The 240779-nt window shown below is 37.5% G+C and overlaps 9 protein-coding genes across 15 annotated transcripts in view; 2 read left to right on the forward strand and 7 right to left on the reverse strand.

Moving 5' to 3' along the window:
* Positions 1 to 2787, forward strand: part of myl1 (myosin, light chain 1, alkali; skeletal, fast) — a 5391-nt gene extending 2604 nt beyond the window's left edge. The window contains exons 3-6 of the mRNA XM_081367517.1: positions 479 to 622; positions 834 to 1007; positions 2057 to 2134; positions 2290 to 2787. Of these exons, the coding sequence (XP_081223643.1) occupies positions 479 to 622; positions 834 to 1007; positions 2057 to 2134; positions 2290 to 2318 (425 nt within the window). The 3' untranslated portion in view covers positions 2319 to 2787. The remainder of the gene's footprint in view (positions 1 to 478; positions 623 to 833; positions 1008 to 2056; positions 2135 to 2289) is intronic.
* Positions 2788 to 4438: 1651 nt separating this feature from the next.
* map2 (microtubule-associated protein 2) lies at positions 4439 to 121111 on the reverse strand. Of its 6 annotated transcripts, XM_081369392.1 has the most exons (20): positions 121037 to 121111; positions 83319 to 83391; positions 72391 to 72480; positions 55738 to 55984; positions 46067 to 46171; positions 42956 to 43030; positions 40736 to 40951; positions 37271 to 37570; positions 33406 to 36123; positions 32884 to 33084; positions 32297 to 32434; positions 31044 to 31102; positions 30160 to 30345; positions 29851 to 29995; positions 29098 to 29154; positions 27676 to 27995; positions 22466 to 22558; positions 7372 to 7453; positions 6370 to 6482; positions 4439 to 6287 (listed from the first exon to the last, which is right to left on the reverse strand). In XM_081369392.1, the coding sequence occupies exons 4-20, from the start codon at positions 55949 to 55951 to the stop codon at positions 6072 to 6074; spliced, it is 5238 nt and encodes a 1745-aa protein (XP_081225518.1). In that variant the 5' UTR covers positions 55952 to 55984; positions 72391 to 72480; positions 83319 to 83391; positions 121037 to 121111; the 3' UTR covers positions 4439 to 6071. The 6 variants fall into 6 exon arrangements, with proteins under 6 accessions (XP_081225518.1, XP_081225520.1, XP_081225519.1 ...); XM_081369394.1 differs by lacking the exon at positions 40736 to 40951 and having other exon boundaries at positions 37271 to 37567; XM_081369393.1 differs by lacking the exon at positions 40736 to 40951.
* A 3748-nt stretch (positions 121112 to 124859) lies between these two features.
* On the reverse strand, positions 124860 to 141514 carry kansl1l (KAT8 regulatory NSL complex subunit 1-like). Of its 2 annotated transcripts, none has more exons than XM_081369663.1 (16): positions 140863 to 141035; positions 139598 to 140621; positions 136324 to 136465; positions 135322 to 135495; positions 134353 to 134477; positions 132982 to 133183; positions 131202 to 131331; positions 130387 to 130524; positions 127728 to 127874; positions 127525 to 127652; positions 127258 to 127379; positions 126393 to 126453; positions 126190 to 126296; positions 125927 to 126059; positions 125769 to 125854; positions 124860 to 125378 (listed from the first exon to the last, which is right to left on the reverse strand). In XM_081369663.1, exons 2-15 carry the CDS (start codon positions 140479 to 140481, stop codon positions 125771 to 125773), a joined length of 2577 nt encoding a protein of 858 aa, XP_081225789.1. In that variant the 5' UTR covers positions 140482 to 140621; positions 140863 to 141035; the 3' UTR covers positions 124860 to 125378; positions 125769 to 125770. The 2 variants fall into 2 exon arrangements, with proteins under 2 accessions (XP_081225789.1, XP_081225788.1); XM_081369662.1 differs by lacking the exon at positions 124860 to 125378 and adding an exon at positions 141318 to 141514 and having other exon boundaries at positions 125512 to 125854; positions 140863 to 141025.
* A 4478-nt stretch (positions 141515 to 145992) lies between these two features.
* heg1 (heart development protein with EGF-like domains 1) lies at positions 145993 to 158682 on the reverse strand. Its single transcript, XM_081368504.1, has 13 exons — positions 158259 to 158682; positions 154677 to 156185; positions 151652 to 151762; positions 151118 to 151240; positions 150924 to 151015; positions 150676 to 150731; positions 149973 to 150133; positions 149628 to 149759; positions 149451 to 149493; positions 148962 to 148999; positions 148028 to 148115; positions 147733 to 147910; positions 145993 to 147497 (listed from the first exon to the last, which is right to left on the reverse strand). The coding sequence occupies exons 1-13, from the start codon at positions 158530 to 158532 to the stop codon at positions 147354 to 147356; spliced, it is 2949 nt and encodes a 982-aa protein (XP_081224630.1). The 5' UTR covers positions 158533 to 158682; the 3' UTR covers positions 145993 to 147353.
* Positions 158683 to 159006: 324 nt separating this feature from the next.
* Positions 159007 to 177503, reverse strand: slc12a8 (solute carrier family 12 member 8). Its single transcript, XM_081368061.1, has 14 exons — positions 177398 to 177503; positions 176932 to 177006; positions 176620 to 176766; positions 176272 to 176463; positions 175943 to 176174; positions 167749 to 167862; positions 166454 to 166541; positions 165815 to 165902; positions 164940 to 165086; positions 161339 to 161984; positions 161163 to 161254; positions 160947 to 161064; positions 160467 to 160527; positions 159007 to 159598 (listed from the first exon to the last, which is right to left on the reverse strand). The coding sequence occupies exons 2-14, from the start codon at positions 176971 to 176973 to the stop codon at positions 159427 to 159429; spliced, it is 2139 nt and encodes a 712-aa protein (XP_081224187.1). The 5' UTR covers positions 176974 to 177006; positions 177398 to 177503; the 3' UTR covers positions 159007 to 159426.
* Positions 177504 to 180433: 2930 nt separating this feature from the next.
* znf148 (zinc finger protein 148) lies at positions 180434 to 187465 on the reverse strand. The gene is made up of 7 exons (XM_081368356.1): positions 187306 to 187465; positions 185726 to 186193; positions 185385 to 185510; positions 185023 to 185146; positions 184855 to 184938; positions 184474 to 184592; positions 180434 to 184372 (listed from the first exon to the last, which is right to left on the reverse strand). The coding sequence occupies exons 2-7, from the start codon at positions 186077 to 186079 to the stop codon at positions 182762 to 182764; spliced, it is 2418 nt and encodes an 805-aa protein (XP_081224482.1). The 5' UTR covers positions 186080 to 186193; positions 187306 to 187465; the 3' UTR covers positions 180434 to 182761.
* A 1179-nt stretch (positions 187466 to 188644) lies between these two features.
* Positions 188645 to 204434, reverse strand: snx4 (sorting nexin 4). Its single transcript, XM_081368492.1, has 14 exons — positions 203730 to 204434; positions 202646 to 202770; positions 197991 to 198129; positions 197761 to 197910; positions 195642 to 195689; positions 195153 to 195208; positions 194971 to 195043; positions 194481 to 194542; positions 193895 to 193960; positions 192614 to 192703; positions 191568 to 191667; positions 190800 to 190945; positions 190170 to 190284; positions 188645 to 190027 (listed from the first exon to the last, which is right to left on the reverse strand). The coding sequence occupies exons 1-14, from the start codon at positions 203814 to 203816 to the stop codon at positions 189980 to 189982; spliced, it is 1305 nt and encodes a 434-aa protein (XP_081224618.1). The 5' UTR covers positions 203817 to 204434; the 3' UTR covers positions 188645 to 189979.
* Positions 204435 to 204520: 86 nt separating this feature from the next.
* On the forward strand, positions 204521 to 218406 carry tgfbr2l (transforming growth factor beta receptor-like). Its single transcript, XM_081367643.1, has 7 exons — positions 204521 to 204702; positions 208434 to 208584; positions 211026 to 211228; positions 211915 to 212747; positions 214084 to 214225; positions 214309 to 214436; positions 216886 to 218406. The coding sequence occupies exons 1-7, from the start codon at positions 204645 to 204647 to the stop codon at positions 217162 to 217164; spliced, it is 1794 nt and encodes a 597-aa protein (XP_081223769.1). The 5' UTR covers positions 204521 to 204644; the 3' UTR covers positions 217165 to 218406.
* A 1175-nt stretch (positions 218407 to 219581) lies between these two features.
* On the reverse strand, positions 219582 to 237249 carry osbpl11 (oxysterol binding protein-like 11). Its single transcript, XM_081367511.1, has 13 exons — positions 236840 to 237249; positions 236288 to 236356; positions 235614 to 235789; positions 234427 to 234506; positions 232805 to 232993; positions 232510 to 232708; positions 229640 to 229782; positions 227149 to 227289; positions 226553 to 227006; positions 226275 to 226461; positions 223627 to 223809; positions 223142 to 223295; positions 219582 to 222244 (listed from the first exon to the last, which is right to left on the reverse strand). The coding sequence occupies exons 1-13, from the start codon at positions 236917 to 236919 to the stop codon at positions 222161 to 222163; spliced, it is 2139 nt and encodes a 712-aa protein (XP_081223637.1). The 5' UTR covers positions 236920 to 237249; the 3' UTR covers positions 219582 to 222160.
* Between the last annotated feature and the right edge of the window lie 3530 nt (positions 237250 to 240779).

Here is a 240779-nt window from a genome sequence, read left to right on the forward strand (position 1 = left end):
TCAATTAAAAAGTGAATTATAAAATCATTTTTCTTTTTGTTGGGGCAAAATAGTAAAAGTCTAAAAATATCCAAAAGTTACATATAGTTTAATCTTCAAATTAGACATTTAAAGTGCCTCATTTAAAGTGTGTAAAAAAGTTTCTCATGTCCCAGCTTTCCTGTGAATGTACAAGACTTCTGGTTCATTACCACTATAGATTGATAACTAGAAGAATAACGAAGCACGGCGAATGGACAAAGTGCAACTATTTGCGCTAAAAAATATGATAACTAATACTAGATTGCAATATTAAACAGCATATAACAGACTGTTTTTATACAGCTAAATAACTGGAAGTGAGTTGTGGGCAGGACCATCTGTTTGATTAACCAATGGCAGACAGGGATGTGTTCAGGAAACCTGTTTGAAACTAATGTGTGCAGAAATGACACACTTCAACTTTCAATAAAAAAAAAAAATCTCTACACAATTCCAGATTACAGAGAGGCCTTCGGACTTTTCGACAGAGTTGGTGACAGCAAAGTAGCCTTCAACCAGATTGCAGATATCATGCGTGCACTGGGACAGAACCCAACCAACAAAGAGGTTGCATTGATCCTGGGCAACCCCACCGCTGATGGTACGTGGATTTTTTTTCCATTCTTTTTTTTTTCCTTTTAATTAGCTACACTGAAAGTACTCAGGAGCTTTCACAGTGAAATATTTCAGATGCCTGTTTGTTTAACTGTAATTGGCAGAAGGTTGGTGTCATGACAGATGCTTGCAGTGCATTATGTTTCACTGCATCTGCCCTCTACGACTCCTTTATTCACTTATGTCCCTGTTCACAGACATGGCAAACAAGAGAGTCGACTTTGATGGTTTCCTGCCCATGCTGCAGTTTGTGATCAACAGCCCAAACAAGGCAACATTTGATGACTACGTTGAGGGTCTGCGTGTATTCGATAAGGAGGGCAACGGAACAGTAATGGGTGCTGAGCTGCGTATCGTCTTGTCAACACTGGGTAAGTGGCCAAAATGAACAAGTAGATGAGATCACTACTGCAATTCCAAATTCACATCAATAATGAGAGTGGACTCTTTTGGAAAACACATATGATGACCTACTCAATCATTTTGAGTTGTTGTTTTTTTACCTAGAAACTTTGAATGAACTGAACGTAAAAGCAAAGTCTGCTTTGTAATTATGTATATCAGTGTGCCTCAACAATTTTGACCCCCTTATATTAGCTAAGATATGAACTATATTTCTGCTTCAATTTTAAAAGCAATTACAATTAATTGGGGGGGGGGGGTGTATGTTCAGTTTACATCTTACGTTTTGTATATAATCCCATTCTGTTGCCAGTTTGCTGAGGTCCCCTAATTGAGAACCACTGATATATCATAGTATTATAATGTTTCTACTAATCAAGCCTGTTGTCAAGATATAATAATTGCAATGGTGGCTGTCATAAAAACATTAAGAGAAAATTGCCTTTTAAAAAATTCAACAATTTTCAGACATTTTTAGACAGAATTAGATGATTTACTAAAACATTGCCTACATTAAATTATTAAAACAAGATAAGATAAAAAAATAAAGCATCTACTGTATAATAAAGTGCATATATTAATAATTAATGAATAAACTTTAACGACTTTTCTGAGACAAACGTTGTGACGTGTTGTTCACAAACTTTTTTTATGGATATCTTTCCGCGTTTGAAACACTGATTGGCAGATTACAGGAGATATGATACGTTTCAGCAAGTTGTACTGTATCTTTCAGCATACCTTAGTTTTTTGAATGCTATACTTAAAAATAAAGGTTCCAAAAAAAAATTTGGAGAATCATTTTTGGGTTCCTCAAAGAACCTTTTAGTGAATCGTTCTTAAAATATTTACAGTTCTTTTCTTTTTTTATTGTGAAGAATATTTTAAGAATATAAAGAACCTTTTTCCACTATGAAGAACATTTTGCGCAGTGGTAAAAATGCACTTTAATGGCGAGCTTCTGTCTTTCAGCCTGTTTAATGTCATGATCAAACTATACTTCTCACTTTCCCTGCAGGTGAGAAAATGACTGAAGCTGAGATCGATGCTCTCATGCAAGGCCAGGAGGATGAAAATGGCTGTGTGAACTATGAGGGTCAGTTCAGTTCCTTTCATTGTCTCACTGCACATTAATCACAGTACAAAATTCAATAATGACTGACCGTTTTATAGAGCTAATCGTTGTTTGTTGTCCTGTAATTCTAAGCCAGCATCTCATGGACATTTTTTCAATCTCTTCATTCTAAACAGCTTTCGTCAAACACATCATGTCTGTGTAAGAAGTGAAGAAACTGAAGCATTTCTCCAGATTCCATGTTGTCAGGACATCCAAACAATGTTTCCAAAACCAACTCAGAAACGGATAAAAGGGACACGGGATGTTAGTCATAAACAATTATTTTGTAATTTGTGTTTCCTGTTTTTTTTTTCCACTTGAATCCTATTTCTTTTGTCCATTCTTGGAATCCATTTATATTTTTTTCCAGCTAGTATTCTTGGTGATGTTCTTGCCGGGACAAGCCTCTCCGTAGCGGAACAGTTGTGAGTGGTGGGGGGGGTGTGGGGGGCATCATGATTACACAAAAATATAAACCACCCCCTTGACCTCTCACTGTCTGGATCGCAAAGTCAAAGGTGCTAAATATACTGCCATTAATGGACTGCCTGCAAAACCTCCTTCCCCTTTCCCCAGAGTCTTAATTTATTTTTCGCCTCTGTCAATTCTCATAATAAACTTTTCACAAAGTATTAGCTTTTGTTGTGATTAATGTTTTCATATTCAGCGCACAAGGCAGAAAGGCAAGTGAGAGGTAAGTGAACATGACTGATTATAGCAGGTATTTAGAGCCAACGTGAAACAGTATCTACAACCCAATTCAGAGTGAAAACGATAGAAGTGAAAAATGATCTTCAACAAGAAGACTTTTTTAGATTGGACATCTGGAATTGATTTGATCAGGAAAAATGCGAAGGTTGTTCACAATGAGTATATCAAGAAAGTAAATGCGGTCAATTTTAACATCATGTTGAGTTTATGTTAACATTAAGATAACCTTCGAATATAACTGGTAAATAAATACCCAATTAAAGACTAGACAGAGTCTTGGCTTTTTTCATTCATAGGTTATTTTACAATATCTGGTAAAATTCACAGACAGCTGGGATGCAAACTTGTCACATTTTGACCTTGTGACCTGCTTTTGAAAATTAAGCTTCAACCGTTTATAAATCTGTTGTCAACAAATGAGAAGCTTTTTGTTTTCTTGTGGGATTCCGCTAAAATAAAAGCTCTGGTTTAACACTGATGAAAGCAAAGAAATTAAGACAGCTATAAATCTTGGTACAGTAATTTTACTGTTGTGTAAAATTATTGGATTTTTCTTTTGTTTTATAGTCCAATGGTATTATTACTATAGTAATATACTTATTGATTTAATAAGTATAACTGAAAATAAAATAAAAACTATAAAAATGTTTTAATATGTCTAGATAAAAATAATAATATTATTACATAGCCATAAAAAACATATATTTTGGGTTTTTAAAATAGACTGTAATTATGCCAGACATACTAAGAAAAAGTATCTGTAAACACTGAGTTCAAATTATGAGGCCTGCAAAACAAAGTATTCATAATGAAAAGTTCTGACTCTAAATTCAGATTGAATGAGGCACATTTGAAGCTGCTGTAAAATGACTGAGACTGATCAACGATACAGTTCCGTCATATCGTCAAATACGATCGACATTAGCATACAGTTTGAACTGGCGGTATGATTCTGTTCTGGGCAAGAACCATCCTAGCATGGATAAGAGCAGCAATAACCCCCCTCAGGGGAAACAGAACAGAACAAACATGAATGTATTGCAGATATCATTAATCCAAGATTTTAAAGTACATCATAATTCGAGAATTTATTCTGATTCAGGGGGAATCAGAAAGCCAAATCCTGACTGACGAGAGGAGGAGCTGGGGATGGAGGAGGGTAATTAGCTCCTGAGAAACGCGATAGCTGCTGATAATACTGAAGGAGCTTATATATGTATACAGTGATAGCCGTCACATTCCTATAGGTAGACGTGGATCAGCTGATGCAAGCTTGACTAATGTGACCTGCCAGAAGTGACGCTATGCTTAATTTATAGCGCTATAGTATACCCTACTTTATAAATCCCACATGTAGATTTTTTCCCTGGACCCTTGAATTCAACCAATAGATTTCCACTTACCGTTTGTAAAATCACTATAATGTACAGCCTCTCGTCGCTTGTTGCTTTTTTAAACCTTTAAGGAAGCTATAATACCACAGTCATAAGTCATAACACATTTCTCATACACAAAGTCAGAAAAAAAAAAACAGATCACGTCAATGTTTTGTTCATTTTCTGTATTTTTATTGTCATAACTGTTAAGGGCATTTATAATCCGTATCATACCAACAGGAGAAAAAATGCGTACATCTATGTGACCTTTTAAATACATTTACAGCAGCTGAGGGAATCAAGGAAAAAGGCAGGTAAGGCTCAGGGGGGCCGAGAAAACACAGAAGCCTACGAATGACAGCTGTTCTAGAGGAAAAAGGGCAGGGGAGAACCACAAATGACGAGGAAAAAATATACTGGTGTACTGTGTTCAAACAAATGCAAGCACAGTGAGTATCCTTTTTAAAGTTTTGTTTTGTGTTTCTTTTTCCACGTCCTAAGAAAGAAAACTAAGCATCCAAGCAGGAATCAGCAGACGAACACAGGGCCTAAATCACCAACAACTTCCCGAGGAGCTGCTCCCTACGTTCAAGAATAAAATGAGGGCCGCAGGACCACCCATATCTTACTCATGCGAGTCCGTTCCCATCTCGACTCTGAAAGATGGTGGTATGTGGTTGACACTTCAAGACAGCAGATTGAGCAGATCTTACATGATTCATGTATAACTGGAGCCCTCGATTGTATTTGCGTAACGTAATACTGTAATATAAGCGTTTTGTGTAAAGGTGCAGTCACATTTAACGTTGCTCGGCAAAATTTCACAGGCGAAATCTAGTCATTTCAACAGGATTCTGCGTGTTTGGGAGTTTCCCCATAAAGATTTTGCTCAAGCTGTAGTTGTTCACGGTGAATTCACCGTGCTGACAGTGACTTCTGAAAGAAATCTGAAAGTGACTTCTTCAATATCGCCCATGTGACAAATCTGCTTGAACTGTGTACCGACAAAGATCCACGGAAGCAACGGTTTCGTAACGGTCATCTGAAACAATGTACAAACTAAACATTGTTGCTAGTATCTACAAAACATGATGTGTTGATTTTATTCGATGTTTCAGCAAATAGCTTACTAAAATCCCTTGAAATAGAAAATAGCCTCTTTTGTGTACTAGAATACATGCTCGTCATACTATCTAGTTTTTTTTTGTTTGTTTGTTTTTTTTAAATGCAATTGTACAGGAATAACTTATCGAAGGAGTAATCGTTTCTTTTTTTCAACTGAGCATGAGATGTCGAGACAAAGAGCTGGTATACTTATAAATATATTCCCTTATAGTGTATATTGTGTTTGATCGTATGTGACTCGCAGTTGAGATGTTTTAGAGTCCATGCACTGAATGGGCAAAAGAACGCGTGCAGAATGGTACCGTCGCGCCACATTCCCGTGTATAAAAAATTCTGTTCGACGACTATTACGCAACACACCTGACACTGACCCTAAACCAGCAGTTGAGGCCACTGTTTACGCAACACACCTGACACTGACCCATAACCAGCAGTTGAGGCCACTGTCTGTACACAATCATAAAAAGTCACATGTAACATGGGTAATAAAAAGCACTGGTCTCTAGCTCTAACAAGTCGTTATTCATTAAAATTGACCAAAATAAAACAAAAAACAGATAAAATGCTTATTTTTTTTCAGATGGGAAGTGAAATCTGTAGTCTTCATTAAATACCGTAGGGAGGAAGGGTCAACCGTGACACCAATGAAGGGGACTATTGTAGATTGAGTGGAGGGAATTTGATTGAACGGAGACATTTCGGATTCACAAGCCTTGTTTGGCCAGGGCAGCGGTCACATCATCGGCCAGCGTGGCCAGCTGTGGAGACTCCAGCATGTTGATGCTCCCGGACGAGGACATGTGGCTGTGCCGGTGAGGAGAGGTGCCGCCTGACAGCCCGAGCGCCTCGATCACAATCTCTGCCCCGTGATCCACACGTGCTTTGGCTGCGTCTCGGAACAACAGCTTATGGCTTTCGATCTTAGAAAGCAGGAAATAGGAAGTCGGTCCTCGTGTATGATGTGGGACGGATAAGTAGAAACGGTTGTGTTTGTGCACTCACCTGTACGTGGCCTCCTCCAGGCGTATGGTGGGCATTGTCCAGTGAGCCTACCTTTGCGTGGGCTTTTTCTCTGAAGTCCAGCTTCACACTCTCAATGCGCACATGACCACCTCCTGAGAGTCACAAAAAAGAAATGCAATAATTTCTCATTTATCTGCTGGTTTTTTTTCACAGAACTAAAAAAACAAAAAAAAAACCAGGAATAAAATCTAAAGATTTACTCTACTGATAAAGTTTTATTTTTAAATCTCTTATGCTAACCAAAGCTGAATTTATTTGATCAAAATACAGTAAAACTATAATATTGTGAAATATTATTACAATCAAAAGATTTCTATTTGAATATATTTTAAATGTAATTTATTGCTATGATGGCAAAGCTGGATTTTCAGGATTTTCAGTCTTCAGTGTCACATGATCCTTCAGAAATCATTCTAATTTGCTGCTCAAGAAACATTTCTTATTATTGTCAATGTTGAATACAGATGTGCTGCTTAATATTTTTGGTGGTTTCTTTAATGAATGGGAAAAGAACATAATTTATTTCTAATATAAATCGTTTGTAACATTATAAACGTCTTTAATGTCAATTTTATGCATTGAATAAAAGTATTAATAAAATAAAACAAAAACATTGACCCCCAAATTTTCAACAGTACTGAATGCATAGGCCTATTAAATCTAACAAAATATGAACATTTATAAAATCTCTGCTTTATAAAATACAGATGTGATCACTGTTAACTGTTAATTATTGGAAAGAGTTAGCAAGATTCTTACAGCATAAAATTTTGCCTTTTGTATATAAGGATCATTTGAAATGGCAGAATCCTTTAAAATGAGTTTGGCAAAAGAGGAGATTAAAATATAACCACAAGATGGCGCTGTTATATCATCAAATAGCCTAGCTCAGGCGTTGCATGCTTTAAACACAATCTGTATCATGACATTGCAAATTTCCAATCTGTGGCTAAAATTTCTAGAATTCATTAGCATGCTCACCTGGCCTGTGGCGGATGTTGTCCAATGATCCACACTTGGAGGTCACATGACTAAGATCAATCTTCTTAGATTGAATGTGAACCTGTAAGAAACACCAGATGTTGAGTACAAAAAAATAAACCACAAATGGGATAATAAAGGCAAGGAGTCACTCCAGTTCTTCTTCACATATGGATCTGCAAAAAAAAAAAAAAAAAAAAAAACTTTGCCTAAAAAAAAGTAGTAATAATCGATAAGTTCAACTAACTCCACAACTAAACGCATGTTAGCTGAGCTGCAAATCTGCAAAAACTGATCAATATGCTGAAGATGTCACAACATTAAGAAATCCAACAACTGCAAATGAATATCACAAATACACCATCAGATCACTGAATCAGATGATAGACTTACAGATGTTTAGAAATTCATGGCAAAGTAAATATTGGGTTGGGTAGATTCTGGTGTTGCTACTGGTGTACTGAATCATGAAATACTTAAAAGGAGATTTTGATATTTTGTCCTATACAAATAAGATAAATGTAGCTAATTGTTATATTATAGTGCTCAATTACAGCATTAAAGTAATGTTCCAGAATGTTAAGGGATATTCCAACCTTAACTAAACAGACAGCATACGTAATATTTTGTGGGAATCAAACCCATGACCTTAGCGTTGCTAGCGCCATGCTCTACACAGTGTGGTCATTATAGCTATGTTGTAATAGTCACTCACAATGACTGACCGCTGCTGCTGCTGCAAGGGGCAGAAAAAGCAAATCTGACTGAAGTACAGACTCAGCACATACCAGCTCTGACATTTAGAAAACACTGGTCAAGACATTTTAGCAGGCAATATACACAATCAGAAAGAACAGAGAGACCAAAAACTAGTGAGCTGACTACTTAAGCAGCTTTTTAGGCATAATTACGCAGCCTTTACGATAATTTCTTGTGATCAAATTGTGAGACAGCATTACATTTATCCTTAGCAGTGAAAGCAATGGCATAAATGTATTACAACAAGCTTAGTAAAAAAAAAATTTGGATGGCAGACAAAGTGAGAAAAATGTCAATTATTAATATAAATTTAAAATTATTACAAAAAATACTCAATTTAGTATTTTACACAATATTTCTGTATGCTGGGTATTTATATTAGTTATCGCAACATTTAGTGTAGTAAGTTAACAGCAAACTACTGAAATCAATTATGAGACAAATTTACTGTGTGCTTCACATTACCTTTTTACACTAGCATTCAAACGTTTGTGGTCAGTTCGATTTTTCTTTAATTATTATTATGTTGGCTTGTCGTTAAAAAAAATAGCATGAATATGGGTAGTATCATAGACAGTATATAAACTGGACACAGCGACCCCATAGGTTTCAACGGAGAAAAGTGAAGTCAATTAGAAGCTCTCACTTCCTGATGGCCGAGCGTACTGCGCAGACTCAGACTGAGCTTGACGACTTAGATGTGATGTGAGCAACCCGTCTGTCTTCTAGTAGCTGTGCCAAGAGAAATCTGAATCATTCCCTTCCGAAACTTGCAGAGACGGAGAGTGTGAGTAGGAGCTGTCCATGGGTGTTTGGTGTTTTACGCCCCCAACGGCGCCTTCCAGGCAGCGAGGGGATGGGTAGGTTTAAGGTTGAGGGTAGGGTTAGCTGCCTCTAAGGAGCCATTGGGGGCTTAAAACACCATCGAGCCTGTCCATGAGCTAGGAGAAGGAGCAACTTTTGCTAAGTATTCTGATTAATTACTTTGTCATTTTGCCTCCACGTCCCCCTGATTGCGCGCAAGCTTCTCCTCCTGTCCATACAGTAATTCTCTACTGTGCGACAGAGAGTCGCGTGGTTATGACGCAATATTTAGGCTATTTTTACAAAAACTGCATCTACGGGGCCATAACGTAAGATACAAGGTAATGGAGCCTTTTATACATTTTCGTGTTTCTTTAGAAATAAATAATGGACAAATGGAGTCTTTAAACGCCTCAGATGTAAAGTTATTTGCTGTCAAAGTGACGCCAAAGTCAATGGAATGCTAACAGCAGGTGATGGTCCGCTAATCAATGGCGGCGCCCGGGGAAGCTTCAATATTTTATGAAACCCAGCCCCCCTGGATAGTATGAATGAAATTCAGATATTCTACATCCACCATGTTGTTACTATCACGTGACCCACCAGCGTCAGTTTAAGTCAAGTCAAGTCAAGTTTATTTATATAGCGCTTTTCACAACACAGGTTGTATCAAAGCAGCTTCACAGTATTAAATTAAAATAATACATCAATGTTTGTTTCTAGTGGAAAACGTCCACGTTTGGTAATGCTGATCAATAGTATTGTTGATTGATTAATTAAATTAAATTAAATATCCCCAAATATCCCCAACTGTGCAAGCCAAAGGCAACAGTGGCAAGGAATCGAAAAACTCCATCAGATGACTAATGGAGAAAAAAAAAAAACCTTGGGAGAACCCAGGCTCAGTCGGGGGCCAGTTCTCCTCTGGCATTTATAAACTAGAGGTCGGATTTAACTGTAAGATTAAAAGTATTATATAAATGCCTGGCTGAAGAGATGCGTCTTTAATCTAGTTTTAAACTGGGAGAGCGAGTCTGAGCAATGAACAGTATCAGGAAGGCTATTCCAGAGTTTTGGAGCTAAATTAGGGTCAATCGCTTCACTTCCATTCATAAATCCCCTCCCGTGGTAGCCTGGCTAACGTCAGACCTCTTTCTCATTGAGATGTGGTCTGGGAACCATGTTCATTTTCTTGTATTTGAGGCGTGGTTTACGAATGCCCAGAGCCGTTTATTGGGCGATACGAATGTCTATCAAATGCGCCTGTAGGTAGCTCATAGCCAATCGTTTCAATTATACCAGATGACGTATGTAGAGCGAGAGAAATTCGACGAGGAAGAAGACGAAAGAAACTTGCGTTCTAAACATAGACTGTAAAAAAATATGGACGTAGTGTCCGTGACGTCACCCGTAGGTTTCTGAAGAGCATTTTTGAAGCCTAAAGTGGGCGGAGCCGGCCGTCGCCATCTTGGCCTTGCGTCACTCCCGGATAACAGAAAATAGGCAAACAGGCGGGGCGTGAGTGGAGCTGAGGAGCCGAGTAGGGTCTGCCTGCAGAGCCGGAGGCTGCATTTTCAGGACCCCACTTTTAGGACCGCATTTCTAGGACCCTAGGTTTTTAGTGACAGCGCCACCTACCGAATTAGAGGACCAGCGAAGATGGATGACAATCAGAGTGTGAGTATCAAATGCGAATAAATTTTTACAATTGCGATGCATTTAATTGGAAAGTTAACGTAGCAAACGTGATGGTGATTTGCTAAAAAAATAGTCTTGAATGCATAGCCATAGTATTTAGCCTCTAATGCTTGAAAATGAATTGTTAGCACGTTCATTTAACGGAACTGTTGCGTGATAAGCCTGTGTTGACTTATTGACAGCACAATAAAACTGTAGCATGTTCGTTCTGAAAGCTTGTTAATTACTCCTTGTTCTTCCATTTTAATTCAGTTAAAATAATCTTAATGTTTTCACTGTCACGTGCTCACAGTCAGCCTGTTTAACGTTACCCACAATACAAGTTATGTGTAGTATGCGTCTACATGCGTCTCACCATTTTGACATGGTTTTATAATGTGTGCTTTAAATATTATATACATGTAAATGTGTATATATATATATATATATATATATATGGTCAGAAAAAAAGTCGTGTCAATGTTATTTCTATTCAGATTTCTCAATTGAGATGGGCTTTATTGACATGAGTGTTTCTAGAACCTTTGTTCCCACAACATCAAAACCTTTTTTTTTTTCAAATCTTTGAACAGTTTGCAATAATAGTATTATGAACATTAATTGATATGTGTGCACTGTTTGGTAACTAAGAAAAAAAAAAAAAGTGTAGAACATGTTCAACTAAATGTTCCTTATTTAATTCACTTCTCTTTCTCTATTTCTCTCTCTCTCTCTCTTAGGAGTCAGTGATGATGTTGTCCATGAAGTTCTGTTTGTGGTCCACATCATGAACAAATTTGTTTTTGTGTGTGTTCAAGTTCAGTTATTATATATTATTTTGTAAAATATTTTGTGTGTGCAAGTTCAGTTATTATATATTATTTTGTGAAATATTTTGTGTGTGCAAGTTCAGTTGTTATTATTATTTTGTAAAATATTTAGTGTGTTCAAGTTGAGGTGTGATATATTATTTTGTAAAATATACACAATCTACCCCCAGAGTCATTGTCTTCCCTCTATACTTGAAAATGTGGTCGATCTAGTGACTGAAAAGACTATAACATGATTCCTTGTTTATTTTACTTGAGTTATTATATTATGCTAGACCCAATAATTTCTCAACATTCCTAGGAACCAGGTTTAATTGCAATAAATAAAGTAGTATTTGGGTGTAATAAAACTGTAAAACTCTAATGTAGTTGAAACTGGGTGGGTGGAAATACTGCCTGGCACAACTAGGGTCCTGGAAATGCGTTCCTGAGACTGCGGTTCTCCGAGTCGGTAGGTGGCGCTGTCACAAAAACCTAGGGTCCTAGAAATGCGGTCCTAGAAGTGGGGTCCTGAAAATGCAGCCTCCGGCTCTGCAGGCAGATAATATTGGAGGAGGAGCCTGGCTATCTGAAATCACCTAGCTCGACGTGATCGAGTTAGCTGATGATGTAAAGCCAATTAAACGTTCCTATTTTTGCCCTTCGAAATATTATAATAGTTAAAAGACATGGCTACAAGTGAGACTGTGTATTACTTCGAGAGTGTTTGTGTGTGACAGTGATTTATGTGCATACATGTCCGTCACTCTTTCATGGTCCGTCAGCGCGGCATCACTCAAGTTCGTAGAGAGCTTATTCAGTCCATTTTAGATTCTGATTTTGGCCGTCTCTCAAATGGGTTAAACCATAGATATATTGCCTTTGAAGAGCAAGTAAATGCGCTAGAAAATCCGCGCTCATTCATGTGCATTTATTGCATGGACGGAGAAAGCGCTGACGCCCGCATGATTTCATCTGACGGTACATAAGCATATTATAATCCATCTGTTCCGTGAGAGCAGAACGAACGAGCATGTATTGACGTTTTAAATTTGAAAACCCCCAAAAGCAACGAAATTGTCAGACATCCATTAGTTCAGGTTCACGGAGGAAAACAACTGAAATACAGCGCTGGTTGTTGTCTCGAACGATAACGACGAAATCCAAAGACGTGGGCTTTGTACCCAAGTATTAAATTGTATGAAATAATCCCGAAAAAAAGCACAAACACAGCAGAGATGGCAAGTTCAGCAGCTAACATTGCTGAGGTGAAGTGACGGCTAGTAACAGCAGACAAACGGCTAGCACTGACAGCGGCAATCCATCTGTCACTCAAGTGGCCACTGGCCACACCCTTAAATTTAAATATTAATCAACTAAACGGACGAGTTATAAAATAATTCACCCCCCTCACAGTTGTTATGAAGGGCACAATTAGCTGTATAGACCAAAGCCACATAGAGATCCAGGCTGTAAACATATTTTTTTCTGCTGTAAAGTTGGTAATTTTAACATGAGGGAGATACAGATTTGACTCACTTCTGCAGCCAGGCCAAGCGGCCAGTCAATGAATTGCAGTTTAACTCACTTCCGTGTTGGTTTCAAGAGAGAGACGGGGAGGTTGCCGCTTGGTTCTAAACTACTCAGAACACTATCTAAGGCTGCATCGAAAGGTAACTTCGCGTCTGATGCCATGTTGGATCCACAGATATAAACAAACTGCTTCGGTGTGTCGCATAGACGTCGTCATCGTCTTGCTGCTCCCTCCCCGTTCTGTGATTGGTTCCCTTTTTGAGGGGAAAATCTGGTCCATGAGTAGTATGAAGCTGCAGACTCGGAGCCTGCATCTACAGTCCCGCACCCAGAGTCCCGCATTCTCAGACCCCTAGTTTTTCGAGACAGCGCCTCCTATCAAATTGGATCGGATAAACATTTGAAGAACTTAAGCCGAAACGTGAGTATCGTCAATTTTATTTAGCGAATCATACTCATTCGATTTCTTTTTTAATCAAACTACTTTATAGCTCATCGATACACCAACATATGAATAGTTCATTTAATATTTGTAAAGATAGTTTGTAACAAAATTTGAGCCGTTAATGTATGTTTTTTAGCCTTTTTTCCCCGAAAATATTTTGATAGCTAACATTAGCCTAAAAATTTGATTAAAATTAGTTGACATTAAAGTAGACCAATTAAATACTTTAAGTGTGTTAATATCAAAGAATGTCATCATTAACTATTTAGATTTATCAGAATCAGATTTACCTTTTGACCTTTTTTTAATTTCCGGACCTTTTCTCCTAAAACTATAAATTGAATTAATTATTGCCAGAGTAATTATTTTACTTTATATAATTTATGTAGACTACTTAAATTAGAAATGTAAGTATTAAAATTAATCAATATTAATTTAACTATGATATGAAGTTGTTGCCAGCTATTTACAACTCATACAATTGCCTAATAATCAAATTTACTATGCCTTCACTATGTATTAACCAGTCTATGGTATTAACATGTGAGCTAGAATGTGTCATTTGGCCTTTTGTTTGGGTTCCTTTTTTTAATTTGTATTGACTGAAATGTTTTATATATTCATTTATTTATTTATATGGACAGGCCATCATTCATGGCCTATATGAGATGCAGTCATTATCCTGGCAGGAGGCTGAGGAGGTGTTCCTCCGTGGCCCTACTTATCACCTTAGGTATGCTTGTAATTTGCATTTGCAAAAAAAAAAAAAAAAAAAAAAAAAAAGTATTTATTATTACACAATATTTTTGACAATGGCATTCATCTTTTATTTTAGTGAAGTCGAGGAATTTGACAGAGCGATTGCAAAAATAATGAAAAAAGAAGGAACATTCGCCTACCAGAAAGTAATTATTTTACCTTATGCATTTACATTACATTTTTCATTTATTCATTTAGCAGACGCTTTTATCCAAAGCGACTTATAAATGAGGAGTTTTTTTTAATGCAATTGAAGACGAAAAGTAAAGTCACTAACACAATTCTTTCTTCCTTTGCTTTGTCCTGTTTACAGCAAGATGATGTTTAGGTGATCGTTAAATAAAGTACAGAATTGTTTATTATTGGTGTTTTGTCTATTCTTATTTGAGTTTTGCTTTGCATTCAAAATTTCAAAAAACAGGTTTTGTAATGTTAGCATGGTATAATGTTAATTAGACCATTATAGGTTGAACTGAAAGAAAAAATGGAATTTGAATAAAAAAAAATAAAAAACATTGTAGCAATATAATATCACATAATATTTTTTCAGAAGATAGTTCAATCTGTAATTGTATCCCTTCCATCAGTAATTTTCTTTCAATTACACCCACGCTCAAAAAATAACTACTGGGTCATTTGTTAGTCAGAGAACACAATGAGTTTTTTTGGCACATGCATAAAGCAGGGAACGCAAATATTTATTTGGATAACTTTAAATAAAACGAGACCGTAATATTGCATCCTATTGTTTTCAGTGGCATTTGGATAAGGGTGTTATACGATATTTGTCACAGTGTCTGGTTTATGTTCCTTGGGTCACCACTAGATGTCCTCCTTCCTCACGGTGTCATCCACATATTGAACTACATTCCCCACAATCCTTGTCTGTACCAATCACTGTTAATTACACTCAGCTCTCCGTCATCATTGTTTCAGCTGTTCCCTGTTTCATTGTTAGTTCCCTGTGTATAAAATCCTGTCTGTTTTTGTATGTGTTACGGAGTCCTTGTATTTTTCACAGCCACTTCGGTATTCTGTTTCCTGCCTGTTCTTGTTTGTGTCTCGTTTTGGATTGCCTATTCGGATTTTGACCCATGCCTGGACTTGACTACTGATTTTGGATTTCCCTTTAATAAATACTTACCGTTATTGGATCTCCCTGTTTCTCGTGTGTGGGATCGTGACAGAAGGACTCCGTCATGCAGAGATCCAGCGGTGTGAGTTCTAACTTTTTTTCCCCAGCCACTGAACTGGAGAGGAGAGAGTATTTTAAGGGAACCCACCTTGTCATTTTTCGTGGGACCCGGGGAGGTCGCAGAGGAGGAGGTGGTCGAGTGGAGGCCCAACATCACTCTCCACCATGGCCCCCATTCGACCCTGGGCTCGTGAGGGACGGACCGGAACCACCATCTCACCGTCACGGACGGAGAAGGGGGAGGAAGAACACGTCTGCCGATCCAGAGACTGTTCGCGTCACGTCTGCCGATCCAGAGACCGGTCATGTCACGTCTGCCGAGCCTGTGTCTTCGGACAAGATGGCCGCCGCAGAGCCTGTGTCCCCTGAAGAGATGGCCACTAAAACGTTGTTTGATTATTTTTCAACGCTATTTAACATCCTAGAAACACCCAGGAATCTTCACGTCACGTCTGCCGAGCCTGTGTCTTCAGACAAGATGGCCGCCACAGAGACTGTTCACGTCATGTCTGCCGAACCTGTGTCTTTGGACAAGATTCCTGCCGCCGAGCCTGTTCACGTCACGTCTGCCGAGCCTTTGTCTTCGGACAGGATGGCCACCGCCGAGACGGATCCAGAGTCTGCGGATAAAATGGTCATCGCCGAGTCTGTTCACGTCACGTCTGCCAAACCTGTGTGTTCGGACAAGATGGCCACCGCTGAGCCGGTGGAGTCTGTTCCTGAGCCGGTGGTGTCTGTTCCTGAGCCGGAGCCGGTAGTGTCTGTTCCTGAGCCGGAGCCGGTAGTGTCTGTTCCTGAGCCGGAGCCGGTAGTGTCTGTTCCTGAGCCGGAGCCAGTGTCTGTTCCTGAGCCGGAGCCAGTGTCTGTTCCTGAGCCGGAGCCAGTGTCTGTTCCTGAGCCGGAGCCAGTGTCTGTTCCTGAGCCGGAGCCAGTGTCTGTGTCTGTTCCTGAGCCGGAGCCGGTAGTGTCTGTTCCTGAGCCGGAGCCGGTAGTGTCTGTTCCTGAGCCGGAGCCAGTGTCTGTGTCTGTTCCTGAGCCGGAGCCAGTGTCTGTGTCTGTTCCTGAGCCGGAGCCGGTAGTGTCTGTTCCTGAGCCGGAGCCGGTAGTGTCTGTTCCTGAGCCGGAGCCGGTAGTGTCTGTTCCTGAGCCGGAGCCGGTAGTGTCTGTTCCTGAGCCGGAGCCAGTGTCTGTTCCTGAGCCGGAGCCAGTGTCTGTTCCTGAGCCGGAGCCAGTGTCTGTTCCTGAGCCGGAGCCAGTGTCTGTTCCTGAGCCGGAGCCAGTGTCTGTTCCTGAGCCGGAGCCAGTGTCTGTTCCTGAGCCGGAGCCAGTGTCTGTTCCTGAGCCGGAGCCAGTGTCTGTGTCTGTTCCTGAGCCGGAGCCAGTGTCTGTGTCTGTTCCTGAGCCGGAGCCAGTGTCTGTGTCTGTTCCTGAGCCGGAGCCAGTGTCTGTGTCTGTTCCTGAGCCGGAGCCGGTAGTGTCTGTTCCTGAGCCGGAGCCAGTAGTGTCTGTTCCTGAGCCGGAGCCAGTGTCTGTTCCTGAGCCGGAGCCAGTGTCTGTTCCTGAGCCGGAGCCAGTGTCTGTTCCTGAGCCGGAGCCAGTGTCTGTTCCTGAGCCGGAGCCAGTGTCTGTTCCTGAGCCGGAGCCAGTGTCTGTTCCTGAGCCGGAGCCAGTGTCTGTTCCTGAGCCGGAGCCAGTGTCTGTGTCTGTTCCTGAGCCGGAGCCGGTAGTGTCTGTTCCTGAGCCGGAGCCAGTGTCTGTTCCTGAGCCGGAGCCGGTGTCTGTGTCTGTTCCTGAGCCGGAGCCGGTAGTGTCTGTTCCTGAGCCGGGGCCAGTGTCTGTTCCTGAGCCAGTGTCTGTTCCTGAGCCGGAGCCAGTGTCTGTTCCTGAGCCGGAGCCAGTGTCTGTTCCTGAGCCGGAGCCAGTGTCTGTTCCTGAGCCGGAGCCAGTGTCTGTGTCTGTTCCTGAGCCGGAGCCAGTGTCTGTGTCTGTTCCTGAGCCGGAGCCAGTGTCTGTGTCTGTTCCTGAGCCGGAGCCGGTAGTGTCTGTTCCTGAGCCGGAGCCAGTGTCTGTTCCTGAGCCGGAGCCAGTGTCTGTTCCTGAGCCGGAGCCAGTGTCTGTTCCTGAGCCGGAGCCGGTGTCTGTGTCTGTTCCTGAGCCGGAGCCGGTAGTGTCTGTTCCTGAGCCGGGGCCAGTGTCTGTTCCTGAGCCGGAGCCAGTGTCTGTTCCTGAGCCGGAGCCAGTGTCTGTTCCTGAGCCGGAGCCAGTGTCTGTTCCTGAGCCGGAGCCAGTGTCTGTTCCTGAGCCGGAGCCAGTGTCTGTGTCTGTTCCTGAGCCGGAGCCAGTGTCTGTGTCTGTTCCTGAGCCGGAGCCGGTAGTGTCTGTTCCTGAGCCGGAGCCAGTGTCTGTTCCTGAGCCGGAGCCAGTGTCTGTTCCTGAGCCGGAGCCAGTGTCTGTTCCTGAGCCGGAGCCAGTGTCTGTTCCTGAGCCGGAGCCAGTGTCTGTTCCTGAGCCGGAACCAGTGTCTGTGTCTGTTCCAGTTCCTGTGTCTGTGTCTGTTCCTGAACCGGTGGTGTCTGTGTCTGTTCCTGAACCGGTGGTGTCTGTGTCTGTTCCTGAACCTGAGTCGGTGGTGCCAGTTCCAGTGCCAGTTCTGGTGGTACCAGTTCCAGTGCCAGTTCCGGTGGTGCCAGTTCCAGTGCCTGAGCCGTTGGTGTCTGTTCCAGTTCCTGCGCCGTGGCCGCCTGAGGGGTCTTCACCGCCGTGGCCGCCCGAGGGGTCTTCACCGCCGTGGCCGCCCGAGGGGTCTTCACCGCCCTTGCCGCCCGAGAGACAGTCACCGCCCTGGCCGCCCGAGGGACAGTCTCCGCCCTGGCCGCCCGAGGGACAGTCTCCGCCCTGGCCGCCCGAGGGAGAGTCTCCGCCCTGGCCGCCCGAGGGAAAGTCTCCGCCCTGGCCGCCCGAAGGATCGTCTTCGCCATGGCCGCCCGATGGGCCGTCTGGGCGTCTGCTTTGCCCTGGCTACCGGCTAAGTCATCACCCCCTGTTTCTGTTCCCCTCCATGGTCCTGGCCCTCCATCCCTCCCCCTGATCCTCCACCGTTTCACCTTCCTCCTGGACTTTTGTTGGGTTTTGTTTTTTGTTATGTCTTGGAGCGTCTGGTAGCCGCTCCGTAGAGGGGGGGTTATGTCACAGTGTCTGGTTTATGTTCCTTGGGTCACCACTAGATGTCCTCCTTCCTCACGGTGTCATCCACATATTGAACTACATTCCCCACAATCCTTGTCTGTACCAATCACTGTTAATTACACTCAGCTCTCCGTCATCATTGTTTCAGCTGTTCCCTGTTTCATTGTTAGTTCCCTGTGTATAAAATCCTGTCTGTTTTTGTATGTGTTACGGAGTCCTTGTATTTTTCACAGCCACTTCGGTATTCTGTTTCCTGCCTGTTCTTGTTTGTGTCTCGTTTTGGATTGCCTATTCGGATTTTGACCCATGCCTGGACTTGACTACTGATTTTGGATTTCCCTTTAATAAATACTTACCGTTATTGGATCTCCCTGTTTCTCGTGTGTGGGATCGTGACAATATTCCGAACAGCAGAAGGCGCTGTCTCGAAAAACGAGGGGTCTGAGAATGCGGGACTCTGGGTGCGGGACTGTAGATGCAGGCTCCGAGTCTGCAGCTTCATAATGTTGAGCTGCGTGAATACAATCGCAGCATGGGGAAACCCAGGCTACTCCTGTGGCCTAATGGAATTGTAAAGTGTCCATTGAATGCTCACTTCAGAATCTCGCCGGAAGTAGTAGGTCATCCGGGGACTGTTGTTTTTCAAATATTATGTATTTGGACATAGGCTACTACTGTTTTTACGTAGCCTACTGTTTTTAGCATACTACAGTATATAGTAGGGAGCTATTCAATTTCAAACACAGCAATAGAGTATTTAAGATATCTATCGCTAGCAAAGCTTAATGACTATCCAAGGACAACTTAATATTTAACAATATTTTTGACCTGACTGTACTGACTCTGTTGTATAAGAACTGAACTGAACTGGATGATTTTTTTTTGTTTTTGTTTGCAGAACTGCTTTATAAATTAAACTGAATCAACAATAATCTGCCTTCAGCTGAACAACAGCCAAAATGCATAATTAACAATCTGTATTGTATAAAGCGTCAAATAAAGGTGACTTGACTTGACAAAATGTTAAAACATGCTAGCAATGTGCTAATCATTCTATCAACATGTTAAAACATGTTAGCAATGTGTTAATTCATGCTAGCTACATGATACTGATGTTAACATGTTATTAACATGCTAATCAGGCTAACAACATGCTCATACATGCTAGGAACATGTTGATTTATACTAACTTCAAAATACAGCTATTTGAAATCTTTTCAGTTACTTTATTTTACATTATTTACAGAGAAATAACACATTTCAACTTGCAGGCCTTCTTCAGTGTTAATGTGTTGATTCATGCTAACAACATGTTAATCAGGCTAGCAACATGTTAAAACATGCTAGCAAACCTGAGAACAATGTTTTAAATCATGTGAACATGCTAAATTGTTTTAGCAACATGTTAATCATGCTTGCAACATGATAGCAAAATGCGAATCATGCTAACAACATACTAAAACTTGGTAACAACATAACAAATCATGTTAGCAACATGTTAAAACATGCTAGCAAAATGCTTAATCCTGTTAGAAACATGTTAGAAAAACAGGTGAATCATGCTAACAAAATATTAAAACACTAGCAGCATGTTACATCAATGCTAGCAACATGTTAAATCGTGTTAGAAACATGTTAACAACATGCTAATCATGCTATCTACATTCTAATTATGCTAGCAAACATGTTAAGAACATGTTAACAACATGCTAATCATGCTAACAACACGCTAATATATGTTAGACACATTATCAAAATGCTAATCATGTTATCAAAATGCTAAAACATGCTAGCAAGATTAAATAATGCTAACAGCATGTTAATTCATGTTAACAACATGAATGCAACATGTTAATAATGATAACATGTTAAAACGTTAAATTATGCTAATCATGCTAGCAACATGTGCGTCCCAGTTTGCGTAGCCTACTTGTGCACTATTCTGTGATGTTTTTTAGTATAAATAGTGCGAGTAGTGTGTTCACTGAAAATTCCACATTGAAAAAGTACACTTTAAATACCCGGATGATGCAGTTAGTTAATGGAAAAAACAAAGTGTGGGATGTTGGGCACTTCATGCACGACTGTCACAGCTTTAATTACGTAGCGGAGGGTGAAGGGCTTTCTGACTGCGACAGTGAATAACTAAATAACCATATAAAATGTATACACTACAAGGGTGAGTACAGGCATAAGTACATAGTGATAGTGCATAAGGGCATAGTGTATAGTGCGTCATTTGGGATGCAATCGTATTTCATGTTTTTTTTTTTTTTTTTTTTTATGTATTACTGCCAAAAACCAGAACTCGTATCTCATGTTAACAACATGCTAATCATGCTAACAGCATGCTAAAATATGATAACAATGTGTTAATTCATGCTAGCAATGTGCTAATTATCCTACTAATGTGCGAAAACTAGTACTATAAAACCTTCAAACTTCAAGCTTTTCAAAGTAATTTTAAACTTTCAGACCTGGCTTTATCAAGCCAACATCAAAGTTTGTCATCAAATTTGACTAATCTAATTACTATTTTTATTCAGCCAGGATGCAAATTTATCAAAGTAAAAACATTTATATTTCAAAAGATTTCTATTTCAGATAAAAGCTGTTCTATTAAACTTTATATTCATTAAAGAATCCTGAATAAAAATGTATCACAGTGTCCACAAAAATATTAAGCAGCCCAACTGTTTTCAAAAAAAAAAAAAAATGTACTGTTTTTTTTTTTTATCAAATAAATGCAGATACGGTGAACATTAGAGACTTCTTTCAAAAAATGAAATAATCATAAAGACTCCAACTTAAAATGTACTGTATATAACACACTAAGCCACTGCCTGTGTGGAGCACTCCAAATAAGTCACTTATGAGGTTCCATTTCAGTTAGGATGATCTCTGTGTAGGCGGCAGACAGCAAGATGGCTTACTAGGTTTTCGATCAGAACCTAAAAAGTAAGTATAATAGAGGAGACCTTGAAACCTAAAGAAGAGAAGAATAAAAATGTTGACAGCAACTACTCCATGATACAGACTGTTGATCAAAACTGTTTCAGGATGAAAATAACCATATAAATTACCACCATTTTTCTCAAACAGAGAAATTAAACATATAGAAAAGGAGAGTGATGCGTCGTCTTATTTTGATATGACTTCCATACAGTAAACACACAAGTGTTGATGGGTCAACATCGAAACACCTGCATTACACTTTACAAATATATACATGTAGGGTGTATATATTTTCACATGATGAACAACAAGAAGGGACTTCAGTTTTGCATTTTAGAGCCATGTGTGAAAATATATCTGATGTGTGTGTGTATTCAAGGTTGTCTGCATCTATATAATGTTTGCTTCTGCCATGGAAAGCATTTTGCCCTACTGAGCATCCAGTGCAGTAGAAATGTTGAAATGAATCGTTGCATCAAATGCAGTAATAGACCATAATCAATTATAGCCTACTGACTTTTCTCTGACGTCATTTGTCACATACGCGCTTCTCGCACTAGCGTAAAATGGTGGAGGGAGGCGAAACACAAAAGTGAGTAATAAAAAATGCACCCACTATTTTAAAATGTACAGCGTGTGAGCCTGAGTGTGTGCGTGCGAGGCTGCATGTGTGTGTGTCTGGGCGAGTCGAGTGCGAGTGTGTGTGCGCTTTTAGTATTTACTAGTGTTGTTCTAAATGGTCCTGTCGTCTGTTGTGTTTGATGTTTGTTACATTGCTGTATTCATTGACGAAAATGTAGGCATGTGCAGTAATATTGAAAAGTGAGGATGCAACGCAACGTGATATCAAATCGAATTGAATCGTGAAACAAGTGACGATTCACACCCCTAGTAAATGGTCAAAAACCGTGGAGGTCTGTTGGCTTTGGAAGAGAAGGAGAGAGACATAGGGAGAGATGGAGCAGTACATACATTGCCTCCACGGGGCGAATGCCTCAGATTATCCTTGGATCCGCACTTTGACTGTACGTGACTGAAGTCCAGCTTCTTGTTTAAAATTTGAATCTAGAAAAATACAAAGATATGTGGCTCTTTTAATGAAGATGGAAACACACACCCACATACATGCACACAAACATTCAGACAACTGGTAGCCGTGCACTGGTGAGACGGGTCAGTAAGAGAGGTAAGATAACAACCCATAAAGATGAACTTGACCCATCTCTTGGTGCTCACAGCACCTGCAGCCAAAAATCAAATGGGCAATCCCCAGTCATCAACAGAGAAGCGTTGACAAAGCAACAAAGTTGAGTTGAGGTCAACTTTATGCTAATGTGCAGCAAGTGTAACACAATGTGGCTAGTGGAGAGCAATGCGTGTCTACAAGCAACCATCAGTGCAGAAACGTGTTGATTTAATCACTGTCAGTGTGAACGCCCCTTAAGGGTTAAACTGCAAATGTACTTAGACACTTATTTTATGCTAATAAAATGCTGAAGGTCTCTCCAGTAAGTGAAGCCATCACACTTAAGGGCTGAATAAATGAACATGGAAGTAGTTCCAGATAAACATTACACATTTAATTAGCTGTTAAATGTAAAACTCTTGCTCCCATGCTAACACCTGCAAATGTCCACTTCACTGTTGGGGTCCTTATTTGCAAAACTTTCAAGAATCCCCAAGAGATCGCCCTATTAAACCTGGATATTGTGAGTCACTCTGCAGGACTCACTGACCTGTGACAAAAGAGTATAATAATAGAATTTAAAAAATACTAGTAGGTTATAATAAAACATGTAAAATAATGGTATTTTACTTTTAATATTATTACATAATATAACATAATAAAGATATAATGTGTGTGTGTGTGTGTGTGTGTGTGTGTGTGTGTGTGTGTGTGTGTGTGTGTGTGTGTGTGTGTGTGTGTGTGTATATATAACATAAAAGTACGTATTATATTATCTTGGTTACAAATACGTATAATATTATATTATCTTTTACATATTTAAATAATTACATATGATATCTTTATGATGTTATTTTATTTTGTATTATTATTTTATTTGTCTTTTATATTTTTTATTCTATTTATTATTTTATTTTATTGGTTATGAATTTACATATGTTATATATAATGCTGCATATTACATATTATGCTACGGTAAATACTTATTGGCTATACTGCGCATATACACATAAACTAATAAGCTAATTATCAAATTAAAGAATAATGAAAATCTAAGTGAAATTGCATCATTAATGTATTGCATAGTGAAAGAAAATAAGGAGAATATTGGGGATTTTAATAAAAGATGCCCCTCTCCAATAGTTGTAAGAACAAGAAGTACCTCAGAGGCCAATGAAAATGAATCAGTCAGTGCAACATTATATGTCTATAAAGGCTAAATGTACTTTAGTCCATCAAACACTAGACTCATGCGATGACACCTGACTGCTGTAGTCAATGTATAGTGACAGTTTCACACATCACCTGATGCACAATCCATTTAGCTGTTATCGCAGTGGAACAGAGACTTCAACAATGCACTCACCACCAGGTTGTAGTAGCACGCTTTTAACTGGCCTCAGCTGTTTTCTAAGACAGTGTTAATTTATTAGGGAATAGGGATTTGGACCTGGGCTGGTTCAGAAAGCAGGACAAAGTGAACAACTGTAGTCAATGTTACTGAAATCTCTTGCACACATAGCAGTCTACTTAAATACTGTAAACCCGAATGAAGTGCACAAAACACAGACGCAGAGGGGGTGATGGAGAACAATGCACAGATGATGACCCTTCAGGGAGAGAGACAGCTGGAGCCAGAGCCAGAGTCTGTGTTTGGTCTCGAGACATACATGAGTCATGAAAGTTCTTAACTTTACATACACTCTTCAAGCTATGACAAAGTCAAATGTGGTGAGGTCAACTCTGAGTGATGAAAAGTGCCATGAAGCATACATAAACGCAACACATACACACACACACACACACACACACACACACACACACACAAAGAATGTTAAATGGGTCACATGAGTAGTCAGATTTTTGCTTAATCTCATCTCAATCGGGGTTTGAGATCATTTTACATGAAAACTTACAGTAACTTTCAGAAGTCAAAACTTCCACCAAAGTTATGCAAAGGGCATTTTTTTTTAAAACTAAGCTGCAAACAATTGCTCATTTTGAACATCCATTTAAGCGATAACGTTTTCAAAGAAGTCTTAAAGGTCCAGCAGCACAAAAAACTCCACTATCATGACAGATGGTCTTCAGACGGTAGGATACGATCTAAATGGGAATGTTACTCTGCAGGATTCACAAACTGGTGACAAAATAGTATAACAAAAGTAAGGTTTTTCTTTACATTTTAAAATAATACTGTGTGTAAATTCACGACCAGTCAAAAATATATATATATATATATTTGAGGGACAGTAAAATTATTTGTATTAAAAAACAGCAAAAGTTATATTTTAACAATGTTTTCTTAAACATTTCTTAAACAATAAGTATTAAAGGCACAGCAGCACATATGGACAATGTATTTCTACAGGTCAGAAAGACGGTGAAATATGATCATGAAGAACAAAATTATGACTTAAGATGACATAAGACCTTAGGATTTAAGAAATGAGGTATGATACAATTTCTACATTTGCCAAAATCTTATATAGGCTACTGTATAAATTATCATCATTAATTACATTAAAAATGATGTTTTAATAAAAGGAGAAAAAAAACACTGACTTTGTGGGGGGGGGGGGGGGAGATAAAAATAAAATAGGAATGATTCTCAGTGGGGATGTTATCAAAATTAGATTATTATATTTTTTATGGTATATTATTATTAAAAAAAATTAGATTTGAACAGACAAGTATCTACATAACTTAGCTCTAGAGCTGATGTATCTTTGCAGCTTTTAGACGAATATTATTAAAATGAAATGTTCTAACATTAAATATGCACATGCTTTCCGAGTTTTCCAGTTTCCGGGTTTTCAGACTGTCCCCGTCTACTTCAGTGGCCCTCAGTAGACATATTATGTCATTAAGGCACAGACAGGCGCAGCACTCTTATCCAGTCTCACCCTTGGGCAAACACAGACTGGCAGTGGCCGCCACATGCCCGCTCACTCAACCTTGAGAGACTGTGGCTCATGTCACTGTCTCTTAGACCTGTTATGTGAGTGACTATGCTGGGGAGACACCCGCTGTCATCCAGGGGTGAGGGAGCATTTGGGCCCAGACAGATTCAGGCCGTGGCATAGGTTATACAACACACCCTCCTTAGGGTGTCCTGAGTGCCCTAAAATGAACTCCAATGCCATTTTCAAGTTCACTAAATGATTCATCACTATAAAGTCTACAGGGCTCACAAAGACTAGCGATGAACTTAGAAAGTGACAATGATTTAATTGCTACTTTTCACTATTATCAGTCATTGCTTAAAAGGCAAAACAATCTACATTTCTGTTGTATTTCATTATTATATAAGTCAAGATTTTTTTCATCAAAAACAGTCCAAAATTTTAGTTTTACATGATTTATCTATTTGATAAAAATGTTGTTTTATCTATTCACTCTCTGGACCTTAAGAGTTAATTAATTTGTAATAAAATTAAGTTGTTTTTTTTTTTTGCTACAGTACTTTTAAAGGCAATATGAAATCAAATTGTATACTGTATTTAGTAAACATAATTTCTAGTCATATTTTTTTTTTATCAAAATTTTTTGATGAAAAAGAAATTCCACTAACATTATAAATTGACTTCATTGGGATAAAACATTTTAAAATGAAATAAAAAAATAAAAAAACATATAACCTCTATAGGAATGTTATCAAAATAATTCTTAAAATGATTTAAAAAAAATCCAATCCAATCATTTCCCGATCAAGCCCCGTCCAACATTTAATATAATTTCAAATGTAATCATTTAAGTTTTTTTGTCAGAGTTTTTACTTCAAAAGTGCAAGAACAACTGATCTTGTCCTGATTAAAAACTTTACATTATGTTTCACACATCGTTTTCTTAAGAATTGAAATCTAACACATTGTCTCTGAGACATAAAAGATAGACAAACAATTACTCCAATGCCCTTACTTATAGTTTATCACTGCAGTCTCCAACCCAAATAACCTCCCAATCTCCCACTCCTCCGGCTGACGAGATCCTTTTCTCTGCACTGCTGCACTCCGCCACGAGCCAGACATAAACATGTCACTCCAGCACGCAGCCTACACCCTGCTCATTACAGCGAGCGTGCATGAAATGACCGAAAAACACAAGGGGTGTTTACATCAAGAGCCTGTCCCCATCGTCCCAAATGAACTCTATTCATCCTAGTAAACAAAGCTCCTACAAGACCAGAGTGTCCTAGACATAGGAGGAAAACAACCTTGGCGCATGGGTGTATATGCATTCATGTGTGTATCCTTGAAGTTTCTATAATGCCAAAATGCAACCTAAGGCAGCATACAATCAAATAATTCCAAAAGTGTTCTGTATTAGAACAGACTCTCCAGCATTTCTGTATGATAGAGAGTTAGAAATAATAGATAGTCAGACAAATAACTTATTCTTTAGTACTGGGGCAAAACCTGATTGTATATGACAGTGTAATATTTTTACATTTAAATATACATATACTTATATAACATAACCTTATATTGTTTTTCTTTATAAAATTACTTATGCAATTAATTTAATCAACTGACAGCCCAAATATTAATTTACTGCAGACTAACACAGTTATGGTCTAATGACAGGTTCTACATCCTTAAGATCATCTCAAAGTGCAAATGTTGCCATTTAAAATTATATAATAAATAAATAATATGAGGTATATTTTTGGAACATGATTTGCTTCATGTCATAAGAACAAGTGCTATATTACCTTCCAGTCAGGCAAAGAACCAGTCAATCCAAGACGAGTGAAATGGCCTAACAGCTATTATGTGCAGCCATTAGCATGCACAGTGAATTGATACATGCGAATGAGTGCGAAACACAGTAAAGCACACTTTAAATGACAGTGTGCACACAGGGAAAAGAATCGACCCTGAAGAAGCATAAAAACAGCAAGAAAGACAGATGGGGAGGGGGACAAAGAGTGGATAGTTGGCTATTAGCCTCAGTTGGGGTGAAATCAGGATGAATTGGGAGCATTTGGACTTGCCTGGCCCCCCTTGGGCTGGTACTTGATGTTGTCAATGGAACCGATCTTGGATCTGACGTTCTTGAGGTCAGGCAGCGGCTGGTTAAGGACGCGCAGCTGTTTGGGTGTAGTCGCCGGGGATTTTGGAGGTGTGCGGATGATGGCCACTTTCTTCTCCTGTGACAGCAGGCTGAGAGATTTGGGGGTGCCCGGAGTGCGGGGGGTTCCCGGAGTACGGCAAGAGTAGCTGGGAGGGGTACCAGGGGTGATGGCCATGGACCCGGGGGTGCGGGGTGTGGAGGTGCCACTGCGGGCCGAGCGGGACCGAGCAGACTCTGTGCCTACAGTTGAAACAGAACTTAATTAGCAGTTTAAATGCTAGGATTTAGGAAGTGCAACATCAGCAAATGTATGTGAAATTTTTCAAATCACATAAATAATACAGTGCAGTCTAAAGTCCACTAGTGAAAATGCTCCTATTTAGCTTTTCCCTAATTTAATACAACAGATATGATACTGAGACCTGTTCTTAGAGAATGTATGTTTAATATAGGTACAGTACGTTTTATTTTCAAATTAACAATTTTATTCAGCAAGGGTACATACAACTAATTCAAAATGTCAGTTCTATAAAGTTCTATTTCAAATAAATGCTGTTCTTCTGAAATTTCATCAAAGTATCCTGAAAAAGGTATCATGGTTTCCACAAAAATATTAAGCAGCACAACTGTTTTTAACATTAATAATATAAAGCAATGTTTCTTGAGCTGCAAATAAACAATTAGAATAACTTCTTAAGGATCATTCCTTTTCCAATTCCAATCAGGCAATTGTATTAATATGTCCCACTTACTGTTTTTACTGTATTTTTGATCAAGTAAATTAGGTTTTCACTTGATTAGTGTCAATAAGCCATTTAAAATCAAGGGAAAGCTCAGTTTATGAAAACAAGTCTTAATATCTTATGTAATGTTGCTTCTCATGTACATTTTTAGATATTCTTACTGGGAAAGTAAAATAATACTAGTTTAGAAGTCATTTCTTTGCATAGTGGACTTTTTCAGACTTTTGGACCCCACATGACGACGACAATGATAGATAATAAATCTTACTATTGATTTTTAAAAGGCATTATGTATCAAAAAAATATTTAATGGACACTTTAAATGCCACAAACACATAACGGAAAAGTGTACTCACATGCATAACTGAAAAAAAGTACAAATGAAAAAAAAAAAAATCCCTGTGTAAAACAGTGCCTATGAAAATTATTCACCTTTTTAAATTAGTGTTACAGCTCCACTTCTGCAACGAAATGTGCTATTGGGATGAATAACTTTTAATGGCAATGAATTTTTTATGGTGACTGTATCCTTGCACAGGACAGCAGGTATGAAGGACTGACAATAAACAGGGTGAAACAGTAGGGATGATACTCTATACCTGTCATACTATGAGACCTGCCTGTCCTGCGCTCTGCTTTGACTTCAGTACGGAATGCTACAGGAGCAGGGGAAGAAAGGGTGTGAGTGTATGTATGAGTTAAAGAAAGTCTGTAGATCCTGAAGCAGAGAAGATGTGTCTAAAAAAAGATCCAAATGGTTCCGAAAAGCTTTGAGCAAGCAATTCAGATTCTTCAGGCAACATCAGTAGTTTATTCATCAATTCTTGCAGCGCATACTGGCTTTTTGTGAAATAAAAACCATGCAATACTAAGAAAATGTCTTGTATTCATTTTGACTGTATTAAGCAATCTGTATAATCAAAATAAGTGATAATTAAGTCTGATCAATATAAAATATTATTATATATGAGGGTTGTACATGTATTAAAGAAATAAAGATGCATATTGCTCATCTGCAGGTTATTTTTACTGTTATATGCCACGTTACTGTGGCTTTAGAGGTGTTGTGTTAGATGTCTGGATGCGCATTAAACAACTGGGTTTGCTTAAACAAAAAAAACAATTATGCCTTGTCATCAGTTTATTATGAATTAAATTATTATAACAACATTGCAGATCATTGAAACCGCAGAACTACCCAATATCCTCATTAGAATCTGCAAGTCTAAAGAACCCAGAAGAGTGGTTGCTTGTTTTGCATTGTCATGGTAATTTGTCTCATACCATTAAAGCAAAAGGGGGAATATGGAAGGAAACTGAGAAACATTGACTCCAACTGTGATGCCTCTTACATGTGGGCCTGCGTGGTGCTGTGGAGCCAGAACTGGTAATGGAAGTGGAACTCTCCTCGTGCTCAGCCATGTGTGAGCGACGGGTTAGTATGGATGCTGGCCGTGGCAGGGATGACCTCTTCTCTGGGCTCCGAGAACCACCATCCTGAGGACAGAATCATTAATCATGTTGGAATCATTGGGAACTTAAAACAATAGTGCATCCAAAACAAAAGGTTAACAAATTCTAGGATGCCGTTTTCTCTGGAAAGTTACAAGTGTCTAGTGCAGAAGCAAATAGTCATTTGAACCATCTCGCTCCCTGCTTACCTTTACAACATATATATTTAGCGAAACTTGTGGGCCCGCTGAAGAAGGACGGGGCTCATAAAGATCTGCCTCGACCAACGGGCTCCTTTTATTGGAGGAGCTGGCGGAGTTCGGCCGGGCCGGCAACAAAGCCTCTGCCCGAATTTTAGAGGTAGGGATCTTTGTTAGTGTTGTGGGATTGGAGGTCTATGATGAGAGGAACACGGACAGATGAGTGATTCATGCACGGTGAAAATGAAACCAAAAACATGAACTAAAAGTCAGCATGAAAGAATGTTTACACAAACGAAATGAGCAACATCTGACCACACATTTGGGGAAAACAAGGGATTCAATTCTGGGCAGAATGCATAACCACTCGGGCAATAAAAAATGAAAGAAAAGAAAAAAGAAGAAAACGTGTTGAGTTTCACTGAATGTGGTGTTAGTACAAGGGCCATTAAGCTGCTTGAGGGGGCACAATGTATCACTTTAAGGTTAAAGGAAATAAGATGGAAAAGTCATGCAAACTTGTAAAACAAACAATGCAGAAATGAGATGTGATGTACAGACAATACAAAGAGTGGAAACCAGGGGACTGCGTACAGAGGCTCAAAATGCAGCTCTGTCACATTCTGTTAGCTCAGTTTAAAAGCAGTGTGCACTATTCATAATTTAATCTAGAATACTTATTAAATTCCATATATATTATGTATATGAACAAACTACAAAATTACAAACAAACTACAAAATTAAAAAGAAGACCTTTGGTATGTTTGTGTAAAAACCCTATTATATTTATGAGTACTTGAGCGGATCCCTAGTGTACAGACTCGACTATTTATCGACAACCTGAATTGGGGACATTATATTTGTATAAAATTGAAATCTGATATGGTTCTTACAGACACCCGATCTCTGGAGTGCCTGGCCACACTGAAGGGCAGTCGACCATCTGCAGACACTGCATAGAGAAAGAGAGAAAAAGAGAGACTGAGAATGATTAAGAGAAATATTGTTTCCAAGACCTTAGAGATATATCCTCTCTAATGAAAATAAAACGTATTGAACATTACACTCAAGCAAACACACTGCAAATGTAATCTTGTATTCAAAAGCAGCCACATATACATATACAGATAGTGCTGCCCTAAACTCACACCATTGGTTGAGTCAATGTTGTGGTGTGGGCTGGTCAACTACTAGATTAATTTCCTGAAAGCGCCACAAAACCAAAGTGTTTAACTTTTCAAGCAAATCAACCAACAAAAGGCTTACTTGTAGTTCTCTCTGAAAATTAACTGAGATTTATTTTTTAAATGCTCAAGCCAAAGTATTTCTAATTGGGCTATTTAGGATCAAATATGAAATGGATTGTTACTCACAACTGAATATTCTGTAGCTACTAGAAAGATCTGCTCTGAAACAACTTGGCACAGCTTAACAGAGAATTTGAAAATGAACTGTATTATATAAGAGGCTTTTCAGTAAAGTCTAATTGGGGGATTGCAGCAATGTATCAGATGTCTACCATGAATTTAAGCACAATTCTCAGAAAGCTAACAGTGGAACTTCATTATGGCACAGTAAGTTCCTTTCCTCCAGAGGGATGGAGGCCATTTCTTTTAAACAAGCGCCCAGAACTCACTCAAACCACCAGTTGCCTGGAGACCAATGCAATTGGTCCCTGAATGTTGTATACAACAGAATAGGAACATTACAAAATGAGAGGAAATAGTGATTATTGTATGCTTCACCTCATATATTTAAAATCGAACACATTTAAGTCAGAAGGACATCCTTTAAAATTAACCCCAAGACACACACGCACAACATTCAATAAGCAGCATCGCTTTGAAAAGAAAACAAAGTGTGAACAAGCATGTAAAACTGAGAGAACACATGCAGACAACAAAATGAAAGGTCATACTATAAGAAAATGAAAACATTATAAACAAAACAATTGAATAAAACACCAGTGAGCCTCATTACAAACACTGCATGAACATGAAACTTATGTAACTAAAACAATCTGTTATATAAAATACATGAAAAGAAAAACAAATAAATCAATAGACAAGCATCACTCTTAAAACAACATGCCAATGCCCATGTTTGCCAGCCACATTGCAAAACAGCTCCTTGTGACAGAGATCACCTGTGGGTTTCCGTTTAACACACGCGTGATGTTGAGTAGGTCTAGGGTGCCTTACGGTAGCCTTTAAAACACTCTTCCGGGAAGGAGAGCACGTCTGAATATCAGATTTTTTTGTGAGCTCAGCCTTCTTAATCAGAGCTACAAGAGGGAGACAAAGAATCAAGGACAGTCACAGCAGCAGTACGATTCAGGACAATAGGAGATACAGTCACTCCCCTTAAAATATCAATTAATCTTTTATTGAAAGAATAATTTAACATAGATGTCATGGGGGGTGGGGGTGGGGGGGTAAAAGAAAACATGATTGGTTGAAGCATGATAAATTAATTTCTTTTAATAAAAATGTAATTCATAACAAAAGATTGCTTGCACTTTTTAAGTAAAAAAAAAAATCTAAATACAAAATTTTACATTTGATACATGACATCTATCCAAAGTGGAAATAAACATAAAGATTTAAGTATTTAATTTGTTTAAATAAAATCAAATTAAAAAAACATGTGGAGGGCTATAGAAAATGCCCATCATAATGGAAAAAATAAATACAGGATATACATAATAAACAATGTCACTCCAGCAACAAAAACCTTTTTTCTTCTTTAGCTCATCTTTCTGGATGGGTACCGGCTCCTTGCGAATAGGTTTACGTTCAGGGGTGGTGATTCGTCCTTTTGCCCTGCCACCTTTAGCCCTCTGTTTGACTGGTTTCTCTGCGGGTGGTTTCTTGACAGGGCTCATCACTCTGGGTAGAGGCTCAATTTTCTCCGTAGCCATGCTCTTATCATCATCTACAGAGTACATGAAGTGAAACAGGCAAGCTACTCTTATACCAGGGTGTAAACATGCATTTACTTGAAATTCAACATGGCTCTCACAGAAATAATAAAATGACAAATTGTATTGCTGTATACTGGCAAGCCAGCTAATTTACGCTCTCAAAGAAATAATGAAATGACAAATTGTATTGCTGTTTATTGGCAAGCCAGCTAATTTATGACCATTTTATTTTTAATTTATTACCTGAAAATATAGACCGCAAGTTAACAATTCTGAAAGATTCTGTCATTTGCTGAGCAAATTTTAATGCAAAACAGGTATTAAAATCACACCTTGAGTGTCCACCCAGGAGCTGTCTAAGATGGAGTCATCAATGGTAGTTTCATCTTTGTAGTCGTCATAGCTTTGAGTTGGGGCCTCACTCTCTGGCACTTCTATCTCTTTGGCTGGACATACAGAAGGCTCAATAGGCTCTGGAACATCTACAACTTCCTCTAATCTGGGAGCCTCCATCTCCACTTCCTGTGCCATTTCCACGGACTCCCCCTCCTCTTCCTCCTCTTGGAGGAGCTTTGGATGTTTTTCTTCAGAGGGAGCTGAGAAACGTACACTGTGTCCAGAGACTTCGCTCTCATCGATGGTCTGCACCACCGTGATAAAATCATCTTCCACTGTCACTATTGACTCAATTGCAGCTCGAGACTCAACAGTATCTTCTGCAGCTTTGGCCCCATCCAAGACTTCCTCATCTTCCACTTCTTCTTTCTCAACCTCTTTAACCTCCTCTTTTTCGACCACAACCTCAATTGGCTCAGTTTTATCTACCACTGGCTTCTCATCCAAGTTTAGAGCTGGCTTTGGTTCTGGCATAACCTCTTCGGGCTCCTTAGCAAGCTCTACCTCTTCCTCTACTTCTTGTGTCACTGTGGTGTCAACCGAACCCTCATCTGTCTTTGAAGGAGCTTGCTGAGGTTTCTCCTCAGCAACTTTCTCTTTGAGGGGTTCCACTGAGTCTTTCTGCTTTACCTCCTGCTCAGAAGGTCTTTCCTCTCTAAAATATTTCTCAAAAGACCCAACTGGAGATAATCTATTAGGATCTGTTTTGAGAGCCTCTTTCTTACCTGGTGATCTAGGTTTTTCAAACTCGCCAACATGCATTTTCTCCTCATCAGTAGCACTTTCTACAGAAGATGCTGGAGATGGTCTGATGGGCCGAGCAATTCTGTCCTTTGCAGCTCCAGTGAGCTGGTACGCATCCTCTGCATCCACCTCCTCATAAGCTTCCTGGTGCACAAGGTCTGGTTTATTCTTCACCTTCTCCCTGAGTTCCTGGAGTTCCCGTTCCTCCTCTACACTCAGAGGTCGGTCCTCCATCTCCAATTTGCGAATTTGCCTCTCATAGGCAGCTATTTCAGCATCGGTTTCAGCTGCAAGATTAGTACCTACATCAAAATCAGGCTTTGGTTCCTCAAGAGTAACCGTCACTTTCGGTGTAATAAATGTTTCAGCTTGTTTGTCTAACTGTCCTTTCTCATTGTCAGGTAAAGTTGGACTCTTGATTTCTTCCAAAGGTTCAGTCTTTAAAAGATCAGACTCATCTTGCTTAGACTCTGTAGAAGGTTTTCCAGAAGGTGCACTTTCATTTTCAAAGGAATCTTCATTCCTTGATTTTTCTTTTGCTGGTTCTGCCTGTGGTGTAACAACCTCTGTTGCTTTCAGATCTTCAGTCGATAGACACTCCTGTTTTCCAAATGCATCAAGACCAGTTTCTTTCTCCTCTGATATCACTGTGTTGAAGATTTGAGGAGAACATTCCATTGGACTGTGCACATCTGCAGGGGATGGCATGGGGCCAGAGTATTCACTAAAGACACAATATCCTTGCTCCTCCAGCTGCATTTCTCTCTTTGGAGCCATCTGGCCCTGGTCACCTTTGAACAAATGCGCTAAAGAATCACTCACCATAGAAGACATGTCCATTGGGACAGACTTCCTCCTCATAATATCTGGTTCTGCGTTGTCAGACGTCAACCTTGATCGGGTACCTGCCAGGTCCAGCATTTCAGGCAGGTCTGGGGCCATGACGGTGCCATTTTTGTAACAGCATTTGGCTTGGACAGGTGATTCTGGAGACTCTGTCTGTGGACTTGTCTTTACATCAGTGATTGTTGCTTGGGGAGGTGAAGATGATGGAGTTGTGACAGAGGCAGTTGTCTCCAAGATCAGTGGTGGAAACTGAGGGATATTCTCAACTGAGGGAGTTGTGACAGGAAGGTAATCGGCAGATTCGTCAAGGCTCCCACTAGTGTGAGACATGATGTCGGTGGCCAATGGAGAGAAGTTTCTGGGACTTCCTTGGGCATCGCCATGATTCACTGCCCCAATGGTGATATTCAAAGAGTAACTTCGTTGATCTAGAGCCAGTTTTCCAGGAGATAGTCTGCAGTCATCTCTTCTCTCTGCTGGTGAAGTGGTAAGTAGTGTGTCTGCGCTACTTTTTGGAAGATCTGGCTGGACTTCCAAAGAGTGTGTTTGAGCCAAAGTGCTGTAGCTGATTTCGGGAAGTGGCAGGTTACCAATAGAGTCCTTTTCTTCTTCTGATGTAGTACTCAGCTCATAATACCCTTCTCCTTGAGACCCAGCGGCATCCGTCTTAATTGTAGTGGTCTCAAAATAAGCAGACATGCCAGATTTGTCCTTCATGTCCCCCTCTGTTGCTGTTTTTTCCATTTGTTTGTCTTGAATCTGCTCTGGTTTGACCTCATGGATATTGCTGGAGTCACCTGCTTCGGTTGAAGGCTGTTTTACAGCACCACTTTGTACAATAGGCTTTTCAGTTGGATCTTTGGCATGATCCTGGTAACTTGGAGGCACTTCAAAATCCTCCATGGGGCATGTTCGAGCAAAGGGGCTTTCTGGCATATCTGTGTCTCTGGTAAGGCTCTGGTAAGATGGGAGTTCATCATCTCGATGCACTGCGGAATCAGTGAAGTCCATGCCAATGGGATCTGTCCTCTCGCTTTCTGGCCGCTCTGCTTCCATCTTCACAGCTGAAAGCAAATCTCAAGTAGTCTGCATTGTATTGCATTATTAATAATTCAAAGTACAAGTTTGCCAGGCCAACCACCACACAGACAGCCAAAGCTCTTGGTAATATGAACTTCCATTTTCAAATAGCAGCAGCCGATGATACACACATACCAATTCAGTGATGGTGTGATGGCATGGATATGACAGGATCAGCATGCAGACCCAGAACATTTAATGTTGCGTGGATGAGGTCCAGAAAATGAAGATGAAATATCCAAGGAGGTGGTCCAAACACGATACTGACGTCAGTACACCGGCAGCAAGATGGAATAGCTGATCTTAAAATTTCTGCCAAATACATATTCAGAGATTATGGAAAATGCACTGTGGGTCTGATTTTCAGAAGATAATCAAATATTGGTGGAATTTAAAAGACAACAATGTGCAAGGTACTGTTTAATGAGGCTCATTTTAAGCACTAAATGGGTATAAATTATACTTATACATGTGGCCGACTGTAATTGTCTTAAAATACCACTCATGAAATAATACATTGTTTTTTATTATTCAAAATTGTTCTACATTTTCTATTAACCATGTGAAATGACAATGATCACGTGAAGAAAAAAGCAAAATGAAAATTAACAAATAAAATTTGAATCCACAAGCTTGGCTTTTCAAATGCCTTTGAAAATAAAGCATAACACAATATCACAATATCACAAAAACAGGATTCTAATAGAATCCTACTTGTAAAAACAGGTGTTTTGTTGGCGCATGCAGCAAAAATCACCCACAAACTGGCAATGTAGCTGGCAAATAAAAATTAACTGAGCAATGGAAAACAATGAGAGAGGTCGACCTGGCAGCAGTAGCGTCAATAGAGAAATAAGCAGAAAGTTCAGAAAAAGCTTCATCAGATAGCTAGCAGATGGTAGCTGCTCTGGGAAAAGCAATTTAGTAGAAAGACATTGACAGACAAACACACAGCTCTGGCCACAGAAGCTGGTCACCATCAAGCCTGTGTTGCCTTGCAGCATCAGCAGATAGAGGAGATATTTGAGCCATCCACCCACATTCCCTTAGAAAGCTCTCACGATGCTTTCGCTTAGCTTTTTTTTGTGAAGGGAGAGAGAAACATGCAGGTTGTGAGAAGGATGGACACACCTTCCGCAAGGCTTTCTTGCCCCCCTGCCTCCTCAGATCTCCCATTAGGGGCTTCGTCAGCAGCAGTAGCTGCCTGCGTGTGAACCTCAGCCTCGGCCTGCAGGCCGGGCAGAGCCTGGGCCTCGCCTATGACCTCTGCCCGCTCTAGGAGCTCAGATGGGGATTCCTGCTCAGGCTCCTCCCCACTCCACTGCTCCTCCTCATCCTCCTCTTCCTCTAGAGCTGCTGCTGTTGCTGCGGCTTCTGAAGTCTCCTCCTCTTCCTCCTCCGCAGCTGAGAGACTCTCTATGGTCTCCTCTTCTTCATAAAGAGGGAGACAAGTGGAAACATCAAGACTATAGACAACACAGACTTGGGTTACTTAAAAGGTGGGACACTTTCAGCTCTATCAGTTATGCCATGACTTTTGCTGTATGTATGGGTGTTTTCTCTGACCTTGAGAAAAAGTGGTAGCAGATAAAATAAGAAGATGAATATGCAATCTAATTCTGTACATACTGTTTTAGAATTGTATATATTAGCAATTTAATGTGACACTGTTTTGTGATGGAAAATCAGATAAGATCGAAATAACAGAGGTAACTGATCCTTTTCTCACAATTTCAAAGAACCATTTTTAATAATGTATTTGACTAAAAAATCAGTTCTGATCACTCCGCTTGTCTGTGTTTGCAGTGTTTCAGACAGGCTGTGCTTTGCTCTGTAACATGCATCAGTTGATTTTACTTTGGCCAGATTGGAATTACTTTCCAGTAAAAAGAGACACAATACTGGTCATATTGTGTATAAAATTATTTTCTTTTTACAGCCAATAATATCATGGTGATATTCAGCAGATAATCTATCTTGTAATTGCTTAAATCAGTTTCAATAATCAATGGGGGTTCCCTACAGGCTGAAAAAAATAATAATATAAATCACTAGATTATTCGTTTCCAAATATGTACCTCTCAGTTACATTATCAATGCTCATTTCAAAAGTTTATGACAAATACTCTATATCAGCTCCTTCATTTGTTCAATTTTATTCTTGAACATGAAACATTACTTGCACACAACACACTGGCACACAACGCTGTGTGCATCTGCATTGTCTCTCACAACTGAGACCCAACAAAACCCACAGCACCATAATAATGCCGGCCAGGGAACTATTGAGATGTCAGAATGAATGTGAAACCGGAGATGCAGAATTTTTACTCAGAACAAAGCTTATGATGTAGTTCAGAGAGAGAGAGAGAGAGAGAGAGAGAGAGAGAGAGAGAGAGAGAGAGATAGAGAGAGAGAGATAGGGAGAGAGAGAGAAAGGGAGATAAGAAACTGCAATAGTCTCTGCTGGGAGCCAGGCTAGATATGGCGACGCAGACCATACCAGGTCACATCTCAGCAGGATGCTGCAGTGGAAGGAGAGAGAAAAGAGAGGGTATAGGAGAGAGAGCGCAAATTGGCAGCAACTCAATGTCAGATGTAGAAAGTTCTAAGGGATTTAATGATTCTAATTCCACTTATTGCATTATTTTAGTTCTTTTGAGGAAGCAACACAACCTTAAACTCAAACTCAAAAAAGTGTTATTATTGTTAACTAAAGCTAAAAATATTTATAAAAATAAAATACATTAATATGAAAACATGTGTATTTCTTCATGTATGCCTTCACAACTAACTGCAATACATTAAAGTATTAAAGATACTAAACTTAAAACTGATATAAACTAAAATGAAAGCTAAATAATAATAAACAGCTAAATAAAAGCTAATTCAAAATTGGTAAAGTGTTTATTAATTTGAATTCGCTTTCAAAATCTAAAAGTTCATTCAAATGAACAAATACTATAATGGTATATAAATAATACTAAAACAACACTGCTTTAACTATACATGTTGTCATATAAGTCAGTTATCTCACAAACAATACACATTACTCATTAACAGTTCTCAGTTAATTTCGAATTGGACATGAATAAGAACTTTTGACCAATTCATTAAAAAGATTTGCTTTCGTTTAAAGATTTTAAAAAGACTGCTCTGGTTGCAATAGAGTGTGTGTTATCAGTTTATTGTCTTGAGTTATTTTGCAAACAGTCTTTCTTTTATAAAATTTGATTCAGATTGCAAGCTCGCAGCTTATAAAACAAAGCTGTTTAGAAACCATGAAAAACAGCTGAAAAACCTTTGGTTGCAGTAAGCTCTTGGTTCCCAAAAAAAGGGGTCATGATCTTTTAACATAATGCGGTCATTGTACTATACTATTAGCTCAGAAATCATCTTGTTTGAAATTTTGTTACATTATGACGTAATAGTGCGGCGAAAGACCCACCTCTGTAGAATCAAATCAACGCCTACTTCTACATCATCGCGTCTTTGGCCCCGCCCACTGGCAGGTTAGTGAGATGAGAAGAGATCACTGGACTAAAATAACCTTACCTATCAAAGGATCCTAATTCTAGGAAAGTGGTTATTTATTTTTAACTATGTGAATGTCTCAGCATTATTTCATATCCAAGATGTTAGCCAGTAACTGCAGTGGGCGATTACACTGAGTGAAGTCTCACAGTAGACACGCCCCTTCCAACAGAGCTTTCAAATCAGAGGGCTAAAATCAGGGTAGAAAATGAAATGGTCTTTTATTTCTATATTATGACCATTTTTTAAGTAAAAATCATACTAACATTAGTAAGTGCACCCCAGGAAACATTTTAAAATAATAAATAAAAAAAATCAGTTCATGGCTCCTTTAAATTGTAAACACAACCCTCACTGAGTCATTTTGACCCTGAAAGCGATTACCCCTTCTTCACTGATGCAATAAGGTCAGAGATGCTTGTGTGTGTGGGCCACCATGTGAAGAGCTGAAAGTCATCCTGTGATCTACAGCATGTGTACATCAGCAGGTTGGAGAAATGTGAGGGGCCTGTTGAGACGCATGGGTACGTTTTTGGGCCTGATGAGGGACAATCAAAAGTACAAATGGACAGACTGGCTAACATACGGGCGGACAGATGCGGAGACAAGAAGACGGCAAACAGGCAAAGGAGAAAATGTGCACAGCATGCACAAATGTCCTGCTGATGCTGCAAGTCATTTGGATTTCATTTTCAGAGTCAGTGATTTTCCTCCTTTAACTGAGCACTACATGCATAGCAGCAGGGATTTTGCCTAAAAACACAAACGTTCGTGCCTTTGTACTGCACGGCACAAAAGTTGCAGAAAATCCAAATGACTTGCGATGAACAAGGTACAAAAACAGATACCACCCCCACACGACACGCTTCGGTCAGAGTGGGCACGACACAACAGAGACAAAAGACAGGAAGAGGCGGACCAGAAAGAGAGAGCGAAAAGCAAGAGAGAGAGAGGTGTTGATGCTGAGCTGGAGAAATAAGTGGAAGGAAAGAGAGAGGAAAGGGAGGAAGAAGGAGAAGGAAGGGAGGAGAGAATGGCAGAGAGGAACCATGCGAGGTTCACCTTCGATCTGTCTAAACGCGGCGGCCTGCCCTGGGGGGCGAGAGCCAGAGCGCGTCCACTCTGGGCTGAATAAAGGGTGCTCATAGTATTCCTCGTCAGAGTGGTAGGGGTCATCCTCAGGCACAGACACTGAGATGGAGGGGGCGAGGAACTTGCACCTCTCGCGAGAATTTTGGAAGCGGCGGAGAGGACCTGCTTCCTCCTCATCCCCTACATCTACAAATAGACACAAGGAAAAGAACTGCAGGGAAATCTGGACAAAGAGACAGAGACAAAGAGACAGAGAGGAAAAGGAGAGGAAGATAGAAAAGGTGTAGCAAGTAAGGGAGGAAAAAAGGAACAAGTGAAAGAGAGAAAGTAAAAAGAAGGCTAATCAGAATATGCAAAAATTGAGGGGGAAGGGAGGAGATAAAGAGAGAGAGAGAGAGAGAAAATAAGGGGAAAGAGAGCTAAAAAGAAAAAGTGAGAAATAAAACGAGAGAGGAGTATGTGTAATGTGTACGGAAAAGAGAAAGACACACAACACAAACACAAACACACAGTGTCGAGAAACACAAAGTGTGACCGTAGTGGCGCTATGCCATAACCAGAGTCTGAACATCTCTGATGACATTTTATAGGTTTGTCTAAAGTCTAAACTGAGGATGAAATTGTATCATTCTTTAGTGTCTGCTGACAGTCAATATGAAACGTCATTCACAACCCATTTTATTTTTGTAATGTGAAATATTTAGTGAGCAGTAAATAAAAAAGGCTTGGTAAAGGGTCAACGAGTGATTGGTTAATATTAGGTATGCCCAGATATTTAAATTCTGGCTGATACCGATAAGTCGATAATTATTTTAATATTTTAGCCAATAACTGATAAACGGCTGATATTAAAATTCTATAATATATTGTATAGATATATACACACACAAAAAAAATCACAGAAGAACTTAAAATAAATGTTTTATATATATATATATATATATATATATATATATATATATATATATATATATATATTTAATGTTGTTGTATTTAGGTTTATCAGCTTCACGGCACAGTAAAATTAATCAAATTCAACCTAAAGAAAAAAAGATTAAACAATTTTGGATATACATAACTCTATAAAAGATTCTTTAATTGTAATTGTGATCAAAATTGTAAATACATGTCATAAAATGTAGTTACAAGTGAGTTTAATTTTAACTTTAAATGACAAAAATAGGTAAAACCATAAAGCCATGAAGTAAAAGTTGTTCAAAGGTGTAAAAAGTGATGATTTAATTCTTTAGAATAATGCGCACCGATGATATGCACACAATAATACAAGGTATTATGTACAGTACTAAAAAGAGGCCATTTTGATTTCATGTTAACTTTACGTATCCGCTTAATGACTTAATGATCTCCTTAAGGCTGTTAGTGGCATTAATGTTTAGTTAAGTAGCTTCAGAGAGTGATCTCAGCATGGCATCGGCCTACCACGGGCAGTAGAGACAGACACAGTCAAAACGATGAACGAGCACAAGCCCACAACATCAACAGCACCTACAATACAACATGCAAATCCAAAGACAGGGACGAACAGAGGAACTGAGAGAGGTTTGGAGCAATCAACAGATCTCTAAAGGGGGGCTTTGGAGAGAGGATGAGCAGGCAATCTGAATGCCACACGGTTTCAGCAACAGCCTGGAAACATCAGCTGCAGGTGAGACAGTACAGCATTCAGCTCAAGGTTTATGGCTTTCATGCAGGGCAGAGTCAAGATCCATGGTTCGGCGGGGTATAAGGAGGGGTTGGGTTTGATTGGTTACGAGGACTAGAAAGGGGTGGGGTCACTTTGGCTTGGGTTTTTGATCAAGATAAGCTCCCGGATTTAGCAATTATGAAGATGAGGCCATGTTTAAGAGCTGAAGATGCTGGATGAGGAAGAGGAGTTCGACTTGAATGATGTCAACAAAGGAGGCAAAGTTGATCCTGCAAACACCACTCCATCAATCTTTAGACCAACCCCACAGATCAGCGGCGTGTGGGCATCTGTAGGGCACTGTGAGAGGGTTGAAATCAGCCTGGAAGGGGTGGGACTAGCAGGCGTCCCCAAATAGAACACCCTCATTCAAGCCAGGGTCAGAGGGTGACTAGAATACTCATGGGGGGAAAAAAGGTGTTCAAGTTCTTTCAGTGTGTTTCTCACCTCACCTCTCTCCATACACACATGAAGCATGACCCTACCTTGATCCAAAGGCCCAAAGTGTTCCGCTGCTGGGGACGGTGGAGGTGAAGGCGGCAGGTTTGCAGAGTCTTCCACTGTAAATAAACAAAAGAAGAAGACAATGATCAAGATCAGATCAACACATTTACAAATTTGCCGTCCCATTTTGGCTCTGTTCCGACATACACTACTGTTTAAAATTTGAGATTGGCAAGATTTTTTTAAAAGAAATTAATACTTTCATTCAGCAAGAATGCATTAAATTGATCAAAAATTACAAACAGTAAAGACATTTAGAATCTTTAAAAATGTATGTTTTATGTTTTAAATAAAAGCTTAATGTGTCAGGGTTTCCACAAAAATATTTTCAACATTGATAATAATAATCAATGTTTCTTGAGCAGCAAATCAGCATATTAGAATGATTTCTGGAGGATCATGTGATACTGAAGACTGGAGAAATGGTGCTGTAAATTCCGTTTTCCAATCACAGGAATACATTACATTATATAATATCCCCCTAATTAAAACAGAAAATAACAGACTACTTTCAAAAACATTTGAAAAAATGATCGACCACAAACTTTTGAATTGTAGTGTAGGTATCGTAAAAAGTCAACTAGGTTCACAAGGTTTTGGAACAGACCCTACAAATTTATGAATTTTTCACATATTTATTTATTTTTTCATTCATTCATGATTGCCTTTTAATGGCAAATAGTAAAGAGCGACAAGAAACGATACAATGGATACAAAATACATGGAGGGAACAAGGTCACAAAATGCAAGCCAGCTCTGGTGTGACTTTTTTAATCTTAAGAAAGCAAAATTTCTTTAAATGTCCAAACAAGAAAAATAAACCATGTGAAAACCAGTGGGCATGTTTTAACAAGGAAAAATAGAGCCATGAAGGGATAAAGTGTAATTAGCTTATATTAGCTTACAACGAGACACCAAGGAGCAAAGAGTTTAACAACACTATATTTGATTGTAAAATTCCCCCCCGAAGATATAAATGCAGGGTCGTGTGTATGTGCGTGTCAAGTTTCTAAGGAAATGCTGAGCAGAGAGAAGTCTAAGTTCAGGATTGGTATGCCGAATGCTTTGCCATCACTAATCCTTTGAGCTCTTCTGACAGACTGACTCAACATCAAACGTGTTAGTCGAGAAAACATTATCTAATTTTGCTGACTAACTCCAGCACAGCAAGGGGAAACTTGGAGCTATGGATTATATTTTTTTATTTTATTCCCCTTTTTCTTGTGAAGTCTGACTATGAAGCATTTACTGTATTTGTAATAAGAAAAAGAAAAGGATAACCACAAATGATCAAACCTGTAAATGATCTAAGTTCATGTGTGCCATTTATTTGCAATACATTTTTACTGTTTTAGCTTATTAGATAAGTGAACAAATACACATTATCACATACAGTTCTTCCTTCCTCACATACATTTCAAACAACAACTTATTACGAGTTACGAGTTTACATACATTCACGACCATTAATGTCGGCAGCAACTGCCCAGTCCTTATAAAGTCACTGTCAAAACACTGAAACTGACATAACAATGGCAACACACACTCAAGAATGCACTTTCAAAACCAAGAAAGCTCAGATAAAACCACAACACAAACGACATGCAGCACTACCACAGAAACCAGGAAAAAAAATGTCCACCACTTTTACAATGATGCTAGCAAGCTACAGAAGACAGAGAGGGCTCAAGGCTCACCCTCACTCTGGCCCTCTCTGCCCTGTGACACACACACACACACAGATAGCCAGCGGATTGTTACAGAACCCAAGCAGAAAGGAGCTGGGACAGGCCAGCTGTCAGGGCAAATATGTCATTATGAAGGAAAAGAAAGTGCCTTGGTGATGCTTTCCACAGCTTTGATCAGTTTACTCACAGTGTGAGGAACAGACAGACACAACGACAATGATTATCACGTACCAAAGAGATCGGAAAGCAAAAAAAAATCATAAATGAAACTTATTTGTGTACTGTCTCTCCATGTTATCTTTGACAAACATCAAAATATGTCAACATTTAAAGGAACAGTTCACCTGAAAATTCAAATTAAATGAAAATCTTGACAAGTAGCTCTCCTTGTTAGTGATGTCTGATTCGTGAAGAGCGTTATTTTTGAGTTTTTTAATATATTTATTTAATAAAAATGTTTAATAAAATCAGCTCACAAAACTGGTTTGAATGATTCATTAATGAATCCGACTGATCCATTACTTGAGTTCAACTTACTGACAATGTTTAATTACTTACAGTATATTTTGGTTAAACCTCTTGTATGATTTCAGAAAATTTGTAATGGTATAATACTTTTATGGTGATTTTATATCCTTTATTAAGCTTGAAAGTACCAGTTCCCATCAATTGTAAATGTACACTACCATTCTAAAGTTACAGTAAAAATATGGTAAAAATTATCACAATTTAAAATAACTTCAGTGTCACATGATCCTTCAGAGATCATTGTAATATTTGGTGCTCAAGAAGCATTTCTTATTATTATCAATGTTGAAAACAGTTGTGCTGCATATACATATTTTTGTGGAAACATTTTAGTTTTTCTGAATTCATTGATGAATATAAAGTTAAAAAGAACAGCATTTATTTAAAATAATCTTTTGTAACATTAAAATGTATTTACTGTTAATTTCGATTGATTTAATGCATCCTTGCTGAATAAAGTATTTTTTTCTTTATTGTTAAAAAAAACATACATTATTCAGACGTTCTCCTTTTGTGTTAATGGAATAAAGAAAGTTAAATTAATTTGAAAAAATATCAAAAATATTCTAACAAGTTATATTCTAACTATTCCATTAAGGAATATGTTCTGTTGGTCTGAACAACTGCAAGATCTTCAATAAATTACCTCAGCATTCAAAATAAATCACAACGACTCATAAATGGTCAAATTACTTCCAAAGTGACCATCGTCAGTACACAGCCTTCTAAGAAGCGCCTTCAACCAAAAAAGAAACCCTTACTTTTCCCATTGCGTTCCATTTTTTTCCATGTCTCACCAACGCAATAAAGTCCTTTAAGAGCAGACCTGAGTGTGGCCAACCTCCAGTATCCCAGGATGCTCTGCTACAGGCCTACCTGATGGCAGCCTGACGGCAGTGTCCGGATGGAGCTCCTGCTCTCCCTTCAGTACCGCTACCGCTTCTGCCGTAACCTCCTGCACGATCCGCGCCGACACTTGCTCTGTTCGACACATACACATACACACACGTGTCAACACACGCCCACATGAGCATGTACACGGGCAGATATTTACACATACTTTCTGTATCAATCCAGGCAGGATTTTTTCACTACTTTTGTCATACTTTTAACCCTTCAAAAATCATAGCAGACCTCAGAAAGGGCTACAATTGTCTGTAAAAATCTTGCGAACACAACAACACTCAGGAAATAAATCAGCAACCATGCAAACTAAAATGAGAACCGACCAGAGACTAAACTTAACAGGGAGTACAAATACAAGTCGAACATAATGACAGACAGGTTCAGATAATATGTAACCATAGGAACAAAAGAGAACATAATCAGAAACGAAGGTAACCGAAACTAAACAGAGCAGGGATACAGGAACAAAGGAAAATTAAACAGAATTTCAAAATAAGAGTCCATTGGTGCTGAGCCAATGAAAATGAGATTGTATTACATTGTGAGCACACTATAAGACAACTGTGACCACATATAACGTCTTTATACAATTAAGGTCTTTATTGGTGTTAATTACAAATATTAATATGGTTTTCAATCATTTGGTCAATCTCAGAGGCTTCCCTGTAAACAAACACAGACCACAACAACTTTTGATGTTTATTGCAATGCAAAAAGTTTGGGGTCTGTAAAGTTCTTAAAGCGTCGCTATGCAGTTTTGGCAATTGCGTCACTGTTTTCTCGTTTTTTGCTCGCCGGTTTCTCTATAGAGCTCCCCCTACAGCTTCGGAATATATATATTTGACAACACTGTCGTAAAAACCCTCCTCCCATCTTCTCCCTCTGGTCATGCGCATTTGTTTTCAAAGAAGCCGGCGAATGCACGGAGCCATGTCCACTGAGGTATGTATGATACACAGAAGGCGAGCAAATAAACTTGTATGTGTGCAGTGCCGTAAAGCAATTTGTTACATAGCGAGACCTGATATCACGCGATACTTCCTGACGCTGAGGCCAGCGGCCCGCCGGCCCAAAGTTGCAAGGGTGTTTTTTCCGCTCACAGGCGCTAGGGGGAAGCAAAACGGCCACCATTCAACCCGAAAAAATTTATATAACCATTCCAGTGACTCAGAAGCTGTTCAGTTAAGGTAAATTAAGCTAAAAAAAAACACTGCATAGTTCCCCTTTAAGTGTCTTATGCATTACTCCATTCTTCAGTGTCACATGATTTCAATTTACAGTGACACTTATCTGTCTACACTGAAGCTAAAAATTACAGTAATTATACAGTAATAGAAACCAAGCAATAAAATGTCCCGTCGCTTATTGTTTCCGGCAATCACAGCTTGTCAAGACAAGAACTTTTTATCACTTGTCGCTTTGGTTAGGAAACCGTGTTCGAAAATACAAATGAAATATCCAATTAACAGCAGCAAGACAAACTGAAAGCATAACTGCACATTATTAAAGATTGAGTGTACAGAACTATTGTTTTCTATAAATACAATTTCACACCAAATAAAAGGAACTTCCAATTGTGTAATTTAGTCTTATCTCTGCCCTTTCAGACAATATTAATTTAAACCTCTAACTCAGAGGGCCTAAAACGGAGGAAAACGTTTTAAAAAGAAAAGCAAAAAGCTCAAAATGGCAAGAAAATTGGCAGCACTTTGAGAGAGTAAATTGTCATGGTAACAGCAGATCGGGGAGGTATAAGAAGAGACTGTAACCGATTAAGCAGCGGGAGGAATACAGCCCACGGATTGGCTGGCAACACGCATCCAGGGATAGACTCTGCTTTAAAACAGCGCTATTAAAAGTATCCCTCTGTGCTTTAAGACACTTACACACTTGCTGAATTCTTACAAACACATCAGTGATGAAGAGATACATTTCAGTGGCATCAGTAGTCTGATTTAATCCTCAAGATGGATCTAGTTAGTGTTAAAATGGCCACCCACAGCTGATCATTGCAAAAGACAGTGCCTGTTACAAAATCAACTGTGTAGGCACTGTGTGGGAGTATGAGTTAAAATGTGTCCCAAAAGCACATCTAGTCCAATGACAAACACAGCATAATGTAAACAGCCATTAAACTTTACAGCATTTGCAATATAAATCATTTAACATGCAAGCACGAGGAGATTTCGATTTAATCGAAGTTGATGCTGCAATGATCAGCTAACAAGTGTTCAGACACAAGGCTGACACATTAGCACTGACGCAGAAAAACATTGCAGCAGGGCTTACGTCAAAGCTTTCTGAAGAGATGCAAAGTGATTAAGGACCATTTGCTACTCCTACTCTCTCTCCAGTGCAAACAGACTGCATGATGGGAGTCAGCAATGCATCGCTTTTGTTTCTTGTGCACTTTTCAGGCACAATTTCCGCCCACCTTACAGCCCCAGCTTCCGCCCACCCACTCACAAACACACACACACACACACACACAGAAATGGAAAAGAGTTCTGTTCAGATGCCATTAGAATGATATTCACCCACGCACACTCGGGTTTGTGATACACCATCAACCAGTGGTAAGATAGAGACCAGCTTCTCTAGAGGAGAGTCGCATTAAATAATCCGTTCAAAAATTTAAATTCTGTCGTTTAGTCACACTCATGTTTCCCCACAAAAAGGGAATTTCTGAATAATGTCCCTAGGCTTAAAAGGACAAAAACTAGAGGACAAGTACTGTGGACATTATACAGTAACAGTTTTATGAAAACAAACATTATGCAAACATTAAAATCATGATTTTCTGTAAAGCTGATTTGAAACTATGTATATTGTGAAAAGTGCTATATAATAAATTTGAGTGGACTTTATTCATTTAAAGTCATTATTCACTGAATATCTTCATTTTCATTGAGCAGTGGAACACTGAATCAGTGAGTTGAACTTCATAAATGAATCATTCAGGTTTTGTGCACTGGATCAACCGATTCATTAAAAAGATCTGACTCGGAATTTTTAATACAGCTCTTTTCTACACAACAGAATGAGAATGAGAATTGAATGCTGCAATTATAGCATATTTGACTACTGTCTTAGATTTCATTTGTTTAAATAGCACAAAACCATCATATGATACAGAAGACGGACTATTGCACAAGTCATTTGGACCACTTTATTGTGGCCACTAAATGGTCACATTGAATTTCCATTGTATGGAAAGGAGTTGCATGAAAATGCATTAAAATTTCAGGTAACACTTTAGTTTAGGGTCCAATTCTCACTATTAACTAGTTTCTTATTAGCATGCATAATACTATGACATTGGCTGTTTATTAGTACTTTTAAAGCACATATGAATGCTTTATTCTGCATGACCATATTCTACATCCCTTAATCCCACTCACCTTAACTTAACTTAACAACCTTACTGACTATTCAAAAGCAATGATTAGGAGTTTATTGAGGCAAAAGTCGTAGTTTATAGTTAATACTGAGAATTGGACCCTAATCTAAAGTGTGACCAAACTTTAACTTTTATGCTTTGTAGAAAAAAGGTTTTTGCAGGTTTGGAACAGCTTCAAGGTAAGTGCATGATGACAGAGTGCACTTCACTCAAGTGTTTTTCATCTATAAATACAGCTGCTGAAAATGTAATAAACTGCATAATGTCTTGGGAAAAAAAGGACGTTTACTATGTAATAATGAATATGAAATAACAAATTACATAAGCTGATTTTCACAGCCAATTACTGCATGACTCAGCAGGAGGGCAGAGAATATGAACATGACCAGATACCGAGCAAACTGATTCATTAATATAGATTTAGCTCTCTCTGTTCTCATGCTCATTCTCTGACAAAACAGATGTTGCTATATTGTTTGGCATCTTCCTACTCTTTAATTTTCAGCATATAGCTCTCTCTCCTTGGCCGCCTGCATCATTGTTAGACCGTGTCTGTAAAGCAGTGACACTATAGATTCACTTTCAGTGCAAACCTGGCCAGTCTATCACAGTCTTTGTGTCTGACAGATGTGCTGGTGTGTCTGCCCAGCATCCCCCTCTCCCCCCTCGCGTCTGTCCACACCCGTCTGCGAGAGATGTGCTCGGATTGCTGATCAGATGGGTTTGCCTCCAGCAAACAATAGCTCACATCCCTGAGACATCAGCAACCACAACCAAAAAGCAAATACCCCAAAAAGTACACACCAACCCGCAAGCACAAACACAGCTGCACACCTAAGAAGATGAAGAATATTGCGTTGTACATATCTGTTATTCACAAGGACAGTCGTATTTACCCCTTAGACAGGTGGTAAGATTCAAATTCAAATATATTTGCAGGCACTTTCAGCAAACATGCGATATATACACACAATCTGCACTACTCCACAAGTGCAAATATGCTAACAACCTGTTATTCTAGTGCAGGGAAGCCAGTTAAACCTAGAAAGAACCTCTAACCAACCCATTAGAAAAATCAAAGCTTTCTTACCAAAAAGTGCAGTGCCGGTTATGGCTGTCTGGAGGCAAATGCTTCCCAGTGCACTCTTAGTCGTTCCTGCTGCCAAAAGCAAGCCGGGAGAAGGAGGGGGATGGCTGGTACTCCATGCCAGGACTCCCCCGCCACAGAGCAGAGCTGTTGCCACAGCAACACACTGGGCCCAATCTGAACGTCTCCCAGCATGCCTCTGCTGTGGGTTTTGCCACCCTCGGTGTGTGAGTGACACAGACATATTACTGACTCTCTGCATCTGTGCTGCTATCTCATGGTTTCTTGCAATCAGTGGATCTGAAACTTGTGGATTGTGAAATATCCCAACCTGACACTTTATTGAGGTTTAATTAGTTAATCCATCAGGTATTGTGAACTAACAATGAACTGCATTTTTTTCAGCATTTATTAATCTAAGTTAATATTCATGTGCATAAATATACTACTGTTCATTGTTTGTTCAACTTGAAATTATAAAAATGTTTTAGAATATGTAGAGATTAACGTTATTTAATATTAATTAATTAATTAATGCAGTAAAAGTATTGTTTGTTAACAAGTTAAATCTTAAAGTGCTACCAAATCCAGTAAGAGAATAGAATAGAATAGAATAGAATAGAATAGAATAGAATAGAATAGAATAGAATAAAATAAACTGAATTGAATTGCATTGAAATTAAATTAAATTAAATGTATACACAACTATAAGAAAAATGTATGATAAAATGATTAATGAAGTCATAATGAATTAACTAATTCAAACCTTCCCTTAATAAGCCTAAGAGATTCAGGGTATAATTCAAGTCTATACCTTAAATAATGCTATACAAGTTATGCACCAAAGTTTCATATCTTTATATCTTGAATGAACGAACGAACGAACGAACAAACGAATGAACAAATTAATGAACGAACATTTTTTGCAGCATTTATTTAGTAATCTAGGTTAATATTCATTTGCATAAATATACTACTGTTTATTGTTGAATCATGTGTGTTCAACTTGAAATTATAAATATGTTTTAGCATAGAGATTCACATGAATTCATATTAATTAATTACTTAATTAATGCAGTAAAATTATTGTTTGTTAATGGTTAACAAATTAAATCTTAATGTAAAGTGTTACCGATTCTGGTGAGCTAAGAGAATAGAAAAGAATAGACCTGAAATAAAATTAATGAATTTAATTGAAATTACATTTAATTTATACACAAATAAAAGAAAAATGTATGATAAAATTATTAATGAAGTCATAATGAATTAACTAATTCAAGATTCAATGTGTAGTTCAAGTCTATACTACAAATAATGCTAGACAAGTTGATCGCCAAAGTTTCATATCTTCAATATATGAATGAATGAATGAATGAATGAATGAATGAATGAAATGATAATGAAGGAAACATATGCCAACAAGTAGGCTTAAATAGAGCGATCTTTATGTTGTTCCGCCCATCCTGCGCACCATTCCAGGACAGCACACTTTTCAGTACAGCCCCTATAATTGAAGCCAGCAGCTGCCTCAGCAAGCAATCTCTCTCTCTCTCTCTCTCTCTCTGCTTCTCAAGTGTCCCGTTCTTTATGCAAAGCAATGTCATATGTCGCGCTGTCAGTATCTCGGTCTAGCGCCTCTTGTGTGTCTGAAGGGCCCTTGAACGTGTTGGCCTTGCCAATGGCCCTTGGCTCAAAAATCTCACCCTCACAGAGTCACAGAGGCAGAGAAACTATTTTCAGGGAAGGTCTTTCTCTCCACAGAGACACATCATTAGACCCTCTCTTTAGAAGCGAGCAGTTCTGCTCACGTCGATAGCAAACTGAAATATGAAAACACAACCTGGATCATTAATTAAACACACAGACGCAAGCAAAAGAAACAAGTTGTTCTCTTGGCTCACAGTGATTTATAATGGCAAGTTTGTTAATGAGAAATGCATGAGGGATGTTAACTCACACCCTGGCTGAAGGATTGTTAGCATTAGAGATGGGAAGTCAATATCCATCACTCACTGTCAGGGGTTGGTGCGGTGATGCTTTCTGCACAGCTTTATGCTGTTTTAAGTATTTATGGAGGTGACAAGGGAACTGTGATGATTTATACAGAGGACAGAGATTACTGGAAAGCAAGAGGATTTCATAAACACATAAAACTGCTAATAACATATGACACATTGCCTACCGTACACTTAATATCAGCGGCGACATATAGTAAACTTTACATGAAAAGAGCAGTATTTGGAAAAAAGTGAATAGCCTATAGAATAAATGGATTCCAAGCTTAACTTGATCTTTTAAGATGAAAAAGCCTGATGTACTCTGAAAACAAACTGTAACTTTAAGAACAAAAATGACTCGTTCTGCAAATATTTGACATTTCACAAACAAATTCATAAAAATATGACAGCACATTTTAATGACGTCTATTTGATCACCAGAAACTCGGTTTTAAGGACAAAGTAGAACATCTATTGCTATGGGTCAGAGAGAGGGTGGATAACAGTCATGAAAACCTAAAAATAACAATATACAGTAATAAAATAAATACATAATGATTAATAAAAAATGCATGTGCAGTTTTAGGTGAGCTGTGCGATTTCTCTCAGTGAGTGCAGGTCTCGTGTGAGAAGGGACACACTTAGAACGACCTGTCTCTTCATCTGTCCATCTAACTCTTCATCTACACATTTCCATATCAACATTTCTGCTGATGTGTCTGTTCTAGCCCTGACTGAACTCCCAGAATGCCTCTGCTCAACCCCTCCCACCCAGTATGAATTCTAACATCAGTGCAATCCATATGACAGAAAAATGATGAAGAAGATCTCTTCAATGTCGCAGTTGCTTCTCTCAGGCAGCAATGTGATTAAATGTGATTCCTCAAGAAACATTTCACCCAAAAGTCAAAAGAAAATACAAGAAACAATATTTTGTATAAACAAAGTGAAGCATATTTTTAAGATAAAAACTGCTTTAATATCATGACAATTAAGCACACGGGTATCGCCTTCCTTCAAATAACCTACTGTAATATGAAAATAAAAATATTTACGCAATAGTATGCATAATGACAATAGTTAATTTATGCTGAAAAAAGTGTGTGGCAGGATGTTTTTCAGGGCTGTAATACAATTAAAATGATAATTTTTCACATTTAAGTAACACAAATCTGATTTTTTAACATTACGGTAATGTGAAATTTGGGGTAAATTGTAAAGGACATAATGTCACAATGTAAATAAATCTTAATGGTTAAAAAATAAGAAAACTGTTCGTGCTAAATTCTATATACCATTCAAAAGTATAACTAATCTAACCTATATAAGGTTTTCAAAGGTTGCTTTGGATAAAATGGATTACTAAAATGGATTCAGGGTTGACTGTTCTTTGATGAATAGAAAGTTCACAGAATTTATTTAAAACAGAACTCTTGTAGCATTATAAATGTCTTTTATCAATGCAATGTGTGCTCGCTAATTAAAAGTATTCATTTCTTTAAAATAAAGTTTTGACCCAAAAAATGTAATGGTAATGTTTTGGGTTTTTTTAACCGATTTTGGGGTTAAATACTTTTTGTGACACTTTTTGTGAGATTTTCCGTTAAATGCCTGTAATGGTGCATGTGTGTTCTTGTGCCTGTGCATGCATGTATACCCTTACAAAATACAGGAGTGCTGGTATTGTTTGTGTGCATGTAATAGGCAGTTATGATCCATCATTACCGGGATAATTAACAGCACCACTCCCTCCCCCCGAGCAGGGTGAACAGCAGCAGCTTTCACTATTAGAGGGTTGCCATGGCAGCTGCTCCCTTGCAATTTACTCTGTCAGACCTTTGTTCAGCATCCCTGCAATCTTTCCTTTTACAATTTTTTTTTTTTTGTGCTGACATGAGAAAAGTACCACCTCATTTTACTCCTCATACACCCCTGAGGCCTCATAAATACCCAGACGGAAAAGCTCTGGCCAAGCCTCCTTCTTCAGAGACGTCTCTCTCTGGTCTCCAAAAACAAGATTAAACTGCTTTGGAGATACAAGCGCAAATGCACGACACACCATGACTTTAAAAATGGCAACACAGACTGTTATTAACCCTAGTCTGTCATTGCAATGGGAAAAACCAGACATAATTGTTCACTCTGACTCTTGGTTAATTATGTCATTCCTTTCACTTGCATTTATAGCTGTCATGCAGGATGTAACGCAGAGAGCTTGTGTTATTTTTTATGAAATATTAAGATAAAGCGTCTGTGGGTAATATGTAGTTTGGCTGCTGAACTACTATCTATTATAACATTTCAGTCATTTTGAGCCTCCAGCAATAGGAACTTTGCAACCATCTTCCAGCCTCGCTCATGCAAAAATAATAATAATGGGACGCATTTTTGTTTTTACTTTTGCCCTCTTGACTTCTGGTTTTAGCCTCAGATGGCACACTCCATCTAATCCATGCATACTGCACAAAAAAAATGTAAACCGCTGGCTCTTCAGTGTCACATGTAAAACCATTGTGTGTATATACTGTATGTGTGTATATATGTGTTGCTATATATATATATTGCAGGAAGGTTTCTTCAAGAGTCTTGGAGACGTTGCCACAGTTCTTCTGGATTTAGTCTGTCTCAGTTTTTTTCTGTTTCTTCATGTAATAACTGATGGACTCGATGGGGAGATCAGATCTCCGTGTTGAGCACCGACTGTTGTCAGACTCCTTGTGCATATAAATCTCACTGGATTATTACATTTAATTGCAAAATGAATGTTTGGAAATGTAAACTGATTTTTCATACTGACACACTACAACAAAAGATATATACTACTGGCTTAAAACCATTTTTGGGGGGTGAAAATACTAACATGCCTAAGACTTTTGCACAATAGTATATTCTGTATATACACACACATACAATCTTACAGCCTCTTCCTGTCTAAGTGTGCAGTTCTTGGCCAGAAAAAAACTGCAATGAAGACCAGATGCTTTGCCACAATTCACAAGTCTGGCTAGCCAAGACTACTTGACCTCTACCATATGACAATGTAAAAACTTGGAAAAGAAATCCTGAACGGCTTTCAGTTCATCTTTAGTGTAAAAAATCTTTTTAAAAAATCTCTTGTGAAATGTCATGTATAATTATTGCATTATCTGGCTCTCACCAGCAGTCACAGCGTGTCCAGAGGTCAGGTCTCCGTTGAAGCCGTTCTCTTTGGCGTAGGAGGCGGCAGAACCAGCGTGGCCACCACCAGACTGGCAAGCCCTGTAGGAGGAAGAGAAGCCGTTCTCTCCATGCGCACCTGGGGAGGATGAGCCCTGTGCTCCCGGAGATGACCACTGGGGGCCACTGTCCTCGGGCTGCCGACCGTCTGCCATCTGAATCAGAGGGGAGGGCTTCACTCCTTACTCCTGAAAGATCAGAAAATAAAATTCTCAGCTTGATGTTAATACATTGACTGAACACCTCTGGGGCAGAATGCCAATCGATATTTAAAGTCATGCAATCAACATTCGCCATATACTTATGCAGCCTACAGAAAGTGTCAATGAACTTTATATTCGGAAATATGAGCTTACTATTAACTAAATGCTGCATAATACTGTACATGCTTGTATATATAACAATGCATTGTGAATAAACAATATTATAGTATATTGCTGTCACGTGACCTCATCACATTGCCTAACCCTTCAAATCAGAGATTTTATTATTTAGCATATAGCATATATATTATACATAGTACGTTTTTTTTAAGAAATTCATACTTTTCTTCAACAACGATGTATTATATTGACGTTAAAGTGCAGTAAAGACTTTTATAATGTAACAAAATGTTTTGATTACTTTTAAACTTTCTATTCATAGTAATTCATAATAATCTTTATTAAGCAGAACAAGTGTTTTCAACATTGATAATAATAAGAAATGTTCTCTTTCATAGGTTCACTCGACACTGCGTAGCGATGATGCAATGGGAACGCCCAAGTGTTTATGCTTCACTCTTTCTGTCCTCCTCCTTTTTCCTCTGCTGAGGAGGAGAAGCATAATTTGCTTTGCCTTGTTCGGGCTTTAAAAGGAATACGTGGACCTCTCGCAAGTCGTCTCAGTTGTTTGGATGCTTTGGGGCTGGCCGCCGAGGGCTCGCCGCCTCTAAGCACAGGAACTCTCACTGGGTGAGAGACGCAATTTCCCTGGCATATGAGGTGCAGAAGCTTCCTTCACCTCTGGGCGTTAAAGCTCACTCTTCTAGGAGTATCGCGTCCTCCCAGGCTCTTTTCAAGGGAGTTCCTTTAGAGGATTTTTGTGTGGCGGCAGGTTGGTCCTCTCCGCATACTTTTATTAGGTTTTATAACTTGGATTTAGATGCGGCCCCTGGTTCCCAGGTCCTTTCTGTATGAACTGGTCGCCTACAGTAGGTTCTAGTTGAGTCTGGTCTGACAAAAAAAAAAAAAAGTTATTGAAAAGTTCATTGTTGTGCCAGATCCGGCAGCGCTTAGCTTGGCGTGTGTGGTATATCGTTCCCATTGCGTCATCGCTAAGCAGTGTCGCGTGAACCTATGAAAGAGAACAACTCGGGTTACTCGTGTAACCCATGTTCTCTGAATAGGGAACGAGACACTGCATTCGCTGCCAAACTCCTCTTGCTACCTAGGGGCTTCTTCTTCTTCATCGTTGGAAAATTTGAGGAGCAGATGGCGCGTTCACTATATAAAGGGTGAGTGACGTAGCACCACTGAGGAGGCGCCCGCGCCATCAGACCAATGAATTGGCGTGATTCTATACGGGTTCAGACAATCGGCACCGCCCTGAGGGCGTTCCCATTGCATCATCACTACGCAGCGTCTCGTTCCCTATTCAGAGAACAAGGGTTATGCAAGTAACCTGAGACGTTTCTTAAGCAGCAAATCAGCATGTTTTGGATCATGTGACTGAAAACTTGAGTAATGATGCTGTAAAATGTTAAATGTTGCACGTCAGTGTCTTTCTTTATACATGGGCGATGGTTAAGTGGCAAACAGGACCAGACAACATTGGTAGATGCCAGATTTAATTTGTGCTACATTGAAAACCACACAATCTGACAGCAGATTCTTTGAAAAAGGACAGCAGCATGTCAGTGTGAAGTGCACTTTCTTCACATCTCACCTGTCACAACATATATGAAAAATGAGAGTAAAGGACGGAAGAGCAGCCTGTTTTTTGACGATACACTTGACAGAACATGTGTTTCCACTGAATTGGGTAGGTAATAGCAAATGTCACCGTCTCCTGTCGGCTATGAAAGTTACATGGGCAAAGAAGATGCAATGTATGTCAAAACAAGGGCATTTACCCTCCATAAATAAGAAAGAATGAGAAAGAGAAGGCGAGAGAGGCCACACAGTGTGTCAGCAATTAAAGCTAAAGTTTTAGAGTGCAGTGGTAGCTTGTAAATCTTAATTTAAAGTGTCTGCTTGCGTCCGAACTCTGCCCTCTCTCTCGTCCTGTCACGTTTTGGTTTTCATTGTCATGTTTCTTTGTCTTGTCATGATATTCCCTGTTTGTCATGTGATCCTGCCATGTGTCTTGTCATTGGTTAATTGTCTGATCATTGTTCACAGGTGTCCCTTGTCTTGTAATTAGTCTGTGTATTTAAGCCCTCATGTTTGCCATGTGTCTTGGTCAAGTATTGTTTCCTGTAGACCACTGTTTGTATGTTCATGTTCATGACAAGACAAGGGACACCTGTGAACAATGATCAGACAATTAACCAATGACAAGACACATGGCAGGATCACATGACAAACAGGGAATCACATGACAAGATACAGAAACATGACAATGACAATGACAAAACCAAAACGTGACATCCCCACTCCCTCTCTTTCTCGGTTCTGCCCAGAAGTGGATTTTCAGATGACTTTGGGCCACCAGAGATGTTCATGATATCTTAATTGCTCTGTGGGGTTGTTGAGCAGCACGAGGAGAGTCTGTCTGCGCTGCTAATGGAGGCTTTGATCAGCCATGACTCATTCCTTCTCTCTGACTGACAGTAACTCCTTGAGGGAGGATGCCCTCCTTCCCTCTCACTTCCTTCCAATCTCAATCCCTCTCTCTGTGTTACTGAGGGTCTTTATCAAGGCTTTTAGGATTATTGCAACTGGTTGATTATAGGAAAAGTTTCTGCCTGATTGCTCAAAGTAACTCCTCAGCAAACTCCTGTGATTCCTGGTGGAAGGAAACGGCTGTGTAATCCAAAATGAGGTATTATGTTACTTTAATTTAGTGATGTTGCTAAGGCAAGCATCACTTTGGACAAATCGCCAAACCATAAGTATTGCATTTTGACCTTGTGCTACAGACATGAATCATCTTTTAAAGGGGTACTTCACCTCTGGAAAGATGAATGTGTATTTAAAATAGGTCATGTAGAAGAAGTGTGAAATTATTTTTGAATTTGGAGCTTTCTAGACTGAGAAAATCCAGAAAATGTATTTTTGGCTTATGTGGATGAAAGACAACAACTCCCAGAATGCACTTGCTTCGCTGCCCTACGAGGCCACTCCCAAGTCACGCCTACCGGAAAGAGAGCGCAGTTTAAAACAACAAGGCTAGGCTACTAGTGAGTCTCCGTGACGAGTTTGCCCGGGATTTCGAGATCGCCCAAAATGTCCGGGATTCGGCTTTTGCGTTCTACAGTCGCCATTCATTATGTTTACTGTGGCGAGCAGGACGAGACTGACGGCCGCGGGAGAACGGCGCGAGGCCGGTGGCGTCATTACTGAGACGCACCGGTCTTGTATCTCTCACGGAGGAGCGGGAATTTTCTTAGCAATGTTAAAACGCACATCAACCGATCACTTTTTTAGCGTTCACTACATTCAGATTCACCGATCAGAATGAATTCAGTTAGACTGAAACAAAAGGTGTGCATGTAAACAATGAATGGCGACTGCAGAACGCAAAAGCCGAATCCCGGACATTTTGGACGATCTCGACAGCAGGACATGTCCGGGAAAAAGAGGATGGTAACCCCTTTTACTCAGCTTTCTCTTACTACTCGGCTTTCTCCACAGAACAAGAGCCTGCTAGCTTAGCTTCTAAAGAAAGACGGCTGACACTATACTCCTCCTATGGGCGGGTTGAAAACATGCGAGACAGCCCCTACTACTGGCTGTAGTCTTTAGCCTCTGGCCAAAAAATACATAAATCTCTCGTCTCAGGGGGATATGAGGGTGGAAAGCACGGTAATTTGAAAATACTACAGGTTTTCTACTAATACAAAGCTTAATGCTAAATCCTGAAGTATCCCTTTAAACGATGTGGTTTGAAGAAGAGGGGAGTGCTGTATATATGAAATCAGACAATTGCAATATTCACCTGTTGGACCACTAAATGAACAAAAAACTAAAACAAAAAACAAAGACATACATTGAAAGAGGGACCCTAGTTATATGCAATGACAAAAATAAAAACATAAAATGTAAAATAAAAATAAAAATTGATAAATAAAATAAAATAAAATAAATATATACAAATAAATAAAATAAATAAATCTATTTTAAATTAAATGAATCTAGTTTGTGTATGCTCTGTATTTATTAAAGGTGCTGTGAATTTTGCTGTTTTCTGAACTTCCACCTTGTTCTTTTTGTCTATTTACAGAGCTCAGGGCCGTCACAGAGATAGTAGTTACATCACAGCACCTTATTTCAGAGATAGATGGTTAGAATAAGAAAGAGATTATGTGTTGTATTCAGTACACTCAAAAATTGATTTTGCCAAGACACAGACAGACATGTTCCTGGATTAATTATTTTGTCGACCCTGGAAATACCAAGTTCTGGCATTAAACTCTAGATGGTGCAGGCTGATAGATCCTCAATTTGGTAGCGATTGCATCGTCATCTACATAGTGCAGCTGATTGGTTGCTTTTGCATCAGTGGCCAATGAGCTGCGGCTCAACATTCAAATACCGGTGGTGTTGCAGTGTGCTTTACAAACCCCCCCACCTTCCCCAGCTCCACCTGTATAGATCTGCAACAGGGGGTTATTTCATGTATGTAACATGTGCAGCAGCAGCATGTCTTACATGCTCACAGCAATGTCTGTGAATGTTTTTGCAATAGCAAGTCTCGGTACTGCTCTGCAGCAGCGCCAATTCCGCCAAGACCAAATACATTTACTTTGCCATATCCATTACCATTACCATGCCAATCTCACCAAGAGTTGTCATGACAGAAAAACATTCCTGTTCAAATATTTCCCTCCTAACCCTATCCCCACCCCTTAACCTAACCCTACCCATAACGTATCCTTAAAATCAGAGGGAAATGATAAGTGAATAACACTGATGTAGAAGCACCTAACCCTGGCTGTAAGCCTAAACTTGACATAAACTGTAAACTTGTCCCTCAAACTGATTGGTTGATTGGAATGTTGATCCAGGAACATGTCTGTATTGGCAAAATCACATTCACCTTTGCAGTCTAGAGACATTAAATCTCAAGATATGAAGCTTAAATTAACTTGTAAAACCAACTGCAATGGCCAAGGGCAGTCTCAAAAAGTCACTCAGCCATATCATCAGTGTCATATATGCTGAATTTCTAATCAACGAACAGCAAGCCTTGGCTGCTGAAGGCCAGATACACTGAGATTACGGTCTGATCGCTTGTTGAATATCAGTGGTGCCGCAGTCATGACGGAAACCCGCTGAGATCTTGATTAACTGGGGAATCATGGGAAAGCATTAAACCTAGACTAAAAAATGCAATCTAATGCAGCGCTCCCACTGGTACTCTACACCAAAAGAGTTTCAAATATGTGGAGATGAAAACTGTTTCACAAAGTTTGAAAAAAATTACAGAAAACTATGGAGAGAGACTCCTGAATGCTTGAAAACACACAGCATGTATAAGTGCGCCTGTAGCTCAAACTGTCAAGTATGGTGCTGGCCAAAATAATAGAGGACAGCAGGGTGGACTCTTTTGACTTGAGACAGTAAGCAAAATAGCAACCACTTAGAACACCTTAGCAACCACACAGCAACACCCTGGCAACCAACCACAACATGCTTTGAGGAGATGACTTTGGCACAGGACAGCTTCACTAAGAAAAATAAATATATAATATTTACAATAAAGCTCATTTAAGTAGCATTAGTAAATGCATTAGGTCATTTATGCAAAATGTTAAAAATACATTAGTATATATAGAAATAAACATTAACCAAGATTAATAAATCTGCAGATGTATTGTGGATGGATGGATGGATGGATGGATGGATGGATGGATGGATGGATGGATGGACGGACGGACGGACGGACGGACGGATAGTTTTGTGCCAGTATTATTAACGTGTGCCTTCCTTTGTCTTCACTTTCATTGGTAGCTACCACATTACATCCCTGGTCATTTACATAAAGTTTGAACTTTTCTCAACCGCATGTTGGTCATGTCGTCTCAGATCACAAACTCTCACTGAAAATGACATTGGGCCACTTTGTCGCTGCAAATCACTGTATCTGTGAAAGTCTATCCAGCGTGGCAGAGAGACAAGGACATTCGCCACAGCTGAAGACCTCTGGCTCAGAGACTAGTTATTTATTGGGGACTGACGGGGACTCTCTGTTTATTTGGCAATGTTCAGATTTAGAGAAAGAACTTCCCATAAAATCATGTTGACTCATTGTCACTGTCTCACTTTCTCTCTCACTTCACAGTCTGTGCATGATCAAGGTCACATTTGGACAAGCATCAAGCCTTTAGGAAGACTTACTTTGTGCACTTACAAATACACAATTTTGCACTCAGTCTCACTGTAACAAACAAGACATAAACTGATAAAATTACAGTATCAGCATCAGAGTGAAATATTTATCTGAAAAACAGCACACTCTGGTGGACAGAAATGATAATAACACTAATTAAGCATGAGGGAATAGACCGCAGCGACAGCAGGTGTGGTATAGTACCAGGTCTGAGCGCCAGGCTTCTGATGATCTTGATCTACAGGACATATGCTGGATACCGTGGAGTATACCAGACATGAGGCCAGCCCAAAAACCTGACCTACCAGTGAAAGATGCTAGAGTACTTCTCCCCAAACAAAAAGCCAAAGACTGTATAAAGAGGAGCAAATGGGTCACTTGTATAAAAATTAAGGGGTGAAATCGTTCAATTCAGCAAAACACTTACATTTATGCATTTAGCATATGCTTTTATCCAAAGCAACTTCCAAAAGCAATTCATCACAGAGCCAACAATATTCCCAGTAGCCTATACAATGCCAGGTTTAATAGAAAGCTAGAGTAGGAAACATACTAAATCAGAGGAAAAATGCAGAGAAACTGAGCTGGAAGAAAGGTGGTCACGCCTTTAAGTTCAAGAGCCAATTGTCTTAGTCTTTTTGCTAAAAGCATTGTCAAATTGCTTATAGAGTGCTACAGGGTTGACATATATTTTGTAAAAATGTAATCGAAACCATGACATTTCACCTTGATTTTTAATTTTGAGCTCTTTTATTGTTACTCGTCTTTCACGGGGTTTGTACCCGAGCTCTCCGCGAGCTACTGAGCAAGCTTAATAAGTCAGTAAAACTGAACATATGGAGCTGGTTAAGTAATGCAAACTCCAAAATATATTCGCTTACAAATCATGCACTATGGTAAAAAAGTGTTTTGAGGTCATAATTGTGCAAGGAGCTGCGTGAAAACTTTTTTTTTAATCTTGAAGGGGTCATCGGATGCAAAATTCGCTTTCATATGGTGTTTGCATATAAATGTGTCTTTGCAGTGTGTGGATAACCACCATTCAATGAAAAAAATCCATTCACTCCTTTTTTTTATCCTCAAAAAGCCTAAACTCTCAATAATCAAGTCGTTTTGGATTTTCTGAGCAATATGATGTCATATTGCTGATGATCCGCCCACGACCACTGACGGACTGTCCCGTATTAGCATATTTCTGCCCTCAGCCATTTGTATACTGTCTGCCAAGGCAGCACTTTACCTGTCTTGTGTCAACACGCCCCACGGAAGAGAGGGGTGGGGTGAGCAGTTGCTCATTATCATTTAAAGAGACATGCACCGAAACGGGTTGCTGTGAACAGAGCTGTTTTTGAGGAGGTAAAAAGGGTGTTGTTTTACCCCTTTAATAAGTCTTTATTAATCCATTATCTGCCCTGTAATCATAAATGTGTGTGAAAACGATTAAAAGTGCTTGCTGTTTTACTGCCTATAGTGTTCATTTCTTTTAGAAACTGCAGTGATACGTATTAGTACGTATTTTGTGTTTTGCAAAAATGTTGCCACAGGAATGTTTTTCTAATGAGCCTGTGTTGCGGCGAATTTACATAGATTTACACATCTAATCCAAAAGTCAATGGAAAAATCCTATTGGGTTTTTATCGATGGAACCAGGATGACGCTAACTTAAAGGTTAACCTACAAAATTGGCAAGACCGACCTCAAATAATTTTGTCTCTAGCCTGATTTCAGCTTTAGAAGCTAAATGTATTATGCTTTATCCTGACTTTATTGGCAAATATGTAATTTTTTTGACTGCGCTAAAGCATAAAAATAAGTTTTGCATTTATTTTTGTAGATATCTAGGAAGCATGCTAAGTTCACAAACGTGTTTCACAGAAAAACAATGCAACAACCAATTATTCTACTTTGAAATGTGCATTTTATGTTGACCTAAAAAGTCTCTGCATCCATCTAAAAAGCTCTATGACCAGAGGCATATTAAAATACTGATAAATCAACTCATCAACGTACAGTGTAAGGCATGTCCTCAAACTGGCAACCCGTATAAGCGCTGAGTCCGATATTTTGAATTTGGACTGCAGTACCAATTTCAGCCGCTAGCTGTCAATATTACATACTGCACCTTTAATAAAAAAGTACGCTCATCTTAACATAACTAAACTCATACATCTTATCTGATTTCACAATTCAGATCAAAATAGAGCCATATGTCTCATTTGTTTATTCTCCACAAATCTGTTATCCGTAAAATCTGAGCTGGGATTGAGAAAAGAACATCATAAGCATCTGTTTATGACTTTCTGCTTATTCCAATTTACTCTCAGCTGCTGTGGCACTGCAGGGGCTCTTCCTGCACACGGGCGGATGCTGATGAAATGGACATCCATGAGAGGACAGAGTGCATAAAGGGCCAGAGAACACTCCTCATTCTTGGCCTGCCGGGCTAATGCATGAAAGAGAACTCCTGCAGAAACTGGGTTGATCATCACACATCCCTCAGTGCGGGCTCTGTGGTGCATTCTGGGAAATCAGCACCACAGGAAGCCAACCTGCCTCCTGGTCCCCAGCATAGAGATTAAGTCAAGAACAGGGCAAGCTGTTACCCTGTCCTCAGATGACCCCCAAACCAAATGTTCCTTCTAAAATAAGAACAAAAAGAACTGACAGGATATCAAAAACACATCCACAGCCACAGTTTTAACATCCACTTTCTTTAAAAGCACTTCTTGCTTTTCAGTATGAACCTAGACCAGTCAACAACTGCTTTTTAGCTATTTTGTGGAAATTAAACAAACTGGCAAGAATCTATGGGATCAAATTTGACTATTGGGCAAATTTCAGAAATTGAGGAAAAATACACTGTTTTACAAATATTTAGGCAATGAAAGTTCTTAAAAAGAGCTTGTGTAAATCTTGTTCGATCCTCAAACTGTCAGTAAACCTGATAACTCCGCCCAATCTATATTGACTGAATGAACTGAAGTTCCGCAGCAGCCGCACAGCAGACAGCAGCTGAACGAAGTGTAGCAAGGGTAAACAAAGATCTTGTTGTTTGAATAAGTACTAAACACTATGTCTATAAAGGCTCATATTTGATTTATTTGATGTCTGACTGAGACATGGGACCTGAGAGAGAGGTTTAGCATTTGCCATCTGGTCATAACCAATACATAGCCTGCACTTAAATAACCTGTGCATAGAGTAGCATTTCATCTTTTAGAAAATGAGATTTTGGCCAAATGTATTTTACAACAGGAAAAACTGAGCACCCATATAGCTACAACAAAGTTTATAAACTGTTGATGAAAATGTAATGTGATGCCGCCGGCGCGGTTTCGTACTGGAACTTACACAAAGCGACTGAGTGATCCTCGTCACATATTTCTAAGAAATTTCTTCTTGGATTTATGATTGCTGATACACTTAATGTATTAACATTTAATCATGTTATAGTAATAATATTAAATTATGGTTAATTCAAGGCTGTTAATATGCACGTATTCGCTATCTAGCTATTTTTTTAATCTACAGTATTCTATACTCTCCGCTCGTCTTCACATGTATAAAACATGTTTTTTTTAGGGCTTTAGGGCTTTAGTCCTTTAGGGCTAAAGAAGCCCTGAAACCCTGTATATCTATATTATCTATATTAATTTTATGTTTGTTATTAATAGTGAATAAATCTAAAGCTTTTGAGACTATTATTTTGTTATTGAAGTTGTTATGAAAATCAGACCATTTCTTCCTTTTATGTATAGGCTTATTAAATAATCTTAATATAAAAAATATATATATATAAAAAAAGGAGGGGTGTGTCCTTTTTCAGTTTCAACACATGCCCCTCAAAAGGTCTGTGCACGGCCCTGCACCCGCTGATGTAGTTGTCAGAGTAAATAAAGAGAAGACAAACTTGTAGATGATAATCTGCCTGTAGCTGGTGCTATGCCAAAACTAAACCCAATGCCCTCCATGCATTCCCAGCTGCGATTGGTGGACGAAGTGTGGCGCTTAGGAGCACGCTCTAATTGGCTGAGAGAGGATGGCAGTCAGACGAGCCATTTCTTTCAACCCAGATGGAAGTGACAGCTCTGACCTTCTTTTTCCCAGAAAGGGAAGCAGGAAAAAAATCTCAAACTCTCCCTGGGTGAACTAGAGCCAGTTGGCAGACATCGAAGCCCCTGGCACTCGCACGTCCCTGAGCAGATAGTGTGATATGTGCACCCTATCCAAACCCTGCAACCTTTAGGGGTGTCTGTGAAGCTGTGAAGTCAAAGCCCCAAACTGTTTTGTTTGGGATTTTGATCATGCTGTCAGAACTCCCCACTGGGTATGGCATTAAATTGCCCAAGAAGAAGAAGAACATTTGCATTGACATTCAAAGACTTCAACTTTTCTATTCTGAAAGTTCAAAATAACTCAAAATAAACCCAAATTTGAACAGGCACACCACGGCGGCTGGGATTAATCCTTGGAATGTGGCATGTGCTGACAGTAAACAGTATTTGAATAAACGAAAAAGGAAATTGCGTCTGGATGAACATTAATTCCAAACCCACATGACAGTAGAAATCCTCACTTAAACCCTTGTTTAAACCCTTTTGTACATCATTTCAAAGCACTTCAAGCACATAACAAATACACAAGCAAAAACTCAGTAGAATTCAAATGGAGATAAAATCCATATGGAAATGCATGTAATACATTCACCAATTCCTACACTCTTAAAAATACAGGTTTTATCTACACTGTAAAAAATTTGCTGTAGTTTTGCAGCTATTTGCCAGTAACTTACTGTAGATTTAAATTTATGTTATTTACTGGCAACAGTTTGTTCAAAGTTAAATGAACATTAAACATTAACAAGTCTTTGTCTTTAAAGAATAAAATTATAAAATAACAATCTAATGCAAAGCATTCTGGGAACCAGAAATCTTCATCAACCTTTTTCTGTTTTTTTCCTTCAGATTTTGGTTCCCGGAATGCTTTGCGTGAGGATGTTATTTTAGTTTTATTCTGTAAAGATAAAGACTTGCTAATGTTTAATGTTCATTTAATTTTGAACAAATTGTTGCCAGCAAATAACATCAATTTAAATCTACAGTAAGTTACTGGCAAGTAGCTGCCAGTAATACTGTAATTTCTACAGATTTTTCTAACAGTGTATGGTTCCAAGAAGAACCTATAACATCCACGGAACCTTTTCATTGCACAAAAGGTACTTTATAATACAAAAAGTTTCTTCAGACTATTCATTATGTTCTTCACACTAAGAAAAATTCTTTAAAATTATTTTAATAACTGTTCACTGAAAGGTTCTTTGGAAGAAAGAAAAAAAGGTTCCGCAGAGGAAACAAAGTCATACATGTTCGGAACGACATGATAGTAAATAAATTACTATAAAATTTTCATTTTTGAGGGAAGTGACCCTTTAAGGTACAAGTATGCACCATATAGTAGTAGATAATGCACACAAGGGTACCATTGGAGGGTTTTGTTCCAGTGCAGTACTGTTATACCTTAAGTGTCACACTTTTTTCCGTAAAGTGCATATCACCAATTCAAAAAGTCAAACTGTCAGTCAGATGCATCGCTGATTATGCATGAGTTTTTGCCAAATTCCAGCTCACGTGTTTAAAAACACTCAGCTTGCCAAGACAAGCACTGGAGAACTTCTACACATTGAAAGTAATATACATAAGAGTATGCTGGCAGTTGCTGTTAACTGCAGGTTAAATAGGTACTATCCTTCATTCCTTCCCCCACTCTTCCTCTCTCCGCACGGAGACCTGGCTCACTCCCCTGCAGCCCCATTGCAGAGCTCTCGGCTCACACATACACACATGCCAGAAGGAAGATAGAACTGCAACTGGACTATGTTAGATGTAGACTGAGAACTGTCTTTGTTACAGTACAGTGCTGCAAAACGAAGACACAGATGCAGGTGTTTTATGGGCCTTTTTATTTGCTACAGAAAGAGGTTAGCATAAACCTGTAGCTTTGATTTAGATAAAGAGTCAGCCTGTCAGCCAAAGAGGAGTGGACATCATCTTCTATTGAAACACAGCTGAAGTACCATTTCCTCTTGAATTATTCATTTAAGACTGTCTCAGTATCTGTGAGAAATTCAAGCTATCAAGCTGGGCATTCAGTATCCTGTCAAACATTTCTCATGTTTGTACACTATGTGGAGAGGGTTTGTCAGTCTTTTAGGACCAGGGTTTTTGAAAGATTCGGGCATATGGTCTGTATATTATGGTCTGTATATTTTCTGATTGAGACTTACTATATCTCTTGTAAGTTCCCCTAATTAAACAAACAAACAAATAAATGAATTAAATATTACAAGAAATGCAGTACCATTTGGGGCTGGATTTTTTACAGTAAAAAATAATATTATTGTGAAATATTATTTCAAATTAAAATAGCTGTTTTCTATTTTAATATATTTTAAAATGTTATTTATTCCTGTGATGGCAAAGCTGAATTTTCAGCATCATTACTCCAGTCTTCAGTGTCACATGATCCTCCAGAAGTCATTATAATATGCTGCTTTAGGGCTCAAGAAACATTTCTTATTATTATCAATGTTGAAAATAGTTGTGCTGCTTAATATTTTTTGTGGAAACCATTATTTTTTCTCTCAGGATTATTTGATAAATGGGAAGTTCAAAAGAACAGCATTTATTTTACTTTTTTACTTTTGATCAATTTAATGCATCCTTGCTGAGAAACGTTTTAATTCTTAAAAAAAAAAAAAAACGTACTGATCCCAAGCTTTTAAACGGTAGTGTTAACTGAAGCTAAACTAAAAAAAAAAAAAAAAAAATCACCTATGATCAGAATCCAGAATGAACAATCCCAGTCACCATAATCAATCAAAGTCAAACACACATTTCATTGTGCATGTTATTCTAAAGAATTTCTTTCTTTTTTTTTCACCTCTTAAACATCTTTTCATGTTAGCTAGCATCATCTAGGCTGTACAGGTGGAATTTTTGGCATCGTTTTATAGTACTGTTGTAACCCTTTCTAAAAATCTAGTCAATAAGTAACACTCATTTAATGCTGGTTAATGATAATACTGTAAGTTGCATAAATAATAGCAAATAGTCAAGTTCAAAAAGACCACTGAGACGCATTAAGATCAAAAAGTTCTCAAGTAAACTTTTAGCTTACACATTTCACTCAAAAAGTTGTAAAAGTATGCGGGGATCATAGATTATATTTGTCCAGAATTTATATATATTATATATTGTCCAGGATAATAAATATTATATATATTCCTGCTTTAGATTTCCATTAGAAATTCTGCACATTCCTTTGGGATTTTTTGACAAGCAACAGTAACATCACTCATCTCATTAACTTGCATAAGACTCATCACAAGAGAATGACAAGTGTCTATCTGCGTCTCATTATTTTGTTTTCCCTCTGGCTTTCCTCTAATTTTTAAATCATTATTGTTTGCTGCGGGAGCTCGAGTAGTTAAAAAATTCACAGTGGGACTATTGGAATCTGCGATACAAATGATACTTCTGCAGCATCTTACACATGCAATTAAAGCCTTCAGGCTAGATTACACATCTGCTGTGAAACCTGTTAAAAACAAGCTTGCATAAGTGTGGTCGTGACACCATTCACTGCTCTGCACTTCCTACAGGCTTAATATGGATGCTAGTGCGGCGGTGAGGGTTATACGCTAGCGAAAATGGAGAAAGGGAGAAGAGTTATTAAATTGTGTTGTGTATAGATGCCAAATTAGTTTCAAATTTTCATTCACAAAGTACAATACAATCGCTTGAATATCATTTAATGAGTGACTCAGCGTTGACTCATAAAAAGAAACTGTTGGCTTAATCCAAAAAATTACAAGATTAGCCTCTTGCTAATCTTTTTTTATTGGCGAAGATTGGTCACATGCATTTTGTAAATGAGCATGCACGTTTATTAACACTCAGACACGTATGTGCAAACATCTATAAAACCAACAGCTGCACGTGTTCCAGTAAAAAAAAAAAAAAAAAATCTCTTTCACACGTCTCTGTGTGGGCGTCCACACATGGGAACATCGACCCGCCAAGCCACTTCCTACCTATCAACATGAACATGTAAACATTCATTAGATTGGAAGAGCCTTAGAGTTTTTCCGGCTCTCAGAGGGCCCGATGTGCATTCAATAGCAAAGAGAGGAAGGCTAATGAAAAGCCCTTCTGCTGCAGCTTCGTATGAAAACAGAAGCAGAGAGAAAAGCAAAGCACTGCTTATTAACTGTCTTTTGTTTTGGTATTTTGCGGGTGTGCGTCACGCTCATCAGCAGCTTGAAGGGCTCTCTGCCTCCCGCTCAACCCACTCACAGATCCTGTGTACTGGAAACATTCCCTCCACCTCTATCTACAACTGTAACTATTATACCACTGTATTACAATTCAGGGCTACAAGGTTCTTGGATGTGGATCTTGGGCAGTTTTGAATAGCCAGACATTTGATAAGCATAGTCTATTCTACACAGCAGAAGCTCACTTAAAGGAATATTTCAGGTTCAATACAATCAACAGCATTCTTGATACAATGTTGATTACTGCAAAAACAGGTGAATGGGGTACATTTTTAGAGGATTTAAATACAGAAATGTGAAGCTTGTCATTTTTATACAAGCACTCCTTCGGTTGAAATGTGTGTAATACTTGAGCTGTAAAGTTGTTATTGTCATTTCTACAGTTGTTTTAAAGTTTAAAGTTTATGTGGTCATGGCAATGAAGAAACTATATAATATGATTTTATAAGGAAAAAGTCAAGTACATGCATATTCTTAACATCTTGTGGTTATACTGTTATTGTTAACTAAAACTATTACAATTTATTTTGTTAATTGAAATAGAGATGAAAAATATTTGAATATTAGATGAAAAACGTATAAATACTATAATAGTATATAAATAATAGTAAAATAACACTGAAACATTAACATTTACTTCCATTGTAAGTGCTTTAGTGTAACCCAGAATGTTGCTCTTTTTTTAAGAAAAAGAGGGACAATATAAATTTTTGTTCTACTCGACCTTATGCAATAAGCACTATCAATTTATCTTGTACTAAACCCATAATATTCCTTTAAGGCTGCTTCACACTGACCCAACAAACAAAAATATCATTTTCTTAGCGCAGTGTGAATTAGACTTCAGACTGGACAGGATAAAGCTGTCTGGCCAACATGTAAATCTATCAATCACTTATGAAATCAGATATAAGACTGTATCAGCATGGGAACTTGTAAACATGACTCTGTTTCCCAGCGGACTGATAAAATGCACCCTGACTCTGAGACTAGGGCACTGTCCCAAATAGCCCATCTGAAATATACTTGTGGTCTTGTGACCTTCCCTAAAACATGTTTGTGAGATCCAAAAGACTGTAGGATATCCCATTTGCCACTGTATTATTCAGAAGGGTCCTCACAAACACCCCCTTTAGGCCACACTGGAGCACACTTCACCACAGACTACTATCACCTATGTGGCATCATGTCACCAAAATGTGGAATTTTGTTACTGAGGCCGGCATTTTGGACAGGGTCCAACTGCTATATACGTACATTAAGTAAGAAAATAATTAGTGTGTCTGAAATCACAAGCACGCAAAAATGTAAAATTGACCCACAATGCCTAAAAGGGAAGGAGTTCTCTTTTATAATTTTATATATTGCATAGAATATATATTTATACTGCATAGAAAATAGCTGCCCGGGACTATTGCCAAAATGGCCGTCGAGTGAACTAACTTGGCTTAAAGGAATAGTTCACTTTAAAATGAAAATTCTTTCATCATTTACTCACCCTCAAGTTGTTTCAAACCTGTATGAGTTTTTTTTCTTTCTTTTTTTTCTTCAAAATATCTTCCTTTGTGTTTAGCAGAAGAAAGACATTTTTATATGTATGAAAATATGTACAGTATAAAAGATCAGAGGCGCTGCATAAGACATGTTACTGCAATGCGTGCGGAGTCGTAATAAGGTCTGCTGTGTTGGTCGTGAGAGAGATGTGCTGCAGGGATTGGCTGGTACCTGTCTAGGTGGTGGTACTCCAGTGATGATTGGTGGCGTACTTAGGAGGAGGCTTCAGGGCCTGGAAGAGTCTCTCAGTGTGATAAACACCTGCAAACAGATCATGAGGAAACACTGTTAGCTGCAAAACATATACATATATTAAGTGAATGTTTTAAGGCTGTTACTGATAAAGAAAATATCTGTAGAAATTTGGGAGGAAGAACACATGGGAGTATGTGTTGCTAACACACAGAATGAGCTCATTAGTTCTTTAATGAGATCGCATTAAAGCAATAGGCAATCAGCGTACAATTGTCTACGACACACACACACACCTGGACACACCAAAGAGACAGACCTTCACTACAGCACACACATTTAGTACTGAATGGCACACCTATATAGACTGCAAAACCCTTAATTTTCTCACTTTGCAAACACAGGCAGTACGTTAGGCTACCGACATGAAGGCTTATTATGCTTTAAATTTGCAGCTACCATTACTTCAGTCTTCAGTGTCACGTGACCCTTTAGAAATCATTCTAATATGCTGATCTGATACTCAAGAAACATTTCTTATTCTTATTGATGTTGAAAAAACATTTTCTGGATTGTTCGATTAATAGAAATTTCAAAAGAAGATAATTTATTTGACATCTTTTGAAGTATCTGAGTGTATTTACTGTCATTTTGGATCAATTTATTAAATTTTTTTGTAATCCGGCTCTCAAAAAGTATGAAAAATTTGGATTTATCAGCCAATATATGGGTTATCGGCTTTCAAATATAAAGAATTATCGTTTAGCGGTTATCGTACCGGGCAAAATTTTCATATTGCTGCATCCATTTAAAAAATAACTTTCTGACCCCAAACTTTTGAACGCCACTTCACAGAGAAGACAAACCCTCAATGCAGAACGATAAGCGGAAAGAAAGACTAAATAAGTTCAAAAATTTCTCATGTTCGTACACTATGTGTACTAATCTTTTAGGACCAGGGTTTTGGAAAGCTTCAGGCATATGGTCTGTATCTTTTCTCATTGAGATTTACTCTATCTATTGTAAGTTGCCCTAATTAAACAAACAAACAAATAAATAAAGTAAAAAGTAAATTAAATATTCCAAGAAATAAGTTTAATCTAAATAAAAATGTATTTTACCCAATATTTGTATTTTCTGAGTATAAACGTCATTAGCTTAGCACATGCTAACACCAAATTCTATTGAAATCAATTGTAAGGAGTGCTGTTTGATGACACAGCAAATTGAAGCCTATGTAGAGCTGTCCAAATTAGTCACATTTATATTTAAGATGCCTTAGAAGTTGCCTTTATAGACTGTAAACAGCAAGGCACCTCAATATGTTTTGAAACAGACCATTTATCTCCTTCACACACTCCATGGACATAAAGAAAGCCTGACATAGATTTTCACTGCATCATTCTGTCAGCCATTCGTGGGCAAACAAGTCTCTGATGGAGGCACAAGAGAACATCTCCACAGGCCTGAACTAAATAAAGAGCTCTAGTTATCAGTGTATGACAGCAGCTCTGACACAATAGTCACCTCTGCTCAACTCCATTCATAGCCGCTTCAACAAGTCTTTATTATGGAGAATAATGTACTCATGACTGTAGCTTTGGTTCCAGATAAACCTGAACAACTCTATATTCCCTTCAGCTTTTGGGACTGTTTGTGTGAATGATAGAGTTATAAAGAGTGCCAGTAATAACCTAGAAAAATCTGAAATGAAAAGATGGACATATTTAATGGTTTACTGGTGTGTTTATCCTCTATCTGTTATCCCCTATACAACAGTACTGCAGTGTTAACATGGTGTGTAATCAATATCAGAATAGCAGACATTCTGGCAGACTAGTTTTAAAGGGAAAGTATTAAAGGGATAGTTCACCCTAAACAAAAATTGAGTCATCATTTACTCACCCTGGTGATGTTCTAATGTCATATGCCCTTCTTTCTTTTATGGACCACAAAAGGAGAATTTAAAACAAAAGAATGGCTTTTCAGGGTTAAAAATAATATCATCGCTGGGAAATGCATCTAAAAATGTTCAATAACTTTGCAAAATAATACAAATAGCAGGTCTAAATCTATCTACATTATGTATCTTGTTCTGGTGTTCTTGTTCAGAAATGAGCAGCAGAGCTCCGACTCCCTACTTGCGCTTCAGGGAATCTGACGTGAAAATGTAGCGTTTTCCTCTCTGCCACCAGATAATATGCAAGCGCTCCACACAGTGACTCACACTGCATGAACATGAGGGCCCTTTGCGGCATGTTCACACTGAGAACTACAACAAGACAGAATAATACCACCCTCGCAGGCATAGAGAGCCCCACACGAGTCCCAGAAGCAGCAAACTGACACACTGTACTGCTGCAGCAGATGGGATTTAATGCGTCCTTAACACACACCAACACACAGAAGCAAACAACTGTCATGCATACACACTGAAAACACACAAGTAGGCCTACATACTAACAAAGTTATAAAAAAGTACTCTATTCCACACTATAATGGCATTGGTAACTAAAATGTGCATTATTTTATCTATATTAAAAAAAAAATCATATATGTATAAATTACAAAACTATATATAAATATAATAAATCACTTTTAAATCACTATTTTTGTCATGTTTTCCAGACAAATATCCCTAAAACAAGATCAATTTAACAAAGCAAAAAGCCAGATCAATTAGGACAAAAAATGAAATAATTTAATTAAATATATACTGTATTCTCAATGTATATTGTACCTTACATCACACAACTATAGGATGGTTAAAAATGTTTTGTTTTTTTAAACTCATTAAGATGATTTGCATTGAATTTATTACGCTGCAGTTCCTTCCTAAAATTACCGGCCAGTTTTATTTACTCACCAAAGCCAAATCATATTGGCACTTAGTGAGTGTACATTTTGGACCCTGAACACTAGGCAGTACAGGCAGGGGAGGACAGCGAGAGGGGGGAGGATGGGCCCAGTGCTGTCTGGAAAAGATCTGTGTTAACCGCAGGCTCTGGTGTGGCCATCTCGCTTTCTTTTCAGGATGTCATTATGTGATTTTCAGAGCGAGCAGTGTCTAAATTAGCCCTGTGCCTCCCTCAAATAAACTCACTGACTACACAACTCAAAAAGAGAAAGAGAGGGGAAAAAAAGAACTGCGTTAACTTGGAGAAACTCCAAATCAAGCACATTATTCAAAAACCTGAAAAAGGCAGAAGCCAGAGTGAAAAATAGACACATGACAGCAGAGCTGCTGTATGGCTGAATGTTCAGAGCAGATCTGCATGTTTAAAGCAGGAAGAATGGCAGATGGCATAAATATGCTTCTGCTGAACTGCTATCTCACCCCAGCACTGTGGTCTATGAACACTACACGGCCAACAGACGGGCTTTATGCACTCCAGAATGTGCATTTCCATGAAACCACAATAGTTTAGAACTAAAATGGCTTGATAGCAGAGAGAAGAGTCTCTGAAGAGTTCAACAACTTTGAGGTAAAAAACTTCTAGATCTATAGTGCTCATCTGCCTTTCATTTTCCTGACTGCGAGAACATCTTCCTCTGCCTTGGGAAAACATACATTATATTTTATAATTCAAAGGATATTTTTATTCTGTATTACAACATATTTCTAAAATGGTAGGGGAGGGGGGGTCTTTATACAACGAATGGCCTTGTAAAAAAGACTGTTCATCTATCACTCACAGTCTCATTTTCATCTGCATTAAATTCAATATGGTGTCTATGGTGTCTATTACTTAACCTGCCTAATGTCTATGAAGTTGGAGGGTAGGGGTTGAAAAGAAAGAGGGATTTATGACAATCTGAAAAGCAAAGTTGTTTAGAAGGCAGAGCAAGTAATACAAAGGATTACACTTTTTTTAATCCAGAAAAACATGCACAAGTAGACCAGGAATGTGTGCATCAAGAAAATAAATAAGTCAATTTTGATTACATGTTGACTTTAAATACCTCTTCCCTCTAGAGTTAAGTCATCCAACCCACTATCAGCAAACTTTAATGTGCAAAAAGCCTAGGGCGGCCACAGAGACGAGTGTGATTCCTAGGGACACCTATTTTTAGTGAAATCTTTCAGGTAGTGTGGACATTTTATGTGAGCCGTCCCGCCAAAAAAACAAAAAAAAAACATTATCATTAGAAGACTAAAATTAAAACAGATTTTGTTTTTATAGAGCCACACTGGTAAAGACACCCTTGAAAATAGGGAACTAATTACTTAAGGACTATGGCTTAGTTATTCATGATAAGGATGAGTTTGTATTCTTAAACTTGCCTTAAAAGACATCTCAAATTTTGTCCTGTGATAATAAAGATATCATTAAACAGTGTTAAACAGTATTAAACAGTGTATTATTTTTCCCAGAGTCAGTCATCACATTTCACTCTCTTGTAAAGATACTAATAAAAATGACAAGATCAGTTGATGGATTTTGGATTTATCTTTCATTATATAGTAATATTATCTGAGCTATGGGCTTTCCTAATATCTAATTTATGAGATTGTTAAAATGGTTGTCTCTGTTATAGCAGATGATGGCTTTGTAATAAAGCTGGAGACAGTTTTCTTCTATTAAAGAATAATTATTTGCTAACAAGCAAGGGATAAAAAACAAGCATTTCTGTGTAGAGTTGTTAATAAATCAAGAGAATGTGGGATTGTTGTTTTAAGAGGCAGATTTCCCACTAAAGACTGTTTAAACCTGCTTTAAATGGACAGACAAAGTACAGTTTACCAGGATTTATTTTTAATTTATGCTTTACCGTTCAGCTGTGATTAGAGACGAGAATTAGAGATTAGAGATAAGAAACTTTCAGAGAGGTTTGAGAGAAAATTTACAGAGAGGTTGTTTCTGAAATTCATATTTTTTTAAAGCAGCCCCAATTTAGTCATTAAAGCACTGCTTTTGTAACAAATTTATGGAATTAACAACAAATTTGACAACAAATCTTGACTTTTCTGTTATGCTGCATAATCTGTAAAAGGCAAAATGCTGTAATATTGTCAAAACTGATGAGTTTGGATCAATTATGCTCAGATTTGGAGAATAGGGAGAGTGAAAACAGATTTTCTCTCATTAATCCCAGCCTCAGCCCATTCAGAAATGTCGGTACTTAGGTAGAAACCTATACATAGGAGCCTGGCAAAAATTTTAATATTAAAGAAAATCGTTAGATGGACTTAGAGGCTTTTGCATCTGAAGTCTTCATTTATATATATATGTTTTTACTTTCTACAGAAGAAAATAAAAAGTCATCCTGTCCAGTCACAACTCCTCAAAATGAAAGACAAGCAGCTTAGGTTTAATACCCCTGTATGGAATATAAGTGTGGGAATGCTCTGAAACCTTTCACGCTCTAATTTCATGGAATGCACTAAATAACAAAGCATGATCACATTGCAGGACCTGGTATGACATCATATATGGAGTTCATGGAGTTCCTGAGATGAGCGGAAGCTGTGACTGTAGTATCAGACTGAGAGCATCTCTCTCTCTCTCTCTCTCTCTCTCTCTCTCTCTCTCTCTCTCTCTCTCTCTCTCTCTCTCTCTCTCTCTGTCAGCAGGTTGAGGACCGTGTCCTGTCTGTCTGTCTGTCTGTCTGTCTGTCTGTCTGTATGTCTGTCTGTATGTCTTTCTGTCTGTCTGTCTTTCCTGCCCCTGCCAGACAGAGAAGAAGGGGGTGACCAATTCCCCCTTTTGGGCATTACATCATTGCTTTCCCTGCTGCAGTGCCTCCCAATGAAAGAGTCTGTGTGCCTGCCAAGTAAACAATTCTGTCTCTTCACATGCTTCCATACCGCACTGAGAAGAGTTTAAATACATCACAACTGACATATGTCATGTCACGGCAACATAAAAAACATGAACCCATCAGTTAACATTTGGCATCTTTCAGAACAGAAGCTCTTTTAAAATTTTCTTTACGTAATGAGCATGTTTAAAGGGAATGTTCACCCTGAAACGAAAATTCTGTCATAATTTACTCACCCTCATTTCGTTCCAAACCTGTATGGATTTCATTCTTTCATAGAACAAAAATTATAAATTTTACCTTTTGTGTTCTATGGAAGAAAGAAATTGACACAAGTTTGGAACAACAAGAGGGTGAATACATTATTAGAGAATTTTTGGATTAGAGAACCTTCATTTGAAATGTTCCTTTAAGAAAAGTAAAACTGCAAACAATGATGCACAAACATTTCCATTAAAAAAACACTTTCTTCACAGGACTCATATCCAGCTGGGAATGACTGGAGGTCTAATATCTGTGCTGAAGTGAAAATGCTCAACAAAAACAGTTAAAGGGGTGGTTGACTATGATTTCACTTTTCTAACTATAGTTAGAGCAGTGGGTCTCAAAGTGTGGGGCGCGGGGTTCTCAAAGGTTACTGCAGGGGGGGCGCGGGAGATCTGCAAAAAAATAAATAAAAAAAAATACAGCTGTTACGTTACTACGGCGTTCAAGTGCGTGAAAGCGGTAGTGATAGCGCTCTTCTTTTATAAATCGGCAACGAACGGCAATTACACTGAATCGTTCTTCTTCAGACCGTTGGAACAAGCCCAACCTAGAAGTTGCTCGCCAAAGAAAAAAAACTCTTCAGCGGACGTGCGCGCTCTGGTGAGAAGACCAACCAGACGCTGAGCTCGTGAGGCACTCTCCAAAGCTGCTATATTAACTTTTAATTATGAATTAAAAGTTAAAGTTCTGGTTTATTATTCTCTCTTACTGTTGATTCAACGACATGACAAATTAAAACTATTCCTGTTTGCATTGCACGTTTTTATTTTATTTTGTAATTTTTTTTATTTTTCAAGGAGAAATAGAGAAAGCAGGCCTTCAATAATTTCCTAAATCACTTGTAAGTTTATCATTGCACATATTTCATTGTAAAAAAAACGTTCCGCTTATATAAAATGCTTTTGTTTCGTCTGATAAACAAAGTTTTTGAATCATAACACGTTTTCCACGCTGTATCGTCAAAAATCGCGGAGAGGAATGTCTCCACGGAAACGGAGATCAACAATTTGATTCACATTCCACACTACAACGTGAAAACGGCGTTTTCAAATGTATCCACTTTGGAGTGCGTTTTCATTAATAAAAACGCCATCTCATTGTGGACGGAAGGCCAAAACGGAGAGAAAAGTATACGTTTTTTTTTTTTTTTAACCGTCGCTAAAACAGGCAAGCCTCTCCTCATCACGGGGCTTGTTCTGATACCAGCTGTCCGCCAAAAGGCAATAACAGACAAACTGACGGTTTATCTCAAGATATGAGACCGATCAATATCACGCATTTGCGATCCATAAGACTGTGTAATGTCGTAAATATTAATAATAGGATGAATTTGAGCATTTAATATTCGAATATTATTTACAATAAGGAATGGAATTCGAATAGTAGCCTATTATAGAGGAAGATTGACAGCCCATATATATATAATTTATTTTTTGGGGGAGGGGGGGCCCAGATTTTTTTAAAGGTTTAAAGGGGGGCGCGACCAAAAAAGTTTGAGAACAACTGAGTTAGAGTGTAATGTTGCTGTTTGAGCATAAACAACATCTGCAAAGTTCAAAGCAAAGGAAGTTATTTGCTTTTAAAGAAATCATTTTTTAAGGACTACAACCTACGGCTGGTAGGGACTACACGACATTCCTCCCATCACTAACCCTAAAATTTACATAAACCCCACCCCCGGGAACACACAGTCCATGTTGAGAAGAGGAAGAGTTGCTGTAGTGCAGCACGTTCGTGTTTTGTGAGTCTGCTCAAGCTGTTGCGTCTTTTCACACGCAATACATTACGTAACACAAATGCAATATGCTACTCAAAGACTTGAAGATAGTTAACTCCACATCAGCAACATAAATTCATCAACTAACCTTTCAGAAACGTCCTGTTGCATTCTACATGTTGTCACTTCTTCTTGAGTCTCTCCATCATTGTCCAACAGTTTAAACATAAAAGGCAGAACAGTTTCTGATATTTTAGTGCTTGTCTGCGTAAGGTAATCAAAGCTGCTAACACACACACACACAAGCTTTTGAAGCTCCGCCCTCTGTGCCGGGAGCACCAGCTCATTTGCATTTAAACGCATTTACACACAAAACGAACGACACGTTTTTGCTCACCCTCGAAAAGAGACAATTTTAACATGCTGTAAAAAATAATCTGTGGGGTATTTTGAGCTAAAACTTCACATACACACTCTGGGGACATCAGAGACTTATTTTGCATCTTGTAAAAAAGGGAGCATTATGACACCCCTTTAATCAATCTCAAAACCTGTATTTTTACTATATTTACAAATGACAACAGGCAAGAGAAAATAATGTGTTACAACCGACTAACATGTGTCTCTATATCTAAGCACTCTGCGCACCAAGGTTTTTTTTTTATTCAAACACTGTCAGTTATATCACTGATTAAATTATTGGTCATCTATATTTTAAAAATCAATGGTATCAATGGTATTATCATTAATCTAATATATGCATAGGTTTATGTGAATGCATAGCACATACTTAATGTGCTATGCATTCACATAAACCTATGCATATATTAGATTAATGATAATCGAATAAACTGTACATTATTTTTTTAATATACAGTACATAATAATATTGTGCATATATAACCATAATTGCTTTTTCTTATATTTGAGACCAGGCTGTGCTTCAATGCAGCAGTCGGTGTCACTGAGGACAGCAGTTGGTTCCTGCATCAAGCTTTCTGCCATTACAGCACTGCAGGAGAGGGATAGACAGTAGACGAAACTGTCAATGGCCTTCTGGCATGATGCATGAAGACTACAGTCACCTGTATCGTGACCTTATTCAGCACAGACACAGCGGTGTGTTGAGGGACAGAGATAAATGAATGAGAAAAGGTCACGTCGCGTATGGCACATGCTTTCTGTCATGACCACAACAGCTGAGGGGGAGAAAAGAATTGGGAAAGGAGTGGGCGATGGCGTTTAACAACAATATAAACCAAGAATTCCTTTTGTCAACTATTCAGTGATGAAACTGTCTCTAGTGAGATTCTGAGATCAGCCAGCCCTACAATATGTGTACTGCAACACATACTGCTCGGTGGCATGACAGCATTTAATGTGCAATGGCAGAAAAAGCACAATAAATGTAGTCTATACAACTTACACGCTATACTAGTCTAGAAATATTTAAATGTCAGTCTATTTCTCGCATAAAGCTAAATTGTTATATACTGATAATTTTCCCCTCTGCTACAGCACGAGAACAGCTCTGAAATAAAAGTATTATTGGCATCCAACTTGAGCAATGGTTTGAAAGCTGTTCTTGAAATGGAATATTATCAGTTACAGTATAGAAAAAAGCTACATGGAAAATTATAACTGACCGAATCCCCTAAGGAAAAAACAACAAAAGACACAGCCCTATATAGATTTTAAATAAATAAATATACATACATATATCCTTGTATACAATGCACATGCATACACACACGCATTCAATAAAAAATTATATGTAAATTAAAAACTAAAGTAAATTTCCCAACCACTGTGCCGCAGCACTAGTGTGCCGTGACAGGTGGTCAGTTGTGCTGTGTAAAAGAAATAAAAAGAAATGCTACAAATAAGAATATATTGTGGGCGGAAACCTCGTATCTCTATATTTTGTCATTTTTGTTCTATCATTTTTAAAAATGAATGCTATTAAAAAAAGTTGTGAAAGGTAAAACCTTGTCACTCCACTGGATCCTTAAACTATCGGTCAAACCTCATAACTCTATCGCCTCTATTGTGAATGAAGTTCCGCGCACAGTCTCTACTTGTTTTCAATGCAAAGGTAAATAGAGAACTGGTGTTTGAGTAAGTACACCATTTTCTTTACTCAATAAACACTTTGTCTATAAAGGCTTGTGTTTTTTTTTTTTTTTTTGTATTTAAAGAGCGGAGAAGAGTCTTAGTCAGGTATTTGCCATCTAGTTGAAGCAAATATACTGTTTTAAATATCCTGTGCATGATATAAAAGCGCTTCTTCTTTTACATCATGAGATTTTGACAAAATGTATTCAAAAGCAAGAAAATACAGTATATATATATGTGTGTGTGTGTGTGTGTGTGTGTGTGTGTGTGTGTGTGTGTGTGTGTGTGTGTGTGTGTGTGTGTGTGTGTGTGTGTGTTTGTGTACGTACACACACACACATATATAATCAGTTATAATATACATATACACACAGATGCATAGCATATGAATATTTTTTTATTGAATTTTCAGCTATAAATGTAGCATATATTGATATATCACAGTATGAGTAATTGTATATCATGGTAACTGTATAATACTATAAAATACAATTGCTCATACTGTGATGTAGTATTTAAGTTACTACATCACCCACCCCTGGGGACCCACACCATCATTAAATCACTGCCACCATCACTGTTATGCATCTGGACAGTCTATGGTGATGCTAATGGAGGGTGTCTAGACAGTCACCATCACGTCACCCTGACTCCAAAAAGCATGTTATCCCGACCGGCAAACACACAGACACAAAATTACATGACAACACATAATACACATCTGCTTCAATGTGTCCAGCATGCTAGTTAACAGGTACACTGATTCTCAAAAACAGCAGGAAAATGCACAGGCGATACATCATCAAAGACATTCACAAAATAATGAAAGATGCTGACAAAAGCTGAAAAAAATGAGGAAATTTAAAAACATAGAGGAATGTGAAAATGCCGGTACTGCCCATATCAGCCTGTCAGATTCTCACTCACCTTATGTGCCAGAGCGTTACACACAATGACGCAGCATCTCTGCAGCACAGCGAGCAGGGAGGCAGAGAACAGGAGGGAGACTGAAAGAAAAGCGAGAAAAAAGGGATAAAGAGCCTACCTGATGAGATCTGCGGCTAGGATCCTGTTCTTTAGCGTGTAGCACAGAGAAAGACGGAGAACCTCAGATGGACCTGGAGAGAGAGAAACAAAGGAGAAAGAAATGTGGCAGGTGAGCTCAAGGTGTCCGCAGAGTTTCCCTTATATCAGTCACATGACCTCAGCAGCTACAATACACGTTCCTCGTCAATGGCCAGAGACACATGTGTGAGTTTAGCATGCGCCGTTCATACTGCCACCTTCCAGCAAGTGGGAGAGTGGTATGAGCGAGGGGTAGGGCGCTGTGTGTGTGTGTGTGTGTGTGTGTGAGTGAGAAAGAGAGAGAGTGTGTGTATGTGTGGCTGAAATGATAATATAATTAACATGTAAGCAAAAGCAGAAAAAAAAAGAAAAGAAAAAAATCTGTGATTGAGCAGAATGTTCTAGAACGAGCTCAGATGCTCTGAGGCTACATAAAAGGAGAGCAGATGAAAAGAATGACATTGCATACAATTAAAAAATCTATCTACAATGCAGTATCTCTATATTGTAACAGTTATAGATAATGATAATGGTAGTTTCTAAAAAGATTTCCCCAAACACTCCTACCGCACATTTTTCTGGGTCCTCAATCTGCTATTGTTCAGTCAAAACACGGAGCCCCGCCCCAAACTCACGCAACTGGTGAAGAACTTAGCTTCAAACCAAAAACGCATGTCAGTCCACTTGGTGGCCATCTTGGAAACATTGGGAAGATGTAGTCCTATGTACTTGAATGGCCTGAAGATCTCTTTAGTTTTTGTAGTGGTTAACATGGTATTTTTTACAAATACCACATTGTAAAAAAAAATTTTTGAAAGTCGTAAATAAGACAAAGATTATGTGAGCATGTTTTACAAGAAAATACTATTCAGTCTTTCTACTTTCAAAATTTCACATTTTTAATGTTTTACTTTCCAATTCTTTGTAATTATTTGTGAAATTCACAAGCAATATCAGAGTGAAAATTGTTTCTATATTCAGAGCACTGACTCAAAGTCCCTTTAAGACAAGTCATTTCACCTGGCGGCCATCTTTGAAACTATGACTTTACCAATTGGTGATTGGCTCTTTTCTTTAGAAAGTGGGACTTATTCCACCACATTGCGTGTTGCACTTTCTCCCATTCATAGTGATTCGAGTGCACCGTATTTCTGTATATAAAGTCTTTGACTGACTGCAAAAACTATGGCAAATTTCCATTAGGGGAAGAACAAACTTAAAACCTTCGGAACTGTACTTGAATCGATAAAAGCCAGATTACAGTCATAAAATATCTGTTAAGAAGTTCCAACTCAGTCCTACTGTAAGAATATTTATGACAGCATGTGCTAACCGAATTCCTAAACTATCAATATTAGTTTAACAAAGCAATGAAATCTAACCTAATATCCATTTCATCTTCACTTTTTTTTTTTTTTTTTTGAAGTGATCTCCGGTTGGCCACAACTGTCACAGACCATATGAAATACCAGAGCAATGCAGACAGGAAACTTGGATTGGCAATCTGACAGTAGCTGGTGTTCATAGGGCCTCGATAAAGACTCCCTTCTAACTGACTCATCCCAATGCAATAAATCCTCCAAGCAGTTCTTTACTCTAGTGGAGGTGAATGAGGGCTTTATTGGAGCAACTTTACACTGGACTGACCATGAACAAGTCCTATATCGGATTAGAATGATCACTGATTTAAAGTCAGCTTTTTATTCAGTTGGATGGTATAATAATACCTTTATTTTATATGAGATATGGGATATAAATCCAAGTAATATGGACCATTGTCCAATATGGTCCCTTTTTTCTTTTCTTTTTTTCTTGACATGGTCACTATGAACTGTGTTTGTATGGAAAATAGTAGAATCATAAACAAAAAATCTCCCTCTGTGTTCCATAGAAAAAAATAACAGCATACCGATCAGTGTTATTTTAGTATTATTTATACACTATTATTTTTTTTATTAATATTGAAAATTAGCTTTTATTTTTTATATTTTCAGTTTAATTTTAGTTTTAGTATTTTTGCTTGTCATTTTTTAATTTTTTTATTTAATACTTCAATTTCACTCAGTTTTTTAAGTTAAAATTTTTCATCTAATATGAATATTTTATTTTATTTTTAGCTTTATTTTAATTACCAAAAATATTTTTAATAGTTTTACTTTTTGTTAACAATAACAACACAGATTTGGAAATACATGAGGGTGAGAAAATAATGACAACATTTTCATTTTCGTATTCGAGTTTTTCCTTGAAAATATTGGCTTCTTATCGTTCTCCTCAGACCATCTCTCTCTCTCTCTCTCTCTCTCTCTCTCTCTCTCTCTCTCTCTCTCTCTCTCTCTCTCTCTCTCTCTCTCTCTCTCTCTCTCTCTCAATTTGCTGATGTTTTGCTTGACCGTCATCATTAGGGCAGGAAAAAGATTTGTCTTCATTCATTTCCCCCCTTTGGCAGTTCATGCTCTCTCCCATCATCATCATCTCAACAAATGTGGGATTCTGAAGGCACTACAGACAGGCAGAGGGGCACAAAACAAGCCTGGAGAACTCGCTTACCCTCCTAAAAACCCCACCCCAAACCTCACTATGGATGATTATCCCCCGACCGCTGAATAAATCTTATTTCATGCTTATAGCTTCCCAGGCTCTGAGGTCCGCTTATTTTCATGCATTTTCTTGGTAACATGGGCGTCTGCCTTCCTGAAATAGCGAGTCTGATGGGTTTAGCCGTGTGTGGCGTGCCAGCGCCGCATGGAGTAGGATGAGGGTGGGCACTGGTAATTTAAAAACACATATGTCTGGGCCATGCAAAGCAAGCATGTGCACTCTAGAGTCTAGACTGTCTTTTCTGCTGATTTGGTCCCTAGCAGGGGATATTTGTAGTTCACTTCACTTCAAAATCCATTCACTTGGAATGCCCTGCAATATCATCAAAGACAGTGTGATGACATTATGTACTTGGGTAAATAAACCTTAAAATCCCCGTGAATTTACATTTTAGTCATGTCTAAAGAACAAAGCCTTTAACCGTAAAAAGTTCCAATTGATCATTTGCAACAAAGACCTATTAGAAACTGAGGTGGAGCTGTTCTCCTTAAAGGGACAGTGCATCTAGAACTAAACGGTACCTCTTGTTTTTTAACAGAATTAAGTCAAATGGGTTTGGAATGAAATTAGTGGTAATAAATGAAGACAAAATTTAAAAAAAAATTGGTGAACTGTGTCATTGACTAGACATTGTATGTAGCGCTAAAGCAGCACCAGTTTGAGGATTCAAATAAAAAATTATGTTGCCGTATACATACAATTTTCCCACAATGACTCTTTGTATTAGTTTCGATTCTGTGTACGATTTTTCAAATTTTAACAAACATAATATAAGGGTTAATATAAAGCTATAATAATTTGTCAACATAAGAAAACAGCGCACTCATTTGCAATGCCTTGCAACATCAACAAACTCATACAATACTTGTCATAAAATACAGTCAATAATTGAGTCTCACAAATTGTGGGCAGAGGGGAGTGGGTTGAGTTTGATGAGATAAAATATTTGGGTAAATAAAACCAGTAAATAAATAAACATTATCACATAAATAAATATTAATTAAATAAATACATACATAAATATTATTTGAATAAATAAATGTTATTTGAATACAGAAATACCAACCTAAATACACAATTTAAAAAATATATATTTAAATCAATATTACTTGAATAAATAAACATGAAATAAACAAATAAATAAATAGCTCAAATGTTAATTGTCTGCCTTGGATGACATTGTAGGGCATTCTAAGCAAACAAATTATATTAAAAATACATTATATGAAATCATATTAAAAGGACTTGTAAATATAAAACTTCTATGAAAGTGTCAACTGTCCAGCAATAATCAAACATGAAGTGTTGAACATCAAGTCATATTTCCCTTGGACTATCTCAGTCATTAAACAACAAATCTATCTCTTCCCAAGTAGGATCTAGTCATAATCTTCCCAAACACAGTTTCCCCACAGCAGATGCTCATGTATACAGACTGAACCATGCCTCTGCTATGGTGGATCAATCCTAATTAGCCTGATGGCTATTTGAGCCCACACTTACTCCAGACTGCATCGAGGCGGACTATAGCTGCCCTAAGGTTAGGCCTCCTGTGGGGTGAGTATGAGGGGGAGAGACATCCACTAATCCAGCAAACCAGCAAACAGCAGCTGCACCCTGGATCTAATCCCCCCACCCCCCCAAATCCACAGCCTCAAGCAGTCAAAAACGAGCAAACTGTCAGGCGTCCCACCTGAGACCCGTACATGTCAGACTTATTCATTAAATCACACACTTCTGCTCACAAAAGCTGGTTTATTTGTCATCGAGTGTCGATTTAGGCCTCTCCTCTACCTCTCTTGTGAGAAACCATGTTGTCTTTGATGCCACTGTCTAATCTTACAGTGAGACAGCTGAAGGTAGAACAAGATTTCCCTGTTTGTTGTTCAAATGTTAAAGCACAAATTACAAATTCTTTTTCGGGAGTCAGAGCATGTTGTGCTTTCATGTACATCAGTCTGTTTAATCCAGGTTCGGGTGTCTCTTCTTAACTGCATGCACTTTGTAGCACTGTGCCTAGACCTCCAAACATGAATATTTCTCTGATTTATCTCATGAATACAGGCTACGTGACATTTTATTTGAAATTTTAAAAGACATTTCCAGAAAACATCTGGCATTCCAGGCTAAAACATAATAAAAACGCAACATCTAAAATTCTTTCTGCACAATTCCGTCAATTTTCACCAAATATCAGCGCATTAGGGGTGTAACAATTCACTTGTTTTCCTGATGTAATGATTACAAATCCTGCCAATGCATATGTATCTATCTTGAAACATGTTTTTTTTTAATCGTGAATAGTTTTTTGCGGTCAAGAATTGAATTAAAATGCTAAAAATCAAATTAATACTTACATGCGCAAATTACTGGAGACTAGAGTGTGGCATTGTACGTGCTTTCATTGCATTTTTAATATTGTAATATTTGGATTTGTTTTACTGACTAAGGGTTACCTTAGTAGATATAAAATTTCATGAATGGCCCCACCCATTCATATTTGTCCTAGTCTCTGCGTTTTCAATCGATGATCATGAGTAAAGTGACTTGCGAATACCTTGGCCTCTATAGACTTTGGGACTAAATGATACAGCGGTTGTATTCACACTCCAATTAAGCCTTTTGTCAAGACATTCCACCAAGTTTTCCCCCAAGCATATCTACATCTACATTCAGTCTCCACGCATACTACCGTAATTGGTCTCGAGCAAGTGTGGATGGATGAAGAGAGAAAAAGCAAGATAGGCTGAGGGGTTTCACCACTGAAGCTCTTGAGAGCAGAGCCGAAAAAAGAAACAAGGCCTTAATTAACATAACAGGGCTTTCATCTGGGCCAGGCCTTTAATCAATACATGCAGGTTAACCACACACAATCACATAATAACTGCACAGGCACAAAGCAAACGCTCTGGCTGGCTAAAAGTCGAGAGCTTGACTGGTTCAAACACAGCGATTCACAAAGACCGGAACAAACATCATCATTCAGACAATCACAAACTTTGATAGATTTTGAGATTTAACTCATGTAATATCACAATATAAAATAAAGTTAATGTAGTGCGGTCACTAGGGATCCTACTTTTTGGTCCACCTTCAACTGGGATTAGAACTTTTCTAATGCATTGACCACCCAATATAATCCCTGTAAAGTATGGGACAGATCTGATCCACGACGTGCCTGAACTGGACACTAATTCTGTGAAGCTCTTACATGTAGAAGCACTGACAACAACATTGACCTTAATCTCTTAAAAGGGTGTGAAATAATCACCTCTCACACCCACCAACCACAGGTCATTGGTCATACACCTGCCTTGTATGGTTTCTTTTGACTAATTGATTTACAGCAGGAGACACTAGGACAAAGTGTGCACTTCAGAGCAAATTTGTGACAGCACAGATTTACAACCACAAAAAAGTTTTTCAAAAGTAGTGACGCATTGTGACACTCTACAGCGTGAAATAACACAAGCGACAGTCACAACAAATCCACAACAAGACTCTTGAGCAAGACAAACTCTAAGATTACTCTGGAGCGACTGATAAAGTCTGCTGTAAATTGCTTTAGATAAAAGCAGATTCTGTAGAGCAGCCAAGCAGAAAGAATATCAGTCAGCTGAATCACAGCCATGTTGACATATGGACCAAAAGCACTACGAGTGTGATATTACTTATACAACACTACCAAAAACAAGAAGATAATATTGAGTAGCCTAACTTACATTTTAGACACAATATTGTTTTGTCTGTTTAAGAAAATAGTTTCAAGACAAAAAGTCTTTAAATAGTTACAAGTTTTAGTGTTTTAAACTAATTGTTTAATTGAATGAACTATCAAGTCACACATAAAGACTTTTTTTTCGCTCCTGAATGACTGATTTTCAATGATAATAATAAAAATTATGCAATGACCCATGACTCACTACTTTGTTCCTGAATGAATCAGTATGTTTCAAAAAATCTCTTGAAAGAATGATTCATTGACTCACTCATTAAAGGAGAACTCCGGTCAATTTTTTGTAAATTTGGAGTGCTGTCAGTACAGAGAACAACGACAAAAATCGGTGTTGCCTACACCGTGTTATCCTCTTTTTAAAATTTGCACCCTGTTGACTTCAATGGGGCAAGTTTTAAACCTGCTTTTAGCCTCTTAACATCCTTGATGTGTCATTACAAGTGCACAGCTAATGTGAGTGATTCCTTCAGAGTGAACACGGGTGAATCTGACTGCAGTAGATGTGAAAGATATTAATAAAAATGATGTTTATTCAGTCAGCGCACATACCTGTATTTACATCCTGTTTTCGGTCGAAGTCCGTAGTAATCGATTTTCGAGTTCACACGCATAGGTTTAGTTACCTATGATCACGCGCGTGAACTCGACAATCGATTACTATGGACTTCGACCGAAAACAGGAAGAAAATACAGGTATTAGCTGTGCACTTGTAATGACACATCAAGGATGTTAAGAGGCTAAAAGCAGGTTTAAACATTGCCCCATTGAAGCAAACAGGGTGCAAATTTTAAAAAGAGGATAACACGGTGTAGGCAACACCGATTTTTGTCGTTGTTCTCTGTATTGACAGCACTCCAAATTTACAAAAAAATTAGCTCAATGTTAAAATTGACCGGAGTTCTCCTTTAAGACGAAACGATGTAACTTGCAAGAAAACTGAACAATCCACAAGACTGACAGTCTGAAAACAAAAACATTTCATTTATTTATTTATTAAATTAATTAATTAATTAAACAAACAAAGAACCAAAATTAATAAATCAGTTAATATCTGCAGTATAATAGTAAATACGTTTTTAATTTAGATAACTACTGTAGATCATTTCAAATGAAACTGGATATGATTGGGTCACAGAACATACAGCAATTTATGCAAGTAAAGTAATTGTACCTCACTTTTTTGATCAACATTATGCTGAAAAAAAAAACTGCACCTAGGCCGCTGGGACAGCTTACGATTAAACCCAGAGTTAATATTTCATGACTTCTGCCAACTGAAGTGCACTGAACATTATATTGACTGGTGAAGTAACCACTGACTGCAAACACAGCCACACTGTAACTAAAGCATTTATAAGCACTTGTCAAACAAGTGATTCTCGGCAGGGTTATATCTCGACTCTATTAAGAGGGATAACATGATTACACACAGAGTAGTACTAGTGGCTATACGGCTAATGTACCGCAGCTCTGCGATATCTCTCCCTCCCTCTTAAAAACATTCTTCTATTCCCATAAGACTACTGGATGTCCCCTTGCTGTTAGGCATTTCAACTGGAAAACAATCATGTTGTCCGCGCACAGCTGCTAAGTGAGATGGAACAGAGTGTTTTTTGAAACTACCATATTTATGACAAAATCAGTCTTGTCAAGCTCATTCTTGTCTTGTGGTTTAGTGTCTGGAAAGAAAAAAGGTCTCAATTTAGAAATGTAGTGTCAAAGGCACTTGAAAACTCAGGGAGGGAGCTCACAGTGCCCAAATCCGATGTTATCCATGCCATTTCAAATCACAGAAATGGAAAAATGGGTCAAACACTATAGATTCCAACTGAAATCCCTGGAAAGATTATCCAGTTAGTTTTCATTCAACATTGAGGCTCAGAAATGGAATTATCCAGGCTGAATTAATTATATGATATATATATATATATATTTTTTTTTAAATCACATCACTGTCTGAAAAGGCAAATAAAGGCAAACAAATTAGCATGTCCCAGACAGACAGACAGACAGACAGACAGACAGACAGACAGACAGACAGATAGACAGATAGATAGATAGATAGATAGATAGATAGATAGATAGATAGATAGATAGATAGATAGATAGATAGATAGATAGATAGATAGATAGATAGATAGATAGATAGATAGATAGATAGATAGAACGACTGAACGAACGACAGATAAAAATGATATATAAATAGATTGACTGCCCGACAGACATACAGACAGACAGACAGGTATACCGATAGTTGGATAGTTCTAACCTATCTATGTAATGAACCTATGTGAATGTCCCATTATAGAGGGATCCTGCTTTGGCAGCATCTTGTTAAGAGCCTTCAGTGAGTTTGTCTCTAACTGAGAGCCTCCTGGACAGCAGATGGTCAACGGTACTGCCGTCAGAAGTTATCAGCAGGTATTAGATGTCTCTTAACATCAAGACTTAAGCTTGATGTGATCAGTTAGAGACGTCCACTTTAGTTAAACACATTCCTAATTCACAGTCACTCTAATCAACAAGGCTACTGTTCTCAGTTACCCACTTTTGTCTATTACAGGGGTTTCGGGAAAAAAGTAAATTAAGGAATAACAACAACTAACAATAAATTCTGATATTCCTAAAACACATTTAAACTCAGCTTACAGCAACCAAGGCTGTACAAAAAACGTATAAAGACATTTCTTCCTTTATATTTAAAGTAACCATTTGAATTTTCACTTTACATCATAATTAGAGGTATAGCTGCAGGTCTGTGGCATAAAAAAGGAAAAATGTATATCACAAATTCAAAAAAGAGTTTAGTTGTGAAACAGAAGGAGTACAGCAGAACCACTGTACAATGATGACAGTGGGATTTGGGATCTACATCTCATTGCCTGGTGTCCTGCAGGAAAAGAAAATCCAAGGAGTCAAAGGATGATGTCAGACCACATGGCAGAAATGACAAGAGAAAATATCGCACAACTACAGCTCTGTGGAGCTATGTAACATCCAGAAGGCCTGCAAGCATTACCACAACATGCTATTATTCATTTGTGAGACTCATAACTGCAGTTATTAATTATAAAATAACTCTAACAGCTCACTTTAGTTTAAACAGTGATTTATTTATAAAGCCTTAGTGGCACAATACCACATATCCAAGACTTACTAAATCAACACTGTGCTTACTGTTAATTGGACTAAATTAGTTGCAGGTTAATGTGTAATTTTTTCAGTGTAACCTGTCCATTTGGAAATGGATTCCAGCCTCATGCATATTCTTTTAAACTCCATATCTGGACAGGAGATCAATCTTAGTGATGCAACATGTCTGTCTGGCAGAAGAAAGGATCGTCCATTAGAGAATTGTTCTGCATATGAATCCATTGCATTGCTATTAATATAGAACACAATAAAATCTTCATCACTGCCTGACATGAGCAAAAACGACATGCAAATGTAAATAAAATCACTTTTCAAATTGACAAATCAACAGACATACCTATTAGTTAAGGTATAGTTAAATGTACCAGTGAATTCATATTTAATAAATCACTTATTAAACTGACAAATAAACTGACAAATTATTTATTTCATCTTTTAATTCAAAAATAGCAGTAAAATAATACATTATTAAACAACATTTCAAACCGACAAATAAAGACATGATCAACACGGTTCAATTGAATTGATGTTTAAAATACTAGTTAAATATAACAAAATAGTTCGATGCAACTGCTTTTCTTTGGGAGCAAACCAACTGTCAACACTGCCCTATCATTTACATTTACATTTGGCAGACGCTTTTATCCAAAGCAACTTACATTACATTTCAATGTGCACATTTTACATTCTTATCAATTCTTGCTTTCCCTGGGAATCAAACCCATGATCTTGGCGTTGCAAGCGCCAACGCTCTACAGTTTGAGCTAAAAAATGTAATTTTAAAATTGAGCTTATATAATGCTTTGTCTCTACAAATCACTTTCAGAGTAAACACTCCTTAAAATGATGAAATAACCTCATGGAAGAGACGAGTTAAGTGCCTTGCTCAAGGGTACAAATGTGACACTTTAAGGATCTCCCATACCAGGGTTTGAACCAACAAACTTTTGATCACCAGCTCAGTTTGTTAACCACTAGAATACATGAGCAAATAAATGCCTCAGAAGCAAATATGCAAATGCACTGCAATTTGAGTGAGACACACAGTCATCTCACATGTGAGAGCAAACAGAACCAAAAACTACTGGTGGAGACCTGGCAGGTCAAAGGGCAACAGGCTTCAGCTATAAACCTGTCTATTCAGCTCAAGCACATATAAATATGATCTTACACTTTTCTATGAGAAAGAGATAGAGAGCGAAGAGAAGATCTCGCTAGAGTAATTTAGTCTGCTCATGCCAAGGCGTCAAAATAAGCTCCAAGTTCCTATTTCCTGTCTCTCTCTCTCTCTCTCTCTCTCTCTCTCTCTCTCTCTCTCTCTCTCTCTCTCTCTCTCTCTCTCTCTCTCTCTCTCTCTCTCTCTCTCTCTCTCTCTCTCTCTCTCTCTCTCTCTCACTCACACTTTCTCTCCATCTCAGACTTTTATTCTCTGTCTCCGTTCTGCTTTGTGAAGAGCACAGGAAATTCCTCTCAAGTGAAATACTCATCCCATGGGCAGAATCAGTGCAGAGACTTATACATACTGTATGAGGGCGGGAGACTGCAGAGAGGGGCGATTTTTGAAAGAGAGGAAGCTGAACCCTGTTGGAAAATCCAAATTAAACTGGTAACTGTTTTGGAACAAGCTAGATAGCAATCATGTTCCAAAAACCAAGTTGACCATTTTAAGCTGGTTTGTTGCTGGTCTAAGATAGTCTAACCGCTAATTACTATCTTAGATCAATGAGAAATCAGCTTCCAAAACACACAGCTACCTAGATGGATTTTTTATGATGACAAAAAATCAGGCAAGCTGAGGAAGAGGAAAAAAATATTGCCTTATAGTTCACCCAAAAATGTAAATTCTGTCATAATTTACTCACCCTCAAGTTGTTCCAAACCTGTATGAATTTCTTTCTTCTGCTGAACACAAAAGAAGATATTTTGAGGAATGTCGGAAGAAAGAAATTCATAAAGGTTTGTAAATGAAGACAGACTTTTTGGGTCAACTATCCCTTTAATATAGATGTAAATGTGTGTAGACACAGCATGCATGATGAAGCTGGTCTCTGATATATTACCATACTGAAATAAATATTTTAAAGATCAGGAAATAAAAACAATTTACTCACTCTTACAGTAAGTTGTATCAAACCTGTACGGCTTTCTTCTGAGGAATATAAAAGATGGTATTTTGAAGAATACGAGTAACCAAACCATTTTGGTTACCATTGACCTCCATTGTATGGACAAAATAGACACTTCTCATTTTAGAATCTTTGGTTTGGGATGACATGAGTAAATGACAGAATTTTCATTTTTGGTTGAACTATCCCTTTAAGATGGTGTAAATAAATGTGCTTGTCTTCGCTCATTTAACCTGGTCTCTCAGCTTGGTCAAGACCAGCTAACTAGCTTCGAAGCTGTTTTTTCTCCTGAGGCCATTAGTTGCTTTCAAGGCATTCGAGCAGAATGGAAAAAGTGGCGAGCCTCATTATGGCCTCTGTGGCCAGTGCAGCGCTCACCCTGCCCACATCACTGAACTCCTGGGTGCGGCCGGCAGCGCTGCCCAGTTGGCCCGACCTGCAACTGCACACAACAACTAACATAACAGGACATTTCCTTTGATTAGCTCCACAAAGAGATCCCACTTTTACACCCACACAATAACTGCAATTTAACACCAAAAAGCCCCATTTTGGCTTTAAGAGCTGTTCAAAGAACTAAAATGAGACATTAGCTCTGTTCCAAAACCTAGTGAACTGCCTTACTGTCTACTGTCTGGGTAGCTATCTTAACTAACGTCTTAACTAAAAAAGGAACCTCATAAGCGACTTATTTAGAACACTCTATATGTACTGTACAGAACATCACATACAATACAATACTGCTACTCACCACAAGAGAGACACAACAGGGTTTGATATTAGCATGTTGCTAAGCTAACAATAAAAAACACCACACAAATACTGTGTGAAAAACAAAATTTTTGATCAGACTGAACTACTTTTATATTAAATATATTGTGGTTACCAAGCATGCGTTCTGGCTGGTTTTGGGTCCAAATACTCGCATAGACTGTGTGTTATTTGAATATAGTTATAAATACTCTTTCCTATGTAATTTCTCTCACTTTGCTCCCATTTAATGAAGGATTCAGAGACGTAAAAAGATCTGCCCTCTCCTCTTGAGGGACCAGGAGTACTTCAAAGACACACCACAGGCAATGTCCTTCAACTCTGCAAACTGCATCCATAATGAACGTGTCTTCCCAACACTTGTCAAATGGTACTGCAATATTTACTTGACTCATCTTTCTCACTTACTGTTTGCAAACAAAACTTGTCTTTTCAACTCACCAGATTGCCAGTGCTTCACACCGACGACATTCCCAGGCGTCAGATTGAGAATAATCTCGCCCTTTAACTTGACGGGAAATTGTGAGTTCACAGCCTGGCTGGAAATAGCTGGGTTAATTGCACATATAAGATTTTTCCTTGTTGGACAATCCTGGTATCATATACCCTACCATGTTCCAAACTGGTAGCTGGAACATGGTAGGGGGTATATGATTTCTAGTCTAAGATGGTCATAATAAAACAGTTCAAGCTGGTAATTTTTTACAAAAACCAGCCTGACCAGCTGGTGTGTTGCTTGTATAGCATGGTCTACCAGCTTGCATCAGGCAATGGCCACCCTACACTCTTAAAAATAAAGGTTCCAAAAGGGTGTTTTCGCAGTGATGCCATCTAGCAGTGCTTTCCAAACTTTTTAGAGGTACCCCGCAAGGCATTTAACATCTTTCTATGATGAGTGAATCATCGAGTCATTCATTCATTCAGTAACGAAGCAAGTGGCTGTATTTATGAATGGGTCATTGAATCATTGACTCTCCCGATTTGTTCAAAGCCAAATATTCGTTTACTATTGTAACACCACTGTGTTGCTTGGAGAAGCACAGCAGTTCTGCAGTGGCTTTCATTGGAACTATTATTTAGTTGCAAAATAGAGCAAACAATACTGACAATATTGTGAACTCTTGTATAAAATGAATGTCACATTTGCAATTGTGTGGATATTTAGGAAAAATTGCATTCTTGCTTGTATAACATTATCAACATTAAAAAGACAGAACTTCCCCCTTCTATGTAAAGCGCTTTGAGTGCCAAGAAAAGCGCTATACAAATGTAATGAATTATTTATTACCTCAGTTTGGGAACCACTGCCATAGAGCAACCTTTCTGGTTTTCCCAAAGAAACTTTCAGTGAACAGTTATTGTGTGAAATCTGAAGCTTTTACTACTATAAAAATCCTTTTGTACAATGGAAATGTTCCATGGATGCTAGAGATTCTTCATGGAACCATAGATGCCCATAAAGAACCTTTACTTTTAAGAGTGCAGGACACCTAATGACCAGCTTGGAACAGCTAAAATCCAGCTACCATGTACCAACAGGAAATTATCATCCCTGCTTTTTTTCTTTTTTTTTTTTTTGAAAAAATTTGGCTTTTTTGTCTATATGATGTATGTTCTGTACTGAAGGACCCTCAGTCACAAAGCAGGAAATGTGACCCTGACCCAGCTGCCGTCCCAAACCCCCCATCTCCAATCCAACAGAAAACACGGAGATCGGACACCAGATGGCCAAATCACAGTGTTTAATTGCTGTACAATCATTTTCACTAGAGCAATTAATTAATGAGTGTTAGAAGCAGTGTTAAGGCATTACAAGTAATCTGAGTTGTGTAATCAGATTACTTTTTCAAGTAACTAGTAAACTCATGCATTCATTTAAAATTTACAACAAAATATCCAAGTTACTTTTTCAAATAAGTAACACAAGTTACATTGTTTTCCCATTTATTGACTAACACCTCTTCTGTCCCCATGTTGAGAGAAATCGGGAGTAAGTTGCAGAGGTGTTGTGTGCGCTGTGTAAACAATGTGAGCAATGTATTTAGACATGTCACTCAAAAATAACTTTTTTTGATATTAAAAAACAAATAGCCCAGCTGGGCCCAGCTGTTTGTAACACATTACTTTCCATATAAAGTAAACCAATTAGTTAATTTTTTAGGGAGTAAAGCAATATTGTAATGCATTATTTTAAAAGTAACCTTTCCCAACGCTAGTTAGGAGTATATTGCTAATTATTTTCAATGGTTTAACAGCCATGTCAACAAACACCAGTGGACAAGGGTCCTTTCAGCAGGGTCTGTTTTCCTCTCGTAAACAGCCGTGCTTCTCTACTAAATGGGCTTCCACCCCCAGTTCCTCTCATATCCTCCTCACTTATGCACTCCCCCACCGAGAATGAGAAGGAGGCTGTGAAAGAATTACAAGAGAGGGGGTGAATTTAAAAAGATGTGACTGAAAGAGAAACAAGAAGAAAGGAAGAGCGACATTGAGGACAGAATTATTTAAGATGGCAGTCCAGCACAATGACAGTGTGGGGCGTATGTAAAGAAGCAAAGGTTAAAGTTCAACTTGATGGTGTCCTTCTGCTGGGGAAAATATAACAAAAGGAGGATTCCACTCTTTTTACCTGTTTTTATTTTAGTTTAATTCTCTGTCTATACCTCATAACCTTCTGTCAAGTGTAAATTTAATCACATATCTGCTGATCTACTCTCACAATAGGAGGTTTTCGAATGTATGCCATAGTAGAACCATTTAGGGTTCTCAAAAGAATCTTTCAGTGAACAGATCTTATACAGGACCATTTTTAGTGTGAACAACATCTGAATTATCTAAATAACATTTTTGTGCAATGGAAAGGTTCCATGGACGTTAAAGGTTCTTCATGAAAACTTAGATGCCAAAAAAAAGAACCTTTATTGTTAAGAGTGAATGCAACAGAAATCAGCTATCAACTAATTTGATCACATACCACCATCTTAGAAACAAAATCATTACATGTTACACGAGAGGGGTTTAGAACAGATGTAACGGCTCCACGGGATAGACCAGCAAAAAACACTAATCAGCAGTCTGTGAATGTGTTTAAGGATCCCTCCCCACGTTGTAAATCATCCCCACTTTCACATGCCCAAAAAAGAAAAAGAAAAAAGCCCCATGAGATCATTATCGTAACAGCCCCAGAAACGCATCTGGCGAGAGGGGATTTCACTAACCATAGTTCACTCCTGACAGAGAAAGACCTAGACTCCAGCTGTAGATCCGGAGAGGTGATGAAAACAGATGAAATCAGTTACCACTATGCAAGTGAAATAAAATTGACTACTGCTGACTCTTCTTAAGCAATTGTTTCATTCATTATACTCAGACAAATTCAAGTGTTACAGCAGCTAAACGAGAAGGAATGAGGAAAAAATGGAATGTAATTCACACAATATATGAAAATAGATCAATTGTCTAAAGTTTAAAACTGAAAATGACAATATACACTATAATAAAATAAATAATAATTAATACTTTTATTTTGCAAGAATGCATTAAATTGACAATAGTAATACATTTATAATAGGGCTGTCAAACGATTAATCGCGATTAATCGCATCCAAAATAAAAGTTTGTTTTTACATAATACATGTGTGTGTACGATGTATAATTATTTTCTATATATAAATACACACACATACATGTATATATTTAAGAAATATTTGCATGTATATACTGTGTATATATATTTATATAATATATAATTTATATTATATATAAATATTTTATATATAAATAACACAATTTCTTAAATATATATATTCATGTGTGTGTATTTATATATAGAAAATAATTATACTCCGTACACAGACATAAATTATGTAAACACAAACTTTTATTTTGGATGCGATTAATCGCGATTAATCGTTTGACAGCCCTAATTTATAATGTTACAAAACATTCCGTTTCAAATAATATAACTTTCTTTCTATCCTGAACATTATTTTATTACTGTTTCCACAAAAATATTAACACAACTGCACGACTGTTTTCAACATTGATAATAATAAGAAATGTTTCTTAATCACCAAATCAGCATATTAGAAAGATTTCTAAAGGATCATACCACACTAAATGCTAAGTTTTACAGAAATTTGTATTAATATTTCATAATATTACTGGTTTTACTGTATTTTTGCATCAACCTTTAACAGTACAGTAATTCAATAAGTGATAATTTAGGAAAAAGTCTAACAAAAGAGTCTGCAACCTAAGCTACTACATTAACATAAAGGTCAATAGGTTAAACAACACTGTAAAAAATATTCTTGGTTTAACTAAAACAATTAAGTAACCTGTTTGCCTTAAAATTTTAAGTTCATCAAAATTTAAAAATTGAGTTAATACAATGAAGGAAATTGGTTTAATCATCAGAAACTCAAAATATTATGTTATCTGAACCACATGAATTATCTAAGTTGATTTGACAAAAGAAAAAATGTTGTGATTACAAATCATGAAAAAAAAATGTACAGTGTAGGATGCAACATGCCATCATGAAAACATGAGTGAGTTTTTGGAGCTTCTCATCAGCTGTGTTTACATGGTCATTGATGATTCCTGAATGTACTGTTTACATGAATGTAATTTCAACATAATATTCTTCTAATTCAGATGCCGAAGAAGGCAATCACATGAGCACCATGTGGATGCTACAGGACCCTCCCAGGGGAACCTAACACTATAGATCCACAAGTACCTTCATTATCAATGATCCATGTCTGATATATTTGTTTAAGAGCTAATTAATGGACATAAATGACGGATCCTGACAAACAATCAGATTAATGAAGCATACTGTAAATACTGCACTCGCATAAACAATCGCATGAACGAGATTCTGACGGACTCGTAAGAGGGGGTTTCTGTCTGCCAGAATGAATCACTTCATTCTCACGCAACCTCAAAACTTCTCTACAATTGTGCTTCTCTTGATTCCAGACCATTCACAGGGGTATTGAACCGCGTTTGCTCGTAGAAAGAACCTAAACATTACCACATTGCTGTGATGAGGCTCTGTTTCTGCAATCACTGCCGAACCAGGGTCTTTGAACCTCTGAGCGTTAACCAGGCCAAAAAGAGGGGCTGAGGAAGAGCCCAAAGCCATAGTGGTGTTAGGCGTGAGACATTAAAGAGTAGATGGATATTTCACAGCTTTTTATAAGCTACAGCATAAACATGTCAAGCAATAACAGCCTGCCAAGCTAATGAAGTCTCCTCTCGCTAACAAGCAGGCAGCCAATGATGCTTCATCTTCTGAGATCATTAGCATATGTCAAAACATTCCTCGAACGGATCTCACATTATGAATTACTCAGCGAGGTGACACTATCAGGACTAAATACTGCTTTGGCGAGCTGCTATCTCAGCTATATGTTTGCACACTTGTTTGGCTTTCTTTGGGGAAAACAAAAATATTTTAAAGAATTTTTCTGCTGTTTATGTCCAAGTGGTTGATAAAGGTAGTGAGAAATTAATCCACACCATTTTAAAGTGACACAGTCACTTTAAAACACTGAACAATGTATGCAATGACTATATAAAAAGGATAGTTCTGTCATTAATTACTCACCCTCATGTCATTTCAAACCCGTAAGACCTTCGTTCATCTGCAGATCTTTTTTGATGAAATCTGAGAGCTTTCTGTCCCTCCATTGGCAGATACGCAACTGACACTTTGACGATCCAAAAAGTTCATAAAGAAATCATAAAACTAATCCATATGAATTGAACGGTTTATTTTCTGAAGAGACTCGACCGCTTGATTGATGTGCTTTTATTCACATATAAACACTGATCAGCGAACATAAACAGAAGCTCAACCGAACTTGCTTTATGCACAAGAACAAACCTATTGCGGTTGATGAGTGTTGGTGAATGTTTATATGTGAATAAAAGCCTAAATTCAATCTGTTCATCATATAAATCGATCGTGTCTCTTCAAAAAAAAAAATTGGACTGATCCGCTCATTTCAAATAGATTAGTTTTATGATCTCTTTATGACTGTTTTGAAGCGTCAAAGTGGTAGTTGCGTAGCTGTCAATGGAGGGACAGAAAGCTCTCAGATTTCATTAAAAATATCTTCATTTGGATTCTGAAGATGGATGAAAGTCTTACGGGTTTGGAACGAGATGAGGGTGAGTAATTAATGACAGAATTGTCCTTTTTGAGTGAACTATCCCTTTAAATATAATATAACCTTAAACTTTATGGTGTTTGGTTATGTGACGTGCAATAACCAATTGATGCAGTCTGTTCATGCACATAGAATTTACATTTTTGGGTGAACTATTCCTTTAACAGGCGCCCTGCTAAGAAGTTCATGTCCTTTTACACGAGAGGACAGAGTGGGTCTGCACCTCATCTGTGAAGAGTCCACTGACAGCAGCTTCCCGACAGCTAAAACAAGGCACAGGATGTATACATAACCATCCACATTACACATGACTTCCTCCCGTCCATGCGGTTGGTGCTGCTCTCCACAGGCGGTCTGCGCTTACCGCATCTTCACTTCAGACCCAGCTGGGATATCATTTACACAGCAGCATAAGACGCTAAACCATTAAAACTCATCACCTGCCTACAGCCATCCTCATTTAATTTCACCTCGCTATTCATTAAAAAGTGCTGTCTTTGGAGAAATCAGTGACTGCAGAACAATGCGAATCCTTTCAGCTTGGCAATAACTAAATCCTGAGGCGATGAACAATGAGGAGTAATGAGATCTGTCCTCAAATTAAACCAATAATATTCAAGCAAAATAGTAAGATGTTGAGATCTCATCCCTTTTTCACAAACAGACATGTTGGCGTGTTTGTTTTGGCCAGCTAAGCTGCTGACTAACCCTTTCCTAAATACTGAGCAAAGCGTGTTGTGCAAAGACTCCGCTCTGCTCCAAGCAGTGGGTGGCTGGCAACCAGAACTGTTACCAAGGCAACGCTGAGAGAGTCAGTCTCCATGGCAACAAATAACAGCATTAGGAAGACCTTCAAGAGAGAGGATGGAAACAAAAACCGCCGGCAGTAGTTTCTCCAGGGCTCCGAATGTCCCTCAGATGATCCACTTTGATGCTTTGCCTCTCCAAGGATAGATAAATATACTGTAGCAGCCATTGCTATTACACAAATCCTGTATATTAAATCAGGTTCGATTTCACAGTCCACAGGGCTTTGCGAACTGCCTGCATCTTATGGAAAGTGCATATCAGCCTAACAGAGTTGTGCGCCATTCAGAATTGTATTGAAAATGTCTTTTGAATTTCAATTCAGTTGAATTTGCATAACTGTGATTAAAGGAATTAAATTATAATTAAATTGAAGTATTTTAATTTATGATGGATGGATGGATGGATGGATACCATTATTTCCAGATAGATAGAATGCTAGACAGACAGACAAATAGATCAACCCTATGTCTATTACATATGACAACAAATTTTAATGTATCTGCTAATGTCACCCCTTGATATTAGCACTGAAAGTCAATGAAACCAATTTTTGTTTATGGTTCCTGTGCGCCCATTCATAAGGAACAGCACGACGCTGCCATTAAAAATGCACAGTTGCATTACTGCTAATTACCTCTGTGTTGCATTGGTCTGAAGCATTAATAACCTGCATGCGTTCACATACCTCATGAGAGTCCGACCTCTCAATTCACCCTGAAGGAGACTTATTTCTATAGAAGTGAAACCATCACTAACTGTTCTCGTATTATCTTATATAACTGATTATAATAGTGTAGAACTCTAAAAAAAAAAACGATTTACACTCTTGCTTTGATAAAATCTCAGGAGACAGGAAACAGAAGGGTCATTACCTGACACCTCCTTCTGGTAGCATTCATGAGCCAAACAGGTCATAGGTCACGGCTCCTGCTGACCCCAGGGCCAGTTTAATACGTGTTCCACTGAGAGAGACCCACTCTTTCCACGAGAAGGACTGTCTTTCCCGGCAGTCAAACTCCAAACCTCTGGGATGCACATGTCAATAACCACGGCCAGGAAACCAAGCAGAGCACGCAGCGGTGATTCTGGCAGAACAATGTCTTTAGCAGTGCAAATGTAAACGGGCTGGTTTTCAGACCTTTCAAAGGAATTTATGTTTTAAAGCTTTAAAACAGGATGTCCCACACAGAATAAGGTAGGATTGTTGGAAACACAAAAAATGGAGGGGTAATAAAAGGGTTTTGGCTCTGTTAGCTGGGATAGTATATCCAAAAATGAAAACTCTGTCATTATTTACTCACTCTCATGTTCTTCCAAAACCTGATTTTCTTTCTTCCGCAGAACACAAATAGGAAAATGATTGTGCTGATCTTTTTTTAGACAATTTTATATTTCAAATTGAGACGCAGGACATTGCTTCTGGTTGGTAATTATTTTCATGTTATGACCAAACATTTCTAAATGGCCAATATTAAAATTCTATAGTATTTTGTCGAAATAAGTTAAGAAATAAAACACTAAAGACAAAAATCAATGAAACAATCAATTTAGGCATCAAAAATTGTAAAGTATAAGAAATGTATATTAATTTTGTGATTTTGCTACAGATTACATTCATTAGTGATGACAAGAGTTATCTACATGTAAAATTAGGGGATATGAAAATGACAAATGTGTATATCTGCCCATATAAATTATTAATTTTTATATATAATATTTTATATATGAAGTTTCTTTGTCCCATGATATACTGCCCCTCTGCAGATTGTATTTGAAACGGTTCCCATGTGAACGCATAGCAAAGCTTCCCTCATCCAGCATCAAGTTGAAAATATATGAAGAAACATTGCAGACTTAAATCAAGTACATTCATAAGCAGACAGGAATGCAGATTATCTCTGAGGTAAACACAACTAATCTCATTGTGCTTCCACTTTTTTTACTTTCAGTCACTTCAGACGCATTTGTCTTTTCCAGGCCAGCTTTTTCACTCTTCAGAGAGCCACAAGGAACCAACTCTCTGGGAAATTTCATCTTCCAATCTTTAGTGGGGGTTTTAGATGTAATCCACAGAGACCTCACAGCAGCTCTGATTGGTTCAGCTCCTGCTTTCCACAGAAACCACACAATCAAAGTTATGTGTCAGGAGAAACTACGGACAATTTAGTTCGCAGTTCACAGAGGAAACACGCACACATACAAACATCCCAGCATATACTGATCCATTTGATCCCAAATCAAGTTCATTTCAAAGGCTTTCATCGGCATGGCCTGTCAGCAGCTGTTAAATATAGGACTTGGGAGAAGGCAAACACGTTTTTCTCAGGGCTTCTCTTTCCTCTGGTGTTTGGACTGACAGCTAGAGATGCTTCAAGAACATGTGCTTTGGATAGGCACAATAGAGCCCTGACACCACAACTAAAAAATACAAAGCCGATTCTATTTTCAAAACAGCAAGTTATGTGAGAAGAAAAACACAAGAGTGCAAAATAAGTCAGTCAAGAAGTTTTTTCTGTCACTTCTCATTATAAGTTATTCCAGTTCCAACATCAGGGGATTCCTCCAGAACAAATGTGAAAGCACCATAAAAGAATCATAAAAGTGATCCATATGTCTTGCGTACTATATTCCTTGTCTTCTGAAGTCATACAATAGCTTTTGGAAACATTAATACTCACGGTATTATGTAGCTTTTATTTAGCACATTCATCAGAATTACAGATATGTGAACAAATCATTATTTTATGCCGGATATTTTACATTTTTGCGTGAACTATCTCTTTAAGTTCTTAAGAAATTGAAGATGACAGAAACAGATTCCTAACTGATCATGGTCAGTGATTGTAATGGAGTTTAAAAGGGCCTTGAAGCTATATATACTGTGCTATGTATATATAAAAGAATCCGGAAAAAAATGATCACGGTTTCAACAAAATATATGGCAGTAATACCACACAACTGTTGTCAACATTTTAGTGAGCTGTTAACTAAAGAAATGGGCCAGAGTCAAACTCGGATTCATTAATGAATCATTCGGTTTGATTTGTGAATCAAATCAACAGGTTCATGGGGAAAAAAACGTTTAAAAACATTTTGAACATCAACATCAAGTTAACAATATAACTCTCAGTCTGTCAACTCACAATATACTATTGGAGAATTTAGTGCATAACTCATATAGGCACTACTTTTATGGTCTTTTTCTAATTTTAAATTTTTAAAAAATTCTCATCTTGTCTTCCACGGGAAAAACAGGTTGCAGATACAACATGAGGATGAGTTAGTAATAACTGAATTAATCTTTGGGTGAACTATTCATTTAATACACCGAATTAAACACAAAAGATGTGAGCAGTGCTCCATTAGTAAGTTTTGCAATCTCAAAATCAGCCCCTTCAAAGCTAAAAACATTTTCCAATGGAAGCTTGTGAAACTTGTTTTTAACTAACATTTGTGCACACCAAAACATGGTCTGAAGCTCCCTACAGAAAAATCAGTCACGATTCGCAGAAACCTCGAGCCACCTTGCGCTTGTGGCACGATTGAGAGTGGTCCGCCCCCGACAGATGAGGGGAGAGCGATCTCACGGGCCTGGCTCTTTAACAATACACACTTACAGAGCGGCAGCCCACACACTGCCGCCTACACATGGGCGTCACATCTCCCCACAAACCTCTGAAACCCCTTCTGGCCACTGTTTGGAGAAGAAAAGGAGTGTGGAATTCTGGGTAATGGCCGTGGTCACTATGTACCCCTCGGCTCCACCTACTTACCTGCACCTATTCACAACCCACACAGAGGACTCAACACACATTAACGTCTTTCAGCCCACACATTCACCTCCATCACACACACACACACACACACACACACACACACACACACACACACACACACACACTTGTCTTCAGCCCACACACAATCAACTAGTCGCTCAAGGAACGTCCTACGCCTGCCATCATTGGTCCTCAAGTGTCTTGCAGTCTCTCGGATGTCTGTCACACAACACAGTAAAAAGCATTCCTTCATAAAAGAGAGAAGAGATATTTCCAAATCTTTTTCTTCTTCTTGCCTTTGAGAAACAATCACTATTGTGAGCATAATGACACTTCATGAGTGGTGTTAAGTGTGTTAGAAGTTTAAAACTGTTTCTTTATCTAATTATACAAGCCACATTTTTGAAGGTACATTGCTACTTGTTGGTAACAATGTGAACGAGTTGCAGTTAAAATGATGTATGTGTATATACTATACTATATATAGAGTCTTAATGCATTCAAATAATAACACTGAAATGAAACTTTACAACAACTAAATTTTATGACAACAAATTAACTTAAATGTAAAATATGAGAACTGAGCATGCACAATTATATCCAATATTGCTTAATTAAATGAAAAAATAACCAATATGGTCCAGATATACTGTGCATGATGCATCCCATGTGATTAGTTTGACTGAAGCATTTACTGAAGCCAATAAACACAAACGCATACCACATTTTTTGTATGGATCAATTAGTGCTGTAAAAAATGAGCTGCACATTTCTGCTTTTACAGCCTCCAGGATGTTCCATTGACTTATATTTTAAGATCATTACTAAACAGCAGCTGTTTTTGTTTGCTCTTACAAATAGTTTTAGACAAATTGCTTTTAAAAAATAACCATAATACCAGAAGGCACTGTTGAAATTTAATCAGGGAATTGTTACTCAGAAGCACAGGAATCTTCACCGTGTCATACAGCAATAAAACTAAGTTTCGTAAAATCGAGTGCTTGCTGCCACATAAAAGCAAGTAGACAGCCATTTGGCTATGTCTCATACTGCACGATTTAAACTCAATAGTAGATCTATATAACCACAAGTCATGGATTTCAACCATGTACGGTAGCTGTTGCCCTCTCTGAACTTGGTATTATAAATTTATTTTATTGTATCATTAATTTTTCTACACCAAAATAGGCCTCAAAGTGCTCTTTATTTAAAGCATCCAAAGATCCAGACATCTGACGTTAGCTTCTTCTTCCAGCACTAGTACGACAACATCCATAAAGTGCCAATTTGTGGTGACTTTATTTGCCAAAACAACAGGAGATCGCATTTCTTCTGAGACTCACTATTTTCTTGAGGTCTACTTGCTTTTTTACTGGCTAATGTTGTTGATCCTATTAATGAAGAATACAAGCTTTATTTTAATGGGAAGTCACTTACAAGTTGTAGGGGAGTGTTGGAACAACATTACCAGCCCTAAATGCAGATGAACTAGCGTTAAATGGATAGTTCACCCAAATATGTTGTCATTATTTACTCGCCCTAAAGTTGTTCCAAACCTGTACGAGTTTCTTTCTTCTGTTGAACACACAAGAAGATATTTTAAAGAATGTTGGTAACCAGACAGTTGACGGTAGCCATTAGCCCCTTTCACACAGCAATCCCGGTAAATTACCGTAAAATTACCAGAATGACTTTACTTGTAAATACACAAGTATGCTGTTCACACAAGCAACAGCGTTCTTTTTACTGGTAAGAGACCATTCACAAACCTGCTGCAAAATACCGATAAATTCTGTGATGTCAGTAATCGGAAATTATCTTTAATAAATAAACGCAGCGCCGTTGTCTTCATCTGCCCGCATTTTTTTTTGACGTCTGAGTGGCAGACATAAGGGATGATCAAACATAACGCGCTTTTGCTCTTTAAAACACGAGACGCGCATAATAGTATCCAACTGCAGAGCCACAACGCTGATGAATGGAAAAGAAGGCTGGGTCTCGAGCACGACACTTTGAAAAAGCTGCGAGACTTCACGCAACAGTCAAAGATGAACATCTAGCGCATATGTAAATAGAAAAACTATTAAAAAGCTTACTGTAAACTTTATGATTGGCCCAAAGCAGACTTCTTATGTCAGCACATTCTGACTTCGTACCTATGTACGTGCTAACATTCTATGGCTAATACCGGTAATCTTGATTCCATGTTCACACAGAGCACATTACCAGTAATTTACTGGTAATGGTACAACTTCCCTTACTGGTAAATTGCCAGAACCAATTTACCGGTATTTTTGAAAAGGTCCTGTTCACGCATGATCTCTTACTGGTAATGTACTGGTAATTTACCAGTAAAGACTGTATGAATGGAAGTCAGTGGCTCCCGTCAACTGTCTGGTTACCAAACATTCTTTAAAATATCTTCTTTTGTGTTCAACACCAGAAAGAAACTCATACAGGTTTGGAACAACATGAAGGTGAGTAAACGCTGATAAAAGTTTCATTTTTGGGTGAACTATCACTTTAATAGGAAAACCAGTGCAGCAAGGCAAATATCGCAATCATGTCAGCAAAACGAAACGTGGCGGTTATTAGAATCAAAGTCTCTGGATTACAAACGAGTGATTCCTCAGTGGGTCACAACTGTCAGATGTACTACGCCTTAACCCCATTTCACTAAAGTAGCAAGGTTTCCCCAGTGCCTTGTGGATGCCAGTGGCCAATCTAGCACTTGAACCCAAAGTCTTCTGCGATCTAAAAGGACTGCAGTGCCGGGCCCTCAACGGCTTACTTCCACATGGTCACATCTTTGTAGAGGCTCCTTTGTGTGATCCACAGTCTTCATTTCTCCTCAGTCACATGGCTACTGTTTCCATGGTGGTGGTTGCCATGGTGACGCATACATTTAGACCAGTAGAGGTTTGCGCCATTAACCAATGGCACTAATGCTTATATGCTAAAGGGCTTCATTAAAAGAAGAAACTGTTTTATGTTCATTCAAATTCCATTTAAAGTTTTGTGCTTTTCATGCCTCACAGCTATTGAGACCATTTCAGTGCGCCGCTAAAAGATCTGACCAGGAGAACGGAAAGAATGTGTTCTCACAACAATGGATGGTGATAATTAACAAACACAAAAAACTGGACAAGGTCATTAAAGCACAAACAAAATGAAAATTGTTAAACAGGAAGGAATCTTCAATCGACCGAATGATTAGTGAAATTAAGTACAAAAGCAACACAGCAATGTTATCAGACAAGCTTCATTCAGAAAGCACACAGCTTTATCAGCTCTTATCAATGCCAATAGAGGAGATCACAGAATACTGGGATTAATTTAGTATGCACAGACACACACAAACATCCAACATTAAGCCAAGAATGTTATTATTATATATTTCATTTGGTAGTTTGATTTTCAATCCCCTCAAACCCTTCAACGCATATCTCAGGTCTTTAGTGACCCAGGACGTCACTCACTACCCTCCTCCTTGTTCATTTTTTAAAGTTAGACATCAACCTTCTTAGTATTCCTCAATCAATGTATTATAAAATTAATTATAAAAGAATGCCTGTAAAAATTGTATAGGGTCGCTAACGACCCGAGGTGTGTCACAGTGTAAGTACTTTTTTTCTGCACAACAATAATTTAATATTTGATGACTAAATAAGTGCAATTCACCTGTGAATGAAGTACAATACACAATGATGAAGTGATGTTTCACTCATAGTTACAGCAGGCAAAAAACAAAAGAATGAAGTATCATCAGAAAAGCTTGAAATGGCTCTGCGATTTACTGCAGAGCAAATAATGAACGCAATCAAATATTAGTGTCACTGTCACTTGATGGTGGATCTGTCAGCGATCAAAATATTGATTTTGAAAATGTTGAAAATTATAGTTTATGTTTATAAATGAAGAGTTTATAACATAGAATATGTTTGAGATGGCAAATATGAGGCAGATGCTGAATGTACTGGGAAACGAGCTCTGATGAGGACAGTGATGATGTTATAAAACATCTGCTCAAACTGAACCCTTCCAAGCTCCAAAAGGTAAAAAATTATGCTTTATGCTTATGCTTCTTCTGTACTCTAACATCAGGAGAGTTTTGTATTATCGCGATAGGTAGGATCCATCCATGTTAGATGCATATTTTTTTTCCAGGATTCATTGATAAATAGAAGGGAGAGCATTTATTTGAAATAAATCTTTTGTAACATTATAAATGTCTTTTGATTAATCTAATGCATCCTTGCTGAATAAAATGATTACTTCTTTTAAAAACAAACAATCTTTCTGACCCCAAACTTCTGAACAGTAGTGTAGATCTACAGTATGATTGCTTGAGTATGTAGGTTTGCTAGAGTAACGAGTGCACATTAAAGATTGTATTACTTGGCCAAGTAGTCGCATCTGCGTTTGTGTCCTTGCATTTACTGTAGTATGTTTCTGGCCTTGGCATCGACTGGAGTGACTGCTCTGTTGGAGGCCTTGCATGTAAGCTCCTTCCCTTTGAGGCTAAGCTACAGCAGCCAGATAAAGCTGTCTGAAGTCCAGACTCTGACAGGCTTAGCTTCTGCCTCACCCTGCTCCTCTGCTAGCTCATACTGCTCCATAAAACACCAGCATCAACTGCAAGAATGAGTTCAAAGAAGGGGGAGGAATATGGTATAGTTCACATTTTCTTAACACTCAGAATAAATGAATACTTCTATTCAGCAAGGATGCATTTAATTGATCAAAAGTGACAGTAAAGGCTTTTACATTATCACAAAACTTTTCTATTTCAAATGAATGCTGTTCTTTTGAACTTTCTATTCATCAAACAATGGGTTTCCACAAAATATTAAGCAGCGCAACTGTTTTCTACATTGATAATAATAGGGAATGCTTCTTCAGCAGCAAATTAGTATATAAGAATGATTTCTGAAGGATCATGTGACACTGAAGACTGCAGTAATGATGCTGAAAATCCATCACAGAAATAAATTACATTTTAAAATTGATTAAAATAGAAAACTGTACTTTATATTATAATTATATTTTACAATTTTAATTACTGTTTTTAATGTATACTGTATGACACATTTATTTTAAAATCTTATTGGTAATTTCAAAGTGGGAAATACTTTGGCTTGCCAAAATTAACTAAATATCAAATAAAAATTAAATAATAAATTAAAATTAATTAAATAAATAAATAAAAATACTTTAAAAATGTGTTCAATTAATACTATTATTCAATAAGACTTGATCTACTGTCATTGGGATAAAGAATTTGATATGTTTCCATTAAAAATATGTCCTTTTACAGTTAATATAAAATGTCACATAATATTAAGTGTAGTGTCAGTTCTGGCAGGTTACATTAGTCTAGCTCTCAGCTGATCCACGTCTACCTATAGGAATACGACGCCTATCACTGTATGCATATATAAGCTCCGCTATCTCAGCTATCGCATTTCTCAGGAGCTAATTCCCTTCTCCATCCCCAGCTCCTCCTCTCGTCAGTCAGGATTTGGCCTTCTGATTCCCCCTGAATAAATTCTCGAATCATGTTGAACTTTAAAATCTTGAATTAATGATATCTGCAACACATTCATGTTGGTTCTGTTCTGTTTTCCCTAAGTGGGGTTATTGCTGCTCTCCCTGCTCTTATCCGACTGGTTCTTGCCCAGAACAGAACCATACCGCCAATCCAAACTGTATGCTAATTGTCAATCATATTTAACGATAGTGGTCCTGACAGAAATGATATTTTCAAGGATAAGCATAGAAAAATAGTTTAATTTGTGAAGTAATTTTCAACTCTTGTTTGATAAGATAAATTTTCCTTACTTAAATGTCAACCACCCAAGTCTGTTTTCTAGGATGATAGTTATTTAATTTATTCCGAAGGTGACTCCTGAAGTCTTTAGAAAAGTGTTTGCTGGAGAAGATCCTGTTCTGGGACACACACACACACACACACACACACACACACACACACACGTAAGGCTTTGGCAGTGAAAGGGATCATTGAGGCCACAGTTATGCAGGGAGGGGAGTGTCTGTTCATGGATTAGCTGTACGTCACCACCAGAGTTACGTAAATCTGTGCCATAACTGTTCCATGTTGCCTGTCCGTAACAGACAGAAACATCCAGAGCTCCATCTCTTCAAAGAGCCTCATTCTGCCACTCCACAGCCCATAGCAAAGTCAATAAACACCATCACAAAGAACAACCCAAGGGTCAGCTCACTGAAACTTCAGAAACCAATATGAGTATCTGACTCACCTAACTCTCATCTTTCACCTGTAGTGACAGTCCAGCCACACATCCAACAGTATATGAAGAGGTCTGTTTGACAGTAAATGGTGTTAAAAGTATGTAACATCTTCAAAGGAAGCTGTGAAAAATGCCACAGTGTATTTTATGAGATGTAATAGCATATAGCCTATATAAAAGATATAAGAAAAAAGACCAACCAAATTTCAACCAGGAGCAAAGGTAAAATGTTTAATTACGGCACCACAATCTTGCCTCAAACTCATTATATTCTTATTTGGACCACACCCACACACACAAAAAGAATTTTAGGTAAATATTTAGAGCATAATTTAAAATATAATGAAAGTGGATAGGGACTTGGGCTGTCAAACTCCATAAAAAGTAGCATAAAAGTATAAAGTGGTCCATATGATTCAAGTGGCATATTCAAAACTCCTAAAGACATAAAATAGAGTGATGTTCATGAAAGAAGTAACATGAACAAATCTTTCTTTTGAATCAATTTTTTTTTTGTTCACAAGAACTGAATGATTCATTTTTGAATCGTTTTGATTTGATTCTTGAGTTGGAAGATTATCTGTGATTAACCCCTTTTGCAAAAGAAAGAATGAATGAATGAATGAATGAATGAATGAACGTTAACAGAATGTTAGATGCTTTAGATGTCCCTGTGAGTGTATTGAAAATCTTAAACCTGAACTTTAATCCATGAACACTGCCTGTCACTCTATTTTCATATTGATAAAACTGTAAATCGTGCACTTTAAAACACATTCATGATCACTGTCACACCAGACAAGCTCCCATTCACTCACTACAGTTGCCCAACTCAATACATCATTGAACCGTGTGAAACCTGCACACACACACACACACACACACACACACACACACACACACACACACACACACACACACACACACACACACACACACACACACACACACACACACACACACACACACACACACACACACACACACACACACACACACACACACACACACACACACACACACACACACACACACACACACACACACACACACACACACACACACACACACACACACACACACACACACACACACATTTATCTTTCAGGCAGATGAGCTTACAGAGAACATCTGCCTTTATGACTATAAAACATTTATCATGCCCAAACTGAAACTTATATCCTACGCTGCAAAGAAATGCATGTTCTCCTTCAGAGGTCAGACAAATACTGGACGTGAAAGACCATTATTTGTTAACGCTGCCCTTTAGCCCAGGGGAAATGATAGGGGTATAGATCAGATGGGGTGATGGTTCTCCTGCTGATAACAGGCCTCCTCCACATCAGCTGCCTGCAGTGCAGGTTCAAGGTAGAGGAAGACGCCGGTCCTTTGTTCTGCCCCAAGCCTATGGGGGGAGGGTTATGGAGCAAGAAGAGCCCATGGGCAGCTCAAAGTCAAACAGTGGCAGACAGATTAGACCACTAGACAGCTTAGGGCAATCCGTAATGACAAACATCTAACTTGAGACACTCCCAGCAAAGCAGACATGTTTCAATCCAGCACACAAGGTTATACAATAACAACAATATATAACAATAATAACATCAATAACAACAAGCAGAAGAAGAAGAATTATTATTCATGCAAATATCTACACTATTTTTATAAATTATGCTTTATTAATATAAATAATATATTCTAAAGAAATAAATATATAATTTCAATGCATTTCAATATAACTGTTAATTAAATATTTTCTATTAGTCAACCAATTTGAGCTGGTATGGATGCTGAATTGTTGTTGAAATAATAATAATAATAATAATAATAATAATAATATATTATTGTATTCAGATAACAATTCACATACTAAATATATTTTTTATTAGTCAAGCAATTTTAATAATGCATATTATTATTATTAGCTGAACATCCATGTATACCTGAGTGTGATTAATACAAATAAATATCAAACAATTCACAAAATCTATTCCTGGGCGATTCATTTCCTTATGAAAAAATGCCAAACATGTCGGCTGATGTAACACTCATTCTGCATTTGTGGAATGCGCATTATCTAGTGTTAGATGCATGCGGTAATTGGGTGTAGAGGCGACCTGCTTTTCGGGAGCCCACAGGGAGAACAGTGAGATCATTGTTTTGGGGTCCACAGCACTGCAGCTCACTTTCCAGAACAGTTCCCCAGTGAGAGCCCATTGCTACACTCTGAACACATTTGCACAGTCCAAATAAACTTCCTGCTCTCACACACTGACCGTACCTGTTCGAAATTCATGTAAATGAATCTGGTACCAAAGGTCAAACCTGTCAAAGACACAATACCTTTGTTTAACCTGGGAGAGCCATGTCCTATACCAAATGGCAAAGAACATTGAATACATTTCCCTTACATCAGTTCAAACAGTATAGTAGGAAGAGCCTTGATTTTAATCTTATTTGTAGCAAGCAATTAAGGCATATTAACTTCAGTCCCCATGATTTCAGTAAATTCAAGCCGTGCTAATGCAAGGTAAAAACCACATGCTGGTTTCTGCACTCAGTGCAAAGCCAATACCACAACTTAACAAGTAGTGGCTAGCTTACAGGAATACGCCAATTACAAACTGACTGCAAAAAAAAAAAAATATGGTTTTCAGTTGTTTCTTGTGAATGAACTATAATAATCTGACATGAATTGCAAACAGAAATGAACTTCCAGAATTTATAACTCCCCCACCTGCACGTGACGTCATTAACAAACAAAGAACATCTACCTTTCAATGCATTCATTAAGGTAATTTATCATGGATCACAAACTCTTTAGTTAACTTTAAAGTCCGCATGAAAATCTAAATCTACTTTGTTAGCAAACATTACTAGTCTTGTGGTAAACAATTAATATGTGCAAGTTAATCCAAAGAGGAAAAAAAGTTTGTCTTTGTAATCCCAGCTTTGACATCTTGGAAAGCACATACTTAACCGTCAGACAATACTGAAGTAAAGTCGGTTGCGACTTCCAGTTCACACAGACTTTGAGGCTATTTATTCTATAGCTATATCTAATAATATAAATGTAATTATTAAAAAAAAATAAAGCAGTTCAAATGTTGACATTTTACTAAAATGCGATTATATCTAGTTTATACTCTTTATTATGTACATAAATGGACCAAGGTGAACATATTTAGACCTAACCCTGTTTTGTTTTCACACAGTTGAATATAACTTTCAAAAAAGTCTAGTACAAATGTTACTGCCACTGGTCAACAGCAGCTGTCACAGTTGCTAGGCGACAAGAACAATCCTCTGTAGGCTAGTGCGTCCCATTTTACAACACTCGGTCCGACCATAGCAGCCTTTGAAGGCCAAGTCCTTCGAAGGATGCAGCCTCTGAATGGGTACACAGCTTATTTGAAAGCCGACTGATATAGGAGCTGTTTCCCGACATAAAATCTAGTATCACCGTAAACCATGGCAAACCTACAGTAGAACAAATTCCTCCGTGTTCAACAGTAGCTTCGTAACGCACTCAGGATGTCAGGACTTGAGCGATACATGTCCGCCTGACTCAGGGAATGTTTTAGACCCTACAGCCTCATTGATCCAGCGAGCATGAGGTGATGAGAAGGTGGCTGGGGTTAATGCCTCGCCTCTCTACCATTTCATTAGAGATACTTTATGCATATGCCTGCGTCTTCAGAGCGTTTGCAGCCAAAGGAAATCAATGGCCACAACATCATACTATGGAAAGACCGAGCATATCAGTCTCTCTTCTGAACAACACAGCTAGTACTTTTCACATATTTCACAGACAAAAAACGCTTGGAAGCGGAGTAGTGCTCCAATACACAAACATCCTTTTGCGTTGTTCAACATAGGTAAAACCAGTGCACAACCACCACTCCGCTATGACAGGCTGTCATACAAAGGTGCTCTTTGAGTCTGGATAAGCAGAAAACGGCAAGACAAGGACAAAGACCATTCTCTTTAAAATGTTAATATAATCATAACACTCACTGTAGGCGAAGCAATTGTTTGCACAAAGGTTGTAATAATGTAATTGGGATCCCTTTGTTCGCATGGTACATGTCTCGTTTTGTATGCACAATGTACCCCCATAACCCCAACATTACAGCCTCAAGGACGACTTCATCTACACACACACACACACACACACACAAAAGTGTTCCTTAAACTCACATGGATATAATTTAGTATTACCTTAATATAATCAATGAAAAAAAATCAATAGGTTGGGTGAAAAATGACTCACTAAGTAGCACATACAGTATTGTAAAAAAGGAGCTAGAAAAATCCTGAGGATAATCACACTTAATTATTCATTTTCCTGCAGGTTTAATAAAGCAAAAACCCCTGAAACCTGCTAATCGATGGTATGCTTTTGTTGAAGCTACCAGCCTCCATTATATCATTTTTTTTTAAATAATCATGTTCAACAGCAGAATTCCAGGAGAAAAACTACACGCTTCTACAAAGAAATCTCCACAAATCAGACAATCAAAACAAGCAAATTGCTCCAAAAGAACTCTTTAGTGCCGCCCACTCCCATGAAGCACTGCGAATGACATAATCAAGTCAGTCTTCCTGCACTATCAAACTACTTGAATAATTTTATGTATTTTGCAATGAACATAAATGTATTGTTTTTCTACATAAATATCTTTAAATCAATAGTTTTTATTTTGATTGTCAGTCGCAAAGCTTCATGGGATTGTAGTTCTTTCCCTCATTAAAGCAAATAAGTACACAGTCTTGTGAAAAATGACTAAGTAGCACATACTATTCTAGTCCATGTGTCATCCACAGAAATTCCTTTTAAAGAAAATAGAAAAATTATGAGGTTAATAAAACTTAATTGTATCAATCAATTACATTTTTATAGATACACTATGTACTGTAACTTTAGGCCATCTAGCAGTTAAAAAGCAAAACTGCATGCATTTTGAGGAAGAACATTGTTTTGGTTGTGTTTCAGCTCTGCATGACTGTGCTGCATGAATATGGTTATCCTACTGATCATAAAACATTCACAACAAGGCTTAAGAGATATAACCAGTTTAGATGGAAAGGATCTTAGGCTGAGTAGCTGAAGACATAACTGTAGTTATACCCATTAATAGACGGTACTTCCTTGAAAATAAATTCCAGCACAGCTCTACAACCAAAAGACACAAATCATCACACAATAGACAATATTTTACAATGAACTCTGTTAGAGAGCTACATATGCCAATTTATCTGTTCAATAAAATACCTTACTCACCTGTTAAGTAATAAAATGCCATCTCTGCATCGCTTTTATAACATTTCAAATTCCTCAGTTCTCGCCGTCTCCAAAAAGCCAAACCAATCTTGATTCCCGTTTTATTACAAGCTTTGTCGCATTATAATTTTTCCAGCAGACTCTCCTCTGTTCGCGTTTGTTTTAAAACAGGTGTCAACCTTTCTCGCTCGTTGTGACAACTAACCTATGTCACTCCCGCATGCGTCAAAGTAGCCGGAGCAACTTTGCTCTATTTACGGATATGACCAGACACGCACGGACGATTGACGCAAGTACGCAATTTCGCGTGAAAAGGATGCTGCTCGGTCTAAAATATAAACACTTAAAATAACTTTCCATAGTGAATTAGGGTAAGATAAAAACACACAAATAGTTACATAGTGCTACCCTGGTAATCCAGAGTTCTCGCGAGAGCACAAGTTGAATTTGCTCAGCGAGTTACTCTGGTGTCGAGTAATGATGCTCATTAAATATGCCCCTCGATCTGAGCTGCACCAATCACATCGGGTTATCTGATATAGGCGGGGCAGAGGCGAGCTAAACAGATGACGACAGCGCTGTGACGTCAAAGTCATTAGTAAACATTGCAAGATGGCTATGGATGAACACCAGTTGTTTGAACGGCTTTGGCCGCTACAATGAACGAGTTAAACTTGGCTTTTTATCTAAAACAGGAACAGAAGACGCCGCTCGAATCGTTCCTTTGCAAGAATGACGTTTTTGCTGTTTTGCCAACCGGATACGCTAAGAGTATAATCTACCAGTTAGCTCCGGTGGTAGCTAAGCGTATGGGGTTTATTGTTGTGATTGGTCATAGTGTTATCCAATTGCGTGCAGTGAGATTTTCAAATGCATGCTTGGTGCCGCCCCTCGAGCTGGCCGATTTTCATTAGCCAATGCCAGACCATTAATCTTTCAGATTTAGGTCTGGATTTCCAGGCTAACATAGTACACCCCTAGTGAAAAATAAATATACTGAAATGTATTTGAAATACATTTACTTTGTGCCAAGTATACTACAAATACATTTACATACAGTATTTATGTACTTAATATAAATACCCTGCAATTGTACTTTCGGCGTACTAAATTGGTATACTTAAAGTCGGCTAAATTGGAACAACTAATTTTGTACTTAATGCATTTTAGTTATCCCGAAATCGGAGGTCCAACTAAAGATATACTTAAGTATATTTGATTGTGCAAAAGTGGAACTATTGCAAGTATACTTTAGGTACACTTTAAATATCTTGCATTTAAAGACTGATATTATACAGAGATCATACTATTCTTACTAATAGTGATATTAAAACACTTTTTAGGTTTAATATTAAGAAATGTGCATTGTGCAATAAAGAAGTACTCCAAATAAAGTTAAATTATAATATTTATATCAGTTAGTCTCAAGTGATATGTCAGTAAATATGTTAATGGTTTTGTAATATACTTAGTATGAAATAAATGTATAATAAAATACCTTCTTAAAGGCATAGTTCACTCAAAAATGATGTCATTGATTATCTAAATATTTTACTTACCCTTACAGAACAAAGTTATTTTGAAAAAATGTTCCAAACTATATAGCCAAATGTTGTTTGGTAAATTTGTCAAAATAACTCTTATTTTGACAAGAAAAGAAAAAAAGATTTATTTTAAAATGTTTGTGCACAAAAGAAAGAAAGTCATAGAGGTTTAGTACGACACAAGGTTGAGCATGTGATGAAAAAGATGACCAACCAGTGTCCCTACAATGAAATGACTTAATAAACATACTAACTAGCATCTTAATCATAAAAATGTCCATGTGAAGCTTATGTTTAAGGGTAGGCCTATGTACAGAAACCATCATTAGCTCAGTATAATGGAAAGTCCCCAGGATACGCATGTGTGAATGCAGGAGTCCAACTTTTTGTCTTCTTTTAAACATCTGTTGTATTTGATGAAGAGGGCAGTCTGCTAACAGATGGTCATAGCTCATGACCCGTGGTGCGGACTCTGCCGGGTTTAGACACACTAATACTCCGCATGCCAATGGATGTTATAAAATAAATGGCACATACATGTAGGGACATAGGGACTGCGCAGATATATCAGTCATCCAGTGCAGGGCGCTGCATTAAACCTCACAGCTCTCTTTTCATGAATAAGCGTGAGCCGGCAGACTGCCAATGCAGGAATGCACCACGTCTTATCAGAAACAGCATCATCATCACTGATGGAGTCTTGTAAATAGCCTCAAGGCGATGGTTTGCGAGACATGAACTCATTCGGATCTTTTTCAGCATAACCTTTCATGGTAGGTGTTTAAAGATGGGAAAACATACTGATCAAATGTAACCATAACCATCTACCAAATATCTACATTTCAGCAGGGACATATCAAAATCAGTACTGATAAAAAACTAAGAGGTGCAGAATAACTCAGAGGTGCTTAATACTGGGTAGCTGTGGTTTCAGCACCATCTCTGCTGGACTGCGACAAAACCAAATCATGTCATGGACCAGGTCTCCTCCTTTTCATATGTAGATCAGATTAGTTGTGTTATAATACACAACCTTAAAGACAAAACATATGACTATGACTATTAAAATGAAAACCATTGGATTTCAGCACAAAGAAGCATTTTTAAACAGATACAAATGAAGAATTTAAGCACTCGCACATCAAATCAAAGTTCGCACGCATTCTCAAAAGTTAAGCATTGTATCTAATAGAAATAAGGAGTGTTATTCCATTAATCTGAAGCACAGTATCAGCAACATCGCAGTGAATGGAACAATGCGTCCTTTCTCAAGCAATAGATTATCTGTCCCATTAACATCTTCAAAAGCACGGATTAGAGGAATTGAAATAGCAGCGTGTCAGAGAACTTCAGAGAATATGCAGGTGTATATATGCAAATCATGCTGACCGTTTTAACTCGATATTATGGCTTTATATAAATAATGAAATATAGTGGTTTACCTGTTCGGTGTGTTGCGTCCGCTGCAGGCTTCCTCTCGGAGCGCTGTGTGAACGCCGGTGCTGGTGAAGAGCCGCTCACACTTCAGCACGCCCACTGCCACTAAACCCCGCCCACTACTGAATAATTACCGTAAATCACAGGGTGAACGCGCACATACAGCTATAACTATATTTATATTATTATATTTAAAAGGAATTAATACTTTTATTCAGCAAGGATGGAGTAAATGTATCAAAAGTGACAGTAAAAACATTTAAATTATTACAAAAAGTATATTTCTATTTTGAAAAATACATTTTCGATTCATTAAAAAAATCCAGATTTATTTTTTTAAGGTTTCCAAAAAAAACTGTTTTCAAAATTTATGATAATAAGAAATGTTTCTTGAGCAGCAAATCAGCATTAGAATGATTTCTGAAGGGTCATGGTCGGGAGTAATGATGCTGAAAATTCAGCTTCGCCATCACAGAAATAAATTACACTTTACACTAGAATTGAAATTGAAAACAGTTATTTTACATTGTAATAATATTTCACAATATTAGACATTCCACAGAAGAAGAAAAATGCTTTGGTTTGGAAAGACATGAGAGTAAATTAATGAATGTTTTTCTTCTAAACTTAATGTGTGACCTTAAATTGGACATACAAGTAAACCAGTGGGTTTCAAAGCATGTAACACAGCCTTTTTTAGCTAAGAATCAGGCAACAGACTCTCATACTTACTCTAACCACATTCATCTCAGAGCGGAAATTAGGAACCTGTAAATCCTGAATGATCCCAGAGAGGCCAGTTAAAACAAACTGACATGTTTATACCAATGAAAGTTTTAGTTGATAGTCACAATGGGTTTTCTTTTCCAACTTGGTAAACAAACGCCGCCCTGCAAACCTCAGATGCTTGCCAATTAAAAAGATATGGTTTGAGTCATGTTGTCATAGAGACAAAAATGTAGTGGAGACAAAGTGAGAGAGACTGACTTTTCTTAAATTAGAAAAGCTGAATGAAGGCCCAGTGCACACTCAAGAGCACTTATCACTATGGAGACAGCCCTTCCAAGGGGTGAGATTTGGGCGTGCATTAGTACTTGATTCAGGAGAGTTAGTGTATCATGTCTGTCATGATGTCTCTTACAGCAGTCAGGGGTCCGTTTTTTTTTTAGTCAGATTTCAAACACTACTACCCAGAATGTGACAAAATGCACAACCTATCTAACATGTAGAGGCAACATTTTTTATCATTTATCGAATATTTTATATTTTCATATTATTCAATTCAGTTCAATTCAATCCAATCAGGCACACCTTAATGACTATTTAAAATCACAATATGCTTTGTGTTAAAAAAATATCCTCATAAAGACCATTTTTTCTTCGTGCGAAGACCATTGTACCTTTTGTGTAATGGAAAAGTTCCATGTATGTTAAAGGGGTCCTATTATACACTTTTGCGAAGTCTTGATTTTGTTTTTGGGGTGTACTGGAATATGTTTTCATGCTTGATTGTTCAAAAATGCATTATTTCTCACATATTTTACATTATTACAGCACCTCACTCCCCAGTCTGCAAGTATAGGTCTCTCCAGGACGGTAACAGGAGTTACCAGATCAGTGGGCGAGGTCATAAAAAGAGGGGCGTTTTCAACCGCGTTACCTAATTTACCCACGTCACAGTGTGGGTAGGGTTTAGGGGTGGTGTCGGGTTAAGGGCATCATTTTCATTGCATGATTTATAAACACCCACCAGTTTGAAAACACCCACACATTTAGAAACGCCCACTTTTGTTCCAGGACCCCATACTGGCTCGAACACACTGATTTCAATGAAGTCCCTCCTTCTGAAATACGAAAGCGAATAGCATGTGTTCGGGAAATATGCACCTCCATAACTCCATAACTGCAAGTTCTTCTCTATTGTAAATATTACGAATGGCGTCATTTTCAAACCAATTCGAGCCTGATTCAGACCCTGACAATGTTAAAGAACAAGAGGATCATGCAGAACGGATTTCATGCACAGACATTGCAGGCACGGATTTCACAGGATGTTTCAGAGTGGTATGTTTTTTGTAATTTACTTTTACTTTATAGATACGATGTTATCCACCATTTAATCATGATATTTGTAGGAAAACTAGGTAATACAAACAGTAATCGATCACAAAACCATGTTCAATTCTCCTAAGGAGCAGTGAAACGTCTTACAAAAGCGAGAGCTTACAAAAGCAAAAGTAAACAAGCTGTTCTCCATAAAATGTGCAGAGCACAGATAAACGTTTTTATAATGTTCAGGAACAGTGTTTAAAATCAATTTTAGCTTCTCTCGTCAGCCTTAGGAAGGTCAAACAAATGAGTTTTGGAAATGGTATGGAAAAAAACAGGGTCTCTGACTAGCACAACACTGTCTTCTCTAATGCATCAACCAGTCCCATTTTTTGTGTATTCCGTGGGCGGGATTATCTAAATGAGTACCATTGTGACTTCATGAGATCCAGAAAAATATCCGGTTGTTCTTGGAAAGTGGATCCTGTTAAATAAAATATCTCACCTTTGGAGTGGACTTGCAACCTTGCAGATCTTTTTTATGCTCAAATAGAAACATTACTAACTAAAGTTGAAAAAGTGAAAAAGCATAACAGGACCCCTTTAAGAGCGCACTGACTGCACCAACGTCCTTGTAAAACTCCCCCTGCTGGCAGAAGTAAATCACTGATCCTCTCTCACTGGAGCTATAAATAATGATCTCCATTCTCAGAGTTCACAACAAAAGAGTCTTATCGAGCTTTCAAAACAGCACAGATCAATACCGTGGCTATGCGTCACACAGACTATATTCACCTATTCTGCAGAAAAGAGAAAAACAGAAAAAAAACAGTGTTCTGACAGTAGCAGGGAGAGGGAGATTTCTGATGCTCTGTTCCAAAGCCTAGTGAACAGTCTACCAGCATGTTAAGCCACCAGAGGCTTTTCCAAAATATCAATGTATCATTGGTATCCAATGTGGTGTAGTAGAGAATCCTAAAAATGCTCTGCACCAAGCATAGTGATGAAATAAATCCAAGATAGTGGAGGAGGCAAGAAAAATGTAGAATATTTAATTAAAAACTGAAGAACGATTGCTAAAATAATTCAAATTCTTAAAAAAAAATGTAATTTTTTTTTTTTTAGGATGCTGTCTAAAAGAGCCTGTAAGTGTTAGCTAATGTTGTGTTCAGACTTCTAAGAAGTGAACGTCAGTAAGAAGAAAAGCAAGTCAGATAATATCTCATAGACAGGCTCAGATGAAGGCTGTAACCTTGACCCCTACTTACAGCCAATTAGCCTTTCCCCAGTGAGTGTGTAGATGTGTGTGGGCTGCTTGTGAGATGGCCTAATCAGCTTACTGCTCAAAGAGATCAAAGACTACACACACACACACAAGCGCAGGGACACACACACAGACCAAGGATCAATGCAATAGGATTTTGAGCTGTCAAAGTTTTCAACTAGTTTTCAGTGATCTGTTAAAAAGTTACTGTTTTGTCCCATTTGCCCCTAACAGGCTGTTTTCTAGCAAATTCAATTTTAAGGAGCAAATGCGGCATATTAGTGCCCCTCTGTGGTTGATATAATTATTACACCCATGCACTCTGCCTGCCTGCTAAAATAACAATCTGGGTTCAATATCAATTGATATAAATCCTGAAGTTGCACTTTTGGAAGACGCGTTTTAATATGATTAATTATTTTTTCCAAAGACTAACACAAATTGACGTTTAGTTCTATTTAACCTGACATATTCCTCAAATAAAATGTGATAAAGGAAGGCTGTTAACTTCAAAGTGAGGCAGCCTAAATCACTTTATTGTATGAGGTAAATTTACACTGCTTTCCAACACAGTGCTTTTCCCACAGTACTGGATAAATTATGGTAAAAAGATGAGTTTTGAGAGTTAAAAGAAAATCATTTATGATTTGTTCTATCCTTCCAAAAATGTGAGCACAAAAATATACATTGTACTTATATAAATAAATATATCACAAAGATAGGTTACATTAATTATGTAATTCCTTACAGTTAATTGGCTGGGTTAAGATATGTAATAAATTACACTGTGGACAAGGCTGTGGGATGCAAACTGATAAAAATCTTTAAAAAATAATTTATACAAAAATAATTTGAGGAAAAGCAACTTTAGAGGCTAAAGAAACTAAAGAAAAACATCAGTTTACTACACTGTGTCATAACTGCCTAAAAGCAGAAAGAGTGATTTATGTAACAGAGTGGAACCATGATGGCTGAGATAGAATTAGAAATTAGTAAAAATGTATAATTCTTCAGTTTAATTTAATGCATCCTAGCTGAATAAAAGTATTAATTTCTTTCAAAAGCAAAAAATATCACACTCAGGGTAGTGACTGTATTGTGTGCATGTTATTCCCAATGTGTCCATTAGTGGGAGTTATGGCACTATAATGAGACACACAGAAAATACTGTCCATTGAACAGCTTTACTGAGATTTATTAGTAATGTCCAAAATAATCAAGCTCCAACAACATAAGGAAAGTGAAGCAACATTACGCTGCCTTGAAAGGTTTGATTAGGATATTCCATTTGACATATACATCTTACTTTGATCCGTCCTCACATCTCAATCTCACATCCTTTCCTCGTGTCTTAAAAGGAAAGATCTAAGACGCAAGGAAATGAAACAAGGATGCACAATCAAAGAAAAGAGAAGGACCCTGACCATTAAATCTTATCTTCATCACACCTAAAAGTTTCCTCATCTTCGCCAGACAGAGGGAACATACGCCTCTTCCATGGTGTCAATGGCTACATAAGAGGGGAAAAAATTAATACAAGTTTGATAGACAGGCAGATTAAATTAAATAAAAAAAAATGTACCTCTCTGTCCTCCACACTGGCTTCTGATGGAGCTTCAGGAGGAGTGAAGGTCCAGGTAGAGGGGACAGGAGAATATACAGATGGGTGACAGTGAGCAAGGTGGTCTCTCACAGGTACAGAAGAACAGCTTCTCCTGGATGACCCGTAGAGGGAAAGAAAAGGAAAGACACAACAAAGAAAAGTTCAATCATCAGCAGCAAAAATGTACTGGAGAATATATGTGCAATAAGTGCACATCTACAATAGCCATTATACACACAGACCTGATCTTGTTTCTTCCGTCCTGATCCCAGTAAGACCAGCGGAGTTTCTCTCTACGCTCATAACTCTGGTGTCTCTGAATGAAATCTTCATCTTCTATTTCTTCTAACTGAGAGAGATAAAGCCCATCACTCCACAACAAACTGCCTCTGATGACATTCAACATTTTAATGACCTACAGTAAGTTAATAACTATAAAACTTACCCCTTCCTCCTGATCATCCTCCTCTCTTTTCAGTAAAGGAGAAATATCTACCTTTCGCCAACTGCAGTGAGTAAAGAGAACAATTATTCATCCACATCTTTATGCATCAGCACAGTTAATGAAAGTGAAGCCTACATCACACAATTGGTACATTTCATTATATAGTTATTTTTTTCTGGAAATTCAAAGAAAAATAATTTGATTAAATTACCGCTAAGTAATGCAAAAAAATAAGCATGCAAAAATGGCTAAAATAACCAAAAGCTTATTAGTCATAACAAATTTATGAAGAATCTTAAAACACTTAAACAGTAAAACTAACATCACCTTCATTCAAATACACTATCGTTCCAAAGTTTGGGGTCAGTACAGTTTTCTGTTTTGAGAAATTAATACTTATTAATACTTATATATTCAGCAAAGATTAATTAAATGGATCAATGGTGATTTTAAAGAGATTTTTAATATTACAAAATATTTGTTTCAAATAAATGCTGTTTTTTTTTTACCTGTTTATTTATCAAATAATCCTGAAAAAATGTATCCAAGTTTCCACTGTTTTCAACATTGATAATAAATGTTTCTTGAGAAGCAAATCAGCATATTAGAATGATTTCTGAAGGATTATGTGACTGAGTTCAGCTTTGCAATCACAGGAATAAATTATATTTTAAAATATATGAAAATACAGCATTTTTGATCCAATAAATGTAGCCTTGGTGACCATTTGAAAGAGACTTCTTACAAAAACATTTTTTTTTTTTATCTTTCTGACCGCAAACTTTTGAATGGAAGTGTATTTCAACTGCAGTAATGTCCTAATGTCTCTCTGGTGTCATTGTTGTCATGTGAAAACAATCAATACCTGGGTGTTAAAATGTTCTTATACTGAAGACTTTCCACTTTCACTGAGTTGAACAGAGACATGGGAATATCAATGTCATCAATGCTGAAAACACTCTCACATTTCCTTCTGCGCAATGGGAACTAAAACAAAACAGGACAGTATATGATTATTTTCCTCAGACTAACTAGATTAGAATTCCCCTCAAGGTAAGAAACACTGATCTTTGTTTGGATTAGAGCAAACTGAGATTCACAGTATTTATCATGGTTTGGTCAAAGAGCAGACCTGTGAGTTTCTCTGTTGTTTGGGTGTACAGTAAGAGACGGGAACATCCTCGAAAGATTCGTCCACATGACTGTCATCGCTCTGGGAGACCAGATCAGATTTGGGGCTAATACTGGAGATCTGCAAGTCTAGAACAAAGCAGTATTACTACCTTAAACATCTCAGAGTCTTTGTTGTATTTGAGTGAAATGAAACACATGTACCCATTGGCCTGTCAGAGCAGTGCCTCCTCCTCTTGCCCTCCCTGTAAGCTCGACTGCGGTGCTCTTGGGCACATGCCCGTCGTATAGGAGTGCTCTGCCTTCTGGGCCTCTTCAAATGCCTTGCATTTTTTGGTCGGTGACTGCAATCTATAATCATTAATTATAGAACACAAAGACATTATCAGAACATGCGTATTTATAAGAAAACAAAGAATATTCATAGCATAAATGGGTGAGCTTCACAAAACGTCAAGATCACATCCAGGTCATATTTCTCCCAAAAAATCAAAATAAGGGATTTTGCATAAAGTAAATAAAGCCTATTTTTGGGCCATAAATATTTTTTACATTGTGACTAAATTTCCATTACAATGAATCACATTTACACCCCATATTCTCTTTATTTTAATGTAATGCAAAATAATGTAAGATATATTATTTAAATTGTCAAAGCAGTATTTGTTATACTGGCTTTAGTACTTTTAATACTCTAATTAGAAGTATTTATTATAAATAACAATCTAATTAGATTCACCTCCATCTGTCTGACAAACAGACAGATAGATGCAAATAATCTTTATGGTTCTCATCTTTTTGGCTTTATATAATGCAAAATATAGTTTCTGAATGTTTATTTTAGGGGGTTTGTTGTGCATGGACTAACCAACACGCATCTGTTAAACAGTATAGGGTTGTTTGAGATTGTATTATTTACAATAAAAATAAAATAAAAGAATATCAAGGAGATCATGGGAATACTAATTAAATATATTTTGGCTATAAATAATTTGACCCTGATGAAATATCACGCGCGTGTGTGTGTGTGTGTGTGTGTGTGTGTGTGTGTGTGTGTGTGTGTGTGTGTGTGTGTGTGTACTGTCCACAGTGCCTTGTGAGTTACTGTGATTTGTGAGTCTGTGTAAATCTCCACTCATGTTCTGGAAGCTACAGGATTGCAGATAGACCGCCTGAGCCACAGAGATAAACATAGACAATACACCACAACATTATGACTAAACCCACCACGCAGCCTACACACACTTTACATCATCCCACACACCGGACTTCAGAACTCAGAAGAACTGACATTAAATGATCATACGCATCCAGGTCATGTGATGAAAAGAGCAATGGAGGGACCATGAGATGACTGTTAAGGAAATATTCCAAGCTTTTGTAGTTATTTTTTTTTGTAGTTTGTTCACTGACTACAGGGGTGCTGTAAAGCACTGACAGAAAATCAACTAAACAGCATGAGGTGTGTTTTTATTTTAGAAACCCGTACCATACGTCCATTCCAGTGCAATCACTCACTAACTGACAATATCTCTCCGTTAAGAATAGCATTGCTGTTTCAGGATCATTAGGCCCCCTAGTAAGACAATAACCAGCAGAGCAGAGAAGAGTGGCAGAGCATTAATGATTAGAGAGTGTGAGTCAGAGTCCAGTGCCAGGTCGGCTCACTTCAACTCCAGCACTGCATTAAGACTGTGGAGCAGATATCGACTTCAGAATGACCTCCAGATCTGCACTGAGAATGGGCGTCACTGTGTATTAAAAAGTATTGAGGACAGAGGTGCCAGAACATATTTAGGCAAACATGCAGATTGTGATGTCAAAACATGGAAATCAATTAGGTTAGGTTTAATATTGTATTTTATGTTTTAATAAATAAATGGTACATAAAAATGTAAAAAATAGTTCTAAAGTTCGAGGTTGGTAAGATTTTTTTTTTTTGAAAGGATGCATTTATTTGATCAAAAATACAGTTAAACATGTAATATTATGAAATATTATTACAGTTTAAATGAACCATTTTCTATTGAATATATTTTAAAATATAATTTATTCCTTTAATGGCAAAACTGAATTTTCAGAAGCCATTACTTCAGTCTTCACTCTTCAGTGTCACATGATCCTTCAAAAATCATTCTAATATGCTGATTTAATATGCTCAACTAATAACAATCTTATTATGGCTGCTGAAAACAGTTGTGCTGCTTAATATTTTTTGGAAACCGTGAAACAACGTAAAAACAATGTTTAAGTGTTTACTTTCTTTAGTTTTTAAAAATTTCTTTAAAAAAAAATTTTACTCCAAACTTTCAAACGGTAGTGTATAAAAATATAAATTATGATTAAATTACTCTTTAAATGATAAGGAAATAGGTCATGAATAAAAACTTAAATCTAATACATGTATCAAGGGTTGTTTCAGATTGTTTTGATAATGTAAATAAGAAAAGAATATCAAGGAGATCATGGAAATACTAAGCGGGCTACAAGACTACAATATATTTCGGCTATAATTTATTTGACCACAATGAAAGATAATTGGTGTGTGTGCTTAAGTGTGTGTAGGTGTGTACAGTGCATCAAGTTGAATTTTCAGCAGCCATTACTCCAGTCTTTTGTGTCACATGATCCTTTCATTATTCTGCCTAATAATTACGTGTGCTGTGTATTTATATTAAAGTGTCTCTTTTTTAGCTTATCAAATTGCTAATGGCCAACTACTGAACTTAATTTCAGTCTCTTTGTTTGACACATGGTGTTGCTGTTAAAGTAGACAAAAAAGAAACATAGGGAAAAGCAAACACATTTTTAAACACGTGTACTTAAATGCATCCACACACAAATGCCATGAGATGATTCTTACGGAATAACGATCGGGAGACTCTGCCTCTGGAGCCGAGACAGTGATGGGGACTGGAGCGCTCAGTATTCAGGAGGAGAGATCGCTCAAGCACATTTTCTTCAAACAGAGCATTTTGCAAATGGAAGGCTGCTGGAGTTTCTGACGGATAGAGCAGACAGGACACAGTTAAACCTCATTTATATAACACACACAACAGGAAAACGTAATAGCTGCACTGCACTTAAATATAGTGGTGATACAGTAGACATGAGGCTGTGGTTAGTTAGTATGGAAACAGCTGTACATAAAGAAAACATTAAAACATCTTGTCAAAACATTGTCAAATGTGAAAAATGTCGGACTTGACTGGATGTTGCATTTGAGCCATATTACAGTATGAGCTGAATGCAGAGGTTTTATTCTCATGACAACCAAGGCTAATTTGATCTACCTACTCCACATTCCTGCTGCTACACGCAATCAGCAAAACAGCAGGAACGGCACAATTTTGACTTGCTGATGGATCAACAGTCTGATATGAGACAATTTATTCTGAGAGAATTGAAGTGACAGCCTAATGCTTTGAGATGGAGGAGTGACTAATGGATTGCTGTAGTATTAACCTTTAACCTTAACGAAACCATTAATGTCATAACATCCAATTACAACAGCAAAAATGTGAACAGCATTTTAAGGCATCTAAAACAGCATCACATGTATCAATTGTGGAGAAGACAGTTTACAATTGCATTGCGACAGGCTCCATGGAAAAAAAATCCTTGCAAGATGGTGGATGGAGTAGGAAAAATGTCAGTTTTAACCATTCATCTCTCTACCTGAGGACACTGATAGAACACGATGCACTTTGCCGCCTGTTCTCTCTTTTCTGCATGCAGGGTTTGCGCACACAGAGGCAGGATCACAGGAGGCGCAATTGGGAAAAAGAGAAGGGGAAGACTGCAGGACCTGTGAAGAGAGAGACAGAAAGCAGATGTAACCAAAACAGGGAGGTTATGAGAAGTTATGGGCAGATGGGAGAATACAAATTACTAATTAAATGTCTCATCGTGATGCTGAAGGCTTAATTTGCAGCTAAACGATCCAGTCCTGATTTGTCCTACTGAGCATTAAAACAAATAAAAATTGTTGGAAGTACACAGCTAAGTTAACAGGGCCAAATCCATGACACACATTGCTCTGGGGAACCAATTATGACATAAGCAATGCATGAAAAGGAAAATCATTGCAGCCAAAATCAGACGGCTATAAAATGAGAATCATAAACAAGGTTAAAGGAAGTGCACCAGGCCAGCTGGAAAATAGACTCAAAACATGGTGTGAGTCATGGAGCAATGTGAAGAGGGCTCGCATGCCTTCGTCATTTTTGAAGCTTAATAAAAGTCCCATAATCACAATATGCTTTTATTGATTTCCTTATTTTGTGTTCCACAAAATAAAGTCATACAAAATTGGAATAAAGTGGATTTTCATTTTTGGCTGAACTATTCATATAAAATATTTAATGTTGTTTCTCTATTTCTTTTTATTACATTTCATTTTGGTAAATACATCATCATCCTGCTGCTTCCAGGTTCTGGCCTTAAAATGAAGTATGTCTGGTTTACAGTTCCGGCTGCTCATAGAGGACACTGAAGGACAGCAGGGTAGACCTCAAATCAGCCAGCAGTAATTACAAGATTATCATCATTTATGAAAGTGCAGCTGGCCTGAGCACAGCGTGTTAGCAGTTTTCAAGAGAAAGGATAGAAAAAAGCTAGGCTATTCTTTCTGAGCTCCCCTGGGGGCTGTTGGGAAAACACACATACACATAGACACACACACGCATACCTTGGGTTTTCATGTTTCATTCCATAGACACAATGATTTTGATTTTTATACTGTACAAACTGTATCAACGCTGAACTTAAACTGGACTATTACTTTCTTATAGATTTGCTGTACAGCCAAAACAATCTTTGTTGCATTAATTTCCTGTTATCACTGTAAATCTGCTTTGAAACAATCTGTATGCGCTATATAAATGAAAGTGGCTTGACTTAAATGGATCAAAAGTCACAGTAAAGACATGTATAAAACTATAAAAGGTTTCTATTTCAAATAAATGCTGTTCTTTTGAATTTTCAATTCATAAAAGAATCCTAAAAGAAATATTATGGTTTCCACAAAAATATTAAGCAACACAACTGTTAAGCAACACAACTGTTAAGCAACACAACTGTCATGCTGTTTAACTATGATAATAATAAGAAATGTTTCTTGAGCATCAAATCAGTATTTGTGACCCTGGGCCACAAAACCAGTCATATGGGTAAAACTTTTTAAATTGAGATTTATACACCATCTGAAAGCTGAATAAACAAGCTTTCCATTTATGTATGTTTGTTAGAATACGACAATATTTGGCCGACATACAACTATTTGAAAATCTGGAATCTGAGGGTGCAAAAAAATCTTAACACTGAGAAAATCGCCTTTAAAGTTGTCCATTCATGTTCGCAATTGCTGCATTCACTCACAAAAATACGCGACTCATTATTCGATTAGACTCCCAAAAGTTCAGATAGTTTTACATAAATTTTGCTTAAAAATGCCAACCTGTTCTCTGTGAGACAACGGGTCCATGACGAAAAGCCTAGGCTTGTGGTAGGTCAGAAGGGGTCGAGTCCGAGCTGACATACAGGTGACATCCACCTGAGGGAGATACTGTCGTCTGTGACATGTTCGCTTCCTCTTCTGCTTGACTTTGTGTAAACACTGTGGCCCGCTGGGAACAAAGGCACCCGTGTGTGTCACTCGGCTAAATAAATACAAAAGGAGGGATAAAATGTTCAGAAATTTGATCATACAATAAATAAAGAGGGAGAGATTCATTGATTCTCTTCTCCACTCATATTCTCTCATCCTTTCCCTCATCCTTTCTAATTCTTCTCAATGTCTTTTTCGCTTATTCAGTTTTCCACTGGGCCAAATGATTCATCCTGACATTCACCTGAGATACATAAATGTATACATAAATATCAGAATGAGGGAGCTTCTACAGTGCTGCAATAAATACAAAATTCATGAATGAAATCAAGACAAACAGCTTTCCTACAGGTGGTTCTGGAGCTGATGTATGACTAAATAAAATTATCTGTACTGTGTCAACAATGACAGAAAACTCTGTTTTTCTCAGGTGTGAATATTCTTATATCAGTCTAGTTTCTTGAACAATAAACATCTACCAACCAATGCTTCAATTACATTTAGGACAATTAATCACAATTCCATTTTTGATTTTAAAGTTTCTTTATTTCCACATAATACACATTGCAGCATCATTTCTCGCAGTGTCTGAAACGGTTCGATAAAGGATTCAGTCTCTCTAAACCCCTTCTTTTCGAGAGCCTACTCTGCTCTGATTGGTCAGATGGCCTAGTCTATTTTGATTGGTTTGCCGCTTACAGTGCGTGTCAGAAACTAAAAGGTCAATACCATATCTGAATTTCAGCTCTGGAAGCTTCCTTGGCACTTGTATACACATTGAAATGAACAGTAACAACGGCGTTGGTTTTACCCTGTCAATTCGAGCCCGAGTCCTCATCCTTTTGAAATGCATGCAAAGTGGATTTGCTTTCGCAGCACAGAAAACAGCGTCTTCTCGATAAGTCGACAACACTAAACAAACTCTTCCAGGCCTCAGCTACAACTACAGTGTTTGAGGGTGGGTCAAAGTAGACGTTGTTCGCAGAAAGCCAATAACGACCAAAGACTGGCATTATGCAAATTTGTTACGAAGCTTCATACATGAAGACTGGAATTTTCTAAGCTTTGCAGACCATTTACATTCAAACAGCTATATGACACACTACATGAAAGGTAAGATCCAAGCAAGCAAAATAGGGGCACTTGAAATAAATGACCCTGTGACATCTGAGGTTAATTTTAGCCTGTTGATGAGCTTGTAGGTGCAGGTTAGCTCCTCACCTGCTGTAAGTTGTTTTCGGTTGGCCTCTCCAGCGATTGCAGGGTCCTTTAGACGTAGGTGATGAAGAAGGTGAAGCACACAAAGATGGCATTAGGCTGTTCACAATCTGAGTCAGCTGCGCACTCTGAACACACAGACACAGCCATGAATTTTGTGAGTTTGATTTAATCAGTGTTTACGTTCTTGTCTAAATGCCTGTGCTTTTCTTAAAAGAGTAGTTCACTTTAAAATGAAAATTACCCCATGATTTACTCACCCTCAAGCCATTCTAGGTGTATATGACTTTCTTCTTTCAGACGAATACAATCGGAGTTATATTAATAAACACCCTGACGCTTCCGAGCTTTATAATGGCAGTGAAGTCCAACCATCAGTTTGAAGCTCAAAAAAGTGCATCCATTCATCCATCACAAAAGTGCTCCACACTGCTCCGAGGGGTTAATAAGTGAAGTTCACAATGTAATTTCGGGAGGAGTGAACCCATCTAATCTTTCAATTAACTGCCGTAGGATATAAGCAGCCGCTCACCTTGCTCTGGCATCAGCTGTTTTGGCATCCCACCACCTCCCCAACTCCACCAACGTAATTTAGGCATCTTGCTACCATACTCATCATCCAAGCATTAGTAGTCCCACTGGGGAGTATATCTAAGCTCGACTTGAAGCTGCTTCCTTGAGCCCCTCCATTGCGGACAGCAAGCCAAATACTCTTAACCTTATTAGCTTAAAGATTATATGGGCAAAGGAACTTTGGAAAGCGATGAGTTAACCCACCAGAGCAGTGTGGAGCACTTTTGTGATGGATGAATGGATGCACTTTTATGAGCTTCAAACTGCGTTAGGGTGTTTATAAATATAACTCTGATTGCATTCGTCTGAAAGAAGAAAGTCATATACACCTAGGATGGCTTGAGGGTGAGTAAATCATGGGGTAATTTTCATTTTAAAGTGAACAACTCCTTTAAGCACCTGTCTCTCAATGTTCCTCAGAAGGCGTGTGGGGCTGCTGGGTTCCATCTCTGGATCAGAGTGCAAATCTTGCATGTTCCCAGCTGTGAACGATAGATCCATAGTCTCTGTCCACAAGGTGTGTTGGATCTGCCTGTCCGTCAGGGGCTGAGACTCTGCTAAAACCACATGACCCTGGAAGACATATTAAAGAAACATGCATCAGAAATACTAAAACTGTGAATTATTTAATTTTTTTTGTTCAATTTAACTATTTGAAATTAATTTGTATTGAAGTATTAAATAACAGTAGTCTTGCCATTCAAACTTGAATTTAAAGAAGTAGAATTAAAATGTAATGAAATTAAAAGAAATTCTATAACTGGTGTGAATGTATTTTATCCAAATGCATGTTTTTATTATTAATAATAATAAAAATAAAATTATGAATTACACTTCAAAATGTTTAATAATCAATGTTTAATTAGTAAATTCAAGCATTCTGGAAAATTAGGTGTGCTATATTTTATAATGTGCGTTATATTTAATAAATTCATTTTCATTTTAAAAACTGTGGTGGAAGTGCACTTCACTTTCCCAGAATTCTCTAATTTACTCAGTATATTTTATAATCAATAGATTAAAATGACAATATGTATTTTTTGTAAAACTATCTAAAAAATGTAATGTGTTGAAGGCAAAAATTTAAATATCGATGTCTGTGTTTTGACTATTTAACTTTTTTCAAAGTCATCCACATATTATGGAAGAATTTACATAGTAAGTCAAAATTAATGATGTCATTGTTACAGCATTATATTTTGACTGTTTGGACTAATTCATCTGTTATAAGACTATTGAATATCTACTGACTAAATTCTTTTTTAGTCATTCCAATTCACTATCCTGCTAGACATGGCCATTTCAAATCAAATTCACAGGGAGAGCATTCTTAATTTTTTTAATTCTAACTGCACAGCCCATTTCCTTCCTGATCTAGCAGATGCTGTGTTAGTTCTTCACCTTATTAGAGAGGATCTGCTGCTGGAGTTTTCCAAGCCACTGAATTTGAGAGTCCAGCTCAGACAGCCTCATCTGAAGCCACGTCCAGCGACTGCAGAGTTCAGCTCTGTCCTTCAGCCATCTCCACTCACAGACACGACAACTGCCCCCCACAAAGACAGAAAAGGTCATTTAGAGCTGAGATTTTATCCAAAGTGACTTCACACAAAGACAGTCCTCCAGGAGCAACCTTGGCAGAGTGTTTAGGAAACGTGTTCATGGAACTGACCCAAAACTTAACAATCACAGAGGCAACAGGAGAGGATCTGAATGATAGGCCTATCTGTCTGTCTGTCTTCCTCTCTGCAGATACATACATTAGCGCAGACTCTCACCCCAAATTGGCAAATTCCAGGAATATCTACAACGCAGTGGAGCAGCAGTGAACTCAAACAAATACATTGGGAAGAATGAGATCTCCTGCTGGGTCAACAGTCTTCCTGCTCACTGTATAAACAAACTCTTCACCTCTCTAACCAGCCTACTTTCTCTCTCAGAGTCGACACACATTTACAGGGCACATCCCTGCTTCAACAAAACAAATGGCAGTCATAGAACAAGTGAGCAACCAAATCTAGCATTCCAGAATTGAAAATATGAGACCAAAGATGGCTTTGTTGCTTCCTTTGTTCCTCAAGGGAGTTCAAACCAAATAATATCACTATACACTCTTTATTGCACTGCATATACTCCAAAGCCAACTAAGCAGACACTGAAGCTCCAGTAAAACTTTGGGTCCTTTGATTTTTTTTTCAGAATTAAGTAACCACAACTTAACCACTTTAAAATGTGAACATCTGTGAAAGGAAAGAGAGTACTGACGTCAAAGGTGTGCATTCCACTGGCTGAGAGCCGGATCTCAATCCACAAAAAGTGCCCTTAAGCAATTCTGTTACTAAAGCCAGATTACTCATTTAAAACCTTATAGCAGTGTTCTCATATCCAGCTTCTTCAGAAAATCATAGACTGTATGATGGTAGACGGTAATTGAGATTGCCGGGACATATGGAAAAGTCACTCAAACTATTTTGTCATGGTCTGAGGGGAAGCAGACCCAACAACCACAGACAGCTGCTAGCAAGACTAAGGGGTGTTCACTCTTACAGCAAGTTCTAGCAAAAAAGCAATCAGAACTGCAACATGAGTGCAATGGGACAAAGTTGACAAATTTGTGCAAATCAGGGATATTATAGTTAACTAAAATTAAAACCATAAAAAGACTTTTTGTTTCTTGAAATAAAATAAACCTATATTTATATTATAAATATATGCATATGTATTTATTTATTTATTATATAAAATATATGTAACATATATACACACATATATATTTTTTATTTCAGCTTGCCAATGAAACATTAAACTTGATGTACTAAATGTACTAATAAAAATGAATAAAAACTATGTAGACATATTTAAAAAGAATAATAAAAATTAAAAACACACACAACTAAAAAAAAAAAATGGAAAATGGAAAAATCAATGATACTGATAATGAGTTGGTATTCACCACATTACATTGCTCCTGTGCAAGTTGAGCTCACCTTAACTTTGTCGCATTACTGCTCATGTTTCCAGAATTTCCAAGTACTCAAGTCATTGTATGTGTGGCATTTTTAACGTATTCTGAATAGTTTTGATAGATAGGACAAAAAAAATGTGCATGTGCAATGGGCAAAATAAACCAATACAACCCTAAAGTTGCTCCTCGTGCCCAATAAAGCCATTGTAGCTCTTAGCTTTATGCACAATTTTACAGACCTCCAAGCTAATTCTGGCTCCTTGTCCCGTCCTGCTTGATAAGTCTCTAATACTGATACTGAATGAGGGATTAGAAGTGATGCAACTAGAAAAATGTACTCCAATAAATCATTCCCATTTTCTAGGAGTTTCCAGAAAGATACATTCTCTTCAAAGATGATGTTCTCCCATCCAAGCTTATGCTGGGAGGGACCTTACAGTGTAAGTGCAGAGTGGGCGAGCAAATAACAAAGAGGGACATGAAAGCTCTGATGTACAGGCTGGCGAAGGGCAGCCTGATTTCTATTTATTTACTCATCCCGGGGAAAGGAGAGAGCAGCTGTCTGTTTCACTGAGGCTGTACAGAAACAGGATCAGAGGAAGAGCCAGCTGCACATGAACACACTAGATAAAAATCTTTACCATGAGGGAGAAATATGGTGACAATTTCTCAACAGCTGTGTACAGAACAGAGTTCTTCTGTGTCTGTGAGCAAAGCTGCTAACGAAACATATAGCACTGCCAGAGCCAAATGCTTCCTCTTTCAAACTTCTATGGTGCTGCTTGTTTTCCCAAACCTGTCGTTACGCTCCCTCGCTGCTTGCCAAAGAGTCACGCCTGGCCTGTCATTAAAAGTTCTCTTTTACTGCCTGGCAACTACAACGTAGAGATTAATTCTACCCTTCAATTCACCTACTGCAAGATCTCACCCAAGGTTATTTTTTGTTATTTTTAAGCTAGAAACTGATTCTTATATTTTTGGTTTATTAAGCTTTTTGACTTACATAGTAATAGTGTCAATTCAATTCTAAGGTTTTGCTATATGTGTTCAAAAGTAAGTTTTTTTTTTTTTTACTTCTATTCAGCAAGGATGCATTAAATTGACAAATCAAAAGTGACAGTAAAGACATTTATGTTACGAAGATTTCTTTTTCAAATAAATGCTGCTCTTTTGAACTTTCTATTTATCAAAGACTCCTGAAAAAATGTATCAGTGTTTCCACAAAAATAACGACTTTATTCAATTGTTCATTTTCTTCTGTGTGGGTCTGAGTGAATTCACGTAGTTTAACAGCGCAGCGCTTTGGGTTGTACGTCAGAACGCAAGAAAATGAATAGCTGAATAAAGTCGTTATTTTTGTTTGTTTTCGCGCACAAAAAGTATTCTCGTCACTTGATAAACTTATGGTTGAGTTTTTAACGATGTCTTTACTAACTTTTCTGGGCCGGCAAGTTTCGATCCCATAGAAGCCTATGGAGGAGTGGGCCAGCTCTCAGATTTCATCAAAAATATCTTAATTTTTGTTCCGAAGATGAACGAAACGGGGTTGGAACAACATGAGGGTAAGTAATTACTGACAGAATTTTCATTTTTGGGTGAACTAACCCTTTAATGTATTCCAATTAAGACCATGTCTTTCCATGAGTCAGAACTCAACTTGATTTCAAGGTCAACCTGCATTAAGAAGACCATTCAACATCACATCATACTCACTGTGGATCCACTGAGGTAGCTCTGGTGTCTTCATGTTCCCACTCTTCATCTGAGCTGCTCACTGTGGCATCTGAGTCAAGAGACTCCATCACCCTGTGCAGAACAGCATGGCCACTGTGTACTAAATTCTGCACATCTCTGGATTTCAGAGGTTGCCTGTGTGCTTGAGGGTACTGAAGGTTTCTTCCAAGAGCGTGATATTCCTCCTGCATCTCTACAGCATTAAAAGTCTCAAAAAGATGCTCTGATGTCATGGGGGACTTCGGGGAACATTGTGTTTCAAGAAGTTTGCTCTTCAAACCCTCCAGTTGGTGGCTATAGTGTCTAGAGGCATGTTCGCCAAGCATCGCCAACACCCTCTGTTGTAAACGTCCAGCTCGATTCGCCAATGAAACATGCTGGGAAAGATGCCACAATGACTGAATCATCAATCCTTCCTCCATTTCCTCCACACTGTCAACCCATGTCTGATTTGAAGCATTGAAGCAATGGGGTACTTGCTCTGAGGAAAGTGATTTGGTGTCCACTTGACAGTCTCTTGTAGAACAACCATGTCGCAGAGGGCTGGGGTTGTGACTGGGCTCTACCACGTCTTGTCCATTGTCTTCAAGAACGGGCATGAAACACAATTGTGGAGCACCTGCTGTAGAACCCGGCGAGTTTCTGTTCAAAGAGAGGAGGGTGAATAGTGGTTCTGGGCTTGACAGCAGAAAGGCTTTGGGATGTGAATCCTGAAACATAGGCGACAGGAGCATCTGCGGGAGCTGAGGAGAACCTTTAGAGGACAGGAGGTCCAGATGGACCATTGAAGGGAGGTTCTGCCAAATCTTCTGTCCAAAACTATTCTCCACATCCACACCAAGTGCAACACCGCTGTAGTCCATTTTTTCCACTCAAAGAAGAAGATTAAATGGATTTAATAGATTTTGATCTGATGTTTGGATGAGTCATTCCATAATCCCAGTCCTGATGGATATCCTCAAATTCAGGTCTTATAACATCATCTGAAACTGATCGTACAGATCTGCCAAAAGAGACACAGATTATTTTAACAGATAAAGTTACTGTACAAGCGATATGACTGTGTGAAAGTGAATGTTTGTGATGTCCTTTAACTTTATCAACAACCATCGTAATTTAAAATGATCTCTCTAACTATAGCAGAAAAACAAGCGAAACGGATAGATTACAACTATTTTTCCGCTCACGCGATAAGCGTAATATTATGAAAATAACGGCAAGATGGAAAAATAACGTCATCTCACCTTTAACAGCTTCTCATTTCAAAGACAAAACTCGAAAAGACCAGAAATATGTTATCATCCATGAATGAATCATAAATACAGTCCAGCAAGTGATATAAAATACTGATTTGTCAGTTTTATTAGCAGAAATCGACCGATCCGTCCGATGTTCCTTCACACACCGCTGAACAGCCGCCACCGGAGGAGAGAGAGAGAGAGAGAGAGAGAGCGTTTATTTATGTACAGTGTTGTACTACTTTTATTGGAAGCAAATTATGTATGTCATCTTTAGTTTTCTTTTAATCTAATTAAACTAAATTTCGCAATGAGCGTTATCGTCGTTTGTTTTTGATTAACTTACTATAATCCTTTTGTGACTACAGTCAATGAAAACATCAAGCAGACCAAACATGCCATGAGATATTTGGCATATTTGTGGTAAAGTTTTGAACTGTCGGGTTAGAAAATATCCATACATATTACGTGACATATTCAGATGATTCCTCTTCCTGTGATTTCTGAAGAAAACAGATCCCAAAAACGGATCCCAAACATTTTCTCTTTCAGGTTGAATAAGGAAGGAGGGTTTTCCTGAGAGCTGCTCTCAAGGTTTGTTTTGCTTACTTCTCCCTAAGTGCGTGTATAGGCTTGAAACACAGTGAAACACTACTCTGAACATAATTTGGTTGTAATGTGCATTCAGTCCACCAGGTGGGAGTACTATACTATTTGGATTTTGAGTTGAAACAAAAAGTGCACATCAACAATAATACCTAATCTTTGTGTAGAATAATATTATCATGTATATATGGCGTGCCACCGTCACATAACACCTGGAACATTAACTTAAGATTAGGAAAAAAAAAAAAAAAAAAATTCTCTCATAATTACATTTAGGCCTACTCAGGCAATCAAAATAAAAAGACAAAATATGTTTATTTATGGATCTTTTTTACTCTTGTCTAGTTTCCATATAATTGCACTTCTCAGTATAAAAGCCCTTTGCATATTTTTTTATATAATGTAAAATGTTAGAAAGACAACATTAGGCTAAAGAAAAACTGAGAGTATGCAAATATCTGATGAAGTATTAAGCAAACAAAGCCTAAATAGCCTATATGTATCCCTGAATACAACATACCATCAAGCAATTTCTGAATTTCTACTGTACATTTGCACTATGTAGAGTCTGTATAGTATATTTCTGAATAATCAGAAAGAAAGGAAACATGATGCACTCTTGCAACACGTCAAAGGGGAGAAACTGGTGTTATAAGATTTGCAAAAACCACTGAACCCCTTTGAAATACAGGGAAAGTGAGAGGGAGGGAAAAGGAGGGAAATGTGAGTTTGAGGTTTACAAATGTCAACATAATTTCATTTCAAGGTAAAATGATCCATTCAACCATTCTGCAAAATATATTCATATATTTGGATTTGGAGTTGAAACAAAAAGTGCACGTCAACAATAATACCTAATCTTTGTGTAGAATAATATTATCATGTATATTTATATGGCGTGCCACCGTCACATAACACCTGGAACATTAACTTAAGATTAGAAAAAAAAAAAATTCTCTCATAATAACATTTAGGCCTACTCAGGCAATCAAAATAAAAAGACAAAATGTGTTTATTTATGGATCTTTTTTACTCTAGTCTAGTTTCCATATAATTGCACTTCTCAGTATAAAAGCCCTTTGCATTTTTTTTATATAATGTAAAATGTTAGAAAGACAACATTAGGCTAAAGAAAAACTGAGAGTATGCAAATATCTGATGAAGTATTAAGCAAACAAAGCCTAAATAGCCTATATGTATCCCTGAATACAACATACCATCAAGCAATTTCTGAATTTCTACTGTACATTTGCACTATGTAGAGTCTGTATAGTATATTTCTGAATAATCAGAAAGAAAGGAAACATGATGCACTCTTGCAACACGTCAAAGGGGAGAAACTGGTGTTATAAGATTTGCAAAAACCACTGAACCCCTTTGAAATACAGGGAAAGTGAGAGGGAGGGAAAAGGAGGGAAATGTGAGTTTGAGGTTTACAAATGTCAACATAATTTCATTTCAAGGTAAAATGATCCATTCAACCATTCTGCAAAATATATTCATATATTTGGATTTGGAGTTGAAACAAAAAGTGCACGTCAACAATAATACCTAATCTTTGTGTAGAATAATATTATCATGTATATTTATATGGCGTGCCACCGTCACATAACACCTGGAACATTAACTTAAGATTAGAAAAAAAAAAAATTCTCTCATAATAACATTTAGGCCTACTCAGGCAATCAAAATAAAAAGACAAAATGTGTTTATTTATGGATCTTTTTTACTCTAGTCTAGTTTCCATATAATTGCACTTCTCAGTATAAAAGCCCTTTGCATTTTTTTTATATAATGTAAAATGTTAGAAAGACAACATTAGGCTAAAGAAAAACTGAGAGTATGCAAATATCTGATGAAGTATTAAGCAAACAAAGCCTAAATAGCCTATATGTATCCCTGAATACAACATACCATCAAGCAATTTCTGAATTTCTACTGTACATTTGCACTATGTAGAGTCTGTATAGTATATTTCTGAATAATCAGAAAGAAAGGAAACATGATGCACTCTTGCAACACGTCAAAGGGGAGAAACTGGTGTTATAAGATTTGCAAAAACCACTGAACCCCTTTGAAATACAGGGAAAGTGAGAGGGAGGGAAAAGGAGGGAAATGTGAGTTTGAGGTTTACAAATGTCAACATAATTTCATTTCAAGGTAAAAAGATCCATTCAACCATTCTGCAAAATATATTCATATATTTGGATTTGGAGTTGAAACAAAAAGTGCACGTCAACAATAATACCTAATCTTTGTGTAGAATAATATTATCATGTATACTTATATGGCGTGCCACCGTCACATAACACCTGGAACATTAACTTAAGATTAGAAAAAAAAAAAATATCTCTCATAATAACATTTAGGCCTACTCAGGCAATCAAAATAAAAAGACAAAATGTGTTTATTTATGGATCTTTTTTACTAGTCTAGTTTCCATATAATTGCACTTCTCAGTATAAAAGCCCTTTGCATTTTTTTTTTTTTATGTAAAATGTTAGAAAGACTAAATTAGGCTAAAGAAAAACTGAGAGTATGCAAATATCTGATGAAGTATTAAGCAAACAAAGCCTAAATAGCCTATATGTATCCCTGAATACAACATACCATCAAGCAATTTCTGAATTTCTACTGTACATTTGCACTATGTAGAGTCTGTATAGTATATTTCTGAATAATCAGAAAGAAAGGAAACCTGATGCACTCTTGCAACACGTCAAAGGGGAGAAACTGGTGTTATAAGATTTGCAAAAACCACTGAACCCCTTTGAAATACAGGGAAAGTGAGAGGGAGGGAAAAGGAGGGAAATGTGAGTTTGAGGTTTACAAATGTCAACATAATTTCATTTCAGGGTAAAATGATCCATTCAACCATTCTGCAAAATATATTCATATATCATTGACAATTATTGTATTTTATCCATCCACATTTCAGAACATTTTTAGAGGTTTTATTTAATTTGGGAGCTGTCCCAACATTGCTTCCCCATTAAACTGTGCCAATAAATGTATCTGCTGCCAGAAGTGACATAACCTAAACTGACTGATTAAGAAAGAGGAAATTTCAGGGTTTATAGTTTTTTTGCCAGTTGCAAGTAGACAACAGCTGCACTGCTTGATGCCAGCATATTGCCAAGACAAAGCAACAAATGAACCAAAAGTCTGTGACTAAAAAGCAGTATCCTACTGTTGTTTCGCTGGTGATGTTCAGATAAATGCTGGTTGAATTCAGTTCATTGCAGAAACCTCAACATCCAGATAACATGGATTCAAATAGAAAGAAGAGTCTGTCGAAAAACAAGTACACAAAGAGTCTAATGTGCGTCATCCATATCAAAAAAGGCCGCTGGGCAGGAACAATTCAGTCCTTATTGCAAAGAGTATACTGTAGCCTACTGTAGCAGTTTCTGAAAAAAAAATATGGCCATGGAACTGGACAAACAATGTCAGAGAAAAAAAAAAGATTACAAATGTTAAGAATAGGATTGCATTCTAATGACCCCAGTCATAAGCAGTGGATTTACTGGTCCTTTCTTTGAAGAAAACATACAGTAGACAAATAACATCGGCAATAGAAACAGGCACAATCACTACATGCAAAAAAAAAAGTTCATGTTAACAATGAACAAAACCATTTTTTTCCACTAGCCACAAAGAGGAAGAAGTTTCTTACATGCACAATGAAGGTGTGAAGAAGGTTCCACCCCTAATTTAAATACGTAAATATCTTTAAACTATGGAGCAGTAAAAGTACTTCTGTATATTTCAATGCACAAAGTAAAACACTACAAAAATTATATCTTTATCTGAGACGGAAATTAGTTTTTATCTAAATCATTTCCACCATTTTGATGGTTTTTAATGCTTCCTTGTTGCGTCCACAGCTCAGTGGAAAGTCTTTTGAGTCATTACTTCATCCATCTTTTATTTGTATTTCAAAAAATTAAAGGACACCACATGACTATGGACACTGGTACAAAAACTAGAACACCAGAATTGTTATTTTCATGTAGGCCTACTCACCTTCATGCCGTTCAAAAACGTATGACTTTCTTTCTTTATTTTTATAGCATACTCCTGGACAAATAATTGACATAAAAGTGACCATATTAGGCTACATATTAGTGCAGTTTATTCCAAGTCTTGTACGTTGCTGCTCTCAAACGTCAAAGACGTTAGGTCACGAGAGGCGAGTCATGAGAGAACGATTACGTTTTATGGAAGGCCGCAATTAAAATGGCAAATGGCGGTTTGGTCGTTTGTAGTAGCCTATATATTTGCAGTTCATTTTGGAATTTCTACAGAAGGGAAAAAAGAGAACAATTTACAATCTTAAAACAATTATCCAAATATAAAAATCCTTCTTCTTACATTATAAAAGGGCAAAAAGTTATCTAAGAAAACGCAAATGACCACAGTTCCTAAGGTAGGATCGGTCCGTTTTTAAGGTCAGGCTTAGTTAAGGGTCAAATATCACTTTTGGGTGAACTATTCTTTAATATTAAAGAGTTGAACAGGTAAAACAAGCACAAGAAATCAAACTTTATTTCTCCTTTATATTACAATACAATTCTGACTACAACGCCAGATTAATTTGACCATCCACAGAGGGGAAAATACTAATGAGTTAGGAAAGCAGTCTCTGATATTAAAGATTACAAATAAAGCACATCTCACAAGAACACACATTAGTTCAAATAAAATGGACACCTGGCACCAGGTGAAGTCCATCCTCTCATGCATCACTAAGCATCCATACAAACACATGGGAGGTCCTCAGATAATACTACAGTATCTTTATCTGAATCAGAAAACTTAAATAAAATAAATTAGAAAACAAACAAGGCAGCACGGCATTTTATGATTATTACTGTAGGTCAAACAAACGGTAATACCTTGTGGCAATATTTGCTACATTTCACACAAATGCTGCATCCAGTAATATTGTTTCAAAATCCTACCAGCATGTGCACAGGTTTAGTTCTCCAGCGTAAATCTCACAATGTTTCTATAAAACTAAACCACTACAAAGCATTAAAGAGATTGTTTACCCAAAAGATGTAATAACGTCATCATAAACTCACCCTCATGTTGTTCCAAACCTTTCTAATGTGTTCTCACAGCTCTATTCCATACAATCTTAAATGAATGTGGACCAGGGGCTGTCAAGCTCCAAAAAAGCACCATAAATCATGATAAAGTCTGTCAATAAGTCATGCACTATATTCAAAGTCTTCTGAATCTGAAATCATTTTTTAGTCAAAAGCAGTTTGGACATTATGTTACAAATAACTCCTTTAGTGTGTTTTGGGTGAGAAAATGGTGACAGAATTTTTCATTTTGGGGTGAACTATCCCATTAACTTTCGATGAACATACTCAAACAGACTTCCAAGATACCCCATCACTCACCAAAACTTAACACAGTACAAACCAGTTGGATACATTATTCCAAGTATAAATATGATACATTTATGGCTTTTTCCATTTGAGATAATATCTGTGTGACAAGTTCATAGTGCAAACTTTTATGATATAAAAGTTCTACTGTACTTCAGGTATCTTATGTGTTATTCTTCATTTGTCTAGTTTAAATTCACTGAATCCACTTAAGAATTAACACTCTGTGGCGAGCTGACAACATCAGCTCATCAACTCCACACCAGAAACTAAAATCTTATTGTGGCACTGTTCAAATGCTAAATTGACCTGACAGGGCTCTGCGGCTTTCTTCCAGTCTCACAGATAATGGTCTTTTCCTGCCAGCTCATTTTCACATTCAAAGGCCTTTAGTGGTCAGTATCCAGCTCCAGAATCTGTGACAGGTCCAACCACGGCAAGAGAGCTTATATGCAGCATTAAGAATGAAACGCCTGCTGGCTAAGGCCGTCAGAAGTAGTCCCTTCGCCGTGAATCATCGCTTATGAAGGAAGGGTTCCACTGAGCTGGGTAGATACAGGAATGCCTTGAACCGGGGAGGCCGGAGAACGGATACAGACCATTACGCTCCAGGTCGGCATTCCTCAGTGCAGGCTAAAAGAGATAATATCAGTCATAAATTAGTTAATCATGTGGAAAATCCACCAATTCAGGATGTGCATGGTCATCTGAAGTGTTTTTTCTTTCCTGGTTTTATTTATTTTTAACCAAACATCATGAGACGGACTCAAACTCGCAGTGCCGTGGCTCAGCTCTGGTTTTACAATACTGTATAAATGATCAATGAAATCTCTGGAGGTCAAACATAAAAGTGCATATGAACACATACCGAGTAATAAATGTCTGTCATTTGCAGGAGATTTTTGGTACTGCCGTTCTCCTGCATCTCAATAGTCTCTCTGCCCCACTCCATTGACACACGATTACCCTTTGGAAACTCTGCGTAGGGCGACATCTGAAGGTCTCCACTTTTGAAGATGATTTTGTTGATGTCATTTTTGTCTTTTCTGAGGATGCATTGTAAAAAAAATACCTTTTAGACTTTATTGTCATTTAAAATATATAAATAAAGCTATTTGTGTGTAACTTAAGGAGGAAGTTGCCATTTTTTATTATGATCTTACTTGCAGCAGGTGACTATAAGAGCAATGACGACAATCAATAGAAGAGCTCCTCCAGCAGGAGAGACCACCACGGCTATCAGCTTATAGACTATTAAACACAAGATTATTTTAGCGACATAAAAAAACGTATATTTATTGGCACTGAAACACACAAGTCTGAAATACAATTTTAACGGAATGATATATTTTACAAGCTTTATATATCACACCGCACTTAAAGGGTTAGTTCACCCAAAAATAAAAATAATCCTATAATTACTCTCCCTCAAGCCATCCTAGGTGTATATGACATTCTTCTTTCAGCCAAACACAATCGGAGTTATATTAAAAAATATCCTTGCTCTTCCAAGCTTTATAATGGGAATGAATGGTACCATTTTATTTGTTTAAAGCCCAAAAAAGTACATTCATCCATCATAAAAGAAATCCATACAGCTTCAGGGGGTTAATAAAGGCCTTCTGAAGCGAAGCGATGTGTTTTTGAAAGAAAAATATCCCTATTTATTATAACTTTATAAACTATAATAACTGGCTTTTGGTAATGGCCATACGTGAGTCGAGTTCCGGCCGAAGAATGACCTCTGATCTCACGCATGACGTCTTGACAAACGCGGGAGAGCAGAGGATAGAAAAAAACTAAATACCGGTCACAAATTAGAAGTCTAAAACAAGAGTTTTTAAAGAGAAATGTTTTTTTGGGCTTCAAAAAAATGGTACCATTCACTCATTATAAAGCTTGGAAGAGCCAGGATATATGTTTTTAATATAACTCTGATTATGTTTTGCTGAAAAAAGGAAGTCATATACACCAAGGATGGCTTGAGGATGAGTAAATTATGGGATAATTTTCACTAACCTTTTAAGTTATTTTTACATCTTTTACTCTTAAAGCATTTATAAATATAAAAATAATATAAATAAAATAAAATCTTACAATTATTGCAGTTGAAACCTCCAAATCCAAACATGCACCTGAAGAAGTTAAAAATAAGTTTATTTTTTGCAACAAAAAAAAAAATACATATGTACAAAACAAATACGAACAGACTACCAGTGAAAAGTTTGGACTCTATTGGCTGAATTTGTTTCCCATGATCTTAAAAAGCTTTTGATCTGAAATTGGAAATGGATGAGTTGGACCGGATAGTGAAGGAAAAGCAGCCAACAGGTAACAAGCATGCCAAGAATAAATGGGAACTCCTTCAAAACTGTTTAAAAAGCTTCTCAGGTGGCACCTCATGAAGTTTAGAGAATGCCCAGGGAGTTCAGAGCTGCAATCTAACCAAAGAGTGGCTATAGTGAAGAAGCTAATTTTAACATAATTCCCATACTTCCATAATATAGAACAAATTAGTATGTCCAAACTTTTGACTGATTGTTTACAGTGATATTTGCTTAACGTGTAAATAAACCACATACTTACTCAACACAGCTGCCATTAACAAGCTTGAGTCCATCTCCACAGTCTAAAAAAAAAAAAAAGTCACTTTTTAAAGATATGTAAAATAAGAAACTTGACATTCATTTGAACAGTGGCACTACACAAAATCCCACAGTTTAATTATTCAAAGAACTGAAAAGGGACAAGAGTATGTTGTACCTCTGCAGGTCATGTCCCCTGGGTCCTTTTTAAAGTACCCGGGGTGGCACTGACAGTATGGGATCCCGCTAGTGTCTGTGCACACAGAGTACTGCAAATCACACGTCTTCTGAGCCAAGCACAGGCTCCCCACTAAACAGAAAGAAGTGCTTCAGAACAAAGAGATAAACAGTGCCACAAAGAGCTTTCCAAAATATTATTGTAGAGGCCAAATGAAAAAGCCCTCTCAAGACTGTGTTATCCGTGTGTATTGCGTGATTATCATATCTCTGAAGTGGTGGAGTAGAGTGGAGGATAAGAACAGAGGGAATGGATTTGAGATAAGAGTATGATGCTGAATGGTACCGTGATATGAGAGCTGGTGCTGAAGCTTAATGGTACAGTGTGAGTACGTCCGGCTGCAGTTGCTCAGGGACATCTGGATGCTGTTGTTGACATCCGCGCTGGTCACATTGGAGGAGAGCGAAAACATGCTCACCACTGAGATCTGCACACCTTCTCCATCTCTGCACAGGGAAAATGTATTCACATACGTGTGAGAACAAAGAAAAATCACACCCTGAATTCAAGTCAGAAATGAAATTATGAATTTATATATGATAGGAATATGAATTACTGAAATACTGAAATTATTATTATTATTTTCAGCATTAAATTGCTCAAACATGACAGTAAAGACATTTGTAATGTTACAAAGGAACAATTTTTATTTTAAAGTATATTATAATCGAAACCAGTTAAATTATAATTACTATTTTACTGTATTTTTGTTTGAATAAATGAACCACTGGGTGAGCATAAGACCTTTCAACAACATAAAAAAAATACATTTGAACAGTAATGTAGTAATGTATTTAATAAAGCGGTAATGCCTACTGATTGCAGCACATATATATCTACCGCTGTATAAATGGTACAGAAAAAAGATATCGACACTGGATTGACACATTAGTAGTTACATAGTACAGTATGACCAATTAAATTGATTTGTGTGCAGCGTATGGCCTAATTTTCCTGCTGGGTCTCTGGAAGATTAGTAGGAACTCACATTTCATCCAAAGTGGAGCGTCTGTAACCATGGAAGGTGGAGAGAGAGGCATTGAGCTGAAAAAAAAAAAAAAATCACAAATTTATCAAATAAACCTCAACTCCATGTTTAATACATCAGTGTATCATGCTCAACCAATTACCTCTCTATTTCCATAATGGTTGCTATATAACATTAGCTGCATTGAATTGGCTGTGTGGTTGTAAGGGGGAGAGGTCAGGTGTGAAATGCAGCATATTGTTGCATACCAGTTGTAGGATCTCTCTGTGAAGCTCATGCAGACCTGAACTTCCGAGATGCATGGAGTTGTTGACGGTGAAGTTGCCCAAAAATGTCTTCACTGCAGGGTTAAGCCAAAGCAAATAAAGTGAGGGTTCAGTTATCACTGAAATGCCTTTATGTTTTCTGGATATTATTTTAGTGTGGACAACTGACCACCTACCTTGCGTACAACTGCGGCCATCCTCCAGGTCAAAGCCCGGGGCACATTTACAGCTGAAAGATCCACTTGTGTTGATACACACTGAACCCTGGGGGCACGGACTATTCACACACTCATCCACATCTACAGAAAAACACAACGCCTAATCGATCCATGTTCATTTTTGTCACCAACTCTAATGGAAACGTATCACATTATTAATATACATATTGTGGCATGTGGTAACTTGTTTAAAAAAATTAAGAAATTGGAAATATTGACTACATAGAAAACTAAAATAATGTAATTTATAATGTAACATTGTATTACATTCCGTGTTAATATATATGTTTGTCAGAAAACCTCTATCTATCCTAAACCTAGTTCAACTCAAGCATGAATAAAACCTTTAATTTGATATTACAGCATTAGTGATCCCAAAGTCAATTCCTGTTCCTGTTTGTCACTGCCCTCTTAAGTTACACCATTAAGACTTGTAGCTTGACAACAATGGCCCAATTTAGTTGTTAGTGTCCATTAAAGTGGGTTTCTTACCTTTAGTGCAGAAGGGTCCGGTCCACGCTGGGAGACATTGACAGTAACTTCCCTCGGCTGATCGAACACAGTGGCCTCCATTTGCACAGGTTTTAGGCTCACACACATGACCTACAGAGGAGAAAGAGATTGTTAGAATTGTTCTGAAGTAATTCAAATGAGCAGGTGAAGTCACAAATATTGTATAATATCACTTAATATACAATTACTAGTCTGAGTCAAAAGAGCCAACCCAATTCTCTCTTTCAATGGGACTTTGTCAATTTTTTTGCCGGCTAAGTGAAGATTTTAGGGATAATCCACACAAAAGTGAAAATTATGTCATCATTTACTCAACCTGTGGAACATGAAAGAAGATCATTTGAGAAATGTTGCAGTTTTTTGTCTTTGGTCTCTAATGTTCTTTTAAATATCCTTTATTTATTTATTTTTTTCCACAGCAGAAAGTCATACGGGATTGGTACGACATGAGGATGAGCAAATGAAGACAGAATTTTCATTTTTGGGTGCACTATAACTTTAAATCTAATCATTTCGAAAAAATCTATAGCATAGCTATCCTTGATAAGCAACATGATAAGGTATCATTAAAGAGCAACTTGCAGGTTAGAAGACCCAACAAGTCAATGTATAGAAAAATAATGTAGGAACTAGATTTTCTTTAAAAAAAATTATAAATATGCTACAGTGGCTTCTGGAGTCGTTTTTGTGAGAAAATTTTACTTCCGCATCTGAAAATGGGCGTGACGGGCGAGAGTCGTGACGTAGCACGAGGGAGAGCGGTCGATTCACACAACAGGGAAATATGGATTGCAATGACATTTCGGACACTGAGGAAATTGTTTACGGACCACAGCCATACAATTATGAGCCTGCTAGGCTGCCAAGAGAGCAGGGACAGGCCAGGATTAATGTTAGACAGAACATATTGGAACTTACAATAACAGAAACTAAGCTTTGATCAGGCGTTTGTCATGCTCATTAATATCCGCCCAGACTAACGTTACGTGATATAACTTAGCAGTTTCTCATGGAGAGACAGAGAGATATTTATTCATGATACATTTTTTGTTCCATAGGTGCTTGTGTGGGAAATGCGAGGCAATGTTTACAGCTGAGGAAAGTCAGTGTTACAGGGAGGTGGATGCATACTGGGCCTTAGTGGAAAATGCCAAACTTCCATGGTTGCAGTTAGTGTTACTACAGTAAAGCCATGGTGAATGTTGCTGATCTGTGGACACTGGATAGTTCGTTCATTCATTGCACAATGTTTATTCCTGGTTTTCACGTCAGCGCTGTTTGATTCGTTAATAACGGAGAAATGTGAATATTTCTCACTAGATCTCGCAGCGATGTTATTACTTCAGTGGCGAACTCTTTATTTACCTCGCAGTTAGGCTACAGTGTTGCTTGATCAGGCTCGCGCTGCACTGGTCCAAACTGATAAACGGTCCACACAAACACAATAACGAGTAACTGTTAGCTCAGTTTCGTTCCGCTTACATTGCGTTTGCCAGTTGATGTTGTGCTCGCGCCTACATCCGGCGGGAGAACCCGAAGATGCGTACACTGAAGAAACCGCACTAGCTCTGAGTCTCACCCGGTTCTTACTTCGGTATCCCATGTTGAACTCCTTCATATCGCCGGGACGATAATCATCCGATCTGAAGTGAACGCTACACACGACCGCGTTTTCCGAAGCCGACGCGGAAGAGAAATCCCGTCTCTTCACCTGCACAACCCGCACCCAGGCACAAAAGATAGCACCGTCCTTTTTCCTGTTAGGAAACCGGTGGACTCGATGTCCTGACAGGCTGGAGTTTTTGCAAGCTCCACAAACACATACATTTACCATGACGATGATAAATTGAAATACAAAAACTACTGAAAACACACTGTCTCACGACCGCTCTTACTGAATACCAACCTACTCTGCACTGAGCTGCGGCAGAGCACAGCACACGTCTCCCTCGTGTGACGTAAAATGACGCGATGTTGAAAAAAAAAGCGGCTTGTACGAGCAGTCAAAGAAACGCTCACTTTATCTACTAAATTGGTGTCATTATGTCGTTTTAAAACATTTTAAATCCTGCATTATCTTTTCATATGGTATTTTCATACACGGTTATATATTCATTTAGATTTTTTTTTTACCTGCAAGTTGCTCTTTAATGTCCATTACACAAACAATATGTGATAAATTACGCATATTTGGATGTATATCAGCCAGTATTATAGATTCCTGTTTTTCGTTCAATTTGATGCTGAATCTTTTAAAAACACTAATAATTTATTAAAACTGTTAAATGTAATCTCTGTCACTACTCAACACAGTACATTGTGATGATGTGATGCCTAAATTCAAATGAAGCATTTAGTGTTTATTTTTTAATTTATTTAGACAAATGCACATGACTGTTCAAAGTTTTGGGGCCGGTTAGATTTTTTTATGTTTTTAAAAGAAGAATCTTATGTTCACCAAGGCTGAAAAAGCAGTTAAAAAAAAAAAAAAAAAAAAAAAAGTAACAAAATGATTATTGTAATAAATATGAAATATTATTTCAATTTAAAATAACTATTTTCTATTAGCCATAACTCCAGTCTTCAGTATTAAATGATCCTTCAGAAATAATTCAAATATTCTGATTTGGTGCTCAAGAAACATTTCTCATTATTATCAATGTTGAAAATGGTGTGCTGCTTAATAATTTTTGTGAAAATCATGAAACATTTTTTCATGATTCTTTAATGAATAATAAGTTTAAAACAACATTTATTTGAGATAGAAATCTTTTGCAACATTATAAATGTCTTTGCTGACACTTTACATCAATTAAATGCATGTTATAACACTTTATTATATATATAAATAAACCGTATATAAATTTTATATCGAACATTTATCAGTAATGGGACAGAGTTCTAATATCTGTGCATCGGTGCAATAAACACCATTGATATTACCAACAAAAATGGTGATTTGAATGTTGCACATCACTGTATAAATACCAAAAGTCGAACATACCTGTTGACGCTGTTGACCTAAAAGGCATCTGCATGGTTGTGGTTCCCATCTCTGTGGTGCTTCTGTCCGTGTGATTCCTGGTGGTTACCGCCACAGTGGTCCTGGTCGGGGTGCTTTTGCTGTAAGGGGTTGTTGCACGTCCACCATGAGCAGTAGTGTTCCCTGGCGTGGCCGTGCTAGTTTCTATATGCAAGGTGGTGACGTCAGCAGAATCAGATGTGCTGGGTGCCTGTGGTACACCAGTACTGGAGGTGGGCGGGCGCTGGGTTGTGGAGGGTGTCGTCCGGAGCACCTGAACGATATCAGTGGTAACAATGGTAGTGTGTTCTGATTGTGCTTGCTGTGTGGTGCTTGATTGAAGCTGACGGGTGGTGACGGGAGGAGGCATGGTAGTGAATGAGTTGGTAGAACTGTAGACGGTAGATGCTTTGTTAGTGGCTTCCTCTGTAACCTGTGTCCTCTGAGTCGCTGGTGTGGCAGATGTTGGCACGACTTCCGTGTTTGTCTGATCATCGGTTTTGGAGACGAAGGGCGGTTGGCTAGTAAGGAACTTGAAATCCGAGTCATCAGCTGTGGTGGCTACATCGTGAAGCACTGGGGGTGTAGTAGTCAGGTCCTGAATGGTCGTCTCCTCCACTGTATGGGTTGGAGACCCTTCGGATTCCCCACGGCCAGTGGAGCTGATAGATCTGGTTGAAAACTCAGTGGAAGCACCAGTATCCACTGAATAAGTTACTGTGGAATCACGGCTCTGTTGGGATGTGCTAGTGGCATTGGTGTGCTCGCCAGAGGTAAAGGGTGGGACAGATGAAACAGAGTCACCGGTTTCTGTATAAGACGTCCCACTGCTTACCGATGTGACATCCGTTTCCTCTTCATCTTTATTTATCACTGTGAGAGGGGTTGTTGAATTTGGATTGTCATTATCAGACACCAGCTCAAAGGTCTGTCCTGTGACACTAGGCTGTCCTGTCTGTGACTCAGTGCCTTGGGACAACGTTGGCCGTTCGGTCTCCAAAGAGTGGCCTTGAGTTGCATTGGTGGCATTATGATCTTCAAAAGTGGGCTCAGTCTTATCAGACACCGTAGATACATCTACTGTTTCTACATCTACTTGGGTGACTCCTGATGTCTTCTGCTCCAAGCTCCCAGTAACAGAGGAGCTGGAGTCTTCCGTGTACGCAGAGGTGCTGTTGGAGATCACCGAAAGCAGTGTGCGTTCTCCGACTCGGTTGGTGGTGGAAGTGAAGGTGATATCAGTGCGAGTGAAAGAGTCGGTGGTGTCCTCATCTCTCACGGAAATGTCTCGCACTGTTCGGGTCTCTGTCTCTGTCACTGGCTGGTGGCTGGTGATGCTGTGCGATGCTTCTGATGAACCCTCCCATTGGGCTGTGGCATTATGGGTAATCTCTTTGTCAGACCGCAGATGTTTAGTGGACTCATCTGATACCATCCTAGTCACCCAGTCTGCTGTACTTGTAGAGATGAGTAAAGGTTTTTCTGAATGTCCTAGTTTGGAAAAAATAAAAAACAATGAAATATGGAAAACTATGTATTTAAAACTATCAAAACATTTAATAATAATGAAATTCAGGATTGGGAAATTTGAGAAGCATGGCCACTAGGGTGCGCTTCATGTGGTGTGAGCCTTGGGAAACTTTATGAACTATGTGAGATGTTTTCAGAAGTGACTGCGGATGTAATGATTTTGGGTGGAGAACAATTGGCAGCCAAGCTCGTCTAACCTAACAAAAGATTGAGCCCTAAAAATGGAGGGGATCTGACCCATTGGGACCTACTGTTTCCTTCCTTCAGCTGACCTAGCAAAGTCCATATTACAGCGTTGTCACTGCCTGCACTGAGTTCATACACAGGCAAAACTATAATCAGGTGAACCGCTGACTGGAGGAGGATGCTTTTCAATGCACACATATTTAAAAAGGGTGACCTTTTTAACCTAGCATTACCTTTATGGTCAACAAATCAGATCTAGATACTCTAATATAAATTTTCACTTTCATTTAGATTTGATCTTTTAAAATATGTAAATAAGTTGAATAAAGTACAGTAAGACATACTTTTGTAGCTTTGTTTCTTAGTAGGAAATGGAATCATGGCTTTGTCGTACATGGCTACAAAATAAAATCATTATACTTCTGGTATATAGAAATCCATTTGAATCTAAATGAGCTATTGTGAAATGAATACTTCCACAATATTTAGATCTGTTGAAGACAGAGATGGATTCAAAGTTGATTCTAGTGTGGAAAGCCATGATTTTTGGTCATTTCAAATTCAAAAAATTGACTCACATGCTGAAAATGTCTCTTTCACCTTGCATTACAGAGATGTTTCAACATAATATCTTTCAACTTGCATTATGTTCAGGGACGTCCAGTCAACTCTAACTGATGGGGATGGAGACAGGCCTAAAAACAAGCTGTTTTACATAAAGTAGATTAACATGATCTGCTTTCCCAAAAGCATCGTGAGCCTAAGTTGATCATAGAACAATTGCCACCAATGGTCTCTACCATCAACTTAGGCTCACAATGCTTTTGGTAAAACACAGCCCTAAACAATATAGCATGAGATCAAAAAAGGGAGTGAAATACAGGTTGTTGTTATTTTTGGTCAAACCCAGTGCAGACTGATGCAAAATAAGAAAGATTGGGCTTAATCACAGTTGTAAGTCTGGATATTTTTGGCTTGCTAAACAAAATACATACTCTCAACTCACTATTTTATACTTCCCTTTATTTTTTGAGGCTTCAAAGCTCATTGGAAAGTACTGTTAAATCCATATGGGTTTTTTGAGCAATTCTGAAACCGATACCTATTGTAGAAAGCTGTGTGGCCGACGGCCGCTATAATGCAAATCCATTATGATAGCAAAAACTTTTTTAAATACCAATCGTATATTTAGTCAAATATATTTACTCATCATTCAATACAAAATGTTTGTGGAGTGGATTATATCAGAGTAAATTCAATGCATTTATTTAAATTCACTTAATTGCACAGCACATGTGATGCCATAATTACATGGAACAGAAATATTTTAAATTAAATCACCCAAAAAAACAACTGCAGACTGAATAGAATTCATTGGCTCAAGAAAGTGGAACAGTTTATGAACCAGGATGTTCATGAGCCAAGGAGGTCATTCATTAAAAGAGATTCTCTTCCAAAAACAGAGGAAACAGAGTGCAAGTAATCTTATTACCGTAAGTTTACTTCATACCTGATGCTTCAGCTGCATCATAAAAAACGTTATTTTTACTAATGGGCTATTGCAACTTCAATAATAATAATAATAATAATAATGCATTGCATTGAGACAATCATTTATTGTATAAATATAAAATATAATTTATTTTAATGGTTTTCCTGTTTTACACAATTCAGTCTTTATCACATAAGCAACATCTGAGTGGAGGTGGTATCTTTATAATCTTTCTTATAACTGCAAAAGTTGTTCAACACAATACATTACACAGACTGTAAACCGAGGATGTTGCAGAAACTAGTGAGCTGCCTAGACAACACTTTGGGGCATCCACAGGCGCGTGGAAGTCTCACCCGCTCGCGTCCCAGTGATGGACACACTGGCGGGAATGTCCGTCATCTCCCCCGTTCCACTCGGTAGATCCACAGCTGTAGCAGTGGCCTCTCTCCCCGGCCAGGGAGACGTTTGTTTTGAACCAGTTGTTCGGGTAAAATAAGTCTCGGTACTCAACGGGTTATCGGTGTCCGTGTCTGTAGAGAAAGTTTCGGCAATCACAGTATTTAGGACAAGCATAAAGACCGTGAAAACCACACGGTGAGCGCTTCTCGCCACACACGTTTCCATCATAAAGAATTCCTAATAAATAAAACGCCAAAGTGGTCCGGGTCACCATCGGAAAGTGAGTCCGTTTAACAGTTTCCCATTAGTAAATTCCTTATGTTGGTTTTAAAGTCGGAGATGAAGGTTTAGAAGGGTTTTATTTCAGACAGCGAGAGTGGGAAACCGGAGCAGTGGGTGACTCCTCCCCCCGGGCAGGCGAGAGCGGTTTCCACCCCATTCCTGGATGAACGCACTCACAAATGTGTGCTCGATTCGGTTCAGACATTCAGGTGGGATTCTTCTTCCCCCCCCCCCCCCATCAAGTCTAAATCAAAACCCAGTTACCATTAACATTATACAAAATAATATGCTCCCCACTTTTACACATTTCTGTGCATTAAGACATTGAAAATAAGTGTCACAGCAGTGACAATGCAACCTGACATTATTAAGAGTTAGCATGGCGACATGGGTGATTTCTTGTTTCTTTTCTTTTTTTTTACCTAGAAATGTTTTGCATTTCTTTTATCAAAGTATTATTTTTATTTTATTTTTAATTTTTTTAAATTGGACAGCCCAAAAATTGGAGAGTGCATGTTCCAGTTTGGGTGGACATGATGCTTCTATCTGCTACTCTCTTATAAACTCAATGAAGTTGAGTGCCCATGGTGCATATTAAACCTTAAACTTTGCACATTCCCAATTTTCAAAACAAACATTATTAGCTTCCTTCAGATATTCCAGGAAAATAAAACTTCCAAGTCTTCCAAATACTTTCTGACCCAAGTACTATCTGACAAATGCTGTAAATGAAAATATGTATTTCAAGTGATGCTCAGTTCAGTGATCAGTCAAGATTATTTAGTCCCATGTGTCCACTGTTTCAGTCCAGCTGGTTAGCAGGGCACAGTTGTTACGTGCTCAGTTGGACTGAGGATGGACCATCTTGTCTGTGGTGGTGATAAAGGAGGAGTGATGGTAACGATCACGGAGGGCAAAGTCTGCATTTTCCTCTGTCAGCTGTCTGGTCTCCATGCCAACAGCTGACAAAGAGGGTGTCATCACAATCTGGTCCTGAAGGGCCCCATCTCGCCTAAGAAGAGAAGACAATGATTGGTGAAGTGAGGTTCAGTTTTGTGTATAATATAACCATAGTTCTTCTAATCGCATCATCCACACTGAATTCTTGCCACGTAACAGTAATTTATTTAGAAGAGCTTAATTTAGTTTAATTTGCCAGTTTTGATTGAGGAACTAGCCAAGCTAAAGAACAGCATTATTAATCAGAAGACATTAATCAGAACACAATAGCTCTGCATTTATCTTGTTGTAACACCTACTCTTAGTGTCAGCCTCAGATGTCATAACCACGGCCCGCAAAAAAAGTTTATTCACTGACCACATGATGCATATCGCAACCAAAGAAACAACCCCAAAGTATCTGGCTCTTCACAACTTCTGGAAGTAAGGGGACACAGGGCTTTTTTTTTACAATATGAAATTGTGCACATGAGCACTTTTAATGAAGAATTAATCACTGGATTTGCCAAAGTTTTCAAGGACAGTGGTATTAAAATAGTAACATATTTGAAATATTTTTTTCAAGGCACCTAGTATCAAGTTAACAAGATATCCATAAGCAAAACTGTATACTCTGATTGGTGTTCTGGGGAGTCTGAAATAATCAGTACTTATTTCTTTTGGATGGTCAGAAATTCTGATCTTAAAAGTCTATACACATTTTCTATTTCCTGGTGTTCAGTGTTTTCTATAAAACCATTAGTGGAAATGCCACGGCATTATTGTGGTATCCGGTAAACCTGACCTTAAACATTATGAAAAAACATGTCGATCAGACTGTCTTTTCCTGTCTAAGTGGGTGGTTCTTGGTCACACAAAGCTGAAATAAGGACCACACTTAGTTGAAAATTAAGTCTACACAAGAGTTTGTAACATCATACCTCCCCAAATTATGTAGCGAAGTCTTGAGCCACCTGAAGAAACTGAAGCGAGCTGCTGCACCTGTAGGCAGAGAATGTAACTTTATATTTTCTGACAAGAAAAATAATTTAAAGTCACCATAAAATCAAAATATTGCAGTGTTTGATACAAATGATTCATCCATGCACATTTTTTTTGTGCCCCCATAATCTGTCATCAAATTATTTCTCTTCTCTGATGACGTTTACTGGTGCGAGGGCGGGACAACCTGTCACTCACATGAGATTGCAGCAATAGCAAATGACAACGATGCAATGAATTCCCAATGGACAAATGCCTTTTAAGCTCTTACTCTTAGATCCAAATGCACATATTTGGCTGAAATAAGCCGTGTAGCAGCCAATGTGTTTAGACAACTTGCAGTTTATTATGAGCAAGTAGGGTTACTTTTCAAATTTTCCAAAGATTTCTCAAATCAAATAAAAGTTAGGTACAATTACCTGTTGGCAAACCTGGGCTTGTTGTTCCAATGTAGAGAAAGAGGATAAGGGCGACTGTAATGTTGATCAAGGCGTACATCCACTGGATGACAAACATAATTAAAAAAGAGCACAATGCCTAAAGAAAGATAAAAACATCTTTAAAAAACAAATTTAATATCTATATATTTAAAGAATTGATTTCAGTAAGCACTGGATATTTTTTGCCGAACTTACACCAATTAATGCAACCCAGTGATTGCAAAATCTTGCATAGACTGAACCTTGGATTGATCTGATTTCTGATCCTTCAAGAATTGTTTCTGAACCTGTGAATAAAAGGTACTTAAGGAGAAATACAGATTTTGATCACTATATTGAGGTGTTATGTAAGGTTTTGTAGAGTTACTTACCATTCCTCTCTATCTGCTCTCTTGGGAGCTGTTCAAGTTCAACTGGACCAGAATTAGGCAAAGACTGTTTCCTCTTGGCTCCTGCTGTAAGGTCAGAGTCCATAAGTCCTATCTGGCTACTGGCATCATCATCTAATCCAACAGCTTGTTCCAGCTCCCTCTCATCTTTTCCTTTATCTAATGGTCCATTGCTGTTTAAGTCCAACCCAAAACTGTTCATCAGCGTTTCTTTAGCCGGAATCTTTGACTTCCTGCCCCGGGCCTTGGAGGCAGGAATAGACACTCTCTGTTCTTCAGCGGTGTCTGTGCTGGGCAATGGAAATATTTGATCCATGTCTTTGGTAAACTCCAGCAGTGTGCCGTTCACAGGGTCACTGATGGCTCCACTGCTGCCATAATGGGGGTGAGTGCTGGACACAAGTGATCTTCTGGAGCTCGACCTCCTGATCAGTGTCTTTCTTTGCTGGACCTGCAGCTCGTAGGTTTTCACCACGCAGAAATAGCAATAATCAATTATGCTGTAGGTTAGCATGAAGTTGATGGTGACAATGGGAGCCAGTTCATTGACCTGGCCAATGAAGATGAAGGCCATGGAGATCAAGCTGGTCAGACAGATGGCAGCCACAGGTGTCTTATTGGGCCCTCGCTGTAATACATAAAGAAAAGGGAGAAAGGTAAATCTATGGCTATTCCAAAACCTAGTGAGCTATGTTAAATGTCTACAGCATACATAGGAAGTTAGAAGGTACAGTGAGGAAAATAAGTATTTGAACACCCTGCTATTTTGCAAGTTCTCCCACTTGGAAATCATGGAGGGGTCTGAAATTGTCATCGTAGGTGCATGTCCACTGTGAGAGACATAATCTAAAAAAAAGAATCCAGAAATCACAATGTATGATTTTTTAATTATTTATTTGTATGATACAGCTGCAAATAAGTATTTGAACACCTGTCTATCAGCTAGAATTCTGCCCCTCAAAGACCTGTTAGTCTGCCTTTAAAATGTCCACCTCCACTCCATTTATTATCCTAAATTAGATGCACCTGTTTGAGGTCGTTAGCTGCATAAAGACACCTGTCCACCCCATACAATCAGTAAGAATCCAACTACTAACATGGCCAAGACCAAAGAGCTGTCCAAAGACACTAGAGACAAAATTGTACACCTCCACAAGGCTGGAAAGGGCTACAGGGAAATTGCCAAGCAGCTTGGTGAAAAAAGGTCCACTGTTGGAGCAATCATTAGAAAATGGAAGAAGCTAAACATGACTGTCAATCTCCCTCGGACTGGGGCTCCATGCAAGATCTCACCTCGTGGGGTCTCAATGATCCTAAGAAAGGTGAGAAATCAGCCCAGAACTACACGGGAGGAGCTGGTCAATGACCTGAAAAGAGCTGGGACCACCGTTTCCAAGGTTACTGTTGGTAATACACTAAGACGTCATGGTTTGAAATCATGCATGGCACGGAAGGTTCCCCTGCTTAAACCAGCACATTTCAAGGCCCGTCTTAAGTTTGCCAATGACCATTTGGATGATCCAGAGGAGTCATGGGAGAAAGTCATGTGGTCAGATGAGACCAAAATAGAACTTTTTGGTCATAATTCCACTAAACGTGTTTGGAGGAAGAAGAATGATGAGTACCATCCCAAGAACACCATCCCTACTGTGAAGCATGGGGGTGGTAGCATCATGCTTTGGGGGTGTTTTTCTGCACATGGGACAGGGCGACTGCACTGTATAAAGGAGAGGATGACCGGGGCCACGTATTGCGAGATTTTGGGGAACAACCTCCTTCCCTCAGTTAGAGCATTGAAGATGGGTCGAGGCTGGGTTTCCAACATGACAATGACCTGAAGCACACAGCCAGGATAACCAAGGAGTGGCTCTGTAAGAAGCATATCAAGGTTCTGGCGTGGCCTAGCCAGTCTCCAGACCTAAACCCAATAGCAAATCTTTGGAGGGAGCTCAAACTCCGTGTTTCTCAGCGACAGCCCAGAAACCTGACTGATCTAGAGAAGATCTGTGTGGAGGAGTGGGCCAAAATCCCTCCTGCAGTGTGTGCAAACCTGGTGAAAAACTACAGGAAACATTTGACCTCTGTAATTGCAAACAAAGGTTTCTGTACCAAATATTAACATTGATTTTCTCAGGTGTTCAAATACTTATTTGCAGCTGTATCATACAAATAAATAGTTAAAAAATCATACATTGTGATTTCTGGATTTTTTTTTTAGATTATGTCTCTCACAGTGGACATGTACCTACGATGACAATTTCAGACCCCTCCATGATTTCTAAGTGGGAGAACTTGCAAAATAGCAGGGTGTTCAAATACTTATTTTCCTCACTGTAGCTGCCTATGTGAAAAGCATAGGAAACTCAATTGATTACAATAGATTTTGGTGTTAACAAGTTGCTAAGCTAAGAATGCAATACTGTAACAAAATAAAAATACAAACATATTTTGAGTTAAAATATCAATTTTATATTGAATGATTTGTAAGTATGTCCGCCATCTTTAATCGCAATGCATTATGAGCTTAGATGGGAGCCTAATCATGCAGTCTACCTTTTGCAACTGCCTTTGTGTTGGCAGCAATTCTATATAACCTTAAAATGCCATCTGCATAGGCAGTATCAATCTACAGAATGTATCAATCTGATAACTAGGTTTCAGAACAGAGTGTGGATATAAAAAAAAAAATTAGTCTTTTATTTAGTGTAATAGAGGAAATAGAGTCAGTGACCTTTGTTGAAAAATTACATTTTGTATAATTCACGTCTATTAAAACATCACATCTAATTCACATTATTATTATTATTATTTTTTTTTCTTAATTTAAGCTTTTATAAATAAATTGCAAGGATGCATTATGGGCTTTATTAGTTAGGCTTCATTACTCTCATTTCATTCACACTCTTCAGGTTATGTAATAAGTGAGTGGAAGCATCCCAAAAAAAGACAACATCTCTCATGTCACCTCAGACCAGTCATTACCCAGATCCCATAAGTCTCTGGGATCAGGGTGCTACTGCTACTGGCTGGCACAGCTCCAGATCCACCAGGGTTGGTCTTCTCTGTGCTTCCTGCGTTTGTTCTGGGACTTTGATTCAGGGCTAGATGTCTCGGAAAAGCTTGTAGCCCATAGAGAGGGGTCAGACAGAGCTCAGGCGAGGGAAAGGGTGTGCTGTGCTTTTGAAAGCCACAATTGTTACAATTCATTCCTTCGCATTTTGGAGCGTATTCGGGCACACTATAATTAGGAACTTATCCTGTCTGTGAAGCTGCTCATTGAGCGTAAAAAAAGTAAACAATTCGTTAAAGTGGCATGAAAAACAAATGTTTAATTTCACTCATTATCCAAAGTGCATAGTTAATCTGTTTGATAATTTATTAGTATCTGAAAGAACTCACTAAATGAACATCTCTGATTTTCAATTGTTTTATATTCACAGAACAGATTGATTAGCATTTAAATAAGAGGAATCTACAGAATGAACCATTGTTTAGCATAAAACCACACTAATTCACATTCCCCATGCTGAAAATAAGCACATTATAACCACATTAATATGGTTATCTCCCTACAAGCACCCACCCCTTTTCCAAGAAATCCAAGAGCTGGGATGACTCTCTCCTGAGCGATACATTGGAGGATCCTGGGTGCACCGTACAGGCCGCCCATGCAGGAGGCGAGTGAGGAGATGTAGAGGCCCAGCAAAAACAGGAAACCAACCAAGGAGACCTGGGAAAAAAACAAACACAGAGGGGAAGAGAGTAAAGGGGGCTCCACCCAACTCTGTTCCGCTTGGCCAGACTGAAAAGTGCTTATAATGTGTTGAAAGTAAATCAAAGAAATCATGTGTAATCTGACAGAAGCCATAATGAGAGAGTGGGCAATTACAATAATACAGTATGATTATGTGTATGAAACCACAGCTTCTCTAACACAATATTATACTGTACGAATGCACCTTTTTGTAGATTTAATATAAGATTTTATATGCATTGTATTGCATGTAATGATAGTAGTTGTGGTAAAGTGTTAACCCCCACACCACAGCCCCAATTAAGGAACAGCTGTGGGTCAGCCACAACCAGGCTTCAGGCTTACACATTCATAAACTATGTAGCTTAGCTCAGCAGTCCACTGTAATCTATGTTGACTGGCAGCTGTGTGGCTATCGGGCCAAACGACAGGGTATGTGCAAGGTCAGTGCGCAACTGGGCTTCATTCTCATTCAAACATTTACACCAGCTGTAACATTTAGGATGACCTCAAATGCCTCTGTTAAGAGGGCCTGCACATGAGAGGAATGGCATTAGCATGACAATAAATGCAAATATAACATTTTATCTGTGAATAATGTGTTATTCTCAAGTCTCATATTCAGCTGAGACAATGAGTCTAAATAAGTGGAAAACCCCATGGAAGAAGGCCATCTTTTAAAACCTGCAATAACATCAGATTACCTTTTCCGCTATTAAGAAGTCATAGCGCAGCGCCTCTCTGGTGCAAATGGCTCCCAGTAAGAACACAAAGACGAGATACAGGAACCACCTGCAGATTCCCACAATACACAAGAGTAAGAGTTGCATTCTATTTATAGACAAAATATCTAACAAGAACTATCATGATTTCCACCTAAAATATTAAGCAGCGCAACTGTTTTCAAGATTGATGATAAGCATTTCTTAAGCAGCAAATCAGCATATTAGAATGATTTCTGAAGGATCATGTGACACTAAAGACTGGAGTAATGATGCTGAAAATTCAGCTTAGCAATCACAGAATTAAATAACATCATTTTTAAATTTATAATAATGTTTCACAATATTACTGTTTTTACTGTATTTTTGATCAATTAAATGCAGCCTTGAGCATAAGAGACTTCTTTTAAAAAACATTAATCTTACCAACCCCAAACATATATATCACATCACAGTATCACACACTGTTTATGTAGTGCATGAAGAAGGCTTATTGTGATTTTGTTTCTCATATTTTTATTCTAGAGCCTGCTCTAAAGTATGTGTACAGTCAATACAATAGAGGCTAAAGATAAACAAAGGAAGAATTAAAGATTATTTCTGTGGCTGACGGACACATACGAGATGCAGACTGCGGCGAGAGTTCCCACGGGGATGTTGTGCTCGGGCCTCTGGAGATCTGAGCTCATGTTGAATCCAGCCATCACACCTACACACACACACACACAGAGGGTTACTGTGAAAACAAGACTGGAGACAAGGGGCTGTTCAAAACCCGAACAGCAGATAGATGTACATATCAGAGCTCACTTGAAACACCTTCCTGACTTCGAACAGGAGCGAAAAGGAAACTTTTGATCACGAATGAACAATTCATTTGAGCAACACAAGGCCCTAATCAATCTTTCAGTCTTTTGCATGAGGCAGGTTTGCATTGTGTGGGAAAAAACAAGATGAATGGAGTGGGAAACATGGGTTTCGTAATCGTCCATTTCTTAAGATCATTATCTCATTTCCATTTTTAAATTGTCTGTTTATATTTACAGTCTTTTTTGCGTCTGAAAATAGGAAAGTCATAAGTGTCATGAAAGTGTTTTACTGTAGGTTGGGATCACGACATAATGCAACTTACACTTATTAACAAATGATGTAAATGTTAAACAATTATAACCATATTTGATACTATTTCTATATTATTCTGCTTTCTAAAATTTGGTCAGAAATCATGATAATAATTGCAATTATTTTATTCTATTTATTCTATTAACAGTAGGAAAAAACATCTGCATATAGTTTTATAAAAAAAAAGAAAAAGTTTTAAACCCCGATATTTTCTAGATTTTTTTTTAGCAATTTGTTTAAATAAAAGCCAATTATTTCATTTTGGAAACAATTATTTAATTGTGTTGTCTTTGTACGATCATACTTCGTATTTCTCACACAATATAAATGGGTTTTTATATTTCCCCCAAAAAATATACTGTATATATATAATTTTAGAAAAATATATGTTCTGCCTTTATATTTTAGGAAGAGGGTTTGAAATCCCCTGTCCCAGACAACCTTTTCAAGCAGACATTGGGTGCGGTGCGGCTTGCTGGCACCCAAAAAAAAAAAAAAAAAAAAATCCAGTGACACCATGCAGGCTCAGATTGAAAACTCATTATGCAACAAAAATGTGTTAACTATGAGATGAACATTTTCTGACATGAAAAAGAGATTTCTGGGAAGTCTGCATCCTAAATAAAACCACAGTCATTAACGTACAGCTGCAAGTATTTGAGGCTACTCAAGTAATTTATACAGGCTTAAACTTCACTAATTGCAAAAATAAATTCTCATATAAGCATATTATCGTTTAATCAGTGGTTGTTATATCACAGTTATGCTTTTCTTGTTTACGTGTGTAAAGTCACCTGTCGCCGCAGGAAAGAAAACCCCAAACACGGTGAAGAAAGTCTCGCCAGCTGTGTAGTCTGGAAAGGTGTTCTTACGCAGTAGTTCCTCCGAATAACCAATGAATCCATGCTCTGCAATAAACATATTCAGCACAAAACAATGTTAGGAAAGACTGTTTATTACGACCTTCGGTCTGCCTAAAGCATAACTGAGGGCTTTATGGAAAAAGTCTGCACTGACACAATGATAAGAATCAGATTCATCTCTGAAATGCCATAGTCTCCACTGAGTATACATAACAGACATTACACACAAATGCTTTCCTGTAAATTAGAATCTGTTTTGAAAACCAAAAAGAAATATTTTGGCCTTTTTGAAAAATCAGACCGATCAGTCTAAATATTTCATAGCATTAAAACCAATTTCAGAAAACTCCACCATCCTGCTTAAAACATAAGATTGAATCATGTGGTGACGACATTTACAAGAAAGCATTCCCCTGTGCAAGACCACAAACTGCAATCCATGACATACAATATTGATTTATCGCACACCGATACAATAACCCTTTTCACCCTGAAATCAAAGAGAGTGGTTCCATGGGGTACTGTGGGACAGACATCTGGTTTGAAATATTACAGTTTTAGACTCCACAGCCATGCACAGGCAGAGCCCCAGGTGTCTGCGGCTGACCGTCACCACCCTTTATGTAACAACCCGGGGGGACAGACGCCCCGCCAAGATGCGTGCAAACCAAGGGCTGGCCTTTTTCTTGGGAATACATGCCAAGTTCAATAGTTCTGCGCCGAGGACATGATGGAGGGAATGCTGGACTAAGCTCTGGGTGTGTTCACAGGCAAACAAAACAATCCAAGAACAGGCGCCGCAGAACATTTACGTAAACAGCACTGAGAGATATCACTATTCTGCTGAACCGTCACACAAGAGTGGGATTTTCACTCAAGTTATTAAAGTCTGGATAGCACTGACGCTGTATATTCAGAAAGTTTGTAATACAAAATATAAGTATGGAATGCAAGTAACTCAAGTACACAAGTTACGTGGAATGCAAGTAACAAGTACACAACTACACTCAACTTTCATTCCATACCGTACAGTACGTAATATATAATAAATAACAGATACAGTAGATGGCTCTTAATAGGTTAGTTCAACCCCCAAAAAATCCTGTCACCATTTACTCATCCTCACGTCATTCCAAATCAGTATCTCTTTCTTTTTTGATTGAACTCAAAAGATAAAAGTAGATGTTTGAATGTTCAAGGTGCTGTATTCCACCTAGAATTCACCGCCTGGGTTCTCCCAAGGTTTTTTTTTTTATCTATTAGGTCACCTGATGGAGTTTTTCGGTTCCTTGCCACTGTTGCCTTTGGCTTGCTCAGTTGGGGATACTTAATTTAATTAATCAATCAACAATACTATTGATCAGTATTACCAAACGTGGACGTTTTACACTAGAGACAAACACTGATGTACTATTTTATTTAACACTGTGAAGCTGCTTTGATACAATCTGTATTGTGAAAAGCGCTCTATAAATAAAGTTGACTTGACTTGACTTGACTAGAAAAGGTCCTCCAAAAAGGACAAAAACAGCACCATAATTGCAGTCCGTAGGATTCATTGGCTATATATTCCATGATTTCTAGAGTCATACAATATTTTGTGTGAGGAACAGTCAAAATACAAGTAATTTTACACTAATAATCTTTTCCTTTGCTCCAATATGCTGGATATTTAACGAAGATACAGCAGAGGGACTTTTTTTTTTTTAGCAAATAATGCAAAGAATGTTGTCTTCTGTTCCTTACACAAAGCTAATATATGACTTTAGAACAATGGTTATCAACCTTTTTGACTCCAAGCCCCCCCACTGCCCACAACAGTACTCAAAGGCTGTTATTTTTTACAGTTGTTAGTTATTTACATGACAAAGATTAAGGATAAGGATTTAAAAAATATTTTAACTATTACAACACAAATTAACACACCTAAAACACACTTATTAAAATAAGTTTAATTAATTAATTTACATGACTTTTCTATGTCTAGAAATCAAACTTGACACCTCATATTTTAAGTCCATGTGAAACTTGGTTCTTAAATAAAATGAAAATTGTGCTCATGAGGTGAAAAAAAAAGTAATTTTGACTTATTTTAATGCTAGGTTTGTCTTATTTTAAATAATCTTGAGGCCCCTTAGTGGGCCTCAGCCCCCCGATTTAAAACCAATGCTTTTGAAAATGTTGATTATAGTGAACATGGACTACTTTTAGGATACTTTTATGGTGCACTGCATTCCTTTTTGGAGCTTGGCAGTACCAACAACAACAACAAAAAAACAATCTCTGTCCACTTTCACTGTGTGAAAAAGCAGCTCATGCATTCTTCAAAACATCTATTTTTGTGTTCAAGTAACGAAAGAAAGTCATTCGTTTGGAACAGGGGTGGGTAAATGTAGATCATTTGGGCTGGACCTATACTTTAATCTCTCTCTCTCTTTTTTTTTATAAAAAAATATATATAATTAATAGATGACCTATAGACAAACATCAACAGGGATGCACAAGGCAAAACACAATGCAACCGTGTATCTGGCCTTAGAAGCTGATTATAACATTGTCAATTAGAGAGTCAAAAGTTAACAGTAGAGTACAGGAGAAAGAAAAGTGGTGGTGGGTTGGGGAGGGGGCAGGTGTCACCTCTGCGGAGACAAGGCCGATCCAGAGAGAGATCTACAGGGCCCTAGCTATGCAAGAGCATGAGCCATTTCCCTCTTGGTTATCTTGTGATGGGAAAGAATGTGTTCTCTTGGATTAATGACATGTTTATCCAAAAGGAAGTCACCACCCTTTCAGAAGCCCTGCCTGTTCCTACTCTTCACAGTTTCTTGGCTACAAAGAGAGAGAGAGCTAGAAAGAGAGTAAGACACAATAGAGATGATCAGGAGAAAGAGGTCTTTCTCCTGATCATCTCTATTGTGTCTCTATAAGTGCATAAAGAAAGTTTAGGTATATGCATTGCAGCCTTAGAAATAACAGATATAGGCCCGGTTTCACAGACAGGGCTTAGGTTAAGCCAGGATTAGGCATTGGTACAGTTAGAACATGCAAGTAGCTTTTATAAACATGCCTTAATACATTACTGGTGTGCATCTTGAGACAAAACAATGGCATTGAGATTTTAAGATATGTCAGTGCAAGTTGCTTTCAGTTAAAACAGCTCAAACATGCATTTTATTCTGGAACTAGCCTTAAGCCTTGTCTGTGAAACCAGCGGCATAAAGTACCCCAATTATAGCATACAAGTAGGAGAAAAAAACACATCATACTTACAATCACATCATATGAATTATCTTGACATAAGTACCTTAATTTATTAACTTTGCTAAAGCTATGTTAAGTTGTTTTTGGAATAGCAAGTGTAAAAATAAAAGCTTTGACGTAGTTTAGTTTGCACTAAACAACCTTCAGTTACAATACCATTCAAAAGGTCAGGGTTATTATGAGTTTTTATTTTTTATTTTAATGAATACTACTATTCAACAAAATTGCATTAAATTGTTCAAAAGTGACAGTTCCGACTTTTTGTTACTGCATTTTTGTTCAAATAAATACAGCCGTGGTGAGCATGAGACTTTCAAAAACAACCCCCAATTTTTTAACAGTAGTAAATGTAACAGTGTGGTGTCAAACACCCCAAAAAATGAAATCGCATATATTGTGACTCATGCATGCTAAAGATAAATGCCAGAGATAAAAACATACTACTTCATATACGCATGAAGAACAGGCCGTACAGTGGGATAAGAGCAGGGGCGTTACTGTTGTCCTCCCTGCCACCTTTCTAAGCAATTTGATTGCAGTTTGGATATTTATAGTGAGAGTCCTTCTGATCTAAAGATTTGGAAGAGGAAGTGATGATGTGGACGCTGCTAGTGAAGAACTCGGATCTGCTTCCTGCCTGCTCTTTTGTCTCAGGCCAAAAATGTGGGTGAGCCCGGTCAACACCCTTAACCCAAAACTATGAGCGCATGTCAGTTTCCTGTCCAACACTGAGCGCTTAAATAGAGTGTCTTTGAGTTTAGAGCTGAGGAAATCAGAGCAAAAATCAAATCTTCATAAAACTAATTATGCGAGTGCCAATTCTGATGACCACAAAGAGATACATAAGTTAAAGGATTCAGTTCTTGCAGGATTTCATTTTTTCATATGAAATATAATTGTTATATTCCAGCAATATCTTCCCACAAACAGAATTTGCAACAATAACACTGTCTACAAGTCTTCGGTAGGAAATCTCCTCTTGTGTGGTAACAGGCAGGAGGAGAGGGACAGAACTAGGAGGTGCTCATTTTTTTTTTATCTAGCACAAATGCTTTCACCGCAATGGTATGAACACTCTAGAGGATTGTGCTCACATTTTCTTCATCTTTTCCAGCAATAACATTTTCAAATGATTTGACAAAACATTGAAGAGTAGGTAGCAGTGTTAAAAAATCATCACTCTTCTCCCATTCTGGCTATATGAGCCAAGGCACACTGGTGCCCAATGGTAGACTGGGTGTGTAAATTCAAACATATCCTTGACCAAGAATTATTTCACAACCAAGATATGTGCTCAGCCCCTAAGCTTTCTTCAGCCTTTCAGTCCTTAAAGGAATAGTTCACCACCAAAAAAAACTATGTGACCTCCTTCTTTATCCTTCAAATATCCTAGCCATTCTTTTCAAAAGCACACGAGGATTGGGACTTTCAGGCTCCTAAACATCAAAAAGCACCATAAATGTATTATAAACGATGTCCATATGACTCGTGCATTATGAGTTTTCTGAAGTCATACAATACCTTTGGTGTCAGTAAAAATAGGCCTAAATAATAATAAAAATGTCATTATTCATGGAAAAAATCATGAACAAAGAGAGTCAGATCTTTTCAATGAATCATTTAATAACGTTCACAAAACTGATCTGAATGATTCATGCACAAATCAACTGCTCTGGGTCTTGAGTTTAACTTGAGTTTTCAACCGCAGTGATTATCTGCATAGGCAGAGTTGGGGGGGTTCATATTTTATCATTTTATTTGTCTTATTTTATCATTTTTGTGTAGAATGACTAAATCTGTTTGTTGTCCAAAAATATGGACGCGCTGGGATCTCTTTATCATCACGGTTATGAAGCTTTCCTTGTGCTGACCACCTGGCCTTGACTACGTGATTAACAGCATTATCAAACTGTAAACACATCTGCACAGCAGCTCTTTTGCCTGCCAATGGCAGGTAACCCGCCCATACAGCGCCCGGCCTAAACCGTGCAACCCCCTGGAGTCGTGCCAGTGGTGAGGTCACTTTATAACCACAAAGCTTAATTGGAAAAACATGGAGGAACCAGCACCTCCTTATCCCACTGCACCCCAAGTCCAGTTCCTAAAGAGATCAGAGTAAGATGGCAGCCGCAGAAACAGCAGTTAAGGGGTAATGCCTCATTTCAGTCCATTACACCACAACGTCTAACTTTCTCTGTAGAGAGAGCGAGAGTGAGAACACCATCTTTCCGAGAGTCTTGCCTCCTCTCTGGACAGGAAGTCAGTAATCAGGAGAACAGGAAGAGTTGGGATGGATTTCCTGCAAACCCAGTGTGAAAGTACATACTGACCTCGTCTGAAGTGGGCAGCAAAAAAAAAAAAAAAAAAAAAAAAATCACAATGGACTAAGAATGCCTGCACACTTGTCCTTAGAGCAAGTGACTATTAGATATCTTACATATATTGTTGCAGGATAATGAGTTGCTATTATAAACCTATATTAAATTGAACTAAGTATACCCCCAAGATTGTCTTATAAAAGAGATTTTAACCACTCTTACGATTTACATATATGTGCTCACTTCATGCAATGAAACTTTAAGTACAAGCAGATTTAAATGCCCTACATATATGAAATGTGTGAGAGAGCTGGAATATCTATGATTCTACTGTAGCTTGGGAGAGCTTTAAAAACGGGAACTTGGCAACACATCTAACACAACTAATTCTTGTTAGAGTATAAGCATTCTCCATTTCATTAAGACATGCTTTTAGTTGAAAACATACAAAAAACACTTAATGTTAATTAAAATATTTTCATTAAATTACATACTATATTATTTTAAATTAAATGTAAACACACACATACATTATATATTATAATGATCATATATATATATATATACATATATATATATGCATACACACACACACACACACACACACACACACATTAGATACACACACATACATTTAGTTTTATAGCATATATAAATATTTTAGCCTTGTGAGGTCCAGGTCAAAGATGACTAGATGACAGTATATAATGGGAAAACAAATCATTTCACTTTTCTTGTTCCTTAAACTTCCATATTATGATTGGTATTGGAGTTCTATTATTGTGTTTATTTTAGGAAGAGACCTTGCACTTCATAGTGGCCTTGTGTACACCTCCCAGAATAATCAGGGCTGTTGGAGGTCTAACTAACTTAGGCCTATTGCGGATACCGGCAATGCCAGATCACATCTGGTATGAACAATCTTGCACTGTTTGTCAAGACTAATTGGTTTTATGGAAATTATGAACCTAAAAATAATTAATAAATGTATATTGCCATTATTATAATACAAATGCTTCTTTTTTTTTTTTAAACACACTAGTATTGTTTGGGTCCTGGGACAAATGGCGACATTTATGTTACCCTGACACCTACTGGACAGTTGTTGCAAGGACATGTGAACTCATAATTTGAGTTCTGTATGATCAACTCAATAATATAAAGAGTATATAGTATATGCATTGTTATTATTATTATTATTATATGCATTATTGAACAAAATTATTGTTGAGTTAACACAATTTAATTATTTAAGATGTACACACGTTTAGTCGGCTAAAATATTAATCTCAAAATGGCCAAATACTGGCTGAGGTAATCTATCACTACCAATTACCATTTTGAATAAGAAAGAGCTTTGAGGTGAGAACATATGAGCAATATCTACTGTCACATATAATATATAAATAGAAATACACTATTGCTCAAAAGCTTGCTTGGTAAGATATTTTAAATGTTTTTTAAGAAGCCTCTTATGTGCACCAATGCTGCATTTCTTTAATAAAAATATAGTAAAACAGTACTATTGTGTAAAATTAGAAATTTAAATATAAAAATATTTTATATATTTTAAAATGTAATTTATTCCTGTGATGGCAAAGCTGAATTTTCAGGAGCCACTACTCCAGTCTTCAGTGGCACATGATCCTTCAGAAATCATTCTAATCATGTGCATTTGGTCCTCAAGAACCATTTATTTTTATTGTAAATATTAAAAACAGTTGTGCTGCTTAATATGAAACTGTGATTTAAAAAAATGTAAAAAAAAGTTTCTATTTAAAACAGAAATGTATTGAAACAATCTAAAATTCTTCACTGTCAGGTTCGATCAATTTAATAGATTGCTGAATAAAAGTATTGGTTTCTTTAAAAAAAAAATCTTACTGACCCCAATCTTTTGAACAGTAGTGTATATATTCTGTCACTTGCGAGCTGCAATCAACTACTTTGCAGCTACTGTATGCTATTGTATATTTATATACAATAAATGCATATAACATATATAAAAAGATAGAAATAAAGAACTTATTATTAACAGAGAATAATAGAAATAAGAAAAATGCATGCTGGTAAAAGAAAAAAGCATTTTGGACACTTCAGATTTGGTCCAGCATAAAATGGCTTGAAGTTGTATATCCTGGTCTGGCAGGTTTGCCAGGAAATGCGAAAAGAAAGAAATGTCAATATAAGAAAGGCGGGCACTGTTTAGTAGGGTCTGTGAAAGAAACACTGCAGGGCAAGAATCTCTTCTTAAAGCACTACTTTATTAAATGGAAACCTGTGGTAGTCAAAATGCCTGTTAAAATTAGATTTATGGTTTTATTTTGCATTTTAACATATACATGAACTTATACAACTGATCTAGAAGCAGATTATTTAATTTAGCTGAATATATGCAGATTATTTTATTATTATTTTTTATTCGCGACTAATTTTCTTAGACTCAACGGGGGATCTATGGTGTTGGTTAAACACAAAACCTAGCCATACCTTAAGATATTTAGCAGGTGTTAAACTCAATACTCCTGGGTTACCAAAAAGCTTACCTTGATCTAGATGACTAAATGTCCCGATGACAAAATCCAGAGTGGACATAGCTAATATCCCCAGCAGAACCAACTGAAGGCGTATTATCCATTTCACCCCAGCCAGGTTAATCCCAAGCAGGCCAACCAGAACGGCCACAGAGATGCCCCTCACTGCCCACACGCTATGTAAGCTCAGCACCTGCGCTATGGACTCAGCAAAACCAGTGATGTACATCGCTCCAGCCACACACTGCCAACAAGACACATGACTGTCACCAAACCTAAAAACAGTAAACTGATCACGCACTGTATATGCAATATAAATATTGTAGACATGAGCTGCTCACCTGCCCAAACACATACAAGAGTCCCACAGTTCCTCCAACTCTCCCTCCTAGCACAGTGGAGATCATGGAGTAGACCCCACCGTTACCCACACTGCAACAGTCACACACACCGATACCTGACATCACCGTAACCACAGCGACCAAAACCACCATGGACACCAGAAGCATGCCCAGCAACACACCTGTGTTACCCTAAATATGATCATATGGGAAAAGACAAGTGAAATGCTAATTTAATAGCAGCAAAAACATGAGATATGTCCCAAAAGACTGGAATATCCTTTAAAAATAGATTCTCTAAAACACACATAACAATCATCTCAAAATCTGTGATAAAACATAACTTACCACAAGCCAGCCAGTCCGTAAAAAGAGCACCACCCCAAAAATGTTGATCATGCAGGTAGTGAAGACTCCATCCCAGGTGCCGAAAAGAACAGGTTCCCAGACGAAGAGCTGCACCTTCCACCAAGGTTGAGCATTACTCTGTGAACCCTACACAAACCAGTGTCACTCAAATCTAAATAAGTCACCATTAATGTCAATTCCACCACCCAGTGTAAAAAAAAAAAGTAGGTCCCAAAACATATGGCTTTCCATTTATAGCTAAACTTTCCCATTTATTAATTTTTATGGCAAAACTTACAGATTGGACATTACCTGTGCGTCTTCATGGAATAATTCTTGAACTTGAGGACTCATTGTCCCTCTTTGGCAAGATTACAGTGGCTGGATCTGAAGAAAGTGAAGTAAAGTAAAGACTTTAGTACTGTAAATACAAAGGCAATTTAACAACATTTGCCAACTAGGCGATGGCCACGTAGGTTAGATACATTTAAGCCAACAAAAGCTGTCTGTTAATAAGTGACACCTTGGGAACTATAAATAATCGACAGGCAATTCATATACAGTATTTAAACAACATTAAAATACATTCAAATAAAAGGCAAACAAAGTATAAGTTCACTGAAGATTACGTGACAAACTTACTGTGGCCTAGTTCTTATAAAGTCTATAAGAAACGCCAGAGACTAACGGCCATAAGTAAACGGATAATACGCTGTTTTGTGACATTGTTGAATTGTACATTTCTTGGTTAATGATAAAGACAATAGCGCACACATACCTGCAATGGTGCAATGCTCCCGGATGCAACAGCAGGTGGAGAATGGGAGAGAGGCACGAGCACTTGGAGCACACCTGAGTAGTTGGGTGGTCCAACTCATTTTCGTGAATCGGTTCTTTTGAACGGTTCATTTGGAGCGACGGTTTCGCGTGGATCCACAATTATTTTACGTAAGCTTCCGTAAACATTATTCCCAATACGATTTATTTTGAAAAGTTTAGCTTTTTGGTTATTGAGGTAACTTACTTAATTGTGCCCTATCAATTAAAACCTCGGTTTATTCCATTGGTATCAGCTCATTCATGGTTCTTCTCGGCTGTCGGCTCATTACGACTCGAACCAAAAGATCGGTTGGTACAACGAGTCGAAAATTGAGCACCACTAGTCCGTTTCAGTCAGATTCTTGAAAGATTAATTCAAAATAGTTTTATGAAGTGGTTCACACGCTAGCCTACTCAAAAGAACGATACGTTAACACATATAGACACTAGAGTAACTTAATGTCGGGAAGAAGTAGCCACCGTTCTCTTGAGAGAATACAGAGGAATACTGGGATATCACAGGTTTCTTAAATTGATTAAAGTTAATTACTTTAAATTGAGTTTAAATGTATTTTTCACATACCATGACAGTGTTTTAGCATTTAAAATAATTTAATTGATTATTCCTTTAACAGAAATTTCTAATTATTTAATATAGGCCTATGCCAGTAAAGTTGAGTAACCTAACAGCTGTCTGTGTGCCACTGTTATTATTGGAAAATGCTACGTGTGCAATAAACGTCATTAAACAAATATGCTATGTTCTATCAGCGCCACCTCAGGTGAGTGCTGTCAGTGTACCTCAATGTTTTCGACTGCTCTAATGGAGCAGGTATTTCCATATCGACATTTTCTGTGAACATTTCTATAACCAGCTAGTAGACATTTATCATATAAGTTCGGCCTATTAAAGGTAGCCTACTCTTAATTTTAGCCATGTATCAACCCTACATAAATGATTTAAAACCATTTTAAAACCCAGCCTCCATTTGGAAATGTGCTTAAAGTCATGGAACTGACATAATGCGATGTGGATTGAGACGCAAAGAAATAGCACTCAACAACTTGATGTATTTGGAAATTTAATATTACACAACAAGAGGCACGCAATCAAAAACATCCAATCAGAACTTTTTCTCCATGTCTTAGGCAAAGTACTGCATTAAAGTATATTCTATGGAAATAATTCGGCTACAATAAAATGGATACATATAAAAATATAACCAGTGTACAAAGACAGTCAGAGTACATGCACTCCCCAATAAAATTAAAAGTCTAAACTATTTAGAAGAGCTCTCTTACTAAATGAAACCATTCAGTTTTCCAGTCGAATTAAACTTGAAAAAAAAAAAACAATCATCCACCATCTGTAACACCATCAGACTCAAAATATTTTGATGCTCAAAATACCTAATCAATTAAGAAAAACAGTCATGTGTAAGGATATGGATATGACCTTTTACCAAAAGCAATTAATCTTACAAAAAACATCACACAATTTACTAAAAGAAAATAAAGCATTAAGTTCTTCCCTCAAATTATCATTTCACTTTTTTTTCAATTTCTGGAGCAGTAATTATTGATTAAATATTTATAATGCAGGTATCACGTGATATTTGAATGATAAATAACATCCTTAAAATCCTCTGAGGGAGTATGAGATCCATACAAGGTCTTTTAATCAATTTGTAATCATTAAAACTGCATTCAGAGGCAATTCATAGAAAGGACAGTACATTTGTAATTTTACAAACAAGAACACAAACATGATTCTGTCACAAAAGTTGTGCTGATAGTCATCAGGGACCATAGGAATGAGTAAACCGAAATGGCAGCAAATATTCTTAAATCGTGTTGCACTCTCTCTATACGTACTACACTCCAAGAAATGTGCACAGCAAAATGCACAACTTAAAATATACAAACTATTTACAACATGTAAAAACAAAGGAACATTACAGGAATGTTTAGGCACATAAAATAAACTAATCAAAAGCACAGAAAATCTCTTTGACACCCAGAACATGCTGACAATGAAAAAAACATACAGGACTCTTAATGGGCCTCATTCACAAAACATGAGCAGAACAAATCTGTGTAAATTGTTCATAGAACCATTCAAAAATTTACATAAGAAGTTTTTTTTTTTTTATGATTTACAAAGAAAACCAATGAGTGTTCAGCTTGGCATGATACTACTATTATAAATCATAAACCTAAGATTAATCAAGATACAGTTATGGGGGCAAGCAGGTACATTTTCATAGACAATCTGAGAAAACAGAAACAAAGCTTTTAATTTACATGATTAGTTAAGATAACAAAGAGATATGTGCAATAAACAAATGTTATGTGTACATATACATATTAGTTCAATTGTACCAAACATTACACTTTATTTTTTGTTCTATATTATTCTAATAAGTAACAGCGAGTGATGCAAAGACATATTTGCTAATGAATAGGTGTTTTGAGACCAAGAAAAAGCATAGAAATATGATCTCAGGCCATACATTCTTAAATCATCTTTCTTGATTTCACTCAAGACTGAAATAGATTATATCAGATTTGTACATTATGAAGAGGGAAGGTGGGAATTGAAAAGTGCTTTAAAACAATAACAAAAATGGCCAATGAGCTCAACATCCTATTTAATGGGTAATATTTATCAGATCATGCGTAAATCTAGAATATCAAGAAAACAGAATGTGAACAAATGAAATCAAAGTGATGAAATGCACTAACCGTTGAGTCAAGAACTAAATCATTCACAATGATAACAAATGAAAAAGTGCATATCTGTTAGTGCTGTTGCCCTGGACAATTGCTAAAACGGCATCCCCAAAATGTGGGATATGTGAAAAACCTCTACAAATGCCTTGTTCTCCATGTCCACCTCAAATCTGATTAGCAAGACAGTCTCTAACGGTTCTATCTATTGTTTTGATCCAATAACCTTAGGAGAAATGTGCACAAATTTTTTTTTTTTGTGATTATATAATCTTATTAAATAGATTTATGGGCTAGGTCCATATGACTATACCTGCAGATTGCTCTAAACAAAATAGACTGTGTCTTGGAGAGAATCTTTTAGGGAGCAGTGAATGCAAAAGAAAATATATATATATTAAAAAAAACATTTCAACATAATTAAATGTACAAAAAGATTAAATACATTTAGCTTACAGCGACAGGGGCAAGCAATGTTACTTGTAATTAATGTAATAGTACATTAAATCACAAAGAGGAACAACCCAGAGGTAAGTGCCTTACTCAAGTCTAGGGCATCAAAGTAAGGTCCTTTCAGTACCTCTCCAGGCCACATGTTACAAAACTAATTGAAAACAAAAACTGATTGTAATGCTAGGTTAAGGTAGTTTCTATAGACCTATATTATTAGGTCAGTTCTTTGAGTTTGTTGCTCCAGCAGAACAGCTGAACACTAACAAGAGGCCAAATCAGAATTGATTTTTGTAAAATTTTCTCTTGGGGAAGCCACATTAACCCAATAATTTGGACTACTACAACAGCAATGCAGTAGTACTTGGATGCTTGATTTTAGAATGCACAGGCTAACTAATTTGGCAAGCCAAAGTGCATCATCGAGCACTACATTTGTACAGTCCTGGCCAAAAGTTTTGTCAGTGACATCAATTTTGTGTTTCGCAAAGATTTCTGCTTCAGTTGTTGATACACATTGTTTCTAGATTATTGCGACCAGATGCATTTTAAAATTATTACAAAAAGCTTTATTGGCCAAAGGATAAGAACCTTAAGCCAAACTTCACTGTTTTTTTGGTCTTGGCACAACATCATTTCACTAATCATATCAGCACATGGGAAAGTGTGAACAAAAACTAGTGAGGTAAAATTGCTCTATCATTTTGACTAGATTATAAGAGCAGACTGATTGTTATAAAAGGAGGAAAAAAGTGCATCAAATCATTGTGTTCTTGTGTTAGCAATGGTTACCTCCAAAGAAAGACGTGCAGCCATCATCGCTTTGCATCAAAATGGCCTTACATGCAAGGAAATTTCTGCAAAGAACATTGCACCAGAAAGAACCACTTACCAGATCATCAAGACCTTCAAGGAGAGAGGTTCAACTGCAGTTAAGAAGGCTTCAGGATGTCCCAGAGTGTCCAGCAAGCGTCAGGACAGTCTCCTCCTTAGGTGTCAGCTACGAATCATCTCATTACTAGAGCAGAGCTTGCTCAGTATTGGCAACAAGTAGGTGTGAGTGAATCTGCATGAACAGTGAGGCGAAGACTTTTGGACAAAGGCCTGGTGTCAAGAAGGGCAGCAAAGAATTCATTACTCTCCACGAAAACCATCAATGACAGACTGAAATTATGCAGGCAGTACAAGGATTGGACCGCAGAAGATTGGTGCAAAGTTGTTTTCTCAGGTGAAGCCCCCTTCCGACTGTTTGGGACATCTGGTAAATCGATTGTCCGGAAAAGAAAAGGTAAACACTACTGTGAGTCCTGTGTCATGCCAACAGTGAAGCATCCATGTGTGGGGTAGCTTTTCATCCAAAGGAGTGGGCTCTCTCAAAATTATGGCCAAAAACACTGCCAGGAATAAACATCGGTATTAAAACATCCTGCAAGAGCAACTACTCCCAACAACCAAGGAGCTATTTGTTGATGATCCGTGCATTTTCTTGCATGATGGAGCACACTGTCACAAGGCAAGAGTGATAATGAAGTGGCTCAGTGATCATTAGATTGAAATTTTGGATCTGTGGCCAGGCAACTACTCAGATCTTAATCCCACAGAGAACCTGTGGTCAATCCTCAAAAGGCAAGTGGACAAGCAAAGGCCCACATTGTTATCAACTCTGAGCACTAATAAGGCAAGAATGGATAACCATTAGTCAGGATTTGGCCCGAGCGAATTCCAGAAGTTATAAAGAAGGGTCATCACTGAAAATAATGACTCTTTGCATATATTGAATGTTTTTACCAATTAAAGCCTTTAAAACTTATGAAATACTTTTCCAGTAAACCATAGAAACGTGAAAAAATAATTACAAAATACTGAAGCAGCAAACTTTGCAAAACACGAGATTTGTCACTGCCAATTCGTTTAACCATGGCTGTTATACACAAATAATGCAATGACGCATAAAAAGTATTCCATAGTCTCCAATAGAAGTGCTGATAATGAAATCTAACATGTGAATCACTACTTTAATTCTCACACATGCATGATTGCTTAAAGATGGAAAATCATAAGTATTTGCACAGAGATCACATTGTCCTCACTGACAGAATTATAAAGTGCCTTTAAAATGCTTCAAATCATTAAAAGCTCTTGTTTAGCCAAAGGTCTGGCTGCTCGTAGCATCCGGAGATGAAGTTAGTTGAGTTCTTGTTTCATTAACAAGAGAGAACTCTGGAAAGTCTGTTCCTCCATGACCTCTCAAGCTAACTTGTCCACTTGCAATACTAAACTGTGAGGATATTCCAGATCGTGAGCTCGGGAATTGAGATCGAAAGTTCTGGTCGAAAGTAGCAATCTGAAATGTCTGACTGATGCTTTGCGCGTCTGTCTTTTTGGGAGAGGTTACTTGGTCGAGAAAGTCCTCCGTCGGTGAAACTGAGGAAGGGTTTGTCTCGTCACCTGAAAAGGAAAAGGAGTGTTGGGAATCTACTAAAAGGCTAAAGTTAGGTTTCTCCAATGTGGATCTCAATGGAGAGTTCATGCTTGGTCTGAACCGGGATGGGGAAGTGAACTGCTTCTCTGTGGAAAACAAAGGCTGGCCAGCGAGACTGGCACTGTCATTAACAAACGTAAGACTCTGGTTGTTCAGGTAGGTGTCGTTCTGACTGGTCCTTTCCAGAGCTTGCTGGAGAAACTTGGAATACTCATGCAGAAGGCTGGCCTTCTCGGCCGGAGGCGCTTGTGAGCTGGTTCCCAAAACCTCGTTGGGACTGCTCTCATCAGAAGAGTTGATAGAGATGCTGGATGTGACCTCGGTGTCCGCCACACTGAAGGAAATCTCTGCTTGCCCATTGGCCTTATTGGAGTAGTGATCGAGAAGCGTCTGCAGGACCTCGTCTGGAAGGACATTCTTCTCGCTATTGGACTTGATTTCCACGTTCAGTGTCTGAGTCTCAGAGAGGATTGTGGCGGGAACGGTCTCATCAACGACGCTCGCAGTTGCCTGAGTGACGGAGGGCTGCGACACGATGCTGCTCACGTTAAGAGCATAGTCTCGACTAGTGTTAGCCATGGTCGCCTGGAGGTATCGTTTCTTTTTAAGAAACTGCATGGCATCGTCATAGTTTGTGCTGCTCCCGGTTGGTTTTGCTTGTCCTCCTTGTAGGGTGTCAACCGACTCCATGTCAGGATTTGTCTCGACATCTAATAGGCCTTTGTTGTCCACAATCTCAAACGTGTATCTCGTTACTTTGCTCTCTTCGAATGAGGACAAGGGAGAGAGACTCTGGGACGGTTCTAGAGCCTGTTGTTTCAAACCTCTTCTGCTGGCGATTTTCTTCAGCACTAGTTTCGGAGGACTAATTATCTCATCATTAGACTCCTCCCCAGCAAGATGCCTGTTACCAGGCGGGGAATCAGGGAGCTCAACGGAATAATCTGTAACTACATACTCGTCCTTCACCTTGGTGGCTACAGCGTAAAGAGGAAGACACTCACTTTTGGCAAGTTGGTCTTCCGTCTTCTCCTCGTTATCAGCTTCAACCCCTTTGTCAATAATGGGACTTGTGAGCAAGACCCGACTTTTATCAGAGGTTTTCTGACGTTTCTTCTTGGGAAGGGTACATTCCTTGGCAGGAAAAGAGAAGCCCAAGCTCTCTGGGGTGCGAAGAGGGCCATCTTTGGCAGCTGCTTTCTGTACCTTCCTGTCCTTATTCTCATGGCACATTCGTCTGTGCTTCAGTACTCTGTCAGTTCTGGAGAAAAACTGTTAGGAAAAATATATAACATTATTTTTCAGCCTGTATAATGCATGCTAACATTTTAATTGCCTAGTATCGAATCTGATTTGCTTTGGACTGCCCTTACCTGATGGCAGTAGTCACACTGGTAAGGCTTCTCCCCACTGTGTGTCCTCTTATGTCTCTCCATGTGGTATTTCTGAATAAATTTCATTCCACACTCATCACAACGAAATGGTTTTTCTCCTAAAGGGGAGACATGACAGGCTTTTTATATACACAATACAAAAGAACAATTTAGGCAAGTCAAGTAGGTCTACTTTTCCCCCTGTCAAAGTATGCCTAGATTTGTTGTCTCAGTGTATAAAGATGTACCACAAAATAGGGACGTACAATGGACCACATTTATAAATAGATCATCGACATGTCTAACAATACCTTAGAGATAAATATAAATGACATTTCTTTTTTCCCACTGGTGTAATGTTTTTAATCCCTTTCTGCTTACCTGTGTGGATTTTTTCATGTCTCTGAAGCAGGTACTTCTGAATAAAGCGCATGTCACATTGATTGCACTGGAAAGGCTTTTCACCTGCAAAAAAGTATATTTTTGTACACCGTTTTGTTCTTTTATATGTCAATTATTCCCACAGGACCAGGACATTACACCACTTACCAGTGTGAATATAGACATGTCTTTGTAAATGGTAGTTTGTCCGAAAAACAGCATTGCAGTGCTCACAGACATGAGTTTTTGGGTTCTGGTGCCCAAGGGAGCCATCTTCATTAATAGTGAGAATCTATCAAGATGGAATACAGTTCAAAACTACTTTATCTTTCATGCCTGTGCTCCTTTGGAGCGTCATGTGTCCTCATATGTCCATTACACTGTATGGCTAACCAATGCCATAAAAAAAAATAACATTAGCCTTTAAATTAGTTTTGCACCACTGTTTTGTACTGTAACATATCCCTCACTTAAAGTACTAATAGCATATTGTTTCTTTATCAGTTGTATCTCAGATGCATTATATAAACCTTTGCAGGCGAGCGCTGCTTTCTCTTTTTTTTTTTGTGACAGTCGGATGGGTCCCTCCCCGGTTTCTTCTCCTTTTTATTCAGAATCAGTGAGTCTGGTACTTTCATCTCCTGCTTTATATTGACCTAACGAAAGAAGCAGCAACAACAAAAATCATTAATTAAATTTAATTTAAATTTAAATTAAAATAAAAGTTAAAAATTAGATAGATAGATAGATAGATAGATAGATAGATAGATAGATAGATAGATAGATAGATAGATAGATAGATAGATAGATAGATAGATAGATAGATAGATAGATAGATAGATAGACAAAGCTTGAACGGCTGTACACTTACTGGCATGTTGAGTGTATAATGTAGTTTATGGGAGATTCGCTGTGAGAAAGCTGGTTCATCCTGTCCATCATTTTTCACCGTCTCCTCATGCACCATCAGGTCATCATGGGATATCAGATCATGTGAGGTCAGGCCTCCACCTGCCAAGTCTTCATCATCATCATCATCATCATCGTCATCATCCTCTGCCAAAAGGGGATGATTAGCCAAGCTCCGTTCCCCAAGTGTCATATCCAAACTGCCTCTTCTTCCGCTTCCATCCACCCTTGAGGGTCCCAAACCTCTGGATGAGTGGTGAAGTCCCACAGGGCCACATTTCATAAGCATCCCCTCCAGCTTGTCATCAATGTTCATCGCTGAACGCTGGGCAGTTGAGCTGAAGCAACAGGAAGAGACAGGACCAACATAGGGATTCCAATCAGCAGTCAACACGGTTGTGTTCACAGCACTTCCCCTCCGTCGACCGGACTAAGAGAAACAACAAGCTTAAGTTTTAAGGCAAAAAAAAATTGCAAAAAATGTCCCCCTTTTGACAAGCAGCAGCAAAACCTGATGGTCTACGTTCTCCAGCATGTTTTGAGAAAATAGAAATATGTGACCTTTTCCAGGTTTAATTGAAAAAAAGAATGGATATTTTCAATGTGGTCTTAAACTTTTGGTCCCCAATGTTGGTCTAACTTATATGCACAATCAAGCAAAAAAAAAATTTTTATCACCTGCTAGGCAGAGAAGAAATGATAATAAACCCAATCTGACTTGACATGTCGTGAACAGTCATTGTCAGAATTTTCACTGGAGCATAAACTAATTTAATAGGAAGCATTCTTGCATTTTATGTCAGATTCACATTTTGATTTAAGAACAATTAAGATACAGAAAATATTATCGATCTAGCTGTACTGACACTATTGGATGAAAACAAAAACTTGAACTAAAAGTAGCTGAATAATCTTATTCTGTAGAGCTCTTTTATAGATAAATTGAAGTTGTTTCTTAATAATTGAAGAACTTTACAACATTGACACTGTCATTGAACTGAATTGAGCTGAATAATGACACTATTTTCTTCTGCAGTGCAGAGCTGCTTTATAGCTGAAATTGAAGTTTATTATTAGATGTTTAGGTGAAGAAGGAAAAAACTGAGTAGTAGCTACATATGCATTTGGCATGTCAATCATCAACCTAGACTATATCAATTACAAATAGGAACTAGATCAACGTATGATTTAAATGGTCCAAAAATGAGTTTAAGCTTTGTGCATACAAACTTATTCTGATATGTAAAAACTACAAAATAAACTGATAGTATATGACTGTTTACAGTGACACTCAAACACAACAAGGGTTTGCTTGTTGGCAGGCAATGTCACAGATACAGCCGAACTTCATTTGACATGAGGTTAATAAGACTACTGAATTGTAATTATGGCTTGATGTATTTCATTATATTAATGTAGCGTTTAAAATCGGCCTGATCTCCATCTCTATGCTGCCATTTCATCACGCACACAGAGACCGGACTGCAAACATTTTCACGGCTGATTGTCACGCAGACCCTCGCGAATGAAGAGTATACGTACCGCATGTGTTGTCAGTGAAGCGCTGGCGGCGGGTTCGAGACGCTCATGACGTGTTTGTCAAACTTTACTGCGATGCTGAGGCTAGCATGAAAGGCTAGCGAGCTACATTCCATCTGCAGCTGCGCAGCGGTGCATTGTGGGATCGCAGCGGACCCGCTCTAATGAGACTCTTACTGTTACAGTACTGTTTGAAATATATGTAACGCAATGTAATACATGTAGCTAATAATAAAGGTTTATGTAAATATATAAATGTATGTATTTATAATCGCATCAACATTTCTCTCGCCCTAGTATCTAAAATTTAGTTATTAACTCTCTACTGAAGCTACTCGTGTAAGACTGAGGAAAAAAAACCTTCCTGAACTTTCACCTGTTCAGACATAAAATTAATTCCCCTATTTATTTTGTAACATCTGTTAAATTTCATATTCACTTTATTTTAGGCCTATGTAACGCATTTTATAGCATAAACAAACTTTAACGAACTACTCAACCTTAACAATAACTTTTTCTTTTTTTTTAAACTTACAGAATCTGGAATCTTATAGAATTCAAAAATTAGTATTTTTTTTATTTAATATCAACAATCCCAGTTTCTGTTATTACGAAGTCTGAAAACTGCCAGTGCTGTAATAATTAGAAATGCCATAGGAAATATCATATCATAGGGGGAAAATGTAATATTGTAAAAGGACAATGGGGGACCTTTGAGTGAAAAAAGATGGGAACCATTGCCCTAAAATCATCTTGAAGTGAAAAAATGTTAATATGTGGTATTGACTCAATTTGTAAACAAGACACTTGATAAAGTCAGAAGACAGATAGTGTTCACTTGTTTAGCTTGTGTCAAACGGATGCCAAACCGTCATATCTTGCAAATTCAAACAAAACCAAGCGTCTGACCATGTCACTTGTATTCAGATAGGTCTGTGAGATCAAGTTTTTAGGCTATAACACACCACTAGAGGGAAGCATTACAGCCCAGATTCAAATAGAGAAGGAGATTCCTCCTGAGAAAATGGCCGAGGCAGCATTACTGGAATTTTGTCAGTTTAAATGATTATTTTTACCATTTTCAGCAGTACACTCTGCTGACATCTTAAGTTAAAGGTGATGTCTTATTTTTTAAATATGGTAACACTTTAGTTATTAACTAGTTGCCTATTAGCATGCATATTACTAGGATAATAGCTGCTTATTAGTACTCAAAGCACATATTTATGCTTTATTCTGCATGACCATATTCTACATTCCATAATCCTACCCAATACCTAAACTTAACTACATTACTAACTATCAATAAGCAGTAATTATGAGTTTGAGGCATAACATGGTTACATTTTACATTTTAATTAAAGGGGACAAAAGACAAGACAGTAAATATGACACTCAAGACATATGAAAACACAAGCCAAATGATAATGGGAATTTTTTATTATTTTTTTATTATTACCATTAGTGTTACACAATCAATTATTTTAACAGTATATACAAATGGTTATCTCTACACCCCATAAACCAAAAAATGAACCAAATGACCAGGGGTAAGGCTGAGTTACACATGCAACTCTAAAAAGGGGAAATTATTATATCCAGCCTTTCCTGTGACCTTCATATTTCTTTAGCCAGATTTCTATCAAAACATAGACCCACCCACTCATCATAACAGATGACAAATATGGCATTCATAGTGGACAAAGAAAATATGCAGAGTTAAGTTTTGAATAAGGCATAAACAGCATATTAATATTTCTCAGATGAACTGAACCATATAAAGGGAGGGGGTCAGTGGTTATAAACAGCTTAGTTTTTATGGCAGAATGTGCAGAAAGCAACAGACCAGCAAATTATGATGAATTTATGGGACTTTGTTTGCTGTATGGGCGTTAGGGTAAATTTAGTTTGCATGTGAATAAGACCAGTTACTTTTATTTTCGTAGGAAATTTGACTCTTGGTGTCCTCCGCGCCAGGTGATAAAGATCATTTAGCTTGTTCCACAGAAACTGGACATGTTCCAGATGTGGGAGACCACCATTATGGGGAGGGGTGTGGGCTATGATAAAAATGGAACTGCTGGATTCGCTGAGAATTTTTTTTTCCTCCCAAAACCCACCCTCATATTTTGCCTTGACAATTTTAATCTGTGCTTTTGTGTTTTATGGTTAACTAAAGAAGTAAAAAGATAATGGAAAAGAAAAAAAGGAATGATTTTAGCAAACATATTGGCATCAAAAAGCATAAAAATAAGAAGAAATTAAAAAAAAGATAAATTATTAAGAAATCATTCTATAGTTCAAGATGAATCGATCTTAATTAAGTTGTTCTTCTGTTTGTGTCTGAAGTGTTAAGTCATTAATTGTATGCAACCTTCACAAACTCTTGTGTAGGTCAAAATAGTGCAGTCACAAAAGTAACCAGATCTAAAATCTGGCTGGTGAACATGGAAATAAATAAAACAGCACCACATTCATTCATTATTTGGACTGAAACTAGTGTATGTCAATATTATTCAATACCTTTTTACACCAGAGCATCTGGTGCAAGAGGTTGACAAAAGTTTAGGATTGAGAGGAAGACTTTAGTCCCCAAGGTCAGTCTCTAGGAGTGTGTGCTTCTCTGGATTGACATCTCCAAGGCCTCCTGGTGTTCTGGTTGTCATGGCTGGAACCCTCACATCTTACTGAAGCACTCTTTAGCGTTGTTCCACACTTGAATTCCCTTAAAACAAAACATGCTTGTGTTTAATGCAACTATTCTACTTCTGCCTAATAAATAGTCTGATGAGTATAGAGACAGGGGTTTTGCTTGTTTTGCAAAAACAAAATCATTTTTTTATTTTGTTGGCACGGACCACACTTACCTTCTTGCACATGCTGATCTGCATGATGGCATAGCTGATGAGAGCCTCTCTGAGATCATGGTCTTTCTGCTCTTTGAACCTTTCAATGTCCACCCATGCACTTTTGACATACTCGCTACAAAAAAGACAAAGCTATTTTGAAACATTCTTGCCATGAAATGGAATGAAGCTTGACATGAGTGGTTATATCCTCAAATCAACATATTTTTAAGATCAACTCAGTTGTATAATTAGGCTGGTTTTGGGTTCACCTCTCTTTCACAGAGGCTGCAACAATATGAGCAAAGTATGTGCATATCTGTCCATTTCATAATTTTTGTGCAGCCACAGAATGAAAAGGCAGCCTCATAAACCCTGAATTTAAGTATAATAATAATGTTTTCTGACAACATTTACAGCTTTTTGTCATGCATATAAAGTGAACTGTACAGTAATCAAGCACATAAAAACGTATGATTAGTATCAATTATCTGCAATTTATTCTGAAACAGAAGAGCATAAAGTCAAGTTTCTCAAGGGTGATCTCGAAAGTACAATAATTCTGACGTGACCTGAAGACAGCAACAGAAAACCCTGAATCTGTGTTGTGCCATGATCAGAGGGTTTAATTCAGTTGTGTGCACTGCTTACTCGCATTCTGTTTTTCTTTCTTTGACCAGTTCCTCTCCTTCTTCAATCTGTGTCTCCAGCATTTTCAGCTTGGCCTCTCTCTGCTCTGGGGTCTCTTGTCCAAAGAGTTTACTGGTCATCCCCTTCAGAGAGAAGGTCCGTACCGTCTACACAGGAAAAGAAGTCAATGACACCTATTGGCCCGTAGTAAGCCTCACTCTTCCTCCCATGTTTATTGCAGAAAGCTGAAATATGGACTGTTTCCTCCCTTTTTTTTTTTTTTTTTTTTTTTCTTTTTTTTTAGCCAAGTGGGCTTAGTAATTATCCATATCAGCCAATCAGGTCAGAAAGTGTTATGCATGTCATTGGCTTTTTGCGCAGCTCAAATGTTTACATGTTAAATGTGCCATTGAGGTAATTCTTAGAAGGCTCTATCCACCCAAACGGCAAGCCGCACAATTTTAATTGCATAAAACTGTTAAAAACCCTCACTAGTAAATCCGAATACTTCTAAAGCAGAGGTGGCCAAACTTTTTACTACAAGGGGCCAGAAATCTAACTAACTAATCTAAATTTAGATTTGTTTTATCCTATACATTTCAAAGCAGAAAATAAACCAAATGTGTTTTATAATGGTCTCTATTTTTTCCCTTCCTCTTGTGACATGACATGGGCCTGAGTTGGAATAAAACCATTAAGACTTGCTGGAAAGTCCCTCATTCCAGACTCAAGAAGGATGATGTAGAGTTCTGTCTTTGAGAGCTGTCATGTGATTGAATTGACACTGACCCCAGTGGCGAGTTCCTCCCGCTGCTGTTTCTTAGAGATCAGATCCTGGGCGGCCATCTCCAGTTCAAACTGTGTCAGTTCATGCTTCCTACACACTGCCCTGTGAAAACACACATTAACCACAACATATACAAAATGAAACATAAAAGCAGACAATCTACTTGTTTCTTATGGAAATTGTTAAACTGAAAGCCTAGCTGACCTGCAGCGTGATCGCTTTCAGAAAAACCGGGCACTGATGGGGGATTGTGTAAATAGTGTAAGAAAGTTGCATATGTGTAACTTTATCAGCCAGTGGAGGCTATCGGCTCCAAGGAGTTCTGGGAATGGTGCAGTTTGAACAAAATGCACATTTCTAATCAACCTCACTGTTATAACAGCTTTTGTTTGGTAAACTTCAGTTCACGGTCCTATTATGCTTTTTTTTAAACATTTTTACAACTTTCTTTAGTGTGTAATGTTGCTGTCTGAGCATGAAAAAGTTCTGCAAAGTTCACTCCAAAGTGAGTTATCAGTAAGCACTGTTTCTGAGCTCCCTGAAATTCCTCGATTCGATTGTAGTCTTGAGTTTTCTTCCAGGAACGTTCAGGTCACAGTATATCTCATTTAAATAATTCTCGCCCAAGGCATACACAATAAAAAGGGGCTGGTTGAGTTGCATTAGTAGTGTGTTATGGTAAAGGCTGTCTCATTTGCAAAACATGGAAATGACCACAACACACTGTTCCAGCCAACCAAATCAGAGCACATTGTGAAGGAGGAGGGGCTTCAAGGAGTTACTGACAGTCTGGGAAGAGAGGTGCTACAACAATGTAAAATATGTGTCAAATAATGTTTTTATTGCTGTTTGGGGCAAACTTTCGTTTAGTTTTTTTATTCAAACATGAAATCTATTCTAGTAGACCCCAAAAACTTTAAATAAGACCAATTATGCCTTTTTCCAAATCTTGATTTTGAAGTTGGCATTAAATGTTTACAATTCTCATTTTGGGTGAACTCCCTCTTTAAGATAAGGACATTCAAGCAACACAAAATGAATACTGTACCTTACTGCGTCTGCATAGAAAAGGTATTCCTTCAGCTGGTCAGCGTAATGCTCCTCTTCCTCTAGAATATCATCTACAGAAGCAGCATACCTGTAACAAACAAAAGTGCCCGATAAAAGGGTAGTTGGCATATAACATGTCCATGAACTTTACCTGATAATGTCACAGATGTGTGTACACTACCATTCAAAAGAATGGGCTCAGTAAGATTTTTGTTGTTGGTATTGTGTGTTTTGCACTGATGCCAGGCTTGATCTTTTGTTATAAATAATCTTGTTTTTTGGTTCGTTTCCCTTAAATTCCAACTAAAAAGATAAAATCATTTAAGATGATGTACTTTTCATTTAAAATAACAGAATTACCCGAAATAGGTATTACTGTGTCTTATTTAATAAACCACTTTCTGTTGAGTTTCCAGGAAAAATAACTATAATGTTTTATATATACTGTGACCATGATATAATATTTTGGTCATACTGCCCACAACCTAACATCACAAACTGGCATTCTGGTAAAACTACATGTATTATCCTCTCTAAATCAGACGTAGAGCCTGTGGAACTAATGCCAAACCCGCAGCAGAGCCAGTTTGGGGTATTTTGAGGAATTTTTAGGAATAGGTGAGCGACATGATCCATAAAACAGTCTGACAGCTGCCAAATGTGGGCTGATGATGGACAGGTTGTTTCTTTCAATGCTGAGACAGACAAGCAGCGCATTGGGCTCTGACCTTTGACCTTTCTGCTAAGTATAGCAATCTGGAATCCATCAGAACATGCAGCAATACAAAACAAGTATAGAAACGAAAAGGACTGGTTAAAGACTCACTGAGGACATTACTGCAAAAGAGTCTCTTTTACAACATCCTCATCATAACGTTGAAAAAAATAATTATACAGCTAACTATTTTGGCCATGGCTCCCAGAGATTTACAGCACGGTCTGCCAGCAAAATCAAAACCCGAGCCTCCCAAGGGCTCATCTTTCTGGCTACTTGTTATGGGGGGGTCGTGAATGGAAATATGAGAGGATTCAGATCAATCTGGCAAATGTGTTTTACAGCTCAGTAGCAGAAGCACACACATGTAGAATCACAGGAAAGTCCTGGGGTGTATCATACAGCACTTCCCTCAATGAGCTCTTGGAGGGTAACGGGATCGTCCCAGGTAGGAGAAATACAATCAAAACCAGCTGCAATAAAATCTTGCACTAATCCTATAAAGATACATGAGAATGGCTCATAAAGCAGCCTTCATCTGTGTTGCGTGCGCTGTGAACTTACGCGTCCATGTGATGGCCGGCACTCTGCAGCCCATCTCCCATCTCTTTCTCAATGGCACTCCACTCGCTGTCCAAAACAAACAAAGACTCACATTAAACCACTGCAGCTGACCACAGCTACACAATCACAACCCAAAAGATTTACCCCAAAAATGCTCACAAAAACAGTTCACAGAGTACATTATAAAACATGCCTGAATCTTTCAAATCGAGGGTACATTATTGTGATTGTAACATTGTGAGATAAAAACTGGTCTATTCATCACACTGTATAGAGAAGATATGAAAAAACACAAACGCTTTTACTTTCACCGTTGATCAAATGAATCCTTGCTTAATTTATTTTTTCTTTAAAAGTAAAAAATGGTAGTGTACAGGGGACTGTTTCAATAGCTGTCAGGAACCTAAACCGTCTTTTTTGGGACCTCGGATAATGACACGCATGTAAACATGGTCATTATATGGAAAAACTCTTCATGTGTTGTAAAAATGTAAGCCATATGGGTTTTGACATGACATAAGTAAATAATATTAAACATATAAGTAAAATATAAAAGTGAACTATTTCCTTTAAAAGAAAATATTACCTAAAGACTCTTCCATAATTTCCATGCACTTTGTAGACTCCATATAGGCGATCAGCTGCTCTCTAAAAAAAAAAAAAAAAAAAAAAAAGGAAAAGAAAGAAAAAAATGGTTGAACTCTGTTAGTAATTGAATCTGATTTCAAGAAACAAAAAAAAAAGTTATAATAATAATAATAATCAACAAAACAGCTAATTTCATCTTTAGATTCATTCTATGATTCAAATGCAACCACGTATTTAATTAAGATTTATACTTTAGATCATTTGGGGAAAAAATTAAAAAGATTGCCTAAAATACTAATGTTTTTCTTTAGTAAAAAAAGAGTGCTTTCTAAAATGTACTAAAAGAATTGTTAATGAAATCATCAGAATCGCTTTCCTTAAAATTCTCATCCCAATTAAAAACGAATATATATGTTTGTTGGACTGAAAGGACTTTTTCTAATAGACTGAGCAGCATGTTCGGCTGTGTTGCCTTTGTTTACACTCACCGCCCGAACTCTCAGCAGCTGTGAAATAACAGACTGCAGCTCATCACCGTAGTGTTTCATTTCTGCAAATCTCCTGTGAAACACACACACACACAGGTCAAGCTTCAGGGTTAACAAACAGCACGGTCATATCTTCATGCATTTTATGACGATGTGTAACACGGTTTGCAAAAATAACTTACTTATCTGGGTTCTTCACTCTGAATGTGGCATTTAGAGCCTTTAATCTTGAATCGGCCTGTAAGGAGGACACAGGCCAAATGTTGACAGACAGATTGATGTTTGTTCAGATGGTGTAAAGCAGAATTACAGTCACTCCTTAGAACATTTTTTTTTAAACGACTGAGATCAGATAAACACTGCAATATGGCAATAATATACACTAACATAAAATACTGCTGCTCTTTCGTGTTTGATCCAGAACGGTCCAACAGACTTCCTGTGCTTGTTTACATAAACTACAGCATACTGATAACAGATTCCTCACCGCAGTAGCAATTCAGTCACTTCACACAATTTTTATTTGATATCAACACATATTTAGTCAGCTTCATATCAACATATGAATAGTGACCTATGGTGAGAAGCGATATACTGTATATAAACAACAGAGTCATGGCTAGAGGGTTAAAGAGAGAAAGAACCTAATGAACTGGAAAGTGCTGATATACCTTCGCCTGAAATCCTGTCTCAAACACGGTTTCCTTCCAACCATTTTCCTGTGGGGCAGAAAAAGGATGCAATTTCTGACACTGACAAATGGCATTATCAGCTTTAACTGTCAGTTAAAACATTTTTTTTTTTTTTTTAACAACGGAAAAATTCTGTCAATTTAACAAATTAATTTAGTTCAATTATTAAAATTCACAAATACTAATGGAATGTTGTGGATGGTGGGCCAGGGATAAGCTTACACTACCATTCAAAAGTTTGGGTCAGTAAGACATTAACACTTTTAATTAGCAAGGATAAATTAAAATGATCAAAAGAACCAGTAAAGACATTTACATTTACTTTCTATTCATCAAAGAATCCTGCAGAAAATGTTTCACGGTTTCCACAAAAATATTAAAATGTAAAAATATCAAAGACTGAAGTAATGATGCTGAAAATTCAGCTTTGACATCACTGGAACAAATTACATTTTAAAATATTTTAAAAACAGAAAATAGTTATTTTAAATTGTAATAATATTTCACAATACATATTTTTGCTAAAATACAGAGTATTAGTGTATGTTCAATAATATAAAATTATATATATATATATATATATATATATATATATATATATATATATATATATATATATATATATATATATATATATATATATATATATATACTGACTTTTAACTTCTTATAATGACAACACTTCATTTGAAACATTTTTCATTGGTATTGTACATGTGGCTAGGCCTGTCACGATTATGAAATTTGGCTGACGATTAATTGTCTAAAAAATAATTGCGGTTATGACGATTAATTGTCAGTTTTAGGGCTTTGACGATTAATTGTCTGTGTTAGGGCTTTGGCGATTATGCCGATTAATTGTCTGTTTTAGGGCTTTGTGCTTCATTCATTAAATAATTGTGATAAATTTAATCCTTTGTAAGTTATCATTTTGCAGTGTAAGATTACAGTTAACACCTTTAAATATTAAATAAATATATTCAATAGCTATGACAATTTGTTTATTAAACTTAGTGAGTGTATAAATCAGCAGCAAAAAGTAATTTTTGAAAACATCTGCACAGTAATTGAATAAAATCTAAACATGTTAATAAAAACAAATGTGCACAAATCATGATAATATGATACGCTTCAAAACAGAGTGGAACAAAGCGCGTATGCGCATCGCGGGTGCAGAATGATGTGCTTAATGCAACATGGAGTCACAGTGCGCAGCGCTGCACGAGTGCGCATTTAAAAGTTCACGGCACAAAGTGAAGAAATGACGAGGGCACAAATCCTAGTGTATATCAGTCCAACAGTTTATTGATCATTTGTTTCTTCAGAGTTTTAAACTCCAGTTATTGCACGTCTGATGCCAATTCATAGTCCTTGTAAAAAAAAAAAAAAAAATCATAGTCCTTGTGCTGTGTAGGCACACGGTAGCAAGCGAGTCATTTAGAAACAGCAAAACAACTCCAAAATAAAGTCATTTTATGCAAATCCACAGCCCTTTATCTACAGATGAAGCATTATAACGTCAATGTCACATTGGAGAAAGTTTTACCGTGTATCCTGTCGTAACCGCACGACGCGCGCTGTTTGAATGCTGCACGGAATGATTGTCAGCTGCAGAGTTTGAATGCTGAACGGAATGATTGACAGCTGCAGACGAGTTTGTGAACTTTAATTTAACAATGTAAATATACTACTGTCCCTCACATTAAGCTATGAAATGGCTTCAGATGACTTTGAATATGTTGCTGGAAAACGTAATTAGTGCTTGTCTATTTATTTTGGTCCATGACTCCCCCTTGTGCCATAGGCCTATAAAAGAGCGCAATAATCGCGGTTGTCTGAAACAATCGCGGTTAGATCAAATAATCGCGATCAGACGGTTATTTAATTATCGCGACAAGCCTACATGTGGCTACCATGTAATTAATTAATTTCAATTTCTACTAGGCTATTACTATTACTATTAGAAATAGAAATGAATTGATTACAAATCTAAGAAAAAAAAACATTTAATTACAAATTAATTAAATGTAACATTTAATTAGACATTAGGCATTAATGACAAATCTTTATATCAGAAGAACTTGTCCAGACTCTCTACCTCGGTGAGGAATGAATAGAAGATCTTGTCATTGGACAAGACTGGGTGTGAGGCCACTCGAAGCAGGAAGTTCTCTAGTCCAACCCTACGCCTCTCCACGAAGTCAGGGTCCATGTTGTCTGCTGTCAGCTTGTGCCAGACAAATTCAGCCTGTTGTACAAAGCATGAAATTACAGTGTATGAAGGCTATTTGTATTTACAAGCAGCAGTAAAGCATCTTGTTTGCATACCCGTTTCTCAGGCAATGGCGGAACCACCACAAATGGATAGGCAACTAGCAAATAGTTGCGAAGGAGCTCAAATTCGCTATAACGCCTCCAAAGAGAATCTGGGACAGGATTGGTCCCTTCTGATGCAGCATCCACAGGCCTAAAAACACAGAATAAATGACTGTCAGAAGTGGAATGAAACTTAAAGAAATGCTCATTTTAAATAGCCTTTCAATAGTTAGGTTTGGTATAAACATTGATATATACAGTAACGGTCAAAAGTTTGGAAACATTACTGTTTTTAATGTTTTTGAAAGAAGTCTCTTTATGCTCATCAAGCCTGCAATTATTTGATCAAAAATACAGTAAAAACAGTAATATTGTGAAATATTATTATGATTTAAAATAAAGTTTTTTTATTTTAATATACTTTAAAATATAATTTATTCTATTCTGATTTGATAGTTATTTTCAATGTATTAAACAGCATTTATTCTAAACAGAAATCTTCTCTTTATAGAAGTCTTTACTATCACTTTTGATCAATTTAATACATCCTTGCTGAATTAAAAGTATTAATTTCTTTAAAAAAAATGTTAGTGTACATTTTTACAAAAAAAAAATTATATTTTAAATAAATGCTGTTCTTTTTTTAACCTTTTATTCATCAGAGAATCCTGAAAAAAGTATCACAGGTTATAAAAAAATACTAAGCAGCAAAGCTGTTTCCATCATTGATTTCTGGAGGATCATGTGACACTGAAGACTGGAGTAATGGCGGATGAAAATTCAGCTTTCCATCACAGAAATAAATTATATTTTAAAGTATATTAAAATAGAAAACCATTAATTTAAACTGTAATATTATTTCACAATATTACTGCTTTTTCTGTATTTTTGATCAAATAAATGCAGGCTTGATGAGCACTTCTTTCAAAAACATTAAAAATAATAATGTCTCCAAACTTTTGACCGGTGGTGTACATCTCTTCAAAAATATTAAAAACACTTCTGTCATGAAATGTGGGGTTGGTTAACAGTTTAAGCTAATTTCTAAATAAAATTAATCTGACATAAACACAGTAGAGATCTATGAGGTTTCAAGTTGTGGTTCTAGTTTATGAAAGCAGTCATTTTAAGGGCCTTTTCAAACACATGCCAAAGGTTTAACAGTGCTGTGTACACTTGCAGAGTTCCCAGTGCATGAATCCATGACTCGAGTGCTGTTAATTTAGGAGCAGAACTCCACTAAATCACACTGCTGTGTAGGAGCATCTATATGAACTCTCCTAATTTAATTAAACATCTCTGCAGTGTCAGTACTGCAGTTCATATAGGCATGCCACTACTTTTTGATCAATGAATTTCAATGACTTTTCCAGCCGTTCCCTTTTATTGGACGACAAATAAAATAAAAAGGTTAGCCAATATAATGTAAAAATATACATATAATATAGCCTAAGTTCTAAGAAATGAATACTTATATTCAGCAAGGATGCATTTAATTGATCAAGTGACAGTAAAGACATAATGTTACAAAATATTTGTATTTCAAATAAATGCTGTTCTTTTGAACTTTCTATTAATCTACTCTGAATTTTTATCATCAATTTCCACAAAAACATTAAGCAGCACCACTGTTGATAAGAGTAAGAAATATTTCTTGAGCAGCAAATCAGCATATTAGAATGATTTCTTAAGAATCATGTGACACTAATGATGCTGAAAATTCAGCTTTGCCTTCACATGAAAAGAAATGCATTGTAAAACATATTAGTTATTTAAAATTGTAATAATACTACACAATATTCATATAATCACAGTATAATCATACTGACCCAATCTTCTGAACTATAGAGAACACAAATGCTCAACTTAAACAATTGTTTTACACATTATTTACAGTGTAAACTATTTTTTTTTTCTGATTGTTGGAGCCCTCAGTAATACAAATGGAAAAATGCAAAAAATTAAGAGATACAGAGAAGGAAATATACATTGAGGGGGGGAAACACTGAAGTGGGGAGACTTTGAAATAAGATCCTAACTTCCCAAGGGCTCCAGGGAAGAAATGGGAGCACATAATGTGCTCCACACTAATAATCCATGATGAAATCAAAGCACAAGGAAGGTGCGGATTGGCTGACAGGCATTCTCCACTCAGACTGTACAACTTTCCCCAAGATCAGTGGCACCGAACTGCTCTCTAAAGCCCACTGTGTGTGTGCAGTATGCCTTCCACATGGTGCTTACAAAAACACATGCTTCCTTTTATGGAAACGAGTAACAGTACAGCACTGTTAAGTTATCTCCATGTATAAAGAATCAATAAAGCCAAAAATGTTATGCTAATGTTAGCATCACGATTACTACTCTTCATATACTGTTAAGGTCAGGGATTTGAACAAACCCTTTAACCCTGAGTAACTGTAACATGTAACTCGTCACGTACCGTTTGTGCAACAGATATGAATGATACCTCAAATCATGCAGCCTGTTGAGCAGAGGTATGCTTTAACATTTACAAGCAATCAAACTTGTAATTTTCTTTGTGGGACAGTCAAATAGTCGAATAAACCCTGAAGGAGGGACTTGAGTCATATCTTTGCAACGACCCAGAAAACCCAAACAAACACATAGCAAGCAACATGCTAAAAACTGTTGCACAAACTGTAGAGCATGGTGCTAGAAACACAAAAGTCATGGGATCGATTCCCAGGGGATGCATGCTGGTAAATTGTAAAAAACCTTTAATGCATTGTAAGTCACTATGAATTAAAGTGTCTGCCAAATTTTGGAATCTGCTATTGGCCAGTATCACACACATGACCAGCGTCTGCAAATAGTGAGCCGACGTACAACCAAGAAGCGCTGCGCTGTTACACTACAGAGAATGACATGGAAGGGAAGAGATGGTTGAATAAAGTCATTATTTTTGGGGGGATTTGCGCACAAAAAGTATTCTCGTCGCTTGATAAACGTAAAGTTATTTCTTTATTTGAAAGGGGACAGTGTACATTAATAAACATTAAAACAATGTAAATGTACCCGAGTTAGCTCAAAAGTGCTAATTTTCATCGGTAGTCCCCACTGTACTCAGGTTGAGCCACTGTAGTCTCTTGGACTATTTTAACGATGTATTTACTAACTTTTCTGGGCTGGCAGATATCAATTACCTTGCAGCCTATGAAGGAGTGAGCCAGCTCTCAGATTTCATCAAAAATATCTTAATTTGTGTTCCGAAGATGAGCGAAAGTCTTACGGGGTTGTAACAACATGAGGGTGAGTAATTACTGACAGAATTTTCATTTTTGGGTGAACTAACCCTTTCAGTGTCACATGATCCTTCAGAAATCATTCTAAGATGCTGATTTGGGGCTTAAGAAACAGCATAGCAAATCCCTGGCAACCACCCACAACAGCAACTTTTTGCATGAACAATTTAATTAAAAAACTCAAAAATCTAGATCTGGGTGCTTTTCCATTTTTTTTTAGACGTACCAAAAAACATATTTGAAAACGTCTTGGTTGCAGGCAGTGATTTTATGATTTTTACCACTAAGTATTGTTTTCGAATCATGTGATAATATGTTATTGCACTCTGGCCAGCATGCGTGTTTGGCCCTGCTGGAAACACAGACAAAGCACATCTGCCTGAAGCGCTGACTCATCACCCTCTCCAGAATGACAAGTCCCTCTTTCCAACACAAAGCTTGGCGGGGTGACGGGGTCAGAGTGAGAGGTGAAAGTTACACTTCTGCTGCATATCACTTCCTGTCCAGTGGGATACTTCTGTTTTGTTTTATTTGATGTAGAAAGAACATGTTAAAGTGACAGACCCAGGCACAGGAAGAAGAGGTCTAGTGTAAACATTTAAGTAAAGAGAGGAAATCCGAATGGTCTCTACCAGTCCGGCTTCCACAGTTTCTGAGCTGGTATAGTGTGCCGTGACTCTTTGAGGTTTTGCAGTTCGCAATGCTAGTACAGCGCGAGCATAGTTCAGTCAGAAAGTCAATGTGTAAACTTACCTTATCTACAGCTGGTTATTCATATTCACAATGGGTAAAAAACATTAGTTTCATTAGCTCCATACTTCCAGCTGTCATTATAGGCACTTTGTTTACATATCTCTAAACTAACTTCATCCAAATCCCTGATCTTCATTATCATGTCAAGAAAGGAATACATGCCATACTTGTAGGGTAGGATTTACATGGCTTCTAGCCTCCTTTAAAGAACAAGTATTTAGTTAATACTTTTGTATAGTTTTGGCTTAACCACAGAATAAATGGTATATGTGGTATATATGTGGTATAATGGTATATAACCACAGAATAAATGGTATATGTCAATAGAAACTTCATATACATGTTATAATTCATCAGTTGATGATTGGATTGAGGCAGATCTTAATGCATGCTTGCAATCGATTGAAAGAAAGGGGCAGAGTTTATGCAGAAAAAAATGATTGGAGAAGTCCTGCATAAGTCACCAGAGATAAGTCTATCATTTCACTGGAAGATCAAGTTATGACATTGAGATAAAAAATTACGGGAGCAAAATAAATAAATAATAAAATGTTCATAAATTAATTGTTCACAATAAGATCTACAACCTGAATTTTAGACAATAGATTTAATGATGAGTCGTAGCACTGTGAAAGGGAAGTGTCTTACCGTGTCTCTATAAGATACACTGTATAAGTCTCTTGCATGTTGACAGCATTCTTGCCGGTCCTCTTCTCTGCTTCAGCTACACTGATCTCCATCTTCTTCAGAAGACTTGTCCCTTTTTCAACCATCTGTAAAATTTGATCCAGAAAAGCACAATGTTTAATATGCATGTTACACCACTACAGTATCCTTATGATATTTGCAATGCAAAAAAAGCACAGGTATTTCTACGAGCTGATTTCTCTCATGTTTTGACATATTTCCTGCTGAGTCAGGAAGTTTGGACACATTAATGCACTCATCCTTTTTCAAAACATCTGTTCAGAAGTGTTCACAATGTTTAGGTTAAATCTCCTGCTTTCATTTTCAACTTATAGTTTTGCTCAGTATGGGTAATCCCCATCAGGTACAAAAATAAAGTCATAATAGTATTATTATTAATATAGACAATGAATTTATGAATGATTGAATTACACAGGATGGTTTCAAACTGACTTTCAGCACCATGACAGACTAAGGTTTAGTTTCATAAAAAGAAAACCAAATTAAAGGGTACATTTGTGTTAAGAACATTGTAGTAATAATTTGATTAATTTCTTAAAGTCTAAAATTATGCTATTTAAAAAAAAAGATAAAATATATTGGACATATTTTGTCCCATATTTCAAGCATCAACGCATTACGAAATTCGAGTATGAAACAAGATCTAACAATTTGTTGATATAACGCCAATCTACTGACTTGAAAGTGAATCAAGGATGCGGACTAACACATTAGATAACTGGGTGTTTACAAACTACGTGGCAAAGGCTCTTCATTGACAACAAAGTAAAGCTACTTGTGTGGCTTTATATAATTATTGTTTACATAATTCATAAACACTGTAGTAAAAAAGTGCAACTGTTACTGGCTCATGTAATGTGTTCGCAGAACCTCATGATATTTTAGCAATATTGGGCATTCATGAGCCAAAGCAGAACACTGCCGTCCCGCATATATCACGCGCTCGCACGCGCGACATCTAACGTTACAAATCAGCATAAATTATCGGCCACCCCGCATAAAAAGATTCTGTTACGGGCATTACCGTGTTTTTTAAGTTGTTTTCCGACTCCGAAGGAGTCAGATCTGTGTTTCCAATCACCGCTATATCTTCGCTTCCTGAATCCGCCATGGTTTGCCCGTCTCGTGCTTGCGCATTGGCCACTTTCACTGTTTCACAGCAAGTATGTGCGCGTGCACGCGCGCGTGAAATACAGATACCATAGATAGACTGTAAAAAATGCAATAAAATAGCACGTATGTTCTAGAAAAATTCATTCTTTTGTTGAAATTATTAATATTAATAAAAATGTGACTGATTAAATGGTGTACGGGTAATATGTCTCTTTAACTTTAAGATGATTTCAGCGGATTATTTTTCCTACTTTACCTGAGAAAACAGTTCGAGCATTAAGCATTTCCCAACTGTGTTCAAAAGTCTGTCATTATCACGAAATTATTTGAATATAGCTATTTACATTTTGTTGCATCGTCACGACAAAAGTGCGGAATCTGTCAGTTTTGTATGGCTTAACTTTTGTGAAAAAAAAACATATAGGCTTAACATAGGCATATTATTATTATTAGAAAGAAAGAAAGAAAGAAAGAAAGAAAGAAAGAAAGAAAGAAAGAAAGAAAGAAAGAAAGAAAGAAAGAAAGAAAGAAAGAAAGAAAGAAAGAAAGAAAGAAAGAAAGAACTTAAATTGTAGTGCTTCTCACAAGCTGGACTGTGGTTCATTGTTCCCTCTGTATATTGTGAATCGTGCATTGATAAATGTGAGTTCCTGGGCGGATCCGCTCTCACTCACATCTGGATTAAAAACATCTGGATCCGCCTACACGGAACTCAGTCACACACACACACACAGTCCTGAACTCTCTTACAGATGAGCTTATCTGTGTCTTTGACACGAGCAGATAAAGAAAATAACGGAATCGCTTCAGCAGTTTGGGAGATATTATGGGTCTCGGAGGCTGCAGTTTGTGGGCTCACACATCTGTTCTTCTGTGTTTCTGTCGTGAGTAGATCTTCACTTCTCTCGATCTGCTTTCGTTGTCTTGAGGCTCCACGCATCAGAGCTTTGTCTTTGAGTTTTGTGTGCAAAACTTCTTTTGACACTGAAGAGATATCTAATATGTACACATAGGCTACAGAAACAAAACCACACCACTGTAAATAGATAGTTTTAGGATACAAAAAAAACTGGTTTAAATATATTGGTTAAAAGTTGATTTACTCAGAAAAAAATGCACAATGCTTGTGGTGACAATTAAAATGACTTCCAGTTCCAGAAAAGTAATTCTTTTGGTTTTCTGAGATACTGCAAATCAAGTAAATAATTGTATATTAAGGTTCAAGTTTGATTTACTTGAATAACAGGCTGCAGTTTTATAGTTTGATTGAATTGTGTGTTAGATGAAGCATCATCCATAGTGATTTTGCCTCCTATTGCCACACATTTCTTATAAAGGTGTGATTGATGGATTAGTGCAATAAGAAATCAATGCTTAAATGTTGATTATTTTATGGAATAAAGGTGAGGAAAAGAATTGTATAATCTAGTATTCTGTAATAAATATCAATATTACATATGAATTCCCAATTAATTCTTGTTACAATCCAATCAAATCAAAAAAAAAGCTAAAACGTATACCTCCCGAGGTGACGAAGAGAGGTCCAAACTATATAACTATGTCCATCATATTTCTTGTTTCTATTTCAAGATAAGAGTCACAGTACAGTATAAAAAGTAGTTTGACACCAATGAAAGTCTTTGGATTTTCATAACAATACTTAATATTGAAAAGTATGTGTTGTGAAACTGTATGCCAAAACAATGCTCTCAATAAAAAAACAGAATCTCTACAATGGGCATAAAAGATGGCACGCACTGTGACCGCATGAAAACAACACGATGCTAGGAAAGTTCCAACAGGGAAACCAAATCTTGAGAATCCAAATTATCTTAGGGGCCTCCTTAAAGGGTTTGGGTGTGTATAGAGTAGCTCCACTTACAACAACAATTATGAAATATTACCATGCAGGCAGAGAGAAGAAAACTACCACTTCTCAGTCTCACTTATCATATCCCATCTGTTGTTTGAAACGACTCTAAGAAAAATCTGGGAAAGGCTGCTAGTGTCAGTGTGTGCGAATGTGACCTCACAGAGAGACTGTACATAAAAATACAAAGACATCCATCTAGATCCCTTGATGCTTCTCTGCTTTGTCAACATGATTGCCCACAATGGCAATATTGTAATGACTTAAACAGAGGGTATGATGCTGAAAGGCCTAACCCAACCCCAGTGACCTCTCACTGAACACAGCCTTTCTTTTTCTCCTTTGTTTGCTTGAGTCCAAGAAGTTGTTCTTTAGTGGGCATGGGTTTGCATGGTACCTGTGGAGGAGAGGCATCTTGTTTTGAATGATGATAAATGGCTGCTTCTTATTACTTGGCATGAGAACATTTCGCTGGCAATGATGAGAGATTGCGTCTCTTATCAATGAGTAATGGGGCCAGGCCCTTCACCCTCCTTAACACTGAAACGGCACTCATTGTGTGGGAGCCACAGTCAACATTAAAACAGCAACTTCTGAAGACATCTGTTTGTCATGAATGCGACAGTTATGCCAGTGCTGCTTTCACTGTACTGTTATGCATTTAATATCAGGAAATGCTTTCAGGGATCAAGCTGAGTTTAAAAGGAATTGGAAAAACTTGGAAATCTGCCACCCAGTGGGATAGTTTGATAACTGCATACTGGGGCCCCCGAAAATGCTTTATAGCATGCAAAGGTATATGGGAGGGGAAATATATATATATATATATATATATATATATATATATATATACACACATGTAATTCATAGATGCATAAGTCAGGTACTCTGTTTATTTTGAACAGCAGATCTACCGTTTTATTTAAATTATATTTTTGGGAAAAATATAGAGATATATAATATATTAAAATATTATAAATGTAATGTATATATATATACTTTATATATATATTTTTTTATTATATTATATTATTATAAAATTATATATATATATATGGGGGGGGGGGTTGACTTGACTTATAAATATTGAAATATTATTTTACTATATACCATTTTACAAATTCCAGTATAGAAAACTGCTACACAAACACACACACACTACATATTACATATATTCATTATCATACTTATGAATTACAAAAAGGGAACGAGAAGGGAAACTTGCTTGAGTGCAAACTAAATAATTGCAGGCCAGCATCTCTTGTAAGCATGCAGCCATTGGTTTTCCCATAGGCACTGAGGGGTTGAGCTTCAAGCTTGGCCAGTATGAGCGTTTCTGGCTTCAATTTATTTCTGGAGCAGTTGCTGCAGAGTTTAATTACTTTAAAGTTTATGGAAGGGGGGGTGGGGGGGGGGGCTTTTGTGCTTAGCCTTAAGTTTTTTTTTCTTCAGTTTTTTTTCTCTTTTTCTCTGTTGTCTCTTTCTCCCTTCATGTCCCTCACTCCTTCAAGCAAGAGCTCTCCCTCTCTCTCTCTGTTGTATATTTTGATGGTTGGCATCAGCGGACATCTGGAAGTCTGTGTTAAATATCTCTGCTCTTTCATTTGTAATACTGTTTACTGTAAGGTCGCTTCACTCCTTCAGCGAAACAGCTCCCACCCCTCATCTGCTTTTAATAAACAATTAATATTGTCGTGATGTGAAAGTATCAGGACAGAGGAGACAGTGTGCGTGGGAAGGAATTCAGGCTTATCCCACTTAACCACAGGAACTCCTGACACTCTCATGAATACACATGCTTTCAGTGATGTGTGCACCAAACCAAATACACACACCAGGCCATATACTACATTCATCCAAATCCAATTAGAGATTTATGAACTCCAGATGGGTCACGTAGCTCAAAGATTTGCTCTAAAATGCTGTCTTGATTGCAGCTGTCATTACAGCTTTCATTCTTATAACTTTGCATTGCAATCAGTTTCATCATTAGACAGTTTCGACTGCTTTTACTGCACGCTTGAGTTATTTGTGCTTTTAGGCAATAAATAATTTTTCCTTGAGAGTTCCCAAGGCCATCATCTATTTTCTAAAAAGTAGTTTTGGCCTGAAGTATTTTATAATGTATGGTTATACAATTATTATCATTATATTAACTAAACGTGAACTGACATTAAAGCTTAAACTTATTTAATTTGAGCTAGTTGCCGAAGCAACATTTCTAATTTTCTTGATGTACTAAAATAACTAAAACTACATAAAATTATAATGAGAACATCATTATATTAGTGTGCTTGGGACATTTAATGGTGAGACTTTTGTTTTTGTAATTAGGCTCTCAAAAATGATAAAAAATTTAGATTTATTGGCCAATATATCGGTCATCAGCTTTCAAATAAAGAATTATCAGTTATTGGTATCAAAAAATTTCATATGGGTGCATCCCTAAATAAAACAGAAATAAAAAATAATTCAAAGTATTAATAAAACTATAATAGCATCCCAATGATACATATTACCATTCTACACACCAACGGGTAATTTAAATGGATAGTTCACCCCCAAAATCAAATTTATCATATGAAAAATGCTAAAAAGGTGGTGGAAAAACAAATTAATACATATATATTTTTACTATGTGATATATCCGTGATATTTGTCATCTATTTAAAATCTTCAGAAAGAATTAAGATGAAATCTTTGAAATTTGAAACTATGAAATCTTATTGCCTGTCCCTATTGCAGTGTTGCAGGCGCAGAGTTTCACCCTCATAAAGACCAACCTCTGTAAGTGGTGTGACAACTCCAGTCCTGTATGTGAAGACAACATCTGCATGAGCAACTGCAGTCTGACCTCTTACTGTACCCTGACTGAAGAAGTGTGTGTAGCAATATGGTAAGTCCACAACTAAATTTGAAGTATGCATATGTGACTTGCATAAAATTGAGTTTGATAGTTGGAACCCTGTTCTCTATGGCACTATTCAAAGGCTCAAATCCTCTGTGATGCATTATAAGACACCAAGATGATTACTAGAGATTGGGAATCATCTCCTTAAAGGGATAGTTCACCCAAAAATTAAAATTTTGTCATCATTTACTTACCTTCTAGAGTTTCTTTCTTCTGTTGAACACAAAAGAAGATATTTTGAAGAATGTTGATACTGTAACCAGACAGTATGAAATAAATAGTATGGAAGTCAGTGGCTACAGTCTACTGTCTGGTATCTGATTTTGTGTTCAACGGAAGAAATAAACTCATGCAAGTTTTGGAACATGAGGGTGAGTAAATGATTTTTGGGTGAACTATCCTTGGTTCCATTAATGGTTTTAGTACTTTTAAGGAATAAACATTTTGGAGGAAATCTTGCAAATGATGAGATGACTTCAATAGGAGTCTGTTTAGACAGTTTAGAACTAAATACTACAATACTAGAAAACAATCCAAAAAAAATCTCAAATTTGGTACCATAATGTGCATATTTAACTACTAGTAACTGTGATTTGAATCGCACTGCCTCAGTCAAAGTTGTAAGCTGTACAGTATGTGTTTGATTCAGTAAAAAGAACCGACCCATTCGAATCTTTGGTTCAGGACTTCACTGGTTGCGATGCATGCTTTTGATTCCGTGAAATGAACCGAATCATTTGCTCTGTACTGATCGTGATGTCTGTTTTGCGCTTCATTCGCTCCAATACCATGTTACTGAATAAATTGTGCTGGAAACGTATTCTGGATGAAATTATGTTCTAAAATGTTTGATGCTGAAATGGCATAATATTTCAATAAGGTCCCATTGAATAAGGATTTAGCTGCCTTACAGCGATTGGGATCTGTGGTCTAATATGGGTCGCTTTTCAAGAGATTTCCTTTCAAGCCAGTTCCACCCTGCTCAGTCTATGAAGAAGCCATTCGAGGTGACCTTTGAGTGACTGCAGTCGAAGCAAGCTGTGTAAAAAAAAGAGGCTTTTTTTTGAGGGGTCAAATGCAGAATGAACAGCAAACACATTTATAACTCTCTGGAAAGTTTAGACTCTGGCATAAAGAACAAAGTGCACCTCTGAGCAGTGATGCCCTGGTTAATTTTTATTCTAGATTTGATCAGAGGAACAGAAAATATCTTTTTGAAGAATTTGATCACTTTTTTAACAATTAAAGGTAGGGTAGGTAGGATTTTTATAAAAAACTTTTTTTCTAATTTGTTTAAACTGTCTTTATATACCAATACATAATTAAAATGTAAATGCTCTGAAAAAGAGAGTATAAAAATCGAGTGACTGTAGACCTTTTAATCTGCAATAAACACAGCTCATTATTTCCATTCGGGACGAAACAATTGATTGGTTTGGGCGACTGTCACTCACTCTCGCAACCATGGCTACCACCCCTGTTACTAGATCTGCCCATATGCGCGCGCATCCGTTTGATTTGAGGAGTGCAAGAGAGGCGCGGAACCTACGAAGAGTAAAATTATGGCAGAGAAAGAGCATTCAAAATTCAAAGCACCTGCATATTCAGTCAGCGAAGGCAAACAAGGCAAAAACTACTTCCTCGGACCCTGGTTGCCCGCACTCTTGAACGACCTCCTCTGCTTCGCCCTCGACCCCGGACCTGTCCTTGAACCGACGAAGCGATACTTGTCTCCGGAGTGTAGTCCTCATTAGAGTCAACAATGTTTTCATCATGGAAACTCTTACATGCAAAACACCGTATATGTTATGAATCTTACACGAAATTCACCTTCATCACAGTGTAACTGATGGTAATGGAAAAACGTGTATCAATGCAACCTGTTTTTAGCTTTGCCTTATAAATATAGCTCGTTACCTATAAATATAGCTCGTTACCGAATCAAAGTAGGCTATATTTTAAACTTTACCAGTATCGATATGCTAGCTTGATAGTGAGTACTAAAAGAAATCTTATTTGTTTATATTTATAGTGATAAAGTTAGGTATTTTATTACATGTGATTCTGACATGTCACTGCATGCACTGCGCTCCTTCCTCTCCACTCGTCTCAGGTAAATAAATGCGTCTTCCAGCTGAGCCTGAGCGTTTGGCGTCGCGCGTTCATGTGTTTTGGGGGCGTGGCTTTGGAAGGAGCCCAGAAGGGAGGGGGTGGAGTGAATGGAAATAATGAGCTGTGTTTACAACAGTCGTGAGAGGTTTACAGACACTCGATTTTTATACTCTCTTTTTCAGAGTACTTACATTTTAATTATGTATTGGTATATAAAGACAGTCGAAACAAATTTGGAATGTTTTTTTTTTTTAGAAAAATCCTACCTACCCTGCCTTTAAAGTGATGTTTCTGTCATTTTTTTTCTCACATAGGAAGAAGGACAATGTGAGCATGAGCGTGCGGACGCTGTGTTATAACCCGAAGGAAATGCTGGAGAACATAATGCTGGCCAACTACTCCTCCAAGGAGTGTTTGATGACACCTCAGCCCTCTGAAGATGGCCTGCTGTTCATCTGCGGCTGTATCGGAGATCATGAGTGCAACGACAGACTCATCTTTGACAAAGGAGCCAATGGTAAAGCATGAAAAGTAGTACATTCAAATGAATATTTCAACACTATTAAAACTTGTTTTTTGCTTTGATATCCAAAACCATGGCTCTATTTCAAAACCTACTGAGCTTCCTATGTAGGCAGAATTTTAAAGCATCAAAAGTGCATTATTATGATTATCGTGCCTTGTAAGATATTCCTAAATCCTAAGGAAGTATCATATTTTTTTAATAGAATTTTTTTGTCATTTTTGCCCACCACCCACACATGATCAACATTGTTGAAAATAAAATAAATTATATATGAAGAGTTCAGATGCAAAAGCCTCTAAGTGCCATCTGAAATTTTCTTCTAGAATGATCATTTTTATCAAGCTTGTATATTTAAGTTCAGTAATTTCACTTAAATGGCAATGAAAATTACCTATTAATTGTCATTTAAGTGAAATTACTGAACTTAAATATACAAGCTTGATAAAAATGATCATTCTAGAAGAAAATTTCAGATGGCACTTAGAGGCTTTTGCATCTGAACTCTTTATATATATATATTAAGCCCCAAATGCCTTTGTATTTTGCAATCCAAATCAACCACTCATTTCAGTTAGGATGCTCCCTTAGAAGGCAGCTGCCTATATAGCAGGGCACTTCAATGGGGTTGGGAACAGAGCCCATGTGTTCTAATGTAATCAATCCCTTTTTTCCCCCAGGATTCTCAAAGCTGAAGTCTAAAGACGTCATTCCGGTAGTAGTCATAAGCTTGGTTCCACCCCTTCTGGTAGCTGTCATTGCCACCATGGCTTTTTACTTGTACCGCACACGTCAGCCTGGCAAGAAACCCAAAGACTGGGGACCACGCCGCACACACTACCAGTCTCTGGATCCAGCCGAGGGCCAAGTAAATGGCAGCGATTACCGTGGCAAGCTGTCATCCCTCAGCGATGACGTCAATTCAGAAATATCATCGACTTGTGCCAATAACCTAAACCACAACACAGAGCAGCTGCCCATCCAGCTGGAGGCGCTGGTGGGTAAGGGGCGCTTCGCAGAGGTGTGGCGGGCACGGCTCAGTCATAATGAGGGCGGGCAGTACGAAACGGTGGCTGTGAAGATCTTCCCGGCGGTGGAGTATTCCTCGTGGTGTAACGAAAGAGCCATATTCTCTGACGCCAACTTAAAACATGAGAATGTGGTGCAGTTCCTGACAGCTGAGGAGCGGGGTGGCATTACTGCTGCCTCCCAGAGGCAATACTGGCTCATCATGGCCTATTATAACATGGGTAACCTTCAGGACTTTCTAGCTGGCCATATTCTCACATGGACCGAGCTGTGTTCACTGGCAGGCTCTATAGCGAGAGGCCTGGCGCACCTGCACAGTGACACAACGCCCTGCGGCACACCAAAAGTGCCCATCGCCCATAGAGATCTGAAGAGCAGCAACATTGTGTTGAAGAACCACAGCGAGTGTGCGCTCTGTGATTTCGGACTGGCTCTGCGACTCGACCTCTCCCTCACCGTAGATGATTTTGCCAACAGTGGACAGGTATGACAAAACATCGGCTCTGAATAAAAACCTAGTGAGCTGTCGTGGCGTCTACTACGTAGTTGCTTTCTAAGGCCGACATCCTAAATTAAATTGAACCTCATAAGGGACTGATTTTTGTAACACTCTACATATTTTTTGTTGCCAAGCCACAGCATGATAATCTGATAGGCATATATGCAGCACATAAACATATTCAGTTAAATAGTGCATTTTTTATTATACCAAACTACTATTTATCAATGTATAATAAGTACACTACCCTTTCCAAAGTCTGGGGTTGGTATGTTGGTATCATGGTTATGTTTTTTAGATGTTTTTGTCTCTTATGCCAATCATTAATTAAAAACAGTAATATTGTGATACATTTTTACAATTTAACACAAAAAGAAATTCAGCATCATTACTCCAGTCTTCAGTGTCATATGATCCTTCAGAAATCATTCTAATATGCTGATTTGCTTCTCAAGAAGGATTGCTTATTATTATCAATGTTCAAAACAGTTGTGCTGCTATTATTTGTGGAAACCATGATACATTTTTTTCCTAGAATTATCTCATGAGCAAAATGTTTAGAAGAACAGCATTTATTTGAATAAGAAATAATTTATCTAAATAAATGTCTGACCCTTTTTATCAATTTATTGCATCCTATTGAATTAAAGCATCACAGTTATTCCTTTAAAAAACTCTTACTGAACCCAAACTTTTGAACAGTATTGTATATTTATAATCTATTTATAATACATTTTTTTAGAATGATTTTTGCCTGTTTTGAGAAAGGAAAGTATAGAGAACTGACAGGATTGGGAAAGGTCCCTGAGTCAGGACTTAAACTCGGGTCACCCGAAGTGCAAACACATTACATGTCGGAGCACTGCCAATGAGGCAATTGGCTCAGATCATCTTGGCTTTTTGGGACAATTTCTATGGCTGTACATAGGCAGAAACTTCATGACATAAATGACGCCTTGGAAACAGATTTCAATAGTTTCAGCCTTAGAATTGGGTCGAAACGAGGAATGCTGGAAGACAGCGTAGTTGCCAAGAACATGCGTATGATTCCTGCGTAGGCAGCATTCTAGTTATCGAAATAGTCACGGTCTTCAAATGTTGTGTACACACAAACATCCCTTCCAGCTGAATCATTTCTAAATGTATCGTCTGAGTGGGCAGAACTGCTGTGGGCATGGTGATCACTTCTTCAAGCTATTTAAGTGTAACCTAAAAGCTCAGTGGTTGATTTGTTAAGGTCACAGATGTAATCACATGAAACCATTGGTAATTCAATTTGGCGAATTTGTCCGATTTAAATCACATGGTCCATGTCCTGTAGGTGGGGACGGCACGCTATATGGCCCCTGAAGTTCTGGAGTCCAGGGTGAATCTAGAGGACTTGGAGTCCTTCAAACAGATTGACATCTACTCCATGGCCCTGGTGCTGTGGGAAATGGTCTCTAGGTGTGACGTCATAGGAGGCAAGTAAAGCTCTCCATGGATATTTTCTTGAGGTTAAAAGCATACTGTAAGAATTAAAGAACATTTGTTTTCTTTTCAACAGAGGTAAAGTGTTACGAACCCCCATTTGGCTCCAAGGTGTGTGAGCAACCTTGTGTAGACAGCATGAGAGACCTGGTGTTAAGAGACAGAGGACGACCAGATATTCCTGCGAGCTGGACGACACATCCAGTGGGTACACAATTATAACTGGATGTTGATAAAACTGATAAAAGCTATGTACATCAATTATATTGTGAAAAATATACATAATCCTATATAATTCATTATAAAATGCAATAATGTTAACAAGGGCGTAACTTTGGGTCTACCATTGGGGGGGTTAAACTCGCTGCATATTTATTAATTTATTTATTGAATAATTTTCTTGTGTAAAAGGTAATTTGCCGTTCCTGTTTTAGAAATACATTGTGATACTTTTACTGATTTAGGCTACTTAACGTAAATGCAGTTGTTCACTTGACTATTTATGCCATAATGACACAGTGTTTAAGCACTAGCCAGCAGTGGCAGCTTCCAATTAATTGATTTTTTGTGTGTTCAATATCTTATAAAAAAAAAACAAAAAAAAAAAAAAAAACTTAAAGATTAATCAATTGCATCACTGTATTGGCACCTACATGCAGCAAATGTATTATGCACAATTCAACTCTCAATATTACAATATAGGGTGGCACACTGGAGTGCAGCTTGCACCTTTATTCTGAACAGATTTCACATATTGGTGGGCATCACCAAAACTCACCATCCACTAACAAAATCTTTAAGTTTATCTGTTAAAATGTATTTTATTAACATCACATTTTAAAAACTTAACATCAAATAACAGCATTAAAAACTTTCAAAGAGAGAAAATGAAAGTGCAATTATATTATCACTTTGCATGAAATAAGACTCAAAAGTAGATAAAAAAAAATTGTGTTTGCATTTAGCCTCTGATAACATCAAATTCAGAAACTGGGAAAGTGTGGACTAGTTGTGCTTTGATTCATTTTGTCACTTTGCAAACTGCAAAAAGAACAAAAAAATTATAAAAAAATAAAAATTATGATAATAATCTCAAATTGAGCCGGAGGTGGTAAATTCCTAATAATTTACGTATTTTTGTTTTTAGGTATTTTAAGATAACTTACCTAAAATACGTTGCGCATACAACTAACGCGATCGTTATAAAGGTGTTTAAACAACAAAACACATCCACTTGCACATATTTGACAATCGGAATATCAGATATATCCTGCTATAGCTAACAAATTTGTGAAATTTTGAATAAAAAGAAATAAAAGCAGATCATCAGTCATTCATTCAGCGCTATTGTGGCTGCGGTGTGACAAGCAATGAATGACGCGTCTCCATGGGAACCATAAAGTGATAGCCTAGCTACTACTTTTAAACTTACGTGTAAAAAGGTTCAGCAAGGCTTACATTTAAATGTGTCTTTGTTTTGTTTTGAGTGTATGGTCAATAAATAAAGGAATTAAAAAGATGGGCACAAAACCTGTTTGTCGCGCCCCATTTGTCATGTCTCTATTCCCCCCCAGCAGTGGGCCGCGCACGCGCCCGCGCCTCACACTTTGAGAAACGCACCTCCGTTTGGTCAGGATTTTTCCTCTTTTTGGCTGGTGTCGACCATAGACTGTAAAAAATGGTGTCGACCAACAATGAAAAATCGTTGTCTGGCTGCCTTTCAGTGTCCTTTTTCATCTTTCCATCCGTTAGCATGCACCGTCAGCTTTCTCCAACCATTCATCCCAGCGACTGCGCAATATAGTGAACAAACTTGGTAGAGAAAGCGGGTTGGGTAATACCAAGTAGTCGGCGGTGCGGTGGGCGGGAAGTACATTACAGATTATTTAAAATATGATACTATCTTTCTTGCTGGCAAATGAAATAAAGAAAACGAACAAAAGTATTCATTCGGAATATTTCATATTTATTTTAATATGTGGGGGGGGGGGGGGTTATATTAGCTGGATCAGATTTTTGGGGGGGTCATAACCCCCGTAACCCCCGTGCAAATTACGCGCATGAATGTTAATATACATGTATGATAGATGCACACATTGAAAATACTAAAATGTTTGTAATTTAATATTTTTAATGTGTGCATCTATATCTATATATATATATAATGTTCTTGCATTAATATATTACAGTGTGTGTGTGTGTGTATATACACACACACACACACACATGTGTATATATGTGTGTGTGTGTGTATGTATATATATATATATATATATATATATATATATATATATATGTGTATATATATAAATACGTTATATAGTATACATATATACACATATACACACATATACACACACACACACATATATATATATATATATATATATATATATATACACACACACACACACATATATATATATACATAGATATATGTATGCATGTATGTATTTAATATATAGTGAGAACAAACCACATTAAATTTGCAATTCATTAAAAACAATCAGCATCAAAATCCAACATTGAATTGGCAAATTAAAGCTATTTGATATTAGATATTACAAATTAGATATAGGCTATATACAGGCTTCTTAGAAGATGTTACAGACATTTCTATTCGTAATTGCAAATTTTGTGTCTGGTGTTTTAGGGCATGCAGCTCTTGTGTGCGACTATAACAGAGTGCTGGGATCAAGACCCGGAGGCTCGTCTGACGGCACACTGCGTGGTGGAGCGCTTTAACACTCTGGCACAGGAAGAGCTGGAGAACTCCATCTGCACACACACACCCATAACGCCATCTACAGAAGACCAAACCCCATCCCTCCCCTCCCTTCCTCCCTGCACGGACCACAGCACTGGCATCTGTCCGCATGTTACAGCTGACACGCAGATCTCCGTTTCCTCCAGGCAACCGAGTCAAATGTGAAAAATCAGACTTATTCTTGTAATGCATATTGATTCACTATGTGGAGCTGGTCTCCGTTTTTCTTTAAACGCTAATCTAAACCGACGGACAAAAGAGGGTTTCCGTTCTAAAATATCATTATTTTCTTGTATAATGCTGTAAAGGATGAAGGCGAAATGAACATTTCCCAAAGCTGCTTTGTGCCATAAAGAAACTACAAAAAATAAATAAAAATAAAGCTATTGCAGGTGGAGAGAAGCTGAGGGTACGTGGCAGAGAGTTGAAAAGTGTGCCATTCTTACTAAAATGTTTTCCCAAAAATGTTTACCACACATCATTTTCTGATTTAAAATTTTCCATTGCTCTTTCTGACTCACTCACTTACGAAATCCACGTGATCTTCCCATAAACTGGGTTTTGGGGGACTTCAATTTGATTAACCGCAGACCTGCAGCTGAAATTACGACTCGAAAAGATGATACACCAGCAACAGAACTTCTGTTTTTAGACATAAAAAGACCAACCTTATGTTCCTTTTGCTCTGAATGAGTTTCTTTGCACTGACCATTTTTTAACCACTTAGCTGATTACTTTAATTAAATGACATCAAATGTATCAAAGCTTTTTATCTGGGATTATCAATGTCCTACTTCAGAAGTTAAGGAACATCCTGTTCATTCTAGACTTTGATGATAATCAATTAGCTTATCCTAATTTGAACTTTTAAAAGATTCCTCAGACTCGCTTCTGATGGTCAACGGGATTCAATAAGCTAATGATCCGTTACGTCAGTGAGCTCGGGTCTCAGACAAAGAGAAAAGCATGAGACTGACTAGTCTAGTTTCTAATCAGCCTGCATTTACACTCCAGCTAAACTTTTTTAAGCAATCTGAGGTTCACCCAAATTCTACAGAGCTACTTTGAGGACAGGGAAAATTCATACCAGATTGCATACTGGAAAAAGAACTGATGGAGATAAATACTTTCTGTGAGAATGTCAACATGAACATATGGCAACCTGTCGTGCTTTTTCCATTACTGAAGATGAAGCAAACAGAGATGTGTTGAGTCATTTTGCCCATTCCTTGTGTGAACTGGCTTCACAGCTGTACAGTAATCACTACATAAAATGTATATGCATAACGTGTCCAGAATTTTTTGGCTTACATTTTTACACTACAGTTCAAAAGTCTGGGGTCAGTGAGATATTTGAAAAACATTTAAATAACATCTTATGCTCTCCAAAGCTATATATATTTGATTAAAAAAAATACAGTAAAAACAGTAATATTGTGAAATATCTTTAGTGTATGTCACATGATCCTTGAGAAATTGTTTTAATGTGCTCACTTGCTGAGGAAGAAACATTTCTTATTATCAATGCTGAAAACTGTTGTGCTGCTTAATGTTTTTGTGGAAACCATGATACATTTTTTCAGGATTCTTTGATTAATAGAAAGTTCAAATATTATATATATATATACCAGTCAAAAGTTTGGAAACGTTACTATTTTTAATGTTTTTGAAAGAAGTCTCTTATGCTCATCAAGCCTGCAGTAAAAACAAACAAACAAAAAAAACAGTAATATTATGAAATATTATTACAATTTAAAATAATGGTTCTCTTTTTTAATATATTTTAAAATGTAATTTATTTTTGTGATGCAAAGCTGAATTTTCATCAGCAAGTACTCCAGTCTTTGGTGTCTTATGATCCTTCAGAAATCATTCTAATAAGATGATTTGATACTCAGTTATTATCAATGATGGAAACAGTTGTGCTGTTTAATATATTTTTTTGGAATACTTTTTTCAGGATTCATTGATGAGTAAAACGGTTACAGCATTTATTCATAAAAACAGCATTTATTCAAAATAAAAACATTTCTAACAATATAAATCGTTACCATCACCTTTTATCAATTTAACGCATCCTTGTTGAATTAAAGTACTAATTTCTTAAAAAAAAATAGTTATTGTTCCCAAACTTTTGAACGGTAGTATATATTGTTACAAAAGATTTCTATTCTAAATAAATACAGTTCTTTTTAACTTTTTATTCATCAAATAATCCTGAAAAAAGTATCTCAGGTTATAAAAAAAAGATTAAGCAGCACAACTGTTTCCAACATTGATCATAAATCAGCATATTAGAATGATTTCTGAAGGATCATAAGACACCAAAGACTGGAGTACTTGCTGATGAAAATTCAGCTTTGCATCACAAAAATAAATTACATTTTAAAGTATATTAAAAAAGAGAACCATTATTTTAAATTGTAATATTTCATAATATTACTGTTTTTTTTTTTAACTGCAGGCTTGATGAGCATAAGAGACTTCTTTCAAAAACATTAAAAATAGTAACGTTTCCAAACTTTTGACTGGTACTGTATATATATATATATATATATATATGTATTTTTTTTTTTTTTTTTGTAACAATGTAAAAGTCATTACTGTCACTTTTGATCAATTTAATGCATCCTTGCTGAAAAGTATTAATTTATTTCAGGGGGGAAAAAAACTCTCTGACCCCAAACTTTTGAATGGTAGTGTACATTAATACAGTATTAAAGGGAAACTGTATATTTTAGGTGCAGTACGTTGTTTTTCACCATTTGTAATTGTGAGAAAGTGTAAAATATTAAATAGTCACATTGTGAGATATTAAGTCACACTGTGACATAAGTCAAAATTACATATATAGACGCAATCACAAGAAAGAGTTGCAATTATGAGAGATAAAATTGCATTAACAAGTATAAAAGATATATTGAAGTTGCAATTGTGAGATATTTTTCACATTATGAAAAATAAAGTCACAATTGTGAGAAATGTCACAATTACATTTTTATTATTTTTTACACTAAGGCAGAAAGGGCTTCTCCAGATTATTCCCTGGATTATTTTAAATGGTCCTGAAATGTGAAGTACAAAATATTCCATGTCTTAATTAAAATTAGGTCATATACCTGCATAAATAATTCAAAATCCATTTGTCACGTCACACATTTCGACTACCCATGGATCTTCCTTTACATGCGAGTTATTGTGAGATATTTGCATCTCCTCTTGATACCACACGGACACTCATTAAGTCAAATGAAAAGAAATGCGAAATCCTCCAATATATTAACCCTTTTATTTTTTTCAATCATATGTTCTGAGGCTACAGGGAGTGTATTTAAAACATCAGTGCAGTTGATGGCTCAGCAGAATGACTTGAGTGGAAAGCACAGCTGATGATGAACGAAACACTTTGTGGGAATTCTGTCTTTAGTGGACAGGAAAATTACAGAAGAGATATATACAAAGGCTGCGGCTTCAGTCTTACTCTGGTTTAATGAGAAAGCTGACGGCTGTGAGGTGGAACGAGAGGAAGACTAACACAAATAAGGCACCACAAGTTTCTCAGCGCAACCAATGCCAGGGCTGAAGCAGAGATCATATGAGAGACGTAACACTTCAGCCAGCACCGTCACTGCAACTGTCCTCAGCTGGCAGATCAAACGATGAAGTTTAAACACAAAATTCCACATGATTAAAACAAAAAAACCTTACTATCATGACCAGCTAACTAAAACCTGAACCTTCTGCAAGGAACACATGCTATAAACACATCTGACTGCAAAAATAAAACCTTGGCTTCATTTACTCACCCTCATGTATTTACTCACTCACCTGTATTACTTGTCAGACAGAATGTCCAAGCATCTCTTTTCCATAGAAGAAAAGTGAATTGTGACTTATACTGTACCTCATATATAGAAAAACATCATAAAAGTGCTCTATAAAACTTCTTCTGAACCTAGTTCAGCGGTCTTAGCTGGTCTTCCTCTCTGACCAGCTGAAAAAACCCGCTAAGACCAGCAAAACAGGCTGGTTTTGGGTGTTTTTTGTTTTTTTTCTAAGCAGGGCCAACTGAAATCTAAGCTGTTGAAGTTAACAGAGCAAATTATAGTTAAAGATATCAGTAAACAGCTTAAATTTCTGTCAGTTCCTCACAACTCATCATATGACTTCAGAAGACTTATAGTGCACAAGTCATCTGGACTACATAGAACAGGGTGAGTAATGTCGTTCCAAACCTTTATGACTTTTCCTTTCTCTGCGGAACATAAGAGTAGATATTTCAAAGAATTGACATTCATTGAATGGATTTTTTAAATATCTTTGTGTTCCACAAAAGAAAGAAAGTCTTACAGATTTTAAATGACGTGAGGGTGAGCGAATGAGGACAAAACTTACATTTTGGGGTGAACTATTCCTTTAAAATCTCTCTGAAACTGAAGCCAGCGTAACTGTTCAATGAACATCAAGCAGAAACAGAAGAGCAGGCCTCTACCCGAACACTTCGATCTGGCCCAGATTTTGTGCGTAGCACCTGCAAGCCTCATTTACCAGAGCAAGAACGAGAAAAAGACAGCATAATACAAAAGCCAAGCCAACGGTTTCTCTCTCACATCAAAAGTCTAGCAGCGTCTGGCTCCGCTAAGCAATAACAACTCACATCTTCGCCAGTTATTGACGCAGCTGTCCTTTTGAACTCCCCTAATCCTGCATTTCATTTGATATTTAAATCATGACAATTCATGTACAATTTTAAAAGAATCAGAAATATTTGACAGTACCATGGTCAAATACAGTATAGTCAGATTAAGAAGTTCACCCCAAACACAATCCCACATTAAGAACCGTCAGGCTGTACTGTTCTCGTCACATACGACACTTGTTAAGGCAACATCAACAAAGAATATCAGTGTGCAGATTTGGAGAAATCGTTCACTGTGTAGTACTACAAAAATCTTACCACCGAGGGATGCAAAATATGAACATCAGAGTGCAAACCCGCAAGTCCACAAAGCGTTACAAACACTCAAATTGAAGTTATGTTTCAGGAATCATACAAAGGAGAGTGTATGTCTTCATCTGTGAGAGAGGGAACACAGGGCCAGAGGTTTACTATAGCAGGAGGCTGTACAGTGCCTGAACTCAGCTCTTAAAAGGTCAGAGGTCATGGATTTTGAGGAGGGGGAACCGGGGAAGAGCTATGAGTTGCTGTTTTCCACAGTGGTTGGTAATACGCCCAGCTTTCACCCTGGAAAGAGAAGGGAAAAAAAGGGAATTGAAGAAGTGTGGTTCCCTCGACAAAAACACAATAGGGTTTTTCTACTGGCATTTGGATTATTGCAGAAAATAAACTCTGTGACCAACAAAGGTGTATGATTCTTACAAGTATTGTTCATCAAGATAATCTTCACAAATGAACACAGCTGTTTTGAAGCCAAAATACAATCAGCAGAAGTAAAAAGCTAAAGTTAGGCTATAAACCAACCACTAAGATTCAAACAACTCTTTCGATCTTTAAGATCTACCAGTTGGAAATCTTGAGTTAGAAGAGTTTGCAAAAGCATGAGTATAAACACGAGGTTGTAAAAGCCGAATTCACTAGATGAGTTTTCCTGTTCAGCGTGATGACCTTTAAATGACATTTATTACTGATGCTCAATTACTGATAATGATTCTTTGCACGCTACAGAGTTAAAAACATCTCTGACAAACGGCGCAGTTTCCCCTAATACACATTTCCAGGAACAGGCTTCAACCACCATGAGAACTCATCGTTTTTCAGTAAACTCACATTTACCCATTTTAAACTAGCCTAGGAGGCTGGACAGCTAGCTGTAGTTCGACCTGTATTCTGCTATCTCAGTTCTCTCTGATGACGGCAGTAACTACCATGGGAAAAAAATCTTCGGCCTGTCCAATGATTGTAAACAGACACAGGGTCTGTCAGGCTGGAGAAATTTTAGTGGTAATGTGACCAAAAATATTTGAAGGCCCATTGAATCTGAATTTAAGTTATTTTAATACTTTTTAAGGCCTATTATTAGGAAAACATTAAGACTTTTTAAGGACCCATGGCCATTAATTTACTATTTTATGTAGAAATTATTATATGATTTTAAAAAATAAGATGCAGATGTGTTCTTACTTTGCGCTCAAAGTATTTGGTCCTCCATGCTGTCTGTGTCTCTGCACGATGCCTCTCCTCTTTCCTCTGTCTTTCCTCCAGGAAACGCTTGTGTTCCGTGGCTTTTTCCATATCCCTTTCCTTCAGAGACTCGGTCACATGTTGCCACAATCTCCTACAGGGAGAATAGTCAATGGTTAAAGATGGAGCCCGCACACCACATTAAACCTTTTTCAGTCTGAATCCACAGATAGCAAGACATGATCAAATTATGTTTTTCCCTTTTTATATTTGATCCAAAAAAAATGTTTTTTACATTTACTCTTATTTCAAACCCATCTGACCTTCTTTCTCAGACCATCATAATATCATTTTTGATTAACCTTTTAGTTTAGCGTCAGTTCATTTTGCTCCTTTAAAAATATGTCATCATACTGACATTAACACTGTTGTTTGGCTTGAATACAATAATAAATTGTTTACATAAACTGATTAACTGGTGTTACCTGGACTCGTAGGGTCCTTGCAGCTCATTGGGCCGTACTCTTTTTCTGGTGACGGGGAGATTGGTGACGTCTAAGACACGTGTCTCTCCACTGGTGTAGGAAAACTCCAGCACGCCGTTCCACTCGCCCTGCACGCGGCACACCACGGAGTTGGTGGGGTTGTGTTTGACCTCCGCGTTCACTCTGAGGAACAAAGCACAGGCTTCTGTTACAGTCCACTGGCTCGGCTTTCTGATTAAAGCACTCATACCACTAAGAAACCTATTTAACCTCCATCCAATCAACAACCGATGGATAGAACCAAGTCCCTTCCCTACATTTATTCTTTTTTTCTATGATCCATTTCACTCAGATGTACATCACAGTATGGAAGAAAAGATCTGTCGCTCGCTACTTCTGTTCCATTGCGACTAAAATAAGTTAATTTATTGTACTACTGTAAAAAACTGTAACTTGCAGAACTCAAATTCCTCAACTGTCCAAAAAGACCATTGACTGATACTAGGGCAGACGTCTAGCCAATTCTTCAGCCAGTTGCAGTTGTCAGCTTCATTTGCATAGAATCAGAGGGTGTCCTTCACACGGCCACGTGAAAAAATTGTTCCGTCTATTTTTTTACTAGGTCCATAATCATTTCTGTCTGATCTTTGCTAGATTGTTTTGTGAACCTGTCACAATATATTTTTTTCCTATGTGTATTCCATCAATGCCACTGCTTATACAGAATTTTGTTAATTTTGCATAAAGTAAAGAGCTTTCCTTGCATAACTTTTAATCATGAAAGATAGGTTTTTTTTTGTTGTTGACATATATACATACATACATGCATGCATGCACACATACATAAAAAATATTGTCAAAATGTCAAAAACAAAATGCATCTTTCATGACTGAAAGTTATGTAAGGAAGTCTCTGTACCTCATTTAAATGTAACAAAATTAATCATCTATAAGCAGTGGCATTGATTGAATATACATAGGAAATAATATTTCTCTAACAAGGCCCCATAGCAAACTCACAACCTGTCAATGGGGCTGTTTACACCTGGTCAGTCGGATCCGATTGTGAAAAAAACAGGTGTAAATGCCCTCCGAAATGCTTTCGAGACGGATTTAATTCCGATCACTCTTCAGGAGGTAATTTGAGACGCATTCCAAAAGAAACAGGACAATTGTAAATGCATCTGGTTGTTGAAACCACATATGTAAATTTTTACATCTCCCAAAATGTTTTAGGCTATATGACATGTTATAGCCAGATATGACCGCGCTACTGCAACACACACCTCTGCAGATGCTAAGTATCTTTCCAGCAAGCCGACGTGCAAACTGCCGCATAATGCTCAAAACACAATCATCTTCATTAAAAGTAGTGAGACTAAATGATCTTACCAATGCTGATGCTGCTCTCTCTCCTACTCCTATTGACCTTGAAAATAGCTGATGATAAATAAAATGCAGCTCATATCTGGCGCTTTCGTTGACCCGAACGCCGTTAAATTTGCACATAGAGCGGGAATTGAAGATCAGATTTATATTCGTTTTGCAGGGACATTTATTAAGTGTAAATGGAACCGTTTTAACACATCAGATAGCTATTCGATCAGTAAAAACACATGAAGTGTTCAGGTGTAAACGTCCTATAAGCTCAGAAAAGTGCTTCATGTGGCGTTTTCATTGAAATTTTAATGGCACAGGAGCAAAAAACAGCCAGTTTAATTCCGGGGGTCAAAGAGACGGTGGAAAATCATTACATTACATTTTTCTTATTGAATATAGAGTTTTGGGTAACGCTTTACAATAAGGTTTCATTTGTTAACATGAACTAACATTTAACAATACATCTACAGCATTAATTAATTCTAGTTAATGTTAATCTCAACATTTACTTGTACATTTTTAAGAACAAAAGTTGTATCTGTTAACATTGGTTAATGCACTGTGAACTAACATGAAGATAAATATTTTATTACCTAACTTTAAATTGATAAATGCTGTAAAAATATATTGCTAAATGTATTTTTTAGTTCATGTTAGTTATTGCATTAACTAATGTTAACAAATGAGACCTTATTGTAAAGTGTTACAGTGTTTTGTTCAGAAAAATGTGTCTGGACAATATATAATCTGGACATTTATCCTCACAGCAGTTTATCCTCACCAAGGCAGCATTTATTTGATCAAAAAATACAGTAAAAAAAAAACAGCAATATTGTAAAACATTATCACAATTCAAGATAACGGTTTTCATACGGTTTTTATTTTTATATATTTAAAAATTGTATTTATCCCTGTGATGGCAAAGCTGAATTTACAGCAGCCATTTACTCAGTCTTCATCTGATCCTTCAGAAATCATTCTAATATGCTGATTTGGTGATCAAGAATAATTTCTTATTGAAATAGAAATCTTTTGTGACATTATAATGTCTTTACTGTCACTTCTGATCAATGTAATGTATCCTTGCTGAATAAAAGCATTACATTTCTTTTCTTTTTTTTTTAAAGACTTACTGATTCATTTTAAATGGTAGTGTATACTAATTAACAGTTCATCAGGGCTGCTGTATAAATTTACATTGAAAACCCTATACGGTCTCAAAGAGATGGAAAATGGAGTCACGTAATGTGATCCAGTGTGATCCTGACCTGTGCAGCTTGCCCCCATAGAAAGGCTTTGTCTGGAAGGTGATGACTGCAGAGTAGCCGGTCTTGGCGCAGTTGACATTGACCTTTCCTCCCAGTTCCACCCAGGGCACAGTGAGGATAGAGCGGGCATAGGCAGAGGGCAGACTAAAGGTGTATTCTTCATCATGCTCTAATAGGTGTAGATTACCTGCGAGCACAGGAAGTTAACATTCCTAATAATCAACAATGGATCCATGGAAACTTCAAAGTAAACTGAGTGTGAGGCAGGCGAAACGCACCTTCTCCGATCATAGAGACGCCAATGGACATGCCCATGAACTTGCTTTTGGTCCACACATGCGTGTTGACACACATCTGCCTTTCCTGGCATTCTGCATAGAAGCCCGAGACAGGGGGATGATGGGAAACCTGTTCAGCCACAAAGCGAACATTGTAGCAGTCTGACGCGCACAAGGTCCCCTCTTTCGGGACACCTGTCGGAGATGATGTCGCTTTGGGTACTCTCCAAGAGCAATGGAAGGTCTCTCCGATGATGGGGTTGTAGGGCTTCTTGGCAATGGCACCTTTGCGACCTTCATGGAAGGAAGTGAGGTAATACTCCACAAATCGGACCATGCGGTCCATCGGGCTGGAGCCATCGGTGATGGCCACGAAAAGGTCCGGATGGGACATGAAGTCTGCATACATTTCCAGCAGGGAGCGCTTCTCCAGTATAAAAGTAGGCAGGACCACCTATACACCCATGTGAAACACTGTTATTTCACAATGTTATTTTACTTGTATAACAGAATTAATTTAAAATGGTGTGATTTAAACTTTTATCTGAGGTTTGAGAAAGACACAAGAAGCCATTAACGAGATGGAGCTGATATACCCTGGTGAGGTCCATGCCCAGTTTCAGCTGAGAGAGGAGGTGCAGAATGACGCTGCGCTCTTCTTCGACAGCACCCAGATCCTCCTCCTCGACTGGAGAGGAATCGTCGACCTCCTGCGTGGCATCAATCTCCTCCTGCTCCTGAAACACACACCAAACTCCATGATTACTCAACTCATCTACTCAACCAACAAAATACTGCAAGCACAGAACTAGTTTTTGGGAGCCCCTCTACGGGGTTTCCACACCTTTTGACGAAAACTACAGGATGCTTTTTTGTTTTACATTTTATAGAGGTAATGATCTAAAACTTAAATTAAAATGAAAACTGAAAATATAAAAATAAAAGATATTTAAAAATACCAATAAATACTATAATTGTATATAAATTAGACTACAATAATACAGTTGTTGTTGTTTTTTGTCTGATTAAATATTTTAGAGCTTTAAAAATATAGAAATTAACATAATTTTTAAGATTTGAATGGCTTCTATAACTTTGCCAGTGTTGGAAATCATACATTTAAAGGTATTACCAAGTATTGCATGAACTTTTACTCTATGATATTCTGTCCCCAAGATATGTCTCGAGTCCTTCCTTGGATGTAATTCTCTGATTTATCTCCCATTTTACCATGAAATTCATAAAATTGATCACTAAAATAAGGAAGAGCACAGCTATCCCAACAGGCTTCCCAATCTGAGGCATCATTTGTACATGTGGGCAAGTTATGTTTTGGTTTGTTTAAATCCAAACCCTAAGTACTGTATGTAATAAGCACTAATGACACTTGTCAAATTATTACATTACATAATGTAGAATATATATATATATATATATATATATATATATATATATATATTTTTTTTTTTTTTTTTTTTTTTTTTTGTATATGATTGTTTTTCAGACTGAAATCTATCTGCTATGCTGCTTGAAACAGTGGATGCTAGGGTACAGTTAAGTTAAGCAAAACATTATGCAAGAGTATTTAGAAGAAAAAAAATATACAGCATAGTTAACATTTAACACCGCAGACAAATTTACTCAGGTTAATAGGGAGCCCTGTCTACAGTTCGACAATCGGGGAGGCTCAGGTGTTTGTTTACATCAAGGTAACTGAAGCAAAGATTACTCTTGAGACTCAAAGTCAGAGAGCCTTCTCCAAAACAACATCAGTTGTCCGTTATTATCATCAGCATCTGCTATGAATACAATCAATGAATACAATATATTATATATGCATTATATAACAAAATATCAAACCAAGTGTAATCTTTTATTATAAAACAAAGATAACACTCTTTTTAAACCTAACAATTCACAAAAAGGTTTTAAAATGATTAAAAAATAAATATAATGTTTAAAATTAAGACAAATCATTCATACACTTTCTGGTTATGAAATGTTAGTGGAAAATGTCCATTGATAAAGCTGGAGCATGCAATTCTTACAATGTTAAAACACTAACAGTTTTTGAAAGAAATCTTTTATGTTCACCAAGGCTGCACTTATTAGATCAACAATACAGTAAAAACAGTAATTCTGTGAAATATAATAATTACAATTTTAAAATTATTTATTTATTTATTACAATGCAATTTATTCCTGTATGGCAAAGCTTAATTTTCAGCATTACTCCAGTCTTCAGTGCCACATGATCCTTCAGAAATCATTCTAATATGCTGATTTGCTCAAGAATCATTTCTTATTATTATTAATGTTGCACAAAGATCTGTTGCTTAATTTTTTTGAGGAAGCTGTTATTTGATGAATAGAAAGTTCAAATGAACAGCATTTATTTGAAACTGATTTTTTTTGTAACAATGTGACAAGTTTTTACTGTCACTTTTGTAGTAAAGTGTAAACACTGTGTCTCTGTGGTGCAACCAAAACACTGTTGCTTGCTTAAGCATCCCATCCAGCCCGAAATAACAGCACTGGCTCAACCAATAGTCTGAGTTCAAGGCGGAAATATGTTGTTGAACTATACTAGTGATTACACTGCTATTGTAGGACACCTGTTGTTTAAAACGTAATTTAACAACGAAAATAAATCAGAAAAGCCTTGTTAGTTCTGAGGAAAGCATAATTTGTTTGCAAGATACCACATGGTGTGATATTTTGTTATCTAACACAACGATACTCATACATACTTAAGTGCAATTTAAGTGAACAAACACGTTTTTGTGAATAGAATATTTGACCAAACCAATCCAAAACAGCCATTCTGAAATTAATCAAAAATGTGTGTAATCTAAAACAAGCTCAGATCCTATGAAATCAATTTTCTACACTTAATTTGTACAACCACTTTAGATCCCATACTTTTTAAACTTTACAATTTTTTTTTAAGTCAAGTGTGATTAATCAATAAGGATTTTCAAAGATTACTCAAACTCATATATGTTTGCTAATGAATCATTCAGACCCATTTGTTAAATTATTGACTGATAACAGCTAGCAAGAAAGTTTAGATAAAGCTAATCTTACCCTAGCGATATCACAGGAGTCCATTTCTAAAGGTTCTAGAACGGTTCCCACTGTGTTACCATCATCTTTGGTGATGCTGGGTAGCGTCCCTCCATTCTTCAGGATGTCGGGGAGTTTTGGCTCCAGCCACTCGAGGGCAGGGCCTACAGGGCACACAAAACCAGACTCAGGGGTGCTCATATCACCGGCCCACCAGCACGATGCCGACAGGCCAACAGCAGCCTCTAACGCCACAGGATTTCTGGGCGTTTAGCGCTCTGACAACTGACACAGAGCTCTCAGTGGAAACCTGAGAACAGGGTCTCACCGTCTGCATGAGGCCCTGCCCATTGTTGACTTGTTTGCCTATTGGCACGGAGACTAATCTGGTGGTTTTTGTTTTGTTCCAGTCATTAGGAAGTTCAGAAAGTTCACATGGTCCCTCACTACTTCAACAACAGTGGAAATGCAGGTGATCCTGGAAGTGTGTGATGTTTACATGTTTCTTTCTAGTCAGAGAGTAATAAAATATGAATGGGTTGCATTAAAGTCAAGCACACAACTAGAAGTCTTTGGTTTGGCAAAATAAATATTCGTGCAAGGGTTTTTGGGCCAGAAGAACCCACAAAGACGCAAATCTCACAGAAGACATATTTATCCAAGAACTGACAACAGTACGGTAACACAATTTGGTAAGTCTGTCAACCGCTGCGCTTGAGTGACGCCAGCAGAGCTCTTGTTACCTGCAGAAGTCTATCAGTGGTGGATACAGTTCCTCATTAATTATAAAACAATATTCCACTCGCTGAGCAGGGCTCTAGGTCATAAATTCTACAGGCACAAACATGACCTTAGATTATTGGATTTGTGACCACAAACACTTGTGGTTTTTCTGTACTATATCATGGAAAATTAGCTACCTTTTTTGCTGTTCAGCTATTGGTTATTTTTGGTACACACACGACACTGTGACGTGAGCAGAAAGACTTGTGGCGTTGTGTATTTTGATCTTATCGCATTGACCTGGATTACACATAAGGATCAGTGAGTCGCAGTGAATATGTGATTTAAGGTATTCAATAACTCTCTGATAGCGGATTTGGAGAAGGAGAGGATTTGTTGTTATCTAAAAGAGTCTACATTATTCATCTTTGGATTGCATTTCGACAGCCAATATATGATTGTTACACAAACTCTACACCAGGAGAGTATTCAACAAAAAGGGAGGCTGTACTTGCTCCTTTTAACAAATCATGACATGCCAAATAGATGAATTTGAAAACATGACTAATGACAGACTGTAATATCAGCCAGTGCTGCATTTCCCAAAAGCATTGTAAGCCTGTTCAGATTGTACAAATTATTGGCGCCAATGATCTCAATGATCTACTTAGGCTTATAATATTTTGGGGCAATGCAGCCCAGGACAATTAATCAGTGAATATTTGGCTGTAATTATTGTCTAATATCTGTGCCCGTTTGGCAGATAAACAAAAGTGGGCAGTGGCAAAATCTACCAACAGTATTGCAAAGTGACACTGCACATTTTCTGTAAAATTTTTATTTGTTATTATTAAATTGTACAATATCGAATTATATCGGCCACTCTGCTCTCTAGATAGCAATAACGGGCATTAAAAAAAACATATCATGCTAATTTGATATTAATTGCATTGCATTCTCATTTCACGTCATGTGAAAATGTTTACCTATAAGTGTTACAGGTACAGCAAAAATGTAATTCTAAGGGTCAGAAAGAGGGTGAAAACGGTCATGTGAAGCTAAATAATGACTGTTCAAAACACTTGCTAAATTAACAAAACTAGAACTCAATAAAAAAATCTAAATTAAAATAAAAGTAGGATATGCTGCCAATTTAGACGTATAATCTTGTCAAGAAAATCAGATAGGAATACAAGAGACGCATGGTCTAAAATGGTGACGGAAGCTGTGCTTATAAATAACCCTCTGACTGTCTTTTACTGGAAGAGAAATGCTTTCACTTAACATCTAAGCACTGCAGTAGCATTAGACAAAGTATAGAGTAAAGTCAGGTCTAAGATAAAAAAAAGCTTGACAGAGGCAAAAATCCAGACAGAGCCAGATGTCAAGCATTATGAACCTAATTACACATTTTTATCATTTTGTATCTTTCTGTCCATTCAATCATAGCTTAGTTTTTACATTATCAATTACCAATAGGCTAGTACAAAACTAATGCTGTAAACTATAAAGGGAACCCCAGATGATACATTACAATAATAGTAAAGGTTAAAATTAATTGATTTGTAGGCTACTTACATTTAAAATGCCCATAAGAAAGTTTCTACTATTTTTTTTTTTAATATAACCATTTAAATGGTGGCTGTCATAAAAACATTCAAAAATACATTAAATATTGAAGAACAAGTTAAGTAAAAATACAATATGAAATATAGTGTATATATTTAGCAAAATGCTCCTCTATAGAGTTAATTTTTCAAGCTGACTAATGAGTTTTTAATGGGTTTTCTGAGGTAAATCTAACATTATGTGACAGTGTTTACAAGCTAATTTACTGACATATTTCCCTGGTTGAGAGATTCATCGAATGATTACGAGACATGAAATGGATTTCTTTTAACATACCTTCTGATGTTCATTCATGTTTATTTCGTACTGTAACTAGTAGTAAAGTGGAATAGATGATCAGCTCCGTCACACCACATTAAAGAGCGCCAAAATGGCATTTATTTTATTTTATTTTATTTTATTTATATTATTCTTAGGATTTAAGAATCAATATCGGTTCTTCGAAATGAGAATGATAAAAATTGTCATTTATGTGTAAACTAGGCTAACCCTTTCAGCAATTATCCATAATCCCCCCCCAAAAATGTTTTAAATCTCACCAACGAGAGGAACTTTCTGCCGAGCCACTTGTTGGAGCTGCAGGATATGCAAGCAGTCGCTGAGGCAGGTCATAGTGGCCAAAGAGGTGGCTTTCAGCAGCAGCAGGTCTTGGTCCAAGGGAGAGGGACCCTGGGAGGAGGGCAGACCCTCAATACTCTGGATCAGGTCTCTATGCTGGCCCTGCGCCTGGTTCATCATCTGGAGCAGGACAAAAACATTCGGTTAACATCCAATGTTTTTAAAGTTACTAATTGACTGTGCCACTGGGCCTCTAAAAGCTTCACTCATTCTCACCTCTCTGGCCTCCAGCAAGTGATCAGGCAGCAGCGATTTCCTGCTGGAGTAAAGAGAGGAGCCGCGCTGCAGCTGGGACAGGCCCAACAGGGCGTTTGAGTTCTGGTTGATCCTGTGTTGAGACCCTGGGGAGCTGCCACTGCCCTGAGACGCCATGGAGAGACTGCGAGACTGAAGCGGTGGGTTAGTCTGTGGGAATATGGATAATTGCTGAAAGGATTAGTTTACACATAAATGACAATTTTAGCATCATATACCACATTTATGCTAGAAAGCTGGTGATGATTTTTACTGCAAAGCCCCACAAAGGACAAAAATGGTTTGTACGCTATATTAAAAGTCTTCTGAGGTTTTATGTGATAAACAGACCCTGGGCCCTATTTTAACGACCTGAAACGCAAGTGTCAAACACAAAGCGCAAGTAACTTTGTGGGCGGGTCTTGGGCCCTGTTGCTATTTTCCCAGCGGGATAAATGACTCTTGCGCCCGGCGCAAATCTTAAAGGGGTTGGTCTGAAGTAGCTTCATTATTCATAGGTGTGGTTTAGGCGTAACATGAAATAAACCAATCAGAGCGTCATCTCACATTCCCTTTAAGAGCAGACGCGCTTTTTCCATGGCGGATTGCTATTGTAACGGCGGATTTGCCAGGCGCGCGCCAGGAGCGGTTCACAGCCAAGGAGAGCAACACTCTCGTCACGGCCGTATAAGAGAGAGAAGTTACATTAAAATGGAGAAACCCACCCAAATTAACTTCGGTTAAACAGGCGTATGATAATTTGGGTAAATGTGTAAGCTTGATGTATGCTTTTATAATAAATTGTCTGTCTGTCTATCTATCTATCTATCAATTGTAATAATGTATGATTTGCAAAAATGAAAACTGCTGCTTCTGTGTAGATGAGAGAATCAAAGTGTATGCGCGTTGTGCACACGCTACATTGATTATGGCCAAGCATGCGCCCTTAAAATAGCATATGAATAACATGCGCAACGTGCCACTGACTTTAAACTATTTTTTCCTGGTTAGTGGCGCAATTGTTTTCTAAACCTGCAAAATAGCATGAAGGAACGTTTGCGCCGGAACACGCCTCCTCTTTGCGCTGAACCGCCCTGGGGAGCACAAGTGTATTTCCTAACTTACCGACGTGCATCTGTGGAGGGAAAAGTCCGCTTTGCGCGGGTGCAAAATAGGAATGAAACAAGTGTCGGTGTACAAAGTCAATTGCGCTGGGCGCAAGATAGGGCCCCCTAAATATAAGTCATTATTCACTGATTATCTTTACCTCAGCTACATCTAATTCAGTCACATATAGTCAAATATGCAGTCACATCATTCCAGTTTGTTTGTTAGTTTGTTATTGTCATGTCAGCTTCTTTGGCTTAATAAGTTTTCACATCATACCAGACTTGATGTCAATAATGGTTGGTGTTTGGTTCTCAGAAGAAAGTTGGGATAGTTTATTGGTTTCAAACAACATGATGATAAATAAATGATGACAGAATCTTAAATTTTTTGCAGCATTGTGATTGAACAGATTTTCTGTCTGTTCCTGTAACTTAGGAAATCACTGAGCAGTGGTGGTTTTACAGTATTACAGGTGTCTGGTTGTATCGTCTCACCTTGCCCAACGCCTCCGTGTGGTGCTGCGCACAGATCTGCAGTCGGCTAACCCAGTGCTGACGCTCCTTTGCATCTGAGGCTGAAGTTACACAGACAGGTATTAAAAAGATTTTTAACAAAAAATAAATGATTGGAATCAGGGCTTGACATTAACACCCGCCAAATGCGGGTGGATTTCAGCAGTGACGTGTCACACAGTCACTCTTACTAGCCACTTTGGGTTGAATTTTATATATAATATATACATTTTTCAATTGTAGTCTTTTAAAGAGGCATCTGAAATAATAAACTAAGTGCAATGTAGTGTTGTAAAAAATATAGACTTTAAGATACATATTGATACTGAAATATCTGAAACACATCCAATACTCATTTTCCGCAGAATAGATAGCGCTTTCTCGCTCTTTCATCTGTCTAGCAGTGAGTTGACAGACAAACCAACCTCCCCTCACTCACTCTTTTAATTTGCTCCGAATGAATATTATTGATTTTACAGGGCTTGAATTTCAGCATGAGACTGCGTATAATTTGACTAATTCCCGCAGATTTTGCGCTCACAGCCAAAGTGCGCGCACATAAAGCCACCTCTCAGTACTAAATTTAGTTATTTTTCGCTGCTTATTGCGCTTAATCAAATAAACACAAAATAATGTCAAAATGTAGGTCTTGGCAAGTATTCATGTAAACACATTCAGTTATGTTTTAGGTGAACGTAAACAGTTGAGAAAGAAAACAGATGTGTAACAGCATAATGGATCCGTGCGTCAGGTCTTAAAGTGACAGCAGCCTAATATACCTGCTGCTAAATTATGAGATAATATAAAAAAATTCTATATGGAAGTTTTTCTCAATGGAATCTGTGTCAAAATTGTGGCCAGTGAAAATACTGAGTAGCTAATAACTTTGGAAACCACAAGCCACAGTTGCTGGTAAGCAAAAAAGTTAATGTCAAGCCTTGATTGGGATCATATTATTTCAAATCAGACCAGAGATGCCTGCTAGTATAAGGATCATTTAAAAAAAAAAAAAAAAAAAACACTTGGTATGATTAAGAGAGCACCATCTAGGGCTGTTTTATTTATACTAAGCCATTCACTTCAATGAGAAGATACAGTATATAAAAGGAAGTGAAAACATCTGGGGTTTTAAAAAAGAAGAAAAAGAGTGTAAGAGATCATGTGACAACCTCTGAGTTTGTATTGCTCTCCGCTGATGGCGTTGACAGTGAAGGTGTGTGAATCTTCATCGCTGGGGGAAATCACTGCACCGGCTAACGGCAGCGAGCCCCGGGGCTTCTGATTCCTGGACTGCTCATTTACAAAGTATTCCAGCAGCCCTGCCTCATTGTTGAGCACAAAATATCTATAGTGAGTGAAAAATAACAGCTTTAGAGAAAACTGAGAAAGTCGCGCCCTTATTGATTAAACAGAAGAGGCTCTGAGCATATAAGCATGCCCACATGGAATCAGCGTTATATTAGTATCAATGAGATACTATAGCTTTATTAATATCTTGAAATTGTTTTCATTTTCATCTTAATTTTAGTTAAAGTTTTAGTCATTTTTATTAGGGTTTTTTGTCTATACACTGAAGGTTTTATTAATATTTATTTCAGTTTTAGTTATTTTAGTAAACAAATGAAAAAAAAAATGTTTAATGGTTTTAGTTTTATCTAAATATGATAACCATGGATGAAATATGCACTCTCAGATCCATACCTTTGATTATAAAAGGTCTAATCATTCATCTTTGATTAGGCCTATATGTTTGTTTATTAAATATTTTGAATTTTTTTTTCCCAATAAATCTACACAGATTCCATTTTGGCCTGTTTATAAAAAATGAATACATCAGACTCACCGATACTGCCATCCAGTCACAAGATTGGTATATTTCATCAAATACCCATCCACCTTTTCCATCAGATCACTTCAGTTAATAAAAAGAAAATTCATTAAACTCAATGTTGTAAAAGCACTAGTGTGTACCAGATATTCATACTATTACCAAAAGATCATATCACCAAATATCAACCATAAAGCTGTACAGTACAAACAAAAACCATTCATAGGATGTTTGAAGACCACATTACCACATTTGTGGATACCATATCCACATTACTATTCCAAATTATGGTCTATCGTCTGCAAGTATATACTGTAAGTGAAAGGAGGCAGATGCTGTCCTTTTATGAAGCATGGAAAAAAGTAAGTCATATAGATGGAACGACATACAGTAGACCATGACGGAAATATGTCAATGTCGTGTTTAAAGTCCAGCTTACTCCGGAAATTGACTATTAGACAATCTCCTCCTCACATAAAAGGTATTGCCTTTGCTATTTGATTTCGAGCATTTTTTTTTATAATTAAACATAAATTGTTCTAAAATGAGAATATTTGTGTGAAGTACCTGTACTGCCAGGATTTGGAGCCCGTCCTGAGGGAACTCTGTGAGCTGCTGTGATGCTCCAGCACGGCTTCAGTCTGCATGATTAGATGCTTCCTATGATCTTACAACACAGCTAACACTTCACCTGCCGCTCAAACACGGACCGACCGATTTCATATGGCGAAGCTCAAGTCAAAATTATTTGTTATGGCCGCTGTTGTAATCATCGCACTGGTTTAATGCTCTGAATTACAGCACCACTGGCATGTTTATGTCTCGTGCAGCCATGACAGAGCGTGAAGTCATTCGCGACCTACATCATGTGACAGGAGGTGGTCTAAAAGAAAAAATAATTGAACAGCACAAACGGAATTATTTGGAATTAATTATGTTATGCATCGTATATCGATCATATCAATATAGTTTGCTCCAATGACATTTTATAATTTTAGTGATTTTTACATTAGAAACACCATAAAATCCAATTTTCAAATTAAAAGTCCTAGGTGGAGACCAGACGGAAGCGCGCTGGCTCAGCTCTCATTCTGATTGGCCAGTTGTAATGAAACCACCTTCGTGACGTGTGGTACAAATATTCAATGTCGTTTATAAATTGTAAAGAGAATATGCTTCAAATCTTAAACGATTGTCACTTTTTGTTTTATTCATCCCCTCATCAATTGCCAGATCTAAATGATTTTGAGCAAATACAGTGTAATTTTTTTAACTCTTGAAAACGAATGTTTGAAGTTATGAAAAATTTGTACAGTGACATTCTGCATCTTAAGATTTTTGGCATTAAGAAAACAGCTTAATTATATGTGTATAATCATAATAAAGACTAAACAAAATCTTCAAATATTTACTTCATAGGTTAAGTAAAAAAAAAAAAAAAATATATATATATATATATATATATATATATATATATATATATATATGTAATATGTATATATATGTAATATATGTACATATATATATATTTTTTTTTTTCCTTTTTTCTTTTTTACATTTGAAGTGGATCAAAACCTTTCATCAAAGTTATACATGAATTTTGAACAATACCCGTTCTTGTCTTAGGACAACTTTTGATCCACTTCAACTGTTGTCAACTGTATTTTTGTTCATTCAATTTATTTGGAAAATAAACAATTGTTAACAATGTAAATTATGTCTCAACAGGAGGTAACTGATTGTTGAACATCTCTTTTAATTGTGTACCATTAAAAAGAGCAATAATGTACCATATACAATACAAAAGATGGAGAAAAACATATAATGAGAGATTGTGTTGTAGATTTTTAGTTCTGCATAGACTTGTCTTTGGTCTTCAGTCTCATGACTTGGCATTTTCAATTAATTTCCGTTCAACACAAGATTTTCCAACTAAAACATTCAAACATTATTTATTAAATTAAAGTGTAGATAAAATGATAATAAATAAAATATGTAAAATAAATAAAAGGCATACAAAGAAATGGTTGTTTTTGAGCACAAGTCATGGCAAAGTGTACGTCAGAACATTGGGACATAGTAAAATTGAATTAAATGCTGACATGAGGATTTAACATGAGAAATTCAAATATAAGCATGATAAGCAAATATAAGTGACTATTATAACACAATTGCGATTTATGCAGCAACAATTCAAATGAATTATGACCTACAAAAACATGTCCTATTATGAGCAAATGTATCTCAGTCATTTTTGACAAATGAAAGGTACACACCAGAAAAAGTATAATTATTAATTAAATAAATAAATTTGTTCATAAATGCTCCAATGCTACTAAGCCTCAATTCTCGCAGTGATAATTACAATACCCACGAAAAGGGTCTCCTATATGAGCATAATACAAAGAAGGCTTGCTTTCAATCTAAGAAAACTCAAAATTATGTTAAAACATAGTGTTAAAACGATATGCTCATACAGTCCTTGAGTGAATACCATGAAGGGAAAGGCATTTCAGTTGAGGTTTGATTGAGAGTATAAAACTCTTTCAGTTACATAATAATGAGCCCCTAAAACTGTAAAGGCTCATTCAGTCCAACATTTCAGAATATAAACTTATACATACATCCAGTAAATATGAATTCATACCATTATCACACCATATTTTAGAGTAGATCCTCTAAGCTTCACTAGGAAACTTATTTGCTCCATATATATCACACAATTAATCTCTTCATCAGACTCAAAATGCAAAATAAAATTCTTAACACAGGAGCGATCAGTACTACTAAAGAAATGTATATATTTACACAACCATATGCAAAAGGCCCTAAAATCAGTGTTCTAGTTAGAGCTGCCATGTTCTCTCTCAGCAAAACCATTAAATTGAACTAATACTGTGTCTTGAAATTATAGTACACTATTACCTAATAAAAATAAATCAAATATTATAATACTAAAATGTTTATGAATGGCAAAAGGTTAAACTTTTATGAACTACACTAAATGAGTGTATTTAGAAACAAGATGACAGATCAGCATCCACACAGGTTCCTCATTAAACATACCATTAAAAGTAAAATACTAGATAATTGCATTACAGACACCTTCACTAGTCTTCTAACACCTAAACAGTAACAATCTAATCTCTAAACTATCACATATACACAGTGCAACTCCTTGGTATTTGTTCCCAGTTTTGTTTTTAAAAAAATGTTTTTTATATTAGCATTCCAAAAAAAAAAAGATGCATACCAGTGAAGGCAAACTAATAAACAAACAAATGTTGTCTGATCTCATATAAAGGTCTACAAAAAGCACTTTTCTCTTTTTCTTAACACGTTGTTCGTGATAGGGCAGCCCTTTAGGACCAAAATCTGGTGACATACTTCAAGATAATCAAAGAATCAGTCTTAAATGGGCAGTAAACGATTTTTGAGAAAGTGGATCGGACTGAGAACCAAAAAAACACTTGTAGCCAATCAGCAGTGGGGGCGTGTCCACTCATGATGGGGGAGGGGAGAGAGTAAGCAAGAGGGAGATTTGAAGAAAGACTGTAGAAAGAAAGATGGCTGAGTGACATTACAAAGGAAAAAGGTCAGAGGAATATTACTGGAAAAAGAAGACTATGATCTGGCAAGAGCTTAATATTAGAAAAGCTTTCCAGCACTGGAGAGACCCAAGCGGGAAGGCCTGAAAATGTTGTGTTGTTTCTACTCCATACTTGAGTAACATTGGTTTTGTTGTTTCACAGAACCAAGATATGCTTTTGTTGTAATGTTAGCTATATAATAAGTACAGTTTTGAGTGGCAAAGTTGTTTGTGGAGCTGGTGTGCTGCTGGTGACGAACAACAAACTCTTGCTTATCTCGTGTACTGTATGTTTTTTTGTTTTGTTCTTCCTTGTAGTTCATTTGTCATCTTCACTTTATTTTTCACGAAGCTTTATTTTGCTTTGCTTCAGCTATGATAAACAGACATCCACTCTTGCGTTGCATGTTCATGCATTTTTGGGGGTGGAGCAAAGGAGGAAGGGGTGTGTTTTTTTGCGTTGATTTCAAATATCAACTAGCCTGGGTTTCCCCATGCTGCCTTGTGCGCAGCGTGATTTTATTCACGCAGCTAGGCAGCCTGGACACCATGGACCAGATTTTCCCCTCAAAAAGGGAACCAATCACAGAACGGGGAGGGAGCAGCAAGACGATGACGACGTCTATGCGACACACCGAAGCAGTTTGTTGATATCTATGGATCCAACATGGCATCAGACGCGAAGTTACCTTTCGATGCAGCCTTAGTGTTCTAAGTAGTTTAGAACGCAAGTTTATTTCGTCTTTTTCCCTGTCGGATTTCTGTCGCTCTACATACGTCATCTGGTATAATTGAAACGATTGGCTATGAGCTATGTACAGGCGCATTTGACAGACATTCGTATCGCCCAATAAACGGCTCTGGGCATTCGTAAACCACGCCTCAAATACGATAAAATGAACATGTGGTTCCCAGACC

This window comes from Scardinius erythrophthalmus (genome assembly GCF_964197995.2).
Source record: "Scardinius erythrophthalmus genome assembly, chromosome: 6".
In the NCBI taxonomy this organism is placed as follows: domain Eukaryota; kingdom Metazoa; phylum Chordata; class Actinopteri; order Cypriniformes; family Leuciscidae; genus Scardinius; species Scardinius erythrophthalmus.

What these genes read in the sequence shown, in the direction of transcription:
- tgfbr2l (XM_081367643.1), top strand. Translation starts at nt 204,645, where the DNA reads ATGGGTCTCGGAGGCTGCAGTTTGTGGGCTCACACATCTGTTCTTCTG. An exon ending in ATTTTGCCAACAGTGGACAG is followed by an intron (nt 212,748 to 214,083) that starts GTATGACAAAAC and finishes CATGTCCTGTAG; the next exon opens with GTGGGGACGGCACGCTATAT. An exon ending in TAGGTGTGACGTCATAGGAG is followed by an intron (nt 214,226 to 214,308) that starts GCAAGTAAAGCT and finishes TCTTTTCAACAG; the next exon opens with AGGTAAAGTGTTACGAACCC.
- heg1 (XM_081368504.1), bottom strand. Translation starts at nt 158,532, where the DNA reads ATGATGGAAACGTGTGTGGCGAGAAGCGCTCACCGTGTGGTTTTCACG. An exon ending in TAGGTCAACAGCGTCAACAG is followed by an intron (nt 151,763 to 154,676) that starts GTATGTTCGACT and finishes TCTCCTCTGTAG; the next exon opens with GTCATGTGTGTGAGCCTAAA. An exon ending in TGACAGACATTTATTACTCG is followed by an intron (nt 147,498 to 147,732) that starts GTATGTGTTCAT and finishes TATCTCTTTTAG; the next exon opens with CCTGCACTGAGGAATGCCGA.
- kansl1l (XM_081369663.1), bottom strand. Translation starts at nt 140,481, where the DNA reads ATGGACTACAGCGGTGTTGCACTTGGTGTGGATGTGGAGAATAGTTTT. An exon ending in GCTACCTCAGTGGATCCACA is followed by an intron (nt 136,466 to 139,597) that starts GTGAGTATGATG and finishes TGTGGGGGGCAG; the next exon opens with TTGTCGTGTCTGTGAGTGGA. An exon ending in GACGGAAGAAACAAGATCAG is followed by an intron (nt 126,060 to 126,189) that starts GTCTGTGTGTAT and finishes CGGGTCATCCAG; the next exon opens with GAGAAGCTGTTCTTCTGTAC.
- snx4 (XM_081368492.1), bottom strand. Translation starts at nt 203,816, where the DNA reads ATGGCGGATTCAGGAAGCGAAGATATAGCGGTGATTGGAAACACAGAT. An exon ending in AGAGTGAAGAACCCAGATAA is followed by an intron (nt 195,044 to 195,152) that starts GTAAGTTATTTT and finishes TGTGTTTCACAG; the next exon opens with GAGATTTGCAGAAATGAAAC. An exon ending in AATTATGGAAGAGTCTTTAG is followed by an intron (nt 193,961 to 194,480) that starts GTAATATTTTCT and finishes TGTTTTGGACAG; the next exon opens with CGAGTGGAGTGCCATTGAGA.
- znf148 (XM_081368356.1), bottom strand. Translation starts at nt 186,079, where the DNA reads ATGAACATTGATGACAAGCTGGAGGGGATGCTTATGAAATGTGGCCCT. An exon ending in ACATGTCTATATTCACACTG is followed by an intron (nt 184,939 to 185,022) that starts GTAAGTGGTGTA and finishes ACTTTTTTGCAG; the next exon opens with GTGAAAAGCCTTTCCAGTGC. An exon ending in AGTGTGACTACTGCCATCAG is followed by an intron (nt 184,373 to 184,473) that starts GTAAGGGCAGTC and finishes TTTTCCTAACAG; the next exon opens with TTTTTCTCCAGAACTGACAG.
- map2 (XM_081369392.1), bottom strand. Translation starts at nt 55,951, where the DNA reads ATGGCAGACGGTCGGCAGCCCGAGGACAGTGGCCCCCAGTGGTCATCT. An exon ending in ACTCCAGAGATCGGGTGTCT is followed by an intron (nt 30,346 to 31,043) that starts GTAAGAACCATA and finishes CTCTCATCATAG; the next exon opens with ACCTCCAATCCCACAACACT. An exon ending in ACCAGCCCAAGGGGGGCCAG is followed by an intron (nt 22,559 to 27,675) that starts GCAAGTCCAAAT and finishes GTATTTTTCTAG; the next exon opens with ATTCAAATTTTAAACAAGAA.
- slc12a8 (XM_081368061.1), bottom strand. Translation starts at nt 176,973, where the DNA reads ATGAGTCCTCAAGTTCAAGAATTATTCCATGAAGACGCACAG. An exon ending in TCTTGTATGTGTTTGGGCAG is followed by an intron (nt 176,175 to 176,271) that starts GTGAGCAGCTCA and finishes TCTTGTTGGCAG; the next exon opens with TGTGTGGCTGGAGCGATGTA. An exon ending in AGAGCAGATAGAGAGGAATG is followed by an intron (nt 161,255 to 161,338) that starts GTAAGTAACTCT and finishes TTTTATTCACAG; the next exon opens with GTTCAGAAACAATTCTTGAA.
- osbpl11 (XM_081367511.1), bottom strand. Translation starts at nt 236,919, where the DNA reads ATGCAGACTGAAGCCGTGCTGGAGCATCACAGCAGCTCACAGAGTTCC. An exon ending in ACTTGCTGGAGGCCAGAGAG is followed by an intron (nt 232,709 to 232,804) that starts GTGAGAATGAGT and finishes GTCCTGCTCCAG; the next exon opens with ATGATGAACCAGGCGCAGGG. An exon ending in TATGGGGGCAAGCTGCACAG is followed by an intron (nt 223,810 to 226,274) that starts GTCAGGATCACA and finishes TTTGTTCCTCAG; the next exon opens with AGTGAACGCGGAGGTCAAAC.